The sequence below is a fragment of the Callorhinchus milii genome, unplaced genomic scaffold (assembly GCF_018977255.1).
Source record: "Callorhinchus milii isolate IMCB2004 unplaced genomic scaffold, IMCB_Cmil_1.0 Scaffold24, whole genome shotgun sequence".
NCBI lineage: Eukaryota > Metazoa > Chordata > Chondrichthyes > Chimaeriformes > Callorhinchidae > Callorhinchus > Callorhinchus milii.
Genome location: NW_024704765.1, coordinates 4,000,602 through 4,269,837, shown reverse-complemented (window position 1 = coordinate 4,269,837; position 269,236 = coordinate 4,000,602). Strand labels below are relative to the sequence as shown.

At 48.6% G+C, this 269,236-nt stretch overlaps 16 protein-coding genes across 30 annotated transcripts; 10 read left to right on the top strand and 6 right to left on the bottom strand.

The window, feature by feature from the left end:
• Positions 1-44: 44 nt before the first annotated feature.
• Positions 45-13,855, top strand: LOC121850718 (mucin-12-like; the record flags this gene model as incomplete). The annotated part of the gene is made up of 1 exon (XM_042343788.1): positions 45-13,855. A coding segment is annotated over exon 1 (13,731 nt), but the record flags the coding sequence as incomplete, so codon positions are not given.
• Positions 13,856-13,880: 25 nt separating this feature from the next.
• On the top strand, positions 13,881-19,568 carry LOC103181411 (mucin-3A). The gene is made up of 9 exons (XM_007897869.2): positions 13,881-13,979; positions 14,539-14,657; positions 14,801-14,865; positions 15,996-16,195; positions 16,709-16,871; positions 17,606-17,767; positions 18,319-18,389; positions 18,659-18,804; positions 19,103-19,568. Exons 1-9 carry the CDS (start codon positions 13,928-13,930, stop codon positions 19,157-19,159), a joined length of 1,035 nt encoding a protein of 344 aa, XP_007896060.2. The 5' UTR covers positions 13,881-13,927; the 3' UTR covers positions 19,160-19,568.
• Positions 19,569-20,848: 1,280 nt separating this feature from the next.
• On the top strand, positions 20,849-30,060 carry odad1 (outer dynein arm docking complex subunit 1). The gene is made up of 15 exons (XM_042343787.1): positions 20,849-21,063; positions 21,723-21,806; positions 22,046-22,145; positions 22,327-22,516; positions 22,871-22,993; positions 23,327-23,440; positions 23,608-23,675; positions 23,806-23,993; positions 25,730-25,864; positions 26,374-26,456; positions 26,544-26,712; positions 27,536-27,699; positions 27,957-28,060; positions 28,589-28,682; positions 29,992-30,060. The coding sequence occupies exons 2-15, from the start codon at positions 21,740-21,742 to the stop codon at positions 30,058-30,060; spliced, it is 1,668 nt and encodes a 555-aa protein (XP_042199721.1). The 5' UTR covers positions 20,849-21,063; positions 21,723-21,739.
• zgc:154075 (uncharacterized protein LOC556929 homolog) lies at positions 29,417-57,672 on the bottom strand. 8 transcript variants are annotated; one of them, XM_042343525.1, is made up of 12 exons: positions 57,658-57,672; positions 57,133-57,290; positions 55,894-56,064; positions 55,573-55,646; positions 55,282-55,380; positions 54,165-54,270; positions 44,385-44,439; positions 43,216-43,310; positions 39,388-39,486; positions 34,548-34,675; positions 30,533-30,689; positions 29,417-30,270 (listed from the first exon to the last, which is right to left on the bottom strand). In XM_042343525.1, the coding sequence occupies exons 3-9, from the start codon at positions 55,988-55,990 to the stop codon at positions 39,467-39,469; spliced, it is 546 nt and encodes a 181-aa protein (XP_042199459.1). In that variant the 5' UTR covers positions 55,991-56,064; positions 57,133-57,290; positions 57,658-57,672; the 3' UTR covers positions 29,417-30,270; positions 30,533-30,689; positions 34,548-34,675; positions 39,388-39,466. The 8 variants fall into 8 exon arrangements, with proteins under 8 accessions (XP_042199459.1, XP_042199458.1, XP_042199454.1 ...); XM_042343524.1 differs by lacking the exon at positions 57,658-57,672 and adding an exon at positions 41,776-41,867 and having other exon boundaries at positions 43,216-43,346; XM_042343520.1 differs by lacking the exon at positions 57,658-57,672 and having other exon boundaries at positions 43,216-43,346.
• A 13,185-nt stretch (positions 57,673-70,857) lies between these two features.
• si:ch211-222l21.1 (prothymosin alpha) lies at positions 70,858-74,516 on the top strand. Its single transcript, XM_042343530.1, has 5 exons — positions 70,858-71,082; positions 71,675-71,767; positions 72,298-72,376; positions 72,938-73,056; positions 73,646-74,516. Exons 1-5 carry the CDS (start codon positions 71,038-71,040, stop codon positions 73,694-73,696), a joined length of 387 nt encoding a protein of 128 aa, XP_042199464.1. The 5' UTR covers positions 70,858-71,037; the 3' UTR covers positions 73,697-74,516.
• A 3,106-nt stretch (positions 74,517-77,622) lies between these two features.
• slc45a1 (solute carrier family 45 member 1) lies at positions 77,623-84,680 on the bottom strand. Its single transcript, XM_007897867.2, has 9 exons — positions 84,588-84,680; positions 83,052-83,481; positions 82,655-82,747; positions 82,224-82,448; positions 80,826-81,514; positions 80,497-80,650; positions 79,175-79,351; positions 78,644-78,849; positions 77,623-78,192 (listed from the first exon to the last, which is right to left on the bottom strand). Exons 2-9 carry the CDS (start codon positions 83,443-83,445, stop codon positions 77,929-77,931), a joined length of 2,202 nt encoding a protein of 733 aa, XP_007896058.2. The 5' UTR covers positions 83,446-83,481; positions 84,588-84,680; the 3' UTR covers positions 77,623-77,928.
• Positions 84,681-104,722: 20,042 nt separating this feature from the next.
• errfi1a (ERBB receptor feedback inhibitor 1a) lies at positions 104,723-107,598 on the top strand. The gene is made up of 3 exons (XM_007897866.2): positions 104,723-104,831; positions 105,301-105,389; positions 105,629-107,598. The coding sequence occupies exons 1-3, from the start codon at positions 104,731-104,733 to the stop codon at positions 106,726-106,728; spliced, it is 1,290 nt and encodes a 429-aa protein (XP_007896057.2). The 5' UTR covers positions 104,723-104,730; the 3' UTR covers positions 106,729-107,598.
• A 1,570-nt stretch (positions 107,599-109,168) lies between these two features.
• Positions 109,169-114,481, bottom strand: LOC103181451 (taste receptor type 1 member 1). The gene is made up of 6 exons (XM_042343786.1): positions 114,306-114,481; positions 112,952-113,300; positions 111,844-112,566; positions 111,485-111,697; positions 110,878-110,998; positions 109,169-110,100 (listed from the first exon to the last, which is right to left on the bottom strand). The coding sequence occupies exons 1-6, from the start codon at positions 114,479-114,481 to the stop codon at positions 109,169-109,171; spliced, it is 2,514 nt and encodes an 837-aa protein (XP_042199720.1).
• A 1,588-nt stretch (positions 114,482-116,069) lies between these two features.
• On the top strand, positions 116,070-120,907 carry LOC121850717 (taste receptor type 1 member 3-like). Its single transcript, XM_042343785.1, has 6 exons — positions 116,070-116,182; positions 116,582-116,879; positions 117,337-118,104; positions 118,591-118,794; positions 119,585-119,705; positions 119,961-120,907. The coding sequence occupies exons 1-6, from the start codon at positions 116,070-116,072 to the stop codon at positions 120,905-120,907; spliced, it is 2,451 nt and encodes an 816-aa protein (XP_042199719.1).
• Positions 120,908-122,781: 1,874 nt separating this feature from the next.
• On the top strand, positions 122,782-128,907 carry LOC103181450 (taste receptor type 1 member 3). The gene is made up of 6 exons (XM_042343784.1): positions 122,782-122,978; positions 123,782-124,082; positions 124,560-125,339; positions 125,931-126,149; positions 126,817-126,985; positions 127,640-128,907. Exons 1-6 carry the CDS (start codon positions 122,782-122,784, stop codon positions 128,563-128,565), a joined length of 2,592 nt encoding a protein of 863 aa, XP_042199718.1. The 3' UTR covers positions 128,566-128,907.
• Positions 128,908-129,952: 1,045 nt separating this feature from the next.
• LOC103181449 (segment polarity protein dishevelled homolog DVL-1) lies at positions 129,953-160,153 on the bottom strand. The gene is made up of 15 exons (XM_007897921.2): positions 159,922-160,153; positions 154,174-154,243; positions 152,061-152,179; positions 150,161-150,282; positions 139,514-139,649; positions 138,482-138,575; positions 137,932-138,001; positions 137,380-137,519; positions 136,524-136,600; positions 136,240-136,307; positions 135,206-135,355; positions 134,390-134,551; positions 133,955-134,122; positions 133,221-133,427; positions 129,953-131,570 (listed from the first exon to the last, which is right to left on the bottom strand). Exons 1-15 carry the CDS (start codon positions 160,089-160,091, stop codon positions 131,173-131,175), a joined length of 2,151 nt encoding a protein of 716 aa, XP_007896112.2. The 5' UTR covers positions 160,092-160,153; the 3' UTR covers positions 129,953-131,172.
• On the top strand, positions 159,975-215,962 carry nol9 (nucleolar protein 9). Of its 7 annotated transcripts, none has more exons than XM_042343515.1 (13): positions 159,975-160,040; positions 206,856-207,438; positions 207,957-208,176; positions 208,278-208,408; positions 208,565-208,709; positions 209,535-209,631; positions 209,745-209,842; positions 210,784-210,945; positions 211,745-212,039; positions 213,701-213,815; positions 214,401-214,578; positions 215,207-215,340; positions 215,476-215,962. In XM_042343515.1, the coding sequence occupies exons 2-13, from the start codon at positions 206,884-206,886 to the stop codon at positions 215,599-215,601; spliced, it is 2,256 nt and encodes a 751-aa protein (XP_042199449.1). In that variant the 5' UTR covers positions 159,975-160,040; positions 206,856-206,883; the 3' UTR covers positions 215,602-215,962. The 7 variants fall into 7 exon arrangements, with proteins under 7 accessions (XP_042199449.1, XP_007896051.2, XP_007896052.2 ...); XM_007897860.2 differs by lacking the exon at positions 159,975-160,040 and adding an exon at positions 192,630-192,647; XM_007897861.2 differs by lacking the exon at positions 159,975-160,040 and adding an exon at positions 203,882-203,900.
• LOC103181404 (matrix remodeling-associated protein 8) lies at positions 165,020-186,893 on the bottom strand. 2 transcript variants are annotated; one of them, XM_007897862.2, is made up of 10 exons: positions 186,495-186,893; positions 180,169-180,195; positions 179,304-179,609; positions 178,112-178,213; positions 177,028-177,459; positions 171,674-171,832; positions 171,092-171,122; positions 170,103-170,197; positions 169,014-169,106; positions 165,020-168,228 (listed from the first exon to the last, which is right to left on the bottom strand). In XM_007897862.2, exons 1-10 carry the CDS (start codon positions 186,541-186,543, stop codon positions 168,203-168,205), a joined length of 1,320 nt encoding a protein of 439 aa, XP_007896053.1. In that variant the 5' UTR covers positions 186,544-186,893; the 3' UTR covers positions 165,020-168,202. The 2 variants fall into 2 exon arrangements, with proteins under 2 accessions (XP_007896053.1, XP_007896054.1); XM_007897863.2 differs by having other exon boundaries at positions 170,103-170,194; positions 186,495-186,892.
• On the bottom strand, positions 200,649-205,896 carry LOC103181448 (zona pellucida-binding protein 1-like). Its single transcript, XM_042343782.1, has 6 exons — positions 205,711-205,896; positions 203,614-203,859; positions 202,832-202,963; positions 202,055-202,204; positions 200,817-201,032; positions 200,649-200,710 (listed from the first exon to the last, which is right to left on the bottom strand). Exons 1-6 carry the CDS (start codon positions 205,748-205,750, stop codon positions 200,649-200,651), a joined length of 846 nt encoding a protein of 281 aa, XP_042199716.1. The 5' UTR covers positions 205,751-205,896.
• An 11,276-nt stretch (positions 215,963-227,238) lies between the features above and the next one.
• LOC103181447 (pleckstrin homology domain-containing family G member 5) lies at positions 227,239-253,553 on the top strand. The gene is made up of 22 exons (XM_042343781.1): positions 227,239-227,486; positions 229,262-229,338; positions 238,239-238,368; positions 238,719-238,821; positions 239,998-240,052; positions 240,223-240,314; positions 240,645-240,781; positions 241,958-242,157; positions 245,419-245,604; positions 246,978-247,139; positions 247,338-247,433; positions 248,237-248,287; positions 248,430-248,579; positions 248,895-249,005; positions 249,280-249,429; positions 249,608-249,745; positions 250,005-250,124; positions 250,466-250,598; positions 250,796-250,911; positions 251,150-251,286; positions 252,494-253,316; positions 253,518-253,553. The coding sequence occupies exons 1-22, from the start codon at positions 227,477-227,479 to the stop codon at positions 253,551-253,553; spliced, it is 3,213 nt and encodes a 1,070-aa protein (XP_042199715.1). The 5' UTR covers positions 227,239-227,476.
• A 3,827-nt stretch (positions 253,554-257,380) lies between these two features.
• Positions 257,381-266,058, top strand: si:ch211-112c15.8 (tumor necrosis factor receptor superfamily member 1A). The gene is made up of 10 exons (XM_042343780.1): positions 257,381-257,428; positions 262,402-262,639; positions 263,198-263,326; positions 263,880-264,029; positions 264,226-264,289; positions 264,566-264,636; positions 265,067-265,168; positions 265,323-265,363; positions 265,518-265,605; positions 265,760-266,058. The coding sequence occupies exons 1-10, from the start codon at positions 257,399-257,401 to the stop codon at positions 266,056-266,058; spliced, it is 1,212 nt and encodes a 403-aa protein (XP_042199714.1). The 5' UTR covers positions 257,381-257,398.
• The last annotated feature ends 3,178 nt before the right edge of the window (positions 266,059-269,236 follow it).

The following is a 269,236-nucleotide window of genomic DNA, read 5'->3' as shown; positions in this document are numbered from 1 at the left end:
CATTGGAAGAGACAACCACAGGCATCACTCCATCTGTCGGAGTCCAAAAACACAAACATCCCCCTTAGCCGGTTCAGCGTCTCACTCAAGCTCTCCATCGCAGTCAGATGCCACCTATTTACCGATGGAAACGTTTGCATCACCAAAAGTAACATCAGATGAACCTGCTACAACTGCTCACAGTATTCTCCCGTCTCCAGAGACCTCAACTTCTTCAGCTCTCTCCACAATGGAGTTATCAACACTGATGGAAACTTCAACCAAAAGTCTCAATACTATATCACACACCACATCCACACGAGAATCCGGTCCCTCTCCGTATTTCACAGCAACGAACTCGTTGTCTCCCAAAACTGACGTGACAGCAGAAACTGTCTTCACCACTGTTTCATCCGTTGCCACGGAGGAATCTTCCACAAAGCCTGTTTCACATTCCACCTTCCAGGTGTCAATCGGAACAGCAAAAACACCACTTGGATCAGAAATAACAACAATCAAGTCAATAACTGATTTGTCTACTCACTCACAAACACGCTCTGACACTCCTCCAGGACCTTCAGAGCACACCATCACTCCGTCTGAGTCAAAAGTATCCAGCACGCAAATGGAAACCTCCTCCCCACAGCAATCGACAGTCTTTCAAGCAAGTACAGATGATCTCACGGCCATGGTTTCTGAGCAGACCGCAAGCTCTGCTTCTTCAATGTATTCCACAGAGGAGTCAACGTCCATATCTGAGCTTTCATCTGCAGCACTTTCCATTTCCACACAGTCATCTAACACTCAAGAAGTTCGCTCATCATCCCATGCTTCTCCAATGTCATCAACATTTCTCACTCCTGAGATAACACCACATTCAACGTTCATCTCAACAAAATCAAGCATCAATGAAGAGACTCCATCAATGTTTGCTTCTCATTCCACCATTCAGATATCCAGTAGCACAGCAAAGTCATCTGTAGAAGCATCAACTAGCACAGTTACTCAGTCCACTCACAGCACGGACATAAGTTCTCATGCAACTCCTTCAACTGAGGTGAGCAGCTCATCTGAGTCACATGTACCCTCTCTCCCTGTGGAACCCTCATCTTCTGCCAAACCAACATCTCAAGGAACAAGTACGATTGCTGAAGGTGCGACTGTGACTCAGGAAAGCAGTAGCTCCGCTTCCTCCTCAAGATTTCAAACAATTCAGTCATCAACTCCCTCTGACACTTCACCACAGTTGTCTCCAACTTCTGGAATTGCATCTACACATCTATCAACTGGTGGCACATCTGACAGCACAGCCACATACCCGTCTGCTGCCTTTACTAAACCAAGTGAAGAACCAACCCTCTCCACTTTGTCAACTCCAAATGAACCTTCCACTCGCTTGAATACACTTTCCAGTTCACAAGTGTCAAATCTCACAACAGAATCAACATTGGCATTGGAAGAGACAACCACAGGCATCACTCCATCTGTCGGGAGTCCAAAAACACAAACATCCCCCTTAGCCGGTTCAGCGTCTCACTCAAGCTCTCCATCGCAGTCAGATGCCACCTATTTACCGATGGAAACGTTTGCATCACCAAAAGTAACATCAGATGAACCTGCTACAACCGCTCACAGTATTCTCCCGTCTCCAGAGACCTCAACTTCTTCAGCTCTCTCCACAATGGAGTTATCAACACTGATGGAAACTTCAACCAAAAGTCTCAATACTATATCACACACCACATCCACACGAGAATCCGGTCCCTCTCCGTATTTCACAGCAACGAACTCGTTGTCTCCCAAAACTGACGTGACAGCAGAAACTGTCTTCACCACTGTTTCATCCGTTGCCACGGAGGAATCTTCCACAAAGCCTGTTTCACATTCCACCTTCCAGGTGTCAATCGGAACAGCAAAAACACCACTTGGATCAGAAATAACAACAATCAAGTCAATAACTGATTTGTCTACTCACTCACAAACACGCTCTGACACTCCTCCAGGACCTTCAGAGCACACCATCACTCCGTCTGAGTCAAAAGTATCCAGCACGCAAATGGAAACCTCCTCCCCACAGCAATCGACAGTCTTTCAAGCAAGTACAGATGATCTCACGGCCATGGTTTCTGAGCAGACCGCAAGCTCTGCTTCTTCAATGTATTCCACAGAGGAGTCAACGTCCATATCTGAGCTTTCATCTGCAGCACTTTCCATTTCCACACAGTCATCTAACACTCAAGAACTTCGCTCATCATCCCATGCTTCTCCAATGTCATCAACATTTCTCACTCCTGAGATAACACCACATTCAACGTTCATCTCAACAAAATCAAGCATCAATGAAGAGACTCCATCAATGTTTGCTTCTCATTCCACCATTCAGATATCCAGTAGCACAGCAAAGTCATCTGTAGAAGCATCAACTAGCACAGTTACTCAGTCCACTCACAGCACGGACATAAGTTCTCATGCAACTCCTTCAACTGAGGTGAGCAGCTCATCTGAGTCACATGTACCCTCTCTCCCTGTGGAACCCTCATCTTCTGCCAAACCAACATCTCAAGGAACAAGTACGATTGCTGAAGGTGCGACTGTGACTCAGGAAAGCAGTAGCTCCGCTTCCTCCTCAAGATTTCAAACAATTCAGTCATCAACTCCCTCTGACACTTCACCACAGTTGTCTCCAACTTCTGGAATTGCATCTACACATCTATCAACTGGTGGCACATCTGACAGCACAGCCACATACCCGTCTGCTGCCTTTACTAAACCAAGTGAAGAACCAACCCTCTCCACTTTGTCAACTCCAAATGAACCTTCCACTCGCTTGAATACACTTTCCAGTTCACAAGTGTCAAATCTCACAACAGAATCAACATTGGCATTGGAAGAGACAACCACAGGCATCACTCCATCTGTCGGGAGTCCAAAAACACAAACATCCCCCTTAGCCGGTTCAGCGTCTCACTCAAGCTCTCCATCGCAGTCAGATGCCACCTATTTACCGATGGAAACGTTTGCATCACCAAAAGTAACATCAGATGAACCTGCTACAACCGCTCACAGTATTCTCCCGTCTCCAGAGACCTCAACTTCTTCAGCTCTCTCCACAATGGAGTTATCAACACTGATGGAAACTTCAACCAAAAGTCTCAATACTATATCACACACCACATCCACACGAGAATCCGGTCCCTCTCCGTATTTCACAGCAACGAACTCGTTGTCTCCCAAAACTGACGTGACAGCAGAAACTGTCTTCACCACTGTTTCATCCGTTGCCACGGAGGAATCTTCCACAAAGCCTGTTTCACATTCCACCTTCCAGGTGTCAATCGGAACAGCAAAAACACCACTTGGATCAGAAATAACAACAATCAAGTCAATAACTGATTTGTCTACTCACTCACAAACACGCTCTGACACTCCTCCAGGACCTTCAGAGCACACCATCACTCCGTCTGAGTCAAAAGTATCCAGCACGCAAATGGAAACCTCCTCCCCACAGCAATCGACAGTCTTTCAAGCAAGTACAGATGATCTCACGGCCATGGTTTCTGAGCAGACCGCAAGCTCTGCTTCTTCAATGTATTCCACAGAGGAGTCAACGTCCATATCTGAGCTTTCATCTGCAGCACTTTCCATTTCCACACAGTCATCTAACACTCAAGAACTTCGCTCATCATCCCATGCTTCTCCAATGTCATCAACATTTCTCACTCCTGAGATAACACCACATTCAACGTTCATCTCAACAAAATCAAGCATCAATGAAGAGACTCCATCAATGTTTGCTTCTCATTCCACCATTCAGATATCCAGTAGCACAGCAAAGTCATCTGTAGAAGCATCAACTAGCACAGTTACTCAGTCCACTCACAGCACGGACATAAGTTCTCATGCAACTCCTTCAACTGAGGTGAGCAGCTCATCTGAGTCACATGTACCCTCTCTCCCTGTGGAACCCTCATCTTCTGCCAAACCAACATCTCAAGGAACAAGTACGATTGCTGAAGGTGCGACTGTGACTCAGGAAAGCAGTAGCTCCGCTTCCTCCTCAAGATTTCAAACAATTCAGTCATCAACTCCCTCTGACACTTCACCACAGTTGTCTCCAACTTCTGGAATTGCATCTACACATCTATCAACTGGTGGCACATCTGACAGCACAGCCACATACCCGTCTGCTGCCTTTACTAAACCAAGTGAAGAACCAACCCTCTCCACTTTGTCAACTCCAAATGAACCTTCCACTCGCTTGAATACACTTTCCAGTTCACAAGTGTCAAATCTCACAACAGAATCAACATTGGCATTGGAAGAGACAACCACAGGCATCACTCCATCTGTCGGGAGTCCAAAAACACAAACATCCCCCTTAGCCGGTTCAGCGTCTCACTCAAGCTCTCCATCGCAGTCAGATGCCACCTATTTACCGATGGAAACGTTTGCATCACCAAAAGTAACATCAGATGAACCTGCTACAACCGCTCACAGTATTCTCCCGTCTCCAGAGACCTCAACTTCTTCAGCTCTCTCCACAATGGAGTTATCAACACTGATGGAAACTTCAACCAAAAGTCTCAATACTATATCACACACCACATCCACACGAGAATCCGGTCCCTCTCCGTATTTCACAGCAACGAACTCGTTGTCTCCCAAAACTGACGTGACAGCAGAAACTGTCTTCACCACTGTTTCATCCGTTGCCACGGAGGAATCTTCCACAAAGCCTGTTTCACATTCCACCTTCCAGGTGTCAATCGGAACAGCAAAAACACCACTTGGATCAGAAATAACAACAATCAAGTCAATAACTGATTTGTCTACTCACTCACAAACACGCTCTGACACTCCTCCAGGACCTTCAGAGCACACCATCACTCCGTCTGAGTCAAAAGTATCCAGCACGCAAATGGAAACCTCCTCCCCACAGCAATCGACAGTCTTTCAAGCAAGTACAGATGATCTCACGGCCATGGTTTCTGAGCAGACCGCAAGCTCTGCTTCTTCAATGTATTCCACAGAGGAGTCAACGTCCATATCTGAGCTTTCATCTGCAGCACTTTCCATTTCCACACAGTCATCTAACACTCAAGAACTTCGCTCATCATCCCATGCTTCTCCAATGTCATCAACATTTCTCACTCCTGAGATAACACCACATTCAACGTTCATCTCAACAAAATCAAGCATCAATGAAGAGACTCCATCAATGTTTGCTTCTCATTCCACCATTCAGATATCCAGTAGCACAGCAAAGTCATCTGTAGAAGCATCAACTAGCACAGTTACTCAGTCCACTCACAGCACGGACATAAGTTCTCATGCAACTCCTTCAACTGAGGTGAGCAGCTCATCTGAGTCACATGTACCCTCTCTCCCTGTGGAACCCTCATCTTCTGCCAAACCAACATCTCAAGGAACAAGTACGATTGCTGAAGGTGCGACTGTGACTCAGGAAAGCAGTAGCTCCGCTTCCTCCTCAAGATTTCAAACAATTCAGTCATCAACTCCCTCTGACACTTCACCACAGTTGTCTCCAACTTCTGGAATTGCATCTACACATCTATCAACTGGTGGCGCATCTGACAGCACAGCCACATACCCGTCTGCTGCCTTTACTAAACCAAGTGAAGAACCAACCCTCTCCACTTTGTCAACTCCAAATGAACCTTCCACTCGCTTGAATACACTTTCCAGTTCACAAGTGTCAAATCTCACAACAGAATCAACATTGGCATTGGAAGAGACAACCACAGGCATCACTCCATCTGTCGGGAGTCCAAAAACACAAACATCCCCCTTAGCCGGTTCAGCGTCTCACTCAAGCTCTCCATCGCAGTCAGATGCCACCTATTTACCGATGGAAACGTTTGCATCACCAAAAGTAACATCAGATGAACCTGCTACAACCGCTCACAGTATTCTCCCGTCTCCAGAGACCTCAACTTCTTCAGCTCTCTCCACAATGGAGTTATCAACACTGATGGAAACTTCAACCAAAAGTCTCAATACTATATCACACACCACATCCACACGAGAATCCGGTCCCTCTCCGTATTTCACAGCAACGAACTCGTTGTCTCCCAAAACTGACGTGACAGCAGAAACTGTCTTCACCACTGTTTCATCCGTTGCCACGGAGGAATCTTCCACAAAGCCTGTTTCACATTCCACCTTCCAGGTGTCAATCGGAACAGCAAAAACACCACTTGGATCAGAAATAACAACAATCAAGTCAATAACTGATTTGTCTACTCACTCACAAACACGCTCTGACACTCCTCCAGGACCTTCAGAGCACACCATCACTCCGTCTGAGTCAAAAGTATCCAGCACGCAAATGGAAACCTCCTCCCCACAGCAATCGACAGTCTTTCAAGCAAGTACAGATGATCTCACGGCCATGGTTTCTGAGCAGACCGCAAGCTCTGCTTCTTCAATGTATTCCACAGAGGAGTCAACGTCCATATCTGAGCTTTCATCTGCAGCACTTTCCATTTCCACACAGTCATCTAACACTCAAGAACTTCGCTCATCATCCCATGCTTCTCCAATGTCATCAACATTTCTCACTCCTGAGATAACACCACATTCAACGTTCATCTCAACAAAATCAAGCATCAATGAAGAGACTCCATCAATGTTTGCTTCTCATTCCACCATTCAGATATCCAGTAGCACAGCAAAGTCATCTGTAGAAGCATCAACTAGCACAGTTACTCAGTCCACTCACAGCACGGACATAAGTTCTCATGCAACTCCTTCAACTGAGGTGAGCAGCTCATCTGAGTCACATGTACCCTCTCTCCCTGTGGAACCCTCATCTTCTGCCAAACCAACATCTCAAGGAACAAGTACGATTGCTGAAGGTGCGACTGTGACTCAGGAAAGCAGTAGCTCCGCTTCCTCCTCAAGATTTCAAACAATTCAGTCATCAACTCCCTCTGACACTTCACCACAGTTGTCTCCAACTTCTGGAATTGCATCTACACATCTATCAACTGGTGGCGCATCTGACAGCACAGCCACATACCCGTCTGCTGCCTTTACTAAACCAAGTGAAGAACCAACCCTCTCCACTTTGTCAACTCCAAATGAACCTTCCACTCGCTTGAATACACTTTCCAGTTCACAAGTGTCAAATCTCACAACAGAATCAACATTGGCATTGGAAGAGACAACCACAGGCATCACTCCATCTGTCGGGAGTCCAAAAACACAAACATCCCCCTTAGCCGGTTCAGCGTCTCACTCAAGCTCTCCATCGCAGTCAGATGCCACCTATTTACCGATGGAAACGTTTGCATCACCAAAAGTAACATCAGATGAACCTGCTACAACCGCTCACAGTATTCTCCCGTCTCCAGAGACCTCAACTTCTTCAGCTCTCTCCACAATGGAGTTATCAACACTGATGGAAACTTCAACCAAAAGTCTCAATACTATATCACACACCACATCCACACGAGAATCCGGTCCCTCTCCGTATTTCACAGCAACGAACTCGTTGTCTCCCAAAACTGACGTGACAGCAGAAACTGTCTTCACCACTGTTTCATCCGTTGCCACGGAGGAATCTTCCACAAAGCCTGTTTCACATTCCACCTTCCAGGTGTCAATCGGAACAGCAAAAACACCACTTGGATCAGAAATAACAACAATCAAGTCAATAACTGATTTGTCTACTCACTCACAAACACGCTCTGACACTCCTCCAGGACCTTCAGAGCACACCATCACTCCGTCTGAGTCAAAAGTATCCAGCACGCAAATGGAAACCTCCTCCCCACAGCAATCGACAGTCTTTCAAGCAAGTACAGATGATCTCACGGCCATGGTTTCTGAGCAGACCGCAAGCTCTGCTTCTTCAATGTATTCCACAGAGGAGTCAACGTCCATATCTGAGCTTTCATCTGCAGCACTTTCCATTTCCACACAGTCATCTAACACTCAAGAACTTCGCTCATCATCCCATGCTTCTCCAATGTCATCAACATTTCTCACTCCTGAGATAACACCACATTCAACGTTCATCTCAACAAAATCAAGCATCAATGAAGAGACTCCATCAATGTTTGCTTCTCATTCCACCATTCAGATATCCAGTAGCACAGCAAAGTCATCTGTAGAAGCATCAACTAGCACAGTTACTCAGTCCACTCACAGCACGGACATAAGTTCTCATGCAACTCCTTCAACTGAGGTGAGCAGCTCATCTGAGTCACATGTACCCTCTCTCCCTGTGGAACCCTCATCTTCTGCCAAACCAACATCTCAAGGAACAAGTACGATTGCTGAAGGTGCGACTGTGACTCAGGAAAGCAGTAGCTCCGCTTCCTCCTCAAGATTTCAAACAATTCAGTCATCAACTCCCTCTGACACTTCACCACAGTTGTCTCCAACTTCTGGAATTGCATCTACACATCTATCAACTGGTGGCACATCTGACAGCACAGCCACATACCCGTCTGCTGCCTTTACTAAACCAAGTGAAGAACCAACCCTCTCCACTTTGTCAACTCCAAATGAACCTTCCACTCGCTTGAATACACTTTCCAGTTCACAAGTGTCAAATCTCACAACAGAATCAACATTGGCATTGGAAGAGACAACCACAGGCATCACTCCATCTGTCGGGAGTCCAAAAACACAAACATCCCCCTTAGCCGGTTCAGCGTCTCACTCAAGCTCTCCATCGCAGTCAGATGCCACCTATTTACCGATGGAAACGTTTGCATCACCAAAAGTAACATCAGATGAACCTGCTACAACCGCTCACAGTATTCTCCCGTCTCCAGAGACCTCAACTTCTTCAGCTCTCTCCACAATGGAGTTATCAACACTGATGGAAACTTCAACCAAAAGTCTCAATACTATATCACACACCACATCCACACGAGAATCCGGTCCCTCTCCGTATTTCACAGCAACGAACTCGTTGTCTCCCAAAACTGACGTGACAGCAGAAACTGTCTTCACCACTGTTTCATCCGTTGCCACGGAGGAATCTTCCACAAAGCCTGTTTCACATTCCACCTTCCAGGTGTCAATCGGAACAGCAAAAACACCACTTGGATCAGAAATAACAACAATCAAGTCAATAACTGATTTGTCTACTCACTCACAAACACGCTCTGACACTCCTCCAGGACCTTCAGAGCACACCATCACTCCGTCTGAGTCAAAAGTATCCAGCACGCAAATGGAAACCTCCTCCCCACAGCAATCGACAGTCTTTCAAGCAAGTACAGATGATCTCACGGCCATGGTTTCTGAGCAGACCGCAAGCTCTGCTTCTTCAATGTATTCCACAGAGGAGTCAACGTCCATATCTGAGCTTTCATCTGCAGCACTTTCCATTTCCACACAGTCATCTAACACTCAAGAACTTCGCTCATCATCCCATGCTTCTCCAATGTCATCAACATTTCTCACTCCTGAGATAACACCACATTCAACGTTCATCTCAACAAAATCAAGCATCAATGAAGAGACTCCATCAATGTTTGCTTCTCATTCCACCATTCAGATATCCAGTAGCACAGCAAAGTCATCTGTAGAAGCATCAACTAGCACAGTTACTCAGTCCACTCACAGCACGGACATAAGTTCTCATGCAACTCCTTCAACTGAGGTGAGCAGCTCATCTGAGTCACATGTACCCTCTCTCCCTGTGGAACCCTCATCTTCTGCCAAACCAACATCTCAAGGAACAAGTACGATTGCTGAAGGTGCGACTGTGACTCAGGAAAGCAGTAGCTCCGCTTCCTCCTCAAGATTTCAAACAATTCAGTCATCAACTCCCTCTGACACTTCACCACAGTTGTCTCCAACTTCTGGAATTGCATCTACACATCTATCAACTGGTGGCGCATCTGACAGCACAGCCACATACCCGTCTGCTGCCTTTACTAAACCAAGTGAAGAACCAACCCTCTCCACTTTGTCAACTCCAAATGAACCTTCCACTCGCTTGAATACACTTTCCAGTTCACAAGTGTCAAATCTCACAACAGAATCAACATTGGCATTGGAAGAGACAACCACAGGCATCACTCCATCTGTCGGGAGTCCAAAAACACAAACATCCCCCTTAGCCGGTTCAGCGTCTCACTCAAGCTCTCCATCGCAGTCAGATGCCACCTATTTACCGATGGAAACGTTTGCATCACCAAAAGTAACATCAGATGAACCTGCTACAACCGCTCACAGTATTCTCCCGTCTCCAGAGACCTCAACTTCTTCAGCTCTCTCCACAATGGAGTTATCAACACTGATGGAAACTTCAACCAAAAGTCTCAATACTATATCACACACCACATCCACACGAGAATCCGGTCCCTCTCCGTATTTCACAGCAACGAACTCGTTGTCTCCCAAAACTGACGTGACAGCAGAAACTGTCTTCACCACTGTTTCATCCGTTGCCACGGAGGAATCTTCCACAAAGCCTGTTTCACATTCCACCTTCCAGGTGTCAATCGGAACAGCAAAAACACCACTTGGATCAGAAATAACAACAATCAAGTCAATAACTGATTTGTCTACTCACTCACAAACACGCTCTGACACTCCTCCAGGACCTTCAGAGCACACCATCACTCCGTCTGAGTCAAAAGTATCCAGCACGCAAATGGAAACCTCCTCCCCACAGCAATCGACAGTCTTTCAAGCAAGTACAGATGATCTCACGGCCATGGTTTCTGAGCAGACCGCAAGCTCTGCTTCTTCAATGTATTCCACAGAGGAGTCAACGTCCATATCTGAGCTTTCATCTGCAGCACTTTCCATTTCCACACAGTCATCTAACACTCAAGAACTTCGCTCATCATCCCATGCTTCTCCAATGTCATCAACATTTCTCACTCCTGAGATAACACCACATTCAACGTTCATCTCAACAAAATCAAGCATCAATGAAGAGACTCCATCAATGTTTGCTTCTCATTCCACCATTCAGATATCCAGTAGCACAGCAAAGTCATCTGTAGAAGCATCAACTAGCACAGTTACTCAGTCCACTCACAGCACGGACATAAGTTCTCATGCAACTCCTTCAACTGAGGTGAGCAGCTCATCTGAGTCACATGTACCCTCTCTCCCTGTGGAACCCTCATCTTCTGCCAAACCAACATCTCAAGGAACAAGTACGATTGCTGAAGGTGCGACTGTGACTCAGGAAAGCAGTAGCTCCGCTTCCTCCTCAAGATTTCAAACAATTCAGTCATCAACTCCCTCTGACACTTCACCACAGTTGTCTCCAACTTCTGGAATTGCATCTACACATCTATCAACTGGTGGCACATCTGACAGCACAGCCACATACCCGTCTGCTGCCTTTACTAAACCAAGTGAAGAACCAACCCTCTCCACTTTGTCAACTCCAAATGAACCTTCCACTCGCTTGAATACACTTTCCAGTTCACAAGTGTCAAATCTCACAACAGAATCAACATTGGCATTGGAAGAGACAACCACAGGCATCACTCCATCTGTCGGGAGTCCAAAAACACAAACATCCCCCTTAGCCGGTTCAGCGTCTCACTCAAGCTCTCCATCGCAGTCAGATGCCACCTATTTACCGATGGAAACGTTTGCATCACCAAAAGTAACATCAGATGAACCTGCTACAACCGCTCACAGTATTCTCCCGTCTCCAGAGACCTCAACTTCTTCAGCTCTCTCCACAATGGAGTTATCAACACTGATGGAAACTTCAACCAAAAGTCTCAATACTATATCACACACCACATCCACACGAGAATCCGGTCCCTCTCCGTATTTCACAGCAACGAACTCGTTGTCTCCCAAAACTGACGTGACAGCAGAAACTGTCTTCACCACTGTTTCATCCGTTGCCACGGAGGAATCTTCCACAAAGCCTGTTTCACATTCCACCTTCCAGGTGTCAATCGGAACAGCAAAAACACCACTTGGATCAGAAATAACAACAATCAAGTCAATAACTGATTTGTCTACTCACTCACAAACACGCTCTGACACTCCTCCAGGACCTTCAGAGCACACCATCACTCCGTCTGAGTCAAAAGTATCCAGCACGCAAATGGAAACCTCCTCCCCACAGCAATCGACAGTCTTTCAAGCAAGTACAGATGATCTCACGGCCATGGTTTCTGAGCAGACCGCAAGCTCTGCTTCTTCAATGTATTCCACAGAGGAGTCAACGTCCATATCTGAGCTTTCATCTGCAGCACTTTCCATTTCCACACAGTCATCTAACACTCAAGAACTTCGCTCATCATCCCATGCTTCTCCAATGTCATCAACATTTCTCACTCCTGAGATAACACCACATTCAACGTTCATCTCAACAAAATCAAGCATCAATGAAGAGACTCCATCAATGTTTGCTTCTCATTCCACCATTCAGATATCCAGTAGCACAGCAAAGTCATCTGTAGAAGCATCAACAAGCACAGTTACTCAGTCCACTCACAGCACGGACATAAGTTCTCATGCAACTCCTTCAACTGAGGTGAGCAGCTCATCTGAGTCACATGTACCCTCTCTCCCTGTGGAACCCTCATCTTCTGCCAAACCAACATCTCAAGGAACAAGTACGATTGCTGAAGGTGCGACTGTGACTCAGGAAAGCAGTAGCTCCGCTTCCTCCTCAAGATTTCAAACAATTCAGTCATCAACTCCCTCTGACACTTCACCACAGTTGTCTCCAACTTCTGGAATTGCATCTACACATCTATCAACTGGTGGCACATCTGACAGCACAGCCACATACCCGTCTGCTGCCTTTACTAAACCAAGTGAAGAACCAACCCTCTCCACTTTGTCAACTCCAAATGAACCTTCCACTCGCTTGAATACACTTTCCAGTTCACAAGTGTCAAATCTCACAACAGAATCAACATTGGCATTGGAAGAGACAACCACAGGCATCACTCCATCTGTCGGGAGTCCAAAAACACAAACATCCCCCTTAGCCGGTTCAGCGTCTCACTCAAGCTCTCCATCGCAGTCAGATGCCACCTATTTACCGATGGAAACGTTTGCATCACCAAAAGTAACATCAGATGAACCTGCTACAACTGCTCACAGTATTCTCCCGTCTCCAGAGACCTCAACTTCTTCAGCTCTCTCCACAATGGAGTTATCAACACTGATGCAAACTTCAACCAAAAGTCTCAATACTATATCACACACCACATCCACACGAGAATCCGGTCCCTCTCCGTATTTCACAGCAACGAACTCGTTGTCTCCCAAAACTGACGTGACAGCAGAAACTGTCTTCACCACTGTTTCATCCGTTGCCACGGAGGAATCTATGTCACACACCACGTCCACACAAGAATCTAATCCCTCACCATCAGATGAAACAACTACATCTGCTCCCAGTGTTTACTCATCTCCAGAGACCTCAACTTCTTCATCTCTTCAAATTTCCACACGTGTTTCACACACTCCAAATACCAGCACCTCATCCTTCAGAAACAGTTCAGCTTCCACTGACATATCCTCTGTTCCAGAAACTGGGTCCTCAAGTTCTGAAATATCTACCACAATCGGTCCCCCGTCAGCATCATCTTCCTTGTTATCTGCCACATCAGCGGCTTCCTCAGTTTCTGGTTCCCAAACCTCTCCAGTGACAAACCCCAATACTGCTCTCAGCTCTCAAAGCAGCCACCGTGTTCCAACCACTGGGAAATTGACTGCTCCTTCCACCTCACTGACAACATCGAAAGCTCCAACTTCAACCTCTCCCTCGCCTGTCCAGACCACAACATCTTCCCTGATGTCCTCATATGCTACACTACAGGCCTCCTCCACCACAAAGACCACGGCTTCTGTCTTGTCCACAACAATGAAGGACTACTGCAGCAAGTGCACCTGTCTAAACGGAGAAATATGTGACTCCATTGCTACAACTGAAAACAACTGCGTGTGCATCTGTCCTCTTGATATGTATGGATCCCAATGTGAAAATGGAAGGAATGAATCTTGCACTGTATTCCGTAAGTTAGATTTGGTGTTGCAAACTTTCAAGAGGATCTCAATGGCTTACATCGTTGTACAGGACCAGTTTTAGGTGAAACATTCGGCATGTTTCCTTACTCCACATGCCTCTATTTACCCCTTTATTCTGTTTAGCAGTAAGTAGGAATCTGGTTGTTAGTCCGATTGGCTAATCACTTTTCTGGGAGTAATAACCCCTTAAAAAAATAATGATTTGATCACTCATTCCACAACTGTTTCTTGGACACTGCTGTGCGTAATTGGCTGCTGTGTTTCACCCACAAAATACACAGTCAATTAATTTTACAGTATATTCTGTGAAGTGCTTTGAGATGTCTCGAAGACGCAATAAGACACTGTATAAAATGCAAGGATCATTATTATATAAGGAATTGTTCCATCCCACTAGCTCTCAAACATTCCAAAATATTTCTTCCACACATTTATCTCATCATCACCTAATTACCTCAAATCCTTTTAATTTCCAAGAAATTTTCCTTCATGAAATTATTTGCTGGAAAGTCTTTGTTTATCACCTTCTTTTTCTGTGATCTATAGACTCTGATCCGCCAGAGAGAAATGTAACATTGGTCCTGAGGATACACAGTGAGTGGGATGATAACCTGAATCAGAATTCATCTCAATACATCTCCCTCACTCAACTGCTGGTTCAAATAGTGAGTGAGAAACCTCTGAACTCCTGGATTAGATTCCAGTCTGTAACTCATTGTTTTGTGTCCAGAATTGTGTTTAAAATTCCAACTCCAATTTAGGGTGAGTTGTTTGGCTTTAAACTTGACTGAATTTCTCTTTGTTACAGCTGACTCCATTCTACAGAGCAGTTGCTCCACAATACTTTGTGGCAGTGGTGATTACAAGTCTAAGGTATGTTTTCAACAGATGGCCCCTTCAAACCTTTCCGCTCAGCCCGCTCCAGCCTGCTCCATTTCCCCCAACCCACCCGACCCACCATTGGCGGGAGAGCCTTCAGCCCTTCTTCCATCAACCTCTGGAATTCCATCCTCCAATCATTCCGCCTCGCCCCCTCCTTAGCCTCCTTCAAGTCCCGCCTCAAGACCCTCCTCTTCGACCATGCCATCGGCCACCCCCCCTTCTCCTCCCCTCCCTTCTCCCCCCCTCGACCCCAGCTTGGGTCTGAAATGCTGTAAACTGTCCAGCGCCTTGGACCGTCCTCCTGATGTGAAAGGCGCTATAAAAATGTAATCTTGTTGATGTTGGGTACTCCTGACACATTTGTAACACTATGCTTTGGGCAAAGTGATCACTGACACACAGATCATTAACCAAAACTTTATTTTTTTGGGTCAGCCGGGTGTCTGAAACATGCGGAAACCCATCACTATGTTTAAGAGTATCCAAACCAAACTGAGACTTCGATGCATCCCACCTACACATGGAAAGCCCAGAAATAGATTGTTGGAATGGAATGCACACTCTCTCCCTGGAGGGACGCATACTGCTTACCTAATTCCGGAAAGTATTTAGAGCAAGCCTTGGCAAGAGACAGGGCTTGGGGACATCAGATTTTGCTTTGGGGTAACTGCTGGAGTCTAACCAGCTAAAACCGCATAGTGTGCGATTGATATTGCTGTCTGGCAAGTTTTCCTCTGCTTGTCCAGCTAGGACCACCCTACCCTTTAGACCAAAACAACAAGAAAAGTGTTTACACACAGAGCTAGGAACTCATTATAAGGTTATGAAACCTCGAACCATGATTCCATGAAACCACTGCTGATTTACGACCTATGTTTAATATTTACGCCCTCCATTTTTCCTGATCCCAGTCCCACGCTCGGGTCCAAATCTCTAACTGCCCACCGCCTTGGGATGTCCTCTCAACGTGAAAAGCATTGTGTAAATGTAATTTGTTGTTGTTGAGTTGGAGACGGATACAGCACAGGGCATTTGCTAACTATTACCAAGCAATGGATGGTGAGAGGACTGAGCGGATCCCCTCACCTTTTAACCCAAATTCTGATTGTATTTTTTGCCAGGAGAGGAAGCATTCTTGCAGAGGCTACAGGTGTCTATCAGTATGCCAACAACCAAACACAGATTGACTATTTAAACCAGAAACTGCCTGTGGCATTGATGAATTTCATTAACACAACGGAGATTCTCAGTAACCTGTCTCGCAATGTTAGCAGCACGGTGACCCTGGATGACATTTCTATTCCATCTCCAATAATCAACAGTAAGTGCCTGACTCCTTGCTGAGGTCCCCAGTGTAATACCCAGGTGTTAGCCTAGGCAGTACTACTGCGAATGGTGGCCATAGCAGCTAATACAAGACCATTAGTTGGTTTAGATACCTTCCGCTCCTCTTTACCTTCCTTTTGCTGAAATCAGATTAGAAATGAAAATGAAATACCAAGTGCAATTCCTCCCTCCCCCCCACCACCCCTCATCTGGGATTGTGCGATATAAATTGTTATCAGTCTCTGTAAAGAGAAAGCTACCCTCACCTCGGTCCAAATCCGTTCATCCCCAACGAGAACATCAGTAGTAAGAAGCTGGAATGAGATAATAATAATAATCCTTGTATTTGATATGGCACCTTATCACATCATTGAGACGTCTCAAAGCCCTTCACCGAATATATTGTTAAGTGGAGTGACTGTGTATTTTATGGGCAAAACGCCCACAATATTGGTTTACTGACTCTCAGGACAACATTAACGCTTTGGTTTTAACGTGGCCTTTTCAGGAACTGCCCAGTTGAACCTGTCCTGTGTTGTTCCATTTCGTAACTACACAATCAATTGCAGTGATCGGGAAAGCTGCATCTGCGAGGGAACCTGTAAAAGGATCCCAGGTTTCTGCTCTTGGAACGGAGAATGCTTCAATCAAGTCAACGGCTCCATCTGCAGGTCAGTGTGTGAAATTAAATCACTGATCGTATGCACGTGCATAGGATCACAGAATCTTACAGCACAGAAGGAGGCAATTCGGCCCATCGTGCCTGTGCCAGATGTCGCAACAGATTTTCTAGTGTCAGCTAAATATATCTGTCAAGTGCAAAGAACAACAACAGCAAGATTACATTTGTATAGCGCCTTTCACGTCGGGAGGATGTCTCAAGGCGCTGGACAGAGTACAGCATTTCAGACCCGAGCTGGGGTCGGGGGGAGGGGGAGGGAGGGCAGGGGAAAGGGGGTGGCCAATGGCATGGTCGAAGAAGAGGGTCTTGAGGCAAAAAGTGAAAAGGGACATGATGACCGGGAGAGGCTGCCTGGTGAAGTCATCGGGAACTGTAAGCACAATCACCGTACGACCTCTCTCCATTGCACACTAACACCTCACGGCTGTGTGTTCAATATCGCTGGTGCTAATGAATGTTCCATTTGCCTAAAAAAAAGGCACTACGCTTAATAGTACTTATCTGTGAAGTACTTTCTAATAATAATCCTTGTATTCGAATATAGCGTCATCATGTGGTTGGCATGTCTCCAACCACTTTACAGGATTTTACTATAAATGTAGTGACTGTAATTCCTTCTTTCTCTCTCGCGCGCGCTCTCCTCTGATGCATATCCCAGACTAGTTATTGATCCTGGGATGTGACTTGTGTCACTAACTTGACCATTGCCTGTTTTTGTTGTAGCTGTTACCACAAACCCTTCCACAAGTTCACAGGCACACACTGTGAGACCCCGGTCAAGACCATTGGATTATACACGGTCTTGGGGGCGGTGCTGGCTGCCTGCCTGCTCCTTGTCATCATCATCATCATCATCATTATTGTTTACCGCAGACAAAGAACAAGGTAATGTGAAACTAGGGGAGAGGCAAAACACAGAGACAGAGAAAGAATGAAAACAAAGAATTTCACATCGGTATGGCGTCCCTAAGCGTTGGACAGTTAGGGATTTGGACTCGAGTTGCGGATTGGGATCAGGTGGGGTGGAGGGCAGGGAGGGTAGGGGTAGGAGGGTGGCTGAAGGCATGGTTGAAGAGGAGGGTCTCGAGACGTGCCTTGAAGTAGGCAAGGGAGGGAGCGAGGCCAAAGGATTTTGGAATGGAGTATCAAAGGGTGCAGGCAGATAGGCTGAAGACCCAATCACCAATAGTGGAGCAGGTCAGGCAGGGGACATAGAGCAGGCCGGAGCCAGCACATACCAACACACAACACACACATGAATTGGCCTGAATTATGTGATATCCTTAGACACTGGGGGAGCATCACATGGGAGGTGGGGGGAATTGTAGAAGGAACAGGCTCCTGGGCTGATTTGGGGGTTTGGCCAAGGGAAGGGTATCAGTTCTCTCGTTTCCAGTTGTGCTGAATCTAACACAGCTTCTCATCCATCCTTCCAGGTACCCAGAAAAAGGCGATCCATTGAGATGGTTCTCTATAGAGGAAGAATATTTCAGCTTTCCACAAACAGGTACCTACCTGCTCACTCCTATCTCAACTACACTCATCCTCCTTTGAGGTTTGTCTGCGTGTGTGTGTATGTATATGTATGAGTGGGCATTTATGTTGGTTAATGTGTGTAACTGATGTAGAACGGGTTTGCACAGGAATAAACTACTGTTGCCGTAGTGACTAACTGTTTGAAGGTGGGATTGCTGCCAACTTCACCACCTGTACCCGTCACTGGGCAACCTCAGCCTCTCCTCACTCACACTGACAGGCACACTGTGTCCCTCTCAGATCTGAACAAGGTCATCTCAACACCCAGCATCTCCCCTCTGGGGCGCACGGGTAAATACAACCTGGACACGAAGCTGAATGTGGAAAAGGACTTCACTCCAGGCATATGGAGACCCAACCTGGAGAAGGTAGACACCTCAGTGCAGGTAAACAGCCGAACACGTCCTGAACGCAAACACTGCACTCACCTCTACAGCTAACCTTCAAAAGGGAATTGGCTAGATGCTTGAAAAGAAAAAAAATTGCAAGGCTATGGGGAAGGAGTGAAACTAAATGGGTAGCTTTTTCAAAGATTCGATGGGCCGAATGGCCTCCTTCTGTGCTGGAGGATTCTATGATTCTAACTATCCAAATTCTGCCTCAACCATGGCAGGGATGGGTTTACACATTAACATCACTCACTGCCGCTGTAACACTAGCAACTGCGATTTTCTCTCCCGCCAGATACGAGCAAAGCGACCGGAGCTGGTCCTTCCTCTGAGCGACAAAGCGCGAGAGTAAAGGGAACGGGTCGCACAGCAGCACCCCCTCGCTGGCAGTTCGGATCAATTCCTGCTCTGTGTTACCGCAGATCTTTGACACCAATATACAGACATTCAAAAAAGGAAGCAAGAAAAAAAATGAAATCCTCTTCGGTTTCTTGCACCACGTTGCACAGTGACACAGTAAACTTCGGGGCAGAAACCACACCTTTGGAGAGGCAGCCGAGAAAAGCCTGTTGCCACTTTATATACGGTTATATATTGAGGACGATTTCCACGTTAACGCCAAGAGAACTTTGCACCTTATATTTGGTTGAAAACCTAGTTTGCCAAACAATTGTAAAGCAAATCATTTCCTGCTCAGTCCTTGCTCTGCCCTTGGGGGCAGATGGATCCACAGCAGAACTTTGCAGTTTGTGTGTGAGTTTAGGGAAGATCTTAGAATGATAATAATAATAATAATAATAATTCTTGCATTTGGTATAGTGCCTTGTCACATCGTTGTGACGTCTCAAAGCATTTTTAGCCACCAACCAAGGAAACGCTGGAACACTCTTCCTCTCCCATTCCTTTCCCATCTTCAGTTGGCGCCTGAACACCTCCCTATTTGACGGTGCCTATGGCCACCCCCCCCTCCCCCCAGCTTGGCATCATGCTCCACCACTGTCAAGAACTCTGGGATGTTACCCTGCGTGAGGGGTGCTATATAACTGCAAGTTGTTGTTGTCTCAAAGCGCTTCACAGAATATACAGCAAAATGTAGTGACTGTGTATTTTGTGAGCTTCTCCACATTCACTCTTCAAGTTTCCTTATTCCACATGCCTGATAATAATCCCTCAAGAAAAAAAATAATTTGGTCACTCAATCCACGGCTGTTTGTGGGACACTGCTGTGCGCAATTGGCTGCCGCGTTTCACCCACAAATATACAGTCAATTGACTTTACAGTATATCGCTTGAAGCGCTTTGAGAAGTCTAGAAGACGTGAAAAGCTCTATATCAAATGCAAGGATTATTCTCATCAAAGTCCAGTCCAGGAATGTTCAATAAATTGCAACTAGGAAGATAGCTTTTAATTTCATGGTAATATCTTTACACTGTACTCAAACAACCTTTGATCAAATTTCACAATATGTTTAAAGATACAAATTTGAATCATGTTCTGTAGAAATTACTTAGATGCACTGAAAACAAATAATTTATATATTTAATGTGTGCCGAGTGGGTTATAGTTAGATTTAAAGCTGAAACTATCGTAATTGCGTTTATACTTGATAAATACCATGCACTAAACTGCACCGTTTACACATAAATAAAATATATATTAGATAATACACCGTTTGTTTCTTCACGAATTGCCCAGTGCCTTGGGACGTCCTCCAGACGTGTAAAGCGCTGTATAAATGTAATTTGTTGTTGTTGCATTTACACGTGTGAATAGTGTGTCCACTTGCTCTGCTATTGGACACTGACAAAGGTACAGCACAGGCAGCGCTCCCAGGCGCTGTTTGGTGTGTGAGGCACTATATAAATACAAGTAATTGTAAGGACTTAAGTCCCACCCATCCCAGGATGAGTGAGGCTGAGAGTCAATACTGCAGCAAATGATGGCATTTTCAGGAGGGGTCATGGGACATGGGGACATGGGACAGCCCCCCATCTCCTGTAGGGAGAGGGCTCCCCGATGCGCTCACACTGACCTCGGCTAGTCACTGCTTTCACAGCTCTGTCTCGCTGTTGCAGTCTCAATTACATGCACAACTCACCAGCACAACGCATTGCCGATTGGCTGGCCTCTCGCCACCCAGCGACTGTTGCTAACAACTCCTTTGCTGAAACTTAACACAAAGCTATCGTGGCTGGAAACACTGCACATTGAAAACGGACTGGGAATTTTCCAGCTGGGAAAACCGACAAAGACAGGTAATTGAAGGTCATTTGCGGAGAAAAACAGGCTGGAGGCGAGTTTTACAACTGATATGATCTTAGTTCATTTGTAACAAGACTGACTGGCTGTTGGTGGTGGTGGTCACCATTGATGACTTTGTTTAGTGGCTGCTAACACCACGGGGACCGATCCAGGTTACAACGAAGACAATGTTAAAATGATTGCCATGGGTCTTCAGTGCCGATCCGGACTGTCAGTGGCAATGGGAGCTCCAGGTTTGGGACCAGATCAGGTTTTCCACATTCCAAAAAGATAATTTTTTATTTGTGTTTGCCCTGGCCGACAATCCTCCAAGTAACCTCCAGACAATGCTGGGGGCATATTGGCTTCCCTGCTTTTGCCTGCAAACACAGTTGATTTGATATATACAGTCGAAACGTCTCAAAGCACTTCACAGTGTTGTGTGACTTGTGTAGTGACTGTGTCATTGTTGCTGAATGTAATGCCCTATAAAAGGGTCCTTTAAGGCATTCGGATATCATAGGCGCCTCATCAAATGCAAAACAAAATGTAATGTCACATAAGTTTATTAAATTGCATTAATTCTGGAAAAGAAAAAATGCAGCATAAATTCTAATGTGATACTGTGCCTGGCGGCCTGCCCAAGTCTGAGTTGACTGGCTTTATTTTACAGAAACTGGAGGGATCAACATGCCTCGCGGGAGATCAGCCTCGAGCACACGATCCAACAGCAGTGATGTGGAGCTGGAGGGACTGGGTATAAACTACTCTGTGCTTGTGGATGGGTGGGGGTAGGAGATAGAATGAATTTGGGGATGGAAGATGCAGGCAGAAATGGGGTACTGATGAGAGGGTTGGGTGAGATGGGTTTGGGAATACTAATCTGGATTTAAATCCCTGTTAAACGAACACATTAACCTAAAACATGTATGTTCTACATGGTTGTGGAGAGTCAGCCGTTCCCCGCCCTCACAGGTGTCATTTGTCTCTCCACAGCTCAAAGTGAGCTGGAAAAGCTGCGTCACCAGTTCCGGATCATGGAGGGCGACCATCAGGCATACAGTGTAGAGTCCCAGGAGCTGATCAGGAAGCAGCTGTATGTATCCAGACTATGTTAAGTGGGAGCTTTACACTGTCTCTAATCCTGACCTGGGAGTGTGGACGGACAGTGTAGAGGGTCTCTACTGTGTCTCTAACCTGTGCTATCCCTGACCTGGGAGTGCTGGGTGGACTTGCTCTAAGTCTAACCTGTGCTGTATCTAACTTGGGTTTGTCAGGGCAGAAATTGAGAAACTGGAGAAAGATGATGAGGAGCTGACAGTGAATCTAAAGCTCTGTGTGAGCCAAACGAGGCAGAAGCAACACCAGGAGTACGTGAAAAAGATTCGGAGCAAGCTGGAATCCCAGGATAAGCTGAAGGAGCAGATAGACAGCGAGAGGCAGACCATTGTAGAGTTGGACCTGGAGGTAGCAATCCACTACAATACAAAATTACACTTGTAAAAATCTTTTCATGTCGGGAGGACCTCCCAAGTTGCTGGACCATCAGGGATTTGGACCCAACGGTGGGGGGGGGGTTGGGATCAAGGAGAGTGGAGGACAGGGAGGGTGGCCGAAGGCACGGTCGAAGAGCAGGGTCTTGAGATGTGCCTTGAAGGAGACAAGGGAGGGCAATTGCATGACCTCTAGACAGCTCATTCGTGCTGTTTGCACTCTCTCTCTTTCTCACACACTCCACATCAGCGCAGCCGCTGAGCTTTACAGCAGAAATTATTCACCCAAAAAATAAACAAAACTAATTTAAACCCCTTTTTTCTACAGATAAAAAAGTTGGAACAAAAACTTCTTGAACAGAAAATAGCATTGAGCAAATGTACGGAGAGTAAAGAGATTAACGCCCAAACGCAGAAAGATGTCAAGGTGATGGAGAACACACTGGACAGGGTGAGGATCAGCGAGAGCAGACCTTGGGTCTTGCTCTGACGCCCCTTTCACACACATGTTGTGCCAATGTTAAAGAAAGGATTCTAGTTTAATCGCACTCGACCAATTACTTTCATTTTAGTTTCAGAAGCAGCGATATTCCAGTTTAAAAAAAATCATAAAAAGTAAAGTGATGCATTTGAGTAGCAAATGCAAGTAGGGGAGAAAGCACCAGCAGATAGGATGGGGAGAAAGCAGGGAATGGGTTGAGAGAGCTCCAGTGGGGAAGCGAGCACCAGCAGGTGTGGGAATTCCCGTATATGACATTGAGCCACTGGTCCTTGCTGTTCACAGACTCTGACCAGGTTTAACACACAGCTGACCCAGAACGCCCTTCTTCGGGAGGAGATCCGGACAATGAGCATGGAGCGCTCACGCTTTCAGCATCTCTACCACAAACTAGAGAAGGTAAGTGCCGTTCCCATTCGCTCCTCCTCTGCCCTCTGAGAGAGAGTTTCTCTCAATATCTCTCTCCCAGGACCAATCGCTGCCAGGCATCAACCTCAGGCTGGGAGAAGGGATTGGGGAGGGAGGTAACCTTCCCCAGTATTCACATTCCCTTCCTCTTTAATAAGGAACTGCAAGAAACTCGGAAGGAAGTTGGTGCTGTGATTGACATGTCCACGGCAGCGTATGATGCCAGGTGAGCTGGTGGTGGGGTAGGAGTAGGGTTTGGGGATAGGGTGGGGGAGATGAGATGGGGAGGTGGGGTGGGTGTTGGGGTAAGGGTTTAGGGGAGCTGGACTGAGCTACGTCTCTGGCCCACTGAGCAGGGATGACGCGCAGACCAAGATGGTGCAGCTGAAGGAGAAGGCGGAGAAGGATCTTGTTCTACATGCAGCCGAGATGAAAGAGCTGCAGAGAGTCATTGACCACGACCGCAAGCTGAAGGAGTTCATGGCCATCAAAACCCAGGAGCGACCCTCGGAGGAGATACGCCCATACAGCACCCGCAAAAGGGGCAAGTACTCACCTCACTCTCTCCCCTGCCCCACACACGAGAAACACCCAGTCACATACCCAGCCACACACTCACACCCAGCCCCAGCCACACACTCACACCCAGCCCCAGCCACACACTCACACCCAGCCACACACTCACACCCAGCCACACACTCACACCCAGCCCCAGCCACACACTCACACCCAGCCCCAGCCACACACTCACACCCAGCCCCAGCCACACACTCACACCCAGCCACACACTCACACCCAGCCCCAGCCACACACTCACACCCAGCCCCAGCCACACACTCACACCCAGCCCCAGCCACACACTCACACCCAGCCCCAGCCACACACTCACACCCAGCCCCAGCCACACACTCACACCCAGCCCCAGCCACACACTCACACCCAGCCCCAGCCACACACTCACACCCAGCCCCAGCCACACACTCACACCCAGCCCCAGCCACACACTCACACCCAGCCCCAGCCACACACTCACACCCAGCCCCAGCCACACACTCACACCCAGCCCCAGCCACACACTCACACCCAGCCCCAGCCACACACTCACACCCAGCCCCAGCCACACACTCACACCCAGCCCCAGCCACACACTCACACCCAGCCCCAGCCCCAGCCCAAGACTCACAGCCAACTCCAGCCCCAGATCCACACCCAGCCCCAGCCCCACACTCATAGCCAGCCCCAGTCCCTCAAGTCTGTTCCACCATTGTGTTAGATCATGTCTGATCTGTATCTCAGCTCCATTTATCCATCTTTAAACCATATCCCTTGATACCCTGACCTAACAAATATCTATCCACCTCAGTCTTGAAACTCAACCCCAGCAACACACTCACATGCAGACTCTGCGCAGTTTTTAGTAGAGAAATGGAGAGCTACTTGGGGAAGCAGGAGGAAGAGGAAAAGGGGGGATTCCACCATGAATTGGTAAACTGTCTGCACAGCCTCACGGCTGAATGGCCTCCTCCTGTTCCTCAGGATGTGAGCATCATGTGAATTGTCTGCGCTCACTATCAGAGCACAGCCAAGGCATTTCCTGAGGAGTCCTGTAGCTCAGTTGAGGAGTCCTGTAGCTCAGTGGTTAGAACACTTGCCTCGCAAGAGACCTGGGTTCGATTCCCAGCAGAGCGACACTTTGGGCAAGTTTCCTTACTTTCTTTCCTTACTTTCCTTACTCCACATGCTTCATAATAATCCCTCAAGAAAAATATTTTTTTTGATAATTTTTTGATAATTTTTTTTTGATAATTTTTTTTCGTTCCATGACTGTTTGTGGAACGCTGCTGTGTGCAATTGGCTGCCAAGATTCTCCCACAAATATACAGTGAATTCACTTTACAGTATATTCTCTGAAGCGCTTTGAGACATCTAGAAGATGTGAAAAGCACGATACCAAATGCAAGTATTACTATTATATAACAGCAGCTGTTAAACCTCCTCCATCCCAGGCTCTTTGCTCCTCTGACTCTGCTCTAACTGGAAGAGTACTCCCTTCATCCAAAGCCTTTTTTGGCTGCCTTCAAATCCTCTGAAAACCTCTCTCCTTTCCCCCTCACACACCACCTTCCCCTTCATTGCTGTGATTTCCGCTGCCATTGTGATCACACTGTTACGCTTATCCCTGCCCCCAGGCTCAGCAATGGATCGTGAGTGTAGACGGACATTTACTCTTACCCGCACTATCTCATCCGAATGCACAGTAATCTGGGATCTCATCCACAGAGGACGAGGGATCGGCAAAAAGACAAAAGGAGACAAAGGAGGAACGAGCGGAGACCTTTGAGGCCGCCTTCCAGCAGATCCGAGCTGCGACGGGGGAGGAGGACCTGGAGGTGCTGGTCAACACCTTTATAGAAGGTCAGAATGTCTTCCATGGGAATAACTATCCAGAGAGGCAATACCTGTGTCAGGTAACATTCGGGATGTGTGGGAATCAACGTGGATGATTTTCACAAATCAAACAGTGACAAAATATTTGAGAGACCCCTCTACACCATCCACCCACAATTCTGGGATACAGACAGCTCAGGTTAGAGACAGAGTAAAGTTCCTCTTCACTGTCCATCCACACTCCCAGATCAGGGCTAGAGACAGAATGAAGTTCCCTCTTCACTGTCCATCCAAACTCCCAGGTCAGGATTAGAGAAAGCTCTCTCTACCCTGTCTGTCCACACTCCCCAGTCAATGACAGCATGGGTTAGAGACCGAGTAAAGCTCCCTCTACAATTAACCCATGTTCCTGTCTGTCGGTGTCAGTGACAACATCAGGCAGTCCGTCTTACACAAGAACAAAGTTACAAATGTTGGGAGTAAATGTTGAAGCCGGTCTGTCATGTGCTGATTCTCTCGCTCTGTCTCTCCCTCAGTTGAGGATCGGAACTTTGCCCTGTTCAGTTACATCAATGAGCAGAACACGGAGATTGAGAGAGTGCAGGAGGAGATTGCTGCTGTGAGTATGGAGAGTTTACTCGGGAGTTCTACCACTCTAACACCAAGGAGTTTGAACAGGCACTGACGTGCTGTGTGTCTCTGGCAGCTCCAAGCTGAGATTGCGGGCTTCAGGCAGCGTGAGCAGGAGCTGCAGTGGGAACAGCAGAGAGTGCGTCAGCAGATGGAGAGGCAGCAGCAGGAGGCCAGCAATCAGGCTGCGGGCTATGAGGAGAGAGTCAAGGCCGTCAACAAAATCCTGGAGCAGCTCAAGACCGGTAAATGAGTGCTCGGGCACAGGGAGCGCGTGCTGACAACTGAGCCAAACCTCCCTCTCCCCGTTTTCTCTTCCCAACTTGCCTCTACACTCGCGGTCCTCACTACCTCCGTGCAACCACGAGTCTGCAGTCAATACAACTTCTCTCCCCATGAAAAACTCTCTCTGTAACTGTACCTTTGATCTACAATCTTTAACCAACCCTCTCCTTCTGCTCTCAATGACTAAAGTTGTGAAGCTCTTCATAGCATTCATCCTCTGACCAGGGCACTCTATAGAGTACAAGTTGCTGCTTTTCAGATCCAGAATATGCTTCCATGTGCAACTGTAGCTCTGAATTCATGGTCTCCAGTCTCTCCCTGTTATAAACCTATTGGCTGCATGTAGAAGTTCATAGGAACATAGAGGAACAGGAGTAGGCCTTTCAGCCCCTCGAGCGTGTTCCGCCATTCTATAAGATCATGGCCGATCTGTACTTCAACTCCAATTATTCGCCCTTGCCCCATATCTCTTGATAATATAAATAATAATCCTTGCATTTGATATAGCACTTTATCACATCTTCTCAACGTCTCAAAGCGCTTCACAGAAAATACTGTGAAGCGAATTGGCAGTATATTTTGTGAGCAAACGCGGCAGCCAATTGCGCACAGCAGCGTCCCACAAACAATGGATTGATCCTCTGACCTAACAAATATCTATCCACCTCAGTCTTGAAAATGTGAATGGATCCAGCATCCACAGCCTTGGGGCACTGCCCTCTGGGTGAAAAAACTGCCTCCTGATTTCACTCCTAAATGTTTTGCGTTTTGCTCCACACACAGGGACGGAGTCGCTCTTCACTAAAATCGGCTGCAATCGCTCCATCCTGGACGATATGCTGGGATCGTCTTGTGGGATAACGGACACCACCATCATGCAGTACCTGGGCCTGATCGAGCAGCGCACCAATCAGCTGCTCTCCATCCAGTCCTACCTCACTTCCAAGGTAACCCGCCATTGTCATGCACCTCTGCATACAGCTGCCTCCAGAGTAATGTCAGCTCTTCTAGTTTCTGTCCTGTGACATGTTACACTGGGGAGTGTTGCTCAGCACGTGGGAAAGTGCAGGCCTGGGGGTGCAGTGAGATTGCAGTCCCCTGGCGTTGGGCGTTATGCCTGGCTCCAGCCTCCGCTCTAATCCAGGTTTGCAGTTGACGAGCGGGTGATTGCTTGGCCTCTGTAACCTCTGACTCTGGTTCTCAGGATTATGACCGACCGTACGACCCCCGGGAAGCAGCCGTGCTGCTGTTAGGGCAGAAGTTGGAGGGTGCGATGCAACCGCTCTACATTGAGCCTCCAACCACCGGGTTCGTACCTGATTTTATTTGTGGTGAGGGGGGTTGGGGGAGAGCAGAAAGCATATCCGGGTGGAGGTGGGGGTTATCCCAAGGGTGAGGCGGCAAGACAAGTGCAAATCTTTCTGTCTTTCCTCAGTCTTTCCCTCCATTTCCCCATTACCCTTCACGCCACTTCCCAGAGTTTCTAAGACAATAAGTGAGAACCCCGGCTGCCTATCGTGTCACCAGCTGTCTCGTGGCATCCCTTGCTGCAGGAAGGACCTGGGACCGGAAGCACGAGACCCAAACCATGTATTACTGCTACGCTCAATTCACATGGAGCCAAGGCATCTAGTTTAGGTGGGAGCGGTGGTGGTGGGGCGCGGGGGTGGGGGAGGGTGGGAAACGAATTCCAGAAAACATTGAACAACAATAACAAATTACATTTGTATAGTGCCTTTCCCGGCAGAAGGACGACCCAAGGAGCTGGTCAGTCAGAGATCTGAATCTTCACTTTATTTTTTTTAAAAAGTAACTTGTAAAATAAAATTCTTCCAGCAATAATGATGATGACAGTGAGTTGGAATCTCCGGGCACCGAGGAAGAAAGACCCCTGACACAGGCAGAACTGCGGGAGCGAATAATGAAAGGGGTAAGTTTTGTGGCCTTTGTGGAGCGGGATTCTAACTGGAATTTGGAAACTGGCTTTACGCAGTTTTTTGCTATATAAAGACCTGGCTTACCAAGTAAGGCTAAATTGAAAGATTTCCCCCAAATTCTGCTCCATCTTACTCCTAGTTTACCTCTAAATGGTCTTCAGGCTGAGAACGGGTGAAGTTTGGTCTTGTGATCTGGAAATCAATGAGCAGGTTGCAGTTCTCCTGTTTGAACACCTAGTGTTGCTGTAACCAATTTTGTTTGGTCAGCCGAGTGTCTGAATGGAACGCACGCTCTCTCCCTGGCGGGACAAATCCTGCTTACCTAATTTTGGAAAGTATTAGGTAAAGGTTGCCAAGAGCCAAGGCTTGTGTTGGGGTTACTGCTGGAATCTAATCAGCTAAAACTGCATAGCTTGCCATTGATATTTGCTGTCTGACAAGCTTATCCAGCTCGGGCCACCTTGCTCGTTCAGGCTTTGGCTTGCAGTGTTAACAGGAGCTGAGTGGGATGATTCCCTGTAACCACAGACTCCCATGAAAAGACTGACGCAGTGCAGGCCTGATACACGGGGCAATGTCTCATAGCACTTCACAGACCCTAAGCTGAACCTGAGCAAAGTGGGAAACAAGGTGACAGGAGGGAATAGAAGAGTGTTCTTGCCCTGCGACACCAGCGTTTAAACAAGTAGCAGCAAAGAATAAAAGATACAAAAGGCATTGAGTTTTAAAGTCCAGTGAAAGCAACATTTATTGTGAGAGCACTCATTAGCTCTCTCCTTGCTCTTCATGCAGGATTTTCACCACAGCCTGAAGGATGACAGGGGTAAAACATTCTCAGGATGTGGGGAAATGAAAAGGTGGCGGAAGCTGATTTGATAACAACTTTTAAGAGAGAAGTAGATAATTATTTGGGGAGGACAAGTTTGCAGGGCTATGGGGAGAGAGCATGGGAGTGGGATTGAATTAGGTAGCTCTTTTCAAAGAGCCGGTAGAGACACGATGGGCCGAATCGCCTCCTTCTGTGCTGTATAATTCCATGATTCTATGAAGATGTATCTGGGTTTTACTCAGACATAATAACCATTAACTATAATATAATAATCCTTGCATTTGATATAGCGCCTAATCAGGTCATCGAGACACCATCGAGCCTGACAACTATGATCAGAGCCCCGCTTATGGCGACACGAAGTGAGGGGGCCACAGAACGCCCTGGAACTGAGCCAGCAGAAGGAGGGGTGGGGGCAGGCAGGTGCACAAAAGTTAATGTCCTGTAATTCTCACAACTCTTCACTGTCTCAGGTGATCAGAAAAGAGGAGAAGGCGCTGAAGAAAGGTTTTCAGTCCTACCGCCCACAACTGAAGCACTGAGCGGCCTCGATCGTCGGGCGGGGATGGGGACCGTCGCTGGCTAATTTCTGGGTTTCACGCTCCACACACTGGGACCAGATCACATCTGTGCCCCTGGGGCAGCCTCCTGTCCACAGTAATGACACGTCCCTCTCCGCGATCGCTCAGCATCAAACACGAGCAAGTGATTTGCCAGGGTCTCCTCGGGGCCTGTCTGGATGGATCATTTCTCTGTGAAGCAGAGGGAGAAGGAAGGTCATATGGTGACTAGCTCCTTACAGCATACACACCCCCGCAGTCACCCAAAGTGGTTCCCCAATGCCTGACACTCGCTCCCCCCTGCACTGTGATCATTGTCACTTCAGTGCTTGCAATTTCAGAATAAAATCTTAAAGAATTTGCAATGAAACATTGTGTTGATTTATGACATTACTCCATGAAAACATTACATTCCATGTTTACATTCACCATATGTTACACAGAGCGTATGTACCGCCACAGCTGTGATGAACTAATCCATCAGGTAGTAGTCAGCCCCGCCGGGATCCCGGAGTCGTGTGTTTTGCAAAGCAGAATGATCCAGAGTGTGCTGTGTCTGTGTCAGGAAGTCAAACACCGTCACCTCATCCTAACCTTCACAGGACAGCTCCCTGGAACAACAACAACTTACATTACAAGAGAAAGAGAGAGCGTCTCATAGTATTTCACACAACCGACCGAAAGCCCGTTACATGTGGGTGGGGATGGGAGTGTGAGGAAATGGCTTGCAGAGCTTCAGTACCCCTCCTCTCAACCTGTGCATGGGAGGAACACACCAGTAAATTTCACCCTCCCAGGTTGTATCGATGACGTTGAGCACTCAAGAGCAAGTCACGACAGAACAAGCAGCGTCTTTGCTTCCCTCGTCATCGCAGTCCCTGCAATATAATGATCCGTGCAGTGTCTGTAATGCTAGGATGTCTCAGATTCTGGGCACTAAAGCTTCAGGGGAGCTGAAGACCCACTGAGGAGGAACGGGAAATGATTTCAAACTGTGCCACTAGATGGTGCCAGTTATGCTGTTAGCACCACCTGGTGGCAGGAGAGTACTACTGTGCGGACAGGCAAGTCTGCGCTGAGTTAATGATATATAATAATCCTTGCATTTGATACAGTGCCTTCTCACGTCTTCGAGACGTTTCAAAGCGCTTCACAGAATATACTGTAAAGTGAATTGACTGTATATTTTGTGGGTGAAACTCGGCAGCCAATTGCGCATAGCAATGTCCCACAAACAGTCATGGATTGAGTGACCAAATTATTATTATTTTTTTGAAGGAGTTATTACCCCCTGAAAAGCGATCCGCCAATCGACTAACAACCCGGTTCCTACTTACTTCTAGGTAAACAGAAGAGTGTGAAGTAAGGAAACTTGCCTAAGGTTTCGCCCTGCCCAGGAATTGAACCCAGGTCCTCTCACTTGCGAGGCAAATGCTCTAACCTCCGAGCTAGAGAACTGCACTTGGGCTGGGGAAGAGGACCAACAGCAGCCTGGTGCCCCTCTCACGGATCCCCGTTGGAACATGGGTGGATTTGGACGTCAGGTCAAACCTGTGAAGCCCCTGAGGTTCGAATCGCCTGAGGTCACCCACTGTCTGGGCTCACACAGAAATGACAGCAAGGCAGGGAGGAGAGGGAGTACGAGGTAAGAGAGGCAATGTGACACTCGCTCTGGCTGATCATCACTGAGCTCCAGCAGCTCTTTTCACTCTTCCTGGGTAATGCCATGGCAACAGAGTGGTTTTTAATCTGAATGTAATCTTATTCCAAGTTTTTTCTCCAGTTGCCATGGAGATAGTATTGACCTATTCCCTCGCCCCCACTTCCCCTATGCTTCCATTCCCCACCCCAATTCCAGGAAATCACTCTGACATGCGTTGATTACATAAAACAGTCAAATCTTTTCAAATCCTTTTCAGTGTACATCACTTTCACTCTGTGTGTGCATCTGTCTCTCTCACTCCGTGTGTGTGTCTGTGTGTGTCTCTGTCTCTCGCACTGTGTGTATGTGTGTCTGTCCTATGCAGTGTGCGTGTCTGTCTCTTGCTCTGTGTGTGTGTGTCTCTCTTGTTCTGTGTGTGTCTGTCTGTCTCTCTCACTCTTTGTGTGCGTTTCACTCCGTGTGTGTTTATATGTTTATCTTGTCTGTCTCCCTGCCTGGATGCATCACTCTCTCGCTCTCTGTCCCTCATACTCCCTCTGCGTCCTACTGTGTGTACGTCTCTCTGTCTCTCAAACAGTGAGCAATAAAGTGCTGGCTGGCAGTGAAGTCTGAACCTCCCAGTTTTGGAGCACAGACTGCCTGCCTCACTAATCCCCGACAGCGGATGATAGCATCGGAGCTCATTAATGCGCTAAATCCCTGCTTAGAAATGCACAGCTTTTACTCAACATTATTCCTCGGAAACAACAGCAACAGCTGGATTTACACAGCACCGCTCACCTCGGAGCACTTCTGGGTGCCTTTTACAAGGATGGTACAGATGGCCAAGCTAGGTGCTAAGTGGAGGAGGGGACACACAGTTAAAGAGGTTTCAGTATTAGGGTGGAGAGCAGCTGACAGCTCAGCCACCGATTGGGGGCAGGGACAGTAGGCCTGAGTTGGGGAGAATATCATTATATTATAGTGAGAAAAGCTCCCTATGCGCAATTAGCTGCCACATTTCGCCCACAAAAAAATAGTCAACTCACTTTACAGTATATTCTGTGAAGCGCTTTGAGACGTCTTGAAGATGTGATAAAGCGCTATATCAAATGCAAGGATTATTTATTATTATTATAAATGCTAAGCCAAGGTTCCTTCAGCCTGTTGAGAGGGATGGTAAAGGTCCTGTGGCACTACTGTAAAAAGTGGAATTTGTCATGCGGTGATTCACTTCATGGCTGTTTGTTGGTCATTGCTGTGTTCAAATGGGCTGTTGTGTTCACCTGGGAAATACACAGACCACCACATTTTACAGTATATCTTGTGAAGAGCTTTGAGATGTTCTCCTGAAATGAAAGGCGCTATACCAAGTGAAAGGATATTGTGCCTGCGTTAAGTCAGGCTTACTATGCAACAAGGTCACTGTGAGTTCAGGCTAAATTGATCCAGAGTGAATGTGATATGGCAGAGTTTACATCACTTCTCCTCCCCCTTCCTTCTCCCCACTCCCCTCCTCTCCCGCTTTGCCTCAGGGCTGTGTTTTCCTCCTAGTCTGTTTCCAATTACTTCAATCACAGCTTGGAGTTAGCATCAGGAAGGCAGGAACTCAACATTGTTGAGGATTAATAACTTGCACGCCAGGAATTGCTTTGTATGACCAGTCTTACTGCCACCCCTCCATTCTGTCTGCTTATCTATATATTTTGCTGTTTTAATACTCTCCAGTAATGCTGGGTGGTGTGTGGGTGTGGGGGGGGGGTGTCCATGAATGCCTTTCAGTACCTCCCCTCAATATAAATGTCACCTCCTAGTTTCTAATCTTATTCCTGAAATATTTCTGAATTTGGCTTCGAGTGTATGTCTGACTTCGAGTATCATTGCAGAGATTATCAGTGAGCAAACACACACAGTGGCTGTGCAGTGTGGACCTGGTATAAAAACCACACAATGGCCTTTTATCAAACGGCCAAAGCACTTCCCAGCAAAGTGTCGTTATCTGCAGTGAAGGGAGTTACAGGAAAGGCACCCAGACTCTCTGGGGTGAGAGCTGCCAGGCATTCCTCTCCGCACTGACCCACTGTGAAACAAGCTGTTCCTTCAAGCGCCACATCACACCAGAGCAGTGAGGCAGCAAACCTAAAGTGGTGCTCATTCCTCCATTAAAGCGCACTCTCAACTATAATCTCATTTCCCTGCTCTTTCCCCATTGTGTCGATTCTGGTGCTCAGTCCCCTGGAGCTCTCAATTCTAATCCCATTCCCTGTTCTCTCTCCCTATCGTGTCTGTGCTGGTGCTCACTCTCCCACTGGAGCTCTCAATTTTAATCCCATTTCCACCCACCATCGTGTCCGTTCTGGTGCTCACTCATTGGAGCTCTCTACTCTAATCCCATTCCCCTGCTCTTCCCCCCATCATGTCTGTACTGGAGCTCTCTACTTTAATCTCATTCGCTCCTCTCTACCCATCATGTCTGTGCTGGTGCTCACTCCCCCACTGGAGCTCTCTAGTCTAATCCCATTCCCTACTCTGCCGCCCCCACCCCCATCCTGTCCGTTCTAGTGCTCCCCCACTGAAACACTCTACTCTTAATCCCATTCCTTACTCTCTCCCCATTGTATCTGTGCTGGTGCTCGCTCCCCCACTGGTGGTCTCTACTCTCAACCCCATTCCCCTTCGTATCCTTTTATATATTTCCTCTTCAAAAATTGAGCACTGAGCCTGTAACTGCCTGTTTCTAAACAGGAACTGGGAGGTTTCCGGTCTTTCGATTCTCTTGGTCTAACGGACAAGTGTCCTGTGCTGATGAAAACTGAGGGACACTTACCACACAACAGGGGGAGGTTCTGCTTGTCACACACAACTCAGCACTGAGCAGCCTAACCACAGTTCTGCTGTCAGCAGCAAGTGGGTGGAGACTCAACTCAGCGAACAAACAACTCTCAAATCATCTTCCTGTAAATGGAAAAAGAAGTTTCAATCTCTAGTCAGCACTGGGGAGGAGAGATGCTGCGCTCACATTGGCCTCAATGACTCTGGGTTGGGAAGCGGGAGAAAACAGACCTGGTTCCTGCTCTCGATCAATATCAAGTTAACCCCCACTCCCGGGCTGGACGGTTTGTGTGGATGAGAACAGGATGAGGCTAACTGATATGCCCTCCCCACCTCCTGTTGAATACCCTTCAGATACTCTATCTGGGCTAAAACACAAACAGGCAATGGACCCTGTTACTGGAGTGTACCCAGAGCAGAGGAGGGGAAAAGCCACAGAAATAAAAGGGAACAGGCAGGCTCAACTATGGCTTGAGCCACACACCAGGCTAAACGCTTGAAGATCACATAAACGTTGTTTATGTTACTTATGGTTTCAGATCTTCATCTCCGCAAAGGACGTGCACAGGGCGGATCCTGGCTGGAAGCCAAGCACAATACTGGGAGTGGAGCATGATGTCTCCAAACCTAGCCCAGCCCCAGCCCGCCTGTGATCTTCAAACTTCCATTCCACACTACAGCAGATAGCGAGAGAATGAGTGAGAGAGCGAAATAGAGGAAAAATAACAAATGGAAAAAGTGATAGGGAGTGGAATGGAGGGAGAAAGGCACAGAGACACACACCTGCCAACTGGAAGCATCAGATGGGCACTGAGCTTTGCTAATTTATAAAGGGAAAGTTCCAGCCTTGATTATAACAGGTGTCTTCTCAGGACAGTCAGGTTTGCCCTGAACTCACAAGCAGGAAGCTCTCTCATCCCTTCCCCCAGTACAGACTCTCAGTCTCTCTCCACTAATCTCACTAATGAGGCTGTGAACAGCGCGCCCAGGGCTGGGGGATGGAGCATGTACAGGGCTCAGCCCTCATTTCCTTCCTGATTTCTGAATAACTCAGACAACAAGGGGGCATAATGCAGGCCAGATACTCAATCTTGGATCTATTATGTCCCATGTGTAAACCATGTGCAAATGCTTGTGTTCTGAGGGAATTATGGGTGCCCTTAACAGAGGTGTAATTAACAAGCAATCGAAAAAGAACAAGTTGTTCGGGAATCCTGACAGCCAGGTGTTGAAGAAGCAACCTGAGACGGCCTCTCTCCGTGTCCGGGGCTGCTCTGTGCACACTGAAAGCTCTTTACCGCTGGCTGGGTACTCCAGGCTCTATGCAGTACTCTGCGTGCCCAGCGGGTTGTGCTGTGCCCTAGGTTTGCAGGCATCAGTCAACGTCTGTGGAGGATCTCCTTCGAGTTGCAGGGACGCACTGTAACCAAACAATACTACAGGCACAGACACAAACAACCACAGAGCCGAGCCACAGAGCATGGTACAGAGCAGAGCCATGGAGCTAAAGGGGCCAGATGCGGTACAGTGTTACTGCTTTTTTTATGATGTGATGCTAAGCAGCTGGTAGAGGCGTGTTCATGAACAGAAGTCCTATAGAACAGGGAGATGCTAATCAGTAGGCACACACACCTTCATTGTTTTTTTAAGAGTGATGGCAGTTAGGGTAAGGCTCTGTCGCGCCCTCTTACGCTAAGGCAGGGCTGTAGCTCTTGAGCACAAAGTTCTGCAAAAGATAATAGCTTCTCCCTCCCTCGTCTAATAATAATAATCCTTGCGTTTGATGTAGCACCTTATCACATCCTTGAGACGTCTCAAAGCACTTCAAAGAATATACTGTAATGTGAATTGACTGTATATTTTGTGGGCGAAATTTGCAGCCAATTGCATACAGCAGTGTCCCACAAACAGTTGCGGATTGAGTGACCTAATTATTATTTTTTTGGAAGGGATTATTATCCCCGGAAAAGCGATCCGCCAATCGACTAATAATTGGGTTCCTACTTACTGCTAGGTAAATAGAGGCATGTGGAGTAAGGAAACTTGCCCAATGTTTCGCTCTGCCCTGGAATCGAACCAAGGTCCTCTCGCTTGCGAGGCGAGTGCTATTGACGTTGCTATTGACTCCCCTCTTCATTTCCTAAGACAGCAAGAATTTTGACGGTCCAAAATTCCTCACTCTCCGTCTCTCTCTCTCTCTCTCCACATGACACACCAGCACATCAGAAAGAAATCAAGCCACCATTTCCAATTAATCCCATTTTGTTTTACAGACATTTCCCTGGCATGAAAGGCACTCTATAAATATTGGGACATTCTGCAGACACTGGGAGCGACACTGCAACTTTAAGAGCTGTTGCTATGTAACCGAATGTGGTTTGGAATTTGGCTTCACTGGCCAATGGCAAAATGCTTTTACCCTGGAATTATCGAATAACAGGCTCGCCCTCAAGCAGTCAGCTGTGATTTGTTGGTTTAAAGTAGCTGGCCAACCAATTGTAAAACGTTGCATTTCACGGAACAAAGTTTTAATCACAAAAACGTCAAGAAGTTATTTTTTTCCTTCCCCCCCCAATTGAGAGGTATCAAACCAAACGCTGAATGAAGATGATCAGATCAACGTCAACAAATGCACCCAGAGCAGTCTCGCTCACTCTGTGTGTGTGTGTGTGCCTCTCTCCCAATCGCACAGCACATATGCTGCGTCACAGAAATCCAGTGCTCTCACATTTACTACATTGTCTCCAGAGGTGCTGATTTAAAAAATCTCTTGCCTCGCAAGGGACAGGACCTGGGTTTGATTCCCGGGCACAGCAAAATGTTAGGCAAGTTTCCTTACTTCACACGCTTCTGTTTGCCTAGAAGTAGGAATCCGGTTATTAGTTGATTGGCGGATCGCTTTTCCGGGAGTAATAATCCCTTCAAAAATTATTTTTTTATTTTTTTTAAAATGCAAAAATGTAGTCACTCGATACGCACTCCTGTGCGTAATTGGCTACTGAGTTTCGCCCACAAAATTTACAGCTAATTCACTTAACAGTATATTCTGTGAAGTGTTTTAAGACGATTTGAATATGTGATGAGGCGCTATATCAAATGCAAGGATTATTATTATTAAAGTGTTACCGATGGAGCCAGGGACAGCACGTCAATGCCCAAGGACAGTGTGTGCCTGCATAGAGTCTTGGCATCAGTAATATCATGATGTAAGACATTCAAGCTTGTCCATTTTCCGCTGCCAAATTATGGGAGCGGAATTGTGAAACACAACAGAATAGTGTGTTTGCAGTGGCTGAGTAAAGCCATGTGAAAATATCTGGTCTTCTGTGTTGACAGCAGCAGCCAGTGTAGAGGAGAAGACTCAGTTACTAGCCTTATCATTGACTATGAACAGGAAACAGAGGCGGTTGTGCAGTGATGTGAAAACGCACTATTGAATGTTTAGTATTAGGCTTGAGCCACACTCAAAGACTTTGAACACAGGTCGAGGAGGAGCGATGTGGCCCATTTACAGAGCAGCCACAGACCTGCGGCAAGCACCTCTCCCTCTCTCTCTCTCTCTCGCTTTGGTGCGTGTGTAAAACTTTGGTCTTCATTCAGCCTCAGGGGAAAGAGTAAATTCAGCTGCAGTAGACCCTTGGCTGTCTCGTGCACATTAGATTTTGCTTTGCTCCCAGCTGGGGGCAGGGCCTGTCTGTGCCACAGGTAACATCATCACTGACACTAAACAGTCCCCGGCCGGCCCGCCAGCCTCAGCACAGTGACCTACGTGGCAGGCTCATGAAAACCAAAACTCCCCTAAACGTACGGCGCCCCTCGCCATTCTGATGGACTGTTTCCCGCCACTTTAGATCCCACAGGAGCTCGCAGCCACCAGTAATGAGGCGCAAAGCAAGCTGCAGTGAACACAGGCTGTAGATGCTGTTATTACCAGCAGGTGATGCTGCAGGCAGCGTTGCTGAGGTTCAGCAGGTTCACTGTATGAGGCCTGACGCCCACATTCCGCACACGGCGTGGATAGCAGAGCTACATCTCGTTGTGTGTTCTCCGAGGCTACTTCCTCCTCCCCCGCACTGTGATATTTGCATCCTGCCTGATGATAATGGTGTGCATTTCTTACAGCGCCTGTAACACTGATGTTCTCAAAGGGCCCCTCCACAGGGAATTGCTGTTGAGTGTATATTTGTAGGTGGATGTGGCAGCCAATCTGTGACAGCAATAGCTTGACTGCCACACACAGGCGCACACGCACACACATACAAACAAACGAACAGAGAGCACACACTCACACACACAGGCACACACACACAGGCACACAGGTGAGATAGCCCATTTAGATTTTTTGCAGCGGGGCGGGTGAGGTAAATGGGAATTAGGGGAATTATTGACCAGGAACCACATTTCCTTTTACAGGAATGTAAAAGGAAATTTTGCAAATTAAAAAGGTAAAGAAAGAAAATTGTAAAAGTGGAGAGGAAATAGACAGGGGGTGGGGTGGGGGGGAGGGGACTTGTGTCTGCTGCGGTGCACAGAAATATCCCTGCAGCCTCTCTCTCGGGTGGGGAGGTGGGAGAGGATCAGGCCTGCGGTCTGTCACTTCGCAGCCACCGTCACTCTCAGCCCCTTCCTTTTCCCATGGTCAGTTTCTCAGTTTCTCACCGACTCAGCCTGACAACGTAAGAACCTAATCTAAATCCTATTTAGTCAGGCTTCAAGAGTGAATAGGTCAGAAAAAGCCACCCCTTAAATACCTTCCCAATGGCTGGGAGACTCCCTCCAGCAAATGAGTGGAGAAGAGGGCAAGTTGAGGTGCACCAGAGGGTTTTGAAGCCTACCTTTGTTCTGTAAATTCTCGTCTTCCTTGCGCACATTTCAGTGAATGCCATCATCCTGAAGCTCGATGTCACCACACCTTCAAACTCCATGTTCACAACCTGCGAGCAGGCCAGAGCCAACCATCAATATCCAGTTGAGAGCTTGTTATTATACATCGGCAGCTAAATTCCCCATGACAGGACTCAGTGCTCCCTGTACACACATCAGGTACAGCCTGGAGCACACGTTCTGTTCACATTTACATAGAAAATCACCTGGAGATTCATCACTGAGCACGGTGGCAAGTCTAAGCACTCTGGGACACTGCCCTGTGTGAGGGGCGCTTGATAAATGCAAGTTGTTGTTATGTCAGTTACCTGATTGGTGATGAAATCATTATCGCATTCGTAAATGCATCTCCCGTACGGGCCAGTGTGAAGTGCCGCAGTCACCAATTCAACATCGATGCTCGTTCCCTCACAGATAACCGAGACAGGCCACCCTGTGTTACCCTGAGCAGCAAACGGATAAACAAACCTCCCATTTGTACAACCCCTGTAACACTGAATCGTATCAGAGCACTTTACAGGGATTGTTGTGCAGTACAGTAAATCACAACACATGAGGTGAGTGAGAAATTAATAATAATCCTTGCATTTGATATAGCACTTTATCACGTCTTCGAGACATCTCAAAACGCTTCACAGAATATATTATAAAGTGAATTGACTGCATATGTTGTGGCCGAAACGCAGCAGCCAATTGCGCACAGCAAACAGTCGTGAATTGAGTGACAAAATTATTCTTTTTTAGGTGAATGATAAATTAGTCTAGAGAACTGTCAGCCAGGATACCAGGCAAATTCTCTTTTCTAATCGTATTGTAGAATCTTCAACTTTCACCTAAACGGGCAGACATCTCCCAGAATGATAGCACCATCCTACACCAGCCCCCTCAGCACTGCACTGGAACTCCAACCTCGACAACATTCCTTGTAAAGAGCTCGTGGTGAAAACAGCACTGAGTCGAGTCCCAGCATTTATACCACTGGCCACTTTAGCACAGTGTAACGTCTGCAACACACATCACAGCTTAGCCAAAGTTTTAACGGCATTTATTATCGGCCTTTCATTTCAGCAGGTGCTTTCCTATCAGCTTTCACATCTACCCCTCTCCCCGGGTCTCACATGGCTGAGACAGTGCCTGCCAGCAACATCCCCTACTCCAGTGAGCTACCAACCCTAGCGCTTCACCAGATGTCTGTCCTCCCCCCTGGGGCACAATAGCTAAGCTGTGCTGCTGTATCCCAGCGATGCCAGCAGAAGGTACCAGCTTTTGTAAGCGGCTGCCTGAAGCCCAGCCCTTCCCTCTCCCATTCAGCCTCTTGCCTCTCTCGCTCTTTTTAAATGCCCATTCGTCATTCATACCGCATTAGTGACCCCCCTCCCCCACCCGCACAGGTTTAATGAGCAGATGGCTCAGTTTGCGTAGCCTGTAAAAACTGTGAACAAAGCCATCCTTAATTGTATGACCTTTGTACCAGCAGGCTGACAGAGGCAAAGTCCCCTCTCTCCATGGTAACTGGTGTCCGGTGTCTTTGTGGCACTGCTGATGGTCAGAGCACAGGTGATTATAGGGAATCAACCGGAACTAGTATTCAGCACTCACCCCCCACCCCCTCTTCTGCCCATGTCTTCCCCATTGCCTGACTGTATTAAAATAAAGCCACATTACGTACGGTCCGCTCATGCAGTGACACCGCATGTACCAGGTGCACTGGATCCCTGCACCACATGCACAGTATGTTAGACTCAATCGAGTCTGGCCTTAACACGTGCCAATCGGTTGATTTGACTCTAACTCTGAATCTGACCTCTTCGCATCACCAAACTTGGCGTCAGCAAAAAACAGAATCAGGAGTAATAAACCTTGAGTTGTAATAATCTGCACACATTCGTCATCTCATCACCACAATGTCCTTATAGCGCTTCACAGGATTTTACTGTAAAATTAATTGCTTGTTTGTTTGTAATAGGCAATTGCACACAGCAATGTCCCTCAAACAATCATGAAATTTTATTTGGGGAATTATTTGGCCAGGACACCGGGAGAAACTCTCTTCTCTTGTCAAATAGTAGTGCAATAAGATCTTTAACATCCACTTGAACAGGCAGTCAGGACCTTGGGTTAAAGTGTCACCCAAAGGATGGTACCTCCGACAATGTATCGCACCCGCAGTGCTGCACTGGAGTGTTGTCTTAGACTTTGTGAGTTCAAGTCCCAACATGGGGCTTAAACCCACAACCTTCTGACTCAAGAGGCAAAAGTGCTACTACCAATGACATTGCCGCCGGCATGAGGAGAGAGAGAGCGCTCCCAGCGAGGATTCCACCAGTTGCTCTGCTTACCCGCTTCACTCCTTCCAGGTAAAGTTTCTTAGCAGAGAAAGGGCAGGTCTGCTCACAGCCCAGTCGATACAACGATCAGCTGCACCGTCAGGCTGGACAAAAGTGGGGAGAGATTTATTATTATTTATTTGTTTTTGTTAGGGATTATTACCTCTGGAAAAGCGATACGCCAATCGACTTAACAACCGGGTTCCTATTACTGCTAGGTAAACAAAGGCGGGTGGAATAAGGAGACTTGACCAACGTTTCACCCTGTCAGGAATCAAATTCGGGTCCTCTTGCTTGGGAGGCAAGTGCTCTAACCACTGAACTGCAGGACTCCACAAGATCCTACAAAGGATGATAGCTTTGGAACTAATAGGTAACAGCAGAACTCGGTACTTGGGGTGAAATACTGGAGGGTCCATGGACCAGATCCCCAGTGTGAATCACTAGTCGGGAGAGAAGAGAGAAGAAAACTGATGAAATAAAAAAACCTCACCCATAGGAGGGTTACCCAGCAATACTGACCTTGTTCTCTCTGGTGAAATGGGATAGCGACACAAATGATGAAACTTTGACACACCTTAAAAGGACACACGAGTGATCACATGGCACCCTACACCAGACTGCGGGGGTGGGGGGGGGACACATCAGTGGGGGCTGGGAATCGGCAATGCTCTGGGGTTGGCTGGTTTGAACTTGGTTCACTGGGTTAGGTACAGCAGCTAGGAATATGTACTAAATATTCCCATCACAACAGTCACACCTAGAGTGCAAGCTCAGGTCGTGACAGAGCTCTGGTGCTGTCTGCTGGCGCCATCATTAAAGATTTATTTCTTCAATTATCGATTGTAAACGAGCAAAACCACTGGCTACAGAAAGCAGACAGCCAATGGTCTCCGGAACTGGGGCCTGGGTCTGGGGTTAAACACTGCGTCTAATAAGCCACAGGCTTATGCCAGAGGTTTTATGGAACCAATTACTGGCAGATTATTGTTCACTTCAGTGGGGAAGAAATCAGTACTAACTGCATCTGCAGCCTGTTGTTTGCTCTCACTGTATCTCTCTTCATTCCAAAGCTGTGATCTTTCAAAATCCTTCCAACCTGCTCACTTCCTCTGCTCGGAGGGCACTGGCCTGCTTCACATTCTCAGACCTGCCCGCCCGACCATCGATTGTCGAGCTTTCCGTCCATCTGCCCCCACTTTCTGGAACTCCATCCCAGAATCTTTTCGCCTCACCCCTTCCCTTGCTCCATTCAGGTCTATCTCAAGACCTTCCTCTTTGACCATACTTTCGGTTATCTTCCTGAATCCAATTAATGTGTATCATCCACGAAATTTTCACACAAGAAAATATTTATATACATGGTAATTAATTACACCTCAATTAATTCCTTCTTTCCCAAGTGTGTCTTAGTCCTTTCCCCGTCCCCCAAAGCACGACTGTGGAACTCACCTCCTTCCCCCCCCATCCAGCTATTGATGGTGTTGATGTCATGGCAAGATATAGCCAGCAGAGAACGTGCTCTCCTCTTCACGTGTCCAATTCCCCTGCACAAACAAGTGTGCAAAGTGATAATAACCAACCTACAAGAGACGTATGTTTTACAGACTGAAGGCGAGTGAGGGTCACTGTCAGGGTATATATCAGCGTGTGTGTGAGGGTCAGTGTGAGTGAGGGTGTGTCAGGATGTGTGTGAGGGTATGTGTGTGAGCGAGAGTCACTATGAGAGGATATGTGAGGGTTCGTGTCAGGTTGTGTGCGAGGGTCAGTGTGAGGGGATATGTGAGGGTCAGTGTGAGTGAGGGCGTGTGCTAGGGTCAAGGTATGTCTAAGTGAAAGGTTGTGTCAGGGTCAGTGTGTGAGGGTCTGTGTGAGGGTCGGTGTGTGAGGGTCTGTGTCAAGGTCAGCGTGTCAGGGTCAGTGTGTCAGGGTCAGTGTGTGAGGGTCTATGTCAGGGTCAGTGTGTGAGGGTCAGTGTGAGGGTCTGTGTCAGGGTCAGTGCGTCAGGGTCAGTGTGTGAGGGTCAGTGTCAGTGTCAGTGTGTGAGGGTCTGTGTGAGGGTCAGTGTGTGAGGGTCAGTGTGTGAGGGTCGGTGTGTGAGGGTCAGTGTGTGAGGGTCTGTGTCAGGGTCTGTGTGAGTGAGGGTGCGTACCGGGGTCATGGTATGTCTGTGTGAGGGTCGGTGTGTGAGGGTCGGTGTGTGAGGGTCGGTGTGAGGGTCAGTGTGTGAGGGTCAGTGTGTGAGGGTCAGTGTGTGAGGGTTGTGTTAGGGTCAGTGTGTGAGGGTCTGTGGCAGGGTGTGTGTGAGGGTGCGTGTCAGGGTCAGTGTGAGGGTCTGTGTTAGGGTCAGTGTGTGAGGGTCTGTGTCAGGGTGTGTGTGAGGGTCAGGGTCAGTGTGAGGGTCTGTGTTAGGGTCAGTGTGTGAGGGTGTGTCAGGGTGTGTGTGAGGGTCTGTGTGGGTCGGGTGTTGAGGGTGTGTGTGAGGGTCTGTGTTAGGGTCAGTGTGTGAGAGTGTGTGTGTCTGTGTCAGGGTGTGTGTGAGGTGTGTTAGGGTCAGGTGTGGGTCTTGTCAGGTTGTGAGGGTCAGTGTGAGGGGTTCAGTCCGGGGTGGGGTTACTCACGGGCTCGAGGGGGTGGATGTGGGCCACGTGACCAACGGCTCCCCGCGAGCAGCTCCTGCAGGCACGTGACATGAACGTCAGCCAATCACAGCGACCGCCCCAGCCACAGCCCCGCCCCCCGAGAACATGATGGAAAATTCCACCCGCGTCTCGCGCAGCCTCAGTGCGTCACAACCCCCCCACACACACACCCCCACCCCCCCCACACACCCACACCCCCCCACACCACCCACACCCCCACACACACACCCACCCCCCCACACACACACCCACACACCCCCCCCCCCACACACACACACACACACACCCCACACACACACACCCACCCCCCCCCACACACACACACCCCACACACACCCACACCCCCCCACACACCCCCACCCCCCCCACACACACCCACACACACCCCCCCCACACACCACACCCCCCACACCCACACACCCACACCCCCCCACACACACACACACCCACACCCCCCCCACACACACCCACCCTCTACCCCCCCCCACACATACACACACACCCCCCACACACACACCCTACACCCCCTACCTCCCCCACACACCCCACACACACACCCCCCCACACACACACCCACACGCCCCCACACACACACACCCACACCCACACCACACACCCCCCCACACCCCCCACACACACACATACCCCCCCCACACACACACACCCCACACACACACACACACACATACCCCCCACACCCCCCCCCCCCACACACACACACACCCCACACTCCCCCCCCCCCCACACACACACCCCCCCCACACACCCCCCCCCACACACACACACTCCCCCCCCACCCCCCCCATACACACACCCCTCCCATACACACACCCCCCACACACACCCACACTCCCCCATCCCCCCACACACACCCCCCTCACACACACACACACACCTCCCCACCACCCCCCACACACACACCCCTCCCCAACACACACCCCACACAGACTCATACACTCACAACCCCCCCACACACACGCACTCTCATACACCCCCCTCACACGCACACAGACTCTCCTACATAAACACACTCCACAAAACACACACAGAGAGACAGATTCCCAAACACAGACTCTCACCCCTACACACACAGACAGACTCACACACACCAAACTCCCCCCCCCCACACACACACAGACTCTCATACACACACACGCTCATACACACAGCCCTCTCGCCCCCTACAACAACAAGATTCCATTTATTGAGCGCCTTTCACGTCAGGAGGCCGTACCGAGGCGCTGCACAGTTGGGTCAGGACCTGAGCATTGGGGGGAGATGGTCAGGGTGAGGGGAGGGAAGGGAGGGAGCGAGGAGGGGGTAGAGAGTCGAGAGAGGAGCTGAAGGCTGAAGGTCAAAGAGAAAGGTCTTGAGACCGGCCTTGAAGGAGGAAAGGGAGGAAGCGGCGAAGGCACTGGGGATAGAGTTCCAGAGCCTCGGGGCTGAGAGGCTGAAGGCCACTGATGGTCGGGCGGTTGGGGCGGGGGATGTGGAGCAGACCGGAGCCAGAGGAATGGAGGGTACGGGCAGGTTCGTGGGGGATAGTAGGTCAGAGAGGTAGGAGGAGCGAGGCCGTGAATGGCCTTGTAGGTGAGGGTGAGGATCTTGAATTCGATCCTCTGGGGGATGGGGAGCCAGTGGAGGCGAGCGAGGGTGGGAGTGAGGGCGAGGGTGAGGGTGGGAGTGATGTGGTCGCGGTGTCTGGTGCGGGACAGTACACGAGCTGCAGAGTCCTGAATGACCTGCAGTGTGGAGGGAGGGCCGGGAAGGCCGACGAGGAGAGAGGTCCCACAGTCCAGGTGATAAAGGAGTGGACCAGAGATTCAGCTGCGTGAGGGGTGAGGTAGTGTTGTAGTCTGGCGATGTCCCCTACAGATGGACTCTCATAAAACATCACAACCATCCCCCACCCACATACACAAAGACAATTCCCCCCCTCCCCCCACCCACACACACAGACTCTCATACACACAGCACCCACCCCACTCCACAGTCACAGACGGACTCTCACACACACAATCCCACCCTTCCACACATACTGACAGATTCTCATACACAAAACGCCCCCCACACACACAGACTTTCATACACACAACACCCCCCCCCCCCCACACACACACACAGACTCTCTTCTGATGTCAGAATGAAGGTTGGTGGACCGGACACGTTGACTCACTGTCCTTTCTCCATAGATGCTGCCCAAACCGGCTGAGTGATCCCAGCGACTTCTGTTTTCGCTTCAATAATAATTTGAGTTGTTCAAACAATGTATATACACAAGTTGTGTAAACCATGTGGAAATTCAGGTGCATTAGAGGAGCTGTGTAACCCGTGTAAGTGATTTTTGCCATAGGTAGCCGGTGCTGGAGGGCTGGGGCATGGGGGTCATATGTGGGCCACTCAGTCTGCCGCTCACCTACCCGTCCTGTCTGTCTGTGCAGGGACATGGTTAGCGTCAGGGCTAACTGACACCACCTGTTGTTTGTGCTTCTTGTATTACTTGGGCTCTCCCGCGGCAAGCAGTTGCTGTTACAGGGAATCAGATAGGAATTACTTCTTTCTATCATCATACAGTATTACATGGGTGTGCGTATATATGTATGTATATACATAAACTCGGAAAGAAATGGTTGCAGGATACTGCAGACCAATATTGGAGCTTCTCCCAGCTCTGACAGACAACGCCTCCCAAGCAGACTGCTAACTTTCCATCAAATGATGTTGCGCAACTGTTCATCACAATACTCTTATTCCAATCATATCAAGGCACTCAGCCTAAGCAAGTAACTGAGTGGTACTGACTGTTCCCCATGTGAACATGGAGATGAGGTCAGTGACCAGCGGTGAATTTCGATGGGGAGAGGTAGAGGGGGAGGAACTTTTCCTGCAAACAGCAACGCGGCATCTTTCAGGTCTTCCGGAAAGAGGCAGACGAGGATTTTAAATATCTGTTCTGGAGGACAGTTAAAACATGAGGAAAGTTTTGTAGAACTTCAAACCCTTTGTTAATGACACATTTTCCTTCTCCCAAGAATATTAGCAATAAAGTTGCTCACACGGGCCTGCTTCACAGCCGCCACTGACCATCAATCAGTGGACGAGCTCTCAGCTATCCTGCCTCCGTTCTCTAGATCTCACTGTAGAGTCCCTCCATCTCACCCCCTCCCTTCCCTTCCCATCGTTAAATACTGCCTTGAGACCTTTCTTTTCAATCGTGCTTTTGGTCCCTTTCCCCCCCCCCCCCCATTCCCCCCCCCATTCCGCCCCCCCCCCATTCCCCCCCCACCCCATTCTCCCCCCTCCTTGACTACCCCTACTCCCAGTTCACTCTGTGAAGCACTCTGAGAATGTCCTGCTAACGTAAAAGACGCTCTAAATGTAAAACTTGTACAGCGTTAGCGGCTGTTCATGCTTCATCCTCTTGTACAGTCCCTGCAACTTGCAGCAGTGTTTTCTGGCTTCCTCATCTACATATCAATCGTTCTGTTCTGCCAGCAGTAAACTACAGTGTGGTTTGCGCGCCAGGAAATGCAGAGTGTTTTGAATGAGAGTAGAACCACCTCCCCTGGACAAGGAACAATCGTAGGCAATGGATTTGAAATGCAAAAACACACAAACCAGGAGACACATCAAAGCAACATCAAACACTTGGCCCCCAAAGCAGACAATCTCTCTGCTTCTGCTGTTGGTCAGACAAGGAGCAGGGACAAGTGAAGTGGGAGGCACTTCACGGCTTTGAAGAAGTAACCCCTGAGAGTTGTTCTGTTTGTGCTAAAAACGGAGATTTTAAATCCTCTTTTTTGTTGTGTCTCAGTGTTCACAGAATAAGAGGAAGGCTTTCTGGCCGACGTTGCCTGCCATTTCCCCATTACAAGAACGTATACTTTAACACAGCATCTTCCACATTGGATAATGCCTCCCGGTGCTTTGTAATGACAACAACTTGCACTTATATAGAGCCCTCGCGCAGGTTAGTGCCGCAGAGCGCTTAACAGTGACTCCTTGCATTGATACATTGTATACATTGTATATAATTTGATATATTGATACTTTTGTTTGATACTTTGTAATTTGATACTTTGTGATTTAATACTTTGTAATTTGATACTTTGTGACTTGATACTTTGTGATTTGATACTTTGTGATTTGATACTTTGTGATTTGATACTTTGTGATTTGAATACTTTGTGATTTGATACAGTGTGGGGGTAACATCACAATGTCTCAAAGCACTTCCTAGGAAACTGATGTCAAGTGATCATATTGGTTGTCAATCAAGAAGCCATTTTGCACATAGTGAGTTCCAGCAACAACCTGCATTTACAGCGTATAGCACCCGTTCATGCAGAGGAGCTTCTCAGAGAACTGCAGTTACAAACAATCACGAGGTAGATGGCTAATTTACCTGGAGAATTGTCATGAGCCGGGAGAAACGTTTGCAATAGTGTCATGGGATCTTTAACATGCATCTGAACAGACAGGACCTCGGTTTAAGGATGGCACCTCCAACGACGCAGCACTCTCACCCAGCACCGTGTCAGGGTGACCGACGGGACCATGTGCTCAAAGTCCCTGATGTATGGCTTGAACCTATAACATTCTGTCTTTGAGGCCAGGCTCTACATAATCCATAATAATAATCCTTGCATTTGATATAATGCCACAAGGCTCTGAGGTAAATAAGTCTCAGAGCTGCTGTGTGCAGGTAAACATCACAGAACAGCACAGCTGCAGAATTCAATTGAATCAATCTCTGTTTGAGCGCAGGGACTGTAGCCGCCTCAATAGTTAGCCTCTCACCTGGGACAGGTAATAATAATAATCCTTGCATTTGACATAGCACCTTATCATCTATTCGAGATGATACAAAGCACTTCACAGAATATATTGTAAAGTGAATTGAATGTATATTTTGTGGGCAAAACGCAGCAGACCAAATCATTTTTTTAAGGATTACCCCCGGAAAAGCGATCCACCAATCGATTAACAACCAGGTTCCTACTTCCTACTAGGTGAACAGAGGTGTGTGGAGTATAGGTAGATTACATCAACAGATTGGCTAATCAAAGACTGTCTCTTCTAATATGTTACTGAGAAACCAGACGGGGTGGTGGGGAAGGTGTACAGTGTCCCTGACGACGCTGCTGTGTCGCTCACAATCGCTATCAGGATTCATTCTCCCTCCACTCTCAGGTCGCTGTTGTGTTGAGAGTGCTGCGCTTCCCAATATAGCCACCGGGGGGCACATGAGAACAGCTCAGCACCAAACCTTGTGCTGTGTTACTTTCTCTCCGTCAACCACAGCACCCGCCGTGTGGACCATCAAACCCACCGAGAGCAGCCATGCGCTTCACTGCCTCACCCACATGGCCCTGCGTCAGGCAGTGTAAGCACAGTACTGAACAGCAGAGGTCATCCCTCACAGCCAAGCTCCGACCCTGCCCTCTCAGCAACAACATAAACAGCAAATTACATTTGTATTGCAACTTTCACGTTGGGAGGACGTGCCAAGGTATAGCCCCGATCCCACCCTCCCTGCCCAGGACACGGCTGTGGGCGAGGTACCAGAGACCCTGTCTGCCAGTACGGACGAGTGGACATGCCCCTTCCTCCCCACCTCTCCGACCTCCTAAAGCTGCCAACCTCCTCTATCAGCCTGTCAGCTTCCTCCGCTTGACGGACACTGGCTATCTTCAGGTCCCCCATACTTTCCATCCCACCATTGGTGGTCAGGCATTCAGCATCTCTGCCCCACACTCTGGAACTCTATCCCGCAATCCCGCCACCTCACCCACTCTCTTGCCTCCTTCAAATCCAGCCTAAAGACCTTCCTCTTCAACCATACCTTCGGCCACCCTCCCTATCCTCTTGACCCCAAACTTGGTTCCCAGCTTGTGTCAAAAACCTATGAATGTCCAGTGCCCTGGGATGTCTTTCCGAAGGGAAGGGCGCTATACAAGTGTAATTTGTTGATGTTGTTGGACATGAAAGGGGACAGGTAGGAAAAAAGTTTCAATACACTTTGGACTGTGGAAAGTGTATTTACAATTCAGTGGCAGATGTGTTCACATTCTATAAATAAAGCTCTGGGATCTAGCACAGAGGATATTCTCTTTGTTCCGTGTGTGTCAGGCCAGTAAAATTACTACTTTCTGCTACAGGTGTTACCGTGACTACAGCTCAGATCATCCCTGTAAATCTATAATCATTAACAGAGGAGTTGTAGCACACCACAACTGCAGACATTGTTTCTCAGCACAAACTACCCTCAGCCGTTCCATCCACAGGGCTGAGGGCAGTGGCTGAGCGTTTAGACTGTCTGCCTGATTGCCAGCCAGCGATGTGTGATGCGCTGGACAGTCCAGGGTCCGAACAGATTAGAATGCGATGTCCCTAAGGCCAAGTCCCTACTGATCCTCAGGTCTATGCTCACACCCTAAGGGGGTGCTCAGAGAGAGCCATATCCCAGCAGAGGGCGCCCCAGGAGTAGGCCATTCACTTGGCCATTCACTAGGTTGGTCCATGATCTAATAGAATGGAGGAATAGGCTCGAGGCTGTTCCTCCATTCTATTAGATCATGACCAACCTATACCTCAACTCCAATTATTAGGGGGATTCTGAAACTCCCTCACCCCTCCCTGCACCACATGCCTGTTACTCTGGGCTTATGTCCAGTATGGGAAAAACAAATCTCTAATGTGTTGGGGCAGGACTGGAATCAGATTGAACATGATAAAAGAGCAGAAGCCTGGACCGAAGGTGATCCAATCACACCAGCTGTACAGTGCTCGGTTTCTGCGGCTTAGCAGAGGCTGACGGGCGAGTTCTGACAGGGCTGAGACTTAACTGCAGCCTCTCTGGAGACACACTTTTTTGCCTAGAAATACACAATCACTACATTTCACAATTAATTCCTGTGAAGCGCATTGAGATGTATTGATGACGCGATACAGCGCTAGATCAAACAGCTAATGCTTAAGATCCCACAACACTGTTGGAAAAGAGAAGGGTGTTTCTCTCTCCCATTGTCCTGAGGTACAATTGCTCGCTCACATCAGGGATGTTTTCTGGGTGCAAAATTGCTGCCCTGTTTGTCAATAAGAACAGTCACTCCACTTGGACACTAAGTTACTGTGAAGCATTGAGAGAGAGGGAGAGAGAGAGAGAGAGAGAGCTCGCACTCAAGTGAGAGAGACTGCAAGAGAGAATGGTTTAGAGAGGGCTTGCAAGAGTGAGAGTGCGAGAGAGAGAGAGAGCCTGAGAGTGAGAGCGTGTGTGAGACAGAAAGAGAGAGAGAGCAAGCAAGAGTGTGTGTGAGAATGATAGAGGGAGAGCAAGAGAGAGCCAGTTCGGCCCCTCTGTGGAACATCGAGTGCCTCTTGTGTGCTATCCATCACCCATCGCTCAGCACTTCGCATTGCCTAATTTGGCTGTTGGATTTCTGAGCTATCAGTCAGTCAGTTCAGTCAAACAAACACTTCCTGCCTGGCTCTTACCCTCCGCTCCATGGGAAAGCTTCAAACAGCTGGAAGCAATCACATTTACTGCAGCCTTTACATCAAACCATTAGCCTTGAAGAAACAGTGTCCCTTTTGTTATTTGAAGCAACTTTCTGACTGAGTAAATCCCAAATTGCCTCTTTTGAGAACGGGTGGAATTCTACATGAGTTCCATAGGACAATGCGGGGCAAGAAGGCTGGGGGTGGGAGGGAGACAGGCCTCAGGGTCTCTGCCTCACACCCAGCCCCCGGCTCACCTCCGACTTGAGTCTGCAGCTGTTACGACTGAATGCTCAGGTAGCCGTGCTGCAGGAGGGTTACAAGTAATTTTGAGCCACCAAGGCCCCGGGTACACAAACAGACACACACACGCACACCTCACATTTCTTCTCCATGAAACACACATATGTAAGAGCTTTCCAGAGATTCCTTAACAGTGATGTGAATGAGGTGATTGCTTGGTGGGGAAAGGCAGTGAGCGGTGTGTGCCAGCGGCGTCTCGCACATGCTGAGGCCAGCAACAACAACAACAAATTACATTTGTATAGCACCTTTCGTGACAGGAAGATGTCCCAAAATGCTGACAGCAGCCTGTCCTCAGGCGACAACTCAAACCCAATAGTGTTGTGGGATCTTTAATAGGTTGACATGGTTCAGCTTAATGTCTCACCAGAAGGACAACACCTTCAGCAATGCAACTCTTCCCCCACTCCACTGCCACCCCCCACCGAGACAGCCCCCCCAGAGAGACCCCCCCAGAGAGACAGCCCCCCCTCCCGCGCCCAGAGAGTCAGCCCTCCCCAACCCCCACCACCTCAAAAGACAGCCTCGAGGTTCCAGGTGCTGATTCACACTGTATTACTGTGATCATAATTTGGGTTCCGCACTTGCAGACATGTTACAGTCTCTCTACCCAATGGCTCGGTGCCACGGCATTTAACTGGAGGGGATTTATCACAAAGCTCTCAATACAAACAGTTTCACTTCTTAAATTACAATCTAAAAATGACTGAAGTTCACGGAGGTGAGGTTAGCTCAGCTCAGCTCAGCACTGCTTCATAATGCAGTGAAACTGGTTTGAAGGGAAATACGTTAATCTGGTATTTACTGTATCACTCAGTGGTGTGTAACAGATTCAAGATAGAAACACCCTGCAATAGGGATTGAGCAGCTGCCCCAGGTTACACGATCGGCATCTGTCAACCTTCCCAGAACAACAACAACAAATTGCATTTACACAGTGCCATTTTTTCAACAACAACAACAACAGCATTTTATATAGCGCCCTTCACGCAGGGTAGGGTCCCGAAGCGCTTTGCAGTGTCGCAGTCTGACCCCGAGCCAGGGGGAGAGGGAGGCGGCGAGGTGACTGTAAGAACGATCAAGAAAGCTCTTTAGGTAGGATTTGAAAGTGGGGAGGGAAGGGGGCAAGGCAGAGGGTATGAGGGAGACAGTTCCCATCGGGAGGGCGTCCCCAGGCACTGGACAGTCAAGGGTGAGAATTTGCTTCTAGCTCGACAGCACCACACACTCTGCGCTAATACAGCTCAGGGAGGGGCACACACTCCACCCAGAGAAATCGCTGGAGGACATCATTCGGCCTATTGTCAAGGTGTCAGAGCTCAATCCCACTACAGCTCTCTTATGCTAATCCTATTCCTATTGCTCTTTCCTCCTTGTATCTATACATTCAACCCAGGTCTTGTTGTGCCTGTTCAAGATGTTATCATTATAATTGGCTGCCGGATTTCACCCACAAAATCCACAGTCAACTCACTTTACAGTATATTCTGTGCAGTGATTTGAGACATTTGGAAGACATGATAAGACGCTGTATGAAATGCAACGATTATTATGATTATTATTATAAATGTGGAATCACAATAAGAAGAGAAGGTTGTTTCTCTCTCACTCCCCAGTGTCCTGGCCAACAATCCTCCACGTAAAACTGATCATTCACATTCTGATTGTTTGCTATTCGAAAAATGCAATATTTTGAAGACTGAGGTGGATTGATATTTATTAGGTAAAGGGTATTAAGGTGTGGGGTAAGGACAGGTCATTGGATTTGAGGTCCAGATCAGCCATGATCTTATAGAATAGCGGAACAGGCTTGAGGGGCTGAATGGCCTACTCCTGATCCTATATGCTCGTAAGATGGCTACCACAGTCAATTACACAACCACTAAATCTGTCCACGATTGGGATGTGCTGAGGCATGTGAGTTACTGACCTTGATCACATGGCTCCTGCACTCACCTGTATTTTCAGGAAGGCAGGCGAGTACCTGAGCACGTGGCATATGGCTAATAGCACTCCGCTCGCCCGACACACAGACAATCTGCTGGCAATCCTCCACCGTCACCTGTCAACACACACACACATGCACACACACAAACCAAACCTGTCAGACACTCACAGTAACAGGCACGGCTTCAGATTGACCTTAACATCATGTTCACCACACTGAAAAAGCAGAGTGCATACACATGCACACGCATACGCGCACTTGCATACACACTCATCACGCAGAGCGCACGCAGCAGCCACTTGTGCACACGCGCACGTAATTGCACACATGCACACTGTGGAGCCCTGTAGCTCAGTGGTTAGAGCATTTGCCTTGCAAGCAAGACACCTGGGTTCAGTTCCAGGCTTATCCACACAGAGCCTAATAATAATCCCTCCAAAACAAAAAACAATAATAAATTGCCATGACTGTTTGTGAGACATTGCTGTGCACAATTGGCTGCCGCGTTCGCCCACAAATATACAGTCAATTCACTTTACAGCATATTCTGTGAAGCGCTTTGAGACATCTAAAAGACTTGAAAAGCGCTATTTCAAATGCAAGGATTATTATTATTATTTACTCGCATACCCACTCAGTTTACACACACACATACACAGGGCACACACACACACACACACATACATGAGGTGGGTTGTATATCCAAGATCCAATCAATCTGCACACTACAGCTGAAGCCGGTCACTCTCTGGCATGGATTGTGGACTTGGTCCAAACAAACTGAATTGAGTGAAGCTAAAATACACAAATACAGATTTGTACCGAGTCCAAACAGACGCTGAGGGGTTGAGTGCAGTTCGGGGAGTGAACAAATCCCCATTTATAGGTAGAGTTCAGCCCAACGTTGATGTCATAGACTGAGGGCCGTTCTCTGCCACTCGAACACACTGCGCTCAGCCTCCTGCTCTCTGCTCCTCCCTCCGTGTCCCCTACCCCCAGCTCCACCCCCCACCTCGCCCATCTCTTTCCGCTCCCCCACCCCTCTCACCACCCCCCACCACCACCCCAAAGTGATGACAGGCAGACATGCGCCACTGAGTGCCTGACGTTCAGTGGCTGACTCACCGCCATTGGCTTCTCCAGCAGGACGTGGTAACCTTTCCCAGCAAACGCCACGGCCAACTCCTGTACAACAGCAAACACAGTGATCGCTGAGCTCCCAGACTGCCGCCATTCAGCATGTACAGGAACAACAACAGCATCAACAACATCAATAACAAACACAACAACAACCACAACAACATCAACAAACACATGGCACGCACAGAACATGCATTCCCATCTCACTTACCCCACCCCCTCACCCAGCTTGCCCCCACCCCAGCTTGCCCTGCCCACCTCCCCGCCTCACTGTACCTTGTGCAGCCGGTCAGGGGTGGTAATGATCATGGCATCAGCAAACCTCTCCCGTGCAGCTTCTTCCATCCAATCTGCCATCACAGTGACACAAGCGGCGTTAGTGAGCAGTGCTTACACAGGCCTCGGTCTAGACATTGAAGAGCAACCGGAGTGCTGGGGGACAAGACCAGGGCACAAGCAAGGCCGGTGCGGGGGGGACGGACAGGGCAACACCACCCACCCCCCCTCCAATAACCAGGCAGGTGATGTGTCACAAGGAGTGCAGCCCTGGGAATGCCCGGAGCCCCCTCCCTTCCACCACTGGGCTGCCAGGCTCACCCTGAAAGATGTTGTCGTCAGCGATGCATATCAACACTGGAGGCTGGTCCTGGCCACAAGCCGATAGTCCGCCATCCACATCACCTGCACTAGACATCACCAGGTTAGACACCCAATTCACCAACCACACCGGATCCAAGCCCTGTGTAAACCCGGGGACTTTTATGAGAGCTGTAGAAACATGCCGGGAAAGGCCATGAGAAATCAATGTGATATAAACCATTCCTTTCCATGATTATCACAAGCAAAGTGTTACAAAACGCCGCTAATTTCATTTAGATCGAGAGCGAGTGTGTGAGAGTGTGAAAAAGAAAGTGTAAAAGAGAGAAAGTCAGATGTCCAGGGCAGTTCAGACAACTTTGAACACCAAGGAGCTGATCTTATCACATGCCTATCTTTAGTACCTTAGTTTGAGAAATGTCAGCTCTTCAAACAAAGGACATTAACTGAAAACAAATGATTAAGACAGGAAATAGTTTATCAGTGCACAAGTAGGGCAACACGGACAAAAGGCTCTGAGGTAAACAAGTCCCAGAGCTGCTGTGTGCAGCGCCAACTGTGAAAGTAAACATCACAGCACAGCTGCAGAATTCAACCGAATCAATTTCTGTGTGAGCGCAGGGACTTCAGCTACCTCAATAGTTAGCCTCTCACCTGGGGATAGGTAACAATGATAATAATAATCCTTGCATTTGATATAGCAACTTATCACATCTTCGAGATGTTTAAAAGCGCTTCACAGGATAATACTGTAAAGCGTAGTGACTGTATGTTTTGTGGGCGAAACAACAGCAGCCCATTGCACACAGCAATGTCCCACAAACAGTCGTGGATTGAGCGACCAAATTATTATCATTATTATTATTATTTTTCAAGGGATTATTACTCCTGGAAATCCTATTCTCCAATCGACTAACAACCGGGTTCCTAGTTACTACTTGGTAAACACAGGCCTGTGGAGTAAGCAAACTTACCCAACTGGGAATCGAACCTATGCCATCTCACTTGCGAAGGGAGTGCGCTAACCACTAAGCTACAAGCCTCCATACTACAGGCAACAGGTAACACTGAGTGAGCTCAGGCAGAGGTGGGGGAAGGGTGTCATGGAGACAACCTCTCTGGTGCCCAAGACTGACAACAACAGTAAGTTGCATCTATATAGCGGCCTTCACTCAGGAGAGAATGACAGTGGCAGAGCCTGATGCCGAGTCAGAATTTACCAAATATTTTGTGACCTACCTTCATCTACTCTGGGAAATCCTCAGAGAATTGGGAATAAACGTGCTCCCAGTTCCCAGCTCCGATCACCAGCACCTCCGCCCGGCCTCAACATCACCACAGCCAGTCCCTGCCTCACTGCTCATGTCACGCCCAATGTCACACGGGGAGATGCGGAGCTGGGGTGGGCGGACGGGACAGAGGGAGGGGGGGGAGAATGGAAAAGGTACAAAGGGGGTATCGTTAGGCAGCAATGGGGAACAACCAAGCCGGTGTGACGTTCCCAGCCCAGGAGGTGCTGAGGCTGATCGATAACATCCAGGCTGAGGTCAACTTACTCTCACTGAACCTGACAGCCAGACCCTTGCTCCCCCTCCAACAGAACCACCCCCCAACCCCTCCGAACTCCCTCCCCACGACAACCCCCACCCCCGAGGGAGAGACCCACTACAGAGAATCCAGTCCCTCCCAATGAGAGTGAGTGTGTGTGGGGTACGGGTGGGATAAGAAATGTAGGCACAGTTGGGGGTTGAGCCCAGTGTGTACCTGCTCTGCTCTGACCACGTCAGCTCCGGAGACGTAGCTTCCCAGCTTCTGGCTGTGAGAGAAAGTCACTGAGCTCCGGGCTGGGAAGCAGCTGGGAGCCGGTTCTTGGCTGGAGCAGAAAACTCAACTCAGTGTGTCTGAGGTCACACTGACCGCAGTGAGTCTCCAAACGCCTGCATATGTAGCTCTGTGTGCCAGTGTTTGCTCAGAACGAACCACAGTCTCTCCCAGTGGCTAAACACAGCTAAACGCAGGTCCTGTCTGGCTGCTCAGTTGGTTGACTGTTAAGGTGGCCAGGAGAAACAACCGTCTCATTTCCGATAGATTGCTGGATGTTGGATGTCCACCTGAATAGAATGGGATGGAATGAGGTTTAACATCTCATCGGAAGAGTAATAATGATAATAATCCTTGCATTTGGCATAGGGCCTTACTACGTCTTCAAGACGTCTCAAAGCGCTTCACAGAATATACTGTAAATCGAAATGACTGTACATGTTGTGGGTGAAACACGGCAGCCAATTGTGCACAGCAGTGTCCCACAAACAGTCGTGGATTTAGTGACCAATTTATTATTATTATTTTTCGAAGGAATTATTACCCTCGGAAAAGTGATCCACCAATCGACTAACAGCCGGGTTCCTACTGGGTAAACAAAGGCAAATGAAGGGCACTTCTGACAATGTAGAGCTACCCCCAGCCACCTCCCCCCCAGCGCTGCGCTGGAGTGTCAGGCTGATCTGTGACCTCCTGGCTTGAACCCACAGCCTTCTAACACAGAGGCGAGACACTGAGCCAGGTTGAGACCTGAGAACATGAATACTGTCATTACTGTGTGCACCGGGCAGAGGAACAACATAACAAATTACATGACTATCATTCCGGGAGGACATCCCAAGGTGATGGACAGTCAAGGACAGGGAACGTGGGGGGTAAGAGGGTGACTGAAACTATGGTCGAAGAGGGTCTTGAGGTGGGCCTTGTGGGGAGGCAAGGAAGGGGACGAGGCGGAGGGGCTGTGGGATGCAGGTCCAAAGGGTGGGGAAGAAAGGTTGAACCAACTTTCCCCCCAGCTTGCAGCAGAACGCACTCAGAAAGCTCCACACCCTTAGGGCTCCCCCCAGACCCTCCAGTTAGTAGTCAGCCCCCCCACCCCCAACCATGATACTGACCTCTCCTCCTCGCTGCACCTCGCTGCACCTCACATGACCTCTGACACTGCTCAGAGAATTATGCTTAAGGTGTGCGCAAAACAAAACAAAACCGTATTTGATTTTTGGGATTTTTTTTAGGAGAAAGTTTCCAATCTTTTCTCATGGAGCGAAGTTGTGAATGTCTGACTTACCCTGTGCTGTGGGCTGCGTGTCTGTCTGTGTGTCAGTCTCCACCTTTGCACAGCGCAGGTGTTATTTTAGGTTCACTCTCCAGTTGGCACCGCTCTTATCGGGGAATCTACAGCTCCAACTGCTGAGCCGAGCAAACAGACCGTTGCGTTGTGTTGTGTGTTTAAACCTTAGCTGCTGCAGTACCTGTACTCTGCTGCTAGGTGGCTCACCAGCCATGAACTCAGATAATAATAATAATAATAATAATAATAATCATGATAATAATCCTTGCCTTTGATACAGCGCCTTATCACGTCTTCGAGACGCCTCAAAGCGCTTCACAGGATATACCGTAAAGTGAATTCACTGTATATTTTGTGGGCGAAACACGGCAGCCAATTGTGCACAGCAGCGTCCCCGCAAACAGTCATGGGTTGAATTTCTTTAATATAATTTTTAAGGGATTAATTATTATCCCCGGAAAAGCAATCCGCCAATCGACTGACACCGGATTGGTTCGGATCCCAGGGTTCAGGAAGAAGAAAAGCAGACAGGTCTCCTGTTGCGGGTCCCTGGGCTGATTTTGTGCCTGGGTGTGACATCTGGTGGAGAGATGTCTGTCCGACTCGGCTTCAGGTGCGTGTTCTGCCGACACAGAGTGCCCAGGTTCACACACGCCAATGGTCGCAGGGGGGGAGGTGGGGTAATCGGAGGGTAAGACTGGGAGTAGGCAGGTGTGTGCTAGTGGGGAGAAGATTAGAAAATTAATTAAGACTCATTAAATTAATGATAATAATCCTTGCATTTGATACGGAGCCTTATTACGTTGTTGAGACGTCTCAATGCGCTTCTCAGGATAGTGGAGTGACTGTGTGTTTTGTGGGTGAGAATTGCCTGAAAAACAGTCCCACGAACGAGCGTCACTGTCAGACGGCATTCCTATCTCGTTGCCCGAATTTTACCTAATCGTAGCCTGGAGACCATTTTGCCTCCAAAAAGAATCCTTAAATTCGGTCTGAATCCGGTTTGGCCACAGTTCATCTTGTAAACCGGCTTCTAATTAACAAATTAAATTAAATTTTCCTAAAACCATGTACGACACGAAACTGTAAGACAAAAGTGGCTGAGAGCCGCCAGCCTTTGGCGAATCAGAAACTAAATGTGGTGTTAGTCAAATGGAAAAGGGATAATGAGAGAGAGAGAGTGAGTGAGTGAGTGAGTGAGTGAGTGAGTGAGCAGCAACACACAACGGCTGGTATAAAGGGTTAAATACCCACTTAGGAGCTCTGGTCTTTGCTATAACTGAAACAGCCCCAAATGGAACGCTCACATCTGGCTCAGGGGTGAGATCGCCCCCTTGTGGCCATGAACAACCAGTACTGGCGGGGTGGGGAGGTGGGGGAGGGAGGGGGTTAAGGAAATTGGGAATACAGTTTAAAAAAGAGAGACTAATCTGTGTGCAGCAGTCAAATAGGAGGAGTAACGCCGGGTTAAGCCCTGAGATGGGCTTGCACACGGTCTGTGTGGCTGAGGTCACTGCGTGGCCAACCCCGAGCAAGCTCTCTGCTCGCAACGCAGTGTGAGCACGTCTGCCCTCCTCTGTTTATCCTGCTGTAGCTCAAGAGACAGCGAGAGAGATAGGGAGACAACCAGTGTGCAGTCAGTTGTGTCACACTCTGACCCAGCAGTCAGCTCTGCCTCCCAACTGCACCGCGCTGTGTCAGGCCGGGCTATACCAGGCTATCCCGGGCTTTGTCACGCTACGCTATGCCCTGCCAACAACAACTCAGCTGTGAGATTTTAGGACAAGCTGCCCTTTCAGCAACAAGAGAGGTTACAATATTGTTTTTGTATAGCACCTTTCACGTCAGGATGATGTCCCAAGGCGATGGACAGTCAGGGATTTAAATCCGAGCTGGGGGGCATTGGGATCAGAGAGTGTGGAGGGTAGCCGGAGGTGCGGTCGAAGAGGAGGGTCTTTAGAGGTGCCTTGAAGGAGGCAAGGGAGGGGATGTGGGGTGGAGTTCCAAAGGGCGAGGGCAGAGAGAGTGAAGGGCCGACCGTCGATGGTGGGGCTGCCCGGGCGAAGCGCTGTAAAATCTGAGGCGAGCATCATATTGCTGTAACAATAGACCAAAACCTCTCGGGTATCTTTCTCAACTCAACCTCCTTCTGCTTCGTGGGACATTGTGTGTTTGGGGATCGGGGTGTGGACTTGACAATGATTCTCTGTGAGAAACCTTCAGTGGAGACGTACACACACACACACACACAAATTTCCACCACGATAATTACTGTGCTGGGAAGCCACACAACCCAAGTCCTTTCGCATCTTTCAGTCCAAGGTCGGGGAGGTGAATAGCAGGGTCCCAGCCAATCCCAGGGTTTTATTATTGACAACTGTGACTGCTGGATGGCAGGGGGACAAAACTCCGAGCAACAAGAGGGAAGGAGACAGCAGTCACTACGGCAACATGTAACTAAAGCTTCCATCTGCAGCATGTTTTTATCTGAGAAGTTGTGCCTCAGGCACCTCCGAATCTCCTGACAGTACTCAGGCTAATCTAGACAGCAGCCTCCCTCCCTTTCAAACGGAGCTCTGCACCTGCACTGGCTTCCATTGTACAATGGAGTCCTGGAGCTCAGTGGTTAGAGCACACGGCTCGCAAGCGAGAGGACCCGGATTCGATTCCTGGACAGGGCGAAACGTTAGGCAAGTCTCCTTATTCCACACGCCTCTGTTTACCGTGCAGTAAGTAGGAACCCATTTGTTAGTCGAATTGGCAATCCAATTGACAGATAGTCAATCTAATTGGCAGATCACTTTTCCGGGGGTAGTAATCCTTTAAAAAAATGATAATAATAATTTGGCTCAGTTCGGCCTGGCTTGGCACAGCTCATTCTCCCGCCTCTGGATCAGAACACAGTGTTCCTTCCAAGCCAACACTCCAGCACAGCGCTGGGGGCAGGTGAGGGGTTGGAGCGCTGAACTGTCGGGAAAGGTCACCTTTCGGATGAGACATTAAGCTGAGCTCCCGTCTGTTTGATCCTGTGAGACAGTTGGAAAAGAGAAGAGTTTTTCCTGGTATCCTGACCAACAATTATCCAGATAAAGCGGGCATTCACCTCACGGCTGTCTCCAAATGTCTGCTGCTTTTGCCATCAAACAGTCACTACACTACAGTCCCAGCAATTACCGTGAAGCAGGCAAGGTGTGATAATGTGCTATATTTATATATATATATATATAATAATGAAAATTCTTTCTTTCCAAAATGCTTCAGACAGTTTGGTTTTCGCTGACGTTATAATATAGGCCAAGGAGCGGTGAGAGCTGATGATGGCCAGAGACAGCGAGATGGGAGGGAATGAGATTCAATCTAAAACTCAAATTAGACCCGGATTTATTCCTCACGGGTTCCCAAGGTTAAAAGAAATACAATTACCGTGGGGACAGCTCGGCGACAGGCTAACAGAAAGGGAATTAGGGAAAACCTACTTTCATGAAAATGGGACGTTATTTTTAGTGCCGTTTCATCAGGATTGGCCCCAGCGCCTGACCGGAATTCCTTCTTTCCCAGGAAAGAAATAATAATAATTCTTGCATTTGATGTAGCGCTTCATAACATATTTAAGACGTCTCAAAGCACTTCACAGAATACACTGTAAAGAGAATTGACTGTATATTTTGTGGGCAAAACGCGGCAGCCAATTGTGCACAGCGGCGTCCCACAAACAGTCATGGAATGAGTGACCAAATTTTTTTTGAAGGGATTATTACCCAAAGAAAAACAATCTGCCAATTGACTAACAAGTGAATTCCTACTTACTGCTGTGTAAACAGAGGAGTGTGGAGTAAGAAAACTCGCCTAACGCTTCACCCTGCCCGAGAATCAAACCCAGGTCCTCTCGCTTGTGAAGCGAGTGCGCTAATCAATACACTACAGACTCCACAAATGAGTGAACAGAGGGGCCCGTAGTAAGAAGGTCATAGGTTTAAGCCCTGTGTTGAGGCTTTGAGTTTACAAACCAAGCTGACACCTCAGCGAGGTGCTGTGTATGAATCTGGTAGGTTCTTGTTAAACCCTCGAGTGTTTGATACAAAATCATGGCTCACAAGACTTAGCCTCGGGTCACATCTCCACCTGCTTTTAAGAAATGTTGGCAAAAGCATCCAGTTAGGTAAATTATAGATGATGCTCCAATTACCAGAGGTAATGACCCTTAATATAATAGGGACGGGTTTAGACTCAAACTGGAGTCAGATTCGGGATGTTTTCAGATCGCTGGTCTTCGGGAAAACAGACAGTAGTGATAACAATAATAATAACCCCTGCGTTTGATACAGTGCTTTATCATGTCTTTGAGCCGCCTCAAAACGCTTCACAGAATATACTGTAAAATGAATTGACTGTGTATTTTGTGGGTGAAATGCAGCAGCCAATTGCGCACAGCAGTGTCCCACAAACAGTCATGGAGGAGTGACCAAATTATTATTATTTTGTTAATGTTGATGTTTGTTTGTTTGAAGGGATTAGTACCCCCGGGTTCCTACTTACTGCTAGGTAAACAGAGGTGTGTGGAGTAAGGAAACTTGCCCAACATTTTGCCCTGCCCGGGAATTGAACCCAGGTCCTCTCATTTGCTAGGCAAATGCTCTAACCACAAAGCTACAGGCCTACATGCTGGAGACTAACTTGGGCAGGAGGAAGACTAAAGCTATGGTGAAGAGGTGTGCAGTTACCCAGCTCTGGGGCCGGGTTCCATTCAACCCCACGTCTCCGCTGGGTGGAGTGAGATTGGAAAACGAACGGCTGTGAGGTGGCACTGACCGACAGGGACCCGAGGCAGCAGTGAGGAGACCTGAGTGGGATTGGGGATGGTTCTGTTGGTCGAGGACGGGAAGTACTGCGGTTACAGTTGAGACGCGTTCATTAAGTGGATTTCCACAATAGGCTGGCAGCAACATCTCAAATCTCTCATTGCTGTGATATTTTTTTTAAGGCACACACTCACTGGCGCCCACAACCACTCCCTTCCAAACCTACTCACTCCCAAACTCACTCGCTCCCAAACTTGCTCACTCCTACATTCACTCACTCATTCCCAAACTCACTCACTCTCTCCCAAAGAAACTCAGAGATGCACTGGGATCTTCTGGTGGATTATTTTATTGGGGGGGGCGGGGGGCAGTTTCAAATTGCTGTTGCAGGGAGAGCCCTCAGTGGGGATTCTTCCCCTGAGGTTGGACAAACTGTTGACTATAGGCCCACCTTCAGCGAGCTGAAGGTTTATTATTATTAGCCTTGCTGCAGATTCCCCACAACCCTAGTGTGCAACCAGAGGCAGTGTTCCCAGTGGTGAACTAGAAAGTGAAAGGACACAGAAAATTATTAGGGGGAGAGAAAAAAGACAAATGAGAGTGAGAAAGACAAAAATGCAGTGCGTGGGCCGAATTTAAACTGCTCTAGGATCCTCCTGCATAGCTCCTGGGGTTTATACTCCGGCTCCCGGAGGGTATAAACCCCATCCGCACTGTCACCGCTCACCTGGGAGTGCACATTGCACATCCACTGGACACTGGACTCGGGTTTAAAGTAACAGAGGGAGTGTGTCAGAGGGAGTGGGTTTGGGGGTATTGCTGTGTGTCGGAGGGAGTGGGTTTGGGGGTATTGCTGTGTGTCGGAGGGAGTGGGTTGGGGGTATTGCTGTGTGTCGGAGGGAGTGGGTTTGGGGGTATTGCTGTGTGTCGGAGGGAGTGGGTTTGGGGTATTGCTGTGTGTCGGAGGGAGTGGGTTTGGGGTATTGCTGTGTGTCGGAGGGAGTGGGTTTGGGGGTATTGCTGTGTGTCGGAGGGAGTGGGTTTGGGGGTATTGCTGTGTGTCGGAGGGAGTGGGTTTGGGGGTATTGCTGTGTGTCGGAGGGAGTGGGTTTGGGGGTATTGCTGTGTGTCGGAGGGAGTGGGTTTGGGGGTATTGCTGTGTGTCGGAGGGAGTGGGTTTGGGGGTATTGCTGTGTGTCGGAGGGGTGGGTTTGGGGGTATTGCTGTGTGTCGGAGGGGGTGGGTTTGGGGGTATTGCTGTGTGTCGGAGGGGTGGGTTTGGGGGTATTGCTGTGTGTCGGGGGGGGTGGGTTTGGGGGTATTGCTGTGTGTCGGAGGGAGTGGGTTTGGGGGTATTGCTGTGTGTCGGAGGGAGTGGGTTTGGGGGTATTGCTGTGTGTCGGAGGGAGTGGGTTTGGGGGTATTGCTGTGTGTCGGAGGGGGTGGGTTTGGGGGTATTGCTGTGTGTCGGAGGGAGTGGGTTTGGGGGTTGTGCTGTGTGTCGGAGGGGGTGGGTTTGGGGGTATTGCTGTGTGTCGGAGGGAGTGGGTTTGGGGGTATTGCTGTGTGTCGGAGGGAGTGGGTTTGGGGGTTGTGCTGTGTGTCGGAGGGAGTGGGTTTGGGGGTATTGCTGTGTGTCGGAGGGAGTGGGTTTGGGGGTATTGCTGTGTGTCGGAGGGAGTGGGTTTGGGGGTATTGCTGTGTGTCGGAGGGAGTGGGTTCGGATGACATGTTGAGAGAAGCCCAAACGGCAAATCTAACTCCGCCACGTAAGAGAGAGAGAGAGAGAGAGGGGTTGAGCAGTGGTTCAGCAGCTCAGCCCCCACTCCCCTTCCCACTCCCCCCACTCCCTCTCCCTCCCACTCCGGCAGTTCACAGCTCCTCCTCCAGAGCCAATGGAGTGCATTCTATCACCGCCCCCAAAACACACACACACACACAAATCCACACACACAGCCCCCACCACCATACACCCCCCCCCACACACACACAGCCCCATCACCATACACCCCCCCACACACACACACAGCCCCTACCACCATACACCCCCCTCACACACACAGCCCCCACCACCATACACCCCCACACACCCGCATCACCATACACCCCCACACACACACACACAGCCCCTACCACCATACACCCCCCTCACACACACAGCCCCCACCATCATACACCCCCCTCACACACACCCCCATCACCATACACCCCCCTCACACACACAGCCCCCACCACCATACACCCCCCTCACACACACCCCCACCACCATACACCCCCACACACACACCCCCACCACCATACACCCCCACACACACACCCCCATCACCATACACCCCCCCACACACACCCCCACACCCCCACCACCATACACCCCCCTCACACACCCCCACCACCATACACCCCCACACACACACCCCCACACACCCCCCCTCACACACACACACCCATCACCATACACCCCCACACACCCCCCCCCACACACACACCCCCACCACCATACACCCCCCACACACACCCCCACCACCATTCCCCCCCCCACACACACACACAGAGTGAGTGGCACTTCGATTCTGCGCTGAATTTGGGGGTTTTCTGCAGTGAAATGTCATTGGGGAGGAAGTGAAAACGCCGATTACGACTAACTTCTTGTGCCTTTTTGTACACAGACGAACAAAGACTGGGTTTGCACGTGTGTGTGTGGGGGGGGGGGGTCTGTGTGGAGGGGGGCAGTGGGTATGGGGGTGTGTGTGGGTGTGAGAGGGTGGGGGGCTGTGTGTATGTGCGGGGGGTGGGGGGGCTGTGTGTATGTGCGGGGGGTGGGGGGGCTGTGTGTATGTGGGGGGGTTGGGGGGGGCTGTGTGTATGTGGGGGGGGGGCTGTGTGTATATGGGGGGGGTGGGGGGGCTGTGTGTATGTGGGGGGGTGGGGGGGCTGTGTGTATGTGGGGGGGTTGGGGGGGGCTGTGTGTATGTGGGGGGGGGGCTGTGTGTATATGGGGGGGGGGGGGCTGTGTGTATGTGGGGGGGGGGCTGTGTGTATGTGGGGGGGGGGGCTGTGTGTATGTGGGGGGGGGTTGTGTGTATGTGGGGGGTGGGGGGGGCTGTGTGTATGTGGGGGGGGGCTGTGTGTATGTGGGGGGGGCTGTGTGTATGTGGGGGGGGCTGTGTGTATGTGGGGGGGGGGGCTGTGTGTATGTGGGGGGGGGGCTGTGTGTATGTGGGGGGGACTGTGTGTATGTGGGGGGGGGGCTGTGTGTATGTGGGTGGGGCTGTGTGTATGTGGGGGGCTGTGTGTATGTGTGTGGCTGTGTGTATGTGGGTGGGGGGGGCTGTGTGTATGTGGGGGGGTGGGGCTGTGTGTATGTGGGTGGAGGTGGGGCTGTGTGTATGTGGGTGGGGGGGCTGTGTGTATGTGGGTGGCTGTGTGTATGTGGGTGGCTGTGTGTATGTGGGTGGCTGTGTGTATGTGGGTGGCTGTGTGTATGTGGGTGGCTGTGTGTATGTGGGGGGCTGTGTGTATGTGGGGGGCTGTGTGTATGTGGGGGGGGGGCTGTGTGTATGTGGGGGGGGGGGCTGTGTGTATGTGGGGGGGGGGCTGTGTGTATGTGGGGGGGGGGGGCTGTGTGTATGTGGGGGGGGGGGCTGTGTGTATGTGGGTGGGGGGGGCTGTGTGGGGGGGGGGGGGGGGGCTGTGTGTTGGTGTGAGGCTGGGCTGCCCTCGGCACCATCTTGAAAGTCATCTCAGTGGAAAGTGACAGACATTTTGTGGGCAGTTGTTTGATTGGATATTTATTTCCACAGCAGCTCACACTCGCCCTCCTTCCACCTCACACTGCCTCCATCTCACAACTCCTTCCACCTCACACTCCCTCCTTCCACCTCACACTCCCCTCCTTCCACCTCACACTCCCTCCTTCCACCTCACAACTCCTTCCACCTCACACTCCCTCCTTCCACCTCACACTCCCTCCTTCCACCTCACAACTCCCTCCTTCCACCTCACAACTCCCTCCCTCCACCTCACACTCGCCCTCCCTCCACCTCACACTTGCCCACCCTCCACCTCACAACTCCCTCCACTTCACACTCGCCTTCCCTCTACCTCACAACTCCCTCCACCTCACACTCGCCCTCCCTCCACCTCACACTTACCATCATTCCAACCCTAAACCTCTCTGAAAAGTGTTTCCAAGTTAAATCCCGGCAAAGGGGGCAGCGACCCATTTCTGCTGACCGGTCCAGCGGCCTTTGGCACCTCCATCAAAGTCCACTTTACACTGTGCCTTTCGCTCACAGAAATCAAGCGAGTCTTGGCGGATGTTTTCCCCTCATGGACACGTCTCCCCACCCACGCACTCACCGGGCACCAGCCATTGACACTGATACCTTCCATCCTCTGGTCAGCTCAGGACCACAGCACATGGCGCACTTACCATGTGAGCCAGAGAGAGGACAGGCTCTCCCAGTGGCCTGGCCAACAATCCCCGGGCCTGTGTGTGTGTGTGTGTGTGTGTGGGGGGGGAACCTCATGGGCAAAACAGTTATTACACTCGAAATTAATTACGTCTGGAGGTTCGAGACGTTTCTTATCAACAATAACAAATTCATGTCAGGAGAACGTCCCAAGGCGCCGGATCAATACAAACATGTGGACAAAAGTAATGTCTCCAACTCTCTTCTGTTAAAAAAAACACTATAATGGTCACTCTGCGTCTGCCTTTGGAGACTGTACGCGTTATTAACAGGTCAGAGTCACGCGCCGGCGCGTTTGGAAGCATTTGGGAAGTTAGAGAGACGGAGAGAGAGCGCGCGCTATCGCCATCCATTCGCCACCAAAGAAACATTAAGCCGTTTCCTGTTGAAAAAGAGAAATGTGTGTTTTTGAGCAAAAAAAAACCCCAAACTTGCGAATAAGCCACAAGTTTGAGAGGGAACCAGACCCCCAACACACACACACACACACCCTCACACACACACACTGTCACTCACACACACACACACACACTCACACCGACTGGAGAAGCGAACCAGCGGAATATCCCAAGTTTCGATGCTCAAAAGAAAAGGCAAAACGTGTTTCGCAGTTTCGATTTGTTCACCGTTGAAACCATTTTCCACAACTTAAACAAAAGGAACTTCTCCACATGGGGCTCATTGGATGGCAGACGGCCAAAGGCGGTCAATGAGAGAGAGAAAGAGAGAGAGAGAAGAGAGAGAGAGAGAGACCCAGAGAGAGAAAAAGATGTCTTCAGCCCAGTGCCAGGTGCACCCCCTCCCCCCCCCCCACACAGGTAACCAGACCCCCCCCCCACACACCCCCACAGGGCACTGCCAAACTAACTATTTATTTACAACAGTGTAAACAACAGCAACTTTTTTTTAAGAAAAGGGGGAAAAAAAAGTGAGACGAAATTGCGGGATTGAAGTCCAGAAGTTCCTGCGTTAGTTCTCATTATATACACAGTCGTCAAAACAGTAAGTCATCGGAGGGGGGAGGGGAGGGGGGGGGAGGGGGGGGGAGGGGGGGGGGGGAGGGGAGGGGGGGGGGGGGGGGGGGGTCTTTCCGTCTTATTTCCCCTTTTTAATCCGCTCACGGCTTTCCCGCCACACGCTTCAGGTTAAGACACGTTGGGGATAAAATGCACTGCATTCTGCAGATGTTTCCATTGTCGCGATGCAATAATAATAATATTAATAATAATAATGATGATGATGATGAGGCGAATTGGAGGAGACGGTGTCACGGGGGGGGTGGGGGGAGTCCCCGGTAACCTACCTGCCCGGGACCTGCCACTTCCCCTCCCGGTAAAGCCCCGGTGGCTCTCTTTTAAGTTAAACAGCGGGAGAAGGCAATGAGGCTTTTAAACCTCCTACAGTTTAAAAAGTTTTTTTTTTGCGCTCGAACGTAAAAAGCAAATACAAACCCCAGGACGGGCGCACAAAAAAAAATTCGATGCGTTTTGAGTGGTCGGTGGGTGGTGGTGGGGGGGAGAGGGGGAGAGGGAGAGCTGTGGTGTCTCAGTGCGGACCCACTGCACTACACGGTCCGGTCCCGTTTATCCCGAGACCTCACGGAGCGGATCGATAACTTCCTCCGCGTTCCTCCGCACTCCTCGAAAACCCCGAATGGGTTTCCGAATTAGAACAAAAACCGGAGGGGGCGGTTCGCGGGGACATAACGCGGGGGGTGTGCGGCGCCGCCCGGTTACAAAGGCTTCGATCCACCCGGTTCCGTGCCTGTGGGGGGGGGAGGGGGGGGGAACCGGGGGGGGGACGGGCGAGTGTTTGCCCAGTGTTCGGTTCGGTTTAGTTATTGGTTTATTGATTGGCGGAGCTCAGCAGTTTGTGGGGGTAAATAAAAGTAAGGCAGTGGGAGGGGGTCAATGGCTGTACCGGGAGGGGAGAGCGTGTTGGAAATGGATCTCATGGGTTGGAAATACTTCGGGGGGGGGGAGCCCCCGCGCACATGCCAATCATAATGCAAAGCACCAGCGAGAGCGGCACAAAGCGCGCAATTAGGAGCATTCACCATTAGCAAAAAAAAAGACGAGCCTTTAAAAAGGCGCCAATCAGACCAGAGAGGGGGGGGCGGGGCCACCTGTCAGTCGGGGCGGGGCCCCCAGCTGGGCTGCGCCAATCGGGAGGCAGCGCGGCGGTGACGGGCGGACACCCGGACCAATCAGCAGGCGCTCAGCCTGGCGATGGATCGTCCGCTCGGCCAATCGGAACCCAAGCCCCGTCCATTGGTCCGGTGGGCAGCGGCGGGGGGGGGTGGGGCGGATCCGGAGCTTCAGCCAATCGCGCTCGACAGCTCGAGGTGAGTGACGGCCACTCGTTCGTGAATGACCGCCCACCGGGCTCGGCGGTGGCGGGGCGGGGCCGGCCCGAGCGGACCAATGGCGGCGGCTGCCGTTTGAATACAGCCAATGGGCACGCCGGAAGGCGGGTCATGGGGGTGACTGGCTGGCGGTTCTGACCAATGGGTGCGGCGTCCGGGTGCGTGGGCGGGGCCCGATGGAGGTGTTAAAGGCCCGCGCGGCCAAGCGGCGGCTCATTGCTCCTCACGGCGGCACAGCGTGGAAGTGGAACCGGGAGTAACTTGAGGAGTAGCAGCAGCGTCCAGTCAGCCGTCCACTCCCGCGCGTCCCGACCCGGCTCTGCCTCCCGTGATTACAGTCGGAAGCTCCGCGCCTCGTCGTCAGCCGTTCAACCCGCCCGACCGTGCAGCCCAGCGATGGCCGATACCGCAGCGGGTCCCGCCATCGAGGTCAGCCCGCAGGTGAGAGAGCTGCTCGCGGGGGGGAGGGAGGGGAGGGGGGGAGCGGAGCCCCGGAGTCCCGCGTGTTTCCTTTGTTGTCTCTTTGTGTGTGTGTGTGTGTGAGAGAGGAGAGCGGCTCCCGATCGGCTCCCGGAGACGGACTGGAGAGGCCGCTCGGAGCCCCCACCATCGCCCCCCCCCACAAAAAAGGGTCCGAGGGTCTCCGCGCCCCTCAGCCCTCGGCCCCCGCGGTGTCTCGCGCCGCGAGATTTAATTTTAAAACTTATTGGGGGGATATTTTTTTTTTAAAAATTCCAATTTTTTTTGAATAACAATAACTAGAACGACGTCGATAAAAAAATATTTCCGGGAGGGGGCGGCGGGGGGGTGGGGGGGAGGGGGAGGGGCTGCGGACTCCCCCGGGAGAGTGCAGCCCCGAGTCCACCCGCCACGCTTTTCACCTCACGCAGAACTGGCGGGAGATACAGGCACGCGGGGCGGGGGGGGGGAGCGGGGCGGGGGGGGGGGGGGAGCGGGCGGCGGAGGGGGGGATGGCGGGGGGGGGGGGGGAGCCGGTGTTCGGCGGCATCGCTGATCCCCGGTGTGTGTGTAGGAGCTGAAGGAGAAGAAGGAAAAGGCGGCGGAGAAGGTGGAGGAAGCGGAGAAGCAGGAGAACGGCAGTGGGGACGCTCCCACTAACGGCACCGTGAGTCCCCCCTCACACACCCCCACACACACCCCCACACACCCCCTCACACCCCCCCACACACACACCCTCACACCCCTCACACACCCCCTCACCCCCCCCCCCTCACACACCCCCTCACACACTCACACACCCCCTCACACACTCACACCCACACACACACCCCCTCACCCCACACACACACACACACCCTCACACACCCCCTCACCCCCACACACACACCCCCCACACACCCCCCACACACCCCCACACACCCCTCACACACCCCCACACACACCCCCACACACCCTCACACACCCCTCACCCACACACCCACACACCACACACCCACACACCCCCTCACACACACACACCCACCCCCCACTCTCACACCCTCACCCCACACCCGCGGCGCCGCTTCCCGCTCGCCCCCCCGGGGTGGGCGCCCCCCTCTCTGGGTCCCCGCGGGTTCCGGCCGTCCCGGGGTTGGTCCGGTGGCCGCTTCGCTGCGCTGTGTGTAACGGGGCCGCGGCCGCGGCGCTGCTTTGCAGGAGGAGGAGGAGGAGAAGAAGAACGGCGCTGAGCACAAAGAAGCAGCCGCCGCCGAGCAGGTGGAGGAGGAAGAGGAAGGTGAGTGGAGAGAGAGTGGCCGCGGGTCACACACACACACACACACACACACACACACACACACACACACGCGCGCAGTGTGAGGAGGAGGAGGAGGATGATGATGAAGATGGTGTAACGAGCTGAAGTGTTGATTTCACGGCCGAAGACCGGGATGTTCGTGTCCCCCCCATCACCGCAGTGGTTTGTTTGCGGAATGGATTGGACTGCGGTTGAACTTGGCTGTTTGGAAGTTCCGCACCGCTGCTGGTTCATTGGGGTCACTGTGTTGGCTGCGGGGGTGGGGGGGGGGCTCACAGCCCAACCCAACTCCTCCCCCCCCTCCCCCGCCCGCCTTCTACGGGCTCACCGGAAACCGCGACCCTCTCGCTGGTTTACACGCGGAAACCAGGCGACCTTTCCGAACCCGAGGACGGTCGGCTTGACTTTAGTGCTCGGTTGTCTGTTTTCCGGACGGGGGGGATGTTTGCGTGACCCCCCCCCCCCATCACGTGGTGCGAGTTGTTGGGCTTGCGATGTTACTGGGCTTTCTTGAGCTTTTACCGGTGGCTTTATTTGCAGCCGAGGGTGAAGGTGAAGGTGATGAGGAGGACGGTGAAGGAGAGGATGAAGACGGTGCCGAGGAGGGCGAAGGAGATAAAACTGATAGCAAGACAGCCAAGCGTACAGCTGAGGAAGTGGTAAGTGTTTCACAGTCCTACTTGAGTGTAGTAGTTGTTGCTACTCAGCAACGTTGAGGTACAGCAAAAGTGGGTCCCGTGGTCGGGGAAACCACCTTTGCTAATGGTCATTTTCTCCCTGAGGCTACAACGACCTCTTGGTCAGGGAGATGGACTCATGGCACTTAACAAAAGCTGTTACGAGCAAACTTACAGGGGATGGTACGAAGACGAGGACCTGTTGAGTCCATTGAGATTGTGCTCTGCCATGTTCTGCCCCTGGGGGGCGCCCTTGTTCATATCGCGCTGAGGACATCCAGTGGCCGAAATGTGGTATTGCACCATAGAATTGACCTTAATCCCCGAGTGTGTTCTAAACTGGATTCAGAGCCAATCGTAGGTGTGGTCAGGGGTCAAGGATGGTCTGACGTGTGCGAAAATCCTTTAGGCCAGGCTTCTCCCTCTAATAAGCAACCCAAGAGCTTGCTGATTGCCGAGCGGGATTCTTGGCTGTCTGCCACCATGTGGCTAACAAGTCGTGTGTTCGCTCTGTTCTCTGACCGTGACCTTGCTTCCTGTAATGAGTTTTTTTTTGTTCTGTTTGTTTTAGGAGGAAGGTGAGACTAAGAAGCAAAAGACAAACGGAGAGAAGACAGATTGAAAAAGCTTAAAAATACATTCCCTCATTTCTGTTTTTATAACTGGTGATGTGGTCAGTTTTGGGGTCTAGAGGATGTGCTTTTGTATGTACGCTTGCAGAGTGCATGGGTTTTTTATATGTACTGTACAACTGGCTCTTGAAACACCTGCCCAGATGTTCTAGGAGAATATTTGTTTTTCTATGGAGTTATTTATTAATGCTCTTTGTACAACCATATGTTTAATGGGCTTAATTGCTGCACTAAATGTTTTTTGAGACTGTTTTGAGAAGGATTTGAAACTCGGGGTGTGGAGGGAGGGCAGGGTTGTACATTTCAGAAGCACACTCTCTAAGACTGGCTGACTACGTCCTCACTTTTAAGAGGAGAAATAGCTGCCCTTTTTTTTCTTTTTGTAAATGGTGTTTAGGGTAGAGTTTCATATGCAATGTGGAGGCCAAAGATATAGGTCCGGTTACCAGGTCCACAGAGCGCCTGGTCTGTCTCTATTCTGTACAAAAAAAATAACAAAAAAACTTACAAAAAAGAATCACAAAGTTTGGGTTCCACAATTTGTTACTGTTTATTGTTCGTGGTGCAAAAAAAAATCCTTCCAGCAAAAATTGACCGGTTCAATTTGTAAATTTCCTTTTGAAACTCATTGTAACGTCTGCTGTCATTTTTTTTTCAACCTGTATGTGGTTTCAAGGACGTGATTTAATGAAAGAAAGCATTTCCCATATTGAACAAGTTAAATTTGTATACCTCATTAGTTCATGCTTGACCACTACTTTGTATATTCTGGTTGAGTACTATAAATAAATCTTTGGGTTTTTTACAAAACTGGTTTCAAATTATTCCACTGCTGGCCACAGCTGTTTGCTGGTCAGTTTGGGTCATTTGGTGGAGAAAGCGTGAAAAATCTTTGGTTAACTTGTGCAAAACCTGTGTGCGCACATGCCCATGCAAAAGGTTACAAAAAGCACCAGCACTGCAGAATTTTATAAACCAACAAATGAGCACCTGGATTCTTCGCTCTTCCCAACAATTTGTACAAAATTAGGAAAGAAGCCGTAAACTCCTGGCTCACAATGATAGCTGGGCTCAGGGCGGAGGATGATCTTAACCCCTGAGGTGAGCCTTTGGCCAAGTCTCCACAAGTCGCCCTAATGCTCTTTGGTGAGATCTCCCACCAGTGGGCTTTAGTGTGGAGTGATACTCTGCCGTGCTCTGGAACCAGGCAAGCTCCGTTCACTTGGCTTGTGGGGTAGAATTGAGTGGTGTGAGATTGATTGCTGTTCATCAGTGTCCTGTCCTTAGTGTGGACTTGTCACTTGATTCTGCAATTGAATAAGTGCTCTTGAGATACGACCCCCATGAAGATCCCTAGTTATGTCCAATCCAGGATATGAACACTCAACACTGAGTGGGGAGATTGGTCGTGCACCGCGGTGTAAGGACAGCCGTGAGCCGCGCTTCCTCAGTGAGGTGGATGTACCTTTAAGAGGAGTTGCTGTTGGAAACTGGCTGAGCCCACTGGGAGCACCAGGGCTATAAATAGCCGGAGTCCAGCTTTATTTTCTATACTTAGGCCTCATTGTGTTGTGTATTTCACAAAGTATTTTGGGAAAAGCTTTCAACGGAAAGCTTGTGTTATTTATAAACGTATGTGAGTCAACACACATCGGTCTGATGGCATTCCAAGGCAGCTCAAGGTGGCGCTCTCTCTGCTACATTTGATATAATAATAAAATTATCCTGACATCTGACACACCTTTCCGGTTAAGAGAACGCCTCAATACGCAGCACAGTTTAGTGTATTTTGTGGATGAATGTGGTAACCAATTTGCACACAGCAACGTCACAAACAGCCAGGAATTGAATGACCAATGGCACCATTGCATGTTCAACTTTGGTTGTGATCACCATTGGGGAGCCCAGGCTGGTTTTACCTAACCCAACTCAACTGAGATCAGCAACTCAGTAAAGAACCACCATTCCAACCTCTTGCCCCCCCCCCACCCACCCAGTCTGGTCTCCAGCCTGACTCCTGTGTCTAGCTGCCAGTGCGTCCACACGTTTGAGCTGCGATTTTATTAGCCTCTGTTACTTCCCCGTTCGATACCAGCTCTTCATCAAAAGGCTTTGATTCAGCTGCAGAGCTCCTGCTATCTCAGACCGTATGGCGGCGGCTTTTTGTAGTGAGGCTTTGATCAGTTGCTTTCTCGCTAACATTGATGTCTGCGCAGTCTTGTTCCGGAGCTGCCTGACATCACCCTTCGAGGAAACTTGTCTGGGGAACGTGCATGAATGCGGCGATTGCCTTCAGCAATCCCAAGTGGAACATCTTGTGGTAACTGGAGGTATGACACTCGCTCACTGTGTTCCTCTTCAATCCTGTGCACCGCCGTCAGCCTGAAAGACACTCCTCAGTCCAGGCTGACACTCCCGTGCAGTGCCGGCGGGAGGCACTGCATCGTCAGGAGGGTTGACCTTCAGATAATAATAACAATAATAATAATCCTCGCATTTGATGTAGCGCTTTTCACGTCAGGAGGACGTCCCAAAGCGCTTCACAGAACGGACTGTAAAGTGAATTGACTGTATATTTGTGGCTGAACGCGGCAGCCAATTGCGCACAGCAATGTCCCACAAACAGTCGTAGATTGAAAATGACCAATTTATTATTGTTTTTGGTTTTGGAGGGATTATTATTAGGCTCTGTGTGGAGTAAGGAAACTTGCCCAAGGTTTCGCCCTCTGCCTGGAATTGAACTCAGGTCTCTCACTTGCAAAACGAGTGCTCTAACCACTGGAGTCCTGTAGCGGTTTGGGACGTCCTCCCGACGTGAAAAGCGCTATATCAAATGCAAGGATTATTATTATTATATTATATTACAGGACTCCAGATGAGATGCTATTGACCCAGTCCCTCCCATTCCCCCCCTCCCAGCAACTGCACACGCATCCACACAGCGTTGGAGGGGCTGGGGGCTGAGAAAACACGTTCAGTGTTATTGTAGCCACACGACCCAGAACTGCAGTAACAGAACGTTCCTTGGAGAAATGCAATAAAAAAACAAACATAAAAGGGAGTTTTCCAAATGTTAATTTTATTTAATGAGTTTCATTCCTTCACTTGCCCAAAATCCTGCTGCGTCAACAGGAGTGTAATACTCACTACATTTATATACATCTCACTCCCTTTTTTGCCTTTTGTCGCTTGACAGTGAGGGTTCAGCTAAAGTGAAAAGCTTTTGCATTGTATTTGTTGCTAGTTATAAATAGCCTCTGCAACAGTGAGGAGCGTTACTCTATGACTCCAAAAGGTCATTCTGTGGCTGACCTGGGAGTGTGTGGAGCTTTACTCTGTCTCTAACCCTGACCTGGGAGTGTGGACGGACAGTGTCGAGGGAGCTTTAATCTGTACAGTTAGGGTCTTCCACTATAAAGTGGAAAGATCTCTTTGCTTTCGTGACCTCAATAAATGTCCATCCGGCTCAGCGTATTAAGCACAAATGTTACTAAAATATAATTTGTTTTAAAAAAAATTAAAACTGATGTTTTCCTGAACTGGAGGCTTCTGAGAGAGGTGTGAGGTTTGCTGTGTGTTGGTGTCTGCACTGGGAGAGTGACAGGTAATACAAACACTCACTCCCAGCAACACAAACCGAGGGACTGGCCTCCCTCACCAGCAGAGGGCCACATTCGACCTTATACCTTGGATTAAAGGGGGGGGGGCAGCCAGAAATCTCCATCAGATCTACGTTCGGGGGGGGGGGGGGGGGGGGGCGATAAGGAGCAGGACCCCCGGCTGATTCCCCTCCTCACTAACTTGCCGAGGGCCACTGCGGACGGTGTGGCTGAGCAGGTGATATCGGCGAGGGGTGGGGTAGGGGGAAGAGAGGGTGCATGTGAAGCTTTTAAAGTGATCCTGTATGATAAGGTGCGGGGGGGGGAAAACAGCAGAAATAAGAGACATTGTGTCCTCAATACTGGCCCGGGGTTGGGGGACACTCTGTGTCTCAGTCTGTATAGAGGCCTGGACTGAGAGCAGCTCTTGTCTGGAGGACCATGTGCCACGTGGACAGTGTGTGATGGCCAATCGGTCCTGGGAACAGGTGACAAACCTGGCGTGAACTCAGGACGTTCCCTTCTAGCAGAGGTCGTATGCTGTAGCCCCCGTGTCCCAGGGGTTTGAGGGCGAAGGATTGAAGAATTGATATGGGGGTGGGAGCTGAGCTGGAGGTGGGGTGTCAGACGTTCATGAGAAGGGGCTGATCCTCCTCCCCTGTGTCCTCCGGGGGGATCTCGTAGATCACAAAGAGCGAGGAATAGAAGCAGCCAACGAAAGAGGTCAGGCTGGCAAAGTACATGACCGCACTGGCACTGCCCACGGCCGAGGTCAGAGGTCCCATCACTACGGAGACGATGATCTGTGCCAGGAAGTACTGGCAGCTCAACAACGACAGGTCCACACCCATCCCTCGCTTAGTCCCATCTGCACTCGACCCTGCAAACTGCACCACAAAGACATGCTGGGTTAGCGGAGGAACATCCAACACGTCAGTATGAACCCACGGGCGACAGCACCACAAACTGCCTTATTACCTTTCTATGCACTGACTTGCTCTGGAGATTGTTCCACAGTCACCTTCCCCAACAAACCACCATTCCTCATATGTACGTCACAGCCACAATCCTGTCTTCATCTGGCAGTCACGCACCTGGTGTTCTGAGGGCCCATCCCACCACCGCACCCCCAACACACAGCAAACCCCCTGAATTGGGGCCTTACACTTGCTTTGACACCTTTCCCCCACACACAGCAAACCCCCTGAGTTGGGGCCTTATATTTGCTGTGACACCTTCCCCCACCGAGGGTGGTGAGGACGAGCATCGGGTGACTAGGAGAGGAAAGGTTGGAGAGTAACCAAAGTGGTTCCGCTGAGACCCGGTGCCAATACGTACCTGCTTGCTCTGGTAGTAATCACAGAGCAGAGAATAAGGCAGAGTGCAGAGTGAGGAGAACAGCACCCCATAGGTCACACACAGAGATAGCAGGACATAGACATTGCGGCAGAGAGTGGCGATGCCCGTTCCGATGCCGAAGGACAAATACCCAAAGAAGTAGAGAGTTCGGATACTGAAATGCTCCTCTAACTTTTCCAGGATCGCTGTGGTAAAAAGAGCAGAAAGATGAGAACTCAGAATGTTGGGTCAGGCAGTGCAGGAAGGCGGGGGTGGCAATGGTTGGCAGGATGGGTGTTGTCAATAGTTAGGATTGGGTTTGTGATTATTGGGAGGGTTGTCAATAGCAAAAGTTGGGTTGGCGAAGGTTACAGTTGGGTTGGTGGTAGTTGCCAGAGTTGGGGATGGTCAGCAAGGTTGGGTTTGCAATGGTTGGAAGGATTGTGGTGGCAATGGTTTGCAGAGCTAGTGATGGTTGTCTGGGTGGCAGTGCAAGATGGCAGGAGCATCAGGTTGGGTTAGCAATGGTACCTGAGTAAAAGGCAGCACTGAAAGCGTAGATGCACATCCCCCAGCAGCCCATGCTGACCCCTGTGTTGTACTTGTGGAAAGCTTCAGAGTCGTGGGGAGCCTTAGCATCACCTCCGTACACCACCTCCCCCATAAAGTCAGTGTAAAACAGCAGCATTCCCTCAAAGGACAGCCACCCTGGGGAGAGAGTAGAGGTCAGTGAGTATATTGCGTAAAGGAGAGGCAGAGATGTGGCCCTAAGCTTGGAGATGGAGCCTGACCAGGTACCATCAGGACTTCGCTGTGGAATCCTGTAGCTCAGTGGTTAGCGCGCTCACTTCACAAGTGAGAGAACCTGGTTTTGATTCCCAGGCAGGGCGAAACATTGGACAAGTTTCCTTATTCCACACGCCTCTATTTACCTAGCAGGAAGTAGGAACCCGCTTGTTAGTAGATTAGTGGATCGCTTTTCTGCGGGTAAATAATCCCTTCAATAAAATAATAATAATTTGGTCACTCAATCTACAACTGGTTGTGGGGCATTGCTGTGCGCAATTGGCTGACGCGTTTCACTCACAAAGATACACAGTCAATTCACTTTACAGTGTATCCTGTGAAGCGCTTTGAGATATCTCAAAGACATGATAAGGCGCAGTAAAAAAATGCGAGGATTATTATTATTATTAATGGCCGCGGCGTGTGGCTGGAGGCCACGTGATCCCACTGTCACTCAACAATTCTCTGCGGTAATTGGCAGATGGTTAAGCACAGGCCCCACAATGAGAAAGCAGTGAGATAGGGAGAGGCAGAGTGTGAACTGTGTCTGACCATCAGCTGAGACAAGTCACTTCACCCTTCTCTTTACAGCCTTTCTGCACAAGGAATGTTTTCCTGCTTGGGGAGCCAGCTGGTGGGAGCATTTAGGAACTACAAGCGTGACTGGTCTCCTGCATCATCATCAGACAGGAAGGGTGTGACTCAACATACCCTCTAATAATAATAATTGATTGATTGATACAGTGCATCTGATGTAGTGTCTCATCACCTCATTCAGCGCCTCAATGAGCTTCACAGAATTTACTGTAAAGTGGATCGACTGCATGTTTTGTGGGCAGTAATCATCACAGCGGATAAAACATGGGAGGACGTCTCAAAGCGCTTCACTGTGTTTTGTAGGCATCCTGAGTGTGCTGAGTGTCCAGCACCCAATTATCAGCCCCCCCCCCCCGGCCAGGCCACCCCCACCCCCGCCCCCACCTCTCTCACCCGGTGTTGTGTTTGTACGTCAGTCACTACTCACCAGCTGGGCTCTAAGCATGCAGAGTAAGGGGGCAGCAGGGTACCTAGGAAGTGGTTGAGGCACAGTTTCCTCAGGGCTTTGGGCATGTGGCAGATGGCGGAGCAGAGAAAGGAGGTGGAGAACGGCCGCTCGCAGAATTCCCCCGATTCGTTCAGATCCGTTTCGTATTTTGCCCCGTTCAGTAAAATGTTTGCTACCTGCACAGAGAGCACATTCAGCAAATCCACTCTCATACAGTGACGGAGTAAAGCTCACTCTACACTGTCCGTCCAGAGTTACTCCTAGGTCAGAGTTAAAGACACAATAAAGCTCCGTATACACTGACCACCCACACTCCCGGGTCAGGGCTAGAGTTTAACGATACAGGTTTACCTGTTGGCTGAAAGTCACTGTTCTCCTACGCCCGGGGTCAGGGTGGGTGACGGTGACGGAGCAAGTGTTGGGGATGCTGAGGGTCTGTGGCCGCTTCAGGATTCCCGAGGCTCTGCGTTTGGAGGCGTCCAAAGATCCCACGCCCGGGCTGCCAGGCTCTGCGCTGGCCTCTTCCTCGTGGTGCTGTGCTGAGTCGGGCAGGCGGGGCAGGCTGGAGCTCATGATGACGCAGCTATCGTCATTGCGGCCGGTGGAGCAGCCGATCAGCACCGTGTCAATGTAGGAGCTGCCGTAGGAGGAGGCGAACTCGTTGATGCCCGACAGCGAGTTGTCTCGGCTCAGCAGGCTGCCGTACTTGGGTGTGAGCGGGCTGAGCGGGGAGATGGGGCTGCTCATGCCCGTGTAGAGGCCGGGGGTCTGGTCGGTAGCGGGGTCTCCTTCTTCCGGGCCGGGTCCAGTGGGCGGGGAGGGGGGCAACGCCAGGCTGGGGCTCTTCATCACCCTCTTGGTCCCAGTGTCGGGGGGCAGCGGGGTCTCGGGGATGCTGGTGAGGGTCAGGAGTGTCGCTACCACCAGCGTCACCGAAGTGAACAGGTAGACCACCCGCAGCTGCCCCCCGAGGTTCCGCCCGAAACTCGTCCGCTCCCAGTTTATTCCCCCGACAACATAGCCAAAGCCACCGCCCAGACCTGAAACACACACACACACACCATATGCTCCGTCACACGCCCGGCAGCTCTGCACACGGCGCACACGCCTGCCCCCTTCAGAGCACATGCGTGTGCTTATAGGTCCCAATAGTTACAAGCTAGTTTGTGTTCTTTCCTCCGGTTCAGAAAGTTGTGGGTTTGAGCCCCACGACAGAACTCTGAGCTCACAGTCAAAGCGCTTCACAGCATGTGCTACAAAGTGCAGTGACTGAATATTTTGTGGGCGAAACCCGGCAGCCAATTGCCTACAGCAGTGTCCAGCAGTGTCCCACAAACAGTTATGGATTGAGTGAACAAATTATTATTATTATTTCCTTTTGAAGTGATTATTACTTCAAGAAAAGCGATCTGCCAATCGACTAACAACCGGGTTCCTACTTACTGCTCGTGGAGTATGGAAACTAGAGGCATGTGGTGTAAGGAAACTTGCCCAACGTTTCGTCTTGCCCGGGAATCGAACCCAGGTCCTCTCGCTTGCGAGGCGAGTGCTCTAACCACTGAGCTTTCTTTTCGACCGCGCCTTCGGTCACCTTTCCCCCCCTCTGGCTCGGGCCCGGGATCCGTTACTCTAAAGCGCTCTGAGACGCTGTCCGGCGTGGAGGGCACTATATAAATCCAAATTGTTGTTGTTGTTGAGCTACAGGACTGAACATTCTGAACAGTTGGTGTTCCCGGGCCGGACACTGACCTGCGAGGAGTGCGTGGATGTTGAGCCCCCTGTCCTGGTCCTCGGCACAGCACACGTCCATCATATAGGCGTGGCTGGGGTTGTCGGCAGAGTCTGCGCTGAAGTCCATGAGCACCACACCGCACACCGTCAGGATCATCCCCCAGCGGTGATCGCTCACCGTGTCTCCTATAGCCACCCCCGCATCCCGGCCATTCAGCACCAGCGACAAGCCCATCAGCGCTCCTGCCGAGAGGAGCGAGAGAGAGAGTGTGAGAGAGACTGATCTCAGAGTTCCTAACTCCCCAGCTATGTGCCCCCCCCCCACCACACACACAAACACAGCCCCCCCCTACACACATAGCCACTCCCCCATATAGACACACTCATTGCCCCCCCACACACACACACAAACGCACACAGAGCCGCGGTGCTGCCTGACGCTCACTCACCGATGCCCAGCACCAGGATGAAGGGTCGGCGACGGCCGAAGCGCGAGGTGCAGCTGTCGCTCCAGGCTCCCAGGATGGGCTGCAGCAAGAAACCTGCAATCACAGCATGCATTGGTGCCTCACCGCAGGCAGCACAAGGACAGTAACGCAGCGTTGCACGTGTGAGAGGACAGCACACGGCGAGGCTCCATTGGCTTCAGAGCTCAGTGACTGCTCCAGGGGGTCACGAGGAGGGGTGCGTGTTAGTCAGCGTGTGTCTGGGCATGTCAGCATGTGTATGTGGGTGACACGCGGGCAAGGCAGGGTGGGGGTTGATGTAATGTGCTGAGATTGGGGTGTGTGGGGTGGGGGAGGGGGGCTAATGTGCTGAGGTCTGGAGGGGTGTTGCGGCACTTACCCAGGATGGGGCTGATGAACCATACCAGGCTATAGAGCTGGTCGGGGAGTCCCATCTGCAGGAGGACGGGGGTGACGTAGGCGGTCTCCATGGCATAGCTGAACTCCACCCCGAATAGGATGCAGCCATTGAAGAGCAGCTCCCGGAAGGAGCGTCGCGGCGGGGGTTCCGGGAAGTGGGCGAGGTCGAGGGGGATGGGGGTGTTGGGAGGGGGCGGGGGCGAGGGGCGGATGAATTTCCTCCTCTTGGGATGTCGCTTGTAGTTGTTGGCCCGGTGGCTGAGGTGCCGCGTGGTGGCTAGGGGGAAGACGCAGGCCGGGGGTCCCCAGGGCTCCTGGGAGACCGGGGTGGGGAACATGCCATCGCTTGGCGTGCTGGGCTTGGGGGAAGCCATTCCACCGTCTCGTGTCCACTCCCTCAGCTCAGCGTCCTGCAGGCAACGTGCACCAGTTACACCGAGGCCAGGTTCAATCACAACATTACTCGTCTCGCCCGGTCTGGGTCTAACCCAAGATTGACTTGAATTTATAAGAATAATAATACTTAACCCTTGCAATTGCTACAGCGCCTTATCACGTCTTCGAGTCATCGCGAACCGCTTCACAGAATACGTTGTAAAGTGAACTGACTGTGTCTTTTGTGGGCGAAACGTGGCAGCCAATTGCGCACAGCAGCGTCCCCGCCCACAGTTGGGAGTTGATCGAGTGACCAACATGATTAATATTATGATGATTATTTTTTCGAGGGGATTATTATTAGCCCCTGGAAAGCGATCAAACGAGGGGTGAGTGACAGGGAGTGAGTCACAAGGCAGGGACCCTCCTCGCTGCCCTCAGTCGCACACAACAAGCGACACGCACACATAGATTCGGCTCCAAGACCGCATTTAAGTGCTGGTTTACACACGGCACAGCTCGCCAGCCTCACTGAGATTCAGATTCCCAGCTAATCGCCCACTCCTGTAATTGCAGCCACACATGGTGCCGTTCGCTGACACTCACAGCGCTGCTTTTGACTGTCCTCTGACTCTGCAGTTTCGTAACCGGAGGCCTCGCTCCCTACACAACCCCCTTCCCCCACCCCCACGGCCCCCACCCACCCATCCACACACACACACACAAAACCCCTCCCTCCAACACGCCCCACACCCCTCCCCAACACACACACACACACACACACACCCCCCGGCCGCTACACAAATACCCTACACGCCTCCCCATACAACCCCACCCACACAAACACCCCACCCCCCATACACCCCTCCCCCCACCGCGCACACACACCCCTCCCCCGCACAACTCTCCCCCCACCCCGCATTGTTCCATTGTCTCTCTTCGGCTTCACTGAGCGGTCAGGGTGGGCAGCTGGAGCCCGGCCCCCCCACCCTCCCATCACTGGTTGCGAAGACCAGCCCAGCCCGGCACTGCCTCACCGCAGCAGACAGCACTGCAGCAAGCAGCTCCGCAGTCAGGGCAAGGCTGCAGCCACCGCACGCCCCAATGCAGCAACAAACCCTCAGCCTTGTATGGCAATTACCTGGGGCCAGGCAGCCTCCTGCTCCCTGTCATTAGGCTGGAGATGCCCGCCTCCCGCTCCTTCATATTCCTGCCTTCATTCATTCATCATGAGCCAGTCTCTCTCTCTCTCTCGCTCTCTCTCTCTCTCTCTCTCCCTGGACCTGACGTCAGCAAGGCTGAGGCTGCAACAGTGCAGCGTGTGGTGTGACAAGGTACGGCATCGGCTCCCAACACCCGCTGAGCAGGTACTGACAACAGCAATCTGCCAAGTAATCAATTGCACTGGAACATCGCAAAGTCCCTCTCACAGGCAGGAAATTCCCTGGTAATCGCTGTCCAGTGTAGTGACTGTGTGTTGGCAGGCAAGCCTGATTGCTAGTTGCCGCACAGCGAAGTCGCTTACAAAACACACAGTCACTACACTTCGCAGTCAATCCTGTCAGGCTCTTTGAGACATCCTCCTGATGGGAAAGGCAGTGTATCAAATGTAAGGATCATTAGTAATGCCACACAAACAGCCTGAAGTGACTGATTGATTAATCTGGAGAATTGCCAGCCAGGACACAGAGAGAAACTCCCTTCTCTCTTACAATAAGGTCGCAGGATTTACGAGGTCAGTGACAGCATGGATTAGAGACAGAGTGAAGCTCCTTCCACGCTGTCCGTCCACACTCTCAGGTCAGGGTTAGAGACATTGTAAAGCTCCCTCTGCAGTATCTATCCACACTCCTTGGGTCAGTTAGAGACAGAGTAAAGGGCTGAGACTGGCTGAGGTAACCTTTGCGGTGTTTAATAATGCATTCGTTGTGTGCGTGTGAGTTAGTTAGTTGGTTTCGAATTCAAGATCCTCATCCTCACCTACAAGGCTCACCTACAAGATCCTCATCCTCACGGCCTCGCTCCCTCCTACCTCTCCAACCTACTATCCCCCTACTTACCTGCCCGTACCCTCCATTCCTCTGGCTCCGGTCTGCTCCACATCCCCCGCCCCAAACGCCCTACCATCGATGGCCGGGCCTTCAGCCTCTCAGCCCCGAGGCTCTGGAACTCTATCCCCAGTGCCTTTGCCGCTTCCTCCCTTTCCTCCTTCAAGGCCGGTCTCAAGCCCTTTCTCTTTGACCTTCAGCCTTCAGCTCCTTTCTCGACTCTCTACCCCCTCCTCGCTCCCTCCCTTCCCTCCCCTCACCATTTCCCCCCAATGCTCGGGTCCTGACCCAACTGTACAGCGCCTTGGGACGTCCTCCCGACGTGAAAGGCGCTCAATAAATGGAATCTTGTTGTCGTTGTTGTTGTTGGTTAGTTAGTAGAAGGAACACACTGAGAAATGTCACAAACTCCACCATGTGGTGCCAAAATAGCCCGGTTTAAACCCGAATAGAAGGGCTTAACTGCAAACCTGCAGTGGCAGCCTGTGGCTACCAGAGGGAGACTGAGGCACACAGTTCCAATGCGGTAAAGGAGGCTTGTGTAGCACACCCCTGGCTGACCTTGGCAAAGCTGCTTTGCTGCTGGTATAATGAGCAGCTTGTGTTGCGCTCGATCTAGCCAAGTGTCAGCCGATGATGAGTTACATCCGCTTCCGTGGAGTGTACGAGGTGAAGGCAGGCTCGCTCGGTCTCGTCTCAATCCTCCTTGATCATCAGCTTCATTCCTTCACCTCCTCCTCCTCCCTCCGCCCTCCTCTTCCATGCATAAGGCACAAGATGAAAAGACCCTTCAGCCTGACTGATCTCATCCTTCCCGATCACCCGCTCTGTCAGCCTCATATTCTAATGCTGAGCTGCCTCTTGGAGGAGTCTGGCATGATAGCCCACGTGAAGGGCGCTATATAAATGCAGGTTGTTGTTGTTGAGTCCATTTTCCTGGCCTCAGCCACCCTCCTGGTCACCCTTTTCCAGCTGTTAAGTACCCTCTGAGTTAATACTTCCTGGAGTCTGTCCCATACATACCCTCCTCAGCCACCGTACACCAGTGATCCACTGTGACCTCTTTGCTAGCGGTTTATTCTCTCAATCCCACTAGAGACCAGGATCACGTCCGTTCTCAGATGTCTGTTTACAAGGCTGAGGAGCACAGCGTAAAGCTTGTTTGGAGCTTTTTGCGGCCTTATCCTGTCACCCCCTTCGTGTCCAACCCTCCCCTCACCCCGCTCCCCCACCACCCCTCGCATGCCCCCCCAACCCCCAGCTAGTGAAAGACCTTGGATTACAGATTGATTAATCAGTTGGAGGTAATAATCTCTCCATAAAATAAAATAATTTGGTCACTCAATCCACGACTGGTTGTAGAACAATGCCTTAGGCAATTGGCTGCAGCATTTCGCCCACAAAATATACGGTCAGTACACTTTACAGTATATTCTGTGAAGTGCTTTGAGATGTCTCAAAGATATGATAAGGCGCTATATCAAATGCAAAGATTATTATTAAAAGCAGCCATCAGCTCCCCCCACGACAACCATGACTGTCAGGATTGTGCTCTGTTGCGGGGGTGAGGGGGTGTGGGGGATGTGTGCGGTGTGTGACTACCTCGTGAGAGACAAAGCAGGAGAGAGCAAGAAATAACAAAGCCCTCTTGTTTTTTGGTTCAGCCAATAAATGAGGTGCATTTCCTTTCATTTGCAGCTGCAGATTAGAGAGACAGAGACAGAGCAACAAAGAGTTAATGAATTCTGTATTTATTTAAGTGAAACCCAATCTTACAGATCTCCAGTTGCCTCACCCCAAACCCATACCTCTGGGCTATTCCGGTAGCGTCCATCCTCCCACACAGTGGGTGGGTGGGTGAGTCAGGCCTGCGCTCACATGGCCCGGCTCTGCTCAGGGGCGACCAATCTGGACCACTGTATAGAATAAAGCTCCCTCTACACTGTCCGTCCACACTCGCAGGTCAGGATTAGAGCCAGAATAACACTCCCTGTACACTGTCTGCCTTGACTACTGGATCAGTGAGAGCAGGGAAACTGCTTGGCACTGGCTGTGCTGTGCGGCTGGTAACCTGATCGCTGCTGGTTGATTGTCAGTCTTGACGTGTGATGTTGGCCTGTGGCGGAGAATGTCTCTGAATTCTGGCCTCAGCTCAAAGTGAAAATAACACTGAAACGCTGAGTGGGTGTTAACCCTGACATTCCTGCCCGGAGCTGCACATGTCCTGAGAAAGATTGGTCAGTTCTGATTTTGTCTTACACTGGGAGGCAGTGAGAGGTTCCCCACTGGAGTTTTCTACTCTAATCCCATTCCCTGCTTTCCCCGTCGTGTCTGTGCTGGTGCTCGCTCCCCCCCGTTGGAGCTCTCTACCCTGACCCCATTCCCTGCCACTTTCCTCGTCACAGCCTTGTAAATTCTCTTGTAAATATTGTTCTGGTTTCAGTCTCAACGAGCTGTGTGGCCAATGCATTCTGTGCGGGAAGAGCTCCAAGTGACAATCCTGAACTTGTCACTGATTTACCGAGTGATATATATTCCTGTACTGATGTGTCACATCCTGTGTAGCCACCAGGGAGCACTGCAGCCTTACTGTCAGGGCTCCCTCACGTCACCCTCAGTCATAGTGTGAGTCTCAGTGCTCAACAGCTCCAACCGTAACATTTTACGTTAACATTTGACATGTTTGCCGCAAAGTCTGCGATATTTCTTAAGGAATCCGAGTGAAGGACTCCACCAGCATAGCCCTCGAGCTCCAGCAATCGTCACTCTGAAAATAGGACCTAGAGTGTCTTAGACTGCGTGAGAGTGAGCGAGAAACAACAACAAATTGCAATTGCATAGCGCCTTTCACGTCGGGAGGATGTCCCGAGGCGCTGGACAATGTGGGGTTTGCACCCGAGTTGGGGGTTGGGATCAGAAAGGAGTGGAGGGCAGGGAGGGTGGGAGGGTGACCGAAGGCTCGGTCGAAGAGGAAGGTCCTGAAGGAGGCAAGGGAGGGAGTGAGGCAGAAGAACTCTGGGATGGAGATCCAAAAGATGGGGCAGAAAGGCTGAAGGCTCGACCGCTGATGATGGGACGGGCCAGGTGGGGGAATGTGGAGCAGGCTGAAGACTGCTGCGCGGAGGGAGCGAAGGTTGATAAAGTTTTAATAGGTCACATGTTGAGGCCATGGTGCCGTGGCACAGTGCTGGTGAACACACAGGGTCTGTGACCATCAATGTTTCCTTCTGTGAGTGTTTGCTGGAGCCCAGACACAGCAAGCGAGGGATGGAGAAAGTGTTTGAGGGAGGGTCTGTGTGAAGGAGGGAGGGAGAGAGGGAGGGGGTGTGAAATACTCCTTGTTGCTGCCCCTGCTGTGAAGGGAATCTCTCTCCCCCCACTCCTCCCCAACATGGCCAGATGAGCATGTGGTGGTCAAGGTTACACTCTCGTCCCACTGTGTACACAGTGCTTCCTATAAAGCCTGTTCGATTTCTAGGTAAAGGCAGTGACTGATGTGTTGAACGGCTTCTGTCCCAGATAAGGTTCCAGCCACTGAGATAACTAACTGCCCATAACACACACCAGGCCAGCTCGCTTGTCCTGTCTGGGCTCCAGGAAACACTCACATGGAAACAGTCACAGAACCTGGGCTGTTTACAAGCTCTCTGTGTCCTGGCCTCAACTTGTCCTGATCTGATCTCATTCAGACCTGCAGATGTACCAACCGCAATCCAACCCTCAACCCCAGCCACAACTCCAATTCTCAACCCCTAACCCCAACTCTAACCCCTAGTCTAAACCCTCAACCTCAATCCCCAACCCTCATCCCCAACTCCAACCCTCAAACCAACCTAGCCTATAACCTCAACCCCAGCCCCCAGTTCTCAGCCCCAATCCCAACCCTCAACCCCTAGCCCTCAACACTAACCCTCAAACACCAACCCTCAAACCCTAACCCTCCCAAAACTCAACTTCCCAACTCTGCATCTTATCAGTGTCCAATTATATCATAAACCAATTACATCCAAACCAAATCACTTGTGTATATTACAATCCAATTATAGCTCCACCATTGCACAATCCCAAACACACTCATTTCCATCACGGAATCCCATTCTCCAAACATTTCCTGTCAGCGTCCATCCCCCATTCATCACGTTGTGAAGCACAGGAAAGGCATGACTCAGTGGGACAAAATGGGCTCCCGCCCTCATTGCTTTGCTCCGAGTCATCCAGCCACACAGGAGGGAGGGCACTGGCGGGTGACCCTTGAACCCACCGAGCAAGAATGTGTGCCCGTGACTTCCACACAGAACAATAAGTTGTACATACGCCTTTTACATAAACCAAATGTTTCAAAGCGCTTTACAAAATGAAACTGATTAGAAAACAGAGCCGTCTGACACTAACCGACAATGAAGGGGAGCAACTCAATCATCTGAATTTGGGGCAGATTTGATGAGGAGGAGAAAGTAGGGCAAGAACCCTGACACAGAACCTAAATTACCAACAGTCAGAACAGGAGCAATGATCCACAAATATATAATACAACCTGCACATGATACTGTGTTTCTGTGTGTACGTGCATGTATCAATACATGTGTGTTTGTGCATATGTGCAGGGGTGTGTGTGTGTAGGGTTTTGGGTCCACAGAGGTGAGTTGGTGCACAGGTGTGTGTGCAGGGTTATGCGCGCGTGTGCAGGTGTGTAGAGTTGTGTGTGTATAGGACTATGTATGTGTAGGGTTATGTGTGTGCAAGAACGTGTATGTGAACAGGTGCTTTTGCATGCGTGCAGTGAGGTGTGTGAACATTTGTGTATATGCATGCGTGCAGGGGTGTGGGTTCACATATCTAAATGTTACCAAAGATCCATGATTCACAGAGAGCAGATTGCAGAGCTATAATTACTACTCAAAACCAAGCAGCACACAGACAGTTACTCAACAACACATACAGTTTACAACACAATAAACCTTTATTGCGGATGTTACAAGATCCATTTCCTCTCGCTGACATCGCGGACAACTCGCTCCCTCGCTGACTTATCTGCTCACCAGCGAAGATAGACACACCATGCGGTCTCCTTCACCTCCTGGTGACCATTCTTCCAGCCACTGCCACACTCTGTGCAGTGACACAGTAAAGCTCCCTCTACCCTGTCCGTCCACATTCCCGGGTCAGGGTTAGAAACACAGTAAAGCTCCCTCTACCCTGTCCGTCCACATTCCCGGGTCAGGGTTAGAAACACAGTAAAGCTCCCTCTACACTGTCCATCTACATTCCCAGGTCAGGGTTCGGGACACAGTAAAGTTCCCTCTGCATTATTCATCCACTATCCCAGGTCAATGACAAACACAGGGTTAGAGCAATTTACTGTGAGGATGATTTGCTTGGTTTAGGCAGGTTGCCTGGTTAGTGTTGGCAGATGGATTGATTTCTGAGAACCACCCCCCAACCCCTTTTAAACAGGAAACCAGTAGCAGGTGCCCTGGAGGTGAGTGATCATTCCATGTAGCCCCAGCTTGGAATGTTAAAACTCCCACTTTTTCCAAGAATAACTTGGTAATTTCCTCCGCTGTGACATCGGAGCAAGAGCCTGTAGTTTCAGCCCTACTCCTCTGCTGTGTAATTGTGAGCAGCTTGCTCAGGCACACGCCTCCTCTCTCTCTCTTACACACACTGTGACTCAGCCCAGCCCGGCTTGGCTTAGCTCAGCTTGGCTCCGTTGGTGCAGAAGTGACCACATCTGGGAGAGACAGACACCAAGCGAGCCTGTGGGTCGTCAGACACAGAGTCAGTCAGCAACAAGCAGTTTGTGAAGAAATCAGTAAAAACAATCAATCAGATATTTTGGAATGAGATTGTTGTCTATTCAGAGGGATATGGTACTCTGTCTGTAACCCTGACCCGGGAGTGATGGATGTACAGGGTAGGGGGAGCTTTACTTTGTCTCTAACCCTGACCTGGGAGCCTGGCTCAGCACCGATCCCCGACTTGTCTAGCTATGAAGGAAGAAGCAGTGTGTTGGCCAGTAACTGTCTGCGAGATGCTTCGATGATAAGCTGCTTCCTGACCGGGCTTCCCCCGCCCACCCGCGTGTGCCTGAGAATCAGCACCACCTTATCGCTCTCTCTCTCTCTCTCGCCCGGGAGGTGATGGCATGAGAGGAGATTATTTTTATTGTGAACTGTAGCTATTCTTAGTATTGTTTTGCACATGTGACTGCCTCTCTTTACACTCCCCATCACACTGAGAACAAGAACTTCGTGTTCTCAGTTGCACCACCTTTCTGAGAAAGGCAGGAAGGGAAGCGTACCTGGCCTGGTGTTTATCGGTGAATCTCTGTCTGGGGCGTGGGTTCGGGACCTGGATATCACGGGAGGAGTGGGCTGTACTCAGGGAGGAAGCGGTGGTCCTGGGATGGGCGAGTGAGTCAGTCAGTGTTTGCATGAGTGAGTGACTGACTGAATGAGTGCGTGAGTGAGAATTCTCTGGTGACCTGTTGGCCTGAGCGTCTCGAGGAGACTGAGTAACGACACCCTGTGCCGCGGGGACAAGTCAAGTGGGATTCCATCTGGGGCTGAAAGATAAACAGCCGCACCCACAGCCAGCGAGCGAGCAGCCAGGCCCATTACCGTGGTTTCCTGTGCAGCACAAAGGCATTCCTGAGGCCGAGCTTGTCTTGCCTGCAGCAGGAGCTCACAAACTGGTTCACAACTTCCACTCACCTCAGCTCCAGCTTAGCTCCAATTCTGACTCAGACCGGCTCAGCTCAACAACAAATTGCATTTACACACTGCCTTTCAAGTCAAAAGGGTTCAGGTAATACACCTGAGCGGGGGACAGGTCACACACCTGAGGGATTGGGGGGGGGCGGGTGGGACGGAGGCATTGCTGAGTGCTCACTCCACCCAGGTCAGGGTTAGAGACACAGTAAAGCTCTAATCTCACCAGCAACATATAGCATGCTTGCCTGGTGTTTCCATGCTCTGCCTTAGCTGCCCTGTGAGTGTAGATTGACACGGAGTGAGCATTTGAGTGGCGTGAGCGAATGTATCGGCCTGGATTGTGAGCTCAAAGTATTCCAACAGAGCAAATAATAATAGTAATAATCCTTGCATTTGATATTGCACTTTATCATCGAGACGTCTCAAAGCGCTTCCCAGGATACACTATGCAATGTAGTGACTGTGTGTTTTGTGGGCGAAAGCAGTTACTCCCAGAGTGAACCCTCGCTTCATGATATCACCTGACGTCAAGTGTCTCAATGCTGAAAATTCCCCTCTTGCTGCCAGGAAGCGAGAGCTGACATCATGCAGAGGGCAACTCACCTGTAACCAGCCTGCCTGTCCCAACCACCCCGTGGGGGCAGAAGGGTGTGCCGCTACCCGCCCTCGCCCCCCCCCCCACACCACCTTCTCAGCTCCCCTCCACCTTCCCAGCCACCCCCTCCCCTCAGAGTTGGGCTCAACAATGTGTACCCCCACCCCCACACACACACCTCCCCACACTGACCAGTTTGCGGGTGGGTGGTGGTGGGACCTGGTGAGAGCTGCACACCACACAGCAGCTTTCCCCCTGAGCCCTGGGGAGGGGGTGACATGGGGTATAATGGGTGTGAGGTGGGTTATTGCAGATCTCTGGCCTCTGAGCTGGAAACTCCACGGCAGCTCCCACCCCCCCACCCCCACAGAGGTGGCCTGACACTGTGTACACAGGCTGGCGTGGGGAACACGCTGTCTCACTGGCACTCTCTGTAAACACTGACAGCACAACAGTCAAAGGTAAAGGTCTGAGACAGTAAACACCTGAGGGAACGTGCGCACAGGCATCAACTGCACACAGTCAGAGTTGCGTCTGCACTCACACACGTACTGACACACACACATATACACACACTCACTGACATGCACACTCACACGCAGGCTGATATACACACTCACACACATCTACACACACAGTGACTCACATATATATTCATATACATACACACACACACCCTGACACTGACACACACTCATATGACATTTGTCCTCTCACTGTGTGTGTGAATCCGCTATCCAGCCAGCGATGGTGGGGGGGAGGAGGCGTCACCAAGATATACGTTCCGCCCGCCCCTTCCCCACTCTCCAGATTTGTGATAAATGAACTCAATAAAGCATCAGAAGGTCTCCAAGCTCTTGTACTCAACATCATGAATGCGTTTGCAATGGGGCAGTGTTGCCCTGGGCTGGACTGTGCTATTTTGCATTACGTTGCTCTGAGCTGCACTGGGCTGTGTCCCCAGCGCCTTGGGACGTCCTCCTGACCGCACTATACAAATGTAATTTGTGGTTATTGCTGTGCTGCACTTTATTTAGCGCTGAGCTGGGCTGCGCGGTGCTGTGTTGCACTGTGCTGTGCTGCTGCGAGTGCCGGTGTGTTGCTGGCTGGAGCCCAGCACTGAGCTGTGTGTGTGTGGGGGAACAATGAAGAACATTGTGTGTGGTGCCCAGAGCCAGCCGTGCGCTGTCTGGCAGCGGCCTTTACACACAAGCTACTTCCCACCCCCCCACCCTCCGGCAGGCAGGTGTGTGGTTATCTGGCACTGATAGGAGCACAGGAAGGGATTTGGCAGCACAGAGGCCGGGGGCGGTGGTGGAGGACAAAGTGACTGGTGTAACAGGTTACTGAGCTCTGGGCAACGAGCCAAAGACAGTCAGCCCTACCAGCCCATGTGCTGTGTGTGGTTCAAACATGCTCTTCCCTGTAGGTGTGTGTCTGTGTGTGTGTGTGTGTGTGTGTTGGGGAGGGTGGGGGTGGTGCCAGCTTTCTGCACTGGAGCCCACCTTAATACCAGCTTCCGCCCTCCCCGCCCGCCCAGCCAGTCCTTACGCATCACCTCGACTTTCAAACAGGCGTCAGTGAGCCACAACACACAACTGGCGGCTTTAACCCACACAGCACCACCTGCACCCGAGGCTTTATATCAGGACGTGAGCAGTGAGAGACAGAGATCTCGCCTGCCCAATGCTCACTCGCCTGCTTCGCACATCAGCTCATGCCCAAGCTCACAACTCGTGCAAACTCTGGGTGATTGTGCACCATGTGCAAATCCATGTACAACAACAACAACAAATTACATTTTGATAGTGCCTTTCACGTCAGAGGACAAGCGAGCAAGCCACTGCCAGGATGGTGGCAAGTGAACTGGATAGATCTTGGTCTTCTTTCGCCCCACAAATTCTCATGTGCAAACCAGGGCAAACAGAGGGAACCTCAATTCAGGAACCCAACAATTAATGAGAAGCATTTGTTAGTTATCTCCTGGGGAGGAAGCGGGGGTAGCAATAGACCCAGAGAGACCCCGCTCTGCCCGCTCCACTATCAGGGGTTGGCTCTCCAGTCTTTCTACCCTCCACACCCTCTGGAACTCCATCCCAGAGCCCCTCTGCCTCACCCCTCCCTTGTCTCCTTTAAGGCCCATCTCAAGACCTTCCTTTTCGAGCATGCCTTCCGTCAACTTCCATCCTTCACACACATCCTTGCCCTCCACCCCTCTCTGATCCTAACCCCCAGCTCAGGCGCAAACCCCTCACTGTCCAGCGCCTTGGGACGTCCTCCCAACGTGAAAGGCGCTGTGTGAATGCAATTTGTTTATTGAGACAGAGGGAGAGAAGTGGAGGTTTGTTTCTGAAAGAAGTCAATGCTTTGTGCAGAATTGGCAACGCTGCAGTTGCTGCAGTCAGGAGGGTTGGCTGGAGTCACAAACACACACACACACCCAGAGCCGGCTGCTCAGGACTGTCACACCTATTGTTTAGTTAATGAATATATCACTGTTCCACTCTCTGCCCCAGGCTCACACTACGCAGGATGCCACCTGTCAACCTGATGAGCCACATACCTGGGCCATCACTGCCCGACCGCGCTATTGTTCCTCAAGCATGTTGCGTTTGGTGTTTAATTCCAAATGTCACTGCCCTCCCTGCTCTCTCCCTTCCACTCTGCGCTTTCTCTTTATCTCTCTCTCTCTCTCTCCAAATTCAGGGTCACTGTTGGGACACTGTGGTTGTTGCCTCAATTAATTTGTTCTCCTACAAAATGCACAGTCACTACAATCAACAGTAAAAATCCTGCAAAGTGCTTTGAGATGGTTTGACTGCCTGCTAATAACAAAAATCCTTGCATTTGATCCTTCCCTTATCACGTCTTTGAGACGTCTCAAAACACTTCACAGAATGTCCACGACTGTGTATTTTGTGGGCAAAACATAGCAGCTGATTGTGTACATCAGTGTCCCACTCACAGTCGTAGATTTAGTAACCAAATTAATTTTTTATTTTTTTTTGAAGGGATTATTATGTTGCAGAACTTCATCATGATGCTATAACATCTCAAAGCACCTGCTTCACAGTTATCAATGTTAAGAGCAGAGACTGCTGTGTGGCAGCCAATTTGCACACAGCAAAGTCCAGCAGATGGCCATGAGTTGAATGTGGAGCAGGACACTGAGAGAGAGAGAAACTCCTTTCTTGTTTCCAATAGCGCCGCGGGAGCTTTAACATCCACCTGCGCAGGGCACAGATGGGATCTCGGTTTCATGTCTCATCCGAAAGACGGCGCCTTGGACATTGCCGTGTTTCCTTCCCAGCATCTCCCTGGAGCATCAGCTTAGACTGTGAGGCCAATGTGAGGCTTGAGCCTAGAGCGCACACTCTGAAAAATGTGGCTGAACAGTGGAAGGCCGAGAGAATCATATTTCAGTGCCCAGTCCTTCTGTTGGTAGGAAACAGAAAATAGTGTTTCATTCATTTCCTCACGACTGGAATTGTGCAACATTTAGGCAGAATTAACTTAGGCGTGTCATTACACACCGTGTTTACATAATAACACACTGTGTGTTCCTGGCTATAATACTGTATATTATATAACCCACTGTATGTTACTGGCTATAACCTTATGTTATATAACAGCACACTCTTTTTCTGTTACATGTAATTAACTACAAATTCCCCAGTGCAACCATTTGCTCCCCTCCCCTTCCAATTGCGCACAGCAGTGTCCCACAAACAGTCACGGAGTTACCAAATTATTATTATCTATTTTATTACTTTATTTTGAAGGGATTATTATTCCTGGAAAAGCGATCTGCCAGTCAACTAACAATTGGGCTCTTACTTTTTGCTAGGTAATCAGAGGTGTGTGGAGTAAGAAAACTTTCCCAATGATTCTCCCTGCCGGGAATTGAACCCATGCCCTCTCACTTGCAAGGGGAGCGCTCTAACCACTGAGATAAACAAATGTCCACAATTGTAAAATGTTACAGTATTGGCCTTAAGGCTGAGATTGTGATGAATTCGGGGGCCCTGCTTCCTCTGGTAATGAAAGAAGAAGGTAAATAGGAAGTATTAGGTTAGCTGCCAGCTGGCAGAGGGTGTTATTCACAGCACAGTCATCGGGGTGAGTAACTGGCTTCCAGTTATAGCTTCCCACCTGTCACCCACACACAGCCGGCCAGCCGCAGGAATCAGCTCACATGTGCCTCAGTACAGCCCAGATTTAATTAAACATCTCCACTCATCCCCTGTTTATTGCCACACAAACACTCACATGAGTTTACTGTGTTGTTGGGACAACTCGATCCCGAGGTCATTGTCAAGCAGGTTGGGCTGAACAGTTCCAACAGTGTCACAGATACAGCCCTGATCTCTCAGTCTCTATCAGATCATCACCAGTGTCATGTATCACATGTGTGAATGGGGCTGTGTAGTATACTCAGAACTCTGCAGCTCGTGTACTGTCCCGCACCAGGCTTCGTGACCACATCACTCCCACCCTCGCTCGCCTCCACTGGCTCCCCATCCCCCAGAGGATCGAATTCAAGATCCTCACCCTCACCTACAAGGCCATTCACGGCCTCGCTCCCTCCTACCTCTCCGACCTGCTATCCCCCTACTTACCTGCCCATACCCTCCGTTCCTCTGCCTCCGGTCTGCTCCACATCCCCCGCCCCAACCGCCCTACCATCGGTGGCCGGGCCTTCAGCCTCTCAGCCCCGAGGCTCTGGAACTCTATCCCCCAGTGCCTTCGCCGCTTCCTCCCTTTCCTCCTTCAAGGCCGGTCTCAAGCCCTTTCTCTTTGACCGAGCCTTCAGCTCCCCTCTCGACTCTCTACCCCCTCCTCGCTCCCTCCCTTCCCTCCCCTCACCCTGACCATTTCGCCCCAATGCTCGGGTCCTGACCCAACTGTACAGCGCCTTGGGATGTCCTCCCGACGTGAAAGGCGCTCAATAAATGGAATCTTATTGGTGTGTTGTTGTTGTTGTTGTATATGTATAAATGGGACTGATGTGAGAATGGGGCTGTATAGTATATGTGTGAATGGAATGGTGTAGTGTATGTGTGAATGGGACGGTGTAGTGTATGAGTGAATGGGATAGTGTATGTGTGAATGGGGCTGCGTAGTGTATGTATGAATGGGGCTATATAGTATATGTGTGAATGGAATGGTGTAGTATATGAGTGAATGGGATAGTGTATGTGTGATTGGGGCTGTGTAATATCTGTGTGAATGGGGCTGTGTAGTGTCTGTGTGAAAGGGGCTGTGTAATGTATGTGTGAATCAGGCTGTGTAGTGTCTGTGTGAATGGGACTGTGTAATATATGTGTGAATGGGATGAGGCTGTGTAGTGTGTGTGAATGAGGCTGTGTAGTGTATGTGTGAATGGGGCTGTGTAGTGTCTGTGAATGGGGCTGTGTAGTATGTGTGAATGGAATGGGACTGTATAGTGTCTGTAGAATGGGGCTGTGTAGGGTCTGTGTTAATGGGACTGATGTGTGAATGGGACTGTTTTGTGTATGTGTGAATGGGACTGTGTTGTGTCTGTGTGAATGGGGCTGTGAAGTGTAAGTGTGAATGGGACTAATGTGTGAATGGGTCTGTGTAGTGTCTGTGTGAATGGGTCTGTGTAGTGTCTGTGTGAATGGGTCTGTGTAGTGTCTGTGTGAATGGGTCTGTGTAGTGTCTGTGTGAATGGGTCTGTGTAGCGTCTATGTGAATGGGCTGAGTTCATGTGAAGCTGTTTTGCTGAAGTTCTTAACAAAGAAGTGGTTTTCCGTCCCCTTTTCTCACTGCCTTTTTCCCTTCTATTTGTGATTCTGCCTCCAGCCCGGACCCTCCTCCCTCTCACCACCTGAACTAGTTTTGCCGGTTGCTCTGACTTGCTTCCATTCAACTTTTGTTGTGAGGGACAACAACAACTTACAACAACTTGGATTTATATAGTGCCCTCCACGCGCGAGGCCCTGACCGTGTCCCACACGTGATCTGGTCATCGCCAGCTCTCGGAGACATGTGGATATGACATGTGCCAGGATTAGCCATGTTTAGCCATGTTTTGCCCACAAAATACACGGTCAATTCACTTTACAGTCAATTCCTAATGTGACAGGCGCTATACAAATTTAACGTGCTGTTGTTGTTGTTTATGGTGTATGCTGGTGTCTCAAAGACATGATAAGGCGCTTTATCAAATCCAAAGATTATTATTATTATTAAGAATTGGGACATTGGGAGAGGGGGATGGAAACTCCAACCGACTACAGTGGGGGGATGGGGGGGCTCTGCTGGAGTGTTGCAACACTAATTGCTCTCAAAAGGGGACTCGATTAATACGTAAAAAGGAGTAAACTACAGGGAGGGCGGTGGGGAAACGACCAAGAAATGGGACTGAAATTGCTCTGAAGGACCCGACACAGACCCAATGAGCCAAATGGCCTTCTTCAGAGCTGTTAATTTCCACAATAATAATAATAATCCTTGCATTTGATATAGCGCCTTATCACAGCCAATTACGCACAGCAAGTGTCCCACAAGCAGACGTGGACCGAGTGACCACATTTTTTGTTTGGAGGGATTGCTACCTCCACAAAGCGATGCACCAATGATAGAAACATGAGGAGGCCATTCAGCCCCTCGACTCCAATCACCCTTGCCTTGAATCCCTTGTTATCCTGACCAAACAAATATCTACCCACCTCAGCCTTGAAAATGTGAATGGATCCAGTATCTACAGCCTTTTGGAAGAGAGCACTCCACTGCCCTTTGGGTGAAAAAATGCCTCCTGTTCAGGATTCCGCCACCAGAGGAAATAGTTTCTCTGTAGCTACCCTATCGAATCCCTTTATTATCCAAAAAACCTCAATCAGATCACCCCTCAACCTTCAAAACTCAAAGGAATAGAGAACAAGTTTATGCAACCTGTTCTCGTAATTTAACCCTTTGAGCCCTGGTATCATTCTGGTGAATCTGCGTTGCTCCCCCTCCAGAGCCAATATATCCTTCCTGAGGTGTGGTGCCCAAAACTGAACGCGGCTTCCAGATGGAGTCTGATCAAGGATCTATATAGTTGAAGCATCATTTTCTCTCCTTTATATCCCAGCCCCCTTGAGATATAGGCCAGCATCCCATTAGCCTTTTTGATAATGTTTTGTACCTGTGAGCTTGTTTTTAGTGATTTGTGTGCATGGAGACCTAAATCCCTTTGCTCTTCCACAGTTCTTAGTTTCTCACCATTTAGAAAATATTCTGTTTTCCTATGTTTTTCTGTTTTTTGGATTCATAGTGGATGACCTCACACTTCCCCACATTGAATCACCTGAAACCGAGTTCCTACCCACTCCTGTGGCACTATGATAGGGGGCTCTGTGTCAGGGTATCATACATTATAGGTATGAGGCCCCTTTGACTTTCCATTGATTACATTGAGCTGCTCTGAGCCAAAGGCAGCATTCCACTCATCACACTCACACTTTGACTCCCGCTGTGTACAATTCCAGGCCGGTCAGTCACTTCCCATTTACATCCACGGAATTCCTGATCCATGGATAAACTATTTGACAATTTACAAATTCCCTGACAATTTACTATGTCTGGCCTCTGATCTGCAACAGTGGGAGCTGGCATCACTGCGGTGATGTGATTTAAAGGGGCCGCGATTTGTCAAGTCAATATCACATCTCACTTGGCGTCCCATTGGCAGGGGAACAACTGTGTTCTCTCTCTCTCTCCCCCCATTTCGATGTAGCCACATCACTCACATACCTCGCCGGGCAGAGAGAGAGAGAGAGAGAACACGAAGAGGCGAAGACGGAGATGGTTCGGGGAAGCAACATTTTAGATTTCAGATGTGGACCCATAACCTATTCTTACACCCATGCCCCCTGGGGTCTTGTTACCGCACTGGGAAGAGATTGAGCTTCAAATGCCCTAAGGAGGCCTGAAATTCCACCTAGTCACCCACAAAGTGTACAGTTAATCCACTTTTCAGTATATTCTGCAAAGCGGTTTGAGACGTCTCGATGATGTGATAAGGTGCTGTATCAAATATATTACCAAATAATAATTTGGTCACTCAATGCATGACTGTTTGTGGGACACTGCTGTATGCAATTGGCTACCGCATTTTGCCCACAAAATATACAGTCAATTCACAATATAATACAGTTATATTCTGTGAAGCACTTACAATCACTATGCTCAACAGCAGCTCCCTGTGAAACACACAGCCACGTCCCAGCCTGACGAAAAGCCATAAAAATGTAAGATTTTTTTCTTTCATTGCAGTGTTTAGTTCCCGTTAATCATGCACACATGCATGTCTACGCGCACACAAACACACACACACAGTCTCTTAGGCAATATCATCAGGCAATGATTCATTTCCTCTGTGGAAAGCTTAGAATCATAGAATGTCACAGCACAGAAGGAGGCCATTCAGCTCATCGTGCCGGCTTCTGCCGGCTCTTCAAAAGAGCTACCAACTAGTCCCACTCCCTTGCTCTTACCCCGTTGCCCTGCACATTTTTCCTTTGCAAGTACCAATCCAATTGAAAGCTATTATCAAATCTGCTTCCACCACCCAGTCCATTCCAGACCATAACAATTCTTAAGCTTTACTGAGGTCCCATCTGTGTGTTCAGGTGGACATTAAAGATCCCATGGCACTATTGAAGAAGAGAAGGGAGTTTCTCTCTCCCTGTGTCCTTGGCAACAATCCCTCAAATAAAATTAGCCAATTCGCGCCTGGCTGTTTGTGTGGACGCTGCTGTGTGCAATTGGCTGCCGCGTTTCGCCCGCAAAATATACAGTCAATTCACTTTACAGTATACACTGTGAAGCGCGTTGAGACAACAACAACAACAACAAGATTCCATTTATAAAGCGCCTTTCACGTCAGGAGGACGTCCCAAGGCGCTGCACAGTTGGGTCATGACCCGAGCAGGGGGGAAATGGTCAGGGTGAGGGAAGGGAGGGAGCAAGGAGGGGGGAAATGGTCAGGGTGAGGGGAGGGAAGGGAGGGAGCGAGGAGGGGGAAGAGAGTCGAGAGGGTCGAGAGTCGAGACGTCTCGAAGACGGGATAAGGCGCTGGGTCAAAAGCAAGGATTTTTATTATTATTATTATTTACGGTATAAAATGAAGTTGCTGCATTTGCACAGTGAGAGAGAACGAGAGAGTGAGAGAGAAGTGTTTTGTCCTTGGGTGACTGCTGTGGGCAGGTTTGTTGTGGGCCCCACCATTGGATATGTGGACGGTGAATCGAGAATGGAAAGTGCCAGGTTACTGCTGTAAGTGAGTTGTTAACATATTCCTTACTCGCCCTGAGGCTGCTGGCGGTATGTGTTGGCAGTATATGTGTGTGTGCATGTATGTATGTAAGTGTGTGTGTGTGTATGTATATGTATGTAAGTGTGAGTGTATACATGTATGTAAGTGTGTGTATGTATGTGTATGTATGTATATGTATGTAAGTGTGTGTGCGTGTGTGTATATGTATATAAGTGTGTGTGTATGTTTGTGTGTGTGTATGTGTGTTTGTTTGTGTGTATGTGTGTGTGTATATGTTTGTGTGTGTGTATGTTTGTGTGTGTATGTTTGTGTGTGTGTATGTGTGTGTATATGTGCATGTGTGTATGTTTGTGTGTGTGTGTGTATGTGTGTTTGTATGTTTGTGTGTATGTATGTGTGTGTGTATATGTGTGTGTGTATGTGTGTATGTGTTTGTGTGTGTGTATGTGTTTGTGTGTGTGTATGTGTTTGTGTGTGTGTGTTTGTGTGTTTGTGTGTGTGTGTGTGTATGTGTTTGTGTGTGTGTATGTATGTGTGTATGTATGTGTGTATGTATGTATGTGTTTGTGTGTATGTGTGTGAGGTTGGGGGGAGGAAGGAAACACACGGTGAGCTGTGAGTGGGAGGCAGTGTGTTGCCTGTTTAAGCCGCTGTCACTCTGAGGGGTGGTGTGTGGGCGGAGAGAGCTCAACCCTCAGCCGCTTATTAAGCAAAACTGCGGAGAGAGTTGCAACACAGAGACATTTAAACCAAATAGAGAGAGAGACACAGAGACACCGACACCAGAGACGCGCAGTCAAACAGAGACACAGACAGAGGGACTGGATTCAGTCTGGGAGAGAGGAGAATGACTGCCGTGTGAATAATAATAATAATAATAATAATCCTTCTCACCAGTGGGTAAGTAAGTGACTGTGTAACGCTGCCCATTTGGCTGCGCTGCGCTGTTGTCTCACCTCTTTGTTCCGCAGCTCCGACTGCAGTTTGTGGGCACTGTGGGGGTTCTCTCTCCCTCTCTCTCTTTCTCTCCTCTTCCTCTCTTTCTCCTTCTATCTCTCTCTCTCCCCCCTCTCTGTTTTCTGGTTTGAGTGTGTACCTGTACTTCGCCGCGAACCCCACCGTGTTCTGTTGGCAGCGCAGTGGAGCGTTTAATTGCGGTTCCCAAACTTTCTCAAACTTTTTGTTTCCCCCCAATTTAAACCAAAACTTTTTTTTAAAACCAAACGACAACTCCCCCCTCACCCCACACCCCCACACCCCCTCCCAAGTAATCAGCAAATGATTTTTCAACCCCCCCAAAAAAAAACACCATTGCTTTAGCACCAGATTCAGGTTTAATGCTCAAGATGTTTTCGCCCACAAAATCGACAGTCAATTCACTTTACAGTATATCGTGTGAAGCGCTTTGAGACGTCTCGGAGACGCGATAAGGCGCTGCATCAAATGCCAGGATGTTTGCTGCATTTATTCTGCTTTCTCATTAATTACCGGGTGAAGCTGTTTGTTTAGTGCGGGTATTACTGACTGACTGGCTTTAGGCAGAGAGTGGCTGAGATTTACTGAAACCTGCGCACAGCTGTGTGCAGTGACTGTGCACACGTATACACAGCTATGTGCTGGGGTAGTGCACACATGTACACAGCTGTGTATGAATACTTGTGTACAGCTCTTGACACAACTGTGTGTATCCACGTACACACCCACTGCACACAGCTGCCGTCAGGCAGAGTGGCTGAGATTTGTTGAGGCTGTGCACGTGTATACATGTCTGTTTGCAGGAGCCGCGTATGTATACACACAGAGGTGTACAGGGACTGTGCATGTGCATACACGTAGCTGTGTACAACGACCAGGCACACGTGTGCACATAGCTGCGTGCAGGAGACATGGAACAACAACAAATTACATTAGTATAATGCCTTTCACGTCAGGAGGACATCCCGAGGTACTGAACACACACACTGCAGTGGCTGGGTACGTATACACACACCCACACTGTGTGCAGTGGCAGGGCACGTATACACACACCCACACTGTGTGCAGTGGCAGGGCACGTATACACACACGGTGCAGGAGCCAAAGCTGCTGTTACTCACTGTCAGCCGTGCGGAGACCTGTTCCCCTCCCCCGTCCCAGCACATTCCAGCCCGTGTGTGATTCACAACTGCTCTTCTCGGTTACTCACTGGTTACCGGAAGCTGCCGATGTTCCTCAACAGCTGAGATGTTGCTGTGAGTGAGGCCTACCCCCACCCATTCCCATCCATCTCCCCCCACAGCTTCTCCTCTGCCCCCCCACCCAACTATATACTGCCCCATAGTGGCTCAATCCAGCTCCTTATATTATTATTGTATTCGATAGTAATTTTTGGGTTTGGTACAGGACCTTTCACAATTTGCTGTAAAATATAGTGAACGGTGTGTTTTGTAGACAAATGAGGCTTCATTGCTTGGGGTGGGGATGGCTCAGTTGCCGGAGGGGTTACGGTTGCTGGGGTGTGGGAGGTGGGGCTCGGTTGCCGGTGTGGGAGGGAGAGGATGACGCATGATTAATGGTCTCTCTCTCTCTCTCTCTCCCTGTGATACAGTAATGGTGGGAACGTGCTGAGCCACGAGGTTCCCATCGTCTCCCAGAGAAGCGTCATGTCGACAGCGCAGGAGATCCATTTCCCGCTCAGTAACTGCTTCATACACGAGGTCATCGGCAGCAAGCCGTACTGGAATCCCCCCAGCCCCATGGAAACGTGAGTAACAACTTGTATTCAAATAGCGCCCCTCACGCGGGGTAGAGTCCCAGAGCGCCTCACAGTGGCGGAGTCTGACAACTAGATGGGGGAGGTGACCGTGAACACGATCAAAATGAATTGAGCAGGATTTGAAGGTGGGGGAAGGATTAAGAGGGAGAGTTCCAGAGTTTCGGGGCGTAGTGGCTGAAGGGGGAGTAACTCTCCAATTTCACCCCCGCCCCCCCCCCCCCCACCTCCTGGCACAGCTCCTCTTCCCCGCGACGAGGGCACCGCTTTGCACCCCCGGGGACAACATTTCTGGTCTCCCATTGTCAGCAATTTGGCTCCAGAGAAGAGACTGTGGCCCAAAGTAAAGGTCTTTAGATCATCTTTAATGGTGGGAAGGGAGGGGGCAAGGCGGAGCGACTCTGGGTGGGTGTTAGAACTTTGCCGATGTGGCGCTGACCATTTGGCCTCTGATTTGCAGCATATATTTTGGAGACAGTTCCTCAGTGACGTGTGGCCTGGGAGCCGAGCCCCATCATCAGCCGTACATCGCACCTCTGGCACAGCACGGTGAGTAGTGTGCGAGCACGAGGGTGCGCGGGGCAACTAAACGCAAGCGTGTATGTGCTTGGACCAGTGTGCGGGTATGTGTGTTTGTGTGTGTGTGCGTGCGTGCGTGCTGTGCTAGGGCGAGTATGCAGGTGCGTCGGCGACGTGGGCAAGTGTGCGACGTGGGCAAGTGTGCGACGTGGGCAAGTGTGAGCGTGAGATTCAGCTTCTGATTCTGGTTTCTGTAATTCTCTTCCCAGGACAGGAAGCTGAGGACTGGGACCTAAGCGAGAGTTGCTGCCTGAGAACGTCAGTGATAAAGCCGCCGTCGCGGCTGATAATGCCTTCATCACCGATCTTGGGCTCAACACCGGTCTTGCCCCCGCTCCGCGCGCTGTCCCTGACTGGCTGCCCCCTGTCTCCCCCCCTCACCCCGGTCGAGCGGGGCTCCCGGCCACTGCCCCCCCTACCCTGGCCCGGCTACGAGTCCTCTGACGAGGTGGACAGTGAGGTGGAATCAATCACCAGCTCCGAGACCCAGAACCTGTTGGAGTTCCGACCCGTATCTGCCGGCCAGAGGAGCCTCCGAGGCGCCGGCAAAACCAACCACGCCTACTCTGAGTGTGGTGTGGGGGTCCGGGGGCAGTACAGCCCCCCTATTCCGGAGCAGGGCGAGACGGAGCACAGAGCCGGGGGCGAGCGGCAGAGACGGAACCGGCGGCTACAGCGATCGCATTCGGGTCCGGCTGGAGCCTTCCACAAGCCGGTGCCGGTGAATGTGTCCGGGCGACGCTGTTCGCCAGGCAGGGGCGAGGGGAAGCCGGAGGTGCCTCCCCGTGTACCAATCCCCCCGCGGCTGGTCAAATCGGACCACCGGCGTTGGTCGGCCGAGGTGACCGGCTCCTACAGTGAGGAGGAGCGGCCCCCCAAGGTTCCGCCGCGGGAGCCAGTGCCAAGTGCCAACTCCCGGACCCCCAGCCCCAAGACCCTTCCTGCCTACCTGAATGGGGTCATGCCCCCCACTCGCAGCTTCGCCCCCGACCCCAAGTACGTCAGCAGGAAAGTGCTGCAGCGACAGAACAGCGATGGGCACCCGGTGGTCCCCCACGTGCCCTGTATCCTCCCCATCATCGAGGCGGGACGGCGAGTCAGCAACACACACTACTACCTGCTGCCCGAGCAGCCGTCCTACCTGCACCGCTTCCACAGGTTCTTCGTCGCCGACGACCCTATTGCAGACGGAGCCTTCGCTGCCGCACTCGAGCTGGACAGCTGTGCCGCGGAGAGCAGCAAGGCAGCGCCGAGTGGCGGGACTGAGGCCACCGGACTTTGCTCCCTCGCCCGCGCCGCCTTTCCCTAGCCCCACCACCATAGGCAGCAGAAGGCGGTTTCTCTGGCGAGATCGGTTTTCTCCAGAGTCCGGCGGATCGGTCAGCGTCACCGGCTGTTCCAATGATTGCACTTTACCGGGAGGCGGAGTGAAGACAGAGACGATGGACCATTTGGAAGGGGGATGGAGAGGCCCCTAGGACATGTTGTGGCTCCTCCAGCGACCCCCATCCTTTCTCCAGTGGTGTGTGTCATGGGGATCACTTGCAGCTCGGATGGGGGTCGACGTCAACATAACATCACTCAGATGACATTTTATGACAAACGTTGATTCCTTCGATGTTGGACTTGAGCCTCTTGTTGGGAGGAAGCAATTTGTTTTGTTATTTTTATTATTAGAATTATTATTATTATCAGACTTTGTATAAACCAGTGAGTTTGTGTGTATTTAGTTCGGACCAGCTCAGGGAAGCTCAATGAAGGCCAGCTCTTGCTATTTGGTCCACAAAATATACAGTCACTACACTTTACGGTATATTATGTGAAGCGCTTTGAGATGTCAAATGCAAGGATTATTATTATTATTATTGTTATTTCTGTTTGTCCCTGTTCGGAGGAGTAATTTGTAAACCAGTGAACGTCAGTGAGGTGGGGATGGTGGGGGGGGGGCAGTGTAATTCACTGCCTCTTTCTGTCCCCCTGTAACTGTCACACTTGCGTGTCCCAGGAGGGGGAGAAATCAGCCAGAATTCCTGCTTCAGTTCTTCTCCCCACCCCCACCCCCGAAGGTGAGGGAGGTTGGAGCTTGTGACGAGGGTTGTGGTCAGTCACAGGCCCCCTATTCCACACCCAGTGTGTGCAATGTTACTGGAAAATCTGTAATTATATTATTTAAACTTCACCTGGAGCTGTGTGAGCTTTACTTTTGTGTGTTTGTGTGTGTATGTTAGTGTATGTGGGGGGCTATGGCTGTATGTGTTTGTGGGGATGGGGAGTATTTTTTCCCTCACTGTTTCAATGACACTTTATTCCCATCTGTCAGCCGGGTGCAGCAGTAGCACTCTCGCCTCTGAAGGTTGTGGGTTCAAGATAAGAGGGAGGGTGCATTGGAGAGGGGTGCGGTGGGAGTTGAGCAAGGGGAGGGGGAGTTGAGCAAGGGGAGGGGGAGTTGAGCAAGGGGAGGGGGAGTTGAGCAAGGGGAGGGGGAGTTGAGCAAGGGAAGGGAATGCTGAGGGCTGAGGCAAGTAGGCTCAAGGAATGAGCTGAATATTGATCAAAGGGGCCAGGAAGTCTAGAAACTCACCGACATTGAGTGTGTGCCGCAACTGAAGAATATAATACAGGAAAAAGAGTGACCGAGGGCGGTGGGGGGAAGGACAGCTGCTTTGGCTGTCAGCGTTTCTCAGAAATAAAACCAAGGTGCAAACCCGACAGCAGTAAATACTCCACAATCGATGAGGAAACTGGGACAAACATTCGCTCACTTATCTGTTGTGCTCTGTGTACACAGGACCTTTGACTTGTATGAAGTAATGCTTCTTTATTGCCAATTGGAGTGTGATGACTCCCCAGAACGCCTCTTGCACAGGGCACCCGGGTGATAAACTGCTGATAACCCAGCCTCCCACTCGGAGTCAGGCTGGGCAGGGATGGGCTCTGCGGCACACAGGAGGGTGATGCCTTCAATGCCTGCTCTGGCTGAGTTGTTGAGCAAATGCCCTCGTGTCCTGCCACCTCCTGACCTCTCGGAGACACTTCCTCCCCACTGAACACCCGTTGCCTCCGCTCGGCTGGATCCAGCCTCCTGCATGTCTGTTGTTGCCGCCACTCCACAATCGGCGGCCGTGCTTTCAGCCACGATGACCCCAAACCATAGAACTCTCGGCCTTAATCCCCTTCCCCATCTTCAGATCACGCCTGAAGACCTTCCTCTTCGACTGTGCTTGTGATCACCTTTCTCTTCTCAGTGGCTCGGCATCAAGCGCCACCACTGTTAAACTCTGCAAGACCTGCGTGGAGACACTGTATAAATCTAAGCTGTTGTTGTTGTATTGACCTCAGCCAGGACAGCAGTGGGACAATGATGGACCTTAGAGCCCCTGGGTTGAGGGGAGAGGAGGGAAGGGGGTAAAACCTGGCTTCTCAGACCCCAAATTGTTAACATCAGTGTTTATCTGGAAGAGAACCTCCTCTCCGGTGGGCGATGCCTGTGCTGGTGCTGTAAGGCCATCTAGTGGCTGAGGCGGAGGGTGTGGGTGGCGTCAGTGACAATAAGTCAGCAAAATTTCACAAAGATTTTGAAGGAATGGATGAGAGGCTCAGTTGTTGGTTTATTTATTGTCTTGTTGACCTGGCCACATGGCACAGCTACACACATAAAACAAGGCAGATCGTTACAGAGCACTGGGTGGGATTTTGGGGAGGGGGGAAGAGGATCTCAGTGACCCTCGTTGGGTGTGGGGGGGGGGGTCTCACTGACCCTCGCTTTGTTTCTTGGTGTAGTCCTGAAGGCAGGACTGGAAGTGGGCAGCAGTGTTGAGCTGGGGCTGGAACAGGATAATGTAGCATTTGGGCAGGAAGTAGCCCAAGGCCACGCTAGCGGCACTGTTAATGGTGAGGAAGGTGCGTATAGACGAGGTGTAGACCTGCTGTGTGGGGGTGACCAAGGAAGCCATGTATAGGATGTAATAGACGAAGCACAAAGTCATGCTGAAGGCAATGAATTTGGCCTCATTGTAGTTCTCAGGCAGGTCCCGGCCGATGTAGGCCAACAGGAAGCAGGCTCCAGTCAGGAGGACAATGTAGAGGAAGCTGAGAGCCAGGCCGGCCACATTGCCCGTGCTGCAGTCCAGCGCGATTATGCTGCCTGTGAGCAGTGTCCTGGGGCTGGGGGGCTCGGCGACCAGCCAGGCCACACACATGGTGAGCTGCAGGGCAGTGCTGAGCACCACGAACAGGCCGGGACCGCTGTAGCGCAGCCAAAACTTGTAGGCCCGAGGCAAGCTGGACGCCATTTTGAATATGGAAACTATTTGGAAGGAGCGGACGAGGATGCAGGACAGGCAGAGGGAGAAGCTGATGGCAAAAATGGGGTGTTGGACGCGGCACAGTGTGGTGCTGGGCTTGCCGATAAACAGGTAGACGCAGGAGAAGCCGCAGAGCATGGAGGCCAGCATAGCGAAGCACATCCTGCCTCCGGCTGACTTGACCACGGGGCTGTCCAGTTGCCAGGCGAAGACCACGCTGATGGTCACAGTGAGCGCCAGGCCGCTGTTTGCTGCCAGCAGCAGGAGGACAGTTAGTGGGTTTTGCCAGGATAGGTACTGGACAGCTCGATCCAGGCACCGCTCGCTCTGCGCCGGAGACCACTGCCACCACGGGCAGGCCGCACACTCATAGGGATCTGTAATGGTAACGGCAGCGTCAGCCAGGGGGCGCATTCTACCTCAATTCTAGCTCTGCACCTCCAACTGGTGCAACCATCAATGTGTAGTGAGCTGTGGACAGGGAGATAGTGGCAATGCTCTCACACATTACATGCTGAGCTACACTGCCCACAGGGTACCTGCCATCCAACTAGTGAGGCTCAAATCAGGTGCAGTTAACCAACTAGTGATTCCTCCTTGGGGGAAGGGGGGGTGGGGAATAAGCAGGGTCTCCTCGGAGCTGAGCTGTCTGCACGGTGATGCGCATACAACACAATATCAGCATCAGGTCCATCATCTGTGTAGGTCCTTATCCGGTTCCTGAGCCAGGCAGGTCCACAGTATTCTAGGACACTGCTGATAGTAGCTCAGCCTGGCTCATTGAATCCTCCCACTCAACTCCTGTTAACCCTGCAAGCCAAAGCCCTGGCAGGTAGGGTAGTCCTCGCTAGACAAGCAGCTGTCAGCTTGCCAGACAGTGCTCTTCATGGGCAAGCTATGTATTTTTTCCTGATTAAACTCCATTAGTGACTCTTAACTCACACTCTGGGATCCCAAGCCTTGGCTCTTGCCAACCTGCACTTAATACTCTCTCGGAGTAGGTGAGCAGACTGCGTCCTCCTCAGAGAGATTCCGTCTAGTCCGTGGTCTGGTTCAGATACTCAAACAGGCTAATGGGTTTCCACTGAGTCACACACCCGCCGACAAAAAAACATGGTCACAGGATAAAGCTCAATAGGATACAGAACACTGACCGCTCTGGTTCCGGAATGTTCCTGCTGGACAATCTTCACAGTCAAAGCAGCAGCTGTGAAATCCGCGAGGAATCCTCCTCTGCCCCGGCCCACACGACTCTGAGCAATGAGACACGGGCACCTGGCGAGATGGGCAGCAGTCAGTTCATGGCCCCAATCCTGAAGTTCCGAGCACCCAAACCCCCATTCCCCCTGAAATGCCCCTCCGTTTCACCCACCGGAGCCTGTTGTCAGCGAGAGCTGCAATGGGCAGTTAAGCACAACCGCTCAGCGGGCTCTGGCTTGCTCCATGTCCCGCACCTGGCCCGCGCCACCATCGGTGGTCAGGCCTGCAGCCTCTCTGCCCCCACCTTTTGGAACTCCGTTCCACAGTCCCTTCACCTCGCTCCTTCCCTTGCCTCCTTCAAGGCATGTCTCAAGACGCTCCTCTTCGACCGTGCCTTCAGTCTCCCTCCTACACCCCTACACCTTTCCTCCTCCTCCCCCCTGATCCCAACCCCCAGCTCAGGTCCAAATCCCTGGCTGTCCAGTGCCTTGAGATGTGTAAGTGTAGTTTGTTGTTGTTTAGGAATGGCCTCTGGCCTGAAGTCGGGCCAGCAGGACTCACGTAGGTGGAGTTGTGAGGCCAGTGGATCAAGGATCGGTCGATGTCCAGCTGATGGGTCAGCGGCAGGTAGGAGCCTATGGTCTGGAAGTGGATGCCATGGCCCTGGCTCTGCCACGTCACAATGTCAAAGCCACTCGGCCCGTCGCCCGTCTCGTCAAAGTAAAACGTCTCATTGGACAGCAGGAATCTGACCTTCTTCAAACTGCTGAGCAACTAGAACACAGGAGCAGATACAACTTCAGAGAGACGGGATGGGAGACAAGATGAGGGCTCCTGGGGGAGACAAATGTGGGCGGTGGGATGCGGGGGTGGGGGGAGATGGAGCGAGGGCGAGCATGAGGGGAGGTGTGAGCACGTACCTGCCAGGGGTAGACGGCGCGTGGATGGTAGCACCGGTCCTGCTCGCACTGGAGCAGCTGATGTAAAGCGTGAGCCATGGCGTATACAGCCACGTACACGTTGTACGAGACACGCGTGTCCACATGGTATTCTGGTGACTCGGCGCTCCGTCCAGCCGGAGCCAGGAGCCGCCGGCATTCCTGATCACAGCTTCCCCTGGGCTCGGAGGCAGCGCCTTTGGCCAGGAATTCCCGGAAACCCTCCATGTGGCCCTCCTTGATGGCGATGCCGAGGACGGTGCCGACGGCCGCCACGCCCGGGATACGGGCGATGTCCTCGGACAGAGCTACCGTCTCGCTGATGATCCACACCTTCCCTGTCACGTTGAGCTCAGTGAGGACCCGGAACAGCCGCTCGGTAGCCAGCCGACTAGAGAAGAGCACGGTGACATTGACGCTGGCGGAGATCTCATTGAGCATGTGCACCAGCTCAGGGCGGGAAGAGGGGATGATAGCCTGATACGCCACACACGTGCCTGCGCCCGTCACCAGCTCCACCACCTTGTTGATCCCTTGCCGGCCGTACTCATTGTCGCTCCCCACAGCCGCAATCCAATTCCAGCCAAATTCCTGGATCAGGAGCGCCATGGCTTCCGCCTGCTTGATGTCGTTCGGGATGGTTCGGAAAAACGAGGGGAAGCGGATCCTGTTTCCCAGCACCTCTCCGGAGGCTGCGTAGCTGATCTGTGGGGAGGAGGAGGCGGCAGGAGAATCCCACTCAGTGTTGTCGTTATGGCAAAGCTCCCGGAATCCCGAACTTTAGGCTGGCCTTGGCTTTGGTTCCCCCCTCCCCCACACACATCACTTCCCCACCCGCCCACATATACACACACAAGTTGACCACTTCAAACAAGATACTAGAAGCCGCCCAGGGAAACATCCCCCATAAGACTGGAGCAGAAATGTGCAAAATTCTTAAATTCAGCCTTAATTTGGCAGCCAGTTTATTTTAATAACTGTGGAAAACTCTTTCGGAGAGCAGTCGTGACAGAGTGTGTGAGGGAGGAGGGGAGTGTGTGAGGGAGGAGGGGAGAGTGTGATGGAGGGTGTGAAGGGTGAGGGAATGTACCAGAGGAACAAGGAAGTAGCCAAGGAAGCGTGCGATGGTGACGGTGATGGTGGTAGAGGCGGGGCCGATGATGGCGATCACATTGGGCTGGTAGCTGGTGTAGTTAGAAGAGATGGGCACTCCAGGCTGGTAATCAGTGTTGGTAGCTGGGGTCGGGATGCCGGGAGATGGCAGGTGGCGGGCGGACAGGAAGTGGAGTGTGGTCTGCACGTCCACGGACTGGAAGCAGGTGTCAGCAATGTTGTAGCCCAGCCGCACCCCCGGCAGAAGCCGGCGGTCACTGTTGATCTCCTCCACAGCGAAGCGCATGGCCTGACTATTCACATACATGTTCATGTAAAACGGGAACCTGAGAAACACATTTAACAACAACAACAACTTGCTTTGACACTGTTGACCAATCTATCCTCCTCCACCACCTCTCCTCTATAATAATAATAATCCTTGCATTTGATACAGCGCCTTATCACGTCTTCGAGAAGGTCTCAAAGCGCTTCACAGAATACACTGTAAAGTGAATTGACTGTATATTTTGTGGGCAAAAAATATCCTCTCATCTCAACTTTCGTGGTCCTGTCCTTGACTGGTTCAGATCCCACTTCTCACACTCTCTCCACTTTGTCTTCACAAACAGCCTCGTGCGGTGTCCCTCAAGACTCTATCCTTGGTAATCATTGACCCCCGCCTCCCCCCCGGGCTGGCCGCTCACTGCCCCACTCCTCCCCCCACCCCGTGGCTGCTCACTGACCCCGGCACCTGGGGAGTGGATGGTGACATGAGGTTGTGGTGAGGAGCCGGATTCGGCCAATGCAAACATTAGGAAAATCTGCTCCAGGAATGCAAATACTAGGCCTGTGGCCGGGAGGGAGTCATCTCTGGTCATGCAAACCCTGGCTGCCAACCGCGGCAGGAAGCCTCAACCAGTAACCCTTCACCTGCCGAATAAACACAGGCTTCACCGCTGGTCACAACTTTCAGACAGTCCAGGATTAGCAATATCCTGCCCTCACGCCCCGCTGCCCCCTTGATACACAGAGCAGCACAACCTCAGCTCACCCATTGCCTGGCTCAGCTGGGTCTGTGGTAACTGCCGTTAGTTAATAATAGTAATTCTTGCATTTGATATAGCACCTTATCACATCATTGAGACGTCTCAAAGCACTTCACAGAATACACTTTAAAGTGCAGTGACCGTGTATTTTGTGAGCGCAACGCGGCAGACAATTGCACACAGCAGTGTCCCACAGAGTCGTGGATTGAGCGACCAAATTATTTGATGGACACCTTGCGCTGATCAGGTAAATGTTATTGATCGGTACAGTGTTTAAAAAAAGGCATAAAGTGTGTTACTGACCTCTGACAGTCTGGAGTGATGGGCTCGGATTGGTTCACACCGTTAGGCTGGGCATAATGGATCGGGAACAAGCCACCGATCACGTAATCTCCCGGCAAGCTGAACGCTGCTGCAATGTTGCTGGTGTTTGCGGCTTGTGCCACAAGGCACAGCACAACGGCCAGCAGGAGCCACATGACCTCGGAGGCTTGAAGGCAACGCTCACGGTGACAGGGGAGAGCAGACTGACTTGTGCCGCGCACCGACTCGCAGTAGGTTTAAGAAAAGGAGGTGGTGGGATGGCTGATGCTGCTGGATGGGACTTTGCATTAATTTGTATTAAAGAGTTTGTTTAATACTCTTGTACTGTTTGTTTAATGAGACACGGAGGTGCCGCAGCTGTAACACGGCAGTGAAACAGATCTGAACAGCCGTATGTACCCGCTCGGCTCAAGCGGTCACGCTCTCACCTCACGGCTAAATGGTCATGGGTTTAATCCACCCAAATCACAATTTTACACTCTCAGTCTGGTGTGACCCCTCGAGCAGTAGGGTGGGGGGGAGTGGGGAAGTGCTGCATTGTCACAGGTGCTGTGTTTGCATAAACAGGTGAATGTTGAAGATCCCATGGCACACCCCATGGTTGGGCCTTCAGCCTCTATCTCTGAGTCCCTTTGCCTCATTTCCTCCCTCACCTCCTTCAAATCCTGTCTCAAGATCTACCAGCACAGTCATCCTCCCATCCCCTTTGCTCTCCTTGCTTGGGTACAAACCCTTTACTATCCAGTGCCTTGGGACGTCCTCCTGACGTGAAAAGCGCTGTGTAAGTGTAAGTTGTTGTTCAGAGAGTTTTCTGGCCAACGAGCCCCTAGATAAAATTGGTCATTCACTTCTTGGCTTTGTGCAGAATGGCTGCACGTACACAATACAGTTTTCAGTAAATCCTGTGAAGCACTTTGAGGAATCCTGGAGTCCTGTAGCTCAGTGGTTAGACCTGGGTTTGATTCCTGGCAGGGTGAAACATTGGGCAAGTTTCCTTACTCCACACACCTGTATTTACCCAGCAGTAAGTTGGAACCCGGTTGTTAAGTCGATCGGCGGATTGCTTTTCCAGGTGTAATAATTTCTTCAAAAAAAAATTGGTCACTTAATCCATGACTGTTTGTGGGACACTGCTGTGCGCAATTGGCTGCCATGTTTTGCCCTCAAAATGTACAGTCACTTCACTTTACAGTATATTCTGTGAATAGCTTTGAGATGTTTCGAAGTTGCGATAAGGCGTTATATCAAATGCAAAAATCATTATTATCCTTCCCGACATGAAAGGTGACAGAGGCTGGGTTGGATTTGGGGGTTTCAGAAATCGCTGGTCGCCAGGACTGGAAAGAGGCAGAGAGCGAGGGAAGGCCTACACACCACCGAGAGACTCTGGCCACAGCAGCTGGTGGAGGAGCCTGATTTGTATAGTGTCGGGGGCAGAGACCAGAAATACCCAGTGGGCAGGTGGGCACTTCCCCTTGACTTTGAATAATGAGTATCTCCACATGTGCCCTTTCCCCCTGTGGCCAGGGCTAGAGATAATAAAAGGAAGAGGGAGGGAGGGGAGGGAGGGGTCACTAGTCTGTATTAATGTGTGGAAAGGACACTGCCTGCTGCTGAAAGCCACCTCTCTGTCTCCCTTTGCGCCAACAGCTTGTGCTCATGTCTCCCCTCAGGTTGCTAACTCTTCTGGGCTTAATACCATGTGGATGTTCACACCCCAAGACCCAAGGACTCGGCGTCACGATGGCACATTTCAGCTTGCCCGGCCACTATACTCTCGGGGGTTTCTTCCCCATTTACTCTGTGGCCGTCAACCTCGCTAACCGCACCAGGCCGGAGCCGGTGTCCTGTGAGATGTAAGACTCGTCTTGTTAGCTTGCAAGCCAATAATGCTATTTTGTGACCGATGCATACTTTGCCTGGGATTAGGTGCTGAATCCAGGTTGGTGAGAGGTAAAGGTGAGTGTGGAGTCCTGTCAGCCAGGTGAGAGGCGGAGGTGAGTGGATCTGTGGCTGATGTGTGGAGAGTGAAGGACTGGTTCAATGGGCGATTTGGTTTACAATACAATACAAAATTACATTTGTATAGCGCCTTTCACAGCGGGAGGACATCCCAAGGCGCTGGACAGTCAGGGATTTGGAACAGAGCTGGGGCACAGGATCAGGAAGGGTAGAGGGCAGGGAGGGTTGGAGGGTGGTCGAAAGCTCCAAGCCTGAATGGGAGGTTGACAGTTTCTCTGCTCCTCTGGGTGCAGGTTTTCTCTGGATGGCTACGAGTGGGCATTGGCCATGACATTTGCGATCGACGAGATAAATAACGCTAGCTCGCTACTCCCGGGCGTCACCCTGGGCTATGAGATCTACAACTCCTGCCATGACTTCCTGGTTGCAGTCCAGCCAACCATGAGGTTTATGTCCGGCGCAGACAACAGCATCGCAGTACTCCAGGACTATACCAGGTACCAGAGCACCGCCATTGCCATCATCGGCCCGGCTACCTCTGATCTGGCCATAATCCTGGGCACCGTGTTTGGCCTGATGCTGATCCCTCAGGTAACTTTTGCTGATCTCACATACATATTTACCTCTTTGCAGTCTCAATATACACATTTCCCCTGAAAAGGGCAGGGTGCCTGCATAAATATATTCATTGCGTTTTACACAGCATCTGTCAATGCTGGACGCCTCAATGGGGCTTCACAGGGAATTGCTGTCAAGTGTAGCTACACCAGCCAAAATGGTGCACAGCAATCTCTTACAAACAGCTGTGAGGTGAATGAATAATTTATCTGGGGATTGTTTGCCAGAAGACAGAAGATTCCTTCCCTTTTCCATTCGAGTTGTGGGATATTTAACGTCCACCTGAACAGGCAGACGGGGGTGGGGAGACGGACTGGGAGCTCAGAGGCCCTGGCGTTGGTATAGGAGTGACTGATCTAGAATGAATAGAGAAAGAGGAGTGATTTATAGCGTGGAGTGACTGCGCTCTGAGACTCTGCTCTGTTCACAGATTAGCTACGGGGCGTCAAGCGAGACGCTGAGTAACAAGGACCTCTTCCCCTCATTCCTCCGCACAATCCCAAGCGACAAGAATCAGGCGGAAGGGATGGTGGCTTTGGTGAAGACCTTTGGCTGGAACTGGATTGCGGTGGTGGGCAGTGACGACGAGTACGGGCGGCAGGGGATTGAGCTGTTCTCAGTCAGAGCCGCTGTGGAGGGCATCTGCATTGCTCATATCCACCTAGTCCCCAGCTATAACAGTGTGTCCAGCGTCGAGCTAAAAATGGCCACCATCATCGGCCACATCCAGCAGAGTCAAGTCAATGTCATCGTTCTCTTCTCTAATGAGAAGGTGGCTCTGACTCTGCTCAGGTACGCTCTGAAGCACAATATCACCGATAAGGTCTGGATAGGAAGCGAGGCTTGGGTCACCTCCAATGTGATGGTCCACACCCCGGGGTTGGGCAACGTCGGGACCGTGATCGGCTTTGTCATCCAAAGCAGTACAATGCCCGGCTTCCAGCAATACATCTCTAACCTCCTGACGGCCATGGACAGACAGCAGAGCTCTGTGCACACCCACTCCCCCACCATATCCCTCTGTTTCTCCTGTCTCAACGTTTCTGCCGAGAGCCTGATCAAGAGGCTGGACTACCTTGAGAAGCGGCAGTCATTTAACGTGTACACGGCGGTATACAGTGTCGCTCACGCGCTGCACCAGCTGCTGGGCTGCGACTCAGGGGGCTGCAGGGACTCTCCCCGCCCTTACCCCTGGCAGGTACAGCAATCCTGGTTTAGGATTGGGGGGAAAGACTGGGGGAATGGTGGGGTGGGGGATGGGGAGGGGAGAGGGTTTCCTGATGACTTAAAATAATAATGAGATTCGGTAGAGTAACTACAGAGAAACTATTTCTCTGGTGAGGAATCCTGAACAAGGGGTCATAAATATTAGAATTAAAATTAGAACTAAGCCCTTCAGGAGTGAAATGAGGAGGCAATTTTTCACACACACACAAGGGGTAGTGGAAATCTGGAATTCTCTCCCCCAAAAAGGCTGTGGATACTGGATCCATTCAAGTTTTCAAGACTGAGGTGGATAGATATTTGTTAGGTCAGGGTATCAAGGGATATGGGGCAAGGGCAGGTAACTGGACTTCAGGTACAGATTAGCCATGATTTTATAGAATGACCGAACAGACTCGAGGGGCTGAATGGCCTCCTCTTGTTCCTATGTTCCCATAACTCTTGTCCTCACCGATTACAGTTGCTGGATGAAGTGCGCAGAGTTGCCTTTGAGGTAGGGAACAGAAGTATTCAATTCGACAACAACGGAAATCCCAAAACCAGCTACGAAATTATCCTTTGGAAAGTGAGCGTTGAAAAGCTATTGTTATCGGTGATCGGAAGCTACAGCGGATCCCTGGACATCAGCCCCTCACACATAGATTGGCACACCGAGACCGAGGAGGTGAGCACACAAAACCCCAGCCTTGTAATAATTCCTTCAAAAAAAAAAATTGGTCGTTTCAATCCAGGACTGTTTGTGGGACACTGCTGTGCACAATTAGCTGCCGTATTTCGCCCACAATATATAGTCAATTCACTTTACAGTATATTCTGTGAAGCGCTTTGAGTTACCTCAAAGACATGATAAGGTGCTATATCAAATGCAAGGATTATTATTATTAGTTAGACTGAAGCCCAGGAGGTGAAAATCACACACAATCACATCTTTACAGTGTACAGTGGGAGCCAGCCACACAGTTATTTAGCCCATTGCACCTGCATTACACCTACCATGTCCCTGCTCTTTCTCCATGTCTCTTGACATCCAATAGAAAGAATTATTAGCGTTACTTACCAAGTACATTCTTCTACGCCTCGACTGACCAAGTATATGGCTTTCTGGGACTGTGTTCTATGTTCTTGTGACTCATTCTCTAAAGGAAGTGTTTCTGATTTCCCTTTGAATGATTTACTCTCATTTTAAGGTTCTGTCCTCGTGTCCTGGATTTCAACGAAGGGTCCTTCTGTATCTACTCTCTCAAAGCCCTGCGTTATTTTGAATATCTTGGTCAGATCACTTCTTTGCCTCCTGAACCCCAGAATCGTGTTAGCTTTGACTGATACACTGCTAAGTTGTGCTCTTCTGCAGTGCTGTTTGCTACCCACTGTCAGAGAGAGAGAGAGAGACTGCCCTGGTTACACTCTCTCAGTTAGACCAGGACAGATCAATATTAACGCTGATGTTTTCCCAGGTGCCGGAATCCTATTGCTCGAAGGATTGTGTCCGAGGTCAGATGAAGAAGGCAAAAGGTCTGCACTCGTGCTGCAGTGAATGTATTGACTGTCCGGAGGATACCTTCCAAAACGCCTCAGGTTGGTTTTCAATGTTCCCCTCCTTCCATAACGCTGTGTCCTTCTCACTTTCATGCTCTGCCAGGCTCAGCCTCCCTCTAACAATACAGCGCTCACAATACTGTACTGGAATATCACCCTGAGCTCAAAATTCCAACGTGTGGAGCTTGAACCCACAACCTCTGAGCAGAGGCAATAAAGTGCAAATGACTGAGCCAGGCTGTGACTTTTAATATGATACTGTCACAAACTGGGATTTCTCTGTTTCTCTTGTAGACGTCAGTCAGTGTATTAACTGTCACTACGAGGAGTGGTCCCCGGCTCGGAGCTCTGCGTGCTTCCCGAGGAGCCCTCAGTACCTGGCGTGGAGCTCACCCATGGTGGTGCTGCTGCTGCTGTTAGTGTCTCTCAGCCTGGCTCTGACAGGGCTCATGACTTACCTTTTTGTGTGCCACTCCGGCACGCCCATGGTCAAGGCCAGTGGGGGCAGGAGGACCTTCGGCACACTCACCTCTCTGGCAATGGCGAGCTGCAGCTCCTTCCTGTACCTCGGGGAACCCACCGAACACACCTGCAAAATACAACAGCCGGTGACCAGCATGTGTCTCAGTTTCTGTATGTCCACCCTCCTCGGGGAGTCTCTGCAGATTCTCCTCACACTCGAGCTGGGCAGCCTGACCAAGGGATGTCTGGGTGTCCTGAAGCACAGAGGCAACCAGCTGGTGGTGCTGCTCAGCCTGGTTATCCAAGTTTCTCTGTGCTACTGGTGGCTGACCACACCAGGCCCGTTCCTCATTAAGCTGCGGGAGAGCAACAAGCTGCTGCTCTTCTGTAAGAACCACGAGGAAACCAGCTTCTGGCTGATGCTGGCGCACAGTGGCTTCCAGTCTCTGAGCTGCTTCATGTGCACCTTCCTCATCCAGAACCCAGCCAATACCTACAAGTTGGCTCGAGACATCAGCCTGGCCATGCTACTGTACTTCTTGGCTTGGGTGGCCTTCATTCCAACCTATTCGGCTGTGAGCAGCATATATGCTCCGGTGGTGGAGGTTTTCACTGTCCTCGGCAGCACCTTTGGGATCCTTGGAGCATATTTCGTCCCCAAATGTTGGATCATTCACTTTAAGCCACATTGTAACACAGAGGCTTACTTTCAGGTTTATAAGCAGGAGCCTCCAACGTCAATGAGCAATGAAAAGGAAAAGGGGGTTGATTCTCTTTAAAACTTAATAAACAAGTGAATGTCAGAACGAACGTGAGTTTTCCCACTGTTTCCTAATCCCACGGTCTCTCTGAGAGGGTGTCACCTGGTCAAACCCACCTCCATTATAGCTATCTTTCAGCCAATGGAAAGATGTAGAAGTAAACGATGGGAGATGGACAAAGGACGAGAAAGGAATCAAAAACAACAAATTACATTTGTACAGCGCCTTTCATGTCAAGAAGATGTCCCAAGGCCCTAGACAGTCTGTGATTTGAACCCAAGCAGGAGATTGGGATCAGGAGGGATGGAACTCAGGTGGGCAAGGGTAGGAGGGTGGCAAAAGATGCGGATGAAGAGGAGGGTCTTGAGACATGCCTTGAACAAGGCAACAGAGAGGGCAAGGAGAAGAGACTCTTGAGTAAAATCATGTTTCAACTCCACCTTTCCTCTATTCCCAATCCTCAATTGATGCCCTCTTGTTACTGGCTTGATTATCGCAACAAATAATCTTCTCTGTAAATAAACTAACTGAAACAGTCAGAAATCAGGCTTTCACCACTGGCTTCAGGCTGGTCAACAGGAGCAAAACAAATAAAATCAGTTAACATCTATTGCGAAGAAGCTGGGTAAATACTCTGCTAACCTTGGGCACCAATCATACTTGATATATAATGCTCTGTTCAGCCCACATCTAAAGTATCGCATACAGTTCATTGCAGCGACATAAATGAGCTACACAGAACCTCCACATTCAGGTTCGAGACAGTACAGAAAAGAGCAACTGGGATGATCCACAGTGGTAGGAGAATAAGTTCTGAGCAACGGTAAGACGAGCTCAGGCTTTTCAGTCTTGAGAGAAGATGTCTCTGAGGAGGGAAGAACCTCACAGAGGCAAATAACAGTTTAAATGGGATTGAATAACTAATTGCAGAACAATACTCTAGGATGCACTGAGACAGTAGAACAAGAGAACACAAGGTTAAAGTTCCAAAGGACACCAGGAATATTTTCTTTATCAACGACTAGAAGAGGTTGTCAGGAAGGATGGTTGAGGCCAGGACACTGACATTAATTACTCCAGTTCTCTTGTATTGTTGGACTCAGTAATTGCTAGGCTAGGCCCAATGTCACTGACTGTGTTGCTACTGATGTTATTGTTGTATTGATGAGTCCTGTAATTTAATGGTTAGAGCACTCGCCTCACAAGCGAGAGGACCCAGGTTAGATTCCCGGGCATGACTAAATTTTCGGTAAGTTTCCTTACTCCACACGCCTCTGTCTACCTAGCAATAAGTAGAAACCCGATCATTAATCGATTGGCGGATCGCTTTCTGGGGGTAATAATCCCTTCAAAAATAAATAATAAATAAATAATAATAATTTGATCATTCAATCCATGACTGTTTGTGGGTCACTGCTGTGCGCTATTGCCTGCTGCATTTCTGCCACAAAATATAGTCAATTTGCTTTAGCATATAATATTACAGTATATAATTATTAGATTATTATTATTACAACTCCCTTGCACTGTGGGGCTCAGTAACTCTTCCTGGCCAGTGCCCTGGTTCACTGACAACATCCCTGCTGATGTTACTGCATTCTTCCCAGCTTCAGGTTGGAATGAAAGTCTGATGTGAACCCCGTAGCTACATAATCTTCCTCTTTCATAAATGCTGTGAGGCGGGGAGTAAATGATGGCGTGGCGCTGAATCAAGGGGGCACAGCATTGACAGGCTGCCATTTCATACCAACCAGCTGCATAAACAAAGCAGATGAGTTTCATGCAAATGCCCACTGGAGCTGAGGGCTTTGGTGCAAGTGGACCAGAGATTGTAGTGCAGAGCTGGCGAACAGCGGAGTCTCGAGTGACATAAGGAGCAGCAGGTGCCGCACATGTCGCCTCTTCGTTACTGGATGCTTGCGAGTTTGGTGCTGGTCGGACACAATGGGGCTGAGCCCCAGGGTTCGGACCGTCGTGTGGGAGAGTATCTAGCTCCAGGAGATTATATAATAGGAGGCTTGTTTCCCATTTACTCTAGTAAACTTGACCTGCAAAGCGTCAATAAATCTGAGCACATATCATGTGAAAGGTAAGAGTCTCACAGCGCTGATACTTTCTGCCCTTTCTTCCTCTGCTTCAACAGAAACAAATGTAATTTCCACTTTGTACTTTTCTTCCCATCCTGTGTCTCTCAGTGAGCTGACAGAGTAGCGTGTTGGAGCAAGGATTAATGGATTATGATGTTGTGGTTGATTCCTTGTTGCAGGGCATGCAGTCACGGAGGGAGTGCTGAGTGAATATCAGATATTTCCAGTGTAGGTGAGAGGGAGTTGTTTTTGGAACGTCCTCGATATTGGGCTAAACTGGCACAGGAACAGCCTGGGGGCCACATACACCACATTGTACACACCACACCATACACCCCAATGGAACACAGAGGAAACGGCAGAATGGGCAGCTCACACTGCAGACAGGAAATTTGAAATTAAACACAATTCTGATCGAGTCATCCGATGGAATAGATTAAAAGCTACACCAACCCACACCGACAGAGTCAATATAACCAGCTCTAACACATCTTGTGTGGTTCTCTTTATTAGTCCGCCTTTGTGACTAATTCAAATGATAAACACAGCCTAATTTCATCAGCAAACTGGTCGTGGCAATACTGATGTTAACCCCTCAAACTGTGGAGCTCAGTTACTCCTTGCGACCAGGTCATTGTGCTTCTTACTGATATGACTCCAGCTCCCACCCTGAACAACCATACAGTCGATGTGGAAGAAGCAACAAACTTGTAAAGCAATAAATAGTTTGCTGATTGGTCAAAGCCTTTGTCTTCTATCTAATCAGCACTCACTTCATTCCCCTGCCTGTCTGTCTCCTCCGCAGTTTCTACCCCCAAGGCTACCACTGGCTACAGGCCATGAGGTTTGCCATCGAGGAGATAAACAACGGAACTGAGCTGCTGCCTGGCGTGCGGCTGGGATACGAGATCTACAACACCTGCTTCGAGTCCACTGTCGCCATAGAATCAGCGATTGCCTTGTTGTCCAACAGTGAACAAGACAGCATTGAGGTGACGTGTAACTACACTGAGTACAACACCCGAGTGGTGGCTGCCATTGGGCCTTCCCAATCGGAGCTGAGCATAGTAGTGGCTCGTCTCTTCAGCTTCCTTCTCCTTCCACAGGTAACAGAGGGCTTCCACACCACCCACCGCCAACACCACCACAATGCCCCACCACCAACCACACCGCCCAACCCTCATCACCCATCCCCTATCTCCCAGACAAGTAAAACCTCCTTGCCGTGCCTCCTGCTTCCCTATCTTCAGATCACTCCTGAAGACCCTTCTCTTCGACCATGACTACGGTCACATCACCCTTCTCACTGGCTTGGCGTTGTGCTCTGCCACTGTCAAGCACTCTGGGGCGCTAACCTGCGTGAGGGCTAAATGCAAGTTGTTGTTGATGTTGTTTATTCTTCTCACATCAGAGATATTAACAGTAGGTTGCCCAAGATGAGAGATTTAAAAAGCTTTAAATCTCTCATTGCGTGTTCGCTGTTCACCCCTGCTGTTGTCTAACACTTCAGACCTTACTTTCCATGTAAGGTGCTGGATAAATGCAGATTACACTGGAGGCTTCTGATAAGTTTTGTTTTGCAGGTTAGCTATGCCTCATCCAGCAACGTGTTGAGCAACCGCAGGAATTTCCCCTCATTTTTCCGGACCATTCCCACAGATGAAGTTCAGGCAGATGCCATGGCATCCATTGTGTACATGTTCCAATGGAACTGGATTGCGATCATCGGGACTGACAATGACTATGGGCGCCAGGGGATCGAGCTCTTCAGCGTCCAGGCTTCCAAGAGGAAGATCTGCGTGGCGTACGAGGACCTGATTCCATTGCACCTGACAGGTGTCCAATTTAAAGCCAAACTAGTTTCCATAGTCAACAACATCAACTACTCCAAGATCAATGTGACCATCGTCTTCTGCGACGATCGTTTCGCTTTGGCCCTGATAGACACTGTCCTGCAGCTTAACATTACCGGCAAAGTCTGGATCGCCAGTGAGGGCTGGGTGACCTCCACCTCATTCCAGACACTCACAAATGTTGCCAGCATCGGCACAATCCTGGGAGTGGCTGTCAAGACCGGCAATATGCCAGGCTTTGACCAGTATGTGCTGGCTGAGGATCCTGGCAGCTGCATTAACCCCACTCCGACAGAAATCTGCCACGATAGCAAGAAACTCCACACTGAGCTGGCGGCACAAGACTGCCTGAGCCACTTTGTCCAGACACACAACGGCGTTGTTGACACACAGCCGCAGCGCATTACCTTTAATGTGTACAGCGCAGTGTACGCAGTGGCACATGCGCTACACGCATTGCTGGAGTGTGACTCGGGAAGTTGCAAGAAGAAGTCTATTTATCCATGGCAGGTACGTGAAAGTTTTACACAATAATAATAAATAATAATTCTTGCATTTGATACAGCTCCTTATCACGTCTTCGAGGATTCTCAAAGCGCTTCACAGAATATACTGTAAAGTGTAGTGATTGTGTGTTTTGTTGGCAAAATGTTGTTGTTTGGGTAACAAGATTCAGGCTTATGCATGTGTCTGTAAATTCTACCGGTGTATGCAGTCTTGGTAAACCAGTTTCACCCCACCCCACTACCACCACCACCATTCTTAATGTAGCAGAAGCTAAAGAGATGGAAGACCATCAAGAGTGCAGAACAGAAACATCAATCATTTACCTCTAAAACACACCAAGGGCCCTGTAACATCTAATTCCCTTTAATCTGATGACACAATCTCCCTGCACCATCTTCCTGTATTCTCCATTTAATAAAATCATTCAATCGTAACTCTCTGTTCACCTCCTGGATCTTACACTCAAGTCTGTGTCCCTCGCAGATCTATGACTATGTCACATATTTTACGTTCAGTTTATCTAAAGCCGTCAGGATCCTGACTGTTCTCTCACATGCCCTTGGATGTTTAAAAGCTGTGTTCCATTTCAATCAGCTCCTGGAGACATTGGCACAAGTGAACTTTACATTGAATGGCCATGACATCTACTTCACCCCAAATGGAGATCCGCCCACAGGATATGATATTGTTAATTGGCACTGGAATGGGAAGGATCAGGAGCCTGAATTCAGAAAAATTGGGGAATACAGAGCACTGTGGAAAGAGCTGGATATTAACGTGTCCCAAATCCAGTGGAACACTCCTGGGAACCAGGTAATTGATTGTCTATCCCCCAGTGCCTTCGCCTTGCTTCCTCCCTTTCCTTCTTCAAGGCCGGTCTCAAGACTTTTCTCTTTGACCGTGCCTTCAGCTTCCCTCTCGACTCTCTACCCCCTCCCTTCCCTCCCCTCACCCTGACCATTTCCCCCCTCCTCGCTCCCTCCCTTCCCTCCCCTCACCCTGACCATTTCCCCCCTGCTCGGGTCCTGACCCAACTGTCCAGCGCCTTGGGAAGTCCTCCCGACGTGAAAGGCGCTCTGTAAATGGAATCTTGTTGTTGTTGTTGTCATATGCCATACACCAAAATAAGGTAATGGTAAATCTGGTAAATTATCTTCTACCCTAGCCCAGGGCACAGAGGCTAATGGTCCCAATAGCAGTGTCCGGCCGAGATCATTTCTCACAGACCAGGAATGTCTGGAGATTCCTTGCTCTTAGATCAATACCAATGTTTCTTCAAACTGGACAATGGCAGAGCCAATTCATTCCTGGTTAGTGAATATCGTCGCTGCCTGAGAACTCTTGATGACTCAAGCCTTCAGTCTGGCCACTGTGACACATTCCTGATCAATCTCTCCAATTCCATTTGGGTATAGGTAGAGTTTGAAGTCTGGTATCAGAGTATCATGCAGGTTTCAAACCAACGTGCCCCATAATTGAGTGGCTCAAAGCCCTGACAGACAATAAGGAAACGTTTCTTTTTGACTTTCAGATTCCAGTTTCGAACTGCTCCACCAGCTGCAAGATGGGGCAAGTGCGCATGTTGAAGGGTTACCAGTCCTGCTGCTATGAGTGTGTTGACTGTCCAAAGAATACCTTCCAGAATCAAAGTACGTTGCAGCGTCATTCCCCTCCTTAACAGCTACTGGCCATTTCCCCAGACAGTGGCACACACCAGCCTCTGCCCAGAACTGAACTCAGTGAAGATCCTCTGGCATTGCTCATTTTCTTAATGGCTCTTTGTGGTACACAGCTGGACATCAATTGACTGCCTTGCTTTCCTACAGATACACAGTTACTACACCTAACAGCGGTTACTTGACAAGTAGCACTTTGAGACGGTCGCACATAATGGAGTCCTGTAGCTTAGTGGTTAGAGCACTCGCTTTGCAAGCAAGAGACCTGAGTTCAATTCCAGGCAGGGCGAAACCTTGGGCAAGTTTCCTTACTCCACACAGAGCCTAATAATAATCCCTCCAAAACAAAACAATAATAAATTGGTCATTTTCAATCTACGACTGTTTGTGGGACATTGCTGTGCGCAATTGGCTGCCGCGTTCGCCCACAAATATACAGTCAATTCACTTTACAGTGTGTTCTGTGAAGCGCTTTGGGACGTCCTCCCGACGTGAAAAGCTCTATATCAAATGCAAGGATTATTATTATTATTATAATAGGTGCAGAATCGAATGTGAGGATTATTAGTGCTCTTTAAGATAATTTTTTTTAATGTAGAGCGATATTTCCTTCCTCTCTTTCCCCAGTGAATAAATGCATAGCGTGCCGGAGTGATCAGTGGTCAAAGGAACGGAGCGTGGAATGTCACAACAAAAGCATTGCATTCTTGGAATGGACAGACTCACCAACCATCGTCCTCAGCACCATGGCCGTGCTGGCCCTCCTCGTCATCATCTCGGCAGTCGCTATCTTCATTGTCCATTTTCACACACCCATTGTGCAGTTTGCTGGTGGCAGCCTGTGCTTTGTGATGCTGGTGTCCCTGGCAATCTCCTGCTGCAGTATCTTCTGCTTTGTGGGCTGCCCTACCCAGCTCTCATGCACCATAAGACAACCCATTTTCAACATCGGCTTCACCGGCTGCTTATCAGTCATGTTGACCAGAGCTTTCCAAGTGGGATCGTTGTGTGGGACATCCAGCATTCCACCCACATTGTGCCCCAAGCTGATCATTGCCAGCATGAAATATTTAGTGGTTGCTTTCATTATTATGTGTCAGGCGGCACTGTGCACGTGGCAGTTCAGCTTACCACCCACTGTGTTGAATAATTACAATGTCTCTGAGACTCAAATAGTTGTCGAGTGTTCTGAGAGCTCATTGTCTGGCTTTGGGCTGTTGGTGGCTTACAATGCATTGCTAGGCCTTGCATGCTTCCTGTGTACGTTCATGGGCCAGCGCTCAGGGCAGGCTTACAACCTGGCTCGCTGCATCATGCGCTCCACACTCATCTACTTTGCTGCCTGGATATTCTTCATCCCCACCTACACCAGCTTCAGTGGCAAGCTGGTGCCATGTATCCAGATGTCCACAGGTATGATCAGCATCTATGGCATTCTCGTAGCCTATTTTATCCCCAAATGTTACATTATTCTCTTCAAACCAGAATACAACACCCAGTCCAACTTCCAAAGCTCCCCTGACAACCTCTCCTCCAAAGAGAGGGAACAGTGACCTGGATACCCAGTGCTTCTTGTCAGATTGAGTAAACTGCATTGCATGTGCCCTAGAGCTCATTAAAGCTGCTCCTTAATTTACTGGGAACACGTTTTGCCTTTATTTTAGGTAAACTTTGTATTCATGTAGGTAGGGGATGTTAGCGCTGAGAAACAGACACCTTCCAATTTTACCCAAGTTAGCGACAGCAAGGGCGAGAGACAGACTGAGCACGACTATCTCAGTGCCTCTACACTTTCCACGCCAACATTAGTGATACAGCATGGGTTAGAGACAGAGAAAAGCTCCAGCTACACTGTCCATCCAGCACTCCAGTCTGAGCTCGAATTTTAAAATCAAGTCTGTAGATAAAATAGGTTCCCAGTTAGATGCTCTGTATTCTAAACTAAAATAAAACTTCCTTTGCAGTGAACAGCTCCCTGCTTTGTTTGTAGTGTGCAGAATTCTGACTTCAGCATTAATGAGTATGGCAGCAGCCAAAGACTGATTGCAGATTGATTCAGATACAGTAACACACGAACAGGAGGAGGCAGTTTTCTGTGGTTCTTAAAAAGATTTAGCTTCTATTTTCCACAATTCTGCCCGATCTTAAATTTGAAGACAAACTGGTCAGACAGGGCAATGCAATATTGGGTGCTATTTCAGGCCTCATCACTCAAGTGGCAGGGGTGTGTGAGAGCTGCAGGGATGTCAGGTTCCCGCGTGAAGATGGAACCAAGAGTCTTGGCCAAGCGCTGACACAGCACTGCGAGCACCAGCCTCTCCAACAGCTGACTCGGGTTCAGACTGGCACTTCCACTTGAAAACAACATTCATCGCTGGGCAAACACAATGGAATCGACAAAGTAGGAGAGTAAACGTAAAATGAAAATAAAACAAAATAAGGCCAAACCAAAGTAAATCATTTTAGTGTTGACACACGTCAGCTATATATTAAATCTACAGACACAGGGTAGTAACATTTCCAGCAGGCAGTTCCCAAACATTTCTCTTCAAATGCCAGTGCTGCAACCCCTCCCGCCTGAAGTAAAGGTCTCCTCATTCAGGGAACTGCATTCCACAGAATATATTTATAATAATTAAATACATTTTAATCTTTTACTGTACATTATTTATACATTGCGTGTTCCTCTCACGATTAGCAACAAACTCTTAGGCTGAGTATAAGTGCAGTGGTTAAAGCCGGCTCAGCCAGCTTGCCTCTTACCCAATGGTATCTCCACAGCATTGTTTCTGCCTTAACATTACCAGCTGCTCTACCTGGGAAAACGGGTCAGTGCTGAGGGGGGTGGGAGAGGAGGGGAGGATTGGTGGCTCAGTCCTCGGGGTCGCCTCACTGCTGAGGGTCTGTGTGTGTGTGGGGTGGGGGGGGGTCCTCTGTGCATGTGTGTGTGGGTGGGAGGGAGTCCTCACAGAGTGGGGGGACGGGGGGGTTCTCAGTGCATGGCACAGGGGCTCGGAGATTATGTGTGGGGTTATCGGCGGGGGGGGGGCTCAGAGTGTGTGTGTGCGTGGGGCTATCAGTGCGTGGGGGCTCAGAGATTGTCTGTGGGGGGGTATCAGTGCGTAGGGGGACTCAGAGTGTGTGTGTGCATATGTGGGGGCTCAGTGCGTGGGTTCAATCTATCATGTACAGGGATGAGACCTCTCATGGTAAGAGTTTCATTCGTTCCACATTCCCTGCGCTGCTCACGTGACCGGCACGTCAGGGATTGACCCCGAGTCTAACATTCGCTTTAAAATGTAAATAAATCTCCTGCAAAACCATCTGTATCAGCTGTAACATCCCGACAGCAACAGGCTGCTAACTAAATGCTCATTCACAATCCTCAGATGGGAGCCCCAAATTCCAGCTAGTTTTAGCCCATGACACCATTTTGGCTGCAAATTTTAAGGTGGTGCAGAAATGTGGAAAATTCTTAAATGAAGTTTTAATCTGAAAAGCCAGTTCATTTTTAATGCAGCAACCTTGGAAAACCGGCTTCCAAGGGACATGAAAAATGTCCACAATTCTGCCCAACGGTAAACTTGAAGGCCAAAGGCTAAGACAAGGGGAAATTTCAAGCCCCAAAGTGGCCTAATCAGCGTGCAAGACTCACACTGCTATTTAACCTCCCAGTAATACTTCAAAAATAATTCTTTTTAAAAAGTTGGGAATGTGGGAGGTGGTGGGTGTGCGGGAAATTGGATGGTGGGGGCTGCTTGTGCTTTGAGTAGCGTTTTAGTTGAACTAAATGTCAGTCACACCATTTGTGCGGGTGTGTGTTTTTTATATATAAAAGTGCTTGCTTGTAAAGGAGAATAAAAACACATCGAAAAGACAGGTGTGACGTACTGAAATACCCAAATACTGTTACCACAGAGTGAGACAGTGCTGACATCCATCAGCCATCGACAAAAACGCATCAAAAGCACTTCAACATCCCTCTACAGATCTTCAGAGAAGGTAAGGACAGAACACACTTACTGAGCACTTCTGCTCACCGTCAATTACCGAGTGCTCGCAGTCCCAGACCAGAAATAAAACTCTTGTGAGACCTTGCGACACGGAGGACAGAGCCCAGGTGTTAGCACAGGGCTATGCTGTGTCACAGGCTCTCACTGTCACATGATGTCGATGAAGAATTCACAGGGGTTGCCCATGGCCTTTTGGAAAGACTGCCGACTTCCGGTTAGCTCAGGGGGCACCGAGGCCAGGTCCCGGCCTGGGGGGGCTCCAGGTGGTGCGCTGGGTGCCAGCACCTTGGGGCCTGTCTTTGTCAGGTTGTACAGTGGGGGCACACCCGGCGCTCCGTGTGAGAGGTGGCTGTGGTGACTGCGCTCACTGGGGCTCCGGTGGCTGAGCTGGCTGGGCGGGCGCTCACAGCGCACACTGTTACGGGTGTTGTTGTCTGACTCACTGCCGCTGCCAGCTGACTTGGAGTCCGCTTTCCGCTCCTTTTCCTTCCCCGAACCGGCTCTTCTCTCGCTGTTGCTGCGATTGGATCCGCTGCTTTTACTCCCTGTGGAGAAACGCAAGACACCAATATCACAGCTTTACCTGATACAAGGTGGGACTTTGGATAATAATAATAATCCTTGCATTTGATATAGCGCCTTATCACGTCTTCGAGACGTCTCAAAGCGCTTCACAGAATATATTGTAAAGTGAACTGACTGTATATTTTGAAGGCGAAATGTGGCAGCCAATTCTGCACAACCGTGTCCCACAAACAGTCCTGGATTGAGTGACCATATTAATATTATTTTTTTGGAATGGATTATTACCCCCAGAAAAGCAATCCACCAATCGACTAATAACCGGGTTCCTACTTACTGAGGTAAACAGAGGCGTGTGGAGTAAGGAAACTTGCCCAACGTTTCTCCCTGCCCAGGAATCGAGCCCTGGTCCTCTTGCTTGCGAGGCAAGTGCTCTAACCACTAAATTACACGACTCCAATAAATACATCAGAGCGCACAAACACATCACTGCAGCTCCTCAATGATCCACTGGATAAGACAGGGAAGGTAGAGGGTCACAGCATACTGGGGGGTGGTGGGGGTTGGTAACACAGACAGGGACTTTCCTGTAGTTGCTTTGACGTTTTGAGGTTAGAGGCAGGTCAGCTTTTTGTTCTTTTACTGCGAAACAATCCATCAATGTTATAGAATAGAAAGCCAAGAGCAGGGTCCCTCTCAGGCCAGCGTAAGTTCCGTCTCCATTAGGCTTCAGGCCACAGTGTTTACTGTGAGACTTTGGATTGAAATAAACAGTTCAGTTGCGCAATAATTTATTTGCAAGTGGCACAAGAGTTGTTTGGATCTGTAGCTAATCATTAACAAGGGGGGAGATTTCACACTGAGTAGAATTTAATTTCTACTAAGTTAATTAGGGACAAAAGGCAGACCTCTAACATGGGGGGGAACATACCGGGGCAAAGGGATGCAACTGAATTGCACACAGCCCAGGACAGGCAGAGATTGTGTGTCAGGACAGGATGGGGTCAGAGTGAGGGTAGGCTGAGATCATGCTATGTGATATTAGTGCCTTACCAATCACTCAGTTAGTCATTCCACATTGCATCCTTCAGTCTACCGCTGGCTCAAGAGTAAAACAAGCCACAGTAAGTTACAGGAGAAATAAACACAGCTTCACACCAGTTCTCACCCAGGAACCGTCAGCACTCGAGCATTCCCAAAATATATACTGTGCATAACCTACACACCATCCCTCACCTCATCACCCAGTAGCTTAGCCTCAGTCTCTCTGTTTTCTAGAGGTTAATGAGCTGAGTCCCGAAACCTGTGTCAGGCTGACTGTGACTGTTTTGTGTTTAGGGCTGAGCAAGTGTTTTATACGACATGCAACAGATTCATGGTTCCCAAAACAGGGCTTGCCGTCTGCTGCCACCAGCAGATCCCTGCACAGAGCCCTGCCAGTGAGCACATAGGAATGTACAGGAACAGACAGACCATTGTGCCTATCTGGCTGGTAAAGTAAAAGTTAAAAAAGGAGATGGATAAATAGGCATTTATGTTTAACAAATAAATCTTAACTAGATGGAGAAGCAGAGACGGAAACATGGAAATGAGACAATATCCCAAGGAAAGTACTTCAAATCACTGATTACTTCCTATTCTACAAATCAATTATTTTCCCTCGTGTCTCCTACCTTCACTGGGCTGGCTCCCGGCACTCCCGTTGCCATAGTTGAAGCTGGGTTCCTGGCAGGCGGTTGGGTAGTAGGGGTGAGGCAGCGGGTACTGACAGGGGAAGCCCTGCCCCAGTGGCCAGGGAGAGGCTGGGTGTGGCAGAGGTGCCAACATATCACGATCTGAAGTCCCACTAGAAACTTCATGTAACTTCATGGCAGCCAGATCTGGAGGTGGGGGGGAGAGAGAATGGCACATTCAGACTTGCTGCTTTACTAACAGACTCACTGCCACAGATGAGCACTCCATCCCTCGATACAGCCAACGAACAGCACAATTTACACAGATGCTGTGCTGGAATAACAAGAAGAAGCATTTAAAAAGCACCCCTCATTGGGTAGCGTCCTAGAGCGCTTGACAGTGGAGCATAACGCCGAGCTGGGTGAGGGGGGTGACCGTAGGCACGGTTGAAGAGGAATATCTTCAGACGCGATCTGAAGATGGGGAAAAAGCGGCAAGCTGGACAGATGGAGGAAGAGTGTACCAGAGTTTCGGGGCTTAGTGGCTGGAAGCACGGTCATCGATGATGGAATGGAGTTAGGGCACGAAGGACGTGCAGTTAATAGTCTCAAATTACAGCCAGAAAAGTCACTCAAAAACCACAGTTAATTACCATCTCTGCTGTGAGCCCCACCACCCCACACCTCAGTGAGCTCAAAATGAACCAGCAAGTAAGTAAATGGGCCACACGTACTGGTACAGAGATCCCCGAAGATGTAATAGCACTGCTCAGAGAAGGTGATCTTGTTGACCGTGTGCCTGAGGTAGCCGTGCTTCAGCATGCTGCTCGCGTACTTCCTCGCCTCCCGACGGTCTTTGAAGCCCTGCACACGCGAGAAGAGCCAGTCAACCACGTCTGCACCTGAGGAGACAGAACACGTGTATGTATGTATGTATGTATATGCGTGTGAGACCTGTGACCCCCCATTCCTGTGTGCGACTCCACCTATGACACCCCCTCGCCCACCTAACCAGATGTGTGACAACCTATGACAAATCCGTGCCTCGTCTATGAGTTCAGGTCCTGATGTGGGAGTTGTACCAATAATCCCCTGCCTGAGCCAGGCTGCGCTCAGTTATACAGTGAGCTGTGCGTCGCTGATCGCTGGGTAACCCTGCAGATCCTCACCAATCACAGCACTGGAAATGGTAATCTTCAGCCACATCCTATCCCGTATCTCCAGCCCTGAGTCACAGGACTGCATGGCCTTGACAATGCTCGCCATGTCAGTCTTCACCGTGATCATGTTGGACAGGTCACTCTTCACCGTGAGCCGACAGTCGTCATACTCTGCAAATATAGAGGCAAAAGTGTGGCAGGACGTGTCAGAACAGGAGGCGTTGGGTAGTACAATACAGATGACAAACTGCTGCCTGGGTGGACTTATGTCCTGTAGCGTAGTGGTTAAGAGCACTCACTTTGCAAGCAAGAGGACCTAGGTTCAATTCCTGGGTGAGGCGAAATCTTAGGCAATCTGTACTCCATATGCCTGTTTACTCTAGCAGTAAGTAGTAACCCGGTTGTTAGTCAATTAGCAGATTTTTTNGGAGGTAATAATCCCTCCAAAAATAAAAATAATAATTTGGTCACTCAATCCACGACGGTTTGGGGGTCGCTGCTATGTGCAATTCGCTGCTGCGTTGCGCCAACAAAATATACAGTCAATCTACTTTACAGTATTTTCTGTGAAGCGCTTTAAGACATGTCAATAACATGATAAGGCGCTTTATCAAATGCAAGGATTATCATTATTATAAACCAACTGACATTGAAGATTGTCAGAGAATGGGATAGCATTTCTTGGTGAAAATGTGGACTCAGATTAAAGTAGCATGTATTAAGACTCAACTGCCTGAGTCATTATTTCTAAGATTAATGACAATAAGATTTTTCTTCTCTGCAAACAGCGCTGGCTCAGGTACGTATGGGGTCAGTGCAACTTACTTTCTGAGTCTGGAATGGAGCTGGTTAGTGAGGAACTGGTGGATGTGATGGCACTCAGGGTCGGGCTCATACCGTAACGGGGGAAACCTCCTGTCATTGCCGTGGTATGAGAAATCCAGGCTGCTGGGTCGATGGGTCTCACCGGTTCAGCTGCAAAGGACAGAAAGAGAGAGAACCCATTCAGTTAGATCTGACAAGGATGTAGAGAATCAGGAAGCCAGGCAATGTATAGAATCATAGAATATTACAGCACAGAAGGAGGCCATTCGGCCCATCGTGCTTGTGCTGGTTCTTTGGAAGAACTACCCAATCAGTCCCTCTCTGCCGTTTTTTCCCCATATGCATGCAAATTTATCCTTTTCAAGTACCTATCCAACTCCGTTTTGAAAGTTGTTATCATTTCCACTACTCTTTTAGGTAGTGTATTCCAGACCAAAACAACTATCTGTTGTAAAAACAATTTCTCCTCTGGTTCCTTTGCCAATTATCTTAAATCTAAGTGCCCTGTTTACTGATCCACTTGCCAATGGAAACAGCCTCCCTCTCTACTCTATCAAAACTTCATGTCCTGATCTTAAAGCAAGATTTCTACATTTTGAACCCAGGTCCTCTCGCTTGTGAGGCAAGCGCTCTAACCGCTGAGCTACAGCTGGAAAGACTCACCTCGAAATCTCATGCAGCGTAAACACCTGTATGCAATAATGCTAAAAGCTGCTGCTCTTAATAACAAGAGCAAAAAGGGATTTCCAAAGGGTGGGACTGCAGAAAAAGCATCACTTGTGCAGCAGGTTGCATATACATCAGGCACTGCATCATTTGCTGTGCAGTAACCATACACTACCTCGGTGTGGCCACCGGGGGGCAGCAACAAATCAAAATGCAAGTTTGCCGAAGCGACCTGAGACCTTCCGCCAATCCCACTCTGACCTGTTAAGGCCAAGGAACAATGTCAAATGCAAGGAATATTATTTTATTCACGGTGACACACACACACAAGGCAAGTAATAAAGGGCCTGAATCCGCCGGGCGCTTACTCCTGGGAATGGTGAAGTAACTCCTCGGTGTTGGATCCCAGCATTTGGCCACCGTTAAACTGATTGGTCTGTGGAGACAAAGTAAAATAGATCAGGCAATGTTAAAGAGTCCCAGAGAGCTGAGGCATTGCTTTGTAACCACCCTGCCCACACACAAATTACATCCATGTAACACGCAATGTACCCGTGTTAGTAATTTATTGATTTCCGACCATCTTCTCACACAGTATGTATGAAGAAGATGTACAGGTCTCAGACAGGATGAAGGATGATTGCCCCCTTACCCAGGTTTCGATACAATTTCCCGCAGAATCCTCACTGCATCATCATTGCTCATGTTTTCAAAATTGACATCATTAACCTGTAAAACACAGAAAGGCAATGTCAGGGCAGTGACTGTAGCAGCAACACATCGTGGAAGCTGGTCAACTCAATCTCACAATGGGGATTAGATCTCAATGAGAGGCTTGGGTCACTGACACTCTCTCTGACTGTCTCACTGGGGCTCTTGAGTGGCTACACTTGGCATATTGATGTCCAAGCCCCACGCTGAGCGTCATTCGGCAAAACATACTGTCACTTCACTGACGGGAACATTGGTGAGTAAACAGGAAACAGCATGATTTGTAGTCAGGAGAGACAATTTCTGTGTCTGTGCGCTCGTGTGTAGATAAGTGAGTCAATGTGTGTGTAATAATGCTTATCATATCAGCCAGTGTTAGCTGACATTGCGATGTGGCTGCAATGTTAGCTGATATTTGTGTGGAGTACTGTAGCTCAGTGGTTAGAGCACTCGCCTCGCAAGCGAGAAGACCTGGATTCAATTTCTGGCAGAGTTTAACTGGGGCAAGTTTTCTTACTCTACATGCCATTGTTTACCTAGCAGTAAACAGGAACCCGCTTTTCTGGGGGTAATAATTCCTTCAAAAAAAAATTGTTCACTCAATCCACGACTGTTTGTGGGACACTGCTGTGCGCAATTGACTGCTGCGTTTTGCCCACAAAATATACAGTCAATTCACTGCACAGTATATTCTGTGAAGCGCTTTGAAACATCTCGAAGATGTGATGCGGCGTCAAATGCAAGGATTATTATTATTAATATATTGGATGTGGCCACAGTGTTAATCGAGCACTCACCTGCAGCAGCATGTCACCCGGCTCAATTCTGCCATCTGCTGCCACTGCGCCACCCTTCATTATGGACCCAATGTAAATGCCACCATCACCGCGATCATTGCTCTGCCCCACAATACTGATCCCCAGGAAATTGTACTTCTCTGCAACAAGGAAATCCAGTTAGATTTGTAACCAGCTGCTTATTCTCAGGCTGGTCTCCAGAGAGAGGCTGATCTCTGGGTCCTGAAACTTGCGTGTCAGCCTGTCAGTTTGTATCATGAATAATTTGGGAAAATTCTTAAATTCTGTCATAATTCGGAAGGTGGTTCTCTTTATGGACATGAAAAATTGACTCCAAAATTAAAACTTAATTTAGAAATTTCTGCAGATGTTAAATTTTGCTCCTGAGACCAAGACATATATAAAAAACATTGCCTCTGAAAGCCCAGTAATTCGTTCCTCAAGCCCCCCTTTCCCCCAGCCCCCTATACCCCCAGCCCCCGTTTCCCCCAGCCCCCGTTCCCCCAGCCCTCATGCCAACCCCAGGCCTGGCACAGGATGACAAACACTCACCCATGTTAAGGGTAACGGTGATGATGTTGAGGGACATGGTGGAGTCAGTGATGCTGCTGAAAGATGAGGACTGTGGGGACAAAAGCTTTGTTACAGAAATAAAACACTTTTTATGACAGCCATTTGTTTCAGTCATGCAGCTCAACCTCACTGACAATGCACAGCCAAGTGTCAGCATGAACTCTCACTGATGATTAGCAAGTATCAGGTAACAACAACAAAAACTTGCACTTATATTGGCCCAGAGCTCTTGACAGTGGTGGAGCACGACACCAAGTCGGGGCGGGAGGTGACAGTAAACACGGTCAAAGAGGAATGTCTTCAGGCATGACCTTAAAATGGAGAGGGAAGGGGCAAGGCAGAGGGATAGAGGAAGAATGTTCCAGAGTTTCGAGGTGTAGTGGCTGAAAGAATGGCCACCAATGGGGGAATGGGGGGACATGTAGGAGACACTGGAATTGGCACAGTGCAAGTAGACACTGAACAAAAACTGAAAAGTTTTTAAAATGAGTTTTCGCAACTCCCCTCCTCCGTAAACCCTCCTCCTTACCCTGTCCATCTGCTGCATCTTGTGCTTCCGCCTCCTCCGCTTGTGTCTCCTCATGAGTCGGGATGAGACACTCTGCTCTGTTGAGTTGCTTAACCTGGGGACCGGTACAGAATGGATGTGAATTCATGTGTAGCCTGATCTCCATCTCACAACTGTTCCACCATTTGAAATAAGCAACACATGGCAGGTGAAAGGAGGTTTATCCCGAGGTTAGAGAGCAAAGGTGAACACAACACAGCTATAAATACACAGGATTAGCCAGCAAGCACGAGATACTTGGAAGTGATTGCAAGTAATCTCACACAGAGATTCAGGTGCAGTCATAAGCTTCCAGAGCAAGGCTGGAGAAGCTTAACCTTGATCGGAATGCTGAGATTAACAGGGCAACAATTGCCCTCATTAATGTGGTTTACAGTCTGACAGTCAGAAGGACCCCCTCCTTCATGGTCTTTGCCGTTAGCTAATGGGGTCCATCACTGAACAGTGACAATACTATACTCACCGCAAGAAATTCTGACAGCAGTTGGAGTTTACAGATTTCTCAAGTAATAATGAATGAGTTATTTATTACTGGGCACTGATAGACAGATTAGCATGACTTGTGTGGCACTCATCTGTGTACTACATAATCCGGGAGAATCCGAGAGCTCCGTGCACCTCATTGCAGGCAAGCGTGTATAGTAGTTTTCTGTGTGCAAACTGGCTACCGTGTTTCCTACAAATACACAGTCATTACACTTGATAGTAATTACTTGTGAAGCACTTTGAAATGTTTCAACCTTTCAGTGCAGTTTTAAACACAAAGATTGTTGCCACTACCTCAGCTCAGTCAAGTACAGGCAAGGCACAGGAGACTACTGTAGTTATAACCACAGCCCCATAGTGGTAGCCAAAAGCATCAGTAAGGACTTTTGATGTCTCAGTCAGGATAACCCCAGACAGTCTGTCCGCAAACAGGAGTTCACAGGGAGTAAGGCTGCGGCCTATCACACTGTTCCCCATTGCTATAGCAGCCCACATACTCATTCCTACCTGCTGGTGTTATCATCATCGTCAGAGTCAATGAAGCTGCTAGAGTCCAGTTCGCTGCTCATCACCGTGGAGGCGCTCTCGTAGCCCCCTGGATCTCGCTGCCGCTCTGCCTTGGTGTGGCCATTGATGCGTGGGACTGTTGGAGAGATGCCACATCATTCTCTGAAAACCTACATAACCAGTTATCATCAGTGTTCAACCCAGTGTTCAACTACCCAGACCCTGAACTAACAATGCAAACATTCAAGTGGAGGAAGCAAGAGACCAGGAGCTGATCCTGACACAGAGTTAACAAGAAAAGGATGTGCCTGTCTGCTCCAGTTTAAAGTGACTAATCGAGTGCATAGCCCATTGTGCAATTGGCTCCCGCTTTTCGCTCACAAAATACAGTCGCTCCACGTCACAATATATCCTATAAAGCGTCCTGAAGACGTGATAAGGCACTACATCAAATCTAGGGATTATGATTATTATTATTGTTGTTTCGCCCACAAAATACAGTCAATTCACTTAACTGTATATTATGTGAAGCAATTTGAGACTTATCAGTGACATGATAAGGTGCTATCTAATGCAAGGATTATTATTATTGTTCTGGTCAAGACTCTGCTTACCCAGGTATATTCTCTGCTGAGTGCAATCAACACTGCTGGAAGCCTACAGAAATGCCTCGCACTAAATGTACGGACCTTTGATGATGTGAATTACAGCTGTTTAAACCCGACTATCGCAATATACACCAATTTATCAGTGCTCCTTTTAAGAACTGTGAAAAATCAGCTTTCAAATTCTGATTGATTTAAAGAATTTTCTAAAGTTCTGTGCGCTTTTAAACTTTGAAGTGATCGGCCTGAATGCTGGGACCAGGTAAAATATTAGGCCTCTGGCTTGGTGCCCCCATCACACCAGTCCTTTGTAGGCCACTAGCTCCCAATTACTGAACGGATTGATTTCAAGATCCTCTCACTTGATTTCAAATCCCTTCATGCCCTCGCACCTCCCTATCCGACCCACTCCACCACCCGCTATCTCCACTTGGCCAGCTCCGACCTCCTGTTTGTCCTTCGTCCCCTCCACCATCGATGGCCGTGCCTTCAGCCACTGCGCCCCGAAACTCTGAAACTCTTTCCCTCAATCCCTCCACCTTGCCCCTCTACATAAAATCCCACCTAAAGACCTTACTTTTTGATCGTGCTTATGGTCACCTCCCCCCTCCTTGTCCCGCTGACTCGTTGTCAGACCCCTCCACTGTCAAGCACTCAACGACGCTACCCCAGGTAAAGGGGGCTCTATAAATGCAATCTGTTGTTGTTGTGGTGTCCACCGCTCCTATTCTTACATGCTCTGAGGTATTCTTTCACATCAAAGTATACAAATGAGCTGTCATTTTTAAGCTGTCCAACTCCAACATATAATATCAACAAACCCAAATCACACTATCGCCAGATAAAATACTGATATTCTCAGGAGGAAACTGCTCTTTTCTCATTCATTTCCTCATGGGAATGTTTCTTACCACTGGCTACTCTTTATAGCTCTCTCACTAACGTAATTAAATACTGAGACCTACCCTGTGAACAGTGCTATATAAGTTGTTGTTGTAACCCTTTCAATGCTTTCTGAGGTACAGTAATAGAACAGTATTGCATAATTGCTTAGGGACGTCCAGCATCTTGGGACATCCTCCCGATGTGAAAGACGGTATACAAAGGTAATTCGTTGTTGCTTCATTTTAAGAAATTCAGAAAATTTGCTTCTGATTTAAGAATTTTCTACAATTTAAGCATGATCTTAAATCTGAAGACAAAACAGTCTGGCAAATTAAAAGTCTAGAGCATTCAGAATTCGGCAAATTGTTGAGCTCAGTCTTAATTTTGTTATTCTGCAATTATTAAGAGAAACACAGAAAATTCAAAATGAAGGCTGTCTTTAAGAATTTGCCATATTCTGAATACTCTAAAATGCTACATGAATAGAGTAAAACTAGACCCAGGTAAAATGTCTCCCTATATGTTCATTGCAGAACTCTATCAAGAGCAACTTTTTGCTGTAAACAATTCACTTACTCATACGTTTAAAACAGTGGTTTAACAAGGGCCGGGGGCCCTGCTGCAAGAATCTAAAATTACCCTCACCCTCTCCATCTTTTCATGTTCTCCCTCTCTACAGTGAAGTGCATGCGTGAAGCGGCTATATTGAAATGTAGAGAGAGAGAACACGAGTGGTTCTGCTTCCAATGAGTTGAGCCTCATAACCTTTTGGACCCTGGCCCGACTGCACCATCATAGTTACACCACTGGCTAAAATGACTCGCAGAGCCAAGGAACATAGGAACAGGAGGGTTTGGCCATTCAGCCCCTCAAGCCTGTTCCTGCATGCGACAGTTCAATGGTTTACACTGGCCAGCACACCGTGTGTAAGCACGGCACAGAGCTACAGAGCAGAGGCTAAGGCAATGTGCTGTCAGACAAGCAAACGCAGTCACTACTGTACCTACATTGATAGACCCGGGGTTGAGCTTCTGGAAAGCAGCGCACCGGCTGCGGGAACCAGCGGCAAGACTTGAGCCGTCCAGCGTGAGCCACACGGTGCTGTGCGAGCTGCTGTCTCTGCTGATTCCTTCCAAAACACTGCCATAGTCCTGGTGCCACCATCGCCAACCTTACAGCCCTGTGCAGGCTGCAATCCTAACTGGAGAGCTTGGCCAATAGATCCAGATCCTGCTCCCAATCTATATAATCCCTGGGAGGAAAGGCACGCTTAATCGCTTGAATAATGTTTCCCTGGGGCACTGATGTAGGAATTGCCCTCCATGGTTACTTATGCACACAGTTTACAAGCTGCTTCTCCTCTCCGGACTCCAGCAGGCATCGCGGCTGTGGTGTAAGATGTGAACAGAATCCTGAGCAAGGACAGACCATCTGTAGTAGATGAGAGCGTCATTCACGTGTTCGACACGCCTCCAACACTGCCACTTCTACTGATCGTGTGTCTCTCTGCAGGATCAGGAATGCGAGCAGAAGACTACATTCTGTTTTCCTCCTACACCCTGAACAGCATCAATTTCAGAGCTGCAGAGTATCTGGTCTGAACACAGTCAAGAATTAAACCACAAAGTCAAATCACAGCAGAGCTACACTCGAAAACCCTTCTATTCTTGACTGGAGCACTGCCATCCACCCTGAACATCTCCCTTCCCCACAGCATTGATATCCCAACACTTCTCTCCCCCCCACACTTCCAACACACACATAGTAGGCCTACAAAATAGTCACCACACTAATTCCTGTGAAGCACATTGAGACATCCTCCCATCATAGAAGATGCGATATCAAATGCAAGGATTATTATTATTACGATTGACCATCCCAGCTCCCCTCATTCCCATCTACACACAGATTAAAACTTCCAAAACGTGACCTGAATGTGCTATAACAACAACAAAATTACATTTATAGAGCGCCTTTCACGTCGAGAGGACTTCCCAAGGTGCTGGACAGTCAAGGGTCAGGACCTGAGCATTGGGGAGGGGTGGGGTAGGGATGAGGGAAGGCAGAGAGGTGGGAGGGCAACTGAAGGCATGTTCAAAGAGGAGGGACTTGAGAACAGCCTTGAAGGAGGCAAGGGAGGAAGCGAGGTGAAGGGACTTTGTGATGGAGTTCCAGAGTGTGGGGGCAGATAGGTTGAAAGCCCGGCCACAGAAGGCAGGGCTGATCGGGCGGAAGACATGGAGCAGGATGGAGCCTGCTGAAAGGAGGGAGCGGGCAGTTGGTAGGGAGTGGGCAGGTTGGTAAGGAGTCAGCAGGTCAGAGAGGTGGGGAGGGGGGGGTGGGTGATGGATGGCCTTGAAAGTGAGGATGAGGTTCTTGAATTTGATTTGATGGGGTCACGGAGCCTGGTGCACAAGAGCATACGAGCTGCAGAGTTTTGGATGATCTGCAGCTTGCGAAGGGAAGAGTTGGGAAGGCTGATGAGGAGGGATTTTCCATAATCGAGCCTTGATGTGACGAATGTATGGGTGAGGGTCTCGGCAGCCTGAGGCGTGAGCCAGTGGCGGAGTCTGGCAATGTTGCAGAGCTAGTGGTAGGTAGTGCCGGTCATGGCACAGATGTGGGGGAGAAAGGACAGTTCAGAGACAAACAAGACACCCAGGTTCCTGACTGGCTTAGTGAGGTTGAGTGTGCAGCTGTGGAGGCTGATGGTACCAGCGCCCAAGGTGCGGAGGTGCTGGCGCGAGTCCATCAGGAGGGCCTCAGTCTTGCTGACGTTCAGTTGGAGAAAGTTGTCCCTCGTCCAGGACTTGATATCGATCAGGACTCCAGTAGTCCTGGAGTTGAGCGTGGAGCAGAGTTGGGTGTCATCCGCATACATATGGAAATTTACCCCATGTCTGCGGATGATGTCACCAAAGGAGAGCATGTAGAGGGTGAAGAGGAGGGGACCGAGGACAGAGCCCTGAGGAACACTGCACGAGATAGTCCGGGGGCTGGAGGAGAAGACGTTTGCAGAGACGAAGTGAAGGCGGTGTGAAAGGTAGGACCTGAACTAGTCAAGGACAGAACTTGGTTGAAGTGGGAGGAGAGACGGTTGAAGTGGGAGGAGAGACGGTGGAGGAACACTGAGTGGTCCAAGTATCAAAGGCAGAGAGGTCGAGGAGGACGAGGGAGCCCTGGTCACACGTAGTCAGGATGTCATTTGTGACCTTGACCAGAGCAGTTTCCGTGCTGTGGGCAGCATGGAAACCTGATTGGAGGGGCTCATGGAGGGAGTGGGAGGAGAGGAAATAGCAAACCTGGGAGGCGACTGCTCTCTCAAGGACCTTAGACAGAAAAGGGAGGTGGGACCGTAGCTGGATCGCTGTGATGGGTCAAGGGAAGGTTTCTTCAAGGTGGGGGTGACAGTGGTTGTTTTGAGGAGGTTAGGAACAGTGCCAGATGACAGGGAGAGGTTGATGATGTTGGCGAGTAGTGAGGCAAGGAGGTGGAGCTGGGATTTAAGGAGAAGGGTGGGGATGGGGTCCAGAGAGCAGATGGTGAGCTTCATGGAAGATATGGTGGTGATGACAGAGGAGGGGATGATAGATTCAAAAGGTGTAGAAGGAGGGATGGAGAGATGGGTAGTGGTTGGAGTGTGGGGGAGGGAAGGGAGGGGGTGGAAGTTGGGAGGGCAGTGGCAGCTGAGTGGATTCCCTCGATTTTGGACTTGAGGAAGTCCAGCATTTCCTCGCAGTGGGAGTTGGAGGAAAGAATCTGCTAGGCCATAATTCAACACAGGATTTTCTGCTATACACCCACTGGGTTCAGTGAATAACCACTATCAGGCAAAGGTCCCAGCTGTGGTTTCCTTTCCCAAACCTGAGGCCTATTGTAGCTCAGTAAGTAGCAAGCCTGGCATGTGACTCTCTGTTCTGTATGGCCCTGTGTTGCTCTGATGGAGATGGCAGTGTCAACAAGTCATGTCTGAAACATGCATATTGGTGTGCTTTGCCACTCTCCGGGGTGCTGTACAAGCTACATGCAGTTCCAGCACAGAAGGGAGTGGAGATGCCTGCAGCCTCCCAGACTGCTCTGACCCACCTCCTTAGGAGCTGCAGCCTGGAACCAGCCGTGGAATGAAGCTTGAAGGTGGGGAACAACAAGTCAGCAAGTCGTAATGCCTCTGCTTCCTGGCCACAAGGAGCCCGCAGACTGCATTTTCAATGGTAATCAGTTTCTACATCCCTGTTTGAACACTGGAGCCTCCAAGAGAGAAGGAAATCCTCGATTTAAAAAAACCCCAATTGCAAGCTACTCTTCCTTCACTTGTCACGAGGGGCTGCTCTTGACTGCAATGGTGTTGCCATTAATTATCAAATATATGAATACATAAGAGCGGGGAACATGTAGCAAGGCTGGATTGACATGAAGGTAACTGGGCTGCAGGGGGCATGTGACAAGGTTAGACTGGCACTAAGACAATATGGTGCAAAAATCAATAGTTTAGACAACAACAACAAAATTACATTTGTACAGCGCCTTTAACATCGAGAGGATATCCCAAGGGGCTGGACAGACAGAGTTATGGACCCGAGCTGGGGGTCGGGGTGGGGGAGGGTAGAGGGCAGGGAGGGGGAAGCAGGGAGACCGAAAGCACAGTTGAAGAGGAGAGCCTTGAGATGGGTCTTGAAGGTGGTGAGGGAGGGGGCGAGACGGAGGGACTGTGGGATGGCGTTCCAGAGTGTGGGTGCAGAGTGGTGGAAGGCCCGCCCGCCAGTAGTGGGGCGAGCAAGGCGGGGCACGTGAAGCAGGCCTGAGAGGAACGAGCCAGTCCATCAGTCAATACCCTCAGAGTACAGTAAAGCCTTGCCTTTGCTGGGACTCTGACCTGCTCCAGCAGCTTTACGATAGAAAGAAAAAATCACTTACTGAGAGGAGACAGAGTAGCGTCCCATACTACAGACAATGAACCAATTTCCACAGACCTTCCACAGCTCGTACCTGTGCCACAATGAAAATGGTCACAGAACTTTTGGTCCTCAGGCTTGGAGGCAGCACATCATCCCACAAGGATATAATAAAAGGCAGACATGCAAATGGTGCTCTGCTGTTGGCCCTGAGAGTGGTTGGCACTGAGCTTACCTTGCTCGCTGCTGAATGGCTGTGTGAGTTGTACACACTACCAGCCTCTCTCCAACACCAACAGGTCCTGGTCTGCACTGCATTAACCCCTTCACACCCAGCAAGTTACATTCTGACTCCGTATATCAAAGACAGTTTCACATCTGTTCCCTGCTCCACCTCTTAAGGAAGACAGAAAAGACCCAATGACACTACTGCGAGTATCTGCTGGTGTTCTGACCAACAATTCTCCAGAGTTAATGCTCTTTCACATCTGGCTATCATGGGTGTGTGGTACAGTGTTAGGTGTAAAATGCCTGCTTTTCTGTGCCTACAAATCATTCACTGTGTTTGATAGCAACTACTTTAAAGTGCTTTAAGACACTTCAACGTGATGAAATGCTACAAAAAAATTCTTTCTTGCCAGGTGTTTCCAGTCAAAACTGTGCCTGATTACAGATCAGCCATCTGTCCTCAGGAATTGATCAAAATACTCAGCAGCTTCAAGTTTAAATGGTTTTGAAAATACCAGTTCCATCTGACCGTTGTAACTGTGCAATTCACAGTGAGTTGCACACACTCATCACACATTGTGATGATATTGCACCTGAACAGATCTGCACTCACTTTAGAAATGACTTGGAGCTGGGCAATGGCTGGTCCCAGCAATCAAAGACAACGCTTATACCCTGGCCAACAAAGCACTGCATTCCCCAACTGCTCACAGAGCTCAGCGCAAGGTTACCTAAAAAATAGTAAATCATTCTCATATATTCGTACTTTATCTAATCTGACATGGCAAGGTGAGGCCCAATGAAATTATTGCAACACAAGTCAGAAGGAATTCAAAGGAGAAATAAATGAAGCTTACTTTCAATTTAGTACAATTTGTGTAAAACATAATCCTTGAGTCTCCAGATTTCAGAAAGGAAATCTCTCTACTGTACTTCCCACTTTCTGGATTTTCTACAGTAAAAGCTTCTGATGTTGAATGATGAACTCTGTTCTACATCTGACACTGGACACTTAGCGACCCTTAAGCTTTAATAATAATAATAATAATCCTTGCATTTGATATAACGCTTTTCACGTCGGGAGAACGTCCTAAAGCGCTTCACAGAACACACTGTAAAGTGAATTGACTGTATATTTGTGGGCGAACGCGGCAGCCAATTGCGCACAGCAATGTCCCACAAACAGTCGTAGATTGAAAATGACCAATTTATTATTGTTTTTGGTTTTGGAGAGATTATTATTAGGCTCTGTGTGGAGTAAGGAAACTTGCCCAAGGGTTCGGCCTCTGCCTGGAATTGAACTCAGGTCTCTCACTTGCAAAGCGAGTGCTCTAACCACTGAGCTACAGGACTCCACTTTATGAGAAATCACTTCTCACTACTGCAAGCTCCAATAAATAGCTCCCAGAACCTGGGGAACAGATCAATCAACCAGCTGCTGTATGTGCAGAGACATACCCCGTGCATGAACCACAATCTTGTACATCGAGTCAGGCCAGGAATTGCTAGTGTTAAAGATTTAAGTATTTAAGGCCACATCATGCACAGGGCATTAATCCCACTAATCTACAAAGGCACAAACAAAACTCCAAGCATTCATACTGAGTGAGGAAAAAAGTGAATTTTTCCAGATGTTCTTGCCAACAAGTTATCCACTTCATGCCTGCTGCATTTGTCTGCCGACACACAGTCACCTCTCTTGACAGCAATTATCTTGAAGCACTTTGAGACTTTTGATGAATCAAATGTAAACATTATTATTTACAAGCAAGTAGCTCAGCTGCTGACAGCTGGGATATAAAGCAAGAGTTGAACTCGTGTGCCCTGAGGCCTGCAGTTCACATTCTTCACTCAGTTAAAGAGTATTCAATCTAGGCCCCCACCATTTAAGCACATATTGTATTTCATCTACTTTCCAGAAAGCACAACATTTTACACTCAAATTTTTTTTTAATCGTTATATTTCTGAGCACATTGTGATGGTTCAACTATTCACTAAAGAGATCAGTCTGTACTATAAGTAATAGAGTTTAAGCTCCTCGGGAGATCTCTGACCTTACAGTAACTAACTAACCAGCGAGGAATTTAAGTGTGGGCATTAGAGCGTCTCTCTATACAGCACACTCTCAGCGAAGGCAACTTAGCTCATTCTGACTCTAAATTAGCCTGTCATTGTTTGCTTTTTCCTCTCCCACTCAAGAATTCGTTACCACCCCTCCCACTCTCTGACTGAAGTGCAAGGGCTGAACAACACAATCCTGTGTGTGGTTTAATCTGGAACCCGCTGTGCTCTGCTGGAATCTCTTTTCCTTTGACAAGGACTTTGCTGCTCTTCACTGCTGAAAGCAAAGGCTGAGAGTGAAGCGCTGGTCCAAACTGGCTCGCTGCTCCCACACTTTGCAGTCACATGCTCACTGGACAAGCAGCATTTGATTCCTTGGGCTGTTTGTTAGAACTAAAAGTGAGAATGCAGAATAGAGTCCATTCGTCTCAGCACCGTCACATGGGAAAAACTGACATCCTCTACACTAAACACACATATAACATGCAAATAATACTCAAACCCAAAGCTCATTAACTGTTAACTAACGTACAGGATTTCGCTCCAAGATTGAAACCAAGGACAGTGCCATCTGTTCACTCCAGGTTTTATTTGGCTGAGTTGCTGAGAGAACTGGCTGTGGTGGCTAGGAATGACCAACTTTGGCCCACGAGCCAGAAATGGCCCCCCGAACATTTGCACCCATAAAGGTTGGCCACCACTGATCTAAGGGGTCAAGTATCACATTGATGTCTGTACACATCTGGAGGATACTGTATGTTTTACACAATAATACAACACAGGCTCCCAGTACCAGCTACTCCAACTACACATTTGGATAATCAGCCCACATTTCTAAGGTCTTATTTTAACAATTTCAAGTGTTTTATTAAGCGCTCAGAGATGCTACCCCGGTTGAAGGGCACTATATAAATAAAAGTTGTTGTTGTTGGATTGTACAAATGTAATTTTGCGTTGTATTGTATTTAACCTGAAACCTATTTCCAAAAGATTCAACAATGTATATCTGTTATCCGTTGAGGAAGTCAGAGCTGATACTTGAAGCAAGTCTGAACAGATTCTGTAAATACTATAGTCTGTCTTCTTGCATTCTTAGGCTGACAAGTAGTGATTTACAAGAAGAGGACAGAGGGAGCTGAGACCATTCACAGCAAAATAGTGACACAAGCACAATGACCCACTGAAAGATCCTAAACACCTAATGTGCCACATACCAGCTTCATACACTTACACTAATCTATTATTCTGCACACATATGCATACACCTGTACACACAGACATGCACACAGTTGTTGGCAACTGAAAGTGTTATTTAGTTGAGTTTAGTTTGCTAATCAAGCATATTTTAAGTTTTTCAGGCGCTCTCCAAACACAGATTGTGTCTCTCTTTACAGCAGTTACAACAACAACAATTTGGATTTATATAGCGCCCTCCACACCGGATGGCGTCTCGGAGCGCCTTACAGTTTCGGATCCCGGCACCGAGCCACGGGGAGGGGGGGGGAAGGTGACCAAAGGCGCGGTTGAAAAGAAAGGTCTTCAGCAGAGAGTTACATTTATGGGATAAGGAGAGGACGATATAGCAATCTTCCAGTAAGGTGCACGTTATTTTCCATCAACTACATTAGTTACTGTCCTAGACTGTCAAGCACTCTCTCAGGCTGAGCCGTGTTGCTGACAGCCAGCACTCTGCAGCTTTGTTCAGCGATTAGTGCTGTCAGCAGCATACTGGAACTGCATGATTAATGACTTTTAACAGAGAGAAAAAGCAAACAGTTTTATTTGATAACTTCATATCCCTGTCTACACGACACACAAAATCTTTTCATCTGTGTTTGTGCACTGAAGCACCTGTACTGTTCCAATCTTGTGGATTGCCCAATGACACATGGTAGAAACATACCACCTGGTGGGATACAGAGCTATACAGACCAGGAAGATCTCACTTTCACCATTAGTACTCCACATGACTCACCACCGTCCTGGTGTACCTCCCTCTCTCTAATCCGCCGCCGATGTCTATCCCTTCTGATGCTAAGAATAGATTCTGTTGCTGTTTCGTTGTCCAGGCCATCTCGACTGCCAGTGGTGTTTGCACTGTGACACAAAGAATAAATCAACAGAGTACAAGGAGACTGTTACAGGCCACAAACTGATTGCAGACTCTGCAACATGCATTATACTGTATTTCAATTTGATGTATCTATTAGCTCTTGAAGTGTAGTAATTTTTATACTAATTGGTTTTATAAGAGAGCCATTTACTCTGTTTCTAACCTTGTGCTGCAGCTGACCTGGAGTGCTGGAACTGGATAATAATAGTAATAATAATAATGCTTGAAGGGATTATTACCCCCAGAAAAGTAACCCGCCAATCGATTAACAATCGGGTTCCTACTTATTGCTAGGTGCACAGGCATGTGGAGTAAGGAAACTTGTCGAATGTTTCGCCCTGCCCGGGAATCGAACCCAGGTCCTCTCACTTGCGAGGCAAGTGTTCTAACATCTAAGCTACAGGACTCTATGGATAGCATAGAGGGAGCTTTACTCTATATCTGTGCTGTAGCTAACCTGCAAGTGTTTGACAATAATACTGTTCCCAAGCCTGACCTCTGTCTTTACAGGAGATAAATTATCAACACAAAGGCTCACCACACAGCCTCTGATTGGAGATTAACAGAGTTGTGTGGTAGCCACCCGACCTTATAAACAAAACCATGAAAATCTCTGCCCACTTGTGTAGTTGGCTTTGAAGATGAGGCTCATGAAATATACACGATTTCTTTTCGAGGTAAATTAATGAATTAAATGGAAGCAAGAGTGTGTGCCTGTGCCAGAATCCATTCGTATTCTGTGCCAAGCTTCATCAGCACTGATCGTTTCTGCCACTGGTTGCTGTAGCAACCTGGAGGAAAAAAAGGAAGGAAACAGGGTAGAATGGAGCCACTGGGGAAGAAACGCAAGGCATTTATGATGCAGTTTCCAGCACAACCCTTGTACAGCTGAGCCACACGTATCAGAACTCCTCAGCCCAGGAAACTGGCTAGATATTTTAAGCTTTTTTTATTTGAAATATTGTGCCCTTTGAGGACGGGAAATTGCAGCCAAAAACAAAATGCTGGATCTCAGGGCATGGAAATGGGGTTGATTTCTGATCACTGACTGTTATGTCAGACACATTCATTTCACTGGAAGCCTCCGTCAATCCTCCAGAAACAAGCCCCTGGTGATTCTGCACCGACGATGTAATAGTTGGGTATTGCCCTATCTAAACATTGATTGAAACTGTACTTGAACACAGGACATTCCAGGCATGTGCCAATTCTCTCTCCCCCACTCTCTCTCGCTCTCTTTCTCTGCCAGGACCAAGCTGTACTGAGATTGTGGCTGCTCCCTCTCACTCTCTCTGTGTCAGGGCCATTCTGTAACCAGCTACCAGGAGAACTGGAGTCCATCCCGAGCCAATTCTGAACAGCTTAGTGGTTAGAGCTCTTGCCTCACAAACGGGCGGACCCGGGTTTGATTCACGGGCAGGGTGAAATGTTGGGCAACTTTTCTTACTCCACATGCTTCTGTTTACCTAGCAGTAAGTAGGAACCCAGTTGTTAGACAATTGGCGGATCGCTTTTCTGGGAGGGGTAATAATCCCTTGAAACAAAATTGGTCAATAAATCAACGACTGCTTGTAGGACACTGCTGCCATGTTTCTCCCACAAAATATACAGTCAATTCACTTTACAGTATATTCTGTGAAGCGCTTTAAGACGTCTCAAAGATGTGATAAGGCACTATATCAAATTATTATTATCAAAGGATTATTATAATTGTCCATCTTACAAAGTCTATATGTAAAATTCTTGCTGAGTAAAGTCTTACTGAAAGGATGGTGGTCTTGAGTGACCGATGCCTCCTGTCCGCTCAATGGGAGGCAAATCCAGTTGGCTCTCAGCACACTGTGAGCCCGCGTCGGAGGTACAGCTTTCTGCCAAAACCAGCTGTGAATCACAAGTGACAGAACAAACCAAATCAGGTGATAGGCACATATAGCCATCCTCTGTTGTACACACAGACCAATGTTAATTCAGTAATTTTACAATAGCGACAATAGGTCTCAATGCAGCAGCCTACACACAGTGCCAGCCATTCTCTTTCCCCCATACTCTGTGACAAACCTCGTTAATAAACATCTGAACCAGTGGCCAACTGCCTGAGTGCACCCTTCTTTCTCAGCCTGTAGTAAAAGCTCAGTGACGCCAGATGGCAGTGGCAGGGCTCCTCGGCTCACAAGCCCGGACTGCTGGTAGTCAGGCAGCAAGCAGAAGATTCATTTCCACATTCTTGTCCACTAAAACTGCTGTGACTGAAATGATTTGTGCTGTTTTGCTGTGCTAAGTTGTTATACAGACCGTAATGGAGGGGAATGGGCAGGGGCAGGTTATGGAAAAGCCGACAATCATCGGCTTGTCGCTCTGGACTCGGGGGTGGGTGGGGGAATATTCAGGTCTCCTCCCTTATTGTGCAGTGTTTATGAGCAGTCAGCCTGAGACCACAGGATATCTGAACAAAGGTCAGCTCCAACGATGACTCAAGCTCAGACTGCAATAAGCAGAGCTGCTGGGCCAAAGTACAGCATTGCAGTTTCAGCATTCCCATCACAAGCAATAGCCGGGAGACTTAATGCTTCTAGGTTAGGGAGGGGAAAATCAGCCAGGGTTCCCTGTTAGCAACCATTGTTGGAGAAGGTGTATCTGTGGTCTCCCATAGAAGTCAGGACCAGACTCAGCAGTGATGCACTCAGTCAAATAACTTGTCGAATCTCAACTTGTAAGCTGACATGTGAACAACCGACAAAATCCAGGGATAGTCTTACTGTTCTTAGCCAGGGGCTAAGCAAAGGTATTGTGGAGACTGACTCTCAAAGGTATCCAGTACATGTCACAATACTCCCTGAAGGATTGCTTGCTGCACTTTGAGACATTCAATGAATGGAAAAGGCATGAAAGCGAGATGTTGTTGCGAAAAGTTTAACAATGTGATATCACTATTCCCAAGTTCTGTAAATCAGACATATACCACAGACAATACAACAGAACAGGCTGATCAGCAGCTCTGGCTGTGAATGCAGACAAGCACTACATCACGATTAATTAGTCAGGGCAGCACTCATCACACTAAAAAGGAGGGCAATACGAGGGTGATTCAGCCACACGCAGCAGTTGGTGACTGGCTACACTTCAAGGATGGTGAATAGTGCATGCTCCTTCCCCTTGTACCAACTAAGAAAAAAAGACTCTTTATTTTCACAAACTGATTTGGACAGTGTTGAGTCCTCAGGCAAATCATTAATCTGTGCAAAAGCCACCTAATTAAATTGCACTCCCCAGAGATGCATTGTTTCAGCATTATTTACGTCTTCAGAGATCTTTATAGCGATCAACTCATCAGGTCAGACAACCCAATAAATCCACGCCTGACAGACCTATCAGTGTTAAACTCAGCTTGAGTCATTACCGCACCAATGGCAATGCTCAGGTCAGACAAGTTAAAGCATCACTATTGCTGTCTACTTTGGTAGAGGGATAAAGCTTAGTTTAGGGGACAATCCTAATTGCTCACATGCTCAAGGTTCCACTGCTGTGCTATATGCACAACAGTGGGTTTTGGAATTGCAGATGATTCTGCAGATACTGTTCCCCGGCAGAATCTTCGCACCGCAAATAAACAGTGAGTGGGTGCCAGGCACGTCTTCCAGGCGACTCTCACACAGCTTCTACTGTTAAGTCGCACAACCACATTGCCAGTAAACTGGAAGTCTTCTAAGAGATTGGTGTGAGATGAAAGGAAACCAGCCAGCCAAAAGAGAGAAATACAAGGGTCAAACTCATGCCATGAAATAAAACCTTGAACTGGGTTACAGCCTCAAAGCTCAGTGCCTGAAATGCATTTTCCCACACGCTGCTGAGGGCAGCAATCTCACATTTATACTCACCCAGGAAACCACTCTCCCATTGAAGCACGGTAACCTGGCATTGTCGTCTGAAATCTCTTCCTTCACGACTCTGCAAAAAAAAGTTTGCCACCATTAAATCGAAGCACAAGTCAGGAAAGCAGGATGATATTATGAACCCATCTATCTATAATACGGAAGTTATACAACTGCAATCTGAGCCAGGCAAAGAGCTGGAAACTCTCTCTTAATGAGCGTATGCCATAGAATGCTAAGGTTTGTTTTAAAGAGGAATGTCCTTCCAGGTAGTGACTTGCCACTACACGGTCCACAGGTTTGTTGTAAATGGGGGCAGACGGATGACTGTGTAAAGAAGTGCACTAAAGCCACATGTTCAGTCAGAGAGAAACTGCAGATGCGGAAAACTTTCCTGTCGTGTACATGTTCAAGATAGTGCCTAACTTTGTTTAAAATCAGGCTTCAGACCAAAAGATGGTGCTGAAGTCGGGGATGTTAAGTTTCACAGCAGTCTTTAGGAATGAACGGAGAAGGTGTCTCCACACCAAATGAGTATGAAAAGTCATGTTCCACCGGGTACATGGGATGCTGGTAGACTGTCTATAAGGGAGCAACATACCCCCAATATCCCACCCATTTTGTGTGCCTGTGGCCAAGCTCCTTCCTTCCCTAGCTCTATAGTGATTTGTGGAGTCCTATAGCTTAGTGGTTAGACAAAAACAACTTGGATTTATATAGCGCCCTCCATGCCAGAAGGCATCTCAGAGCACTTCACAATAACGGATCCCGGGGCCGAGGGGGAAGAAGGTGACCAAAGGTGCGATTGAAAAGAGAGGTCTTTAGCCGAGATCTGAAAGTAGGAAGAGAGGGGGGCGAGGCGAAGGGAGTGAGGAAGGGAGTTCCAGAGCCAAAGAATTAGAGCACTCTTCTCGAAAGCGTGAGAACCTATGTTCGAGTCCCAGGCAGCGTAAGACGTTGGACAAGTTTCCTTACTCCATTCGCCTCTGTTTACCTAGCAGTAAGTAGGAACCTGTTTTTTAGTCGAATGGCGGATCACTTTTCCAGGGATAATAACAACAACAAGATTACATTTGTATAGCGCCTTTCACGTCGGGAGGACGTCCCAAGGCGCTCGACAGAGTAAGGTATTTCCTTCAAAAAAAAATTGTTCACTCAATCCACGACTGTTTGTGGGACACTGCTGTGTGCAATTGGCTGCCGCAATTTGCCCATAAAATATACAGTCAATTCACTTTACAATATATTCTGTGAAGTGCTTTGGGATGTCTCGAAGACGTGATAACGAGCTATGTCAAATGCAAGGATTATTAGTATTATTATCAGAACTGCTCCTCACATTCGGAATGAGAATACAAGAGTAAATAGTACCAGAGATACAACACTGCAGTTGCCCTCATGCTACCTGCAGTCACAATGTATGAAATGTTGGAACACGCAAAGTGCAATGAATTCCCCCAGCCAGGGCATTCATGGCCTGTATGTTACTTGCTTACAAGGTTAACTACAACCCCAACAAGGAGTAGTGAACGATAAATTCCACTTTACAAGCTTAAAAACTGCTGACATATTCGGTGCATTTGGTAGATTTATAGCCATCTTTTCAATTCATTCCTGGAGACAGGTGCCTGCATCTCTAGGTTCCTGTGCTGTTGACACACATTACCACTGCAGAATTGACTGCTGAAGCTATCCATACAAGGCATTTCCAGATAAATCAATTGTACATTGCGGCTCCAAACAAGTATTATTCACTTTCTAAAATGGCTGTAACTAGGTTTTCTAACAGAGTACCTACATTACAGCTCCTTTTGGGGGTGGATCAATCAAGAATATATCTCAAAGTACGTCATAAATGAGTTGCTGTGGTCAGTATCCTGCAACTCTGTCTCATACTGAAATAGTCTATGGGACACTTAATAATAATAATCTTTAATAATAATGCTTGCATTGATATAGCGCATTTGAATTGACTATATTTTGTGGGCAAAACACGGCAACTAATTACGCACAGCAGTATCCCACAAATAGTCGTGGATTGTGTGACCCAATTTTTTTTTAAAAAAAGGGATTATTACTTCCAGAAAATCGATCCATCAATCAAATCACAACCAGGTTCCTACTTACATCTCGGTAAACAGAGGCGTGTGGAGTAAGGAAACTTGCCTACGGTTTCGCCCTGCCCGGGAATCAAACCCAGGTCCTGTTCCTTGCGAGGCAAGTGTCCTAATCATTAAGCTGCAGTTCTCCACTTGATTTCTAACAGGCATCCCAACAGAGCTTTTAAATATGTACATGTTCCAAATCTGTCACAGCAGATACAATACGTGCAACACTAACATATTGCTTGTTAGCAGGGTGGAGTAACATGTATGTTAGCCAGGGCAGAGGAACGAGTGCCCGAAAGTGTTAGCAGGCCAGTTGGTAGTCAGGACAACAATAGTGAAGGTATGAGAGCTTCCCTGACTGTCCAGCGCCTTGGGACGTCCTCCTGATGTGAAAGGCGCTATACAAATGTAATTTGTTGTTAAAAAATATATATACACGGTTTACAAACAACAGACCTAATGTATGTTGACTCTGGCACAAAGCACTGCAATTCCCATAATTTTAATTTATTTTTCAATCTAAGAAAATTTACTTAATACACTCCACATCCTACTCCAACCTTCAATACAAACACAGAATGAACAGAATTTTTAAGACTGAGCTGGATATGTTTTGATATATATTATATATATATATATCTTTCCCCTGGACACATCATTGCTGAGGAGGGACGTAGATTCTGCTATCTCCTTAGCCTCTGCTGAAGACTCCCTGAACAACAAAGTTGAGATCAGAGATGCAGTGGACAGAAGCTGTATGCCCACTCCACTGGTACGCCTTTCCCTAGACCAACATTCCTCAATTACACTTTACCACGGAGTTTATTTCTTTTTGGTTTTAAATGTTGAGTTCTTCCACTCAGTAGTTGATAACCAGCTCTGCCTTTAGGCCAGCTTCCAAATATTTTGTCCCGATTAATGCAGCCTTTGGAAGAAGCTGCAGAGAGAGCACAATTCTGCTTGTAGCACATCAATAATTTAACACAAAGCCTCTAAAATTAGAACAATTCGTATAAAGGTCGATTATCCCAGAAGAGAAACAACAGCAGTTGAAAACTGGAGCACTGCTCCATCGGATTGGTTCTCAGAATTACCATTAAGTTTTTTTTAAATAATGTGATTGAAAGACTATAGGATGGGGGGGGGGGGATCGCTATGGCAGCATGTTGGAACACCTACGCATGACACCTCTCCATAGGGAGACCGCAGCTTCCATCGCAATTCCAAAGGCTTAATAATACTAATCCTTGCATTTGATATAAAGCCTTATCACATCGTTGATAAGGTGTCTCAAAGTGTTTCATAGGATATGTGTTTTGTGGGCGAAAAGCAGCAGCCAATTGCGCACAGCAGAGTCCCACAAACAATCTTGGATTGAATGACCAAACTATTATTATTATTTTTTGGAGGGATTATTAGCCTCGGAAAGCGATCCGCCAATTGACTAACAAGCAGGTTCCTACTTACTGCTAAGATGAACAGGGTGTGGAGTAAGGAAACTAGCAATAAATACTTATCTCATTTACTAACATCCCAATTAAATTTAATTGCACTAAATAATTACATCTCTGACGGACTGAGTCTGGCCAAGGCAGACAGCCCTCTGGAGTTTCGCATTGTGGATTTGTGTTACAAATATCACTATGTCACAAACTGCTATTCACTTGGATAGCTCAGAAGTACTGCGGTTAGTTTGGAAGAGTGATAGTTGTACTTCATTAGTTCTGCGTGGCAACGATTAAAATTTATCAGCCTGTTTCGGTTGGTAGCACTCTCGTCTCTGAGTCAGACGGACGTGGGTTCAAGTCTGTGAACATAGGAGCAGGAGCAGACAGACGTTCATCCCCTTGAACCTGTTCCTCCATTCTATAACGATCAATCTTACAAATACAGTATCGGTGAGGATGTTTTTGAGCGGTTTAGGTGGCAAAGAAATCTAATAATTGTGTCTATCATTGTTATGATTATTATTATTATTATGGCTATCCCAGTGACTGTCTCACTCCTGGTGTAAGTGGTGGGTTGAAGCTGAGCCATTCAGTTGAAGCTGCCTCAGCTTTGGGCGGTGCCCACCTGCACAGGGCACCTGGACTGTCACCCTGAGCTGAGCTCCTGGCCTGGCCTGGCCGCGCTCTCCTCACCAACGCCATGGCTCTTTCAGCAGTGTCTCCGCTTGTCCCCTTAATCAATCAATCAATCAATCAATCAATCAATCAATCAATCAATCAATCAATCAATCATAATACCCCCTCCTTGCATTTGGTATGGAGCCTTATCGCGGGGCTGTGACACCTCAACAACAACAACAACAACAAGATTCCATTTATAGAGCGCCTTTCACGTCGGGAGGACGTCCCGAGGCGCTTCTCAAAGGATATACCGTGGAGTGGGTTTCACTTCGTGTCTACAGTATGTGTTGTTATTTTTTTCGCGAGGCGTCGTCCCCGCCCTTTGCGGGGGGAGCGGTGGCTCCGGGACGGTGCAATTTACCTGCGTGTTGCAGCGGTGGGGACGGGGGCTGACAGACAGGGGCGTGGGTTTGCGTGTCACCGGCCTCCGCCCGCACTGTCAGCCCCCGGCAACTTCACCCCCCAACGGCCTGCACCACGGGCCGCCCTCCCGCCCCTCCCGCCCGCAGGGGCCCACCCGGCGTCGCCCTGGGCCACTGGGCACTTGCCCGCCCGCCATCTTAGTCCGTATCCAGCTGATGCGCGGCCTGTCAGCGGCCTCCGCCCCCCACCGCACCGCAACCCTCGCCGCAAACCGCAGCCGCCGCCGCCGCCGCGCCACAAGCCGCAGCCCTGGGGCCAGTGCCCGGGGCCCGTGTGCCGAGCTCGCGGCCGCTGAGCGCACCTGAGGGGCAGGGAGAGCGGGCGCGAGACAGCCTTGGCCGCCCGTGCGGAGGGGGGGGGCGGTTCTTCTTTTCAAAAACAAACGGCTGCCCGGCGACCGTTTAAACCCTCGCGACTGACCGTTTAACGGCTTTTTTTTGAGGGGAGGGAGGGAGGGCTCGGCAGCCGTCCACAAGTTCCCACCTGAAGCCCGTACTCCCTTCCCCACCTGTTAGTGAGCACAGACACACACACACGGCCGGTGACTGGGGCTGAGCAGCACTTTACGAGGGTCGAGAAAATATTCAGGATATGTCACCGTGAGAGGGAGACCACACACATCTCTCTCTCTATCTTTATATATATTTATATATTATATATATATATACACACACACACACGCAGAGCGCACAGTTCGCTTTCTTCAGAAGGTGAACCTATCCCCGAGCGACGTCTTTCAGCGGAGCGTTTCTTTATTATAAAAAATATTCCGACGATAACAACAAAAATCGATTTAAACCCCCCCCCCCCCCCAAAAAAAAGACTGTAAAATTCCCGAGTGCTCTCTCTCTCTCTCTCTCTCTGTCTGTCTGTCTCTGTCCCTGACATCTTGTCCCAAACGTCGGGCTTCCTGACACACACCACCACACACAGACAGACAGACACACGGACACGAACCCCCCCCCAGTCGTGTTGGCTCCGAGATTGAGGTAGAAAAATAAATAAAAGAGATAAGGAAAAGGGGGAGAGGAGAGGAGAAGGAGGGGGGAGAGGAGAGGAGAGGAGGGGGCAACAAAAAAAAAGAGAAGACTCACCCGAAGTCGTCGTCCATGGATTTGAAGAAGAATTTGTAGCAGGTTGTAGGCCTGTTGTTGAGGACATGTTTGAAATCCGCTAGGGTGACCCTGTCAGGCGGGACTGGCAGCTTGACCAGGTAGGGAGTCTCTTCTTCATCTACGTGGTAGATAATTTTAGTCTCAGCCATAGAGATAAAGGGGGCAAAATGAGAGAGAACCCCCCCTCCCACTTTCCCCCCCCCCCCCACACACACACACCCACCCACCCACACCCCCTTAATCGCCAGGCCCTCTTCTGCTTTCTAATTCACTGTGTCTCTGACTGGCTAATGGATGTGGGAAAGATGTGTGTGTGTGTGTGTGTGTATAATGTTTGGAAAAATGTCATTCCCCACAGCACACCCTAATGGAGACACAGGGCCGAACAGCGGGAGTCGCACACTGGTTTGGCACAAGCCGGTCCCTCCCTCCCTCCCTCCCTCCCGCGCGCGCGGTCTCAGCGGGCGACGTTATCGCGTGCCACCGTGCAGCGGTCAACCGAAACGTTGCACGTGTTACAGGGCTTGGCACCGCGACCGCCGGACATTACTCGTGGATGTTTTGGAAGAATGCGTTGTCTCTCAAAAAAAATATTTTTCTAACATTAGGATGACACCTGGATTCAGTTTCAGGCAGAGGGCGAAACCTCGGGCAAGTTTCCTTACTCCACACAGAGCCTAATAATAATCCCTCCAAAACCAAACCAATAATAAATTGGTCATTTTCAATCCATGACTGTTTGTGTGCAATTGGCTGCCGCGTTTCGCCCACAAATATACAGTCAATTCACTTTACAGTGTGTTCTGTGAAGCACTTTGGGACGGCCTCCCGACGTGAAAAGCGCTATATCAAATGCAAGGATTATTATTATATTCTGTGAAGCGCTTTGAGACGTCGAGAAGACGTGAAAAGCGCTATATCAAATGCAAGGATTATTATTATCGGAAGGAGTCCCTGTTTGGAACCCTTATTTAGGAATTTCATTCGACATCACCGTGTATTTAACCCCATTTTATATTTCAATCTTCCTGCTGTACAGTGTAACAATACATCCAATACATGCATTTTTTTCTGTATTGAACTCTGTCGGTCCAATCAGAATATCGATATTTTGCTCAATCAAGATTGTTATCTCTTCTGTATTTCTCTTTGTTTTTCATAAGCAGTGTCTGTATATACTATTTTATCACTTTTAGTGTTGATAAATGTTCACGCCCAAAATATAAACCTGACCTTCTCTCATCAAATGCTGAACGACCTGGTGCACATTGCCAGCATTTTCTGATCGTATTTCATATTTCCAGGTTCTTATATAATTTTATCAGCACTTTTGTCGGATCTCCAAATGCTTTGTGTCATCGTGGGGGCAAGAGGGTGGTCTTAATACCTAGTCACAAATACATTGCCTCTACAAAGTATCCAGAGTAACTGCCTCCAGTTTCCTTTGCCTCTTTTTAAAGGGCTTTGCTGAGCACACTCAACAGGTGTAGATCGAGAATGACAGAGTGTTCTGTAAATCCTTGCACACTGCATTTGAACTCCAATTCACCGTCCAAAGCCACATTGCCTTTACTTTATGATACTAAGGAATTATAGATACTTAATAGTTTGTTTCCTGATAGAACCCTTTCAATGTAACACCATCTGAACTCGGGTGTAAAGTTGTTGCTCTGGGCATTGCAGAAATAAGAAAAATGTGGTGTCTTTAACAGAGAAGTACTGAACTCTCAACAGAGGACCTAATATCTCATTCCAAGGGATTGTAGAATTAATTTATTATACAGAGCACTTTAAGTTAAATCTTTCACAATTCTATAAGAAGTATCTATTTGATTGTATTTAGAATATTTGCACCACATCAGGATCTCAATTGTTATGTGACAGAAAGCACGTTCAGGTACTTTGGAAACTGCTAACACATTGCTTACTTCAAGGGTATATTCTGGTAGACACGGCATATTACTTATTCATACAATGTATAGGTCAGTGGATCACATAGACTTGCAGTAAAAAGCTACATTTATGTAATGATTTTTTTGTGCGCTTACATCAAAAATACATGTTGTGACTTTGGTTTCTAATAAGAGTGCCACAGAAATCTATTTTTAGGAGGTGGTTTGAAAAGCTTTAGTTCAAATCATTTATTTTTTGATGTTGGACGCCAGTTGGCTGTTCCCACTGGCTGAACTTAGATCTGCTACTTTCCCTCAATGGTATTGTAGGTGTGGCACATGGTAGAGTTAAGTACTATTATTGGAATACTAATTGTACACATTGGGAAATGAAACAGTCCATTAAGTGTTTCTCTTCTCTTTATTCATGTCAGCTTTTCATTGGAATAAAATTCAACAGTTTTAATTCTTTTACATAAGAAAGAGACCATTTGTTTGTTTGCATTTCATGTCTGAATAACAGCTGGAAGCGAGATTATCAAGGCTGTTTATTAACCTGTGGTGAGGTCATATCAACTGGGATTAGTGAAGTGTCCTGTTTAAAACCTGGTGGCCAGGGTAAGAATAGTTTCTCCTGATTTACTGAGCAGCTGTTCTAGCAGTACATTGAGGCTGACCACAGATAAGAACTGAATGGCTTATTTTTGGAGTGAAATATTGTAATAATTGAGGTCAAACTGAGACTCTTTCAAGTCTCACCTAAAGACTTTCCTGTTCGACCGTGCTTACAGCCACCTTCCCCCGGCTCGGAGTCAGGCTCCGCCACTGTTAAGCGCTCTGAGACGCTATCCTGCGTGGAGGGTGCTATATAAGTGCAAGTTGTTGTTGAGTCTGGTATCTGCAGCAAAGGCTGCACAATGTATTCAGTTATTTATTAATTGTAGCAACAAGGGAAAAAGTTGAACTCAAGAAGTTGTCTACTGTACGAAGAATTGCAGTTCTCTCGGATCAGCATCTAAGGGCTGATAATCTGAATGCCGTTATGTGCAGTGACTTTCCTGATCCATGATAGTAATGGGAAAATCTCAATAGAGGCTGATATTGGCAATACCACTTCACAGAACACCAAATGGAGAAGATAGGGAAACAATAACAGCAATTTCCACTTATATAGCACCTTTCACCTGGGAAAATGCATCAAACTACCGAAGATAGATAAAGAGTAAAGTTTCTGAGACTACACTGTCCTATCTAGCATTCCTAGGTCAGCTACAACACAGATTAGATGCATTATAAAGCTCCAAAGTCAAACTATCTGGTGGGAAAGGGCAACTGTAAAATAGGAATAGTTTTTTGATCTCACTGCTAATTGTCCGAGCTACATTTTTTGGATTATACAGTATATCCTTATTATCAATCCTTCAACTAGAAAGAAGAGTCGTCTACTATCTAGCTTGTCAATTCCCTTTTGTATTTTATATGCCTCAAGCAGATCAATCACCTCTTAACCGCCTGAGCTCCAACCAATATAACCAATACCCAATGTCTACCCAGGCTCTCATTATAGCTAAAGTCCTTCACTAGTGGTGAATTGTTACCTGAAGTCCTCTAAGACTAGTATATTCTTCCCAAGATTGGGTGACCCAAATTGAACACGATATTTAAAATTTTCTTATGTTGTTGCAAAATCTCAAAACACTTCACAGGATTTTCAGTAAAGTGTAATAAAACTATTTTGTAGGCAAACAGGGCAGCCAATTTGTGCACAGCAATGTCCCACAGAGGAACATGGAGTGAATTACCAGCTTTATCTGGAGGTTGTTGGCCAGAACCAGTGGAAACTCTTTTCAAATCGTGCAGTAGGATCTTTAACATCCACATGAACAGGCAGACAGGATCTCAGTTTCTCTAGGTCTAGACACACCTCCAACAGGACAGTGCACTCCCAGAACAGTTCCGATTTTAATTCCACCTCCTGATCCATTATTCAGCATTAAAGATATAAAGACAATTCTTATGTAAAAATAGTGTGCCTTAAAGCTCTATCACTGCAGAGGGTTGAATTCCATTCTGTTGTATATAAACAGTGCCATCTGCTGGTGGTTTGAATGTTTTCCAGTACTGTATTCTCATTGCACAGAGGTGACACAAGGGGTCAGCACTGTGAGCTTAACGAGATACGGTATCTTTCCATATACTGCACTGTAGTAGCTTTTCATTTACCGTAACATTTACCTTTGTTAGAAAACTACACCTCAGAAAATGGAGTCCTGTAGTGTAGTGGTTAGAGTCACTCGCCTCGCAAGTGAGAGGACCTTCAAAAAAATAATAATAATTTGGTCACTTAATCCACAACTGTTTGTGGGATATTGCTGTGCGTAATTGGCTACCGCGTTTCACCCACAAAACACAAAGTTAATTTACTTTACAGCGTATTTCTGGAAGTGTTTTGAGAATTTTAGAAGACGTGATAAGGCACTATATCAAATGCAAGGATTATTATTACATTATTAAAAGAGGATGATTATTTTTGGTGATCAGCAGATGGTAGATCCCATTGGAGTTGAGGTACAAATCAGCCATGATCTAATAGAATGGCAGAACAGGCTCAAGGGGCTGAATGACCTATTCCTGTACCTGTTTTATATGTTCCTATGATGCTGGCACGGAGGTTTCGTCTGTCTTAAAGGGACCGACCCTTTAGCTGAGTTTCACTCAGGCCCTCCAAAGAATATTTTCACCTACTGCTTTTGTTGATGTGAGATGGGCTTTGTACAGGTCAGTGTCTCCGCCAGAGAGAAAATATTTGAATGAATTGCAGTTCTATCGGTGCAATGAAAGAACTTACCAGGGAGAAACTGTAATAAAACTTTCCCCACACCCTAGCAGAGGCCTGGCCAAGGGTCGTTCACAGCGCTGACTACATACTCTGTATACCATTCAGCTCATTCTGTATTCAGATAGTGCAAGAACATAATTTGCTAGGTGAAAGAAGACCAAAGTTCATCTCGTTCGCCTTCCACCATCCTGGCAGTCGCTTGACATATTGTGTCCCAAATTATATTATATCCCAAGATATTATTTTGTAGCAGAAATCTATCTACCTGCAAACTATAATAATTAATATTTCCTACAAACAAGTGGAAGTATTTGATTCATTATTAAGAAAAANGGAGACAAATGGAGATATTTACTTGTTATTTTATTTAAATTCATGAACACTGGCTCATATAAGAGCATATTGAAAAACTGTATCAGACCAGCATACACGTATTGTATACACTATAATGCACTCCAGATTAGCAGATACTTTATCCTAATAATGTGATTTGATTGGCTGGTGAGCAGGCACTAATTCCCCAAGTTTTAAAGTGGTACTTGCTTTCTTAAAGAGACACCATTTCCGTTTAGCTATAAAGAGGTTTTTTAGAAATACATAGGTTATTTTCTGGTGCAGGGACAGAGAAGTCCTTGCAATCATACACAGCAGCCCGAATGCACTAATAGCGATGATTGCACCTGCCAGAATGCAAAGCAGAACTAACAGCTTAATGTACAATAGATTAGTTTTACTGATAACAAAGAGAGCAGCACAATTAGCTCTCCTAAAACATTTTAGACACAAGTATTGTATTATAAAAATCTCCTGACGTAGCACACCCCAAAATAAAAATAGAAACACCTGATGCAGTGAAAATGAGCAATAGATGAGCCCTGCCCCCTAAACATTAATGACTGATGTCTGATCAAATACAATTTAAAAGTATTATATTTCTTGACTGTCAACCTACCTAAAGTAATAAGTGGCCTGATGGAGATGTTGTACTCAAAACGTGTGATACGAAATACAGTCAATCCTCATTATTTGAATAATGATATTCAAATTTTTTTTCTATGATATTCTGCACTGCTTGTTATCCCAATCATGTGGCTTCAGGTGACATGGAAAACTGTCTTGTCTGCAGAGATTATACTGCATTTACTTTCAGGATTCCTTTCCAAACCTAGGCTTCTTTCTTGGACTACTGTTTGTGGCCTCAGGCCAAAACCATAGGATGAATCATCCTGAATGACTACATACGTATAGTAGGGGAAGGGGACTTAGGTTTGGGTCTGGTTGAACCTGGATCTTGGAAGCCACCACGCAAGCATCTTACTGTCTATATTTGACATAATAGCGAACTTTATCCTACTCATACTAGCTCATTACAGATCTACATAGACATCACTGACTGTAAAATAACTGCGGCTAATAGGATTATGGAGAAGAGTGTATGTTGGCACCAATACCAAGATCAATATCTGCAGATCAACATGAACTTTCTATGCGTGCGATGGGGATATTGGTGGAACCTGCTATCATTACTTTTATTAGATAGAATAGATACAGTATAATTGGATAGATGTATAGGTGGATAGGATAAATAGATAAGGTAGATTGATAAGATAGGAACATAGGAACAGGAGTAGGACATTCAGCCACTCAAGCCTCTTCCACCATTCTATAAGATCATGGATGATCTGTACCTCAACTCCAATTACCCGCCCTTGCCCCATATCCCTTGATACCCATACCTAACAAATATTTATTCACCTCAGTCTTGAAAATTTGATTGGAGCCAGCATCCACAGCCTTTTCGGGGAGAGAGTTCCAGATTTCCACTACCCTTTGGGTGAAAATTGCCTTCTGATTTCACCCCTAAATGGCCTAGCTCTAATTTTAAGATTATGCTCCCTTGATAAGATAGACAAAATAGAATGAAAGGAGAAACATCGAAACCGTTAATCTCAATCATATGTCATATTTTACTGTCACTTGTATAAGAAAACTTGTGTTGTCCTGTGGAGGAAAAGAAAATTGAACTTATGATGAAAAGTGAGTGATGCCCTGCTAAGTGGTTACTTGGATGCCACCTGCTATGTTTATGTGTCAGTGCTGTTCAAGAGGATCACACTTGCTCATGCATAATGCTCAGACTGTAAATAACAATCTAATAGTCCTGCCCCTTCCTGTGCCTTTCCAGTGTCTGTTGCAACACAATACACCTGACACATGATCTTGGGGTCAGTGACTTGTCAGTTATGATGAGGCCATAGATACAACATTGTCCAAAGCAAATTCAACCATAAGACAGGAATTTGCTGAATCCAGTGCTTTTTTGGACAACTGCAAAGTGATTTGATTCAAGCAATATCACAGTATATTTTATATTATCACTGGATCAACATTTTTAATTGCATTACAAATAGATCAATAATTTCAGCATTATGGCACACCAGTAATCCTGTTTTCTTTTCTGACAAATTTGTCTAAGATAATCCTAAGAATCTTTCTGTCGAACCATCACAATTATCACAATTTCTTGGGGAAAAACACAGGGAGTAATGAAATGTTTTACATGGGGCTGGAGATGTATTTTAAAATACCCACTGGTTATCAAGCAGGATTTTTCACTTCCAAAAGGTGTTATTTGAACTCTAACCAAAGAAAATTAATTCTAAACAGAATAAGATTTACCTTATTCAGAAGAGGAACATTGTGAGGATGATATGCAGTTGGAAAACAATGAAGGATCAGAGACAGAGGACATGCATAGTGAAGGATTGGATAAGACACAGTGGACAATCACACAGGAAGGGTTAGAGAATCAATGGAAAATCACAGAGACGGATAGACACGTAAGTGGTCCACATACACACAGTGGAGAATGTGAGGGAGGGAGAGGTAGATGCCCTGGGAGATCTGATGGAGCTGCAGGATCTGAGTGAGGGAAAGATGCACTGGAGGACCAGAACTAATGACACTGATGTTATTTAAATGTTTCAACAAAGCTGGGTAATAATTTGACTCTTGCTAGCTAACAGGTGGTATTTTCAGCTCTGGTTTTACAAACTATTTGAGTGACCTTTTCCTTCAATTCAGATAACACTCCATTCAAACGCTTTGAAATGGTCTCGCAAACAGGCATTAACCCCTTGTTTGTGGAGCTAAAATCACTTGCACTACTTGCAAACCTCTAGCACATGCGAATGCCAATCTACAGATTTACAATCCTCAGTCTACAGCTGAGTGCTCACTGCTGCCCTTCTGATGATCAATATCAGAAAACATTGGTATTGGTGCCCTCCCTCATCAAGTCAAACTTTCTAATGAAACAAAACTGCTGATAAATGAAAATCACCCAAGATTGTACATCTGTACAATTTGCCAAACAGCCTCTGTGTATGTTTGTGATAGTACATTAATACATATACTTTTCATTAAGCGCTGTATTATTGAAGGATTTTGATATAAGCCAGTGGACTTTCTATTATTTATTGATCCTTCACTGATTAGCTTCTGGATCCAGCCAGTAGCTTCATACTCTTTATTTCCAATATTTCTTCTCAAAATCTGGGGAAAAGACAAAACAACAGATTAGTATACAAACAAAGTCTCTCCTCGTTGGAATTCATACCATACCCATCCTTAAACCAACTGCAAAATACTGTAGATATCATTTAGCAATACGTTATTTTTGCATTAATCAGTGCCTATCAGTGACAACTTGTTCTGCCTCTTTGCCAGTTTCTCTCCAAGCTAACTTGAAGCCAGTGATGTCAATGTTAACCAGTCCATCCCTAATGCTTCATCAGTTGTAAACTGTCAGTCACCTCTGCTTCTGCTGTCTCCTAAGTTAAACCATAGTTTGCCATGGTTATCAATGCTGTTACATACCTACACTATTTCCATCTCTATTCTCCAAATGGGTCTCACGGCCTCATAATATTTTCAAATCAACAAGAGTCTGCAGCTATACAGCGCCTTACATGTAAGATAATGTGTCGGAAGGAGTAGTCGGACATTGAGCCTTGGGGCTAACGTGGGGAGGGAGGGAATCAATGTCAAGAAGGAAGGAATGTTATAAACAATTCTTGCTCACTTTTGTAATTGTATTGGAAAAGGGAACACATTTCGACTTTTTACAGCCAGCAGTGGTAATCATTAAATCTGCTTACTGTCTCAGGCAAACTGATACTCATCCATTTTTCTATGCTGCTAGGTGTGAGGCTCAGGGAAGATATGTTTCCCCATTGGCCCGGTGAAAGCCAGATAGATAGATGTCATCAGGAAAAAAATTAATTGATTAGGTGAAATGGAAATTTTAAAGGATTAAAACTCATCTGTAGTTTGGGTACCTTTATCTATGTTCTTCGGTGGAAGCTCTCTGATCAGTTCCACTTTCTCTTTGGACAATGCAATCTTCTCTTTTAGGATGTTGTTCTTATAGTCTGCAAGAAAAAAAGAGGGAACTGTTAATGAGGAATTCTCATTAAATAATAATACATTTCACACAGATCTCTTCTCCCCCAAACCTTCTATTCTTAAAATACAACAATAACAATTACATTTTTATAGTGTCTTTGGGAGATTGTCTCACAGTGCTTCACAAGCACAAGATGAGGGGAGCTGAGGAGAGCCGGTTAACATAACAACATGTAGGAGCAGGAGTAGGCCATTCGGCCCTTCGAGCCTGCACCGCCATTCAATCATGACTGATCTTCTAATCTAACATCTTCTAATAATCTGGTTAGGAGGGAAAAGCTGGCTGGATGTTTGTTTGGAAAGCTCTTAAGGCACACTTTGAATGTGGGGGAGGAAGGAGGTAATAATAATAATAATAATCCTTGCATTTGATATAGCGCTTTTCACGTCGGGAGGACATCCCAAAGCGCTTCACAGAACACACTGTAAAGTGAATTGACTGTATATTTGTGGGCGAACGCGGCAGCCAATTGCGCACAGCAATGTCCCAAAAAAAGAGGGAACTGTTAATGAGGAATTCTCATTAAATAATAATACATTTCACACAGATCTCTTCTCCCCCAAACCTTCTATTCTTAAAATACAACAATAACAATTACAGGATGGGTGAGAGCTCACTCAGTGATGGTAGGATGGATCTGCTGGGGAAATAATGCATGCCGGTGCTTGCTGACCGGAGTGAGCAGTGGTCACATTGGTGGAGCTGGTACTCCTAATTGCTCCCTGATAGCCGGTGCACGAAAGTGCATGCGTGTGGATGTGTAAGGGCAGGATCAAGTTTGTCTAACCACAGTTTAATAAATAAGCTACTGATATTAAACATCTAGTCTCATCTGCAGAACTGTCACTTGGGTAAGGCACCAGAGGGCACCAGGTTCTGTGCAACTGTAGCCCAGCTTGAGTTAGGACCTTTGAGATATTCAGAAAAGAGTAAATGGGCAAAACAAATCAGGAAAGCTTACCAATATCGCATGTACCCAACTTTATATCATCATTTTTGTTTGGTTTGATGTCAGTTGTATCGAGCACAAAGTCATTGAGGTTCACCTCTATTCTGCTGATGGGTGGGGGGGGGGAAGAGTTCAGAGTCAATGAGAAGCCTGATAAACATTATTCATGCTCATTTACTGCTGCTTTCTTTCAAAATTTTTATCAACAACAACTTCCATTTGTATAGTACCCTTCACATAGGGTAATGTCTCAGCATTTTCCCTAGGTGCTTTGAAGAGGTAGGTTTTGAGGTGGGACTTTAAATAGAGGGGCTGAGATGCAGGTTAGAGGAAGGGAGTTCCAGAGGTTAGGAATGTAGGATCTGAAGGCTCAGCCCTACTATAATCTACAACAATGTACTAAATTACTTCACAAGGAGCAATGTTAAATTAAACTGGCAGGTGATTTCTGAAGGGGTCAATTTAATCTACAGAAATGTGAGGAATGTGGAGTTTTGATCCCAGCAGCCTAGGCTGGATGCAAACCTGATCCCGCAGATGAAAGGAAGCATTTTAACTGATAGTATCATCCAGCCTTTTTTTTAAACAATTTATTTATTCAAATCTTAGATTTTGCTGATATTAGGATTGAGAGGATTAAAGCACAGGCGACTGAGAATCTGAAGAGTGAAGACACCAACATCCATCCAGGGCTTCTGTTTGGGGACTGGGCTAGATTTAAAACTACTTCTAGCTGAAAAAACAGGGTACTGGTCTGTTGCAGCCCTCGGTCACAGATCAGATAGAGACAGCCTTGGTTTATTAGGCTGCATACTCTGTGTAAACTCTTGCACCAAGATAGAATGCTGATAGATCCTATATATGTCCCTCTGCAGAGCTTAGTGCTGTGGTTGAATGCTGTGCTACCAGGTCATTATCATGCAATACAATTTGGTCATTGACTTTCCAAAGCATTAGTGAGTGCTCAGTCAGCAGAGACAGAGTGTGCAAGCAATACTTACGGTTGGGATTTCTTCACATTATATTGAAGACCTGAAAGAAAAGTACACAGCAGTGAGCCAAAAAACAAAGGAGTGTACATGTCAGCAGTGTTTGGCAACTAAATAGCAGGACCAAAAATCTTGTTCTGAGTTTACTTTCTCAGCCTCATCTAAAATCATATATTCCTCTATAAGGTCCCCTCTGAAACATTAAACACATTGGTACATCCTTCCCAATTTGAAAGGCACTATATTAGATGCTTGTATTGTATTTCCTTTCAAGACTGAAGAGCTCCATATAGACAAAGAACAACAAAGAAAAGAACATAGACGAGAATAATAATTTGGGAGGGTGCCAAGATAACAAAATAAAAGGACAAAGGACAAAGTTTCTAACAACAACTTGCATTTATACAGCTCTCTTCACCCAGAGTAGCATCCGCCAGCGCTTAAAGGTTTAGGGTAGCAAAGGACAATTTTAGGACAGACACCAGAGGTATTTCTTTACCCAAAGGATACTAAAAGACTGGAACAGATTACAAGGACATGGTAGGACACATTCAAGGTGACTCACAGAATAAATCAATAAATACGCAGACTCACCTCTCTTTTTCCGTCTGCGGGTGACCAATGCGATAATGGTTATCAGGATGGCCAGGAGGAGGATTGTGGCCAAGACATATCCCAGCTGATGAAGAAAATGTGAAGGTTGCTCCGGAATAAAAACGTTGATAACTTTGGGAACTTCCACCACTGTAGACACTACATGATAAAGAAATAAATGGTTACAGTTGTCTCAAAATTTACAATCAAAGTTACCGGATTGGAGCCAAAATGTTTTTAAACACCACCAACTGAACCATTGATCAAATTCAAGGCAATTATGGATTAACTCCAGTTATATCTTGAAAGGTCAATTTTTTAACATTGTTTAAAGTTGCCTCCTAACTTACATTTTCTTCCAATACTTTATAAACCGTGTCCGTTAATGTTTATAGAATCTTTCTGGAAATCAGAAATGGCACATTGATTCTACTCTGTATTTATTAATCTCCATATTGGAAGTAAGGATTGGGGAGTGATGGGATAACATCTGTCTGCCCATTTTTAGCATGAGGTTCAATGTGGGTCATTTACTCAGCATCTGAACTCCGCACCAACCCTTATGGGGTATCCTCATACCATTATGTTCTCTCCTTCACAGTAATGCACTTCTGTAGGAAACAAGGAAGCTGGGAAGGTATGCCAACACTGTATAGTGATTAGATCCGCTTCATGTGCGATTTCTCCAAACTCTGAGCTGTCCACTTCAATTGAGTCATCAGTCAGGTGGCTAGCTGAACAAGGCACTTTCCCCACAATGAAAGGCAAATTGGATAAGTTAGTAAGTGGGTCAACCTCCGACTACTCTTGATGCATTTCACAGGTGCACTTATTTGGCTTCTTAGCTGTGGATGGTACAATCAAACACATAAGAAAGTAGCATAACAGGAATTGAAAACACCTGGGAGCTCCTGGATGCAGTACTATTACCCAATATTTATGTTACTCAATATAATTTCAGAATCCAAAGGTACATTTTAAAGTATCTAATCTTATCTCCAGCCTACATTCAATAACTATCTCTCAGTGACTTGTTGGCTCTCTCTGAGCTGTCTGCAGCCGGTGTAGCACTTGGATGTCTCATGGTTAGCTGTGACCTTTGCCAAAATAGACAGTTCAAATGGGGTGTTGCTGTACCTTCCTTCTCTTATTGTACAACAAAAGCCTTATCAACGCTTCATGCTGAAAATGCTAGTAACAGTTCTTAAAAAATAGCCATGATATTGCAATTTTTTATATAAAGAGGCAAATGCTAACAAAGGTTTGAGTACTTAACTTGATGTAAAATGAATCTTCGTGTTGTAGACACTGTTTCTGTGACTGCTGGGGGCACTGTCAGCATCTAACTCTACCTCAGCTGCCTGAACAATGAATCATTTTACAGACCTTCATTTCCTTAAACAGAATCATAGAACATTACAGTACAGAAGGAGGCCATTTGGCCCATCGTGCCTATGCCGGCTCTTTGGAAGAGCTACCCAATCAGTCCCACACCCCCGCTCTTTCCCCATATTCTTGCAATTTTTTTCCTTTTGAAGTACCTATCTAATTCCCTTTTGAAGTTGAAAGTTGTTATTGACTCTACGTCTTAAGTCACAAACTATGTAAAGTTGCTCAATATCCAGAGGGAGTAATGTTCCTGGAGTAATGTGCTCTGAAAAGGCCACTCCCATCCTGACATTTTGACAATGGCTGGATGTTTAGGCCTCAACAGATGACAGATCTGGCACAGCACAAACCTTTAGATAATCTTTCCAATATTGATGAGAAACTAATTCAGAAATATTACATTGAAGGCCAAACAATAACGTCAGCACATCATTGAGCATATTATCCAGAGCTCCTCCTCAGTCTGTTACAATATAGTCCACTAAATAAATACAGCACATCTTACACTGCCCAGAAATGTGTGCATGTGGTGCAGCTATCAAGAGGTCTGTTTCTCTAATTGCATTAAAGCATACTGTTCAAATTTGCATTCAGTCAGCAAAACACAAATCTTTTTCTTTAGCTCCAGGAATGTAAGTGACCCTGTTACTTTTCTGCAAGATTAAATGTATTCAAAACCAGGGAGATTTTGTGCGACATATTTTTGATGGCTTTCAAACGGATCTGCAAGATCCAAGATAAACATTGCTGCTCTGCCTCACTTGGCCCTTTCCTTGAGGCTGTTGCAGATTTAATCTGTCTGTAAAGTCTGGCACTTCCAAATGCAGCATTTTCACAGAACTGAGTGATCCAAAGTCCTGCATGGCTTAAGAAAGGAAGGCGATTTATTTATTTTTAGCCAGATTCAAGATTACTGCGTTGAATTGGTTTAGCGTTAAACTATGCTTCGTGAGTGCCAAGCCTAAGAGGCAAGAGTAAATGGGGAGTCTTGCTGCGTTGGCGAATATTCGGACAGGTATGGTTGCTGAAACAGCCTCCAATGTCAACTCTGTTTTCATGCCACTGTGTTTATCGTCAGGAAAGATTTAGTTCACAAAACAAAGATGAATCAAACACACCTATTTTATTCAGAATTTGTATGAATCCTGAATAAAATCCCCAGCCTCAGCTATGTACTATCAAATATCTTGAGTATTAACTGAAATATTGCTGTGTTTCTTTAAAGCTTTCTATTCCTAATGTGCAAAGTTGGCTATTTCCTTATGCAACAGGTACAACAACACGGTAATTGTAGACTTTAGTGGACAATTCATCTATTCACTAGGCAAACCAATAGTCTGGTAGCCTCATGTTGAGCTCTACCAGTTCATGTCTGTGTGAGTAAGGCCTCAAATTCTTCAATCACCCAGAAAACACACAGTCATTACACTTTACAATATACCCTGGAAAGTGCTTTGAGAGGTCTCGATAACATGATAAGGCGCCGTTATGAAAGGATTATTATCATTTTTCAATTCGGTGGATTAGAACCAAAATCAACACAGATCAAGGAAGTTTTATCATCTACAGTCATGTACAGTAATGCTGGGAATTCAGCTTGTTTTTCGACATGTTTCTTTTGCTTAAAGATAAACACTGAGAATTTACATCGCAGAACATCTCCCTTTACAAATCAGAATGCTCGTTCTTTCAGTTTTGTCACTTTCTTGGCTGGCTCTCATTTGTTTTTCTTCCCCAAAAAATCCTCTGAGCTGATGGGAGGCTGCCAGTTCCATATGGTTCCCATATGCTGTTGTACAGGATGTATTTCACCCTTGAGAAACTTTTGAAACTTTTTGGAACATATTCTCGTAAAACAGCTGGGCTTCAAAACACCTCTGTCAGGAAGAGCATTCCTAAAAGGTGTTGGTAATGGAAGAGTAATGAGGCGACGAAGAAAAAAGAAAGAAAGGGACAAAATGAAGAGATGATAAGCTCAAGTTTTATGTTGTTGGCCAGCAGAACGCTATCCCCCACTGAGTGTGTACCAATTAGTGGTTGGCTGGAATACATTAACAGAGTTTCACTTGAGCAGAAACATCTCTTTGATATGTGAGAGAGCTTTGATGCTGCTCTTTTTAATAATAATGTTATATATGCTCTTTTTATTTTGCTTACATTAAATCAGGACACAAACATCATATTTAACCTGAATTTCCTGAGTCATTTCTTTAATACGACTGGATGTTTGTTGGGAAGAAGAGAGGGGTGTACTCTACCGGGTTTTCAAACAAAATGGAAGATGGCCAACTCTAATGGTGGTAACCAGCTGCAGTATGTTTTATTTTTGTTCTGTTGTATTGGTCTATTTGAGAGAGAATCAGACTTTAATATTCCCTCACTTAGACAACTTCCATTTATATAGCGCCCTACTCCAACTCTAACCCTACATGTAGGATAAAGACTCAGAGCCTTGAAATATACTAAGCAGAATCATTACTTTTCCCTTTTTGTAAGTTTCTATGATAAATTTCTTCAATTGAAAGTGTTTCAACTTGTTTTGTCTTACCCATTCTATATCAAATGCAAGAATTATCATATACAGTGGCATTATGTCACCTTCTAGCTCCCATGCTCTCCCAGATTAACCATATAACAAAGCCTATCTTTCCATCCCTCTATCTATTGTACTCTCAAATCTCCCTTCATGATTAACTCACTCTCTATTTTTTTCATTTTTTGAGACTCACTGTGTGTGGGGAGACTCGCTGTTGGTAATTATGAATAAGAAGCCATTTGTTAACACATTGTACCACCAGGTCACCATATGTGCTGGCATGATCTCATATCATTGCTAATCCCCATTTAGCAACAAAGTCTTTAGTAGCTAATGGTGCATTGTTTTAAAGAATTTCAAATACATTCAGTGTTTAGTGAAGTTCCACACTTGGATTTGGAATGAGAATAGCAGGCTGTTTCATGTAAGACCCTGCTGGCTCTGTGTTGTTAGGTGTTAGCATTGTAAATATTTCTGCTGTATTGTGCAGTTTGTTGTATGCCAACTTTATTAACTACACCTGAAAGGATTGTGTAATTGTGTCTGGCTTTTTTAGTTCTTGGCGCAACATCTTGAACCTGTACACAGATGCATTCATTCTCAGTTGTGTCACGTCCCATTGCAATCTGTCTGATACTTGCAACATACTGTGAGTCTGAACCCATGCTTACAAGTGCTAGATCTTACCAGTGCCAGTGGCAGAAATGCTGTGTAAGCAGAACACAGACTTACACAGACTGCATAGCTCTTAGAATCTCAAACTTTGGATAATTGGTTCTTAATGGAAAAGAATGAATACTTCTGATTAGATATGCTGCCTATTCCATTTGAATCCTAATGCCTCTTCCCTCCCTTGCCTCCTTCATCAAGACCTTCCTCTTTGACCATGCCTTCAGTCATCTTCCCACCCCACCCCCTTCCCCTCCACCCCATCTCGATTCGAACCCCCAGCTCAGGTGCAAACTCTTCTCTGTCCAGTGCCTTAGGTCATCCTCCCAACTTGAAAGGCGCTATATAAATGCAATTTGTTTTTGTTGTTGTAGTTGAAACACCATGAGGAACAGCAATGTTATTTCTGTTATTTCTATTTGCTGACTCTTGCATTTGAGCTTGGAGATGTATCATGGATGGAATATGTGAGTTGTGGTCACATCCCATTCCTGCTCTTTTATCTCCTAGGGGCCAACGAGAAAGAATCCTGTGTTATCTTTAGAACTACAGTACCTTGTACTCAGTGAAATGTTGGTGCGTGTGCACTACATCCTCAAACAGCAACTGTCAGGGACATTCACGGCTCACTGAGACCATATGTACAACAGAAATGGCGTTACTATTCTATTCCTACTGCTCAATATAGTGCCTTATTGATGATAAGATCATATCACATGAACCTGATCATAGATTTGATGTATAAAAAGATTTCTCTTACTTGTCTTGATTGTAAAGTTCACTTTAACTGGCTCTGTGATGAAGAGATTGAAGATCCGTCTCTCGTGAATCCCGCAGTAATGGTGGTGCAGATCACATGAATAGAGTCCTTCATCACCTGGGCGAAGATTAGAAATGATCAGTGAAAAGTCTCCATCGGCGAAGGCTGTTTCCGATATATTCATCCTCTTCCTTATAAAGAGTGGGCCATACGATCGCTGTTCTCCAGAGGCATAGAGGTCTATCAGCCGGTCAGCTTGATCATGCCAGACTCCAGGAGGTGATCTGTCCCAATGGACCACCTGTTGCTCTTCCTCGCTGTGTCTCTCAGTCCAGATGTGGTTGCGATTTTCACAAGGCAGCACCACTGTTGAGCCAGCTAAGCCCACCACCACCACTTTCACTCCATCCCAAAACTTCCTTACCTTCCGCACTGTAAACAAAAACTGAGGGTCAGTTTTTAAAGTTCTTTTAAGAAAAAACAATAAATAATGTTACAGGACAATCAGCACACTTTGGGAAGAGTTGAGACTGACAATGGATTGCCTTTTGTACAATAAACTCTAAGACCTTTTTGAAGCTAACTTGATAACTTCATAATGAGGATCACTGGTTCAGCCCATCCATTGCCTGTTTCTGTCTCAAAAGCAAAAACATGCAATTCTGTGGAAGCACAGCTTTGCAGCAGAATGTTGCAATCACTTAATAACTGTCCACAGGGGAACACCCAAAGAACTTTGCCATTTCAGCACATTTAAACATAATTAAATTCTTTTTCTGGTAAAACATGTTTTTTGTAGTACATTTGTGGGAAGTATCTATGTTTACTGCTGTAATTAGGCTGGAATGAAAATAACAGTTTGCTCTTCTTCCAACACCTCAGCGAAAGTATGGCATGTGTAACCAGCATCAGAGGTACTGAGTCCTCAGTTAGTTCTGTAGCTTTCCCTCCTATACAAATGCACTTGCGTGCCAACTGAGATTTACCTGCTGTCGAGAGGCCTCAACAGCAGAAGTCTTAGAACTAGTTGCAGAATAGTACAAAAGGCGACAATCCCTCACTTTGTACACATACAAATCCTTACCTGACTTGGTGATATTCAGTTGAATTCGGACTGTTTCGTAAAGGTGACAGTAATGGTGGTGAAGGTTACATGTGTAAATCCCCTTGTCGTTTGGTCTAAAATCTTTAAAACATAAGGAAGATAAGTAGACTGTTTATGGTACTGTCGAATAGGTTGAAATGTAACTCATTAGGATACTGGCTCTTAGTATCCCAGTATACTGAATTAATATGTATTTCCTGTCATTTTTAATATTGAATTTCTGATGCGGGTGTTGTTGCCTAATCTCTCTAAATCATTCTGAATATTACCCCATTTCTCACATACTTTAACATCATCCGTAAACTAGGACATTGAACCTTTATAATATAAAAATAATAATCCTTGCATTTGATACAGTGTTTTATTGTGTTGTTGGAAAATTTCCAAGCGTATCACAGAATTAACCTTAAAGTGTAGTAATTGTGTCTTTGTAAGCAATCAAATTGTTTGCAATTACATCTTCCATGATGGAATTAATTCTAACAGAATTTCAATAACTTTGATTGGCATACGCTGCCTTTCACAAACCCTTCTTGTCTTGGAATTGCTGCTTACAACAACAACAACTTGCATTTATATAGCACCCCTCATGGATGGGAGCATCCCAGAGTGCTTGACAGTGGCAGAGCACAATGCTGAGCCGGGGGAAGGGGTAGGTGACTGTAGGTACGGTCAAAGAGGAAGATCTTCAGGTACGATCTGAAGATGGGAAAGGAGGGGACAAGGCGGAGGGATAGAAGTAGAGTGTTCCAGAGTTCGTGGCATAGTAGCTGAAAGTGCAGCCACCGACGGTGGAATGGAGCTCATTAGAGACATGCAGAAGGCCAGAGGCAGTCGAGCGGAGGCAGTGAGTTTGGGGTAAGCATGTCAGAGAGGTGGGGAGGTGCCAGCGCAAGAAGTAATTTGAAGACGAAGTGTGAGGATCTTGAAATCGATCCGTTTGGCAATAGGGAGCCAGTGGAGCCTGGCTAGAACTGGTGTGATGAGGTTATGTATGGAGTTTAGTGTGAGTGAGTATGCGGGCTGCACAATTTTGGATTACTAAAACTCTTTGCTTTAAATCTTTATAATAGGAAATCCAATGCTACTTCAGATCCATAGAATATAAAGTGGAGGTCATGTTCTGAACATTGTCAAACTATTTTCTGTAATAAGCAAAGGAGGTTTTTACCTCTTATCACTAAGGAGAAGTTTCCATTTGAAAATGCTGTGGCAGACATCATTATCCGTCCTTCGTCATAGGTGTTGTAGACCCGCTGATCACCTGCTGAGAACATGTCAAGAACACGCTTGACCTTGTATTCACCACCGATTGAGTACCAGTCCCAATGGGCCACGCGTTGACGGTCATTCAGGCGGTCGTGGGTCCAAACCATTCGACGACTGTGGCACTGTAGTACTGCTTCTGACCCAGCGGGGACGGATAGATTATGGTATGCTACCACAACGCTATCCAAATTCAGTGAATTTGCAGGAACTTTAAAACAAAAAGACATTTTTAAGATTATTCACCAATTTTCTTCCCTTTTGCTCTTGAAAGTGTTTGCTCTTTTTCCCTATTAATGAAGTACAGTTTCACATGCACTGAGGACCCTACTGTCCCATCCTCAAATGGCCATAATTCATGTCTGAGCTGTGACAATGAGTGTTGGCAGAGGATGTAGCAGCCAAGCCCGATCCTGTCCTCACCTGGTATACACTCACATGCATATTCACACACACACTTACCCACTTTTAAGTAGGGGTAATTGGATAACATTTAAGAGTGACTGGCTTTCTTTGTTTTCTTCAAAGACACTGATGCTAATTTAGTCTCTATTATTGCTAGTCAACTGATCTTACTCAGACCAGAGTTCCAACCTTGATTAAAAGTAAACTACCAAACTACTGTTTACTTTCTCTGAGGAAACCATTTCCTGAAGTACTTCTTAAGCAAGTTGCCAGTGATCAGCTACAGAAATATTGAATGGATTTTCAAAGGACAAATTTTTACAAATTATTGACACAAGATTGTAGAATCATAGAAGAACTCTTACCATTTGTGTAGAGGAAGGCTGACTGCACTGTGGAAAGAGAAAAGTGAATGATGAGGAAGTTTCTTTTCTCAACTATTTTTCTTCACAATGTTCTCTTCTGAGAAAATTATTCACAACCACAATAACTTGCATTTTATAGCCCCCCCCCTACACATAACTTAGCCATTCATAGATGTTAAGAGTCTGTTAAACAAAAGAAAGCCACATGCCATATGATTGTTATGTGAGAATCAGAGGGGTGTTTTCCAGATTAGGCAGAAGATGAGTTACACAATTGTTTATCACATACCAGAGAAATGAAGGGAAGTAGGTCAGTCTGAAGGATGAGACTCCCTCTCAAAGCCAAACAAAGAATCTGTGCATCAAATAGCCACTTTGGAGCCAAGGATTCTTTTCATTTGAAATCTGAAGTCACGGGTGTTGGATTGAGCCCATGTCCAAAGGAGACTGGACCATACCATCAACACCCACCCAGTCTGGAAAGTCGTTTGCCAACCTAAATACAGTCTTGTGTTGTTGAAAGTTGAAGCAGACATTCCAGCCCTTATTTCAGTTTCATAAACCCATCTCTCTAATCTTGAACACATGTTGTACAAAGCCCTTGTGCCAAATAGACAAGTTTTTGGTTTAGAAAAATGGATAATTTTGAATTTAAATTTAAAGGGATGACTTTTTCCAATCTAGACAGTCACACTACAGACTGTAAAACTGCAACAGAGGGCCCAGCTGTCCAAAGCAATCTCAATCACAGACAAACACACACATCATCTTAGGCCAAACACTAATCAAATACACTTCAAGCATCACAGTGCTTCAAGCATCACACTGCAGCTCATCAGATGTGGATTATTTAACCGTGAACCTTGGTAAGTAGTATGGCTCATATTGTGGTAAGGTTGAAACGAGTTGCAGAGAAAAGATTGGTATGACATTAGTAGGTACCAAGCTTTTTTCCCCAAATTAACTTATTTGACAATGTAGCATGGTGAATGACAACACTAATATTCCCCTGATATTGACAAATAGGTGGTAGAGCAGAGTCCATTGTTTCAAAAGGGAAGAAGACAATTGTATGAAGCATAGAGACTTGAAGGGGTACAGGGATAAAGCAGGGCAATGGGATTGAATGAACACCTTGCTCTGAGAGCCGGCAGACTCAATGGACCAAATGGCCCCTTGCTGTATTGTAAGTGTCTAGGATTTTATGAAGGTATCTATTACTGATCCAGTTCCATGGAGCCAAGGACCAAGTTTTCTAGGATGCATTTCCCCTGTCATTCTGCAGGCCTATGCACTGAGATTGTTTTACAACTTCACCACATCTGGAAAAATAATTAGTTTTTGTTAACTCTGTTAGTGAGAACTTTGAAGCACAAATAGTGAAATCAGAGGCACAAGGAAATATTTCGGAATGTCATCTTGCCCATTTATAGCAATCCTTGCATTTTATGTAGCACCTTTCCAGTCAGAAGGATGTCTCAAAAGGCATTACAGGATTTTCTATGTATTTTGTAATTCAGTCTAACATTGCTATTTCATTTAAAGGAGGTTTAAAATGAAGCAGGAATAAAATAGCCATACAACCCACCCAGTTTGCTGTGCCATTTAGGACTATGATCAAGTACAGGAGTTTGAACTCAAACGGCAGTTCAAAAACAAAGCACAAAGCAAAATTTGTGGAGATTGAGTAAAGCGCTGAGATTATGCCACTGATCTGGTTGATCAATTACTAAGCACGACAAAGGAATTGAGTAGCAAATACTAAATGGGTCAGGGCGCAGTCTTTCCCTCCAAGGAATTTTCTAGTCTGGATTGAGAAGGTGATAGTCTTTCCTCTCTTGGCACAAAGATTCCAGGGTGAAAATTATGATGTTACTTAAATATCTTTTAAGTATTTCAAATTATTCAAATTCAAATACATTCAAATTAGTTATAACTTTAAATATTTCACACATGAACTGCTGCCTGCGTGTGCTGAAGGCAGACTTCTTGACACCTGTCTCATTTATTGCACTCAGAAGCCAGCCATATTGGACTTGCCAATTGTATCGCTAGACTGCTCGTTAGTGGATAATATCTTTACTAATTATTACAAAAATACAGAACAAAGGCAGTCTCAGGCTCACCAGCACACCACTGCTGAGATCTGTGAAGCAGTCCAATATGTGGAGTGGCTGGAGTCTTATCAGGACCAGTAAGAAAGATGTTGGGCAACTTCCTCCAGCACATCTGTGGGCCAGACAATATATTCATTGTCATTCATCTAACCTATATAAAACACTGGTTAGGCCTCAGTTAGAATACTGAGCCCAGTTCTGGGCACCACACTATTGGAAGGATGCTAAGGCATTGGAAAGGGTGCAGAGGAGATTTACAAGAATGGTACCAGGAATGAGGGACCGTGATTATGAGGAAAGGCTAGAGAGTCCAGGATTATTCTCATTGGAGCAGAGAAGGTTACAAGGAGACCTAATAGAGGTCTTCAAAATCATGAGGGGATTTGATAGGTTAGAAAGGGACAAACTGTTTCCACTGGTGGGTGTGTCGGTGACTCGAGGTCACAGATTAAAAATAGTCTCTAAAAGAAGCAGAAGGGAGATGAGAAGAAATTTTTTCACGCAGCGAGTTGTTTGAATCTGGAACACATTGCCTGAAAGGGTGGTGGAGGCCGATTCGATAATAACTTTTAAAAACGCGGTGGACGGGTATTTGAGGAGGACGGGTCTGCAGGGTTATGGGGAAAGAGCTGGGGATTGGGATTGACATTACATTGCTCTTTTCAAAGAGCCGGCACAGACTCAATGGGCCGAATGGCCTCTTTTTGTGCTGTACGATTCTATGATTCTATGATAAGAGCCACTCAAGACATTTCTATGTCCTCCTGCCTTAGCGCTCAGCCCAGATCCCTCTGCTTCTAAAGGAGGTGTAGTAGTACTTGACCTTGAAGGACTCGCTGTATTTCTCAAGATAGTTCAGGTTAGGTAATAATAATCCTTGCATCTGATATAGCGCCTTATCATGTCTTCAAGACGCAGCAGCCAATTAATAGAGGTGTGTGGAGAAAGGAAACTTGCCAAATGTTTCGCCCCACCCGGGAATCGAACCTGGATCCTCTCATTTGTGAGGCGAATGCTCTAACCACTAAGCTGCAGAACTTCATGAGATGTTGTGATTGAGATAAACTGAGTAATCAGATGACAGATTAACACTCTATGACCACAGAATAACTAACCCAATAAGCCAATAACTCTTTGTGCTGATATTGCTGGAAAGAAAACTCTGTTGCTGCTCTATCACTGTACAGTAAGGGGGGGTTCATGGATTTCTTCACTTCCTGCCAGATGCTGGACACCAGATCAAGTGGAGATCAGGGACAGCTGGTTTGATTTACAAAACATGTTCCAAGTAATAAACATAAGGGTCACATGGTTCTTGTCAGGCAAGAGGAAAGAAAACAGTTTAAAAATCCTCTCTGGCAAGAAGTCAAGAAACCACATTCACGGAAACTGTTCGAGCAAGAAGGCAGCAGCCATGTTAATGTCCTTGTTTTGACTGTTTATAAGGAGCAAAGATTTTTAACTTCCAGGGAAAACTAATGAAAGGAATGGTTGGTTGATGTATGTTAACAATAATCTAGCATTTCATTACAAATGTTTGTTTCCCTGTCACTTGGACAGAGTTTTCCTCTTTTATCATTCACGATCAAGATTCATCACTTCCTGGTCAGGTATAGGACAGGTTAACTACAAAGCAAAGGACCTTCTAGAGACCATGGATTCTAAAACATTGTCATATTGAGCCTCCCTAAATCGGGATAGTCTCAAATCCCGCATCCAGTCCTCAGTAGCCAAAAGTTTGGATTATGCTGCTCTAAGCTTAATCAATTGCATCTCCCCATAGTTTACTAAGAAAACACAAGAAATAACCTATACTTTGCAAGGATAGGAGTAATAAATTAGGACTTTGATTAACATAGATATAATTAGAGTAGAAGTGTCAAAAGTCCTAATCTTATTTCATAAAGCACCTTTCAGAAGTGAAAACAAATCAAATAAATGTTCTGAAGCACAGACTTAAGCCACTTTTGCATTAAGGATACTTTGGCACTGACTGTAACACAAACAGAAGTGACAGTCTAGCACTATTGTTGTGAAGTCACCGTGTAGTTTTTGTATCCACACATTGTGAGGGCGGTGGAGAGACAAGTGTTTGTAGCACAATGAATGATCCAATGACATCAGATACATTTCACGTGTGGAAAACCTTTGAAGGTATATTTTTATGATTGTTGTTACTGAAAATAACAATAGAGGAGGTTGGGAGCTGTGTCTGATAATCAGGTAATTGCTCCTCTCCTTCTCCGAGTTCTGTTACCTTTATTTCACTTGTGACGGTCAGGAAAACAAACTTCTCTTTTTTGCGCTAATGTGATGACAAATGTTCACAGAACGTCAGTGTCCATTTGCTCCAGCAGCAACCATTTCAGTGCCTTGGGACATCTTCCTGATGTGAAAGACGCTATGCAAATATAATTTGTTGTTGTGATTCTAGAGATAGACGTTGTGGGAGTTACAACCCTGAGAAAGGTCTGCCGATATAAAACAGCAGCAAATTGGGTCGCTTTATATTATGGGTTGCCAGTAGAGCAGGCCATCTCTGCAGACAAACTTGTAATGTAATAGTAGTAGAATAATCCTTCATCTAATAATTTTTACTTCAGGAGGATGTCTCAAAGTACTTCACAGAATTTACTGTAAGGTATAGTCACAATGTATTTTGTAGGTGAACACATCTGTCAATTTCCACACAGCAATGTCCACAAAAGCCATGAAGTGAATGACCAATTTTATCTGGAGGATCTTTGATGTCCCCACCTAAACATGCAGACAAGACCTTGGTTTAATGTCTCATCAGAAGTAAGAGCATAAATCACTTCCTCTTTTGAGGGAGTTGGTTGATGGAGCATTAATTGCTCTTGTTAGTGGCGGAAAGTTCAAATCACTCATCCTGTTGTGCCTTTTTGTTCTCATTCCTATACCCTTCAGTTCTGTGCTCACATTGTAAACCAAATGACCTACTCTAGCTTTCTGTAAACAAACAGAGTAACCAGAAGTTTACCAAGAATCCTCGCAACAGGGCTGCTTTAGAGATGGAGGTTTAGAGATGTGAGCTCTTTATATTATTTACCTTTGGAAGTTGAAATGTTTGTGCTCAAAAGGTCGTGCTGGGAAATTAAACTTACCTTCTCAGCTACCCAGTGTGAACACAATAGCAAGTAAAGCTCTTATAGTTATAATTCAACTACCAATTCACAAGAGCAGACTCCACACCACCAGTGTGTGTTTTTCACTTCTCAGTTATACGTTTGCCTTTCAATCAGACTGCTGATTTGTGCCAGTCTGATGCTATTACCTTCGCCCATAGACTGCACATACTCATTCACCTAAGTCATCTAGAGCCAGTGAACAGTACTTCATCCATTTGCCCTACCTTGAAAAACACGTCACAAAATAAACTATAGCAATTACATTAACTGGCGGGCATAATCCCTAGGCTAGCTCGCCTTCCAGGTGAAGTCTCCATTGTTGGTAACAAAATTTTTTTGTTTAAATTGTTGCATTTGATATCACCTTATCATATCGTTGAGATGCCTCAAAGCGCTTCACAGGATACACTGTAAATAGTCAATAGAACTACAGGGTCTGTGGTTGATATTAGCCTGCTGCTGAGTTTGGGGACAGAGAACAAGTCTCACATGGTAGGAAACGCATTAAATTAGATAAAGGCTAGCTACTTGCCTTTCATTGGTTTGCCTTGCACTATTGGGTATAAATAATAATAATAATCCGTGCATTTGATATAGATCCTTATCATGTCTTCTAGACGTCTCAAATCACTTCACAGAATATACTGTAAAGTGAGTTGACTGTGTATTTTGTGGGTGAAACTACAATTAATTAATATAATTGAAAAGTGAAATGATTGAGTCTTTGACACAACAGGATCGAGCACAAGCGGAGAGTTTTCAGGCTAAAGAGGAAAGCAGCCATGCTCTGCCTGAGGCTGAGAGCTTCCAACGGGGAATATTGTTTATTCAGGTACCAGGTTAGAATAATTCCATTAATTCTACAAAACTCAACAGAACAATTCAGCAACTGCCCTTCCACTTGCTTCCACTGACTAAACATTCGCTGACAAGTAGGTCTGCAGCTAACTTTGGAATTAGGACAAAATGCAGTATTTCACTGGAAAACAGTACCACGATTTCAGTCTTTCTGAAGCGGCACTAAGTAGTTTGTTTGAGGTGAATGGCCCACATTCCTTACCTTTAGAAAAGAGTACATAGCACAGAAGGAGTCTCGCTGCTTGCTCCATCCTCCGTGCTCTTTATCCTGAGGAACCCGGCTCTCAGTGCCTTTGAATCAAAAAGAAAACATCATGACATCATGGTCCCTGGCTGCTCGCAGGTCTGAGGCTTTTACTGCAAAGGACTCGTTTCAGTTTTGAGTTTTCTTTTATCGGGAGAGAGTCCTGTCAGTGAATGGTTTGGAGCTGTTACCAGCCCTCACACTGTTAAGAAGCAAATGAGGCCCCTTTTGCTCTGTAATTAATTGTGCAATCTATGCTGCTTCTACATTTGGCAAAGGCAGTTTGACTCTTCACCAGACGCTGCTCTGCTCTGCACGCTTCCAGATTCAAAAGTTTTTTTTGTCTTGGCCACTGTATGTTATTAATTTTCTCCGAGTTAAAGGAGCTTCGAGCTATTCCAGCCCCCTTTGGCTCCAGGCCAATAAATCTCGGTGCCTGGGATTTCTCCGAATTGTTTTCATCTTTTCTCTTTCAAACGATGTTCTTTTCTCCTGGGTGGGATTGGCCAGCATTTGCTTCTGGAAGACTTTAACCCTCTGAGCACTAGATGCAACACAGTGGTCAACTCATTGGCCTTGTTTTATCTCAACAGTAACCAATTCAGTGCACTCACCACATACAGACAGTCCTTCTGAATTAGGAAGTCATGTTACCTATCTTATTTCACCTTAATTAATTCAACACAGACCAGAATTCAAACCACTAACTTGGTCTCAATGTTACTCAGTTTAGAATTCTGCAAAACTACCTGCGAGAAAGCTCTGAGAGGGTATTTGGAGGTTGACTGATTTCTTTTCAAGACAGTTTTCTCTCCTTTTTTGAGCATGGAGCAGCATGTACAATGAAAGGCTCAAGACTCCCAAGTCCAGCAGCAGCAGCACCTAGATCTCCTTAACTCTCAGCTCACAGTTGGAGACTATGGTCTGTCATTGCCTGCAGAGTGAATGCCAGTCCTCTGGGGGAAGTGTGTGGGTAGGGGGGGGGGCTGGTTTTATGAGCTCACAAATGGCAAAATTGTTCTCTCTGCTGCCTTCAACATCATTGACCACTCTATTCTCATCCACTGCCTCTCCTCTCAGCTCAACCTTCACGGCTCTGTCTGTGACTGGTTCAGATCATACCTCTCACATCGCCTTCACTTCATCTACACAAACGGTTTCTTCTCTAGCCCCCACACCGTCTCGTGCGGCGTTCCTCAGGACTCTGTCCTTGGTCCCCTCCTCTTCAGGAGAATCTCTAACCAGGGGTCACAGTCTGAAAATTAAGGGTCAGCCTTTTAGAACAGAGTTGAGGAAACATTTCTTCACTCAGAGGGTAGTGAATTTATGGAATTCACTACCCCAGAAGGCTGTAGATGCTCAGTCCTTGAACATCTTCAACGCTGAGACTGATGGATTTTTAAAAACACAGAGGCATTAGGAGATATGGGGATAGGGCAGGTAATTAGAGTTAGGTCAGAAGATCAGCCATGATCTTATCGAATGACGGGGCAGGCTCGAGGGGCCAAATGGCTTACTCCTGCTCCTAATTCTTATGTTCTTATTTTCTTATAACATCTATATGTTCCCTTTTGGTGACATCATCGGCAGACATGCAGTCAACTTCCACATGTATGTGGATGACACCCAACTGTACCTCTCTGCCTCCACCCTTGACTCTAGGATCACTGCTATCCTGACAGAATGTCTGCCAGACATCAAGCCCTGGATGAGATCTAACTTTCTTCAGTTGAATGTCAACAAGACCGAGGCTCTCCTGATTGGCTCCCGTCAGCGCCTCCACACCTCAGGCGCTGCCAGCTTCACAGTCCCTGGTTGCTCCACCTTACTAAGCCAGTCTAGAACCTTGGATCCTGTTTAACCCTCAACTATCCCTTCTACCCCACATCTATGCCATGACCGCTCTGCGTTCCCCCACCTCCTCAGCAATGCCCAGCTCCACCACTGCCTCACACCACAGGCTGCCAAAACCCTCATTCTTGCATTCATTACATCGAGGCTTGACTATGCAAACTCCTTGCATTTCGGCTTTCCCAATGCCTTCATCCAGAACTCTGCAGTCCGTGTACTCTCCCGCACCAGGCTCCATGACCATATCAACCCATCCTCGCCAGACTTCCTAGCTTCCCATCATAAAGTTCAAGATCCTGGTCCTCACCTTCAAAGCACTCCATGGTTTTGCACCCCCCTACCTCTGCGACCTCCTAAACCCCTACCATCTTGCCTGTTCCCTCCGCTCAGCGGGCTCTGGCCTGCTGCACGTTCCCCGCCTCGCTCGCCCCATCATTGGTGGGCGGACCTTCTTCCACTCTGCCCCCACCCTCTTGAACTCCATCTCACAGTCCCTCCGCCTGGCCTCCTCGCCTCATTCAAGATCCATGTCAAGACCCTCCTCTTCGACCGTGCTTTCGATCAACCTGCTTCCCCCCCCCCCTGCTCTCCACCCTCCCCGATCCCGACCCCCAGCTCAGGTCTGAAACTCTGTCCACCGCCTTGGGACATCCTCCCAACGTGAAAGGCACTATGCAAATGTATTTTGGATGTGGTTGTTGTGGTTGCATATACCTGGAGTGGTCTTGCAGAGGTTGGCATTAAAACATGTGCCATTGTGAGGAATAGCATGAGGTGTTGTTATGTAGGGATAAGCCGCTGCTGCTAAAGGTGTACAATAAAGGGATTGTGGTGGCCGAGGTGACCCCATATCCCTGGGTAGGGGAATGCCAGAAGACCAGACATACATATCCAGAGCAGTGTTAGCAAGGACTGGGAGGATTTTCATGTTCATCCTAGGAATTTGGGGAATCGTGGACAGATGCAACTGACAGTAGCACTCATGTGAGGTGGTTGGGCAGAGATGGAGAATTCATGGAACCTTTGCCTCAACCTCGGTATGTATATTAAGTAAGGAATCAGCAAACAGAGCCAGGATGAGAGGGAGGTGGGGCAGGAGAGTACAGGCACACCAGAAATAGCGAAGTAAGAGAGGATGTGAAAGAGACTGGGAAATGAGGGCCAGCTTAGCTGGAATGCTGGCAGGGAGTCTGCGGTGAGGCTCTGCACACAGTCCTGCCAGTGCAGAGAAGCCTGAGCTGGGGGTGAAGGGAGCACAGTACGTCAGGCTGGGTCTGATTGAAGCACATTGCTCTGGAATATTTTGGAATAAAGTGAACGATATAACTGAGCTCACTTGAAGTTCACGGTTCTGAATTTATAATAATCAAAAGCATGTTGGGACCAACTGGGCCTCTTGGACAGGGATGAATTTCTGGTAAAGAACAATGTTTTAATGTTCTTTCCCACAATGTTAAACAATTCAAAATTAAAACACCATGTTAAATTTAAACAACGTTGTCTCTCCTGCTATATACTTGTAACCCCACACTTGGAAACCATGGATTAAGTCCTGATTTTCAGCTAATAGTAAGATCTGGGTGATAGCCTATACTTCCTGCAGAATAGTTTCAAAACAATCACCAATTACCTCACCTTTGTCTCAAGTCAATGGCGAAAACTTCATCAGAAGCCACAACGACATTCATTTCCTCTCTTCATTTCTCCAAATAATAAGTAGCAGGAGATTCCATACCTGGTTTCAAGCTTTTTAAGCTGTTACTTGTTGCCTCTCTCCCATTCTCAGTGTTGTGTCCAAACCCTAAAACCGCCATTAGTTATCTTAGTATATTTGCCAATATCACTGAGGGAGTGAGCACAAGTGAGGGTGGGAATTTGTGCCATTGGGTGCTGTGAGGGTTAATGGTTGAACCAAGTTGATTGTTGGGGGATGGAAGGGGGGTAATCTCCTATTGTGTATGAGCCAAAGGCTGTCATCTGTCACTTCCGCAGGCACTAAAATGAATTGTATTTTTGTTGGATTCTGAAGCCTATAAACATGTAGCCAACATGTAGTTTTTAGTAACAAAGATAGACTGTGTGAATGTATTAGACTGCCAGTTTGTCGCGAGTCAGCACTATGGTAAAATCATACAGATGTCGTTGTTTTGAAAGTTGACTTTCCTGAACAAAAATACTATTTAGATTTAGCCATTTCCTGTGTTTCCATTTTACAATACACAACCCCATGGGAATGTTTAAAATACTGTTTATATTAAGCAGCTAAATTCTGAAAACATCATGTTGGAAGACTCAAAGCAGAAGGTCAAAAAGTGAAGATCTTCCCATACATTTTGTGGAAATGCTGGAATTAGTTTTACTGTTGAATATTTTCTCAAAGCAAAAGATCTTACTGTATCACTCATTGTTCACTTGTTTTGTTAATAGCGCCTTTCATGTAGGGAAGACATCCCAAAGTGCTGGATATTCAGGGATTTGCACCCAAGCTGGGGGTTGGGATCAGGAAGGTTGGAGGGCAGAGAGAGTAGGGGTAATAATAATAATAATAATCCTTGCATTTGATGTAGCGTTTTTCACGTCTTCTAGACGTCCCAAAGCGCTTCACAGAATATACTGTAAAGTGAATTGACTGTATATTTGTGGAGGGTACCGAAGACACAGTCGAAGAGGAGTCTTAAGACGTGCCTTGAAGGAGGCAAGAAGAGGGAGAATGCGAAGGGACTGTGGGATGGAGTGATGTGTCAGTGATGGCAGCTTGGCAGTGGCATTTTCTGGAGGTGGCTTCATACTGATATGATGTTCAGGCTGTTTTCCAACACTGTCATTGGTTTGCACTTAAGTGAACGTGTGCCAAATAGTGACTCACTGAAAACGGAATCTATGTCCTTTGTATAAAGTACGTATTGGATAAGCACATCCAGTGCATGTGTCTGTTGCCACTTACAGCCTTAGCTATAACAGGCAGTATATAGCTTAGTAAGCGGTCTGCTTGGCTGATGAGGCAGTTTTTGAGAGAAGGAGTGGCTGTTTTGTGTTCTATCTTGTACTGTTTTTTGTTTAAGCCTCTTTCTTGAGTGTCTGGAATTCCATCGCCTAATCACTCCGCCTTACCTCCTCCTTAGCCTCCTTCAAGTTGTTCAAAACCCTCCTCTTCGACACTGTCCAGCGCCTTGGGATGTCCTCCCAATATAAAAGGCGCTATACAAATGTAATCTTGTTGTTGTCTAAAACTGATTTCTAAAATAGTGGGGGGAGTTTTTTTTCCTATTTCTCTGATATAATACTCCAGCCACTGTATAACAATCTGCTCAGATTGGCTCCACCCTGGGTCTGACGTGCTTGCTAATGGAGAAACTGCATTCTGAAATGCAAGATAAAATAGTCTGGAGAAAGTAATGTGGAGGGAAAGGCTGTACATAGATAAATAGCGCAAAATTAACCCTTTATTCCATCACATCCATGTTCTTGTTAATGTAAAGTAACAAAATAGTGCAGAAACATATTGTCATCCCAGAGCACCCATGAAATAATGATTGTGAGTAATTGGTGTCCACAACAGTGAGAGCTCCACCATTCTACTCATCCAGGTTGTTGGCATGGAGCTAGCATGGCCCAGCATTTCTATAGGTTCATCCCAGTTCCACTTGGGACTTCTCATTTACCTGTGCTCCCAGGAAACACTTTATGGTGATAAAGGGAAAAACATTTTTATTGAAAACCATTCAATAAAAAGTAGAAAACAAGTTTCTTTTTAAAGTACCATAGTGCTATTATACTTAAAAGCTGTAATGAAATCATTTTATATTCATTAAATGGCTGGTAATTGCTACCAGACTGTATCATGGTTCCACTCCTCATTAATTTATTTTATTTCAGACCCATAAACCCAACTGGAAACCAAAGGAGCAAAGAGGTTGAAGGATAACCATCATATTCCTAGTGGCTTGTGATTCATTGTTCTTGACAGCACTAGATAAAATTATCCAATCTATTAACACTGAGAACTTGTCCCAAGCCTAGGTGATCTTCCTGAAGTGCAAGCCTCCACTGCAGGCCATGACTTCAATATTCTTCTACTGGATCAATTCCATACTATAATTACAGCCTTAAGTGAGTGGGGAAGGGACAAGTGTGGCAATTTGGTAATTGCCTATCTTTCATTTAGCCTATAGGATGCAATACCAAGAGGAAGCCTGGTCCCCATCACAAGGAGAGAAATGTCCTCGAATTGGGGCTGCTTTCTATACTGTGAAGAGACTGGTAAGAGTGATAGTGGCATAAGCTAATCACTTTTCAGGTATGTAGACACGTGTGGACAATGAAGTACATCTGAGAGAAAGTCAAAGGTGTAGGATTTCCAGTAAGGAAGTATATCAGAGGGTTAATGAGGGGTTTAGGGTATTTCAGAGAGTGCTATAGTGAGAGGTATAGGGCATGACAGAAAGTGATACTATAAGGGTTAGCAAATAGTATGATACAGTACACAAGTTGGTAAAGTATTTAATGCAAAATTAATAGCAGGAGGAACTGGTCTGCACAGAGTGGAACGTGGCACTAAGCTAAAGGGATACAGCATTACTGCCAGGAAATGACACTGAACTTGTTACAGGGCCCTGGTCGGGCCCCACCTAAAGTATTGCTTACAACAAGGTTCATAATTGGAATTAGGCATCTGAGTCATGAGGGGAAGCTATGGAGACATGAACTGGAGAAGAGAACGTTTAAAGGAGGTCTCAATGAAGCATTCACAATCTTACAAGACCTAGATGAACCAAACCCTTTATATTCCTGTGGTTTTATGTTATTACATACTTGTATGTAAAGGTGGACAGGACATTCAGTTAAAGGTGAAGTGAATGAGGACACAGTCTGACTGTCAGGATATGTGGTACAAACTAGAGCATTTGCAGCCTGCCAAAAGAGTAAGGCATTTCCTGCAGTGGGTGCACAGATTTGGCAATGAAATGGTCAAAAACAGCCGTAATCCAGTCAGGCCATTCTTTTGGCTTCCAAGGTCTTGACACGTTTGTGTTTTTGGAGCCAAGAGACTTTCCTGTAGGAGCTACTCAGCGTGGAGTTACTTTATTGCGGACAGCAGCTGCTGGTGTGGTGTATAAACTGTGTCAGATGATGAAGTAAAATAGCCAGTCCTTTCATCATCTCTAACACAAAGCATCTGGAAACAGATAGTATGAGCAAAGTATCTGAAAAATAAGTGTTTGATGCAAAATACAGGGAAGTCTCATTAGCAGCACTCCAAATAAACAGCAACGTGATATTTGCCAGGACAACTCTGCAAGTGCAAGGGCTGACTCCAGCAACCAACAAGTGCAGTACTTTCTCCCTGCCAATCCTTCAATCGGAATGTCATTTGGAAGATCTCAGCCACAGAAGCAATGGGCACGAGGGAACTGGCAAAATTTCCAGGATGAGTACATGTAGTAAAGTGCAGTGACTGTGTATTTTGTTGGCAAATGCGGCAACTATATTTCCACACAGGAATGTCCCACAAACAGCCATGAAGTGAATGGACAATTTTATTTGGGGCATTGTTGGCCAGAACACCAGAACAACATCCCCCCTCCTTTTAGATGGCGCCATTGGATGTTTAACGTCCAGCTGAAGAGGCAGACAGGACCACGGTTAAACTCTCATCGAAGGGTTGGCACCTCTGACAATGTAGCTTTCCCTCCAGAACTCTATTGGAGTTTTAGACAATATGAGTTCCAAGTTCCTACATCGGGCTTGAACCCACAACCTTTTGACTCATAAGAGAAAATGCTACAGACTGAACCAGGCTGACACATATTTTTATGCCAATTTGTTGGAGTTTAAGAACCTGGTGACAAGAATGAAGGATTGATGGATCAGTGGTCCCTTGTTCCCAGATTGCAATTCCTCCCCAGCGTTGTACCCACCTCATTGCCCCTCCTATTATTAGCAAAATATTTCCAAAACATTTATTTGGAAAACTTTATCCTCACTTCTGCACTATTTAATTAAGAATATTTGGCAAAGGTGAAGAGTAGGTTATTGCCACACTGCGTAAATTCTGATCATGTTTAGTACTGATGTGCTATCTGCTCCCTTAGTGATGTTATATCAGATCAAAAGTTGCACAATGAATCTCAATCTTGAGTTTCACAGAAGTAGTGAAAAGTGCACAAAAGAATTTGTTCAGGACACGTGTCACTAGCAGAGTGGAAAAGCATTTTCACACTCTCACTGCTTTCTGATCTTGAAAGATTATAAAGCTTAGTTTTACACATGTGTACCTTTTGTTGGATCGTTAGCGTAATAACTTCCAGATAGATACTGCTCCCTCAAACAGCCTGCATCACAGCAGCTGCCTCACTCCTGTGGTAGCCCTGCCTGCAGACTGGATGTGCGATTGCAAGTAAGCATGTTCCAACTTCAAAGAGCTGCCCTGCGGGTTCCTGCTGCTCCGCACATGTGTTTTGCTGTAGTAGCAGAAATAATCCTGAAAGGTGAGTTATGTCCACTGTACTATGAAGCCAAGCCCATGAGACCCCCAATTACCTTTATTTTGAAGGACATCTTGTTTGGAAACAGTATATTGTACTTTTATAAGACATCACCCCTTACTGCAGCATCTGTAACTTATGTCAGTAACTTACAGTACAACTAGCTCGGCTTCACTGTTCAGTCCTTTTGTAAACAACAGCGTATACGTTGATATCACCTTGCCCTGTGGAATGGATCCCAACCCATTACTGTTTTATTATTACTGTAGTAATTGTTCATCTCCACCAACAGTCTTATCACCCCGTCAACATGTTTTTTCCTCTTTATCTCATGTCATGAAATGGCTGATGGACAAGATATGATGGATCAGATGATAATAAAATGACAAAGGAGGTGATAATAGAGGGGAGGGAGATGATGGAAGAGATAATAATGGAGGAGGTGATGAGTATACAATGGAGAAGGACACAGATGATGAGGGGGAAATGGCAAAGGGGGTGATAGAAGAGGACTAATAGAGATGGATAATAGCGGGAAGAATAGAATTGCATAAAGTGTACAGCATTGAATAAAGCCATTCCCCTCAACTCATCTGTGCCGGTATGTATACACCACACTAGCCTCTACCTATCTTAGTCCCCTCTCCCAACCCCCCCCCCCTCCCATAGTTCTCTATTTTCATCTCCCTCATGTATGTTGGAGGAGATGGATATTGGACATGATGGTGATGAATGGAGTAGATTATAGAGGAGATGGTGATGGAGGGGTGAATGATAACTGGAAAGTGAGATGACGGGAAGGCTGAATGGCCTTTTTTTGTGCCTCTTTATTAATGTGCTTATTTGAGGTGTACAAATATCATTCCCTCCCAGTGTGATCAAACAGTAGGAAAAATGGCCCGTATTCAAATCATTACAATATTTTCAAATATTTATTAACTAACATGGAAATGATTAAAGAATTTATTATGTTTCTTACATTACATTAAAGTGTTTGTAAAATGTGTATGTTAAATTGGCTGTGTCATCTTTCTGGGGATTTTTCTTTAACACACCTAGACTGTGTTCCTGAAACTGGGAAGGTCAGTCTGCACTGCAGATGCATCCATATATTAAGAGGGGGCATTACAATTCTACATGGGACACATTCTCCCTGTTGAATTTGAGTCTATAATAGCACTTAAAGGGAATGGGCCTACTAGGAATATTATTATTAAAGGATACTTTGGAAAGAGCATTGAATAGAAGTTGATCGCTTCACTGGAGCTAGCCTTGCAAAGACCTGCTGGGTTCAATGGTTTCCTTCTGTGCTTTTAAGTATTGATTCTCAAAACTTGCTTCAATGTCCAAAGCCCTGACTAGCCTGGGGTCTTATCTAAAGTCCAGATGGCAGACCAAGGATGTTCAGTGGCCAAGGAATTAGGAGAGATTGTGTTTACAGGTGGGTTAGAATTAAATCTCTCTCACTTCCCAATAAGATGCCAAACTTCCAACCCTTAGAAGTACTGCCCTCAAGTGAACCAGTTTAATATTTATATCTGTTACAGCTATGCTTCTGGCTTCTTTGAGTGAGTTTACCAATTAGCACCAAATTAGCTTTGTGCTGTGAGCCCACGCCTACTGGCACCTGAATTATGACCATCTCAAACACATTTCATATGGGGCCCGTACAGAGAGACTTTCATCCCATCAAACCGGACTGAATTAAAAAGCAGTTGCCAGAAGCGAAAGAACCAGGTTCAGTGTTCCACATCAGCCTATCTCAATGCTTTTCTTATGTATAAATGATGAAAAATAAGAGATTGTATTGAATCATAGAACACTAATTTTAGGTAAATTAATTGTATTTATTTTAAGTGGTTCATTTTTCCACTCCTTTTAGATCACTTGCCATCATTCACTCTTCACAATATCTCAGCTCTCCACTCCCCACATAGCAGAGAGAACAAAGACCCCACACAATTTATCCTCAACTCATTGTGCCGTTACTTTTAGAGAGCACCTGAGACTGTGAGACTGTAAAATACGAGTGGGACGCATGCATCATCTGATAGCATACTTACAGGCTCTTACTGTTTTCATCTCTTATCATTCTTTTGTTCACACAGGATCTCAGATCTGATATCTGCTCACCATGTTTGTGGCTCTTAGGCAAACTGATCATAATTATGGTTTATTTCAACTGCTTCACTTCTTATCTTGGGCTAGCTGGCTGTTGGGGGCAGTGTCATGTCTCTGTATTTATGTTCTCCTCAGTTCTTGTGGGTTCCATGATGCAGTCCCTGATATGGATTTTGATGGATCCCATGTGTGGGGCATCCTGAATGGTATCTGCAGCAGCCCCTTGACATTCACCTGCACAAAACTCATAGATCTGCTCGTCCAGTTATTAGCGCTTCACTTGACATAACAGTCCTTTCCGATCAGTTTCGTCAAGCTAAATACATTACAGATAGAGATAGCAATGCATTATACATAAAAATTAAAGTCGTGGATATCCTGCCTTATGATAGCAATAATCCTTGCATTTCGTATAGTGTCTTATCACATCATCAAGATGTCTCATAGGAGTCACTCTGAAGTGGTGTGACTGTATTTTGTGGGCATATAAAGAGTACACACATTACTGTGCTAAAGTACATGAATATTCTGAAGGGAAGAAGTACCTTGTGTCTGGGCAGGTTGCAGATGCACATTTACTGTTTGTGGACTACTGCTGTGCACAATGGGCTGCTGCGTTTCGCCCACAAAATATACAGTCAATTCACTTTACAATATATTCTATGAAGCATTTTGAGACGTCTCCCAAACACGATAAAGCGATATTAAATGCAAGGAATTTTATTATTATTTAGCACTTCACTACCCTCTCTCACACACACTCTCTTTCACAATCTCTCTCACACACTCTCTCTCTCACACACACTCACTCTCTCCTTACACTGTCTCACACTACTCAGTGACTCAAATTCCCAGCTGAAGGACCTGACACCCCGCCACCCAATTCCATCTTAGAACTGAGTCACAGTAGACAGTATTTACCACAAGAGGGAGTCATACACCATCTGTATCACAGTGCTGCTTGTTTGGAAGTACTGATAGTACCTTAATAATATCACAATGCACTAGGTGCTGTGAAAGAACTGAGTTTGCATATTTAATTTGCCCGTTGTCTCCCCTTCCCTGAAGTGAGGAAACTCAGGACTTGACCAACCAAAGCAAAGGAATAACCATGCATGCTGCCCCACTTACCAGAATAATATGACAACAGTAACTACGAGGAATACCAGGCTGCACACCGAGATTGTTACCACAATCTCAGTCAGGTTCACTCTCTGCAGGACCATCTTGGAATCTACAAGAGGAAGCAGGAGTATTATGTGTAGAATTAGATCTGATGAGGCGTAATTTGTTGTGGTTGTTGAGCAGTCAGAGATGTTCACGCCGCTAACACTCTTCTATTATTTAATCACCTGTAGCTTAGTGGTTAGAGCAAGGGCATGGCGAAACATTAGACAAGTTTCCTTACTCCACAAGCCTCTGTTTACCTAGTAGGAAGTAGGAACCCGGTTGTTAGTTAATTGGCGGATTGCTTTCCGGGGGTAATAATCCCTAAAGACAAAATAATAATTTGGTCACTCAAACCATAACACAAGGAAGAAAGAAAGGAAGAGGTACCTTCTGTCTGGGTAGATTACAGATTCATATTTACTCTTTGCGGGACACTGCTGTGTGCAATTGGCTGCCACGTTTCACCCATAAAATATACATTCAGTTCACTTTACAGTATATTCTGTGAAGCGCTTGGAGACGTTGCAACATGATGAGGCGCTAAAACAAATGCAAGGATTATTATTATCACCACTGTTGCCTTTTGTTGTTTACCTGCTGCTGTGGTGTCTATTGGAAAGTTAGCCCGTTTCCCCTTCTTGATATTGACCTCCATTCCCCTCCTTCTAATGTTATCTTCAAAGCAATCAGACAAGGAGTTTGCTCCAGTTCCGTTAGTGAGGAGACCTGCTGGGCACGGGCGGCACTCATTCTTACCAAATGCATCCTGATAAGAATTGGCTACACATGGAATGCAGATGGATGTCCAATCAGGGCTATAGGAGCCAGGCATGCAGGTCACTGTAAATAGATCAGTTGTTAGACTCAGTAAATTCATTAATTGGGCAGTAAACTAAGTAAAGTAAGGGTCAGGATTTGTCAGTTAATGCTTCAGCGTTAATTTGGAAGTCATTTCTTAAAAAGGCCAACTTCTAATTCAGGACTGAATTTAAGATTTTTGCACAGTTAAATTTAAATACAACATAACCTTACAGACTAAGATGAGGTGTAATTAAGGGGCTCTAGAGCCATTCCCACAGTTCCCCGGCCCTCACAAACCACATGTACCTCACTGGACATTAGAGCAACTCGTGCAGAGATGGAGTGAGTGTTCACCACTTGTCACTGTCTTACTCCATTCACAAAAGCTAGTGTGACTGACCACACATGGACACAGCCCGAATAACGACTTTCAATAAGTTTCAGAGGTGAGCATTTAACATGGGTTTGTTCGTTCACCTGTAAGAAAGAACATATCTACTCACCGCAACAATCACCACACAGGCTCCTTTCTGCAGGTGGCTTCCCCATTCCCTTCAGGCAGTGATCCACTTTCACTGCTTGGAAGCTGTTGTGTGTGGAAAACAAGGGAGGTATTTTGTTGAAAGGTTTCGGCACCTCTGGAGATTGGGTTAGTAAGGCACGAATGTTCTGATATGCCTGTAGAAAAATAGTAGTGTATAAAAACTCACACACAAAAAATCACTAACACCTAAGGACAAAGTCACCTGAGCTCCTCAGCACTTTCAAATCATAGCTGGTAGTGAACTTGGTGAGTTGCTTTTGGAGTCAAGGAACTGAACTTTTTCCCATTTCTGGTATTTCAGTATCAAAATTATAAAATGGTGTACAGCATGGGTTAAATATAGAAAAATTCTTAAATTCAAATGAACTGCTCCGCCTATGCTGTCCAATCCAGCATTCCCAGATCAGGTATAGGACACGTTAGTTGCCAAGTGAAGCTCCATCTACACCATCCCATCTTTGAGCCTTAACCCTTTATGACTAGTTGTGGAACCTTCTCTGAATAAACTGGCTGCTTTGTTTGATACAAATTACCCAGGTGGATTGTCTCATTTTGCACCAAAGATACGTGAATGGGTTATTTGTTACTGTTATGGGCAATCCAAATCTGTTTGCAATAAAAATCTTCCCTATAAATACCAAGTGCTAACCCCTAATTTCCATACCATCCTTCCTTGCAGCCTATTTGAGTGAGACGCCGATTCAAAGCTGCACTATTTGAAGCGGTGCACTCCTTGCCACTGGAAAGTGAGTAATAATAATAATCCTTGAATTTGATATAGTGCTTTTCACGTCTTCTACATGGAGTCTGGAGATTGTAAGGGAGTTGGATTATAGCTAATTTGGGGGAACAGTCTCAGGTTGAAAGTGTGACAGTAATCTGCTGAGTTATCAAACACGTCGACTTTGACTGTCTGAATGCTGTAAACAGTTCAGACTTCAACAGAGTTCTGTTGAGACTCTCATTGTGCAATTCCTACCTGACTCAGTATTTCTTCCATCCAGCAGTGCTTCCAGCTCATGCATGGTGCACTCAGGCTTCGACTTTGTGGCCACACTATTGGGAAAAGAAATTATTTGGTGTTTCACATCAATTTTACTCTGAATTGGAAAACATAAAATGTTTAGCTTCCGGAATCCCTCAGGTATCCATATCTAACCGCAGCGGTGAGGTGGGGGTGCAATCTTCTTGTGTCTGAGTGTCTGAGAATGGTAGAGAGGATAATGAGGTTATCAGCATCTGCACTTCTATCCTTGTCTTGTTCTGGTGTTTGATGTCATTGTGCACTGACCTGGCTGAGCCACACACCTGTGATATTGAGCTGGAGCTGGTAAAGACCCCTCTGGGAAACTGCAGTGTTCTCTCTGCACTCAGAGGTCACATCCGACACCTCACAGGACAGCTGCCGGCACATGAAATCCAGTGAGCTCTTGACCGCTGCTGAATTCTTCACAGAGCCATTCTCACACGTAGTGGTCTTCAACCGGGCAGCAACTTGAAGACTTTTCAATGGAATGTGGTACACTGGGGACAACGATACACAGATTACTCAGCTATCCCTGAGCAAAGAGAAGTGGTAAGTGTCAGGACACCTCCTCTCTGCAGTGTAGCAGCTCCCTCTGTCAGTATATCCACACCAATCAACAGAATAGAGATACTACGATAAGGCTTTGTGTGCCCTATAACTGCTTCAGCATTTCCAATGTGCTTTCATGACCCAGAATCCCAGATGTCAGCCTGGCTCAGTTAGTAGTACTCTTGCCTCTGCATCAGAAGGCTGTGGGAGCTCACAGGCTGGCATTCCACTGTAGTGTCAGAGGCACCTTGCATTATCGGTGGTGCTATTCTTCAGATAGTGGATAGATATTTGTTAGGCTGGAGTATCAAGGGATATGGGGCAAGGGCAAGTACAGGTCAGCCATGATTTTGTAGAATGGCGCAGCAGGCTCGAGGGGCTGAATGGCCTAGTCCTGTTCCTATGTTCCTATGACACTTTAAACCACTTTAAACCGTCTGCCTGTTCAGGTAGATGTTAAAGAAGTCATGGCACTTCTGAAAAAGTGAAGGGAGTTTCTCTCAGTGTCCTGACAGATCAATTATTATTCACTTCATGCCTGTTTGTGGGACCTGCTGGATGTAATATGACTGCTTCCTTTATCTACACTTACCAGAGATGTGTTTTCAGAGATTTCAGCATTAGAGGTTCCCTCTAGTACAGGTATTGCTGACTGGTACCCCACCCAGTAGTTATTTTTCACGTGTGAGCCGAAAACCATCACAGCCCCGATCCTATCCTGTCCACACACACTCTCACACACCTTCTCACACCCACACACTCTCAACAACAAGATTTCATTTCATACAAACATACAAACTCATACAAACACTCATTCTCACACACACTCACACTCTCACACTCATGCTTTACACACACGCTTTACCCACACTCTCACACACTCAGTCACACACATTCAGACATACACGTACACATAAACCTTTTTACTTGTAACTAAGAGGAGCAGAGTTCTCGCTCAAGTTTCACTTACCCACCAGGCAGAAGCGCAGCATCAGCTTGTGTTGTGCTTCTTGCTGCCCAAATGTCATGGTGCAGGAGTAGAAGCCGCTGAATTGTTGGTTTTCCCAGTTTAACACTATCAGACTGCCATCCTGTTGCACCTTGAACTGAGTTCCTTCCCCTGCCAACAGCAAAACATTCAGCATCTTATAAACCCCATGAGAATTCAAGTACAAAATAAGGGGTTTTGATAGAGTAGATAGGGAGAAATTGGTGGATGCATTGGTAGCCAGAGGACACAAATTTAAGATAATTGGCAAAAGAACCGAGGGAAGACCAGACGAGGAGAATTTGTTTTACCCAGAGAGTTGTTACGGTCTGGAATGCATTGCCTGAAAGGGTGGTGGAAGCAGATTCAATAGTAGCTTTCAAAAGGGAATTGGATAGGTCTTAAAAAGGAAAAACTTGCAGGGTTATGGGATAAGAACGGGGGAGTGGGACTAGTTGGTAGCTCTTTCAAAGAGCCAGCACAGGCATGATGGGCCGAAAGGCCTCATTCTGTCCTGTAAAATTCTATGAAAGGGTACTCTTTAGGTCTTTTTTTCATCAAAGAGTCTCAAGTTTCAAGGCAAAATTGTTTTACCAACTTAAATACATGGCATTTCAAACCTCTGATCTCCAATTGATCCTGGAAAAAAGAAAGACAGACAGACAGACAGATATCAATGAATCAATCAACCAATCAATCAATCATGCACTGAGCCAGACTACCCACAATCTTTGTTCTCTAGACGTTTTACTAACGTACCCTCTATAGACACTGGGGAGTCTCCCTCTTTCACCCATTGAATGGAAGGGTTGATGATGCCCCTCTGTTGAAGCTCAGGCGTCAGGCAGAACATTGTGATGGGCCGCCCTCGCCACGGGATCAGAACTTGCACTGAGTGAGACAACGAGGCACACAAGTATTCATTTTCATAAAATAATACCAAATAATCCTTACAACAACAACAAATTACATTTGTAAAGCGCCTTTCATGTTGTGAGGATGTCCCAAGGGGCTGAAAGACGCCTAACATTTGCTATAGTGCCTTTAAAGTCAGGAGGACATCCCAAAGCACAGTGGAGTGACTGTGTTTTGTGGGCTAATGCAGCAGTCAATTTTGTGCACTGCAATGTCCTACAAACAGTCATGAAGTGAATGATCAATTTTATTGAATGTAATTAAATCTTTAAGGGCAGACGGGACCTTGATTTAGCGACTCATCCAAAGGACAGTCAAGAAATTACAGATTATAAATATATTGAGATTAGACGACTTTATAGAAGAAAAGAAGATCCTGGCAATGAATAATAATAATCGTTGCGTTTGAATATAACGCCTTATCATGCTTCAAAGAATATACTATAATATACTAAAGTGACAGCATTGCCCGACAAACAGTCCTGGAATAAGTGACCAAATTATTATTTGTTTAATTTATTTAGTTTAAAGGGATTATTACCCCAGAAAAGCGATACGCCAATTGACTAACAACTGGGTGAACTGGTTCCACCTTTAACCTGATATATTGCAGCACTGTGACTTACCTGTCTCTCCCAATCTTCCAAAGACTTGTCTGGTGCTTTGTGTCTCTTCTACTGTTTTGAAGATCAGTCTCTGTGTGACCTGTGCTTTTCCAGTGGAGGGTGCTGTAGTTCCAGGAGACTTCAGGAGCGAGGAAGCGAAACTGATTAACTCCTGACTGAGTTTATTTACTGATGTCTGGTCTTTCATGGTCAGGTTGCTGTTGTCTAGCAAATCACACAAAACACCACTAGGACACGGGGAATCTACTGGAGGAGAGGGAGAAGGAAGGACATAACATTAAAATAAGGTAGAATAAAACAATACAAACGACAGAATAGACAAAAAATAACATTTTTATGAATATATCATGACATTCATGGAGTGGAGTCCTGTAGTTTAGTGATTAGAGCGCTCGCAAGCGAGAGGCCCTGGGTTTAATCCCTGAGAAGGGCAAAATGTTGGGTAAATTTCCTTACTCCACATGTTTGTGTTTACCTAGCAGTAAGTAGGAACCCAGTTGTTAGTCGATTGGCAGATTGCTTTTCTGGGGATTGTAATCCCTCAAAAAAAATTGGTCACTCAATCCACGATTGTTTGTGGGACACTGCTGTGTGCAATTGGCTGCCGCATTTCACCCACAAAATATATACAGTCAATTCACTTTGCAATATATTCTGTGAAGCGTTTTGAGGCAACAATAAAAAATTACATTTGTATTAGCGCCTTTCATGTCAGGAGGATGTGGAGTCCTATAGTTCAGTGGTTAGAGCACTCGCTTTGCAAGCGAGAGACCTGAGTTCAATTCCAGGCAGAGGGCGAAACCTTGGGCAAGTTTCCTTACTCCACACAGAGCCTAATAATAATCCCTCCAAAACCAAANCAATAATAAATTGGTCATTTTCAATCTACGACTGTTTGTGGGACATTGCTGTGCGCAATTGGCTGCCGCGTTCGCCCACAAATATACAGTCAATTCACTTTACAGTGTGTTCTGTGAAGCGCTTTGGGATGTCCTCCCGACGTGAAAAGCGCTATATCAAATGCAAGGATTATTATTATTATTATGTCCCGAAGTGAAAGGCGCTATACAAGAGCACTGGAGACATCTCGAAGACATGATAAGGCGCTATATCAAATGCAAGGATTATTATTATTATTATCCAAAGTCCCACCTTGTATCAGGTAAAGCTGTGATATTGGTGTCTTGCGTTTCTCCACAGGGAGTAATCATTTTGATTATTATTATTATTATTACCAGTTTTCAAAGGAGACATTGTTTAGAAAATAATACTTAATGACAACTAACCTTTTATTTCCTTCGTTTGAAAAATCAAAACATACGTTGTGATTAATAAATAAACCCACATTTCGGGATACTTTTCGGCTGCTGAGGGCCACACAGGACCTTCTCGAATTGAAGCGGTTTATTCAGTGAAGCGGTGAAGTGAGGAACATTATTAACTGTTGCAGTGAAAGCGATGAGGTTCCGGGGGGCGACTGCCCGACAGTAACGGCGAGAGGCGGAGATTGGTGATGAACCAGAGATGTTAGACCGGGACTTACGTCACAGAGAAACGTTTTATTACACTGTGAGGTTTCCGTTCGCGTTTAAAGGACCGTCAGTGAACTTGAAACAGCGGCTGTTGAGCTGTTTGAGGTCTGACAGATACTGTTTGTGCTGAACTCTCTCTCCACCGCTCTCTCTCGCTTCTCTCTTATTTATAATAATAATAATAATAATAATTACACAGTGTTTAGGATCTCTTGCAGTGAGCACTGCCCTGAACTCTAACCCTAACCCTCTCTCCATTCGCCGAAAAAAAGAATGTATTTGTCAAACTTACATTAAACCGTTCAAGTGTATCGATGATGTCAAATGTATTGAAAATCAAAGTTCCTCTGTCACGTTTAACAAAGCGACGATTGGGTCTAAATGACATAATAATAGTGCTGTTTCTGCCCCACTTTCGGTGGGAAGGAAGAAATTCAGAAAAGTTGGACCAGTTTGAGACAACGGTTTAGTCTCCGAGACATTTACATCAACATAGGAACTGTCAGTTTAATTAGTGAAACTTATTGCTTTTATTTGCGTTTCTATATCCACGTGTCGTAGTTACCAGTCAGTGACAGCTGTCGGTGCAGATCCATTGTGGGCATTTAAAAAGGCCATTAGATGCTCCAGAGAATCGGGACCAGGAGTGTCAGAGAGGAGCGAACACGGGGAGAGGGGGAGAGAGAGAGAGAGAGGGGAACAGTTTGTGTGTGTGATTCAGCAGCGATGCTGCACAGTGACCTCCCGCCGCCAGGAGGCGCTATGCCACGAACCTCGGGAAACATTACCGTCGGCCACGCAACTCCATTGACGAGAAGACGTCAAATCTGACTTGACGTGTAGCCGACGCGACTGCACCGGGCACCGGTACCGGGGGGAGACTCTCCGCCCTAAGCGGGCACCGCGCCGGCGAGGCGGGCGGCAGCAGCGCGGCGAATTGTTCAGCCCACAACGGCCGCTCATAGTCGGCCCAACCGCGCGGGGCTCAGCGGCTCCTACAGAGGTGCGGCGCTGTGTGTGTGTGTGTGAGTGTGTGTCCTGGGGGGAGGCTCTGTGTGTGTTTGTGAGGTGTGTGTGCGCGGTTGGTGGTGGGGGGGCTTGTGGCGGGGGGGGGGGGGGGTGGGGGGGGGGGGGGGGGTGGGGGGGCTTGTGGCGGGGGGGGGTGGGGGGGCTTGTGGCGGGGGGGGGGGTGGGGGGGTGGGGGGGGCTTGTGGCGGGGGGGGGGTGGGGGGGCTTGTGGCGGGGGGGGTGGGGGGGGCTTGTGGCGGGGGGGGGGGTGGGGGGGCTTGTGGCGGGGGGGGGGGGTGGGGGGGGGGGGGCTTGTGGCGGGGGGGGCGGCTTGTGGGCCACATGGGCACGGCGGCTTGTGTGCGCATGCGGGGGAATGGCCTCCTCCTGCGCTGTGGTTCAGTTCAGTGCAGTTATCTCTCTCAGTGCCCTCCCGCCGCTGGGGGTTGTGTACCGTCTGACTGGTGTTCTGGATGAGCCACTGGTTCTTTGCTCAGAGGCCTCCCTGAGGGAAGCTTTCTCACTCCTCATGTGAGGGAAGATTACAAGTCTGGAGCTGGAGGAGTGAGAGAGCCATTATGACAGCGATGCTAAGCGCAGAGCGAGGGACCGGCTACGCCGCTAATCTGTATTGGGAAAGGTGGGGAATTAGGTAGTGATGTTTTGAGAGACGGATTGTAACGTCATCTTTCTCCTTTGAAGATGCTGTAATGAGTGCGCGCTGAAGAAGATGAAGATGAATGTTGCGGGAACGCTGTGCGAGGTGCGACAGCGCCGCTGGAAGCGGAAGCCCATGTTGGTGCTGACAGACGTATCGGGGGCCAAGCAGCTGAGCGTGCTGGCCCGGCGCTGCTGCGTGCTGGCTCCCTGCCGCCGCACCCTCAAGAGGCTTCGGTCCCCGCTGGACAAGAGAAGCTCGACTGTCGTGGTGAAGGAGGAAGAGAGCGAGGAAGATGGTCAGGAAGAGGGGGAAGAGAGAGAGCAGCAACAGGAGGAAGAGAAAGATAAGGCAGAGGTTCCTCAACGCAATTCAAAGAAAAGGGTTAATAGTTCAAACGATGGACCTGGTAGTGAACCATCTGCTGACGACCCCAGTGTAGAGGGAGATGTGGAAAACTGGAGATCGTACACTGATTCTTTCTCACTCAATGGGACCTTCGATGGCGAATCTCTCCAGGATTGTATAGACGATGAGACTGGTTTCTCTAGAGCCGGGAGCCGGCCGTACCTGGCTGCAGCGCACGCTGGGAGCGAACACAGTGTGGTGGTGATGGGCCCAGCCCAGGTCAGTGTAGAGCTGTTCATTAGATTCTGGTTCCACGCTCAGGACCACCAGCCCAGTCTTGTACATTAATCAGGTCTCACAACAGAGCTGCACAGGTTAATGATCTGGGAGTTATCTCTGTTGGTGATGGGAAATGAGATCAGGCCACACTAGTTGTCTGGAGTCAGCAAAGTGGGGAGATTTTCCTTTTGCATTTCCTTCTCATCCTCAATTCACCCCAGAAGTTAGTTAATTGGCTGCATCTCATTGTACGTGTGCGAGATGTTTCTGGTGCAAACTCTGTTGCCGAGATTGCCTTTGTACCAATATTCAGTTCGATTCAAATTGATCACATTGTATAAAAAAAAATTTAAAACGTGAATGGCGCTGTATAACTGGTGTTTGCCCTGTGGTGGTAGTGCTTGCCTTATGGTATTTGACCATTTAATGTGTTTGTTGGCTAACGGGGTGAGATTAGTGCTCAGCACCTTGTTTATCCACAAAGTGATTATATCTGTTTCATTTGTCTTTGTCTGCAGAGTCTGACTTTCCGAGGAAGGTGTCATATGACCTGTCTCTACGGTAGTGTCCAGGTGCTAGGTTTTGTGATTAGCCAAGGCCAGCCTGCCTATAGCCTGTACTCTCTAATGACACACAACGCCCTGAGCATTGAAGCCCTCGCTCACTGCAAACCAGGCAGGACCAAGCGCGATATGAAAATGGAGGCCAAGAGCATTCTCCGCGATCACGTCCCTGCTGGTAAGGCACGGCGGCAATTGTGGTGAGGCTGTGTGATCAAGCACTGTGACTCTGATATTTTTTGCTTCACCCCTCCCATTAACTGCTCCATTTTGTTGCAGCTACAAGAGCCAATCTGATGAAGGAGGTAACCTCAACCTGCTCCATTGTGCTGCTGGAGCGTCTGCACACACCTCTGACTGACTTCATCACCAGCTTCCCCAAGTATAGGGAGATCTTTACCTCCGATTCGGTGAGTTTCCTGCAGATGGTTCCCCTGCTCAGATCCAAATCCCCCCGACATGAAAGGTGTTACCAATGTAATTAGTTGTTGTTATTGTTGTGGCCACACTAGCTCTAACTGCGGTGACTTTGATCTGACTTTTATCTCTATTCCTTCCTCCCTTAGAAAGTAATGTCTTGTGGAAAGCATCCATTTCTCGACTGCTCCCCTTTAACCTCTCTGGGTGTAATCCCCCTCTTTGACGATCCGGGGCTGATCCTGTCTGAGGAGTGGTCTAATACCATTCAGGAACTCCTCAAGACCTGCCTGGGTAAGTGAACAGCTGGAGACCCCAAGGCCTGGGGTCAAACCATTTCTTTAATAATAATAATAATAATCCTTAAATTTGATGTTATCACATTTTCGAGACATCTCAAAGCGAGAACGATCTTCATTCATGTAGGTTTCCTTCACTCCTGCCCTTCAAAACCAGCCTGGCTCTGGATCTGCAGTAATCTTAGGATTACTTAGATCAGTAATCTTAGGATTCCGTCCAACTATAACTTGTGCCCTGATATGGGTTTGTAAAGTGTACGTGAGCTCTAAACACAATGTGAGTAGCAAATTGGCTGTGTTGCCCAGCAAGAAGCTCGCAGGGAGTTCTTGGTACATACCATCCACCTAGTGAGGGCTCACATCTGTGTTGTCAGATGTCAAATGACCAACTAGTGATTATCCTGGGGAAGTGGGGGTGTGATAAGTGGGGTCTCCTTGTAACTCAACTGGCTCCAAAGTGACATGTTTGGCAACAGATTATCAGAATCAAGTCCGCACTCTGTGACAGTCTCTAGTCAGGTTCCTGAGCCGGGTGGGTCCACAGTACTCCAGGGCACTTCTGATGACTTTCCAGGATTAGGTAAACAGGATGCGTCCCTCCAGAGAAAGAGTGCGCATTCTATTTCAACAATCTATCTGTGGAATCTCCATGTGTAGGTGGATTGCGTAGAACTCTCTGTTTGATTTGAATACTCTTTAAGAGTGGTGATGGGTTTACACATACGTCAGACACTTGGCTGCTGACCAGAAAATAAAATGTGAGTGCCTTACGAGCTGAGGATTATTTCCCTGTAATAACTGAATATCTGTGTGAGAGCAGAGGACGACGATGGCTGCCCGATCATCCTGGTTTGTGGTAATAAGAATGTCGGCAAGTCAACCTTCAGTCGCTACCTCATGAACTCCTTCCTGAACCAGTAAGTTATCCTGTCTCTTACTGTTTAATGTAGCCTATAATGTTTAGTGTATCTGTAATCTTTAAGGTTTGGGTTCAAGTTGCTAATCTCTTCCCCTTCCCCCCCTCTCTCAGTGTTCCCTGCGTGGAGTTTTTGGAGTGTGACTTGGGTCAGACAGAATTCAGTCCTCCAGGCTGTGTGGCACTGCACTCCGTTACCGGACCTCTTCTCAGTAAGTAGCCTGTCTGCTGCTACCAAGAAAGTCATCTTGTAAATGGGCTTGTAGTGAAATTATTATTCTTTTCCTCGTCTACGTGCTCTCTCTCGGCGATGTCATTCGCAGACACAGGGTAAACATCTACATGTCTACAGAAGACACGCAAATCTATTTCTCACTGTCGAGCACTCGGGGACGCTACCCTGCGTGAAGTGCAGTGTATAAATTGCAAGTTGTTATTGTTGAAATGCTGCGAGTAACTGTCACTGTAACAACAACAAATGACATTTGAACAGCGCCTTTCACATCAGGAAGACATCCCAAGCTGCTGGACAATCAGGGATTTGGACTCGAGCCGGGGGTTGGGATCAGGAGGGGTGGAGGATAGAAATGGTATGGATAGGAGGGTGGCTGAAGGCGTGGTCGAAGAGGAGGGTCTTGAGACGTGCCTTCAAGGAGGCAAAGGACGGAGGAAGACAAAGGGACTTGGGATGGAGTTCCAAATGGTGGGGGCAGAGAGGCTGAAGGCAGGCTGGGTGGTGGACATAGAGCAGGCCGGAACCTGCTGAGCGGAGGGAGTGGACAAGTTGACATAGGGTTAGCAGGTCGCAGAGGTAGGAAGAAACAAGGCCATGGAGGAACTTACAGGTGAGAGCGAGGATTTTTAACTCTATTCTCTGGGAGATGCGGAGTCAGTGGCACAGGGCGAGGGTGGGACTGAGGACAGAGCCTGCTGTGGGAGAGGACATGAACCGCAGAGTTCTAGACGATCTACAGGCTGTGGTGGGAAGAGTTGGGAAGGACGACAAGCAGGGAGTTTCATAGTCAAGCCTAGATGTGAAAAATGCATGGATGAGCTGGTAAGTCACAGTGCAACCTCTTCTGATCAGTTACAGCTAAGACGTTACTGTGAATGAACAGTGGTTGAGCAGGTCTTTGTTCTGTCTCTTTTACAGGTCCTCCTTATATGCACCAGAGTGAGCCCCGGAAAATGGTGTATTACGGTGACGTGTCGTGCGAGCGAGACTTGGACCGATACATGGAGGCGGTGAAGTATCTGCACGCAGCGTGCCGGAAGGAAGTGCCTCTAGTCATCAACACCATGGGCTGGGTGAAAGGTCAGCCACTGTAAACGCGCTGGAGAAAGCAGCTTGTGGCAGTGGGTTCGGAAATTACATCACAAATGTCTCGTCCCTCTCCCCTCAGTAACATGTATGAGGTCAGGGTCGTGCTGTTGGTATGAGGTGGGGTATTGTCGTGGGACGAGGTTGTGTGCAGTGCGTTTATCTCACTGAAAGAAATGGAAGTGTTGAGTACAGTTTCCACCCATCACATAGAGAGTCCACATATCATAGAATGGTGCAGCATAAAAAGAGGCCATTCGGCCCATTGAGTCTGTGCCGGCTCATTGAAAAGAGCAATGTAATGTCAATCCCACTCCCCAGCACTTTCCCCATAACCCGCAGACCCGTCCTCCTCAAATACCCGTCCGCCGCGTTTTTAAAAATAGTTATCCAATCGGCCTCCACCACCCTTTCAGGCAACGCGTTCCAGATTCGAACAACTCGAGAGAAAAAAAATTCTTCTCAACTCCCCTCTTCTTCTTTTAGAAACTCTGTCGTGAGGGCTAGGGGAGGGTCTTAATGGTGTCTACAACAACTTGCATTTATATAGCACCCCTTATGCACGGTAGCATCCCAGAGCACTTGACAGTGGTGGTACACAACCCTGAGCTGGGGGGAGGTGACCTTAGGTATGGTTGAAGAGAGAGGTCTTCAGGTGCGATCTGAAGATGGGGAAGGAAGGGGCAAGGTGGCGGGATAGAGAAAGAGTCTAACCATCATATGTCTAGCCATATCTTTCCATATCTCCTAACGTGTGTGTATGTTTCTCGCTCACCCCCCTGCTCTCTCATAGGCCTGGGTTTGCTGGTTCTCATTGACCTGATTCGGCTGCTGTCCCCAACGCACGTGGTACAGTTCAGGACCGGGGATGGGAGCCAGGAGCTGCCGTTTATGACCCCGGAGCACGTGCGCACGACCGCTGGCTGGCACACCAAGGGCAAGCACCAGATCCAGCAGAGTTGTGCAGTTGTGAATACATGGGAGAGCTCAGAGGAGGAGGAGGCCCCAAATGAGGGGCTTGTGCTCCGCGGGCACAGGCTGTTGCGGGTCCAGGCATACAGCCAAGCAAGAGAAAGGAGTTGCTCTCAGTGAGTCCTTAACTAGTCTATGAGTAAAGTTCAGTTAGTTCAACCTTCCTCGGGTCAGCAGTATATCTGTATGGTCTGTTACTGTCAGTGTTGCCATGATTTCAGCTCTCCCAACTCAGGCTTCCAGACAGTTATGTCAAGTACTTTGAGGCATCTTCGCCACATGAAAGGCTCTTTAAAAATCAAAATTATTGTTGTGTTTTTAAATGCTGCCTCGGCCCATCTCTGTCTGTCTTTAAATCTCATAAAAACCTGCAGTCACCTCCTCCTCTCTCCTCCCTATCTTTGTGAAGTGCTCCGAGACATCCAATGTGCAGGGTTCTGTATAATTGCAGGTTGTGGTTTAAATGTTATGAGGATTATGTCCTGGGTATGCACGTGCACTTCTGTAAGAGTCGATTGTTGGATTCACGTGTGTCCATGTGCACTGATTACCTTGTAACTCTGCAACACTCTCCCTCTATCACTCTGCCTTGCCCCTTTCTTCCCCATCTTTGGAAGACTTTCCTCTTCAACCGTGCCTACGTTCACCTCCCCCCTGGCACAGCACCATGCTCTACCACTGTCAAGCGCTCTGAGACACTGCCAATGCATGACGGGTTGCTTATATTAATGCATGTTGGAGATGTCATCCGCAGACATGGGGTACACTTCCACATGTATGTAGACCACTTTACTTTTACACCTCTCTTTGCGACCCCCAGTCCTCTGATGTTCTGTCAGCCTGCCTGTCAGATCTCAGGGGCTGGATGAGCGCAAATTTCCTTCAGCTGAACGTTGGCAAGACGGAAGCCATACTCATACTCAATGTCTAACCCTCAAGGCTCTCACCTCCTCTACCTATCCAACCTCCCCCTAAAACTCTCCAAATCCATACGGAACCTTGGCGTCAGGTTCGACCCCCAATTATCCTTCCTCCCCCACATCCGGTCCCTCACCAGCATCGCCCGTCTCTGCCAATACCTCTCCCCAAAAGCCGCTGAAACCCTGGTCCATGCCTATGTCACCTCTCGGCTGGACTACTCTTAACGTCCTGCTCGCCGGTCTCCCATCCACTGCCATCCATAAAATCCAAATCATTCAAAACTCTGCCGCCCGCATTCTCACCTGCACCGAACTCCACTCCCCGATCCCCCCAGTCCTGGCCAGACTGCACTGGCTGCCTATCCCAGATAGGATCGATTTCAAGATCCTAACCCTTGTATTCAAGTCCCTGCACTCCTCTGCACCCCCCTACCTCTCTAACTTCTTTCCTCAAAAGACTACCTGTTGCCTTCATTCCTCCGGGTCTGGCCTCCTCCTTGTCCCCCGAGTCCTCCGCTCCACCCTCGGCGGCTGTGCCTTCAGTCACTATGCCCTGAGGCTCTGAAACTGCCTTCCTCACTCCCTTCGCCTCGCTCCCTCCCTTCCCATTTTCAGGTCTCTGCTGAAGACCTTTCTTTTTGACTGCGCCTTTGGTCACTTTCCCCCCTCCCCCTCCCCCTGGCTCGGTTCTAGGATCCGTTACTGTAAAGCGCTCTTGAGACGCCGTCCGCCGTGGAGGGCGCTATATAAATCCAAGTTGTTGCTGTGAGCACCCGTTAGGGAGAGGGGAGACAGCTCTGTGGTTTGCCAAGGTCTCAGGCTGTGGGTATTTTTACTGAATTATGTGTGCTCCTTAGGAAATTCCCCAATCACATGCTGAGAGAATTGGCTCTGCTGGGATCTCTGAGCCAACTGCTGCCCTTGGACACTGGGAGAGCCCAGCAGCCTCTGCACAGCATGCTGCCCTATCAGGTACTTACAGACCGAAGTTTCTCTTTCAGGCTCGGTGGGAGATTACTGGGTGGCTTCGACGGTCTCTCCCAGGGCCTCACCAGGGAGAGACTGCGATAGAATAATATTGCCTGTGGGGTGGAGATCACTAATGGTCAGAGCTTCCAAATCTATTGCCTTGCAGTAACTGTGCTTTCATTGAACACCTTGACTATGGGAAAGACACTTAGCCAGGGTTTACGTTTCTGGTTGCTATCCAGACCTTTTAACTTCTTGGGATGTACTCCCAGTGTGAAAGGTGCTATACAAATGTAAGTTGTTGGTGTCGTCCCTGCATAATTGTTTGCACCTGTGGTCAGTCTCATACTGTGCTCGAAGTGTTCTGTGGTCGAATGAAATGATCCTCCCTCCGAGGTGGCATTGTGCCCAAATTAGAAGCCTGAGTTCTGAGTTGGGTTCTGGACAGTCACAGCATTACACAGGCCTGAATGGCTGCCTGAGGGATGACTGCTTCAATAAGTTGAATGTGATGTCCCTTCACAAGGATCGATCGGTTGCTCTCTTCTCTGTTCTGGTGCTGATTGAGTTGCTTTTCCTGTTCCCCAGGTGCCGTTTGGTGCAGTGGCGCTGCACGTACTACACTGTGATGTGTCCCCAGCTCACATCCTGTACACTGCCAATGCCAGCTTGGTTGGGCTCTGCCAGGTTCCAGACAATGTCTGCTCCCAGCGAGGTGGCCCCGTCATACTCCCGCACTCTCCCATCTGTGATTGTTTTGGCATTGGTGAGTTTAGCATAGAGATAGAGATACTCAGGAGGGATCTGCACTGTCTTGTCACCAGTCCCAGCCAGGGTTCCACCGTACCTCCGTGACCTGCTAACCCCATATCAACCTATCCTCTTCCTCCGCTCAGCAGGCTCCAGCCTGCTCCACATTCCCTGCCCGGCCTGCCCTACCATTGGCAGTCAGGTCTTCTACCCCCATCCTTTGGAACTCCATTCCATACTCCCTTCGCCTTGCTCCCTCCCTTGCCTCCTTCAAGGCATGTCTCGTTGAAAGAATACTCAGATGTGAGGTACAGCAGATCCCCAGACACACCTCCTCTTCGACCGTGCCTTCGCCCACCCTCCTACCCGTACCCTCCCTGTATTCCACCCCTCCTGATCCCAGTCCCCTGCTTGGGTCCAAAATCCTGACTGTTCAGTGCCTTTGGATGTCCTCCTGATGTAAAAGGCGCTGTGTAAATGTTGTTTGTTCTTGTCTGCATTTCCCCTTAAAACACTCCCAGCCAGGGGATTTCGAGACTCAGTTAGGCAACAACCCCCTCTTCCCATCCGCCCGTGTTTTCAGTTTGCTGGCTATTTATTGCTGCCTAATGCTATGCGGTAATCAATGGCTGTGTTCTTTGTAGGAATCCTTCGTGGGATAAATATGGAGAAGAAGCTGTATTATATACTGACCCCAGTGTCACCGGCAAAGCTGCGGCTGGTGAATTGCCTTCTGTTGGGGGCCGTCACCATCCCGCACTCACTCTTCCAAAACCAGGTGAGACCACGACACGGGGAGAGGGTGTGTGGGGGTAGGGGGCGGCGGGGCTGAGGGCCAGGAGAGGTGCAAGGCCTCTGTACTGAGGGCCCCTGATCTGGTGCTGATTTCCTTTTTACTGTTATTTTCTCGTAGCCTGGGTTGTCTGGGGATCTGCCGTACCTCACGTCTGAATATTCTTTCAACCTCTCTGGAGCTGGAAAAATTAAAGTCTGCAATCACCTGAGGAGATGGGAACACCTGAACACCAGCTTTCAATAGTGGTGGCCTCTGGGCTCCGTGAGGGAGGGCCCCATGGGGAGTGGGGAGAGAGGAATGGGAGAGGAGGGAAGGTCCTAGGCCCCTGCACACTACCTGTTTCTGACTCCTTAGTTGTTGCTGTTACAAAAGAACTGTCTATGGGGAAAAATATTCAATGCAGATCCAGCCTTTTTATAACAACATGCTGATTTATACCCCTGCCGCTATACAGAATTGCCTGCTCTGAAGGCAACCTCTTCATTGTGCCTCCAACGCTGGTTGAATGTGTCTGATGCTCACTCGATCAGTAAGGAGCCTTGATGTATTCTTAAAAATAGGGAATGTGAAACGTTTTATAAATAAAAGATTGTGTGTCCTGTTCTCTGGTTGCTGGATTCCTGCTCAGAGGTTAAATGCTGGCCAGGGTCGCACTGTACTGGGGAGGTTCCTTACCTGGTTCATATTGCAGTGAATGTAGTGGATTGTGGCGTGTGACTGGGAAATAATATAATATTAGAAAAAGAATTAAAAGGGATGTTAGAACTGAGTTTATGGTAATGGTAGTTGGAATGATGAATTCTCTGCCTCATACCATTACTGAAGTAAAGCTCATAAATTCTTTTAAATGGATTTAAATGCTCGAGGAGGAGGAATATGAAATGGAAGTGGGATTAGAGTAGATGGTAACGTGGATAAAACAACACAGCAGACTTGAAGGGATGAATGGCCTCTTTCTGTTCTTTGTAAATCTGGTTTAGGAGAGACGCTGACAAAGCCAGGAAGCTTTGCAATACGCTGAGATGTTTAGATACCCCAATGGGTGGATTTTGTTTACATGTTGACAACCCTTCGCCGCCCCCCACATGCATACACATACACACAAGTGGTACCCACTCTCTGCCACACTGGGGTACCCACACTGTGATGCACTGATTCAGTGCCAAGGGACGGGTCAGAAGGAGTCGGCAGTTTCCCAGCCAGGAACAACTGACTGTTATCCAGCCCAGCCTGGGAGTATTCAGTCTTCTGAGCTTCACATCCTGCTGTGCAAGAGAGCAGCTAAACATCCAACAGTCACTGGCCATCTTACAATCCAGCACATTGTTCTCACATTGTCACACTCTTTGTACTTTCCAGCACTCTTACAGTTACCCAGGAAATCCGCCTTCAAATGACGGGCCTTTGAGAGAAGTGATTAAGCAGTGATGGGTGGAAGGCGAGCAGCCCTGGTCAGGAAAGGTTGCTGAATCGCAGCTGGGAGGCACAGAAACAACTCCTGGCGCCAGTTCAATAGCAGCAGCCGCTTAATGTGTTCCAGATGGGGCTCTGGCTGCTCGGCAAGGACTTGGCACAGGAGCCAGGCTGCACAGTGGCACAAAATCAATATGGAGACCACATGTTTGGGGCTGGGAAAAAAATTCCATCTGTGAAATACTTGGGCCTCTTCAGCCAGAGCCGCAAAGGTAAATAGTTATCACTGGGCCCGGGAAAGCGTAAGAACATATTTGCTACGAGAAAGAAGACCAAGATCCATTTTGTTTGCCTTCCAACAGCCTGGCAGTCCCTTGTCATGTCCCAAACTATATACTATATCCCGAGATATTATTTTCTAGCAGAAATCTATGTAATTTGTTCTTGAAACAAAAAATAGCAGGAGGGAATGAATGTTCAGCCTGAGCGGGAGGAACTCGGAGCTGAGAGCACTGGCTGAGGGAGGGGGCAAGCTGCTGGGCGCTGCGTTGCTTGGTTGCCATAGAAACATGCTCCATTTTGGTGATGCTGAATGAATTGTGCTCTGGGCTGTAATCAGCTCTTCGGCTCTACAGGCTCCGAGAGGCAGAGACATCAAACAGAGACAGGAGAACGGAAAGTGGGAGTGGAATAGAGAAAAGAAAGATTGTGGAGCAGAGAGAGGAGGAATTGAGCCCACCCGGAGGAGAGAGCTAGAGATGGTGAGCTGCCCTGTGTGGTGAGGTTGGTACCAGTGGGCTGGCAGCTGGCACTCGGGTGGATGTAGAACGTTGGGTCCTGTTCACGCCGGAGCCACGTAGACATGAATTTTGTCCACACCAAGTACGATCGCCTCCCCGGAGCTGGCTAAACCTGCAACTCCCAACACAGCACAGTAGGTCCCTGCATGTGCGTCTCCCTCACTACTAGGCGCTGTTCGGGTTAGAACTCTCCATGTGGTTGTGAAAAAGAATTAATCTTTCAGGGTGACAGGAATGCTGACAGCCCAGATGCCAGCTTATTGCTGAAAGTCTCGCCTCTTAAAAATAGCTTTGCAGCAGGCTTCACTGCTCCAATTATGTGGGAATGATGCACCAATGTTTCTACAACTGGGGATAATTCTATTGATGGGACAGTGTAGATGGAGCTTCACTGTGTCTCTAACCCATCTGTCACTCATGTGGAAGTGTGGGCGGATAGTGTAGAGGGGGCTTTACTCTGTCTAACCCGTGCTGTCACTGACCTGGGAGTGTGGATGGACATTGTTGATTAACTGGCTCTGGAACTCTACCCCCAGTGCCTTCGCCGCCTCCTCCCTTTCTTCCTTCAAGGCCGGTCTCAAGACCTTTCTCTTTGACCGTGCCTTCAGCTCCCTTCTCGACTCTCTACCCCCTCCTCGCTCCCTCCCTTCCCTCCCCTCACCATTTCCCCCCTCCTCGCTCCCTCCCTTCCCTCCCCTCACCCTGACCATTTCCCCAATGCTCGGGTCCTGACCCAACTGTACAGCGCCTTGGGATGTCCTCCCGACGTGAAAGGCGCTCAATAAATGGAATCTTGTTGTTGTTGTTGTACCTTCAGTCAAGATAACACAGAACTGGCTGGCAGGAGTGACTAATGTAAGCGAGCTGGTCAATCAGGGATAATATACTGTCTCTCGGCTTGAGTGAGGTCCGCACCTTCCCAGTGTAGCTGTGCTGAGTTACTAATCTTAGGGCAGCAGCTGGGCGACAATGTCTCTAGGTTAAAGAGGGTAAAATAATAATAATCCTTGCATTTGATATAACGTCTAATCACATCTTTGAGACGGCTCAAAGCGCTTCACAGAATATTCTGTAAACTGAATTGACTATTTTGTGGGTGAAATGCGGCAGCCAATTGTGCACAGCAGTGTTCCACAAACAGTCATGGATTGAGTGACAAAATTTTTATTACCCGCAGAAAAGCGATCCCCCAGTCGATTAACAACTGGGTTCTTGCTTGCTGCTGGGTAAACAGAGGCGTGTGGAGTAAGGAAGCTCCTCCCGCCACAGATCTTCCAGAACTCTGCAGCCCGTGTCCTCTCCCGCACCGGGCTCAGCGACCCTATCAACCCAATCCTTGCCCAACTCCACTGGCTTCCCATCACACAGAGGATACAGTTCAAGATCCTGGTCCTCACCTTCAAAGCCCTCCACGATCTTGCTTCCCCCTACCTCTCCGACCTCCTAACCCCCTACCACCCTGTTCGGTCTCACTGCTCAGCGGGCTCCATCCTGCTTCATGTCCCCCGCCTTGCTCACCCCACTATCAGCGGGCGGGCCTTCCACCACTCTGCATCCACCCTCTGGAACTCCATCCCGCAGTCCCTCCGTCTCGCCTCCTCCCTCGCCACCTTCAAGACCCACCTCAAGACTCTCTTCGTCTGTGCTGTCGATCTCCCTACTTTCCCCCTGCCCTCCACCCCGACCCTTAGTTCGGGTCCGTAATTCTGTCTGTCCAGCGCCTTGGGACGTCCTCCTGACATGAAAGGCACTATACAAATGTAATGTTGTTGTTGTTGTGTCCAATGTTTCGCCTGTAGGCTGCTGTTTCAGACCATTATTGGATGATGATCTCTGTTCCGAGTCGCAGTGCTGCCCCCTGCAGCCCAGAGGGTGAGAAATGGAATGCAATCAACACACCTTTTTCCCTGCAAATTGTTCCTCAAGCTTCAGTCAGCTCCAGAAATGTTGCACGCTGGTTGGAGCCAGACAGGATGCTTTTTTCCCTCCTATTTTTCCAGTCACCTCAAAAGGAAAAGAAAAATTGGCCGACGTAGTTATGGGCTGGAGTAAGTGCCAGCAGGCAGGCAGCGCTCCCACACCCTGGTCCCAGCCCTGCTCGGCCCCTCTTATTCAAATAGAATCACAGAATATTACAGAACAGAAGGGGGCCTTTCGGTCCATCATACCTGTGCCGGTTCTTTGAAAGAGCTACCAAATAGTCCCACTCCCCCACTTTTACCCCATAGCCCTGAAAAATTTTCCTTTTTGCATACCTATCTAATTCCCTTTTGAAAGCTATTATCTGTTTGTAGGACACTGCTGTGCGCAATTGGCTGCTGTGTTTCACCCACAAAATACATATTCAATTCACTTTACAATATATTTTTGAAGCGCTTTGAGACATCTCAAAATGTGATAAGGTGCTATATCAAATGCAAGGATTATTATTAATGAATCTGCTTCCACCACACTTTCAAGCAGTGCATTCCAGATCGTAACAACTCTCTGGGTAAAAAAATTCTCCTCGTCTCCCCTCTGGTTCTTTTGCCAATTATCTTACAACTGTGTCCTCTGGTTACAGTAATGTTCATTGATTGAGAGTTCTGACAGGCTGGAGCCAGTGATTCATGCCATGCGTGTGCTGACATCATTGTCTAGTCTCAGCATGTCCTCTGTGCGATGTTCCTGTGGCTTGGCTGAGTCAGATTTCCCTATTCCCTTGTGCCAGGTTCTCCCCGCCTTGCGACCTATCCTGGGCCCTGCTGGAATGACTGGCAGAGGCTGAGTGAGATGATCCATTAGCAGGACCGGCAGTTTTTCAATGTATCTTTACTGTTTACCACCACCTGCTCCCTCAATCCCAGCCCCACCTCTCTCCTCATCTCCACCTTCTGGCCCTCTCCTGTCCGACATCATCAACCTCTCCTTGTCCACCAGTTCAGTTCCCACCCCCCTAAAAACAGCCGCCATCACCCCCATCCTGAAAAAACCTTCCCTGGACCCATCCCTCCTCTCCAGCTACTGCCCGATCTCTAACCTCTCATTCCTCTCCAAGGTCCTGGAGCGAGTCGTCGCGTCCCAGCTCTGCTCCTTTCTTTCTCGCCAATCCCTCTTTGAACCCTTCCAATCCGGCTTCCATGCTACCCATAGCTCGGAAACAACCCTGGTCAAAGTCACTAATGACATTCTGAGCATTCTTTGATCAGGGCTCCCTCTGCCTCCTTGTCCTCCTCGACCTCTCTGCCACCCTCGACACTGTCGACCACTCCATCCTCATACACCGCCTCACTATTTAATCTTCGCGGACCTGCCCTTGCCTGGATAGAATCCTATCTCTCACCGTTTCCACTTTGTTGCCTCTAACGGTTTCTCCTCCAGCCCCCGCACTGTCATGTCTGGCGTCCCCCAGGGCTCTGTCCTTGGCCCTCTCTTTAGTATCTACATGTTCTCCCTTGGTGACATCATCTGCAGACATGGGGTCAACTTCCATATGTATGCGGATGACACCCAACTCTATCTTTCTGCCTCCACTCTCAACTCCAGGATCACTGCTATCCTGATGGACTGCCTGTCGGACATCAATTCCTGGATGAGGGCAAATTTCTTACAGTTGGATGAGGCCCTCCTGATTGGCTCGTGCCAGCGCCTCTGCACCTCAGGCTCTGGCAGCATCAACCTTCATGGTTGCACACTACAACTCACCAAGCCAGTCAGGAACCGAGGTGTTTTGTTCGACCCTCAACTGTCTTTTCTTCCCCACATCCAAGCCATGATCTGCTCGGCCTTCCCTCACCTCCGTAACATCGCCCGACTCCGCCACTACCTCACCCCTTAGACCGCTGAAGCTCTTTTTCATGCCTTCATCACCTCCAGGCTCGACAATGCAAACACCCTGCTTGATGGCCTTCCCAACTCCTCCCTCCACAGGCTGCAGATAATCCAGATCTTTGCAGCCCATGTCCTCTCCCGCACAAAACTCTGTGACCCCATCTGCCCCATTCTCGCCCGACTCCATTCGCTCCCTATCCTTCAGTGGATCCAGTTCAAGATCCAGGTCCTCACCTACAAAGCCCTCCATGGCCTCGTTCCACCCTACCTCTGCGACCTCCTAACTTCCTACCAACCTGCCCGCTCCCTCCACTCAGCCTGCTCCGGCCTGCTCCACGTCCCCAAACCAACCCTCCCATCATTGGCGGGAGAGCCTTCAGCCACTCTGCCCCAACCTCTGGAACTCCATTCCCCAATCACTCCTTAGCCTCAAAATCCTCCTCTTCGACCATACCATCGATCCCCTCCCTTCTCCCTCCCTGACCCCGGCTCGGGTCTGAAATGCTGTACACTGTCTTTTTCCAGCGCCTTGAGACGTCTTCCAGACATGAAAGGCGCTATACAAATGTAATCTTGTTGTTGTTTACCCGGAAAATATTTTGATATTTTTCCATGATACGAGTACATTTTCCTGAGGTGGGAGGAGGCGGGTTTCTGCTAAATAAATCCAGGTATTTACATTATATTCTATAAAGCGTTTTGAGATGTCTCAAAGATGTGATAAGGCGCTTTATCAAATGCAAGGATTGCTATTATTATGACTCCCCAGGTCAATCATCTTAATCCTGAACACAGAACAATTAGCCAAAGACTTGCAGTTTAGCTCAGTGCAGCCCAGTATCACAGTATCACCACCAGCACTGTGTTAAAGAGGAGGCCGATGGCTCCACATCTGCTGTGAAAATGGTTCGGCTACAGAGGAGACGAGACACTCATTGAAGCTTGGAACCTGAGCTGGTGATTGTGACCTGGATGCAGCTTTAACAGTGATGGATAATTTGACCGTTAACACCAGTGACCATAACTTTAGGAAGTCTGAAGTGAGGGTAGCAGCAGGTAGTGTGAGAGGGGCACTTGCTAACATTTCCTTCTTGTAGTTTTTGAAATGCTGTAGCGTACTGGTTAGACATTTGCCTTGCAAGCGAGAGGACCTGGCTTCGATTCCCGGCAGGGTGAAACTTTAGGCAAATTTCCTTACTGCTAGGTAAACAAAGGCATGTAGTGTAAGTAGGAACCCATTTGTTAGTCGATTGGCAGATCGCTTTTCCAGGGAATATAATCTGAAAAAATAATAATAATTTGGTCACTCAATCCACGACTGTTTGTGGGACACTGTTGTGTGTAATTGGCTGATGCATTTGCCCACAAAATATACAATCACTACACTTCATAGTATATTTTGTGAAGCGCTTTGAGACGTCTTGACGCGTGATAAGGCGCTATATCAATAACAAGGATTATTAACATTATTATTTTTACCCACCTAGTGCATCAGTTATTGCATGAAATCTTGCAGCTCCCCTCAGTTTGCAAATTCACCAGAGCTCCTTCAGCTGCTCACACTGGCCGGCCATGGTGACACACTGCCTATATACCCAGTGTGTAGTGCTGTCCTCTCCCACTGGCTGAATGTGCTGAGGTCTCATTGCTGCATTAGCGCAACATAAATCACACAAACCAGACTGAGGCTCAGGGCTCTGTAAACGGCACATTGTTAACATGAATATCCAAGTTGAAGAAAAGCTCTTTGTTGCTGTCGGCGTGGGCTGGTGGGCCGGCGTTAGTGAGTGGCTCTCCAGCCCCTCGGCTCGGCTCTGCTGTCACACACTGTGCCGCGGAGTCTCTGCCGTTAGCATCGTGCCCACTGACTCCGGCCGGCCAAACTCAACCACCGTGGTGCCACCACCATACCATGCTACTGAGTAGGGCCTGTTAGTTACATGGCATCTTCCCTGGAGCCCCTGCGAGATGTTCCTGTACTGGAGAAAGCGCGGTGCGTACGAGCTGGAGAGCCTGGCCCCCCCGGGGGAGTGCAGCGCTGTGGAGCGCTTCGTGTGCGGTGCTGCTTTGGATGTTGTCTCGGACAGCGCTGACGGTAGGATGGAGTGACTGGATGCGGCGCGAGCGCTGTGGGCTTTGGATAGCGTTGGTTTCATCATTGAATGGCTGACTGGCAACAGTGAGTGTAGCGGTTCCTGTGGGGTTGGTTGCCAGGCTCAGCTGGCAGCCTGCAGAGCTGCGATCTTAGTATAACAACAACAACTTGGATTTATGTAGCGCCCTCACGCAGGGTAGAGTCCTAGAGTGCTTGATGGTGGCGGAGTACAGTGCTGAGCTGGGGGGAGGGGGTGGGCACAGCCTTGTCCGCTCACAGCCTGGCTCTGCAGCACTGGTAGGAAAGGGTTAATGCTTCAGGCCCTGAATTGGGTGGGTAAGTCACATGGACAATGCAGAGTGTTTGTCAGGAGAATTGTTGGGCTCTCCAGTGCTATGCGACATTCCGCCACCTCCACAGCAGCGTGTGAATGGCCTCTCTGTCTCCTCTGGCTAGGTTGGGAGGCCTGTGGTTGGTTGCTGAGTTCCTAGTTCACAGCGACATGAGGCATGTGGCAGAGATTCGCTAACCTCCCTGTGCTCCCACTGCCAATCAGGAATGCACGGCTGCAGGCATTGGGACCTTACTGAGTGCGAAGCCTAGGAATCTCGGTGGGACTTTGTAGAAAATGGTGCTGATAGCCTGCCCACCATCTCCCCCAACTTGCTAATCAGCATCGAGCTGCACAGATCAAACACGGTGTGAGTGGGATTCAGAGGAAATCTCCTGCACCCTGACAGCGAGCACCTTCATTACATTCATTGGAGTCTGATCAGTGGTTAGAGCACTTGCCTCACAAGCGAGAGGACTCAGGTTCAATTCCAGTGTGGGGCGAAACCTTAGGCAAGTTTCCTTACCCCTCACGCCTCTGTTTACCTAACACCAAGTAGGAACCTGGTTGTTAGTTGATTGATGGATTGCTTTTCTGAGGGTGATAATCCCTTTTAGAATAACAAAATAATAATTTGGTCACTCAATCCACGACTGATTTTGGGACACTGCAGTGTGCAATTGGCTGCTGCATTTCGCCCACAGAATATACAGTAAATTCCCTTTACAGTATATTCTGTGAAGCCCTTTAGACATCTCAAAGACATGATCAGTGCTATATCAAATGCAAGGATTATTATATTACTAGCTGTACCCATTGCAGCTACGCTTGCAACCAGTTTGATTCAATCGGCCTTCTCTCTTTCACCTGGCATTGAAAGGCTTGATCTTCGCTTCTTAGGAATCTTTATCCCTTAAGATTAACAAAAAATGTGCTATTGAACTCATTAGCATCCCCTGTTCATGTATTTGCACACATATCCTGTTGGGAGGACTCCTGTGGTAGGATCCCTATAGGGAGGACTCCTTGTTAGTGGGACCCCTGTGGGAGGACTCCTATTGGGAGCAGTCCGTACATGTGTGATGAGCCTGTTTAGGTCACGATAGAGGATCCCTGAAAAAAAAATGACCTTGAGACTCCCCCATGCAAGACCTTTCTGATGAGATATAAATCATGTCTCTACGTCAATCGGTTAGACAGACACCTTTATTAGTATAGATATATAATAATAATAATAATAATAATCCTTGCATTTGATATAGCGCTTTTCACGTCGGGAGGACGTCCCAAAGCGCTTCACAGAACACACTGTAAAGTGAATTGACTGTATATTTGTGGGCGAACGCGGCAGCCAATTGCGCACAGCAATGTCCCACAAACAGTCGTAGATTGAAAATGACCAATTTATTATTGTTTTGGTTTTGGAGGGATTATTATTAGGCTCTGTGTGGAGTAAGGAAACTTGCCCAAGGTTTCGCCCTCTGCCTGGAATTGAACTCAGGTCTCTCACTTGCAAAACGAGTGGTCTAACCACTGAGCTACAGGACTCCGTAACTCCGTATATCCCTCTGTCAGGACCTCTACTTTGTTGTAGAATATCATACATAGCTTTTTGGGGGCTTAAAGCATTTTTTTAATTTTTTTTTAATACAGTTCATCAACGATAGGAGATCCCTGAAAAAAATATGCCAATGGCACTCTCCCATACTTTCCGATGAGATATAAATCATGTCTCTACATCAATTAGTTTCTGCGTTCTTAGCAAACTCGTCTTTATTAATATAGATATAAGTTTCCCTTATGAAATGGGCAAATCACTAGATATAGTGATTATAGTGGAGTCTGTAGCTCAGTGGTTAGAGCATTCGCCTCACAAGTGAGAGACCTGGGTTCGATTCCTGGCAGGGCGAAACCGTGGGCAAGTTTCCTTACTCTACACGTTTGATAATAATCCCTCAAGAAAAAAAAACAATAATAATTTGGTCACTCAATCCACGATTGTTGGTGGGGCATTGCTGTGCGCAATTGGCTACTGCGTTTCGCCCACAAATATACAGTCAATTCACTTTACAGTATATTCTGTGAAGCGCTTTGAGACGTCGAGAAGATGTGAAAAGCGCTACATCAAATGCAAGGATTATTATTATATGCTTCCTGTTCCCTCCATCCCGCTCCAGCAATCTTGGTAACTTTCCCACAGTCACTCTGGGAAGTCCTGACCAGTGGGAAGAGTATTGGAATGAGCTGGTTAATGGGATTCAGTCGGGCACAATAGCCTGTTGTAGGGAGCTGTGACTGGGGGTGGTGGAGCTCTGATGGATATATAAGAGGCTATTGAGATCTGGACCTCCATAACTTCAGTCTGTCGTTTCTGAGAAATTTTAATTAGTTTTTATTTGTTTTTGTTCTGTTTGGGTCAAACTTTCTCATTGCTGAGACACACAGACTGTCTCGTTGACCGGCTGGCTGGTTACTCGGGTCACTGGCTACCTGGCTAACTAACCTGCTGGCTACCCTACCTTTTGAGATTCAGGCAATGGACTCATTTAATCCAATGCCCGATGCAGTACTTAATAATAATAATCCATGCATTTGATATAAGGCCTTATCACGTTTTCGAGACATCTCAAAGCGCTTCATAGAATATATTATAAAACGAATTTACTGCAGTGTCCCACAAACAGTCATGGATTGAATAACCAAATAACAAGATTGAAAGCTGTTTTTAAAATACTTCCCTCTAACATTTGAATACAATTCAAAATTATATTTGTATAGCGCCTTTCACGTCGGGATGACGTCCCAAGGCGATCTGCCAATCGACTAACAACCGGTTTACTACTTACTTCTAGGTAAACACAGGCGTGTGGAGTCAGGAAACTTGCCTAACATTTTGCTCTGCCTGGGAATCAAACCCAGGTCCTCTCGCTTCCGAGGCGAGAACGCTAACCACTGAGCTACATAACTCCAAAGTGTGGAGAGAGACACAGACAGGAGTTAGAAGGCGATCAGTGTGGGGAGGAGGATTAACAATGTTCCTGGAGCAGTCCTCGTTGAATTCTTTATGGTAAAACAAAGGAAACTCACACTCTCTCCGTCTCAGACCCCACCCACGAATGCAATAGATTTTCATTTTAATTCGTCACCTAGCCCCGAGATACAAGCCATCAGTACATTTCATAACATTTCCAGAAATGTCTTTTGTCGATCTTTGACTTACAGAAAATCCTTCCTGCCTGCCTGTGTCCAGGCTTGTTATAACTGATGTCTGCCTGTCTCTGTCTGCTATCCCAGTCGTGCTGAGTGAGTGGGAGGAACTGAGTCTGGACATGAAATCCATTATTCCTGCTTTCTCTCCAGCTGGGATTGGCTGGAGGCATCACTCCCTCTCCCAGCTTCCCGGTCCCTCCCTCCCTCCCCCCACAGGGAGTCAGACTGACGTGGAGAAGGCTGGATGTGGTGCCGTTTCTCTGGGATGTACTGATCGCTGTTGGCACACACACACTCTGTCTGCAGTTATTAACTTACAGCCAACGCTCGACAGAGACAGAGAGCGAGAGCTGGGTTAATGTCTGGCAGTTTCAGACTGGACAGGAGAACTGGGCGCAGTCAGTGCCTTTGTGCCTTTCACCCAATTGTGGGTCAGAATTACACAGCGGCCTGTGGACAATGACTGGAGGTGAGTGAGGAGTTTGCATTGTGTGGCTCATTGGAAGTGAGGGTGGGATCCTGTGTGTGCCGTTGCTCTGTAGTGCTATTCTGCACTCATAAGAACACTGTCTTTCTCTTAAACCCCATTGTCTCTCCTCTGCTGACATCCTGACGTATTGACTGGTGCCACGAAGGTCCTTCTAACATATTTGTTACATAATCTTGATACCCTTACCTAACAAACATGTTCAAATTGCGCCTGAACACCTTCCTCTTTGACTGTGCCTACGGTTATCTCCCCCCAGCTCGGTCTTGTGCTCCGCCACTGTCAAGCTCTCTGGGACGCTACCCTGCATGAGGGGAGCTGTGCAAATGCAAGTTGTTGATGTTGTTGTTGATATGGAGCAAGAGTGGATAACTGGACTTGAGATATAGATCAGCCATGATCTTATAGAAGGGCAGAACAGGCTTAAGGGACTGAATGGCCTCCTCCTGTTCCTGTGTTCCACCAGCCGTGGCTTGATTGATGCCGTGCTGGAGTTCAGATGGTGACTGTGGCAGCTGTGTGGGCACAATGGGTGGGGAAGGGGAGGAAGGGGCACATCACGGCAGAGCCTGATCCTGTCCTGGAAGTAAGTGAGAAATGTAACAGAGATAGGTGGGGAGCAATGTAATAGAGGTGGGGGAGGGGCAGAGCAATGTACAGGTTATGCTGTAAAGTGAATGAATTGTACATTTTGTGGGTGAAACGCGGAAGCTGATGACCAGTGATGAGGAATGTGAAACAGAACAATTCACTATTTCCCAATTGTCTCCTTTTCACAAGGAACTGAACTGTTTGGCTGCTAAGCAATGCGATTGGATGGGATGCTGCAGTAAGGCCAGGTCAGGCCACCATAGGACCTGATCTGGACATTACACTGTAACATGACACTGACAGTAACTGGTTAGCCACAGCTGAGAGACTTTCCCATCCACAGATAGACTTCAGGAACTCTTCACCTATAGCTCACACACCCCAGGGACAGGACAGGACAGGTCGTTAGGCACTGTGTATTGAAGGAGGTGTTGCGGTGTGTGGGGGGAGTGAATGTGTGATGTGTGCCAGAAGTGATGGAGTTGGGCAGGTTTGCACTCCGGGACTCCAACCCGCGTGAAGGGCGGTATATAAATGCAAGTTGTTGTTGAGTGGGGTGTGTGGCGGGATGGGGGGTTGTGGTGGGGTGGGGGGAGTGCCTCAGGCTGCTTTTAGCACAGAGCCCTGCCCTCTCAGATTGCTGAGCTGTGTCTCTGCTAATCCCTCGCTGAGCAGCCAGTGTACACAGCTCGACTGATGAAAGGCTGTCAGTCTGTGGGTGCTCCCAGAGTCTGCGTCCCTCCCAGTCTGATGCTCAATCAACTGAAGAAAACATTAAAAGTACAGAAGCTAATTCATACAAGCTGGATGTTGTGCGTGCTCTTCAGAACAGAAATTCCTTAATGTTTTTTAAAGGAGTGTGAGTGCCAGTTATACATTATATATTATATAACACACACAGCAACAACAACAAATTACATTTGTAAAGCACAGTGTGTTATATACAACAGAGTTACACCCACATTGCCCAGACTGAGGTGGATAGATGTCTGTTAGGTCAGGATATCAAGAGATATGGGGCAAAAGCAGGCAAATGGAGTTGAGGTACAGATCAGCCATGATCTTATAGAATGGCAGAACAGTCTTTAGGGGCTGAATGGCCTATTCCTGTTCCGAGGTCCCACATGGGACCTGTATAAACTAACTTCTCATTTCCCTATTTACAGATGAACAGAGTTTACCAGAAGACGTGGTGCTGTTGTGCCAGCACCCCGAGTGTGTAGACGGCGGGAGAGCGGTGAAGGTAAAATGCTCGCTCACTCGCTTATTGTGCTGCCTTTTGACGGTCTCTTCCTGAAATATTCTGTTCCATGTTCTCGGTCAGCCAAAAGCCAGAGAGACGCTTACACACTGAGGCTTCCACAGCAGACCATGTGTTTAGTCAGCAACATTGTCACTGTGGACCAGCCTTTTTTCTGCGGAGAAAGCTTGTATTTCGATAGTACCTCATGACGTCACAACGTATCACTAATTAAGTGCAACCACTATTTTTGTAGCCATAATTGTGTACAGCAAAGCTCCATAAAGAGCCGTAAAGCGAACAATCATTTGATTTGGAAGATTGTCGGCCAAGAAACTCTATTTTCCAATCATGCCACTAGTTCTTTACTCTCTACCTGGACAGGCAGATGGGACCTCAGTTTAATATCTCATGTGAAGGACACCAGTGTAGTGCTCCCCACCCCCCTCCACCCCCACACCATACTGCACTTTCTGAGGAGTCTGTGAGCTCAAGCCCTGATATGGGGCTTGAACCCATAATCTTCTGGCCCACAGGTGAAAGTGTTGCCAACTGAACCAAGCTAACACCCAATGCTCCCTGTAATACACCCTGTAGGGTGGAGACTCAAAAGTGATTCTCAGCAGTTAGATATCCGTTGTGTCCTGGACATGTGTGGGCCTGAGAGCAGAGACTCCTTCCTTTGTTGCTTGTTTTCTTATGTTAACCTCTAAACTCTGCTGGTTAAAGCTCCAGGAGTTAGCCCAATGCACACTCTGGAGTCCCCAAACCTTTGCTCTTGCCACCCTACACCTAATACTCTCTAGAATTACGTAAGCAAGATGCGCCCCTTTGGGAAGACAGTGTACATTCCATTCTAGAGATGGGAGTTTCCATGCGTAGGTGGGATGCAAGGAGCTCTCGGCTTGGTTAGATACTCTTTAAGCATTTGTGGAGTCCTGTAGCTCAGTGGTTGGAGCACTCGCTTTGCAAGTGAGAGACCTGAGTTCAATTCCAGACAGGGCGAAACCTTGGGCAAGTTTCCTTACTCCACACAGAGCCTAATAATAATCCCTCCAAAACCAAAAACAATAATAAATTGGTCATTTTCAATCTACGACTGTTTGTGGGACATTGCTGTGCGCAATTGGCTGCCGCGTTCGCCCACAAATATACAGTCAATTCACTTTACAGTGTGTTCTGTGAAGCGCTTTGGGACGTCCTCCCGACTTGAAAAGCGCTATATCAAATGCAAGGATTATTATTATTATTATTATTAAGCATGGTGATGGACTGCGAAAGGCGAGGCAGGGCTGGGCAAGACAGGAGACGGCTGGGCAGGGTAGGGCTGGCTCACCAGGAGAGAATGTAATGCTGCTCCCTGTGCGTGTGTCACAGCCAAGAACCAGCTGAGTTTTGGTGAATTATTTCATGATCTTCTGTGTGAGGAGTGCAGCGTATGGACTCTGCCTGTAGTTAAATTGCCTGCCACCTGGTGGAAACACCACCAATGCTTAACTGCGACAAACATCTGAGTGGCACACCTCAAACCCACCGACACACAATCCTCCCCTGCACACCCAGACGCCCGCACACGCCCAGGTCTCCCCCCCACCCCACCCCCGGTGCACACCCAGGCCCCCCACCCCGCACGCTCCCAAGTCCCACCGTGCACGCCCAGGACCCCCCCTCCCCCACACACATCCAGCAGCCCCCGCTGCACACATCCATGCCCCTCCCTGTGCATGCCCAGGCCCCGCACCCCCACACATTCCCAGCCACCCATCCCTCCCCCCGCACATGTTCAAGCTTCCCTCTCTCCTCCAGGCCCCCCCCCTCCCCTGGCGCATGCCCAGGCCACCCCCCCCCCCACCGGCGCATGCGCAGGCCCCTCCCCTGCAGACTCAGGCCCGTCTCCCACAGGCACAGACACAGGCCCCTCCCTCAGCAACACCCATGCATACGCCACACAACTGTTCCATACGTGGCATGCCGGTAGCTGGAACTGGACTGACACACTGCAGCAATGGACGTATGCATGAACCGCATGCTCAAAGCAACCAAATTCCATCTGGACTTGGGCAGGTCGCGGGACAATGAGGTGGGATCAGAATCTCTCCCGATTTATTCGCTGTGTCCCTGAGCCGCGATCGAGGGGCTCCTGTGTTGGGCTTTTAGTGACAAAGGTTATTTATCTTTTCATCTCGAGAGCATTTGTGTCAATAATGAAGCCACTGCCCTCTCCGCGCTGGATCTCTCTCTAGTGTCAGCGTCTCTCTGTGTATCCCAGATAAAGTGCTGCCTTTCCTGGGATTGTCCACAGGCAGAATCTGCTAAACAATCTCCTGGGAAGTTACGTGTTAGCCTGGCTTGGGTAGTCGCACTCTCTCCTCTTGACCAGGAGTCTGTAGGTTAAAGTCCCAGGTAGGGGGCTTTGAACTCACAATCCAGGCTGACACTCCAGCACATTACTTGGGAAGCATCGCATTGTTGGAGGTGCGTTTCTTTGGATAAGTCATTAGACCGAGGTCCTATTTGCCTGTTCAGGTGGAAGTTAGAAGATCCTGCAACACTGTGTCCTGATGTCAACACGAGCAATCCTCCAGGTCACTCACCTTCTGGCTGCGGATCTTTCTGGCAGTGTGTAAATAGCTGCTGCGTTTTCTTAGAAGCACTCGCTCCATTTGACAGTAATTATCCATGTCGTACTTTGAGATGTTTCCAGATGATAAGAATGTCGATTGGTTTGGGTTTAAGACTCGTCAGAGTGAGGGGGAAAGTTCCTTGTGTGTGTGTGTGTGTGCGTGTGATGCTTTGGCCAGTGAGCAGGTTTTATTCATTTAGTTTATTATTGAACCAGTTTGTGTTTTCTCCAGTTTGTATATTGATGGAAGATTTAATAGCGATGTTCAAAATTGTGAGGGTTTTTGATAGAGTAGATAGGGAGAAACTGTTTCCTCTAGCAGGTGGGTCAGTAATCAGGAAACATAGATTTAAGATAATCGGCAAAAAAAGCAGAGGGGAGCCAACAAGAATTTTGCTAGTACTGATGAACTGCCATGTTTGCAGCAAGAGTTCCGACACCTTAAAGTGACTAATGTTAAGCTCTTTGAGACATTTTAAAGGGGGGGTAAATTCTGTGCTGTTTCGAACCTGAAGGGAGACTTTGCTCTGCTCTCCACAGCATGCAATATAAGGTGTATTGTCCTTTTAAGTGACTACATTGGTACAATAACACTGTGTATTGATAGAGAAAGCAGTGTTGAGGTTATTCTGTGCTGTCAGAAAGGTGAGTTGTGAGGTCTGAGACACAATCCAGAGCTTGTTTCCGATCGTTGCCCTCCCTCACACCCGTCACTTTGCCGAAGGCAGGAGATCAAGACTCTTCTGGCACGCAACTGTCACTGACTTGCAAGGGTGCACGAGGCCTAGCCCCACACACCCTGGGAATCCCGGGGAACCTGGGGAGCTGAATCGATGGGAAACTGGATAGATGTGTGGGAAGTCATGGTGAAAAGGTGAAAATTGGCATTGGAACATAGGAACAGGAGTAGGCCATTCAGCCCCTCGAATCTGTTCCACCATTCTATTGGATCGTGACTGTACCTCAACTCCAAACAGATTGGAAGAATGGCTCTTTCTATCTGTCACTCTCTCCGTCTGTCTGTCACTCTCTCCGTCTGTCTGTCACTCTCTCTCTCTCTGTGTGGGTCTCTGCTTGCCTGTCTGGGGGGGTGTGGGACTCCCTACTCCTGTTCCTGTGTTGAGCTGGGAACCCCCCGCACCAGCCATCTCCACAATAGCTGACGTTGGCTTTGTTTTGTTTCTTCCTTCAGGAAACATCTGCCGACGAGGGCTTGGGTCTCCAGGGACTCTCCCCGGCCAGGGCTGGGGGGGGGTTCAGCTCCATTTAAGAGTGAGAGCCCCCTCAGGGCTGTACCACCCTCTCCCCACCCCTCCCGCGGCTGGCTCTGTGGGCATTCACTAGGGTGAGACAAGGGCAGCTCCATTGCGCTGAGATATTAATAAGACTGGAAACAGAGGCTTCCTCTTTCAAATCCCCTCTGTCTGACTGACGTACATCACAAACCGCACAGGCTATTTACTGGAGTTTGGCCTTTTGTGGAATAATGTTTCTGCCACTGAATTGCTGGTGGTTGGGGGTGGGGGAGGGGTATGTGACTGACACTCCCCTCCTTCCTACTGCAGTCAGTGTAGAACATAGGCCACCCCCCGGGGGGTCGAACGATGTGGCCTCAGCCACAGCTATGATTACGCTATGACCACTGGCTCATGTCATGTGTTGTGCTCTACATGTTGGGCGGGGGAGCTGCACCAGATGACCTTTGTGGTCCCATCAAAACCAAGGTCCACATCACCAGCTGCGTTTCACACTTCTTTGGCCGGGGTGCAGAGATGTAGTAAGCGCTGTGAGTCGCCACCCTGAGACGAATTGGTGGTGAAGAGCGCTGTGTAAATACAAGTTGTGGTTGTTGTTGTTGTTACTGCTCTTGATAGAGATTTGGGGTGAGGACAGGATTGGGTTCTTGCGGGCCAGTGTGTGCGTGAGCCAGACCTGAGTGTGTGAGAGAGAGAGAGTGACCTAAATTTTTTTAGAAGCTTAAATGTAGAGAGCAGATTGAAGCTGACGCTCTGATCTGCGGGATGAAGCTCTCCCGCTTGTCATTCACACAGCCTGTGACTAACCGCTTTGTTGGGAGAGAGAGTGACTGCGTGCCAATGGAAGCCACACCACTCCTCCCTGCACAGAGCTCACGTCTATGAGGAACAAATAAAGAGAGTTCAATGGGTAAAATAACACTCAAGAACACAAAGCATGTGCAGAGCGAGAGAGAGAAGGCTCGAGGTGCTGACATTCGATCGCTGCGGTAATCCTGGGGGAACCCGAGGAGGAGCAATAGCAATTGTGTATCTGAGTTTTAGTCCAAAAGAACCAGTACATACAGGGGAATTCCACATTACACACATTGGCTCACACACACACTGGGACTCTACCCTGCTTGAGGGACTCTATATAAATGCAAGTTGTTGTTAGTGTTATACATATACACACAGTGCATTGTTCCACACACACACACTGCAGCATTACACACACACACATTGCAGTGTTACACACATGCAGTGCAGTGTTACACACCCACACACACAGTGAGTGTTACACACACACAGTAGTGTTACACACAGGGCAGTGTTACACACACAGTGCAATGTTACACACACAGTGCCGTGTTACACTCACACGCAATGCAGCATTACACTCACACACAGAGCAGTGTTACACACACACAGTAGTGTTACACACAGGGCAGTGTTACACACAGTGCAGTGTTACACACACACGGTGCAGTGTTACACACACACGGTGCAGTGTTACACACACACGGTGCAGTGTTATAATAATAACATAATCCTTGCATTTGATATAGCACTTTTCACGTTTTCTAGACGTCTCAAAGCGCTTCACAGAATAGACTGTAAAGTGAATTGACTGTATATTTGTGGGCAAAATGTGGCAGCCAATTGCGCACAGCAGTGTCGTGCAAACAGTTGTGGATTGAAATGACCAATTTATTATTGCTTTTTTTGACGGATTATTATCATGTGTGTGGAGTAAGGAAACTTGCCCATGGTTTCACACTGCTGGGAATCAAACCTGGTTCTCTCGCTTGCAAAGCGAGTGCTCTAACCACTGAGCTACAAGCCTCCACACCCACAGTGCAGTGTTACACACACACAGTGCAGTGTTACACATGAAACCGACCACCTGCTCCCTCGACCCCATCCCTACCCCTCTCCTTACCTCCCATCTCCACCTCCTTGACCCTCTACTCACAGACATCATAAACCTCACCCTGTCCACTGGTACTGTTCCCACCCCATTAAAAATGACTGTCATCACTCCTATCCTTAAAAANTCCTCCCTGGATGCATTTCTATTCTCAAACCACCACCCCATCTCCAACCTACCTTTCTTCTCCAAGGTCCTGCAACGAGTTGTTGCTTCCCAGTTTCGCTCCTTCCTCTCCTGTCACTCCCTCCATGAACCCCTCCAATCGGGTTTCCGTGCCGCCCAAGGCACAGAAACATCCCTGGTCAAAGTGACAAATGACATTCTGTCCACCTGCGTTAAGGGTTGCCTCTGCCTCCTCGTCCTCCTTGACTTCTCCTGCCTTCGACACCATCGACCACTCTATCCTCATCCACTGCCTCGCACCTCAACTTCCACGGTGCTGTCCTTGACTGGTTCAGATCATACCTCTCGCACCGCCACCACTTCATCTCTAGCCCTCATACCATCTCGTGCGGCGTTCCTCAGGGCTGTGTCCTTGGTCCCCTCCTCAGCAATATCTATATGCTCCCTCTTGGTGACATCATCCGCAAACATGGGGTCAACTTCCACATGTATGCAGATGACACTCAAGGACCACTGCTGTCCTGTCAAAATGTCTGTCAGACATCAAGTCCTGGGTGAGAGGTAATTTTCTTCAGTTGAACGTCAGCAAGGCCGAGGCTCTCCTGATTGGCTCCCATCAGCTCCTCCTCACCTCAGGCGCTGACAGCATCACCATCTATGGATGTACCTTGCTAAGCCAGTCCAGAACCTTGGTATCTGGTTTGACCCTCAACTATCCTTTCTACCCCACATCTGTGCCATGACCCGCTCTGCCTTCCCTCACCTCTGCAACATCAACCGGCTCCACCACTGTCTCACATCCGCAGTCTCACCTCCTCGCTCCCTTCCTTGCCTCCTTGAAGATCCATCTTAAGACCCTCCTTTGCCCGTGCTTTCGATCACCCTGCTTCCGCCCCTGCCCTCCAACCTCCCTGATCCCGACCTCCAGCTCGGATCCGAAACTCTGACTGTCCAGTGCCTTGGGAGGTCCTCCCAAAGTGAGAGGCACCCACCATACAAATGTAATTTTGTTGTTTTTGTTACATATACAAAGTCTAGTGTTACACATTGGTAGAGGGTGCCTGTGCTAATTAAATATTGAGGGAGTGTGTGGATGGTGTCTGGTATGGCTTGTGAACCAGGTAGCCAGCCAGTGCAGCTCAGTTACATGAAACGGCAGGGCTGGGTGGGCGGCTGAATGTTCCAGGGGCATCTCCAGCCTGGCAGCTGACAATTTACATCAGGCTACAGTGAAATCTGCAGTCCTCCTGATTGAAGCCCAGGTTCTCACTGTGCTGACGCATTGGCAACAAGAGAAAGTTCTTACCACAACTACAGGCCAGGAATTGGCTCCAATTTCCACACTGACTGACTGACCTACTGACTGCACCCAATTGCCCAACAAACAGATTGGTAGCAATTCTCGAGTATCTGTCGCGGTGGATGTGGTGGGGATGCGGTGGGAGGGTTGTCTCTTGGGGTGGGGCTGTGTGGGGGAGGGTTGTCTTCCGATGTGGGAGTGTGGGAGAGTCTCTCGCCTAGTGGGGGCAGGTATCAGTAACGTGCTGTACACAGTAGGAGGGACAGTTATGTATTTTCATTGCTCCGGGTAAATGTCACTCTGTGTTTTCCGGGAGTCTGTCAGTTTCTGGTTGACTGGAGCAGAAATGTTCAGTGATCAATTATGTAGCTTTAGGCTGTTTCAGTGCAGCAATAACAGCTTACATTTGTGCAGCGCCTTTCACATAGAGAGACGTCGCCGAGAGGTTGCTTGACAAATGCAGCGCTGGACACGGAGCAGGGAAATCCGAGATGGGAAGCCATTGGCCACAGGCAGGGTAACCGAGTTGTGTGTTGGGGAGGATTGTGAGGGCAGGGAGAAAGGCAGCAAGCCGGAGAGATGTGTGAACAAACGAGTTACCACATGCACGCCCCTGGGAGCTGCTGTTTTTGCAGCTTGTCAACTGCTGGTAACGAGCATTCAATACACAGTCAATTCACTTTACAGTAGATTCTGTGAAGCTCTTTGGGACGTCTTTGAGACGTGATAAGGCGCTATATGAAATGCAAGGATTATTATTAATATTATTGAGCCTGCGTTGCCTCCAGTTACTGGGCAGAGTGAGGAGGGGGCTGGCGAGTGCGTGAAGGTCAGAGACACTGCAGGGTTCAGCCAGACTCTGATGGGGGAGGGGGTGTGGGCCCTGGATGTGATGGATGTGACAATACTAGTCTTGTGCAGTGCTACTCTATGTGCAAACTCACTGTAATGTGAGTCACGGTGAACGGGCGGCACATAGAGTAAGGGAGTGAGGAAGGGCTGCCTTCACTGTGAGAGTTTGCACTATTGTACTGTGAAGGACCGAGCTGATCCCCAGGATGTTGTCTCTGCTGTTAACTCTTTCACTTGTTCCACTTACTGCTGTTTTTGCAGCTTGTCAACTGCTGGTAACGAGCATTCAATACACAGTGGAGTCCTGTAGCTCAGTGGTTAGAGCACTCGCTTTGAAAACAAGAGACCTGAGTTCAATTCCAGGCAGAGGGTGAAACCTTGGGCAAGTTTCCTTACTCCACACAGAGCCTAATAATAATCCCTCCAAAACAAAACCAATAATAAATTGGTCATTTTCAATCTACGACTGTTTGTGGGACATTGCGGTGCGCAATTGGCTGCCGCGTTCGCCCACAAATATACAGTCAATTCACTTTACAGTCTATTCTTGAAGCGCTTTGGGACGTTGAGAAGACATGAAAAGCGCTATATCAAATGCAAGGATTATTATTATACCCGGGAGACAAATGCTGCTGAACTGGTTTCTGATTTGAAACAATCTGTGTGGCTCCATCTGCATTACACTGAGCGTTATGGGGTGCAGCCCCTTTTCACACCTTTGAGGCCCCGGTTCAGGCGGATGCAGCGCCTCGGGACATCCTCCCGACGTGAAGGGCGCTATATACAAGTGTAATTTTTTGTTTTGCATTGTATCAATGCCATCCTTATCTCTTCCAGGTCTGTCATCATGGCGACTGCCAAGAGGTGAATGGCAGTAGCCCACTCAGCCTGTGCGCTGTGTGTGACAACAGGCTCCATCCCACAGTGCACCTCGACCGGCACATCCGCTTCGATCTCCCGCCTCAAGGTCAGTGTGGTCTTCCTGGTGCGGTCTCGGCTTCTCTGACGTTTCTCCTGTTTCCTCTCCGTTAAGGGTGGGTCTGTGATTGAGGGCAGGGCTGACTGGGGCGGGGCTGCGTGTGAGGGCGGGGCTGCGTGAGAGGGCGGGGCTGCGTGTGAGGGCGGGGCTGGTTTAGCTGGGGGAGGGGATGCTTGGCTGGGGGTGGGGATGGCTTGTTGGCCTCTCCATTCAGCAGCTCACAGGTTTGTTGCTGTGAGGTACAGTTGTGCAGTGATGGGAGCTGGTGAGGCTCTCGGTGATGATCTGACCCTGGGCAGAGCTGCTATTGTACTGAGAATCTGCTGTTGATGTCACAGGCTCTGTTCTGGCCAGGAATGTCTCTACACGGTCATGTCCTCCCCGGACTAGAACCCCGTCAGACCTGGAGGAGGACGAGGAGAGCTCGATGGATGGCAAGAGGTAGGAGAGTATTGGGATTGTATTTACTCTGCTCCTCCCCCTGCCCTTTCTCCTGCCCTTCCCATTGCCCCATCCCTCCCCCTCCTCCAGCCCCCGCCAATCTCTGTGCCCGCCAGTCGCTTCTGGGAAAGACAGTGTGGCACCAAACCAGCCATGTTACTGAGCTTATAGTCTAGGCTGGCACCAGTGCAGTACGGGGCGGGACGGGTGTTGCAGATGCTCAACCGAGGTCTTCCAGTGGACGTTTTTCCTGATGCACCGGTAACATTCTTCTCGGTGAATCAGTCAGTCAGTCCTGGCTGTTAGTGGGACAGCATTCTGCACAATGTGACTGCTGCATTTGCCGACAAAAGAAACTGATAATGATTTCTGTGAGAAAAATGAGCAAATGAGACACCATAAAAATGCACGTCCTTTCCTTTCTTGGGTGAGCTGCGGAGAGAGGCATGTCGGGGTGGGGGCTGTATCTGTCTCTGTCTATGTCACTCAGCCGAACAGCTTCCTGGAACTTCTGTGGACAAGGAGGAAACACGGGAACCTGACGCCAGAGGCTCAGCTCTTTTCTCCCCATAAAATAAACAATATCAAAGTTGTTGATACCCACTGACCTCAGTTTGTGAAGGAATCTTTCATGTGGTCTGTTTCCTTTTGTAGGTCAGTTACTACTACTAATAATAATCTTTGCATTTGATATAGCGCCTTATCACGTCTTTGAGACGTCCAAAGCGCTTCACAGAATATACTGTAAAAGGAATTTACTGTATATTCTGTGGGCAAAACGCGGAGCCAATTGCGCACAGTAAACATTTTTGTTTTGAGGGGATTATTACCCACGGAAAAGCGATCTGCCGATTGAGTAACAACTGAGTTCCAACTTATGGCTTGGTAACCAGAGGCGTGTGGTGTAAGGAAGCTTGTCCAACATTTTGCCCTGACTGGGAATCAAACCCAGGTCCTCTTGCTTGCAAGGCGAGTGCTTAACCACTGAGCTGCAGGACTGCTTGGATATGAGATGCCAAGGTCTGCGTGGCACTGGGAGGATGGCAAGCGAAGCTATTGTAAAAGTCGAGACTGGGGTGACATGACTGAGTGGTTTGGCTGTGTGGGTAGCGAGGGAGGTGATAGCTGGTGTTGAATAGATGTTCTGATTAATTCTCTCCCATTGCGCATTAACAGGAAGAATTCATCACTCAAACTGACCAAGAAGAAAGCCCGGCGACGACACACTGATGTAAGATTTCCTTCGTTCTCCCTCTCTTTAATGGCAGCATCCTGTGCCTCACAGTCTGTCTGGCAGTGAGCAACATGGTGTGACTGAACTGGGGGCAGCGGAGAGTGAGTGAGCTCAGTGTGAGCCAGTGCCTTGGTCTCGTGTGGGAATCACATCTCTTTATCTCACAGGATCCGAGTAAGGAATGTTTCACACTGAAGTTTGACTTGAACATCAACATCGAAACAGAGATTGTTCCTGCCATGAAGAAGAAGACTCTGGGGTAAATATTGGAGCCGGGACAGCTCTCCCTCTCCCCCGCCTTCCCACAGCCTCCCCCCATATCTCTCTCTCTTTCCCCTACCCTCCGAGCACCCCCCACCTTCTTCCCCCATCCCACCCCGAGCCCTCTCCCCCCACACCGAGCCCCCCCTTTCTCCCCACAGCCATCCTCCCTTTCCGCCCCTCTCTCTCCCCTATCGAACCTACACCCTCTCTCTTATCCCCCCTCCCAACCACCCCTTCTCTTTCCCCCACCCTCCCGGCCACCCTCTCCCCTCCTTGAATTTAATGCAGTTTACTGTGTTTGTAATATTTCTATCTACCACCACAGGGAGGTGCTGATGCCTGTGTTCGAGCGGAAGGGCATTGAGCTGAGGCGAGTGGATATTTTCCTGGACCAGTCGTACACTCCGCTTTCCCTGAAATTTGAAGCTTACCGGTTTGGAGGACATGACCTGCGGGTGACAGGTATGCAATGCGCCCCCATTAACGTGATGCTGCATAGCAGCAAAGCTCTGACTTGTGTCTTTTCTTAACTGTTTGTTTGCTGCTCACCAACCTCCATTCATTCTATGCAACTTTACCCCCTTCCCAGCCCGTAACTCACACTCTCTCTCACACACGCACACACTACCTGGTGTTTGTCACACACACATACGCACTAAACTGGTGTCTCTCTCACACACGGATGGACACGCACACGCAGACCCGGGCTGCCTGGGTGAGCTGGTGCCGGTGACACAAATGCGGTGTCTCCTCAGCTTGTGAGCAGCATCGCCCTGATTAGCATACAGGTGTGAGCCTTCAGCTGTGTTTGCTGTTCCCCATCTGTGCCAGACACAGACACCAGGTGTGTATGAGACAGAGAGACACCAGGTGTGTGTGTGTGTGAAAGAGAGAGAGGCACCAAGTGTGTGTGAGAGAGAGAGGGACACACTAGGTGTGTGTGTCCTTGTGGAATCCTGCTTTCTAACGTTTCCTTCCTGTAGTTTTTGGAATCCTATAGAGTAGTGATTAGAGCACTCGCATCCAAAGCGAGACACCTGGGATCAATTCCTGGCAGGGCGAAATGTTGGGCAAGTTTCCTTACTCCACACGCCTGTTTACCTTGCAGTAAGTAGAAACCCAGTTGTTAGTCGATTGGCAGATCGCTTTTCTGGGGATAATAATCCTTCAAAAAAAAACAATGATAATTTGGTCACTCAATCCACGACTGTTTGTGGGTCGCTGCTGTGCACAATTGGCTGCCGCATTTCACCCACAAATATACAGTCAATTCACTTTATAGTATATTCTGTGAAGTGCTTCAAGACGTCTTGAAGACGTGAGAAACACTATATCAAATGCAAGGATTATTATTATTATGTGTATGTGAGAGAGCGCGGGCCAGTTTGTGTGGGTGAGAGAGAGAGATGGAACGGGTCAGGGTGTGTGAGTGTGAGAGAGAGACCATGTGTGTGTGTGTGTGTGTGTAGTTGAGACACCACATTATTGTGTGAGAGAGAACGGATCACTGTGTAGGATAGAGTGTGAAACAGTAATACAATGTGAGTGGGTGGCCACACTGACTGGGGAGTGGGGACTAGTGGGAGTTCTCCAGCCCCTGCGAGTGTTTAAATAGAATTTCTGTCTTTATTTCCTCAGTAAAGCCAGGCAGTGAGCTGAAGGTGGAACAGGCTGTGAAGGATTTCAAATCGCTGAGTTTACCTGCTGTGAGGCCGCCGAGCACCCCATCACCTGTAATCGGTGTGCCAACACCATCCCAGCCCGACCAGCCCCCACCACATCCACAGCTCCCGCCACAGCTCCTACCTCCGCCAGGATGGGACCTCGCTGATGTGACAGTGAGTGATTCTGCTCTCTGCTCAGCGCCTTTGCTCTCTGTATCCTGGTAACTGAGGCCAGTACACAGCTCAAAGGTGGCCTGACTGTTCAGTATAGTGTGAGCTCGGAATCAGGCATGTCTCTGACACAGGGATGCTCTGCTGAATCCACTGTGGCAACAGCTGTGCGTTGGTTGTCAGCCAGCAACTCAGTGTCTCTGTGACCGTGTCACATGTACTCTATACTCATATGTACTCTCACTCACGCGCTCTCTCCCTCTCTCATACAAATGCTCTCTCTGTCTCTCACTCTCTCACATGCATTCTCCCTCTGTCACACATACACTTTCTATCGCACACATTCTCTCGCACACACTCTGTCTCTCGCACACATACAGTTTCACTCACTAGCATACTCTCTCTCTCACACACTCTCTCACACACACATTCGCTTTCTCTCTCTCTCTCACAGTTTCTCTCACACACACTCTCACAGCTGCACATTCAGAATAGGAATGTGTGGCATTCTTGCACAGAGCATGTGAGCAGTGAGATGCTGTCCTACGTGTTCAGACACAGGCTCAGAGAGCGTTGTTGGAATGAGAATGGCATGCTGTGCAGGGAGGGTTTGCTCTCCAGAGCTGACCTCTGGGGACATTGACCAGGTCCCAGTTACTAAGTCCCGGTCAGGACAGGTGGGGCAGGGTGGGGCCTGGCTGCCCTTCGCAGGTTCAATGATGTACTATCTGTACCGATTTCCTTCACTTTCCACTTACTTGCAATTGATATAGCGCCTTATCACATCTTCGAGACATTTCAAGGCGCTTCACAGAATATACTGTAAAGTGAATTGACTTCATATTTTGTGAGAGAATCGCAGCAGCCAACTGCACACAGCAGTGTCCCACAAACAGTTATGGATTCAATTACCAAATTTTTTTTAAAATTTCAAGGAATAATTACCCCCAGAAAAGTAATTCACCAATCGACTAACAAAAGGGTTCCTACTTACTGCTAGGTAAACAGAACGGTGTGGAGTAAGGAAACATGCTCAACGTTTCGCCTCACCTGAGAATCGAACCCAGGTCCTCTCGCTCGCGAGGCGAGTCCTCTAACCACTAAGCTATAGGACTCTTAACAATACCTCATCCCAGGGCCTGTCCCTGGGAATCGGGGAGGTAGGGTCACCCTATTGTAGGCAAATCTTTCTTCTTCCGCTTGCCTGCTAACGGAGGCCTCTGGCTAGAGGGGTGGCCTGCTCATGCCCTCTCATCATCTCCAAATGCGGGCGACAGCTGCTGACAGTGTTAGAGGACCCTGAGCAATGCAGTGTTGTCAAATATGTGGGCTGTGAACCTGGTGAGTAACCGCAATGTTGGAAGCTCCCAGCAGAGAGACTGCCCTTTGACACTCATTAACCGGTGGTGCACAGCTCCTCTCGGAGTCAGTGAGCAAAGGTGAAGCTGTGAGCAGCAGCGCCCTGCCTGTGTTCGCACACACACAGCCAGCAGCCGTTTGAATATTTACAGCAATCACAGCACCCGTCAGGAGGTCAAAGCTTCCCGGCACCAACAAGGAATGTTCGGCTACAACAGCCAGAGCTGGCAGGTGCCACACGCCAATAGCCGCAGATTTTCCGACAGCTACTTTGCCTATTTCCACTCCCCCAGAGAGGGAGAGGGGCAGGGGGTGCTCCGGGCAGCCAGAGACCAGAGGGGCAGTACCAGGGCACAGAGCTTTAAATCACTAAATCTTTGGGATGATCGTGGTGTTGACCTTTCTCTCTCCATTCCTGCCCCGGCTCCCCAGCAGGTAAATTGAGCGACCGTTCCAATGTGTGGGAGTGGGGGGGTGTTCTGTGTGTGGGTGTGGAAGTAGGGAATGGTGTGTGTGGGTGAGGGGGTGGAAGGAGGGGATTGTGTGTGGCGAGAGTTCTATGGCTGTGAATATGTGTGAGTCGGGGGAGGGTGTCTGGGAGTGGGGAGGGGGTTATCGGGGAGTGGGGAGGGGTTTATCTGGGAGTGGGGGAGGTGTATCTGGGAGTGGGGAAGGTGTATCTGGGAGTGGGGGAGGTGTATCTGGGAGTGGGAGTGGGGGGTGTATCTGGGAGTGGGAGTGGGGGGTTGTATCTGGGAGTGGGAGTGGGAGGTGTATCTGGGAGTGGGGGAGTAGAGGGTTTTAAAACACTGAAGTGGAGTTGTGCTCCGCCACTATCAAGCGCTCTGGGACTCTCCTGGGTGAGGGGGGGCACGATGTAAATGCAAGTTCTTGTTGTTGTTGAAGCCATTTGGAACTCTCCCAGCTGAAAGCAGCTGCTCAAAATAGCTGAGTGCCATGGAGCTGCTGTAATGTGACAATGGTTTGTGTAATTGATCTGCTTTGAGGTGGAGGTGAGAGCTTGAGTGCATCGAGAAAGACGCTGCCAACTCCCCACTGCCCTTTGATCCGCATTGTTTCCCTGTTTGAAGGAACCTCGTTATCCATTAAGATGATGAGTTCTGTATTGTGATGGTTAGATAAGGTGGCGGAGGTGTTCAGGACAGGCCAGAGGGACAAGCAGTCACTTAAGTGGCCAGTGATTGTGCTGTGATGCCAGGCCACTGTCCCATCTCCCACGTCACTGCCGGGAATTGACCACATTTTCTGGGCTGTAGCAGCAGAATCCCCTCTCCAGCTTCCTCTTCGATCAATGCCTACGGTCACCTCCGGCCCCTCTCACCAGCTCGGTGTCGTGGCTCTGGGACGCTACTCTGCATGAGGTGGCGCTGTGTAAATGCAAATTGTTGTTGTTGTTGCAGCAGACTTGACTCTCACAGATGTGCGTAAACTACTTTTCTCTCTGTGTGTGAGTCTCTGTGTTTGTCTCTATGTGTCCCTGTGTGTGTGCGTGTGTGTCTGTGTGTTTCTCTCTCGGTGTAAGTCTCTGTGTTAGTGTAATTGTGTGTATGTGTGTGTTTGTCTCTGTGTGTGTGTCTCTGTGTCTCTGTGTGTGTGTCTGTGTGTGTGTGAATGTGTCTCTATGTGTGTGAGTCTCTCTCTGTGGGTGAGTCTCTGTATGTGAATCTGTATGTGTGTCTGTGTCTGTGTGTGTGTGTCTATGTGCGTGCGTCTGTGCGCGTGCATCTGTGCGCGCCTGCCTGAGTCTGTGTGCGCGCACGAGTTTGTGCTCACGTGCGAGTCTGTGCGCGTGTGCGACTCTCTCTGTGTGTGAGTCTCCAGTCACTCTCTGCCCAGTGAGGTGCTGCTGACTTCACTCACTCACTCACTCACCATGTGTTACAGGCTCCCGGGCGGCGGAGGAAGAACATGACAGAGTTTTTGGGAGACGCCAGTATTCCCTTTCCTGATCCTGTGGTCCCCCTCGGCCCCTCCCTCCCTGGGGTGACCAGCGACACCTGGAAGAACCGGGCGGCCAGCAGGTTCAGTGGCCTCTTCAGCCAGGGCACAGGCATGGCAGCCTTCGGCAGGGTATGTGCGGGGGTAGGGCAAGAGAGGGTGGGGGAGCAGAGGGTGAGTGAACGGGAGGATGGTGCCACGGCGGGGTGGGAGAGTAGTGCACACTGGCACATTGGTATACACCATCACCACACACACACACCATACAACAAGAACAAAACAAAACAACAGCTACTCAGATGGGCAGAGGGTGGAAAGTGTGTTCCACAAGGTTGGTATTGGGGCCACTGTTGTTCACAATTTACATTAACGATTTGGACTTGGGGATCGAAAGTACAATTTCAAAATTTGCTGATAACACCAAATAGGGGGGTGTAGTTAATACTGAGGAGGACTGCAACAAATTACAAGACGTTAATAAACTTGATGAATGGGCATTTAATTGGCAAATGAATTAGATAGTGTGAGGCGGTACATTTTGGTAGGAGGAATAAGGAGGTCACATACTGCCTGGAAAATAAGAATCTAAATGGGGTAGAGGGACAGAGGGAACTAGGGGTACAGATACACAAATCGCTAAAAGTAGCAACACAGGTTAATAAGGCTATAGAAAAAGGAAACCAGGAGTTGGGGCTCATTTCAAGAGGGATGGAAATGAAAAGCAGGGAAGTTATGCTAAACTTATATCGAACCTTGGTTAGACCACACTTAGAATACTGTGTACAGTTCTGGCCCCCATGTTATAGAAAGGATCTAGAGGCACTGGAAAAGGTGCAAAGGAGATTTACAAGGATAATACCAGAACTGCAAGGTTATTCCTATCAGGAAAGGCAAAACAAGCTTGGACTCTTCTCTTGAAAAGAGAAGGGTGAGGGATGACCTAACAGAGGACTTTAAAACTATGAAACCATGAAAGGTTTTGTTGGATAGACACAGAGAAGATGTTTCCTCTTGTGGGGGAGACCAAAACCAGGGGCCATCAATGTAAAATAGTCATCAATAATTCAAATAGGGAATTCAGAAGAAACTTCTTTACCCAGAGAGTGGTGGGAATGTGTAACTTACTACCACAAGGAGCAGTGGCGGTAATTAGCATAGATGCATTTAATGGGAAGCTGGATAAGTACATGAGGGAGAAAGGAATAGAAGGTTATGCTTGAAGGCTTAGTTGAGGAAGGGCAGGAGGAGGCTCATGTGGAGCATAAACACCGGCATAGACAAGTTGGTCTATTTCTGTCCTGTACATCCTATGTAATTCTATGTAACAACTATTTGCGTTATATTTGTACCCTTCACACAGGGTAGAGTCTCGGAGTGTTTCAAGATACAACACTCACCTACACACACTCTCGCACACAAAACAGGAGGAAGGTTCTCTATCCAGTAGTCAGCTTCCACCCAATGTGAAATGTATAAAGCTTTACAATCTCCTGTTGACCCCATAGGAAATGGATAAAATGGACCTGTTGCAGAGCAAGCTGCAGGGCTACAGCCTGTTCGGGCTGCCCAGGAGACCCGCTTCCCTGCGCTTCCAGCAGGACTCGTGGGAGGAGGATGCCAGCCTGTACCTGGAGGCCTCGTGGCAGGACCTCATCCAGGCTCCTGAGGTAAAGCTCTCAGTGAGAGAGACCCACGCACCCACCCCCATACACCAAACCCTATACACCCCCACCCCCAAACACCACACACATACACACACCCACAAACACACACTTATAGCCCTCCCCCTCCCCCATACACCCAACGGTGGGTGGGGTTTGGGCTGGGCCAAGGGTGTGAGGCTAACGTGACCATGTACCTTACAGAAACTGCCTCGGAAACAGAGCCACCAGCAGGAAGCTATCTGGGAGCTGCTCACCACTGAAGCCACCTACATCAGGAAGCTCCGCGTCATCACTGATGTGAGTTACACACCTGGCAGAATGATTTGCCTGATATTACTAATAATAATCCTTGTATTTCATAGGGTGCCTTTTCACGTCTTCGAGACGTCTTAAAGCGCTTCACAGAATATACTGTAAAATGAATGGACTGTATATTTTGTGGGTGAAACGCGACAGCCAAGGGTCCCACAATTAGTCGTGGATTGAGTGACCAATTTATTATTATTTATTTTATTTTTTACATTATTTTTTGAAGGGCTTATTACTTGCCCAACATTTCGCTCTGCCCGGGAATCAAATCCAGATCAAGCGTGTGCTCTAATCACTACGCTACAGGACTCCACAAATTCCATGTGGATTCACATACACGCCAGCCTGATCCGGGTTACACGTGGATTTACACACTACACACTTACATTAATCACTATAACTGAACTCTTCCCACCCCTGAATTTTGTCCCCTCGTTTCCTGACGACCCAGTCAGGTGCTGAGGGCAGGGTAGCACCCGCTCCAATCTGTGAGCCCAGGTGTAGTGATGGTGAGAGACCATGTTGTTCCCAGGGGGGTGGGCAGCAGGGGAGACCCCAGCCCAAGGACTCAGCTATCGCAGTTCTGCCCAGGCTGGTCGGCAGGGAGGTTAGGGGACAGTGTGAACCATATAATAATCATCCTTGCATAATAATAAACCACATGAGGTTTTTGGGGCAGGTGAAAGAATACCTCTGTGTATGTGTGTCTGTGTGTGTCTCTGCGTGTCTGTGTACGCGTGTGTGTGCGCGCTGTGAAGGCTGACTGTGTGTGTGTCTCCCTCTCTCTGCAGCTCTTCCTGTCATGCCTGATGAACCTGCAGGAATCGGGCCTCCTGTCTGAGGTGAGGATCTTGTTGGCAGGGTAGGGGGAGGGTGGGTCGGAGAGGTGTAGTTGGAGGGGAAGTAGGGGGAGAGGGAGGGGGGGTGCAGTGGGGGAGGAGTGATGGGTGGGAGACGCTGTGACTGACTCACACTGTTACACAGGTGGAGCCGGACAAGCTGTTCTGTAATGTGCAGGAGCTGATCGAGGTGCACAAGGCACTATGGGGGGAGGTGCTTTACCCCGTGGTGGAGGCCGCGCGTAGGAACCAGTCTCTGCTTGACCCGAGCGGGTTACACCAGGGTTTCAGCACGGTGAGTCCAGGCCAGACATCCCAACCTAGTAACACTCACCAGCCTGGCTGTGGGTAACCCACCTCTCTCTAACCAGCCATCACTAACCATCAGTGTGTGATCTGTCGCGAGCTCTTGTCTCAGTGCTGAACTATCTTGACAACCTCACCCTTTCTCTCACCCGCTCACTCACCGTTTCTCTCACTGTCTCATCCACTTTCTCTCTTTCTCTCTGTTTTGCTATCGCTCACTATGTTTCTCTTCGCTCAGCGACTTGGGATGAGCTCCCAGCGTGACAGACAATGTACACACATCATTAGTTGTTGTTGTTGACAGTTCGGGACACGGTTCCAGCCGTACACACGGTATTGCTTGGAGGAGGAGGGCAGCCTGGAGTACATGCGCTGCCTCCTGCGTGACAACGATCGCTTCAGGATCTACGTTACGGTCAGTGCCCCCAGATACTGCCCACCCGCCCCTCTCTCTCCCCTCTCCTCCGCCTTTCTCTCCCTTCTCCCCCGCCTCTCTCTCCCCCCATCTTTCCCCCACCCCACACATCCCTCTCTTATCCCCACCACTCTCTCACCTACCACCTGTCTCTCCCCACCGACTCTCTCTCGCCCGCCCTCTCTCTGTCCTCCACATCTCTCTCTCTCTCCCCCCCGCCACACTCTTCCCCCACCTGTCGACATTGTATGTGACTGTGTGTCTGTGTGTGCAGTGGGCAGAGACGCACAAGCAATGTAACCGGCTGAAGTTGAGCGACATGTTAGTGAAGCCGCATCAGCGACTGACCAAGTACCCGCTGCTGCTCAAGTCCGTGCTCAAGAAAACAGACGAGCCCCGCGCTCGGGAAGCCCTCATCAGCATGGTACGTTCGCGGCCGCCGCCAAGCTCCTCCCCGCCCATTTCCCCCACTCCCCCTACCAAGATCCCCCACACACACACACTCTCTCACATGTACTCTCTCACACACACGCACTCTCACACGCACTCTCACACACTCACTCTCACACACATGCTCTCACACACATGCTCTCTGTGTGCAGGTCAGTGCTGTTGAGGGCTTTATCGCTCAGGTGAACTCTCGCATGAGACAACGACAGGAGCAGCAGCGACTGGCGGCCATCATCAGCCGCATTGACTCGTATGAGGTGGTGGACGGCAGCTCAGAGGAGGTGGAGAAGGTAGAGAGAGAGGGAGAGACCCGTGGGGAGGCAGCGGCGGCTCTCGCTGTGGGTTACACTGTTTCAGACCTGCCTTAAAACCTCACTCACTTTCTCTCTTCCACTGTTTCTCACTTTCTTTATCTTTTGCTATCTCTCACTGTCTTTCTCTTCCTTTACACTTTCTCTTTCTCTCTCTCTCTCTCTCTCTCTCTCTCTCGGTCTCTCTGTCTCACTCTCTTTCTCTCTCTCTCGGTCTCTCTGTCTCATTCTCTCTCAGGTGCTGAAGGAGTTCTGCCACTTGGACCTGATGGCCCCAATGCTGGACACATCCCCTGAACACACGAGGCAGCTGGTGTTGGAGGGCAGCCTGCGGATGAGGGAGGGGAGAGATAGCAAGGTGAGCGGTCAGCCACATACCTCTCACAGCCGAGATCACAGAACATTTCTTCATGGTACAACAACAGCAACAACAATAATAATGAGCCGGGCTGACACACAGCGAGCCGGGCTGACACACAGCGAGCCGGGCTGACACACAGCGAGCCGGGCTGACACACAGCGAGCCGGGCTGACACACACCGAGCCGGGCTGACACACACCGAGCCGGGCTGACACGCACCGAGCCGGGCTGACACGCACCGAGCCGGGCTGACACGCACCGAGCCGGGCTGACACACACCGAGCCGGGCTGACACACACCGAGCCGGGCTGACACACAAACCCTTTTGCTCCTCACAGATGGATGTCTATTGCTTCCTCTTCACTGACATCTTCCTGATTACCAAACCGGTAAAGAAAGCCGAGAGAACCAAGGTGATCCGGCAGCCCCTGCTGGTGGAAAAGATTATTTGCCGGGAGCTGAGAGATCCTGGTGAGTTTAGTTGCCGATCTAACACTGATCTGCTGTCGCTGGTGTCGCTTGAGGCTGCCGGTGGGAGAGGGCGTAGGCGGGGGAGGGCGGCCACACTGCGAGAGACAGTGATGGGAAACGTGTCAACAGAGATTGCGGGGACAGTGGAATGGGAGATGACGGGAACTGGTGGTAACATTCCCATTGTGTGTCCTCAGGTTCTTTCCTGCTGGTCTACCTGAATGAGTTCGGCAGCGCTGTGGCCGCCTACACCTTCCAGGCTGGCAGTACCGCAGGGGGCCGAGCCTGGACCGAGGCCCTGGGCAACGCACAGGTCAGTGTTGGTGGGGCTGGGGGGGAAAGGGACTGGTGAAGGAGTGAGAGGGGCAGGAGGAGGGAGCAGGGGGGCTGGGGGGGAACGAGGGAGTGGGGGCTGGAGGAGTGGGGATGAAGAGGGGCTGGTTGCGGGAGGGCAGGGGAGATGGAATGAGGTTTTGGAGGTGGGGAAGGGGGTGGGGGTACGGGGTGAAGCAGGTCTCTGGAGGCCGCTGTGACAGTGATGACCATTGCAGAGTCGGGTGCGGAGGCTTCGGGAGAGGGAGCGGCGACGGAAGCAGCCGCTGGGAGAGGAATTGGAGAGTGACGGCTCAGCCGGCAGCTCCCCGTCACTGGAGCACAGACCCTCGGCCTCACCACCTGCCCAGCACAGGTACTGCGCTCCCAGCACTGCCCCTCCTGCCTTGGCACAGCACCATCCCACCCGGCATAGCGACCTCCCCTTCGGCACAGCGCCCTCCCCTGGTACAGCGCCCCCCCCCCCACCGCCCTCACAGCCCCCAACCCCCGGCTCAACCCTCACCACCCCCCGGCACAAAGCTAACCTCCTCCCCACCTGGCACAGCCCCCTCCCCCCCCGGCAAAGCCCCCAAGTTGGGTTTGAGACTCGGCGGCCCCAGCCTGTCCCTTAAATTCCCTAAGCTCCTCAGGTTGACAGCCTAAGGATGTCTCCCTGTTGGTTCCCAATCCCAGAGGAATGTCAGGTGCTGGGATCAACGAGGGGAGGGAGAGTGCGGAATAGGTGCTGATAGGAACAGGAGGAGAGCACGGGTGTTAGGTAACCAGTTACTGAAGCGGTTGTTGGTATTCCTGGGTTAGACTTAGTGTGTGATGACGTGTAACTAAGAGGGTATAAGTTGAGAGGTGATTATTATAATAATAATCCTTGCATTTGATATATCGCTTTATAACGTCCTCAAGATGTCTCAAAGTGGTTCTCAGATTATATTGTAAAGTGTAGTGACTATATTTTGTGGGTGAGACGCGGCAGCCAATTGCATGCAGCAGTGTCCCACAAACAGACCTGGATTGAGTGACCAAATTATTGTTTTTTTTTCAAGGGATTATTACCCCCAGAAAAGTGATCTGCCAATCGACTAACAACTGGGTTCCTACTTACTGCTAAGTAAACAGAGGTGTGTGTGTGGAGTAAGGAAACTTGCCCAATGTTTTGCCCTGCTCGGGAATCGAACCCAGGTCCTCTCACTTGCAAGGCCCATGCTCCAACCTCTGAGCTACAGGACTCTGCATAAACTTGTCCCTGGGTTTGGGTGAGATTGCGTATGGAGAGCTGTCTGGCGCAGGGTTACCACGGTGCCTGTGCTCACACTGACCCTCTCCCTATGCCCACACTGACCCCCTCTCCATGTGCCCACATTGACCCCCATCCCCTCTCCCTGTGCCCGCACTGTCCCCTCCCCATTCCCTGTGCCCGCATTGACCTTCCTCCCCTCTCCGTGTGCCCACACTGACCCTCCATCATCTCCGTGTGCCCACACTGACCCTCCATCATCTCCGTGTGCCCACACTGACCCCCCTCTCCCTGTGTCCACACTGACCCTCTCCACCTCTCCCTTCAGCCAGTCACACAGCCCGGCGGAGCCCGTTTCAGTTGTGATTGTGGATGTGACCGAAGATGTGTCGTCGCCTCCCTCCAGCAGGGGGACGGGGGAGGTGCCCTCGGAGTCACCCCCGAACCCTAACACCCTGACATTGGCCACCAACACCTGCCGCTCAGCCTCTATCGACAGCGCCTACGGCACCATGTCTCCCAGTTCCGTGCGGGAGTTTGGGGAACAGCAGCAACGGGAATCAGCGGATGAAGATCTGGAATCCTCGTGCTCACAGCATTCCACCTCCCCCAAGCTCCGGCTCCCAATAATTCCTGCCCGGGCACTGCAGTGCCGGCAGGAAGTTTCCAAATCCAAATCCGAAGCCAATCTACTCCAGCTGCTCTGGTGCTCAGCAGCCTCGCCTTCCCAGACGCACCTGAGCCAGAGCCGGAGCTTGACTGAAATCTCCAGGTGTGGGATAAGTGCCCCCGCACAGGGCCCACAGGGTCAGCCTGACCGGCCCAAACCCCGGGCCAGCAGAGTGGCCGACACGCTGAGACGGGCCGAGGCCAGGGTCTTGGGCAGGTGGGCCTCCCCTGACAGCAGCAGCAGCAGCAGCAGCGACTCAGAGCTGTCCGACATGGAGCAGTTGGAGTTTGTAAAGGGACACGTCTCCCCCTGCCTTCCTGCTTCTGGTGCCTGCCCACGGCCCCCCAGCACTGACAACAGCAGCACCGATGTCAGCTCGTCATGTCCGGAGCCCCTCACTGCGCAAAGGGATTCCGAGGGTGTGGCAGGGGGTTCCCAGGGTGTGGCAGGGGGTTCCCAGGGTGGGCAGGGGATTCCCAGGGTGGGGCAGGGGATTCCCAGGGTGGGGCAGGGGATTCCCAGGGTGGGGCAGGGGATTCCCAGGGTGGGGCAGGGGATTCCCAGGGTGGGGCAGGGGATTCTCAGGGTCCGGGAGAACATTCCCAGTCTCCGGGAGAGGATTCCCAGTCTCTGGGTGTGGAGGAAATGGTTGGTGAGGATGGTGACAGAGCCGATATGTTAGGAGGAGTGGCGGAACCAGGGCAGCACAGGAAGCTGACGCTGGCACAGTTACACCGAATCCGGACTACACTGCTGCTGAACTCCACACTGACCGCATCGTGAGTGACCGCTTACTGCCTGTTCCGTGGCTGTGCACATACGGCCATGCCTCGGACGTGTGTGTGTGTGTGACCTGCGCCTGGACATGGCAATGCTCTCAGCTTTATATTGATCTGCGCTGTACTGCTCTCCAAGGTCTAGCTCCAAGGTCAAGTGTTTGGCAATGGAATTGAGCCCACAATCTGTGCCGGTCTCTAGTCTGGTTCCTGAACCAGAAAGGCCCACAGCACAGCCCAGCCTGGCTCATCGGCAGGACCTGGAAGGGCAGACCAGTTACTGGGGGCAGGGAGTCATCCTGCTCAGCTCCTGTTAACCCTGTAAGCCAAAGCCCTGACGGGTCAGGTGGCCCTAACTGGTTTGGAAACTGTGATACGTTTCTGTTTGTGTCAGACGCCTGACTGACCAAAACCACCCTTTGGGGTGGGAGAGAGGGGGGGATCTGTACTGTGTAGGGGGTGGATAGAAAGCTTGTCACAATCTCTGGGTGTTTTCTGCTGGAGGTGTTATATGAGGTGCTATATTTGTGATTGATGCAACCTCAGCAAGTTCTAAATATGTCAGACGTGCGGCAGATAATCAGTGATGACAATTCCAGGCAGCCGCGGCACTTATGTATCTGGTTTGTACAGAGACTAGTTTCAGCGCCTTGGACGTGAAAGGCTCTCTATACAAATGTAATTTGTGCTTGTAATAATAATAATAATCCTTGCATTTGATATAGCGCATTATCACGTTGCTGAGACGTCTCATAGAGCTTCACAGGATATACTGTAAAGTGTAGAGACTGCATTTTGTGGGCAAAACACGGCAGACAATTGAGCACAGCCGTGTTCCACAAACAGTCATGGATTATTATTTATTATTAATTATAATTAACTATAAATGATTAATTATAATTAATCATTAGTTGTAAATTATTAATTATAATTAACTATTGTAAATTATTATAAATTAGTAATTATAAAAATGATTAATTATAAATCATCACTAATTATAAACACTACTTTTTTGTTGCAAGTTGTTTTTGTTGGGAGCTGATGTGTCCATTTTCTCTCTCACACAGGGAAGTGTAACGGGTGATGGGATGTGAGAGTTTCTGACAAAACCCAACGTGAACTCTGAGAAGTGTTGCGACAAAGTGGCACCAGAAGTGGTGGCTGTTGCCCGGGGGCTCAGAGAGAGAGAGGGGCTATTTGTGAGGGAATTGGTGCAATCTGCAGCCTGGAGTCGCCTGGATTCGGACTTCCAGGGGCTGGGAAGGAGCGGGGGTGCCTGTGTGCCGGGCAGGTGTGCGAGCCCGACAGTCAGTGATTTCATCCCGGTGAAATCTTAAACCTTTTGAGGGAAGAGAACGAAGGAATTCAGGAATTGCACATCGCAAGTAAGGCTTCAAATCTACCCGGGGAAAAGATCTGATTTTTTTTTTAAAAAAAGAAAAGAACCGATGCTGGCCCTTAGCGGAATCCGTAACCGTTTGGGAAAAGCTTTACTCCGCGACTTGTTCTGTCTGTGCTGGGCCAATCAGTCACCGACAGACATGGGGTTCCCCAAGCCCTCTCACCACCCCACCTGTGCCTGATACTCACCAGAATTAAGCGCTCTCCAATCCACGACCGTTTGTGGGATACTGCTGTGCGCAATTGGCTCCCGTGTTTTGCCCACAAAATATAGTCAATTCACGTTACAGTATATGCTGTGAAGCGTTTTGAGACGTCTCAAAGACGTGATGAGGTGCTAAATCAAATGAAAGGATTATTATGATAAGTAAGCAGGGTGCGTATCCCTCCAGGGAAGAGAGTTTGCATTCCATTCCAGACACAGCGAAATTTCTACTGTAGCTGGCCAGCACTCACTCTGTCTGGTTTGGATCCTCTGTAAGCACGGTGATGGGTATCCGCGAGTGTCAGACATTTTGGGGGTTATCACATAAGCCCAAGAAGCACAGATTCCACGGTTGGGGGTGGGAGTGGAGCACGGACATGAACCTGGAGACGAGCTGGAACTGTTGTGGCCAGTTCCTGAGTCACCACAAGTGGATGGGGGATGGGGAACAGGAGGCAATGGCCCGATCCCCTAACGCTCACTGACTAAGCTCAGAGGCAGGCTGATGTCAGCGCTCTTCCCAACGCTGTCTGGTCATCTTTAATTAAACCATAACAATGTTTTCTTTCTTATGTATAAAGTTTCATATTTATTGAGCTTTCTGTGTTTATTGTGTAAAATGCGTTTAATGTTTTATTGAATGTCGCGGTCAGCCTGTTAATGGCAAAACCACTTCACACAGCGTCAGGTTCCAGCCCCAAGGGATTGAATGAAGGCGATCGATCATGACCTGCTCCCCCCCCCCCGACCACCCGGACATTAAATTTCTTGCAAACAATATTTGGCTGAAGCGATTCTTTTATTCAGGGGGAGGAAGAGAACCAGGAGCGATTTTCCTTAAACATAGAGATGTGAGATAAGTCCTGAGCAAAGCTGATCAGAGAGGAGACCACATTGGACAGCTATTTAAGTATCCCTCCTGATCACAACCCCCAGCTCAGGTCCAAATCCCTGACTGTCCGGCACCTTGGGACTGTCCAGTCCTCCCGACCCGAAAGGCGCTGTGTAAATGTCATTTATTGTTGTCATTGTTGTGATGTAAGTGGGAGAATGTTTGTGTGTGAGAGCAATTAGGAATCTTCATCCCTGTCCACATCCATCCCCACATGGAGCCCTGTAGCTCAGTGGTTGGAGCGCTCGTCTCACAAGTGAGAAGACCTGGGTTCAACTCCCGGGAGGGCGAAAAGTTAGGCAAGTTTCCTCTCTCCCCACGGCTCTTACCCAGCAGTAAGCAGCAGTAAGTAGGAACCCAGTTGTTAGTCGATTGGCGGTTCGCTTTTCGGGAGTAATAATCCCTTCTCAAATTTTTTTTAAAAAATATTAATTCGATCGCTCAGTTTGTGGGACAGTGCTGTGCGCCATCAACTGTGTATTTGGTCACTACACTTTGCAGTACACTGTGAAGCACATTAAGACGCCTCAAAGACCTGATAAGGCGCTATGTCAAATAATAACAACAATCCTTGAATTTGATATTGGTCCTTATCGCGTGTCCGAGACGTCTCAAAGCGCTTCACAGGACACACTGTAAAGTGAATTGACTGTATGTTCTGTGGGCGAAACCCGGCGGCCGATTGCGCACAGCGGCGTCACCGCAAACCGCCGCGGACTGAGGGACCAAATTATTATTTTTTTAAAAAAAATTGAAAGGGATTATTCCCCCCAAAAAACAGTCCATTTTGCCCCGAGTGGCTCGGGGCGGGGCCACTCCCCCCCACACCCCCCCCACACCCCCCTCCCCCCCCACACCCCCCTTCCCCCCCCCCACACACCCCCCCACACCCCCCTCCCCCCCCCACACCCCCTCCCCCCCCCCACACCCCCTCCCCCCCCCCACACCCCCCTCCCCCCCCACACCCCCCCCACACCCCCCTCCCCCCCCCACACACCCCCCCACACCCCCCTCCCCCCCCACACCCCCCTCCCCCCCCACACCCCCCCTCCCCCCCTCCCACCCCCCACACCCCCCTCCCCCCCTCCCCCCCCCCACACCCCCTCCCCCCCCACACCCCCCTCCCCCCCCACACCCCCCTTCCCCCCCCCCACACCCCCCTCCCCCCCCCACACCCCCGCACGCGGTGCGGTTGATGATATGAGGAGTTTCCGAGACGCGTTTCCTCCTCTCGACTCCGGAGTTAATTCAGCGAAACCCGAACATTTCCCTTCCCGGAGACTGTGCCGATGAGGGTCGCTGTGTGGCTCTGCCTGTGGGTGAGTGACTGTAGGGGCAGTGGGGGGGGCAGTGGGGCAGTGGGGGGGGGGCAGTGGGGGCAGTGGGGGGGGCAGTGGGGGCAGTGGGTGAGTGACTGTAGGGCAGTGGGGGGGCAGTGGGGGCAGTGGGGGGGGCAGTGGGGGGGGCTGTGGGGGCAGTGGGGGGGGGGCTTTTTGTGAGTGACTGTGGGGGGGCAGTGAGTGAGTGACTGTGGGGGCAGTGGGGGGGCAGTGGGTGAGTGACTGTGGGGGGCAATGGGTGAGTGACTGGGGGGGGCAGTGGGTGAGTGACTGTGGGGGGCAATGGGTGAGTGACTGGGGGGGCAGTGGGTGAGTGACTGTGGGGGCAGTGGGTGAGTGACTGGGGGGGGCAGTGGGTGAGTGACTGGGGGGGCAGTGGGTGAGTGACTGGGGGGGGCAGTGGGTGAGTGACTGGGGGGGAACAGTGAGTGAGTGACTGGGGGGGGCAGTGGGTGAGTGACTTTGGGGGGGGCTAGTGGGTGAGTGAGTGACTGGGGGGGCAGTGAGTGAGTGACTGGGGGAGCAGTGAGTGAATGAGTGACTGGGGGGGCAGTGGGTGAGTGACTGTGGGGGGGCAGTGGGTGAGTGACTGGGGGGAACAGTGAGTGAGAATGGGGAGAACAGTGACGGTGGGGGGAGCAGTGGGTGAGTGACTGTGGGGGGGTAGTGGGTGAGTGATTGGGGGGAACAGTGAATAAGTGACTGGGCGGGCAGTGAATGAGTGACCGGGGGTCAGTGAGTGAGTGACTGGGGGGCAGTGAGTGAGTGAGTGAGTGAGTGACTGGGGGGCAGTGAGTGAGTGAGTGACTGGGGGACAGTGAGTGAGTGAGTGACTGGGAGGGCAGTGAGTGAGTGAGTGACTGGGAGGGCAGGGGTGAGTGACTGGGGGGAACAGTGAGTGAGTTACTGGGGGGGGGCAGTGGGTGAGTGACTGGTGGGGGCAGTGGGTGAGTGACTGGGGGGAACAGTTAGTGAGTGACTGGGGGGGGCAGTGGGTGAGTGATTGTGGGGGACGACTGGGAGAGCCATGGGTGAGTGACTGGGGGGGGGGCGGGCAGTGCGTGAGTGACTGGGAGAGCCATGGGTGAGTGACTGGGGACTGGGGAGAGGGGGGGGGGCGCAGTGGGTGAGTGACTGGGAGAGCCATGGGAGGGGGGGGGGGCAGTGGGTGAGTGACTGGAGAGCCATGGGAGGGGGGGGGGGCAGTGGGTGAGTGACTGGGGGGGGCAATGGGTGCGTTGAGTGGTGGTGGGGAGGGGGTGTAATTGTTAGTTTGATTGTTTGGCTGTTGCCCGAGTTTGGGTTTAAAGGATCAGAAACAGCGTCACTCAATCCCACACAGTGGGTCATTCACTCCACCCTCAAGGCCGGGCAGCGAGCGTGTCAAATAAAACACTGGACAAACTGCAGAGTACACAGTCACTACACTGCACAGTGAATCCTCTGACGCCTGTTGAGACGTGAAAGGCGCTGGACGAAACGTGAGGCTTATTGTCGTGTTGGATGTGCGTGCCCTTACACCACAGGCGGGGCCTGAATGAGTGACGAGGGGGTGGGGGGGTGCGCCCGGTTGGGCCGGGTGTGTCCCCGAACCTGCGGCCGCCTCCATTAGCCACAAGCTCTCTGCTGTTCCTGTGCTGTGTTTCGGGTTTCAGTGTTTCTTGGCTGTGGCCGACTCTGGAGAAGTGAAAGGATTAAACTTCCTCAACACACCGCGCCAGTCCACAAGTGACTTCGACCCGTTTCCCTCTGTTAACGAATCAGGTCAGGACTCTGCTGGAGGGAGGCCCTCCAGGTGCATTTTGCGCTCCTGGTCCATTCCCAAAGCAGCCTCGTCTGGTTGGACATGTGTGTGTGTGTGTGAGACAACCGGGTGGGGAGAGGTCACGCTCGGCTGTCATGCCCTCTACGATCGCATGGCTCAGCCGACACTCACACATGGACAAAGGCCACTTGCGAGGGTATTGGGGGCCCCAGGGCCTGGGGACCCACGCCCCAGGGTGCGGAGGCCAGGCCAGGTGTAAAAGCAAATGGGAGCAAATTAGAACCACACGGAAATACTTATAAATAGAAGGAAATTTGTGCCGCTTCGAGTGAATCGTACATGTGCTGTGTTAGAGAGTGTCCATCCCCCTAGCGCGCGCGCGCGAGCGTGTGTGTGTGTGTGTGTGTGCTGTGTTAAACACTGCCCATCCCCTGGCGTTTTCTATTGAGGTTAGCTTAATCGCTGAGGGGGTGGGGGAAGTCACATACCCAGTGTGAGGAATGTATGAAGAGGGAAGGATGAGTGAGCCAGTGGGAGGAGTGCTCAATGAGCTGCTGTGACCAAGCTGGTGACAATGACAACAACAACTTGCATTCATATATTACCTTTCAAGCCAGATGACATCTCGAAGTGCTTAAGGCAGAGCCGCCACAAGGCAGAGAGAGATGTTATGACCTACTTTGCAGTGCTGCGTTAGCGTAATCAAAGGCTGTATTTGAGAAGGTCCCGGCGACAGACACCAGCCCACAAGGTGTTGAGTTGATATTAAATGTCAGTGAAGGCGGTGAGGATGGAGGGCGCTGTGTATCAGATGTTTTGTTGCGGTGATGAATGTGTGACTCAGTGTTCAGCATTCACTCCGGCCCCTGATAGGGACTCAGGGTTTTCACAGAAAAAGGGGGTTGGAGTATAGTGCTTGGGGTGGGGTTTGGGGCCACTTGCCAGGCAGGAGGTTGCTAACATACTCACCAGACCCACAAGATATACAGTCACTACACTTTGCAGTATACAGTGAAGCGCTTTGAGGTGTCTCGAAGCATTATAAGGCAGGATTATTATTAGTGGTTATCCTCGCTGCTCTCCTCTGCACGGCCTCCAGGACCCTGGACACTGACCGGAGCACCACACAGCATGAGTGTGATGTCCGGAGAATCTTAACACGGCTGATTAGGCAACACTGTACTGTACTGCCTGGCCATGTCTACTGCCTGTACTTGTTGCCCAGGTGTGGGAGTGAATGGAAAATTTTAATGTGTAAATAAAATTATTGAATCTATTATGAAACGACACATTCTTCACCCCCAGAGTTTCAGTGCAGCAGATACTTTAGTTTATTTCCTGCTGATACTATCTGACTACTATCCTCCAGTGGGGGTGGGGGGAAAGGTAAGGTGAAGAAATGTCCAGAATCAAGTGGACCATCTGTGGTCGATGGTTTTTAGTCCAATGTTTGAGCGGGTAGCGATGTGTCAGGGGTTGAGGGGTGGGAGGGGGGGGACCAGGCGACAGAGGTTTTGATGCACTAACCAGTTATCACATTAATAACTCAATGTCTTTTACTTCGAAAGGACGTCCCAAGCATTTCACAGGATGCACTGTAAAGTGAAGTAAATGTGTGTTTTGTGTGCAAAACACGCCTCATTTGCGCAATTAAATCCATTTATCTATCTGTAAATCAGGATCTTTTGATAAGTTCTTGTAATGCTGATTCAACAAAGTTGTGTTCCACAAGAGACGGAAATCCTCCTGATAAACCAACAACTTCTTCACAATCGAAGCATATTTCTACAATCACACAGTGATTGAACAGTAATTTATTGTGACTCTAACCCTGACCTGGGAGTGTGGACGCACAGTGTAGAGGGAGCTTTACTGTGTCTCTAACCCTGATTTGGGAGTGTGGATGGACAGTGTAGAGGAACAGTTACGCGGTGTGTAGGATGCGTGGGCAGCACTGATGGCCGGTGGCTAAGGGATGGAGAAGACGTGGTGATGTCTGGGTCTGATTGTCACCCATCATAAAGTCCCTCTGACGCCTGTTCCCAATGCTCTGTGTGTGTGTGTGTGTGTGGGGGGGGGGGGGGGGGGTGCTGTGTGTGTATGTGAATGGGAAGACTGAGCTCTTTCTTGTTTCAATCTGATCAAGGATCCATTCCAGGTTTCAAGACTGAGGTGGATAGATATTTGTTAGGTCAGAGTATCAAGGGATATGGGGCAAAGGCGGGTAACTGGAGTTGAGGTACAGATCAGCCATGAGTGTGACAGTGTGTGTGAATGTGACGGTGTGTGTGCCAGCGTGTGTCTCCCGCTCCACACCCCTGGATGCTGGTGAGGTTTCCGGTAGCGGTACCCGGTTATTTTTCCGGTTGTTGTCACTTTGCAGACCCGTAGCTTAGTGATTAGAGCCTCGCAAGCGAGAGACAACAACAGCAGCAACAAAGTTACGTTTGTATAGCGCCTTTCATGTCGGGAGGATGTCCCAAGGCGCTGGACCTGGGGTCGGGATCGGGGAGGGTGGAGAGCAGGGGTGAAGCAGGGTGATCGACAGCAAAGTCGAAGAGGAGAGTTTTGAGATGGGTCTTGAAGGAGGCAAAGGGAGGGGGCGAGGCAGAGCGACTGCGGGATAGAGTTCCGGAAGGTGGGGACAGAGTAGCAGAAGGCTCGCCCGCCAATAGTGGGGCGAACAACACGGGTGAAGCAGACCGGAGCATGGTAGAGGGTTAGAAGGTCGCAGAGGTAGTGGGGAGCAAGACTATAGAGGGCTTTGAAGGTGAGGACCAGGATCTTGAACTGTATTCTCTAAAACCTGTGACCTTGAGACCTGGGTTCAATTCCCGACCAGGGCAAAACATTAGGCAAGTCTCCTTACTCCACGTGACTCTGCACACCCAGCAGTATATAGGAACCCTAGAAAATAGGAAGGTGGGGAATAATCCCTTATAAAAAATAATAATTTGGTCACGCAATCTACAACTGTTTGTGGAATACTGCTGTCGCAATTGGCTGCTGCGTTTCGCCCACAAAATATACCGTCACTACGCTTTACAGTATATTCTATGAAGCACTTTAAGACGTCTCAAAGACGTGATGTGGCACTAAATCAAATGCAATGATATATTATTAAATTACTTGGTCCCATGTGCGACGCTCACTGACCTGTGCTGACCTTTGCTGACCCTGGCCACAGGTTTGTGCTGGCGACCCCGCCACCGGCTCCGGCTCCAGCCAGACATCCCGGGAAGCCGGGGGAGCGTGGGAAACCTCTGCTGGGAAACATCCCGGGAATTCTACACAGTGGAGAAAGAGGGACAGAGCCAAGCTGGAGAGGAGCGAGCGACGGCAGGAGAGACACAGCCCACAGATATGTCAGGACAATCAATATTATGACCAGGCATCGGGCAGGTGCTGCATGATGTGCCTGACAGGTGGGCAACTCCGCACCCTCACCCCACCCCTCATTCCTATCCCCCAGCTCACACACACACACCCCCATACACACCCACTGGGGCTGGGTCAGGGTAGGGCTGGTTGGGGGGCAGGGTCGGGGTGGGTGTGGTGAAGGGCAGAAGACACGGCTGGGCTGGTTGGCGGGGAGGGGTGGGGGCACGGTGGGGCTGGTTGGCGGGGGGGTGGGGGCACGGCTGGGCTGGTTGGCGGGGGTGGTGGGGGCACTGTGGGGCTGGTTGGGGGGCAGGGTCAGGGTGGGTCTGGTGAAGAGCAGGGTCAGGGTGGGTCTGGTGAAGGACAGGGGACACGATGGGGCTGGTTTGGGGGGCAGGGGGTAGGGTGGGGCTGGTCAGAGCAGGGCTGTGTCAAGGTGGGGCTCATTGGGGTGGGGTTATGTCAGGGGGCAGGGCTGTTTGGAGTGGGGGCAGGATGGGGTTGGGGCTGGTGAAGGGTTGTGTCAGGGCGGGGCTGGTGAAGAGTGGGGTTGTGTCAGGGCGGGGCTGAGCACAGGTGGCGATAGTGACTGTGTGTTTCAGGTTATTACTGGGTGGCCTCTTGCGACCAGCCAGGTGGCCCTGCCCAATGCAAGCCATGTCTCAGTGAGACCTACATCGCCCACCCCAACTACGAAAAGAAGTGTAGACGTTGCAGAAGCTGTGATTCTGGTAACTGCCTCTCTGTGGGTCAGTGTGTGCGCGCATGTCTGTGTGTGTCTCTCTGTCTGTGTGTGTCTCTCTGTGTGTCTGTGTGTGTCTCTCTGTGTGTCTGTGTATGTGTCTTTCTCTCTGTGTGAGTGTGAATTGGTGTATGTGTGCCTCTCTCTCCGTCTCTATGTGTATGTGTATCTCTGTGTGTCTGTCTCTATGTGTATGTGTATCTCTGTGTGTCTGTCTCTATGTGTGTGTGTGTGTCTCTCTGTGTACCTGTGTCTCTCTCTCTCTGTATCTATGTGTGTGCCTCTCTCTGTCTATGTGTTTGTTTCTCTCTCTCTCTGCCTCCATGTGCGTGCGAGTGCGTCTTTCTGTCTGTGTGTGTGTCTGTCTCTCTCTATCCCTCTGTGTCTTTATGTGTGTGTATTTCTCTCTCTATGTCTGTCTGTGTGTGTCTCGCTCTCTCTGTGTGCTTCTCTCTCTCTGTCTCTGTGTGTGTCTCTCTCTCGCTCTTTCTGTGTCTGTGACACAACGAGCTGTGGTTGATGAGCTGACATGTTGTCCCCAGAACACCAGGTTATCAAAAACTGCACCTCGACTAATGACACTGTCTGCGGTTGCCCCAAGGGCAAATATCAAAATTGTGACCATGAACGCTGTCAAAATTTCCGCTGCCTGAGCTGCACCTCGTGCCTCCAGCGACAAGTCACCATCACCTGTGAGTCATAGTGGGGCTGGGGATGGGACCTGGGTTGGGAGTGGGGCCAAGGCTGTTTACCATCACTTTTCACCCACAAGATATTAGTCACTAAACGTTAGACTTCACAGTCTATCCTGTGAAGGGATTTGAGGACGTCTCGAAGACGTGATGATCAAACTCAAGGATTATTATAATTATGGCTTTCACTCCGCAGGTTCAGACAGAGCGGACACGAGCTGTGGAGATTGTCTCCCCGGATATCAAATGAACAGTGACCAGTAAGTTTTGCTGTCTGACTCGTGCTGTGGCTGACCTGGGAGTGTGGACGCGCAGTGTAGAGGGGGCTTTACTGTGTCTTGAACCTTGACCTGGGAGGGTGGAAGCGCAGTGTAGAGGGAGCGTTACTCTGTGTGTAACCCGTGCTGTCGCTGACACGGGAAGGAATCGATGTGATGAGTGCTGCTCGCTTGCGCTACCTTCTGTTTGTTTCTGGTTCTGACACTGCGGAGACTGTTCAGTGAATGTGAGTTGGTGACTGTGAAATCCTGTGACAGGCAGCAGTGCGTGATTGCCACGAGTCCCCCTGAAGATCCTGAAGTGCCTAAGGAGAATCTAGGACTGAAAGGTACCGGGAGGGGAAGGGGCAAACTAACGGGCAGCGAGCGGGGACGTACAGAGCTTCCACCCGCCTGAGTCCTGCCGCACACTTGCCCCAGTCGGCTGGCAATTGGTCTCAGTGTCTCTTCTTCAGTGAGGGGGTCCCGCTTCTGAACGCTGTCCAGACACCTTTCTGACTCTGTGTGTCTGTGTTTGGAGGCCCTCCGCCACCCCCAAACCCCCCACCCCTCCCCCACCCACCTCCTTGAATGCCCATCTCAAGACCCTTCTCTTTGACCGCGCATTCGGTCACACTCCCACCCCTAACCTCCCTGCCCTCCACCTCTCCTGATCCCAAACCCCAACTCGGGTGCAAACCCCTGATTGTCCAGTGCCTTGGGATGTCCTCCTGATGTGAAAGGCGCCGTGTAAATGTACTGTGTTGTTGTTGTTGTTAGTGTGGGTGCCGGCGGGATTGCTGCCTGTGATCGTCTTTCTCGTTTTATTGGTGGTCTGCAGCCAGAGACAGAGGGTGCCACAGGAGCCTTTCACAATCCCAGGTATAATGCTCAGCCCCACCCTCCTGTCTTGGCCCCACCCTCCCACCCCGCCCTCTGTCTCAGTCCCGCCCTCTCTGTCTCTGACTCCGGTCAGTCTGTGCTTTCCATGTCAATCCCAGCAGCTCCCAAGTGACCCCGTGTTTCTCATTCTCAGTGATGGAAGAAGGCGATTGTAAGGGTATCGAGAAGCAGATGGTGAGTCTGTCGCCCACACTCGATTTCCTCCCCTGCCCGCCTATGCCCCACTCCCCCGCCTGTGCCCCCTGCCGGTACCATCGCAGCCCGTGCCCATACTCGCTCACCATGCTGACAGGCGTTGATGCTCTCTGTTTAATGGTTCTCTCTCCAGTTTGTGGATCTGAACCAAAAACCTGAGTTCCCGACTAACAACAATAACTACAACAGTCAGTCACCACCACAGGAGCTGGATTCCAAAGGTGAGGCGCATCACTGTCTCTAACCCTGACCTGGGAGTGGGAATGGACAGTGTAGAGGGAGCTTTACTCAGTCTCTAACCCTGATGTGGATGGGTAGTGCAGAGGGAGCATTACTCTGTCTCTAACCCGCGCTGTGTGACTGGTTTGTTTGTAGCTGGCCTATGTCCGGGGCTTGCGGAGGGGCGAGCGCTGTACGAGATCATTAACGTGGTGCCTGTGCGGAGGTGGAAGGAGTTTGTGCGTCTGTTGGAGCTGAAGGACTGTGACATTGAGCGAGTGCAGATGGACGTGTTGCTGTTCAGGGACCAGCAATATGAGATGCTGCGCTGCTGGGGCCAACAGGCCAATGCCTCGCTGCAGCTGGTCTTCAACACGCTGGAGGGCATGGGCCTCGCAGGCTGTGCACAGCAGCTACAGGGGCAGCTCCAACACCAGCCTGGCCTCCTGCCCTGAGCCCATCACCAGCCCCGGGCAACATGGGTGGAGGGGCAGTGAGAGCGGGGCAAGGACCGAACATGATTTGGGGGACAAGACGACGTGGGTAGAACGCACAAACCCATCGATACAGAAATATTTATTTGTGGTTTGTTCCAATTTAAGACCTCCCCCACCTGTGCCCTTTCCCCCTTGCATACCCCACCCCCGTATCGTCGTGCCAAACCACCACCCCTGTGCTCCACAGGTCATTCCCGGCTCCCGGCATTGAGCGAGCCGTGGGACCAAGTGCTGAACTTCAGGTGAGAGAAGCCGAGGTTCAAACGCTTCATGCCAGCAGCATCCCCGGTTGTCAGGTTTCCCAGCGCCATCGTCACACTATTTAATGTCCACTGCAGGAGACGGCACCTGATGTCAATGGAATAAGATTCTGAGCTCTTGGGTTGGAGGGGCTGAGAGGAGGATGATAGTCAGAGCCGGCACAGCACATATGTGCAATGTGCCAAACCTCCCCACCCCTCACCTTCGCTGTGTAACCATGTCCAAGGTCCTGGCCCCAATTCTCTAGGGAGATTGTGTGTGTGAATCGCCTACAAATTCAGTCACAAACTCCACGGGTTGTTAAGTCGATTGGCAGATCATTTTCTGGAGGGAATCATCCCTTCAGAAAGAAATAATACTAATTTGGTCAATCAATCCACGACTGTTTATGGGACACTGCTGCCGCGTTTGGCCCACAAAATACACAGTCACTACACTTTACAGTGTGTCATGTGAAGTGCTTTGAGACATCTCGAAGATGTGATAAGGTGCTATAGCAAATGCAAGGATTATTATAGTTGTAATTGTCGTACGGACATAATGTCCACGCGACTCTCTTCAAGATGTTTGAACAATATTGCCTCCATCACATTTTTTTTTGTTTTTATATTAAAATCCTCTAAAAAGGTGAGGGAAGGTCTCTCCAAGGACCTGGAACAAGTTGTTGCTTCTCAGCTTCGCTCCTTCCTCTCCTTCCCTTCTTGAACCCCTCCAATCGGATTTCCGTGCTGCCCACAGCACAGACACTGCCCTGGTCAAAGTGACAAATGACATTTCCCTCTGCCTCCTCAGCCTCCTTGACCTCTCTGCTGCCTTTGACACCGTCGACCACTCTATCCTCATCCACCGCCTCTCCTTTCACCTCAACCTCCACGGCTCTGTCCTTGATTGGTTCAGATCGTACTTCTCACACCACCTGCACTTCATCTCTTCAAACGGTTTCTCCTCTAGCCCCCGCACTGTCTTGCGCAGCGTTCCTCAGAGCTCTGACAGTATCACCATCCGTGGTTGCACACTCAATCTTGCTAAGGCAGTTTGGAACCTTGAGGTCTTGTTCAACCCTCAACTATCCTTTCTACCCCATGCCATGACCCGCTCTGCCTTCCCCCACCTCCGCAACATTACCCGCCTCCGTGACTCTCACACAGAAAGCGGCGAAACCCTCATTCGTATACGCCTTCATTATTTCGAGGTTCGACTATGCAAACTCACTGCTTGTCGGCCTCCCCAACTCCTCCCTCCATGAACTGTAGATCATCCAGAACTCTGCAGCCCGTGTCCTCTCCTGCACTAGGCTCCGTGACCCTATCACCCCCCTCCTCGCCCAACTCCACTGGCTTCCCATCACACAGAGGATACAGTTCAAGATCCTGGACCTCACCTTCAAAGCCCTCCATGGTCTTGCTCCCCCCTACCTCTTTGACTTCCTAATCCCCTACCATCCTGTTTGCTCTGTCTGCTCAGCGGGCTCCAGGCTGCTTCACATCCCCCGCTTTGCTCCCCCCTCTATCGGCGGGCGGGCCTTCCGCCACTCTGCCCCCACCCTCTGGAACTCCATCCCGCAGACGCTCCCATCTCGCCCCCTCCCTCGCCACCTTCAAGACCCACCTCAAGACCCTCCTCTGATCGTGCTTTCGATCTCCTTGCTTCTCCCTCCCCGCCCTCCACCACGACCCTCAGCTCAGGTCCGAATCGCTGCCTGTCCAGCGCCTTGGGACGTCCTCCCGCCGTGAAAGGCGCTTTACAAACGTAATTTTGTTGTGGTCGTTATTGTTGGAAGTGGGCAATACTTGGTGTTTGTTGCCCTCTTGTGACTAATTGCTGAAGTGAAAGGCGGAAACGCTGTGAATGTCTGTCACTTTGTCCCTGGGGGAGAACAGGGGGAGGAGGGAGGGAAACTGGGTGGGGGGTCGAGGGGGAGGAGGAACCGGGGGAGTGGGGAGCAACCATCCAACAGCCTCTAAAGTGACAAAAATAAATTTATATGGGTTTACAGAATATTTACAAGTGTTTGATACAAATGCCAGAAGAACATAGAACATATGTGACGGGATACGGAGTAGGCTTGGAGAATCGATCCTGGGCTTAACCTCCAATGTGCTTCTCTGTGACACATCACACTGAGACGCTACTGTTTCCCATCGTGTGGCGGCTTTGTCAAGATCTCAGCGCTCGGTCTGCGTTCATTTTACTGAAAATGGCTTCAGTGTGCGAGATATATCGCTCCCTTACGTGAAAAGCGTTAAATAAATCACCGGGTTGCCAGGTGGAGCGGTTACAATTTTCAGAGGGTCTCCTGGATAGGGAAGTGAGTCTCTGGTTTCGAGAACTCCTCAACTACTCCTTGCCCCCAGGAGCCGGAATTGGGAGCAGAGCTGGGGGTGGGATCCAGCGGAGCCCGAATGCAGTTCACATAGCACGGATCGCCATTCAGGGTGATGCTCGACGATGGAGACGGTTTCACTACAGCGAGAGAGAGTCAACAACAACAAATTACATTTACACCGAGCCTTTCACGTCAGGAGGATGTCCCAAAGCGCTGGACAGTCAGGGATTTGGTCCTGAGCTGGGGGTTGGGCTTAGGAGGGGTGGAGGGGAGGGAAGGTGGGTGTAGGAGGGTGACTGAAGGCACGGTCGAAGAAGAGTGTCTTGAGATATGCCTTGAAGGAGGCAAGGAAGGGAGTGAGGGGAAGGGGCTGTGGGATGGAGTTCCAAAGGTTGGGTTCAGAGAGGCTGAAGGCCTGTCCACTAATTGTGTGCGGGGCGGGCGGGGGATGTAGAGCAGACCGCAGCCTGCTGAGCAGAGGGAGCGGACAGGTCAATATAGCATTAGCAGATCACTGGAAAGAAGGAGCAAGGCCATTCACATAGGAAT

Coding starts and splice junctions, on each gene's coding strand:
- LOC103181447 (XM_042343781.1), top strand. Junction 249,006..249,279: donor GCTTCAGGATCTACGTTACG/GTCAGTGCCCCC, acceptor CTGTGTGTGCAG/TGGGCAGAGACGCACAAGCA. Junction 251,287..252,493: donor TCACCACCTGCCCAGCACAG/GTACTGCGCTCC, acceptor CTCTCCCTTCAG/CCAGTCACACAGCCCGGCGG.
- LOC103181411 (XM_007897869.2), top strand. CDS start 13,928: ATGTATGGATCCCAATGTGAAAATGGAAGGAATGAATCTTGCACTGTA. Junction 14,658..14,800: donor CTCAACTGCTGGTTCAAATA/GTGAGTGAGAAA, acceptor TCTTTGTTACAG/CTGACTCCATTCTACAGAGC. Junction 16,196..16,708: donor TCCATCTCCAATAATCAACA/GTAAGTGCCTGA, acceptor TGGCCTTTTCAG/GAACTGCCCAGTTGAACCTG.
- si:ch211-112c15.8 (XM_042343780.1), top strand. CDS start 257,399: ATGAGGGTCGCTGTGTGGCTCTGCCTGTGG. Junction 262,640..263,197: donor CTGCATGATGTGCCTGACAG/GTGGGCAACTCC, acceptor TGTGTGTTTCAG/GTTATTACTGGGTGGCCTCT. Junction 265,169..265,322: donor GGAGCCTTTCACAATCCCAG/GTATAATGCTCA, acceptor TCTCATTCTCAG/TGATGGAAGAAGGCGATTGT.
- slc45a1 (XM_007897867.2), bottom strand. CDS start 83,445: ATGGCTTCCCCCAAGCCCAGCACGCCAAGCGATGGCATGTTCCCCACC. Junction 82,748..83,051: donor GTTCATCAGCCCCATCCTGG/GTAAGTGCCGCA, acceptor CTGTGATTGCAG/GTTTCTTGCTGCAGCCCATC. Junction 82,449..82,654: donor CATCCTGGTGCTGGGCATCG/GTGAGTGAGCGT, acceptor TCCTCTCGGCAG/GAGCGCTGATGGGCTTGTCG.
- zgc:154075 (XM_042343520.1), bottom strand. CDS start 55,990: ATGTCTAGTGCAGGTGATGTGGATGGCGGACTATCGGCTTGTGGCCAG. Junction 44,440..54,164: donor CTGCCTTCCTGAAAATACAG/GTGAGTGCAGGA, acceptor ACGTGCCTGCAG/GAGCTGCTCGCGGGGAGCCG. Junction 39,487..43,215: donor CTGGATGGGGGGGGAAGGAG/GTGAGTTCCACA, acceptor GCCTGCTCGCAG/GTTGTGAACATGGAGTTTGA.
- LOC121850717 (XM_042343785.1), top strand. CDS start 116,070: ATGGCACATTTCAGCTTGCCCGGCCACTATACTCTCGGGGGTTTCTTC. Junction 116,880..117,336: donor GCCTGATGCTGATCCCTCAG/GTAACTTTTGCT, acceptor CTCTGTTCACAG/ATTAGCTACGGGGCGTCAAG. Junction 119,706..119,960: donor TACCTTCCAAAACGCCTCAG/GTTGGTTTTCAA, acceptor TTTCTCTTGTAG/ACGTCAGTCAGTGTATTAAC.
- LOC103181450 (XM_042343784.1), top strand. CDS start 122,782: ATGTCGCCTCTTCGTTACTGGATGCTTGCGAGTTTGGTGCTGGTCGGA. Junction 122,979..123,781: donor GAGCACATATCATGTGAAAG/GTAAGAGTCTCA, acceptor TCTCCTCCGCAG/TTTCTACCCCCAAGGCTACC. Junction 126,150..126,816: donor GGAACACTCCTGGGAACCAG/GTAATTGATTGT, acceptor CCCATAATTGAG/TGGCTCAAAGCCCTGACAGA.
- odad1 (XM_042343787.1), top strand. CDS start 21,740: ATGCCTCGCGGGAGATCAGCCTCGAGCACACGATCCAACAGCAGTGAT. Junction 23,441..23,607: donor TCTACCACAAACTAGAGAAG/GTAAGTGCCGTT, acceptor CTCTTTAATAAG/GAACTGCAAGAAACTCGGAA. Junction 27,700..27,956: donor AGTCCTACCTCACTTCCAAG/GTAACCCGCCAT, acceptor TCTGGTTCTCAG/GATTATGACCGACCGTACGA.
- LOC103181451 (XM_042343786.1), bottom strand. CDS start 114,481: ATGTGGCTCCTGCTGGCCGTTGTGCTGTGCCTTGTGGCACAAGCCGCA. Junction 113,301..114,305: donor ATCACTCCAGACTGTCAGAG/GTCAGTAACACA, acceptor TGTGTTTCTCAG/GTTCCCGTTTTACATGAACA. Junction 110,999..111,484: donor GGCCTCACAACTCCACCTAC/GTGAGTCCTGCT, acceptor CCATCTCGCCAG/GTGCCCGTGTCTCATTGCTC.
- errfi1a (XM_007897866.2), top strand. CDS start 104,731: ATGTCGACAGCGCAGGAGATCCATTTCCCGCTCAGTAACTGCTTCATA. Junction 104,832..105,300: donor CCCCCCAGCCCCATGGAAAC/GTGAGTAACAAC, acceptor TCTGATTTGCAG/CATATATTTTGGAGACAGTT. Junction 105,390..105,628: donor CGCACCTCTGGCACAGCACG/GTGAGTAGTGTG, acceptor TTCTCTTCCCAG/GACAGGAAGCTGAGGACTGG.
- LOC103181404 (XM_007897862.2), bottom strand. CDS start 186,543: ATGGAGCAAGCAGCGAGACTCCTTCTGTGCTATGTACTCTTTTCTAAA. Junction 169,107..170,102: donor GTTGGGTACATGCGATATTG/GTAAGCTTTCCT, acceptor TTTTTCTTGCAG/ACTATAAGAACAACATCCTA. Junction 168,229..169,013: donor ACCGAAGAACATAGATAAAG/GTACCCAAACTA, acceptor TCTTTTCCCCAG/ATTTTGAGAAGAAATATTGG.
- si:ch211-222l21.1 (XM_042343530.1), top strand. CDS start 71,038: ATGGCCGATACCGCAGCGGGTCCCGCCATCGAGGTCAGCCCGCAG. Junction 71,083..71,674: donor CCATCGAGGTCAGCCCGCAG/GTGAGAGAGCTG, acceptor GTGTGTGTGTAG/GAGCTGAAGGAGAAGAAGGA. Junction 73,057..73,645: donor AGCGTACAGCTGAGGAAGTG/GTAAGTGTTTCA, acceptor TGTTTGTTTTAG/GAGGAAGGTGAGACTAAGAA.
- nol9 (XM_042343515.1), top strand. CDS start 206,884: ATGAAGATGAATGTTGCGGGAACGCTGTGCGAGGTGCGACAGCGCCGC. Junction 209,843..210,783: donor CGTTACCGGACCTCTTCTCA/GTAAGTAGCCTG, acceptor TCTCTTTTACAG/GTCCTCCTTATATGCACCAG. Junction 215,341..215,475: donor ACTCACTCTTCCAAAACCAG/GTGAGACCACGA, acceptor ATTTTCTCGTAG/CCTGGGTTGTCTGGGGATCT.
- LOC103181448 (XM_042343782.1), bottom strand. CDS start 205,750: ATGCCCACAATGGATCTGCACCGACAGCTGTCACTGACTG. Junction 203,860..205,710: donor CCGACAGCTGTCACTGACTG/GTAACTACGACA, acceptor CCTCTCCTCCAG/TAGATTCCCCGTGTCCTAGT. Junction 202,205..202,831: donor CTCCCCAGTGTCTATAGAGG/GTACGTTAGTAA, acceptor TGCTGTTGGCAG/GGGAAGGAACTCAGTTCAAG.
- LOC103181449 (XM_007897921.2), bottom strand. CDS start 160,091: ATGGCTGAGACTAAAATTATCTACCACGTAGATGAAGAAGAGACTCCC. Junction 136,601..137,379: donor CGGGTGACATGCTGCTGCAG/GTGAGTGCTCGA, acceptor TGTGTTTTACAG/GTTAATGATGTCAATTTTGA. Junction 136,308..136,523: donor GAAATTGTATCGAAACCTGG/GTAAGGGGGCAA, acceptor TTGTCTCCACAG/ACCAATCAGTTTAACGGTGG.